This window comes from Battus philenor, unplaced genomic scaffold (assembly GCF_028537555.1).
Source record: "Battus philenor isolate CCGP_79_NKW_IND1 unplaced genomic scaffold, ilBatPhil1.0.hap1 SCAF_8, whole genome shotgun sequence".
NCBI classification, from domain to species: domain Eukaryota; kingdom Metazoa; phylum Arthropoda; class Insecta; order Lepidoptera; family Papilionidae; genus Battus; species Battus philenor.
Genome location: NW_027181748.1, coordinates 10,726,049 through 11,014,406, shown reverse-complemented (window position 1 = coordinate 11,014,406; position 288,358 = coordinate 10,726,049). Strand labels below are relative to the sequence as shown.

The 288,358-nt window shown below is 32.8% G+C and overlaps 13 protein-coding genes across 21 annotated transcripts in view; 7 read left to right on the top strand and 6 right to left on the bottom strand.

The window, feature by feature from the left end:
- Positions 1 to 3,118, bottom strand: part of LOC137931845 (odorant receptor 94a-like) — a 10,426-nt gene extending 7,308 nt beyond the window's left edge. The window contains exons 1-2 of the mRNA XM_068775355.1: positions 3,001 to 3,118; positions 2,473 to 2,660 (exon numbers count right to left, since the gene is read on the bottom strand). Of these exons, the coding sequence (XP_068631456.1) occupies positions 2,473 to 2,660; positions 3,001 to 3,118 (306 nt within the window). The remainder of the gene's footprint in view (positions 1 to 2,472; positions 2,661 to 3,000) is intronic.
- A 4,211-nt stretch (positions 3,119 to 7,329) lies between these two features.
- LOC137931863 (odorant receptor 10-like) lies at positions 7,330 to 16,822 on the bottom strand. The gene is made up of 9 exons (XM_068775373.1): positions 16,708 to 16,822; positions 16,168 to 16,355; positions 15,865 to 16,028; positions 15,415 to 15,662; positions 15,030 to 15,132; positions 12,908 to 13,007; positions 9,128 to 9,235; positions 8,142 to 8,306; positions 7,330 to 7,383 (listed from the first exon to the last, which is right to left on the bottom strand). Exons 1-9 carry the CDS (start codon positions 16,820 to 16,822, stop codon positions 7,330 to 7,332), a joined length of 1,245 nt encoding a protein of 414 aa, XP_068631474.1.
- Positions 16,823 to 17,974: 1,152 nt separating this feature from the next.
- lovit (loss of visual transmission) lies at positions 17,975 to 38,585 on the bottom strand. Its single transcript, XM_068775231.1, has 9 exons — positions 38,371 to 38,585; positions 37,707 to 37,969; positions 35,441 to 35,680; positions 32,426 to 32,527; positions 31,461 to 31,708; positions 30,486 to 30,695; positions 28,649 to 28,779; positions 25,536 to 25,710; positions 17,975 to 18,193 (listed from the first exon to the last, which is right to left on the bottom strand). Exons 1-9 carry the CDS (start codon positions 38,583 to 38,585, stop codon positions 17,975 to 17,977), a joined length of 1,803 nt encoding a protein of 600 aa, XP_068631332.1.
- A 17,369-nt stretch (positions 38,586 to 55,954) lies between these two features.
- Positions 55,955 to 73,078, top strand: LOC137931640 (synaptic vesicle glycoprotein 2B-like). The gene is made up of 11 exons (XM_068775108.1): positions 55,955 to 56,329; positions 65,082 to 65,135; positions 65,623 to 65,784; positions 66,575 to 66,737; positions 67,832 to 67,953; positions 68,934 to 69,175; positions 69,702 to 69,907; positions 70,260 to 70,522; positions 71,440 to 71,599; positions 72,157 to 72,284; positions 72,675 to 73,078. Exons 1-11 carry the CDS (start codon positions 56,326 to 56,328, stop codon positions 72,728 to 72,730), a joined length of 1,560 nt encoding a protein of 519 aa, XP_068631209.1. The 5' UTR covers positions 55,955 to 56,325; the 3' UTR covers positions 72,731 to 73,078.
- A 771-nt stretch (positions 73,079 to 73,849) lies between these two features.
- Positions 73,850 to 77,150, bottom strand: Vps60 (vacuolar protein sorting 60). Its single transcript, XM_068775105.1, has 5 exons — positions 76,988 to 77,150; positions 76,745 to 76,896; positions 76,105 to 76,270; positions 75,367 to 75,490; positions 73,850 to 74,663 (listed from the first exon to the last, which is right to left on the bottom strand). Exons 1-5 carry the CDS (start codon positions 77,054 to 77,056, stop codon positions 74,494 to 74,496), a joined length of 681 nt encoding a protein of 226 aa, XP_068631206.1. The 5' UTR covers positions 77,057 to 77,150; the 3' UTR covers positions 73,850 to 74,493.
- A 1,011-nt stretch (positions 77,151 to 78,161) lies between these two features.
- On the top strand, positions 78,162 to 84,259 carry LOC137931630 (thiamine pyrophosphokinase 1). 4 transcript variants are annotated; one of them, XM_068775091.1, is made up of 7 exons: positions 78,162 to 78,286; positions 79,069 to 79,234; positions 79,641 to 79,807; positions 80,060 to 80,146; positions 80,661 to 80,940; positions 81,787 to 81,906; positions 82,920 to 84,259. In XM_068775091.1, the coding sequence occupies exons 2-7, from the start codon at positions 79,135 to 79,137 to the stop codon at positions 82,922 to 82,924; spliced, it is 759 nt and encodes a 252-aa protein (XP_068631192.1). In that variant the 5' UTR covers positions 78,162 to 78,286; positions 79,069 to 79,134; the 3' UTR covers positions 82,925 to 84,259. The 4 variants fall into 4 exon arrangements, with proteins under 4 accessions (XP_068631192.1, XP_068631190.1, XP_068631189.1 ...); XM_068775089.1 differs by having other exon boundaries at positions 78,162 to 78,291; XM_068775088.1 differs by having other exon boundaries at positions 78,162 to 78,291; positions 79,036 to 79,234; positions 83,695 to 84,259.
- A 2,651-nt stretch (positions 84,260 to 86,910) lies between these two features.
- Positions 86,911 to 117,080, top strand: LOC137931605 (V-type proton ATPase 116 kDa subunit a 1-like). 2 transcript variants are annotated; one of them, XM_068775057.1, is made up of 15 exons: positions 86,911 to 86,992; positions 100,447 to 100,590; positions 105,555 to 105,731; positions 106,254 to 106,414; positions 107,886 to 108,066; positions 108,838 to 109,014; positions 109,544 to 109,756; positions 110,902 to 111,052; positions 111,680 to 112,053; positions 112,698 to 112,807; positions 113,354 to 113,481; positions 114,253 to 114,476; positions 115,145 to 115,373; positions 116,237 to 116,408; positions 116,867 to 117,080. In XM_068775057.1, the coding sequence occupies exons 2-15, from the start codon at positions 100,474 to 100,476 to the stop codon at positions 116,958 to 116,960; spliced, it is 2,508 nt and encodes an 835-aa protein (XP_068631158.1). In that variant the 5' UTR covers positions 86,911 to 86,992; positions 100,447 to 100,473; the 3' UTR covers positions 116,961 to 117,080. The 2 variants fall into 2 exon arrangements, with proteins under 2 accessions (XP_068631158.1, XP_068631157.1); XM_068775056.1 differs by lacking the exon at positions 86,911 to 86,992 and adding an exon at positions 87,283 to 87,385.
- LOC137931604 (tetratricopeptide repeat protein 21B-like) lies at positions 117,047 to 131,748 on the bottom strand. 2 transcript variants are annotated; one of them, XM_068775054.1, is made up of 13 exons: positions 131,580 to 131,748; positions 131,309 to 131,415; positions 128,610 to 130,690; positions 127,800 to 128,085; positions 127,529 to 127,722; positions 126,094 to 126,486; positions 124,846 to 124,950; positions 124,319 to 124,490; positions 123,869 to 124,037; positions 122,696 to 122,899; positions 121,589 to 121,687; positions 120,451 to 120,569; positions 117,047 to 117,909 (listed from the first exon to the last, which is right to left on the bottom strand). In XM_068775054.1, exons 3-13 carry the CDS (start codon positions 130,539 to 130,541, stop codon positions 117,671 to 117,673), a joined length of 3,912 nt encoding a protein of 1,303 aa, XP_068631155.1. In that variant the 5' UTR covers positions 130,542 to 130,690; positions 131,309 to 131,415; positions 131,580 to 131,748; the 3' UTR covers positions 117,047 to 117,670. The 2 variants fall into 2 exon arrangements, with proteins under 2 accessions (XP_068631155.1, XP_068631156.1); XM_068775055.1 differs by having other exon boundaries at positions 131,309 to 131,412.
- Positions 131,749 to 138,182: 6,434 nt separating this feature from the next.
- On the top strand, positions 138,183 to 230,179 carry LOC137931545 (serine-rich adhesin for platelets). Its single transcript, XM_068774971.1, has 23 exons — positions 138,183 to 138,266; positions 138,393 to 138,751; positions 174,828 to 175,008; positions 181,416 to 181,518; positions 183,288 to 183,409; positions 183,978 to 184,141; positions 185,413 to 185,589; positions 188,525 to 188,573; positions 189,219 to 189,389; positions 190,154 to 190,449; positions 190,829 to 190,977; positions 191,592 to 191,794; positions 192,448 to 192,787; positions 193,522 to 193,673; positions 194,007 to 194,124; positions 194,566 to 194,703; positions 195,387 to 195,593; positions 218,642 to 218,813; positions 220,121 to 220,147; positions 221,938 to 222,069; positions 224,559 to 224,678; positions 226,134 to 226,189; positions 228,020 to 230,179. The coding sequence occupies exons 2-23, from the start codon at positions 138,650 to 138,652 to the stop codon at positions 228,627 to 228,629; spliced, it is 3,789 nt and encodes a 1,262-aa protein (XP_068631072.1). The 5' UTR covers positions 138,183 to 138,266; positions 138,393 to 138,649; the 3' UTR covers positions 228,630 to 230,179.
- Positions 230,180 to 232,317: 2,138 nt separating this feature from the next.
- Positions 232,318 to 247,700, top strand: LOC137931684 (uncharacterized). 3 transcript variants are annotated; one of them, XM_068775167.1, is made up of 9 exons: positions 232,318 to 232,422; positions 237,565 to 237,725; positions 238,934 to 239,077; positions 241,473 to 241,693; positions 243,586 to 244,116; positions 244,583 to 244,924; positions 245,336 to 245,576; positions 246,294 to 246,593; positions 247,089 to 247,700. In XM_068775167.1, the coding sequence occupies exons 2-9, from the start codon at positions 237,611 to 237,613 to the stop codon at positions 247,400 to 247,402; spliced, it is 2,208 nt and encodes a 735-aa protein (XP_068631268.1). In that variant the 5' UTR covers positions 232,318 to 232,422; positions 237,565 to 237,610; the 3' UTR covers positions 247,403 to 247,700. The 3 variants fall into 3 exon arrangements, with proteins under 3 accessions (XP_068631268.1, XP_068631266.1, XP_068631269.1); XM_068775165.1 differs by having other exon boundaries at positions 237,558 to 237,725; XM_068775168.1 differs by having other exon boundaries at positions 232,322 to 232,422; positions 237,555 to 237,725.
- Positions 247,701 to 256,481: 8,781 nt separating this feature from the next.
- Positions 256,482 to 262,694, top strand: LOC137931540 (probable cytochrome P450 304a1). The gene is made up of 9 exons (XM_068774963.1): positions 256,482 to 256,630; positions 257,008 to 257,256; positions 258,064 to 258,236; positions 258,334 to 258,606; positions 258,976 to 259,090; positions 259,496 to 259,676; positions 260,236 to 260,353; positions 261,019 to 261,160; positions 262,308 to 262,694. Exons 1-9 carry the CDS (start codon positions 256,537 to 256,539, stop codon positions 262,490 to 262,492), a joined length of 1,530 nt encoding a protein of 509 aa, XP_068631064.1. The 5' UTR covers positions 256,482 to 256,536; the 3' UTR covers positions 262,493 to 262,694.
- Positions 262,695 to 264,374: 1,680 nt separating this feature from the next.
- On the bottom strand, positions 264,375 to 279,813 carry Dis3 (exosome complex exonuclease RRP44-like protein Dis3). Of its 2 annotated transcripts, XM_068775022.1 has the most exons (15): positions 279,652 to 279,811; positions 278,640 to 278,968; positions 275,257 to 275,453; positions 274,701 to 274,927; positions 274,263 to 274,545; positions 273,050 to 273,220; positions 271,748 to 271,863; positions 271,181 to 271,436; positions 270,941 to 271,065; positions 270,267 to 270,437; positions 269,575 to 269,781; positions 268,724 to 268,944; positions 267,407 to 267,575; positions 265,449 to 265,589; positions 264,375 to 264,698 (listed from the first exon to the last, which is right to left on the bottom strand). In XM_068775022.1, exons 1-15 carry the CDS (start codon positions 279,703 to 279,705, stop codon positions 264,402 to 264,404), a joined length of 2,964 nt encoding a protein of 987 aa, XP_068631123.1. In that variant the 5' UTR covers positions 279,706 to 279,811; the 3' UTR covers positions 264,375 to 264,401. The 2 variants fall into 2 exon arrangements, with proteins under 2 accessions (XP_068631123.1, XP_068631124.1); XM_068775023.1 differs by lacking the exons at positions 264,375 to 264,698; positions 267,407 to 267,575 and having other exon boundaries at positions 265,455 to 265,589; positions 279,652 to 279,813.
- Positions 279,814 to 280,234: 421 nt separating this feature from the next.
- On the top strand, positions 280,235 to 283,579 carry LOC137931536 (patched domain-containing protein 3-like). Its single transcript, XM_068774959.1, has one exon. The coding sequence runs from the start codon at positions 280,441 to 280,443 to the stop codon at positions 283,267 to 283,269; it is 2,829 nt and encodes a 942-aa protein (XP_068631060.1). The 5' UTR covers positions 280,235 to 280,440; the 3' UTR covers positions 283,270 to 283,579.
- The last annotated feature ends 4,779 nt before the right edge of the window (positions 283,580 to 288,358 follow it).

Below are 288,358 nucleotides of genomic sequence, written 5' to 3'. Positions count from 1 at the left end.
AACAGCTCGAAGATCCTGTAGATGCTGAGCAAAGTTTTCAGAGATCACGATGAGGTCATCTATGTAACCTAAAATAGTCACGCCTTTTAAAGCAGACCCTGAACGAAACCTGTCAATCAGGCGCTGGAACGTCGCTGGAGCGTTGCGCAAGCCAAAAGGCATACGCTTGAATCTGAAAACGCCAAATGGTGACACGAAGGCGGTTTTGTCGCGATCCTCTTCCTTGACAGCAACCTGCCAGTAACCTGCCTTGAGGTCGATGGTGCTCATGAAACAACTTTTGCCAGTATACTGCAGTAGATCGTCGATCACCGGAAGCGGATAGGAGTCAACCTTCGTGACGGAATTCAATTTGCGATAATCCACACAAAATCTGTAGGACCCATCCTTTTTAGGTACCAACAGCGCTGGTGCTGCCCACGGAGACTCACACTCTTCGATGACACCCTCCGTCAGCATTTTATTAATTTCAGCCTCCATAACTTCTTTTTTCGCAGGCGTCAGGCGGGACGGCGGGACGGCGATCGGCGGGTGGGTGCCGGTGTCAATACGGTGTTCAGCGAACGACGTCGGTCCTCCCCCTTCTCGGAAAATGTCCTCGTATTCCTGCAATGTCTGCGCAAGGCTTGCTCTTTCAGGTGGTGACAGCATCATACCCTCGTCCGAACGCAACATGTCGGCAGAGGCGCACCCGATGAAGTTACGTGATTTCTCACAACGCAAGGGGTGAATGACCTGAGGTTGATCAGCTGTGAACCACGTTTCATTAAAAATATCAATAACCAAACCAGCTTTACGTATAAAATCAATGCCTAGCAATGTTTCATTGTTAACTGCATCTGGAAAAATTATAAATGTGATAGGTATTGATGCGCCCGCGAGCATCACCACAACGTCCACCAGTCTGACTGTCACGTCACGCACTACACCGTCAGCAAGTTTTACAGTCATGACGCTACTACGCATCGGCTGCCCTAACTTAAGCAACAAGGAGTACAGCGTGGATCCGGCAACGCTTCGTTTAGCCGCCGTGTCTAATAGACCGGTACCGCGATAGCCAAAAATCTCTATGTCCAAAATTGGACGGCCTTTGGTACAAACATCCGGACGCAAGCGCTCGGTACGCGAGTTATCCACTGACCGCGCATCAGGCACATCATATACATTACAAACAGAATTTAAAAAAACAGTATTACAATCAAAAGAAACATGGGCTTGACATTGCGATGCCTCGGTTTTGGAATATAAATGCCTATTTGTTGACATAAAATCGCATGCAAAGAACGAATCCTTAGTGTCCGTATTTTTTGTATTACAGTTAACACAATTAGCACGAATAATACCTTTCACACCACAACCGTAACACGAAACTGTATGCGGATCACTTTTAGATCTAAGCCTTGAGCACTCATCGCGATTATGTCCACTCTTCTTGCAATAAACACAAAACCGTTTACCTCGATTGGGCGCATTCGCTGCGCTTACCACAGCAGGTACAGCGACGACGGCGGCGGCGGCGGCGGCGGCGGCGGCGCGTGCCTTGCACGTCGCACGCGCGCGCGAGCCCGCACTCCCTGCTCGCTGATTGCTTTGTACACTTTCTCGTGTTAATTTGAAACGAGCCGTGCAACCGGCGAAGTTTCCCGACGGAGACGGATGAGCCGAAGACGACGATGGCGATGGTGATGGCGAGGGCGCTCCTGTGGTGAAGGCCGGCGAATGCAGCAAAAGACTCTCGATTAGCTGGCGGTTTGACTCCGCTTGAGCCTTGGCGAACGCCGCCATGAACGACGATAGCTGCCCCTCGGTCATGAACCTGTCCGAGTCCTCATCCTCGACGTTGTTACGGACGCCTGGAGCCTTGCGACGCGGCATCGCAAACAACAGATGCAAACCACTGACGAAATTCACTCCGATAACGCACAATTGTTAAATTTTCAATGGGATTCTTCTACGACGCTAAGATGGCGAACGGTTGAATACGCGATTTCGTCGATAATTAGCGTGTAGGCCACGGGTTGGGAGCCAGTGTGATGTGGAAAAACGTTTATTTAATTATTAAAACAATTTGTGCGCGGAAAATGAATAATTCGCCTACGCGCGGTTGCGCATCGAACCATGGCTCAAATCCGACTCTCCGGAACTCCAACGGCCGCGGGCGCACGTGCTGCGCGTCTTGGCTACCTGCCAAGAGCAAGCAAGAGCGCGTATCGTGCACGCCGTGCGAGTGAGCGAGACGGGTGGGCGAGACAAACAAAAGGTTAAGCGTTGTGACGACGTCCGCGGGAACTTTCACATCTGGCGGGTTTTTTATATAGCAATATTATTACAACCTCATAATAAAAAGGATAAATCTTGATTAAATTGAGGTTGCGGGTGTAAAACTACCCCAGAGGATTATTTTACGATAGATCCTTATATTACATCCGAATTTAAATATTTGTTCTAAAAGAGGAAAAAACCAATACATACCCTTTTTATATTTTTAATTAATGTAGCCGCTTGTATAAAAATTGCATTAACACAGTCGATTAGAGTGTCAATATCTCGTGCGTAATAAATGAAGAACCACACTTCGCTGCTAAAGAACAGCATGATACTTAGCTTTGTGATGATGCTATATATGAAGTAACCCGTAGAAGTTTCAACTGTAGATGAACCTGCGAATATCAACTATTTTATATCAATTACAATAAATTAATGTGAATATAATAATAACTATAGCGGAGTATCACAACTTGTATATATATAATATACAAGTTGTGATGCTCGGGTATTTTATATATCTTTCATAGGCAAAAGAAACCCATAAAACAGTAAAAAAATTCTTATTGATTTTTCGATTACCTCCCAATATCGGTCTCAATATATTTTAAAAGCAAGATTTTAAAATCGATTTATTTAAATTGACTATTTCTTTATTTATATTTTAACCTGTTATTTTCTCCATATTTGTATACTTAAGTAATATAAATAAAAAAAATAGCTTTCATTAGTCACCTGTTATATAAATTATTCTATAGATGAGATCAAAAAACATTGTTTCAAATTTGCCACTCGATTCCTCTAAAGCTTTATTATATGTTAATTTGTTCCAAAATCGCTGAAAGAACGTCATCTTGACCGAGTTCTAACGTTTTATTATCAATATATTCCCTTTACTTGTAACGGCTACTTATTAATTAATTAGACAAAGCTTTTAATGATCAATGGTTATGGTTAATTGGAAAGCACGTTTCCATTGAACATTCGATTGGTAAATATAATGCAACCGTTACTTTTCTGTAGTGCACTAAAATATTTGTACTAATATGATATTAATTAACATTTTGTTTTTTATTTTAATCTTCAACACCTTTCTTTTTGAAAACAAATAGATTACCACGTACAATATGATCTGATATATAATTTACAAGTTTTCATAAAATGAAAATTGCAAATGGATTTAAAGCTACCAAACGTGAAGTATTAACATTTCCCAGATAATATTATGAATATACTTGGTTATATATTTTTGGTCGGCAGAAATATTTTAAGGCGTGATTTACGGAAAATATTTACCATAAAACATTCCTCTAAAAGCTTCAATTCATAATACAATCGTTAATATTCGTAAAGTATCTATTGTAGAACTTTATGTCAACGTCATAATTTGTAACAAGATGATGTCATTAATTAAATTTTGAGAACAATGTGCAGACGCCTTACTGTTATTACGATGTTACTAGTTTGAATGTGCAATTTTCTCTTTCTTCATCTTAATTTTAAAAACTCTTTGTTCTTTTACTCTATCATCGTTACTCTATTTATCTCAATTAATCATCTCAAACATGGATTTTCGGATTCATTCATTCATGTCAGCTGATAGACGCCCTTCCCCAAAGATCGCCACGATGCCGCCCGCGAGCTTAACTATGTCGTCAATCCACCTAATGTTGTGCCATCCTCTTATGGTTATTTTTATTCAAAATCATTTCATCTGTTCTGGATTTTGGGATACAAATTTTTCCAAAGATTTATTACATCAGCAACGTTGAGTTATCTCAATAATTACAATAGTGTCATAGCTGAAAACTGTAAAAATTAAAATAAACACTATATCGAACACTATTGTCCGGCTTCAAAAATGGTACCATTTTTTTAGATTTGAACTTAATCAGTAACCATTGCGAAAATTAACGCGATCACGTAAATTTTGGAAATTTCTATCCAGGTGTATCGAGGCGCTAACAGAGAGGGAAGAGAAATTTGCTAGTTCGCGGATCCAAAAACCCCTGTGTGTTTGACAAACTTTTCTATATTATTTAGTAAAAGCACGTTGTATTTACTCATAGCACGAGTATGAAAACATTCCATTTTTAGTTACCCTAAAATACCAGCTGTCAAACTATTCTTTTTCAGAGTTGTCAACAGCTTACTGCTACAACAAAGATGGTCACAAATTCTAACCATACCGTGATACTTTTTCTATATTTTTTGGTTAGAAAGAAAAGGAGTTTTACAACTCAATACCGTACCATTGGATAATTATGTAAGTTTATGGAAAGACGTGCGCACATGTAATTAATTTATAAAATCACAAAAGCATTTGTCGTTTTCCCTTCAGTATTCTCCGTGTTTAAAATTTCATGAATGCACTTAAATGGCACATCGATTAACCTGCATATTCACACATCATTTTCCCCATTTTCAATTCGCAGTTTTGTTTTAAATTGATATATTTATACTGTTTCTTTACATTTCTGCCGTTTAATACGATATTCTGTATATGTACTGATGACGGATATTCTGCCGCTAAACATATAGTCGAGCGACACAAGACGAAATTTAGCCGTCAGACACCAAACCGAACATTTATTTTGATGACGGTTTTTTTTTAATAATGATTGAAATTGTTGATTAAATTAGGATTCATCCTAAACTTCTCGATATTCCATCGCTATTCAAAGTAACTCCGAGAACGTTTCCACACATCTGCAACACCAGCTACGTCGGCCACCCACTCAGCCGTCTCATGGGATAAAAAACCTCCCTTTTCTCTTGCCAAATAAAAGTGTAGCTTGAGTTTTCATTACACACCTGAAGTAGACAGTTCAGTCGACTAGAGTGACGGTTGTATTTTAATTGGGTTTATTATGGTTTGATGCTCACTTATTTTACAGAGATACGATTGTATAAAACTGTGAATAAAAAATTTTAATAAAATTTCCATCGCAGACCTCTGTTTATAAAAAATATAGCTTATATATTATTTTATTAAGAAATTAAAATCATCAAAATTTTTGTGAGGTCATGGCTAAGCGCCCTCGCTGCTCTGCTTTCTCAAACCCGCGGAATCAGGCAGACGTGCGCCGAAAAGGTCTAAATAATTATAAAAAATTATATTTAAAAGTTAAAATATATTAATATCCGCTTATTTTCAGTTAATTATTTTTTCATACCTATATTATATTTTTTATAAAGATTCAGACGTTGTTAGGGAGGTCGGTGCGTTGGACAATCGATGAAGCCGCTTCCAACCGGAGCTTTTTTAAATCTATGGAAGAGGCCTGTATCCAGCTTCGGGCGTCCAAATGCTAGAATGCTAATAATAAGTAATAGGTAATTAATTAATTAAACCTCAATACAGCTTCAAATTTTATCGCTCTTTGCATAAAACTTTTTTCATAGTCCTTAAAAGAAAATATTTTGGTACAAAATATCTTTCACGTCATAAAATCCGCTGCCATTAAGAGCCCGAATTTTATAGTACGTAATAAAACGCCAGGAAAGCTTTAGAATTTCTTGAAATAACCATAAAAACGAACTTAAAGCAATCATGTTTAGATTGTTTTAAAGATAGGTTTAATTGCGAAGAATTATTATTAGTGGCAATTATGACAGTTTGTTAGTATCGAAAAGTTCTTAATTATTTTAAAAACTACTGGTATGCGATATTTGCTCATTTTTACAGATAATTTTTTTTTCAGGTTTATAAAAGATACAAGTAGTGATTATTTCATTTCAACAATATCGATCTCTGCATTTTTCGTGTTGTAGAACTAATATCAGGACACCAACAGTAAAGCGAAGAGGTAACAACAGCTTTTTAAGCTGGTATTAGGCGTAAGATTCGCTGTTGGGGACATTTCTTGTAGGTTCACTAATGTTTAAACGCAAAGATAGGCTCTCCAGGGGATATTATCTCTGCTACTGCAGTGAATGCGATATCGAAGAAGGTAAATGTTGAAAATGCTTAAAAATTCTCTCCATGAAAAACAAATAAAATCGAAACAAAGCAATAAACTAATTGCATAATAAACTTCAGAGGTGCGTGACGTGAATTGCTTGAATAATTTATTGGAGCAGGAAAAAGAGTAAAAATCTTTTCTTATTACCTTGTTTAATCATTTATACTTCGCCAGAAAAATGTAAATCATAGAAAATGGTTTGTAATAAAAATGGTACTTGTTATTTTAATAATTTCTCATTAGTGTTTTAATACCACAAAATTATTCAGTTATGTTTAGTTAGATAGGTATATTACATAGGTTCTTAACGTTACAATTGTAATTCAAATTCAAGTTGACAACATGTGTATTCAATTCGGCATTTACATGCGCTTTTGAGCCCTCGTTTATTTTAACTTATTTTGTAGTAAGCTCGACAAAAGCTCGCAATGCTGATTTGCAGAGAAGAGCCGGCCGGAAACTCAAAACACACAAATGGTTGCTATTTAAAATGAAATTTAGTAATTTTTGATGTGTATCAATGTAATATCATTATGTAAATGACTTATCAAATCAAGTTCCACACCTTTCGATAAACTAAAAACTCTGAAATTCTATAATATATAATAATATTTATTTAATATTCTCTCTCTAGATGTCAATAACAAAAAATACAATGTCACATAAACCTTTTACGAAAAACAGCATATCATTAATGTGAAGAAGAAATTAAAAAGGGTCAAGATAAGAACTATGTGGAGCACCAATCTTAAGATGAGAACTAGCCGATTTAGAATTATGTATATCGACCGTTGGGAGTTTTTGATAGAGATAAAACGCTACAAAGTCAAAGGCGGTTATGCGTAAACTATAATAGCTAAGTTTGCTGATTAGCAAAACACCCTTATTGCATTCTGCGAATTCTCCCGTGCGTGGTAAATGTACATAAGAAGCGAGGCATATGCATTATTTTATTTCGGTAAATAAATTCTGCCATTTGTAACATGAGACTTTCTTCTTTGTTGTTTTACGTCACACGATGTTATTTTTATTTCACCTTAAAAAAACGTTCCACAAACGACGAAGGGAAGTGGTAATTCTTGCAGAAATTAATGACGCATTAATCTTGAAAGCGAAGCAATACAGTCAGAGCGCTGTAGGAAGATTTCATCAACTGCAAACAGTGTTAAATGTATAATTTATAATCATATATCCATCTATAATAAATCTATGTCCGAAATCTACCGTAAATATAGCACATAGAAAACATATTTCTAACAGAACATTTTTTTATTGCTTTCCAATTGATATTTATTGCTATTGCTTTTGAATATTTGAGATTTAAAATCAAAATATAGCAATTATAGTGCTCAACTCTGATATTACGTGCTTACTCGGGTTTGTTATAAAAATAACTCCTCTGAAAAATTAGGTCCAGTACCGATTGGTTTTTATTTTAATCTTTGATGCAATTAATAGGATTTAATTTAATGGATTCACTAACAATAAAAATTTTGAGTTATTAGATACCAAACGCGAATATAGTTTAGATACAGCTTTTGAAAATCATAACGCCGTGTCGTTCAGTCTAATCCACAATCTTGCCGGATTCCGTATAAGCGAATCCTGAAGCTGTAACAGCCTGTAGATGCCTTGTAAGGCTAACAGCGTCTATTTCAACCGAAAGTCTGTTATTATGATCGAGGTTGCACTTAATTTTATTAATCTTTTTCTGATAATACCATTTTATAAAAATTTTGGAAACAGGAAAATTGTTGAAAGCAAGCTGTGCTAAATAGAAATAAGTCACATATTTTAACTCACAATTCAAGCCTGCTGCGGATTGTCGATTATGATGTAATAATAATTCTCAAGTGTGTGCAATTTTTAGTGCACAATTAAAAGTTAAATAAGTATCATACATCATCTTACCGTTGTAAAAGTTACCAATGAAAGGTCACAAAATCCTCCAGCGGTCAGGACAAGCGATTTTTGAGCCCGTGAGGTGACCAACATAATCCTGGAGCGTACTCCTTTTTGCAGTGCTATCCCACATTCCCAGTTTGAACAATATACCGCAATACTGATATTTTCACTCTAAAAAGGTTTTAATCAATTATCTACAGAGTGATTGGTTGGTTAAGCAGCTTTGAAGGTGTAAATATGTAGCACATTCTTTGACAATAATTGAATTATTTTTAATTAAAATTATTGAAAATTCTTAGTAATAAATAATGCAATAATAATAGAATAAGAAGCATTTTAAAAGGATTAATAAATACGTAATAAAAATCATGCATCAAGATTTGTCCCTTAACGCTTTACATTACCTGAAATTATTGGCCTGTGGTATTTCGAAAGAATAGCAAAAATCCTTCAAACAAACTTTTTGCCGACTAAGGCATTCACTTATTTGAAGCTTTTACAAGTATAACCAATCAACTTTTAAATTTTATATTTTAATATGAAGTTCATGTCTATACACACGTAGGTAATTATTAGCGTTGTAGTAAAACATGTTCTATTTTAAAAATATAATGCATATTCATCTATTTATTACATATATAATATTACACATATTACAGTAATTCTCCATGCCACAATTCCGTTAGAGATGGATACCATTCCTGAGCTTGTTTAGGAATATGATTGCATTCCTATCATATTTCTACACTTAATGAAATTACTCGGTAAACAGTATAAGGAACCTTTTGTGTTTAGTTTTGCAAATAGTGTTTCATAAGCTTATTTAGTTACCATGCAAATGTACCATCAATAAAACCGTTGATAGCAATTGAATTATGGAATCTAGTGTTGATAGGGACCATCTTGTTTTCAGTCACTTTTTTCTTCTTTTTATAAAGTAAAAAATCAATTATGGGTAGCTAAATATCTAATATTAATATAATTCAGCTGACCTGAATCTTAATTTCATTGCACCATTTACAAAAGATATACAGCTCGAAGACGTTGTAACTTAAATATAACAGGCTTGCCAGAAATTTCGTAATACTCAATTTCACGTTCTGAAATTAAAAGCAAAACACGACGTACAAATATATGAGAAAAATATATGATTTTTTAAAAATTTGCTAGCGTAAGATTAACGAAAGCTTTATTTATAATTAAAATCTTTTAGTGAGTCCCTACAATTTAAATTTACGATTTAGTAGAATATATTTCGATTAAATTGCCATTCGTAGCCAAAAGCAGATTAATATTGGAGATATATTTAAACGACTCAATTAGATCGTATGATGTGCCACATGGGTCGCAAGTCGACATACATTTGTATCTTAACACGTTCGAGAACAGTATGACATCACTAAAATTTTCATCTAGTCATAAAAGGCGAGACACAAAAATAGTCGATTTGAACGCGGGCGACTTAGACGTCTTTATAGACCAAATCACTGACACCATACACGCGGCGTGTAAAGTTTCTATGCCATCCAGGGGTGCTGGGACGCGCTCCAAACCTCCTTGGTGGACAACAGACCTGGAGCGACTTAAATCTGAAGTAGTTCATCTACACCGCCGATTACATGCCGCTAAACGACACCACGCGCCTTCAGACACGATATTCGACCGATTATGCGAGGATCTAATATTTAAGCGCACTGAATACGCTCGAAAGCTTAGAGGGACTTCGACGGCCGATTTCCGCACATTCTGCAACCGACAAGATAAGGAGAATGTATGGTCAGTGACTAATCGCCTCCTTAAACACTCGACTCGGCGACAACCTCCTACCACTTTAAAGATAGACACAGGGCACACACATGACGCCCAACAAAGCGCTACAGCTCTCTTAAATCATTTCTATCCCGACGATTCTCCAGACTTTTCAGCCCGACACAGGCATCTTCGCCGTCACAGACAGGATACCTCTGAGGCCCCTGACGAACCTCCCTTCGCAGTGGAAGAGGTACTGGAGCTACTAAAACTTATGGATGCAAAAAAGGCACCAGGTATGGATGGCCTCACTTCAGACATATGCACACAATTTACACAGGCTTACCCACAGCTAATAACAGATTTATTAAATAGATGTTTAAAATTGCATCACTTTCCCCGACAGTGGAAGCAGGCATATGTCAAGATCATACCGAAGCCTGGTAAATCTGATTACAGTAGCCTCGATTCTCACAGACCAATTGGCCTCATCCCTGTTTTCGGGAAGCTGTTAGAAAAGCTCCTGATCAAAAGGGTGACTTTTGTAGCCACGGTCGCAGGCAAGCTCAACGGTCACCAATTTGGTTTCAAGGAGCAAACCAACACAACCATGGCGATCTCCTCGGCTCTCGATGTCGTTCGCTCGGCCAAACGAGCTAGAGAGGCCGTCATCGCCGTCTCCCTTGACATCAAGGCAGCATTTAACAACGCCTGGTGGCCAGCTCTATTCGAGGGCCTCAGGCGGATCGGTTGCCCTCGAAACACTTTTTCAATTTTTGAAAACTATGTTCAAGACAGAGAAGTGGTTTTAGATTACGCCGGATAACGAGTCACTAAGAAGCTAACTAAGGGCGGCGTTCAGGGTTCGGCATGTGGCCCAATTATGTGGAACATTATCCTAGACGAGCTTCTCGAAATAGACCTGCCTGATGGGTGCCATTTACAAGCGTTCGCCGACGACGTCTTGCTCATTACACACCACATTCGCGCTGAAGACCTCCAAGATTTAACCAACTCCGCGCTTGGTAAAATTATTGAGTGGGGTGAAAGTGTAAAACTGACCTTCGGCCCCGAAAAAACACAAGTTATTGCATTCACACCCACAGCCAAAAAATGCTCAATAAGAATGGGCCAATACTGCCTTCCGTTTATACACGAGTTCAAATTTCTGGGAGTCATCATTGACGAGAAATTACTCTTTAATAAACATGTTCAGCACACTATCAAAAAAGCCTCGCGCATATTTAATAGACTTAGTCTTTTCTGTAGACCAACATGGGGGGCACATCCCGAGAACATCCGGACAATCTACATCAGTATCATTGAGCCAATTATGACATATGCTGCTGGTATATGGGGGCAAGCGGCTCTAAAAAAAGGGATAATAAGGCGGTTGTTAAGTATGCAACGAGGCTTTGCCATCAGGATCACACGGGCGTTCAAGACCATATCCACCACAGCCGCTCTAGCACTTGCAGAACTCACCCCACTCGACCTCAAAGTTCGGGAGGTACAGGCACTGGAACTCACAAAACTCACCGGCGCCTCTCATCTTTTACCTTCTGATACAGCTCTAGAACGCCCTACACCACCACACAAATTATTGCACCCCGCTACCAGAGTATCCATTTCTGTCCTTTCCCCCTCTAGAGGTCGTAATTACACAGCACCCTATCCCCATGCTTTGAATATTTACACTGATGGGAGCAAGCTGGAGGACTCCTCCGTAGGAGCGGCATTCGTTGCTTTCATGGAAGGCCGCCAGACTGCTTCCAAAAAATACAAACTTCACTCGTTTTGCTCGGTCTTTCAAGCTGAGCTTCTCGCCATTTCGAAAGCCTGCTCGTGGGCCTGTTCAACATACCCGAACACATACACAATTATTCACACGGACTCACAATCTTCCATCGCCGCGCTGCAGAATAGAAGAACACCCACCCCATCGTCACACAAATTCATAATCAGATACACGCACGCGCGCCAGCTACATTACACTTTACATGGGTCAAAAGCCACACAGGCGTCGTCGGTAACGAGGAAGCCGACTTGGCAGCAAAGAGTGCTGCCGCAATGCACTCTCCACCGGCTTATGTCTACTTCCCAATGAGTTTCTTGAAGAGCGCAATCCGCGCGGAACACAACCGCATTTGGCAGGCTAGATACGAGAGCTCGGCACAGGGTCGACATACCATAGGACTCCTTTCGAAACTCACCGACATAAACAAACTGCGAAAACTCATCAAGACATCCTTCCATCTGACACAACTACTAAGCGGGCACGGGTACTGCAAGCAGTACCTGCACCGTTTTAAAATAATCGATAATGAGACTTGCCCATGTGACGACTCCACAGTACAGACTTTTGATCACTTACTCAGACACTGCTCCCGATTCGCATCCAAAAGACATAACCACGTGACCTTATGTGAAAACCTTAATATATCTCCGTTCAGCTTACCGGACCTTCTCAAGAAAAAATCTACAGCAGAATCTTTTGATGAGTTGGCCCGGCACATTGTCCTAAACCTCAAGGCATTTAACGGTCTGTAGCGCTTGGGCAGCGACTTAAATAAAATAATGTAGCAACTAATATATAATTGTGTATTCCAAATTGTATTGTTAATATGTATAAATTTTAGCTGTATTTACCCGTAAGTGAAAATTGTGTAAAAAAAAAAATTGTAAAAAAAAAAAAAAAAATAATATAAAACGCTGTCGTGCCTCGCAGCTGGGAGAAGAAAGATCCGTATCAAATAGCGGCAACCCTCTCCCAACTGTCTGCGTTTAGTTAAAGCGAAAGATAAATACTGTAAAAAAAAAAAACACCAGCAATACAAATTAGAATTAATAAAAAAAAAAAGTCAACGTACAGTTTTTATAGCATTAAATGAAAACATTAACGTCACAATATATCCGTTAAAGTTAAAAATAACAATATAACGTCAAAGAATAATTTGTCAGTACGTTAAATACATGTTAAAAGATAATCGATTTAGAATTTACATTTTACTATAAAAACTTACCAAAGTAACTTGATAAGCAATAAAGCAAATGAGCATCCCACTTGACACAAGTTGACCCAACATTGGTAAACTTAATGTATTCCTTAACGCCATTGAATTACTGAAAAAAAATAAAGAATTTTGTTAAAAAAAAAAGAAATATCTCACTTATTTTACGTTAATGAGTAACACTTCTTGTATGAATTTTAACTTTAATACTTGTAATAATTTGTAGAACTTTATTAAATTGAAGAAAAAACATGCTCGGAGTCCTAACTTTCCTACACAATGTTAATTGGCACTTCAAAATTTGATAAACTGTTTTATTAGTAAAGGCACCGCAATTCAAATTTAAATTATTCACGCGTTATTAACATTTATTTTGAATTAAACTAGATATCCACCTGGGACCCAAACATTAATTAGGATTAATTAGGAATTCAGAAGCCTACGTCTCTTACGATAGATGTAAGTATATCTAATATATAAAAAACTCCCGGCTATTACATAATGCCCATTATTTATTTTCTATGCATCTTGTCTTTATCACAGTATTTATGTTATCGTCATCATTTTAGCCATAAGATAACAACGGGCTGTAAGGCGTAGGCATCCTCTAGAGGTTTTCGGTACGACCGGTTGGAACTGGCCTGCAACCAGCATTTTCCGACAACCTAAACCTTACCTTACTTACTTGTCTTTATTTATACATTTAACTAAGATAATATTTTGTTGTACCTAATTTAAAGAAAAAATAGAGTATTTCTGTTATTGTATATACTAATTTTAATGTTTGTTGAAACATTTTTTACAAATTTATGTATACGTTGTATATCTGCCTAAAAAATAAAATTAACAAATGTATACGCATGTTGTGCGCTCTCTTCTGACATTTGTATATAAACTCGATAGATGCTGCAATATAGATCCAAAAAAAAAACAGACTCTAGGAGTAACCTTACATGTACGAATATGTATTATTTTAAGACTTTATTAAGTAATAAGTTGAACAAATAAAACTTTATAATCTTTACGCAGCAAATCCGTCCACCAACCGCCAACAACAACATGAACATCGCTAACAATTAGAACACTTCTCTAGAATTAACAATTCCATGTTCATATGATGTTCAAGAAATTGTTGTTGCCGTTAGATCGCATCGACACCAAGTGGTACACAAATAACAAGTACATCGTTTATACTAATAGAACTTATATTCCCTCAAAGGAGGTTAAGGAGAAGCGGTCTCGCTCTATCACCGCCAATCTGTGGCAACACAGGCAAACAGTAACTGTCTATCCAAAATAAATCGCATTCCCAAATGATCAGTAGAATAGGCTCGAAACCCTCAGCTATAGCCATGTCGATTGTGATGAAACTATATGTAAGCACAGTTATCATTATCTCGTAATGTACTGAAATACCAACTCGACAATGTGTGGTCACACAAATTAGTTATGAAAATTAGGTTGTTGATTCAATTAATCCTCAGTTCGAACAAGCTGTACATATTACAGGACTAACAGCATTTACCGGCAACGGAAACCTTAAGATATTTCTTAAATTTTCATTCTAAAAGGTAGAATTGTTTCAAATATTTCAGGAATAATACATAGCGGCATAATCAAAAATCTTGTATAAAAAATTGTCATAGATACGTAATAAATACAAAAAATTAAATAAATTCGTAATACCTAATTTCGTCTTCAAAATTTTAAGAAATCCTTCATGGGTTGGAGTGCTGTCTTCGTTTCAGTCCGTTCCCCCAAAGGTATCCATGGGGGATATACCATAAACTAAATTTATTATATTTTGAAAAACACTGCACCCTTTAATGATTTTTTCTTCATTATTTAATAAATTCAGGCGTTACTTTGCGGAAGTCTATCCTAAGTAAGAAAAGGACTAATATCCTCAGTAACATTACTCCTGAGGATGTCCCGTGGAGGGGTGAAACACGTGTCTAGTGATTTTACGGTGGTAGTAGTGTAACTCGCATTGTTTGATTGCTGTATATTAGTCCTTTTCTTACTTTTTCTTTGTTTGTACTTAAATAAGACAAATATTTTAACACCATAATGAGCACTCAATGTAACTTAAAATGATGTTAAATATGTATTTCAGAATTAAAAAATTACTTACTCCAGTATAAATTGATGCTGGTGTATGAGATTGTTAAATCTTCTTAAATATTTTATTTTTAATTTGTTGTTGGAAATAAAATTAGTACTTTGAATTCCATTAACTGAAAATTAGGATATTATTATAGAAACATATTATATTTTAAATATTTTATTACATATACAAGATGTTTTCTTAATAATAAAGAATGTTAATAATTATAAATTCTTCTTTTTCGAAATAGGTGTTGAAAGAAGCCCAAAAAGTTTGAGCTGAAAGGGTAAATACGTATTCATATTCGAAAAATATATTTACGTACGTCGTTTTATCCGATTTAATTATACTTTGTTTGATTTTATTTCGATTTAATCCGATTCAAAAAACAGCTGAGTCTGGATAAAATTACCTTTAGGTGAACAATCTGTAAGAATATTCTCGAAGCAATTTCCCAGCACCGAATATTGACAAATTAGATGTATTAAATGTGATTGCATAACAAGGTCATTCGACATTACGAAAAGTCCGATGAAGTTGAAGACAATAACTACAACAATATACGTGGGAGGGTAAAGAGTGGGATTGCGGTAGTCAAAAGGAAGGCGCATCGCTACCGTCAAGTTGTATGGTACTCCATCCACTAAAGGGTAGATGTACCTGAAAAACATTTCACGATTTCAATGAATTTACAATATTCATAATAAACTTTTTGTTAAAATATTTACTTAATGAAGCAAAAAATGGAGATTTTTATTGAGTTAATAGATGGTTTACGACTTTTACATACCGTTTATTGATTTAATTGTCATCTATTAGGTATTAAATAAAATAAAATGTACTTATTTATAAAATCAATTACCAAATAGACAAAGTGCACAGTCCCAGGACGAGCAGTAATTTCAAATATTTTCGATTTTTGGACGCCCAAGATTTCACCAATTTTTTTCTGTCTTTAGTATGAATATCGAAATATGGCGATTGCATTGAGGCCGCCAACTTTTTATACAGAGCTCTATTAGAAACCTGAAATTAAAAAAATATATACCACACATACACGCATATATTTTTTTATTTTACAAAGTAAAAAAATATTACATTTTAGTAAACATTACATTTTGTTTAAAGTTTTACTCTTTTTGAAAAATATTATAATATTAATTACCATATTTATATATCTATACACAGCAATGACATGAATAAGAGTAACGTTAATATTATCTACGAATCCATTAAGGCTCTTTGATTCGCTTATTAAGTTCCAAATTTCACTGCAAATAAACAGACCGATAAGAGTCTTTACAAAGCCACTGTAAAAGGTATATATGGTACTTTGTTCGAAAGTCGAAAGACCTGAAACAAGTGTGAAAAAAAATCCTAAAAAATCCGATTTTTCGACTTATAAATTACTACAGATAACGGCAATGTCATGGATAATCTATAAAAGGAAAGAATATTCTACATTGGATTTATTAGCATAAGTTTAGACGAATGGCGACCACGAGCCGGTTGCCTTGGCGTAGGTAGATCCCCCGCTGGGTGCACCGTCGACATATTCAAAGTCGCGAAAAGTTGCTGGTTGCGAATCCAGTCATTGAAACGATCTTTGCAGCAGGCCTTAGCTTTGCTGTGCGCGTTTATCGGCAGAGATGACGATGATCATTGACGATGATACTATTTACCCATGCACATAAAAATTTCTTACCGGATATGTATACAAGTCTGTAGGTCGTTTCGAAAAATGCTTTTTCCAACGCCCACGTTTGTTCCAGTGCTTGGGTCGGAGTTAGTTTAATCCATGCATGTTTAAACGCATCCATCGCTTGTATTTGTTAAACTGTGCCCGTATCAGCGTCCACTTTGACTTGTCAATATTCACAAACCAATATTTAAAAAACCATTACGTGCAAAAACGATAGCTTTTACTGAACAAATGTTGATTTTATTGCATTTACTATGAAAATTCCTGGTAATAAATAAATGCTTCATAAATCAGTGTACTACTTTTAAATAGAAAAACGCAGTTATTAAAAATAATTAAGAAAAAGTATTAATTATTGTTGTTAAAATCATCATATTCAAAAAGAAGAAAAAAGTAGTTTATTACGCAAATTATAAGTTAATTTAATACCTAAGATAGTATTATGGTAAAGAGTTATCAATATTATCAAATAAAACTAAAGTTCGTAAAAGTAGTTAGTTTACGAAATAAATATAAACTATTTGAATAATAACATTTTAATTCTATATATTTTAATGAAAAACCAATTCACCTTCTAAATATTTTAATCAACAATTTCATATTTACATCACAAAATTTGAGATCATGAGTTTTAATATAATACTATTACGTTAAAACATTCGATTATTTAAACATATATATCAAGCGATAACAGCCATGCTAAAATGAAGCATTTTGGACAACAAAAAAGGCTTCGTCAACCATATTTCAACTAAATCGTTTCGTAACTTATTCATAAATTATTAAAATGAAACCCAAAACTAATTATTTTTCAAATATACCGAAGATGATTTTTTTTAAAAGCCACATTTTAGTATTGGCTCTTCAATTTATCGTCTTAATATTCTTATAATCGACAATATATAAGTTTTAAAACACCTGCTACAAACACATTTTATAAACTATTTAAGCTTTCTTAAAACAAATAATTGTTAATTAAAATACGTTATTTCATTACTTATTAATTACACACGTATATAAACCATCCATCGTTCAAATCACACTTTATAATTTTGGCAAGCTATTTACCTTTCGAGTACAATTAGCAAAAATTTGACAAAATATGTTATGTCATATTTATACGCAACTTGAAAAGTTTTATACATCATTTGAACATAATTTACTATTGTAATTTTGTAAACTTTTACATAGTTTAAGCATCATCTTAAAAACGCGTAACAATCGTTTATGTCAATGTTAATGTTATCATATTATTTTTTCTACATTTGAATTACAAATCTAGATATGTTATCTTTGTAGCGGTGAATGCGGCAGCTGCTGCAAGTAATGCGGCGACGGTCACCACTGCAGCTGTCGAACCCATAGCTTTCACTGCGAAACCCATGATGAAGGAGACCAGAAGCTGAGCAACGAATACACAACTGCTCACCACCGCAACGTCAGTTCCGATTCCACGCTCTTCACCGCTGCCACCACCAGTACTATCCCACTGTAATAAGTTATTGAAATTTATATTTATGAGTACATTATTGGAAATAAAAATATTGATCAATTAGGAAAAAGATTGAACAACGCATCAGTAAACACGACGTTGAAACACTATAGTATTTACAGAAGATCATAGGATCTTGTGTAGAATAAAGTGTCATCGCAAATAATATAATAAACTTGTAACTAAATGTCTTTGGTTTTACTATTTGTATTTGGCTGGTTTGGATGCATTAAAAAGATAATATTTTGATAGAGGAAACAAGTTGACAAAACTAATGTATAAAATGCTTGCTATCGCGTACAAACTTCGCATATCGCAGTGTAGTGTTACACTACGCCAAGGACGCTGCTGCCCATCCTTTTGGACATTTGTTTTGTGAGCAGTGGCAATCCTAAATAATTGATGCATAAAGTGTTATAATAATTTTATAATATTGCATCTATAATCAATCCCGCAACCTAGGATAGCAAGTCCTCTAACCCGCTGGGCTGCCACTGCTCAAATTATTACAATTGTATTGTATGCATAAATTTGTGTCTATTATTATAAAATGAATGAATCTCGTGTCTTATTGAGACTCAACACAACACAATTTTTACAACATAGGGGTGCTATTACATGATGATGTACCTACACTATGGCGAAGTTGGAACAAAATGGCATCTATATAATATATTCGTAGTTAAATGTAAATAAAACTTTAAAAAAACACTTCTCGGATTTTCATACAAAATGCGAAAGAACTTTACTCTCCGCCCAATATAATTACGTTAACATACGTGGCTTAGTAATACTAATAATAGAAATTAACTTTATTTAAATTGAACTAAAAAATAATAATATTTGTTTTGATTTTTAAATAAATCTCATATTTCGTTATTAGTTAAAGAGTAACTTATTATATTCCTAACTTTAAAAAATAAGTTTCCACTCAGAGAGAGTGAGGGACGTAATTTTCACCTCTAGATCGCCTCGGATTGATTGAAGAAACTTGCTTTTCGAATTTATCATTACGTTGTATTTAACATTCATTTAATACAATTAAGAATCAAATCAATGCGGATTTGATTCTTGATTTTTTTTTAATGGCCCCCGCTATTGGGGGCCCTATCTACCCCTATCTTTGGTGGGACAGGGACTTTATGGGCAATTTTATTTATTCACATAATTATTTTTTTATTTTCATTCTCTACTTTCATACTTCACATAATCTTTCATTCTATTCTTTTATGCCACAATTCTGCTTTCTTTCCCTTTTGCTCTGTTTACCTTTCTTTCATCCTCTTTTTATTTTACATTTTCTTAATTTCTATTTTTATTGTATCACATTTTTATCTATTCTATATCACAGTTTTGTATTATTTTATTTTTTTAACTTGTCTTGTTAGTTTTTATTTGTTGTCTATGTCTAACTTTTATTTCTTTCTATTGCATATTGTGTGATTCTTTTGCAATAAGAGAGGAATTCTTCCCTGGTATCCTTTCCGCTTATCAGGGAGGCTATTGAATCCTCCCTGATTTCAACGCCAGACCGGCACTCGAAGCCGATTGATTCTTGATTGTTAAAGAATAGAGACCGTAAGATTTATCGACTGTGATTTTCAAATTGTTATAATTTGCTTAATAAGTGATAATTACAGGGCAATGACAAAACGAACCCGTTTGATGAGTCAACTAAATTATGCAGATGCCGGTGTCCGACCGATTAGAAATACTCCTATTGAATATTTGATACGCGGCACATGCTTTCCCTTATTCGCCTTGTGGTTAACGTGCATCAATTCCTATTATAATGAAACAGTTAGTTACATAAGTTATTATTTAAGTTATATGTTTAATCGTAATACGCATTATAGTGTCTTCGTGCTATTATCAGCATTTTTTGGACTTATCTACTAATGATGCTGAGGTTGCATTTGCAAAATCCGCGTGTTCGAGGGGGAAAAGCGCAGAAGGTGCTTAGTCTATAACCTCCTTTAACCTAAAACCGCTTCCCTGAGAAGCTCTGGCCAAGACATGACAAAGTTTCAATGAATTTGGAGGCTGGCGAGCTCTTAGTAACTAGGCTTAAGTAGTCGATAATAACTGTTTACTATTCCAAATCAAAGGCAGCTGGGAGAAAAGCATTCGGAAGTACATTAAATAGGTTTATCCATTTTTTTACAATTATTACGTTTACGGGCTCTCTGAGGAGTTTCGGCTCAAGTTACATTTCTTATTTCACAGGAATAGGTAGTTGCCAAGCTCTCAGACCAGATTGATAGAGTTAATGAGTGCGATGGCTCCCGAAAGAGGATTTTGAATGCCGGAGTCGTTCAAAACGCGAGAAGTTTTCTGTTTCAAGAGTTCTCGAGATATCTCTACTCAATCGTTTACTGTTATGTATTTATAAAAGTCACTTTTGGTGACTTTTACTTATTATTTGAAATTCAATTTAAAACGTTATAAACGTCAATCCTTTTAATATTTCCGTCTCTTACAGAGCGGCTCAGAACAAATAATATCAAACGATTTCTCTTCGACACTAATGCCAGCATTAGTAGCATAGGCGATGTTCCAGTGAGCAGAGGTACGTTGTTGGTAGAGGACTGAACTTGCAATCGTAAGTCGTAGATTCACACTTTATGCATTATTTATTGTAATTAGGATAGCTATTGCTCATAAAGAAGTTTCCAGAAGATGGGCAGCAGCGTCTTCTGCGTACCGTAATACCACACTTACAATAGCGAACTCACCCGCCAACTCACCCTCCAAGCGTGGTGGTTATGGTATATCCCCCATAGATATCTTTGGAGGAGGCCTATGCTTTGCAGTTGGTGTCTGTAGGCTGAAACGACGATAGGTGATGTCCTACTATTGTTCTGGTATTCTTGGAACTCACTCACTCCATTTCTAACATGACTATAAAATGACTTATTAATACCCTTCAAATCCTTTTAATAGACTTCCATCCAGAATACTTTACCGCGTTATGTTAATAATTGCTAACATGTGCTTAATCTATTTACATATAATGTCGAAGTAAAACTTTAAGTTACAGAAGAGGCATGGCAACGGACCATTTATCCACCGTCGGGCACAATAATAAAGAAAAATCTTCGTTGTATTCGGTTTGAAATGTTCCGTATATAGTAAACTAACTATACTAACAATATTAGTACAAATTACAAGAGAAGCGCTTTTTGTTTTCTAAAACTTAAAATAGAAAACACCAAATTGAACCTCTTCAACAGTAAGAATGAAAAATTACCGATATAAAAAATGAAATTAATAACATAATAAAATAAGAATAGAAAAAATCAATCTGTATACGTACTCATAACATTTTCATAACAAAAGTAAATGTTTACGTAACTTTAATGAAATACTTTCTCGCAATTTTTGTTACATTTTTCACTGAATTTGTTTTGTTAATTTCCAACAATATACGAAGCAATACTTTGTTTCCAGCCGAGTGAGCCTTTTCTGAACCAAGCTCGTTGAAATGATGCAAAAACCTTTTCGTTAAAACACTTCTTTGGTGCTTTGTGTACGCTTGCCGTAATACTCTAGCGTCTGCTATCCAAGTTACTATAAAAATAAATTTATGCATGAATTTTACACTTGGCGAAAACAAAGAATTTATATTAAATGACGATACTATTTATACATATAGGCATAACAATGCTAAAAACACTCTTTAGCTGTTTACGTTATCACCATCACTATACCTCAGAAACCATAATATTTAAAGACTTAAAATTGGGAAGAAATATTTCTTTTTACTAAATAGAGACCAGTTAAGAATATATTTTATGAAATTCCTTACTCAATGAGAGTTAAGTTGGTTTCCTTAAGAAAGGGCATGTTTTGTAGGTATTGCTATTATAACTATTCTATTACATAAAACTTGCGTTAATTTTTTTTAGGAGTATTAAAAATGATCAGTAATTGATCTTACGACGTTATAAAAGTCAGTGTGGGCCACACAAAGTAGGCGGGGGACAGCTAGTAACAAATATATACACTAACCCGTGTAGTAGGTATTAGTGCCATCTTCTGGAGTTGTTTAACAAAGCGCCGTCATACTACCACTGCCAAGATATGCATGCCTTACCATGTTTCGGTTAGACAGATATTCTTGGAGTAATAAGAAAGAATTAGTTAATCGGAGACATGTTTACTAGAATTTGAAAGAGATGGTTTAATATGAAAAGCACTTTTGTACAGAATTTTTAATTAATATCCTGATACGTGAATTGGTGAGTGAGGCGACTAACTAGATCTGCTTGGACGCAGATAGAGACTCAATCTTCAAAAATGTTTCTTATGTTCGTTTATCTATTAGTAACTCTTGAATGCGGTCTTCTGGGCCTAATTGGTAAGCTACTGTGGCTCGTGATTATAAGCCCATAGCGGAATTTGTAAATTCAAGTAGCAGTTGGCAAGTCACGTAATACACAGAACGTGTGATACCTATCTACAACGAGTACAGAAGACATTGTTAACACTGTCAAATGAGGCTGAAACTAGACTTCTTCCAAAAGCTCCCGTTGTAAATCTTGGGGAGAAGCTTATGTCTAGCTGTAGTCGTCATGCCGCGAGATTGAATATCCAATCTGTGGCTATAAGACCTAACAATTTAAATAACATCATAGACGTTGCAAGTTTTTGTATTATTCATAGTTATCCAAATCTATCCGATTTTTTCATTAAAAACTTTGTTACACTGCATTGTTATGGATAAAGGGTATCCTTTAACATTAAATGTACTCTATGTTAATCGTAGATTTAGATACTATTGTATAAAAGTTAATTGATTGTTCCACTGTAATGTTTCACGTTACAGCTATCTCAAATGGTGGTGATACATCAATACCGACTGTAACAATAACACAAAATGTTCAATTTATAAGTGATTGTGTCGTATATTTAAAGCAATTCACTGTATTGCTTTGGAAAATATACTTTAAACAGTATAGCTTGCACTAAATAAATTCAATGGAACTGAATTCTAAAACTTTAAGGCCAGTTTGTCTCTCTATCTATGGCCATAATTACGTAATTTATTATGCTCCTTTTTATGAAACGTTTATAAAATTTATAAAAAAACCTACCGTTTTTCTGTTTGATATTAATAAACCAAAGAAATGACCATATTAAAATTTTGCTTAATGAAACTTACGAGGAAATAGTATGAATGATAATTATATGAAAGAAATTTATTGTTAATGTTTAGATTCACAAAGAGAACGCAGGGAGTTTAAATGGAAACGAACTTCCATGTATAATGCACAGGTTAGGACGCACCTTGAATATGCACCTAGGTTGGAACCCTTATGATAAGGTACACGTTAAGTATGTATCTCTTTATCCAATTAACCCTTCTATGCTCTATCAATCTCGTGAAATAATAGTTGATTACTATTAAAATGCCATATTTATTGATTATTGAAATTCGACTAATGAATAATTTTTCACATGGAACTACTATATTTGCAATGTTCTCTGCTGACCTGCGGATTGCTTTTAAATACAACTTATCATTGACGAACAACGGTGACAAAATCTAGACGAAGATTTCAAAAATCTAGAAAATTATCGTCATGTATTTTCACAAAGGATTTGGAAGGAAATTGAACAAATAGAACATATGTATTCAGGCAACGGTCTCGATTTACCTGGAATCTCAATTATTCTGGAAAAAGTAAAGACCTCAGAGACTTGATATCATTAAACATATTTTTTATAGTAAAATTGGCTTCCCCTTTTCAAGTAAAATTGAAATAAGGTGTAAATAGCCAACTTCTCTATGCAGAGATATCTTGAAGGTTTCCTCTGCGAGAACTTTACATGTCAATAATAGATTAATTTTATGGATCTGAAAATGCCACAAGAAGAGTTTTATCAATTTTGCTATTTCACCAGAAAATGAATATGTTTTAATTTTTAAGTTCTGCATTTTACAATTTCAGATTAATGCGAGTAGGTAGACTATGGAATATCAAACAATAAAGTGATTCATCTTCAATATTCAATATAACAATTGATTAATAGCTGGTCTGCCGACGAGACACGTAACTGTCTGTTAAAAATTTGGGTGTATACAATAACATAAAATGAATTTAATAAATTTGTGTTTTACGGGAACCCGAACGATACAAATTTAAAAAAGAGACCCAATGAAAACTCATTATATTTATATTACAGTATAATCTTTCAGCATTAGATAATACCAGGTTTCTATGTCGTATACGTTTTTTAAGATAAATTATGTAGACGATACTTAAAAGACTAATCTAAATAATATGTTAACTCGTCTACCTATAATACATCTTGAGAAGAGCGAATGGAGAAGGTAATAATGATATAAATATCTTGGGATACTATATAAGAAATGTTATTTAATTTATTCGTGTAGACTACAAAATAATAAAGAATCATAAAAGATTTTGTAAGTTAAAATTTCATAAACAATTAACCTCATTTATGACGATGACAAATGTTGAATAAGAAGTACATAGAATTATTATGTCTTTAAGTATACTAAATCTGCGAGTAAGGATGGAATATTAATCTCACTTAGTAGTATATTATATTCCATCTTCAACTTCAACTTCCAACGTCAACATTTATTCTCTTTTTAAATCGGAATATAATAAATTATATATATTAATTGTAAACTTAATGTTTTCTTTCATACATATAAATATTTAAAGGACTTTAATAAAATTTACGTTAAAGTTTTTGAATCTGTAGCTTTAAATGGAAATATTAACATTATCCTTACAAACGACATAGTTAAAATCGCGGGAGGTCATTGAATGTGGGCACTACAAAACCGGTCATCATGGCGATCTTTGGGGAAGGCCTATGCCTTGCAGTGAGCGTCTATCAGCTGATATGACGATAATGATCTATACCGAATACATTGGCGGTGTTGCGATAAAAAATTTATCTTCCTTGTGAGTGAGGTGGAGGTGTTACTACAAGGTATTAAGGTATTAACGCTCTTGTCAAAACCTTTGTAATTTAAATATTGTAATTAGCATTTTTTCAAGCTACCAGTATCTTCTTTTACTACTAAAAAACTAGATGCCGACAAGCGACCATAACCTTGTACCACAAAGTTAGTCTCTACCATAACCTTAAAATACCATTAATAAGCAAAGAATAAATTAGCGCTGGAGCTTTAAGTTTCTGGAGTGAAGACCACGCGAATACGCATTACGTAAGGTGAACAAATAACTAGTTAAGGTCGTCGGATACTGGACGATAAATTCTTCTGATCCTTTTGGAAATCAATGTGTGAGGCCTATATTCAGCAGTCCCGTGATTAAAAATATGATGATTAAGTTACCATTCCCGTTGCGTGATAATGAGCCACCAGCAAGTAAGGCATGGTGAAGAGCGTGGAGTACATGATGCCTGCCGTCCAGCTGAAGAGGATCACCGCGGCACGCGCTCGCATTACACTCAGTACCATCATTCCACAGCTGTACGTGCATAGACCACCCACATACACTTTCTTTGCTCTGAAAAAAAACATCAAAAATATGAATCTTCTCTTTAACTGTACCTAAATATTACCGTTCCAGAAAATATTGAAAGTCACTTTGCAGAGAGTTACATTAAGTTGAAGTCAGATTTTGATGTAAAACTGCAATCCGGATAACTTTTTAATCAAAATTCTTTGTTTAGGGTAGGTATGGTTTGTTTTTACTTCAGGTGAAATATGAACAACACATACCCTGGGACTGGCTATCCAGAATAACACAGTGTAAATGACCGTGGATGTTTCTTAAGGAGAAACCGGAGTCCCTCGAAGAGCGACCACCGTCAAAGGTAACGTAAAGGTAGATAAGAATCCTACATAACCTTGTTATCCCTCAGGAACAGGTGACTTGAATATTTAGAAGACTTTTCACCGAAACAAAAAAGTATATTTTATTACGTTTATTTAATAAAATAGAATAGAAGAAAAAGAATAAATAACAATTTTAGTCTCTAGTCATAATGTAAATCGATCAGTCGGCGAAATTTTATTCCCTGCCGAGTACATTAGCGTATAATTTATCAGCCAAACGTTTTGTGTGATGGCATAAAACCATATATTAATAGCTATATTAATTATATATATATATTAGCTATAATACCACAAACGTGTTAATAAGTATCGGTTTTCTTATCTCTTTCGTTATAGATATCCATAGGTTACACAAATTATTACTTTTGCCGAATTCGTCGTGTTTTTATATACCATGCTATAAAAATGTTAGTCATATTCAATAATTTAGGAGTAATAATTATGATAATGGCATTAAGGTAATACAAGTAAATCTAAATACAAATATGTCTAATAAATATAGGCTACAAAAATTGGACATTCTTTTTCAAAATAACAATGCACGAATTATTGTGTATTTCGCATTTAGCAACGTATTAATATTCTATAGTTAGAGTATTAGGTTTCTATGACGATACTAGATATTGACTGCAATCCACCACAGGGATCCGGTGTGAATATATCTATATTTATACACTATCTACAGAGATTCAATATTTGAAAAATAACAAGTAATTAATAAAATATTTATAGTATATATTCTATTTTGTTTAAAACAGTATTATAATGTTTATAGAATGTCTAGTAGTAATTGGAAAAGATAAACATATTAATATTTAAGTTTTCAATATTATTAATGTATATTTATTCAAGAATAATAATAATTCACATAAACGGCCTATCTCGCATTGTGTTGTCATTCTTTGAACTACAACTAAAAACAGAGGTACACTGTGAAACAATTATGGAGACAAAGCCAGTAATCTAAATCTCTAATCCATTTGTTCCTTTAAAGGAGCGGTCATTAAATGTTTTTCTTTGTAGGCTCTCCCCCAAAAAGTTAACGCAGTATGTTTAAGTCTACGAAAATCGTAGAAATCACAAGTAAAGAGATATACTATCGCCTAATTTAATTAACGTCCGAAGACACCGCCTTCAAGAACGCCGCCGCAACAAGACACCGTGCAACAACAGCGTCTCAACAGCAAGTCATTCATAGGCCGCGTGACTATCGGAGCCCTTTATAATATTATTCCCCCGGCTGTGTAAAAAGCCATGTAGTTCCATAAAAGCATTCCGAATGGAACAACTAAGCGGTTTACTTTGCACAATAGTGTTTTATTTTATTAAGGGTAATTAATCTGTCTACTTTTAAAGTTTTCTACTCAAAAATTGGCATCACCATCATGTATGCCGATAAATGTCCACTGCAAGATATAGGCTTCCTCCCAAAGATTACATCGATAACCGGTCTTGTGCTACTCGTGTCCAGTGACTTTCCGCGACCTTTATTGTGTCGTAAGGAAAACGCAAGACAGGACACAAGGAGAGTGCTATGCTCAAAGCTTCGTTACAAGATCGGATTAGAAATGAGGAAATCTGTTGAAGAACCAGGGACATCGAGGAAACTCAAAGATTAGCTCGTCTGAAGTAGCAATGTTGTTGGGGACGAAAAGTTTTCGAATGGCAGCCATGAGCCAATAGACGCGGCGTGGTAGAGCCTCCCACTTAGTAATCTAACGTTAGTCAAAATGCGATTGACCCTAATGTCAAAACAATGAATTATAAAATCGATAAGGTGAAAACTTAGTCTATACTCAGTATTGATTTCGCATCACGCAGAAGCCTTACAAGATGCCTCGTGCCTGATGTATGTGAAAGTCAAGGGCCGTCTGATCGCATTATATGAAGAAAGTTATTTGTATTAGTTTCAAGTTTAAGGTACTAGAATCTATAGAACAAAACCTTGTACTTGACTTAAAATAATACAGTCTTCCGCATTCTAGTGAAAGTATAATACTGACATACCATGTTTTTATTGTAATGAATCTGTCAAATATTGCATATAAGTTACATATATTTTTAGTTTTCGCACTTATAAAATTAAAATATTTAATATAATGTACCTCCAACGGGAAGATGGTTTTCATCAATACTTTTTACAATATTTGGCGTAATTTTTTTAATATAATATTTTTCTGGTAGTATGTAAATATTATATAATATTTATTTTGTAATAGCCAGTATAATTGTCAATAACATATGGAATAAAGTCACAGTCGCTCAACTAGTCAAGAAGAGATATTTCTTTACAAGATTGAACTAGGGAGGAGAAGAAAAACGTAAGAAACCGACAGCAGATCATATAACCTGTAGTAATAATTGCCGTTAGGTCTCATGATTCTAGAGTGTAGGCCACAGACCTGTAAGCGCTACGCACCACGTTCGCCCAGAAGGTAAACAGACGACCTTATTAGAGTCGTCGAAAAACTGTGGACGCAGATCACTTCTTACTGGTCTTGTTGGAATTTAGTGGAGGCATATGTCCAGCAGTGGATGTGGATGGTGATGATAAATGAATGATGATAACTACTTTGTTAATATTTAATTAATGAAAATTTACTCACCCAAGTCTTTTAATAAGTTTTTCAATAACAGTAGAGTAGCAAGCGCAAGAAAGTGAATACATCGCCATGCCCCAGCAACCGAAGCGGACACCTGCTTCATATTCTATCCGGCTAGCACTGCCCACAGGCGCCTGTAAAAATATTAAATGCAAAGTTACTTCAATAAAACTAATGGTGTCTTAAATTTCAACACTTAATTGTTTTTTTTTATTAATATTATTTATTCTAATTTGAATCGCTAGGATTTTTTTCACAATGTGTTTTTATTTTGCATTTACTGAGCGCAGGTAGTTGGGAGAATGATTACCGCTATTTTTTAGCGTATTATTTCTTTTTTACAATTTTTCTTTTAGATAAACAACAACAGCTAAAATTTATACATATAAGCCAGTGGCGTAGCTATGGTATTTGGGGCCTTGGGCAGATTGGGGCTTGGTGCCCCCCCCCCCCGCCCCTAAAGAGTAAATAATTTCAAAATTCGGAACAGAATGTAGTTAATATATATATATATATATATATTTGGTTCAAAATAATAATAAATATGTATAAAATAACATTAGATCCTAATAAAATTTATTAGGAAAATTTAAAACCGAACCGCTTTTTGGTCTGCAAAGTCATTAATCACATTTTCAAAATCAATAGTGTCGACTAGTTTGAAACACAGATATGTGTTTTTGTGATTTAGGGCCCTTTTAAAAAACACTTTATGTGTTTTGCGAATGAAAGGCTTAAACACTGTATATATTATAATTTGTAACCGTTTACTTTTTTATTAATTAAAGTTCAAATTATTTAACAACTTTTTTAGCACAAAAATAGTAAAATTCGATATTCTTTTTATGTTATTTACTTTAAATTATGGTTTTCATTTTTCTTTTAACATTTCATTATTAATCATTAAAAAAAATTCAACTTTGGTGCCCCCCCTGCTTGTGGTGCCTGGTGCGGTCGCACCGCTCGCCACCCCCTAGCTACGCCACTGATATAAGCAATATGATTGCCAACTCATCAAAAGATTCTGCCGCAGATTTTTTCCTGAGGAGGACCGGTAAGTTGAAGGTAGGTATATTAAGGTTTTCGCAAAGCGTCACGTGGCTACATCTTTTGGATTCAAATCGGGAACAGTGTCCAAATTACTGTTGAAAAGTCTGTACTGAGCGTTCATATGAGCAAGCATCGTTGTCGATTATTTAACACTCAAATGTTAGGTATTGGTATGATTCATTGATTTTGATACAGCGGTGCCGAGTGGTTCGCCAAATACAAAAACACTTATCTATAAAGGGCAAAGAAATCGTTATAGTACAAGTAGGTCATCGCACGTATCCTGAACTTATAAAATTATTGTAAACTCTCACTCTAACATTTAATAACAATAACATGCACCCATATTTTATGTTTCTTATCATATATACTTCATTCTTTACTACTGTGGCATACATAAACGTCGGTGTATTACTTCCATGTAATATCTTTGAATTATCAAGAAATAAATTCAATGGGTTCATAAAACAATTACTTGTGAAAGAGTTTTTAAGTAATAAAAACGCTGACGTGAATGAATTACTATACTATATAAAGGATATTAGAGATATTACGAATAATAAAAGTACCTTAAAAAGCCCGTCTTAGATTTTGGTGGTGGAGTTTCTCTGACGCGGACAACCCGTCACTGTAACCTTTTTTTTTTTGAACAACAGTGTCAATAAGTGCAAAAAACGATTATCCATTATTTGCTAAATTTCTTCAAGTCTCCAATTGTAGTACATACGTAAAATATAACAAAATATTAATTTCTACTAATTCGTTACTATTGGTTACCAACTTGACTTACCGCAGGATTACCACCGAAAACTGCTTCTCCAACAAAGTCTGTGAAGTACAAAGAGTAACAGACATGTGCCATCCAGCAGAACAGATTCGTTAGGCACACCACGCGCAGAGAATTTGGCATCACCACGATAGATTTAAGGTAATGGCGGAGCGACAACGGTTCCCCGCCATGAGGACATTCCGGAACATTTAGCGTTATATTTGTCTCGGCCTGAAATGTTTTATATTCTTTTTGCAATTACAATTAATGTACTTTTATACCTACCAGAAGTAGCAGGTAACTATTTTAACAGGCACAATCCTATCTCCTTTGAGGCTTTACAAAAGCATTTTCATTATAAATATACGTAACCGAACAAAATTACTTTTGCTTTTCTATTAATCTTTTCGGAATGTTTTCTAGGCGTTATAAATAAGATGATAAAAAAATACATATATTTTCCGCTAAGTGAAAGAATTAATCAATTAATCATAATCATATCGGCAAGCGCGGCGAAGTACTTGATCTACTAAATGGACAAATATCTTTGTCCAGGTCATTTTCACACACTTTCAACTGATTATATTAAATAAAATAAATCTATTAGAGAGGCCTATGTTCAGCAGCGGATGCCGTATGGCTGAAATGATAATGATGATTAATCAGAAATGGGAATGTTCACCAGGTTAATATTTAGAGGAACTTTGATTGTCTCATAGAATTTGAATTTAAAACAGTGTCCAGGAAACACTGAGTAGTGACATTAAAATTTAATCTTGTACATTTATCTATTTTTTTGTGTATGTGTTTATCTTAACATACGTACATATTATATATTATAAAAAGAACAAAAGACGTACGATGTTATCAATAAATCTTTAGCCGTTTCACTAATGATTTTTATAAACATTAATATCAAACGCTACGTTTTCAATAACAGCTACAAAAGTATATAACTATTAGAGAAAAGATAAAGAAAAACTGGACAAATTTTACCTCTGCTTGATTTAATGATCCATATGAGGTCTTTTCAGCTTTCAACCCGTTTTTCTCTATACCCTCGTCGTCATCGTCAAAACTTTCTTGAAGCCGTTCGCTTTGAACAGGTTTCCGTAACTCTTCATTTCCGCTAAGTTCACTGAGAGGGATCTCTTTAAAACTTGTTACAGTCGCTGAGACGCATGCGATAAATATAATAGTAATTAGGGAAAAAACAGCTCTTACGTGGCCGCCGAAGATTTCCCCTGGAAGATACAAATCAATGCTAGATGGTATTCTCATTTTGCAAATTTTTACTACTGCCATTCATTTTATGTACAACACTTTAATAGTAAATACGTAATAAACTTTGATAATAACCGACATTTATTTAATTTTAAAGTTAAATAAATATTTAATTAACATTTGCCGCATGTAAATACACATTGTACGCACTATAAGATTGCATTGCGAGCAGTTGAGCGGTAGAGAAATGAGATTTACGATCGTAGGTCGCGGATTCGATTCTTTGGATACGAACTTACATAATTCACACTTTATGCCTTAATTACATAAGATTGCCGCTGCCCACTAACAAGTTTACACAGCATGGGTAGCAGCTCCTTCAGCGTACCATAATACCACACCGTGATCGCCAGTCCGCCTACCAGGCGTGGTGATTGTGGTATATCCCTCCTCAGAGATACCTTTGGGGGAAGCCAATGGCTTGCAGTGGGCTTCTTCGAATAGAAATGGAAACGACGAGATACACAGTTTTTTTTTTTTAAATGCCGTCCGGTTTATGATATATTCGTTGTAATGTGTATTATTGCACAATTTTAAGTAAAATCAAAGTTATTAGGTAAGTTATATGTTCTCAGGTTTCGCTTAACTTGTTAAACGGACAAAATACTGCGTAAGTATACAATTGATGTAATAGAATGGTAAATAGGAGCTTAAAAAAAATATTTACAATCAATTACCTAATGTTGTTTCGTCCCAGTTTATTCCGCCTAAAGCGTAACCCATGAATCCTCCCAAGCCCGCCATAATAGTGAAGGTACTTAGACCTCGAGCATGATCCTCTGAAATATTTTAAACAGTTTTTAATTTTAATAACTTTTAAAGGCTGCTTAAATTTTTTTAATATTGAATATGTATGAATTTAACACTGAATACTCGTTTTAGGTATTTTGTGATAATAAATATTTTCAATGTGTTATTTGTCTATCTTCCGAAATATAGTTTTTCTTCACTGTTGAATGAAAAAGAATGTCTATCGAATTTATGTCAATGTATCAGCGTGAATAAATAGTTTAATTTCTGCGTAGAACATCGTCTTGTACATTTGATTTTTATGTTGTAGGGCAATAATACCTTGAAAACCAGTTCTAATCCAACAAATAGGTAGCGCTTCAGAGACACGTTTTTTGTTTTAATTGAAACAGAAAAAAAACCTTTTTTTTAAATTGTATCGTGTAATTGTTCCTCCGTGAAACTAACATTACCTAATCCAAAACCACATATTATACGTTTCTTATTTTAGTAAATTTGCATATGAACTCTATTTACTTTTTGTAAATTAAATATACATTGCGGCGATTACTGCCTGTCATGTTACTTTACAACGTAAGAGTTTAGTTTATTCACATCAGAATAATAAGAAGTGAAAAAAATCTAACATTTTATTAATTTGTAACCATTAACCTTACCATTGGAACTTCGTAACTGAAGTTCTTAATAACAGTCAACTTTTGAGTATAACGTATGTTAAATTTGTATAAATATACTCTATTCGCTCCTGAATTGTAAATGTAAAGAAACATTTGAATATTATATACATAAATAATATTACAATTAACAGTGTACTTTCATTAATTTAAATACAAATGGAATTCATATATCACGTCTGTACTTACAACGACACATAAAAAAGCCATGAACTACATAACTCGAATAATTTAGCGCAATCGCCACAGTTCAAGTGGGAAAACACAAAAACGAAATCTCGTATAGATAAATCAATCACGATAAAGTGGTACATTTTAGTGAACAACTAAAATCAACAAAATCTTTCAGTCACATGTTATGACGTTTACTCAAAAGTAAATGTTTAATTATATTACTTGTGATCTATCTTTCAATCTAGGTTAAGGATGTGCTACTGGCGATATGCAAATATTTCCGGCGAAAAACTTCATGATAACCGTATTTTTCCATTAAATCTCTTTACGTCTTGCTATCGTAAATATTGCAACCGTTTGATAACGTGAATCATTCATGAAAAAAATTCTAGAATGTTTAGAATGATGCTGTAGAGTAAAGCCTATTCAAATTTTCGTTTAATTTTTTAAATAAACTTAATAAAACTATATGGATGCAATAATAATATTTGACATTTAAGGATCATGGTTTTAGTAAATATAACACTGATGTTGTGTTTTGTAATCGGGAGATAAAACTAATAGCTAACCAACGTGACGTCACAGGTGACAAGAGGTTTTAGTTTTCGATACTGTTTAGACAAGCGTGATAAGCAAGGTTTTAACTACAAAATTTCATATCTGTGTTTCATTTTCAAAAAATACCGACACCAATTATTATTCGCCTTTTGTCGAACAAATAAAGATAGTCATTAAGTAATAATAAAATGCTGAGTTAAGTTTAATAGTTTTTTCTATATTATGTTTATATTTATTTTATATTACTAATGATCTAAATCGTTAATAAAACCATAGAAATTATTAATATTATTGATAAGGTCGTTTGTAACGAAAACAGCAACGTAAATGTACTCTTTTTTTTTAAATTTACTTTCTATGTTGATAAGAGTGTTCGTAAAATGTGAATTTAATTTTTATGTTCGTGAAATTCAAATTTCCTCTTATATGATTTTTATATACATCACGATATTTCTGGAAGACTCCGAGACATAAAATTCGGTAGGAATATTTCTTTTACCAAATAGAGGTCAGCCAAGACAAAGTACGAAATTCCACCCGCAAGAGAATTGAGATGGCGTTCCTTAAACTCGCAAAACGAACGTGGGACGGCTAAGTAAATTTTAAAAGATCATAAAGAAACCATAAATCGTTTTAAAAATAAATTTTAATCGTAAAAATGAAGCAGTTATACACCGAAATATATATATATATATATATATATTTAGTTATAGTTTGTGATCAAAAATACTGTCATAGTACGGCGCCATTGTGATCACACACTTGATAAATTCGTTGAGACTCGTAAATAATTAGAATACAAAGGGCAAACAAAAACAGATCTTAATATATATAATAATATTTAACCAGAGTCTAAAATAATCTTAGCAAGGATATAACATTTGAAAAATGTGACGGATAATATTTGTCGCTTGTTCAAAAGAAAGATCTCATCATCATCATCATCATCATAGGACCTCTACTGCTGAACATAAACCTACCACATAGATTTCCAAAAGCGCCGATTAATAGCGGTTTACGTCCAGCATCTTCAGACGACCTTAACAAGGTTGTCTATTTACATTTTGGATATACGTGACACGCTACGTTTGCCCGTCTGGGATCCCAACTCCAGAACCTTAAAGCCCTAGTAGTTACCTATAACCAGGTACACTGGACTATATCGATTACTTCCGTTCATGTGCTTATATCCTGGAAATAATTCTTTACTAATTAATTAATGTACTAATAACTTATAAATCCGTCTCCATTATTTCTTAGTTCGAAACAATTTTAGGTATATATCCATTCGATTATTTTTTCTTAAAGGAATTGTCCTACGAACAACAACATATTCCAAAATGCAATAACAGATTTATTTGTGACACCTATAGAATCAATACATTCAATACATAAAACAATTTTTATTACATAATATTAAATTATTCTTGTAAGATACTAATTGTAATTAACATATTCATCATACTCATTAAAACGTTTAAAGTCAAACAGAAATTATTCGTATAGCAAATTCATTATATACTATGTAATACTGACCTGGAACTGTCACGTCAAGAAGATAAGCCCTTGCGGGACTCTGACACGCATCTGCATCGAAATCTAAGAATACAGTGCCGAGGACAGTAAAGAATACTCCCCAGGGATGATGACTGGTACCAGTCGTATCTAATACTGAACTCCTGGGTCCCAATACAGATGGTACTTCAGTCCTGTTTATAGTACCTCGATCTCCCAAAGCATATCCTATTGATTCTCCATTCGGCACAAGTATGAGACCTGAAAAAAATATTTTATCAATGTTTTTTCGCTACGATGAAATTTATATCGAAAACTCATTGTTTTACACCAAAATAAAAAGTAAGTTCAGTCGCTAATTTACGATAACGACATATACGGTAAAAAGAAGAATATGAACTGAAAGCTCCATGGAATAGAAAATTAATTTATTTATAACCTTTTTTTTTTCAAAACAAAATATTATTAAAGAGGTTCAAAGAGCGTTTTAGGATAAATTTACACTAGTAAGTAATCATAAATCAGAAACAGTAACAAAAATAATCAGTTTTTATAGTAAGTAAAATTTGTAGGCAAAAAACTTTTTAAAAGGAATATTTATTACTTTTAGACAACAAAAAAACTAGGTTTTCATATGTGATTTTTTTAATTATTTTGTGAGGCTATGTTACTTATGCATCTAGTATATTTCGACAAACAGCTCAAAATAATATAACATAGTTTTAAAAAAAATGTCTGAAAATTAATAAAAATATGGCACGTATTTCATGAGTACAATTAAAAATTTTTTTCAAAAAATTAAATTAATTTTAAGCACAATAACTACAAATCTTTACTTTCATAATTCTTTTTCACTTTCATATTACCTTGAACAACCTTTCTGTTAACAATATACAAAACTTGCAATAATGTATAAATTTAAAGACGAAAAAATTATTTTGACGTTGATTTATGGGACTCACTGTATAGCACTCATTGATGCTTAATGAATTTTAGTGGCCAGCAGTCACCACTTACAACTGATTGAGGCTTAAATTTATAATTTAACTTTTTAAAAAGACGTCAGAATTTTTGTTACTCCTAAGAACATGCAGTAAGCCTGCAAAAGATTATTAATCCGGTATTAGGTACATCGTACATACTATTATAAATATTTTATCGTTGTAAAAGCTTAGAAGTACTTAAATAAGACCTATTTAATAACTCTGCTCTGATTACGTAGTATAATGAAACACCCTCGAGTTTTAGTTATACATTTATTTCATAAAGATTAACATCTGAAAACCAGACTATGTACATAGTCGAGATATATTTAATAAAATTAACCTTTTATATCATATAAATACAATGTATAATTAAGATAATATTTATTCAAAATACGCGAAAGATGTTATATTAATAAACGCGAGAGATCACATTTTCTTCAATAATTGCTTTTGCTGAGGAAGCATTTGCCATCGTCTTTAAGCAGGGGATCAATTATTGAACATTGTTTATCAATAGCTTAGACGTGCTCTTAATATTAGTTTATTTAATGTACCGTATAATGTCACAAAACTTTCTACTGAATGAACAGTGTAACTGTATGTATGTATTGTACGAGTCAATCACGAGAAGAGTTTTTTTAAAAATTAATAATGTTTTTTATTTTTTGTTTATAAATTAATTGTTTATAAGTGTAAAAGTTTTAAAGAGGTGAATGTAAAACTATTTTCAAACAAAAAAACTTTAACGCCTGTTTATCATGTATTTTTATTAGCATTATTGCACAAAGTGATCACTCCGAAAAATGTTAAGTTAATTTATTATTTACTTTTAGAATGCGATGCGCCAATAAATTCTGGCAGTACAAAATCTGCAGGGTAAGATTGTAGACAATAATTAAATTTAATATGTGTTCAAGTTTGGAAACCTCTTTTTCTTATTCTATAATTATTACGCTATCTATTATTTCTGAAACCATTGGCTTTTGAATTCATTCATTCATATCATCTCAAAGAATCCCACTGCAAGGCTTAAGACACCCCCACAGATAGCCACAATGACAATAAAGCAACGTCGTGTGACTTTGTGATGACCTGATTATGTCGTCAATCCACTTGTGCCGCGTCTATCGGATTTTTGGATACTATATATTAATTGACAACTAATACTTTCACCCCTTTAAAGCTTTCAGAAGCGATCTATGGACTTGAAATTAAAAAGCTGGATTAAAAATTTGTCGAAAATCTTTTAATTATGTAATAACATAATTCACTTTTAAAAAAATTTCAATTTAATCGCTTACCTAATAACACCCCAATCGACATGAGGACAATGAAAGGTCGTCTCCTGCCGAATCTCGAATTGCATCTGTCACTGAGGGACCCCAGAAGCGGAGTCATAAAGAAGCCAATCATAGGCGACAGAGCCCACACAAGGGTCATTTGTTGATGCGGTACTCCTATTTGTAGCAAGGTGGGTGACACGAATGCTGTCTCCCCGGCGTAAGAGAACTCAATACCCATTACAGCTGCCGATATTCTCATAAGCTCTATTCTATTCTTCCTCCTGAATTATGAAAATAATTCAATATTTATCAAGATATTTTTCACTACGATTAACAAGATAAGTTTTCTTTTAAATAGTGACACAAATGTTTAAATCTAGAACAGTATGTGTTAACGATTGTTTCACCATTGAATTCTGTCCAAGGACAGATGACGGTGAGAAATATAAACCTAACAAATAACGTGATAGATGATATCTATTCTACCAAATGGCCACTCTTGTAATTACATTGACTCGTAATTATTACAGAAACTTGTGTTTTTAGGAGAATGTTTTTATCCGACGTTTTTATCACATTTTAAAAATAATTTGGTTTATTATGTAAACGTATGTAAATAAATTACCAAATTAACACTTAAGTACTTTCAACATAGCACACTTAATACCAAAATAAAATTTACCTGTACAAATCGCTGTATTCGCCAACTTCGCCATCTTGTGCAACACGTTCTGGTGCATCGTCAGATGACGGTATACCGAAGAAAGTTTCACGTACAACTTCTCTGATACCACGGGGATGTTCCTCTCGCCACTGCACTAAGCGTTCCCGGTACCGATCCCTAGCACTGTGTAATCTTCCTGTAATACCCTGGTATTCATTTAACTTTTCCGCCATGATGGTATCGTTATTATCTACAAACTCACAACTTACGACATTACAACTTTAATAAATAAAAATATAAAGAAATAGTTATTTTGGGTTGTGGTTCCTGTGGTTTTACGCAGTGGTCGCGAGTTTTATCTAAACTGAGACATTTTTATATGTGAACTTCTGCAACATTTAACGATCGAAGTTAGCCGTGGATAGAAGAATATCGGTCAGCAACAACCGCGGGTACGGGAGACGGAAGTTGACTGGAGCGCTCGCGCCGCCCTCGCCTACGAATGTCGCCCGCCCTGCGTAGAGCTATAAATGCCAATTAATAAAGCTGCTGGAAGTGACTCGCTTACAAATACGTTTTTCCTTCAACCTCGTCAAAACTACAAATTCATAATTCTAATAAACAATATCGTTGTAATATCATCACTAAACGATGAGTAATATACATTTTTAATTAGTGTCTGCGTAAAAATATGTTAAAAAAATTAAATCAAAGATATAAATGTAAAAACTTAAAAATATGCTTATTTATCAGACCAGGAATGATTTATAAATAAGTAATTAAATTTCATATTTTTCAACTTTAATTGTATTCTGTTTTCTTGATTCGTTTGTAAGAAATAATTACATTCTTAAATATTCTAACGGTAGGTTATACGCCCAGATTTATATAGTGTGATGAAACCAAAACTTTTACAATAACAAAATCATATAGGGCGCCAAGTTTTACGTGCGTCGCCTTGTGACATATAACATATTTTTTTTCATAAATAGGTGGCATTATCGCCATTACGGCCTCTTGCAATAGTTGAAATTTATCACAACACAAATTTGCTTATTCAACAAATCCAATATAATCGTAGAATTTTATCTTCTCTCTACTAAATCATGTCAGACCCATTGATGGATGTTGTTACAATCAGATGTAAGATCTTACGTATATCATTTTTTGTGTTTTGTGACAATGTTCAAAAAAAAAAAACCTCCCTCTTTCTGTCGATAACGGATGATTAAAATGATTATATATAATACAGCCATTTTGACTTTAGGTTTGACTTGACTCTCTCTTTTTCAATTTGATTGTTATTAGCCTCTATACAGATATTTAGCAACTTTATTTACTGTCCCAATCACAGCTATTTTAACGAACCATCAACCCATCTTGAGGAACGACGTCACATAAAATTTTGTAATAAATGTAGCTTCCCCGCACATGAGACTTTCTTCACAATCATGGGCTGAGCGTACGTGTGTGCGTGCGTGTGTGTATGTGTGCGTGTGTGTGTGTGTGTGTGTGTGTGTGTGTGTGTGTGTGTGTGTGTGTGTGTGTGTGTGTGTGTGTGTGTTGCGCGCGTGTGTATGTGTGCGCGCGCGTGTGTGCGTATGAGTGCGTGCGTGCGTGCGTGCGTGTGTGTGTGTGTGTGTGTGTGTGTGCGCGCGCGCGCGCGTGCGTGCGTGTGCGTGTGCGTGTGTGTGTGGTATATGTATATATATGATATGATATGTTTTAATTAATAAAATAATTAAATTATTTAGTTAATGATATAGTATCAATAATATATATCTGTAGGTATTCAACGTGTTTATTCATTTTTTAATTACACTTTTATAAAAAAGAAATAAAGTATTAAACATTTCATTTTAAACAGCCGTTGATAAATCCGCTTCTGTCTAACAATGTCTCCCTGTCATCGGCCGTGGGATAAAACTTATTGGCCCCCGGGGGATCGTCGACTCATTCCTTCCTCCAATACGGCCCTAAATAAACAAAGAAATTGTCAGTTCGACTTATTGCTTTCTTTCCTTCAGTTCGCTACGATCTAATGTAAGCCTGCTTAGATTGAATTTACTGGGTGGACTATTTGCAACGCTCTTTATAGTGTTTTCATCACATCTGTTGCGATCTTTTCCTGTTAGTGTTAGATTTAAATTGGTAAAATATATCGTAGCTTTGTTTGCTTCGCTTAAACATGAACGTTTTATTTTACATGTATTATTAATAATGTACCTTTTATCACATTATGTATTAAAGGTTAACTCTTGGGATCTTTTTATTTGACAACAATATTATAATAAAATTTCATGGACGGCAGAGCCTCCTTAGCGTCGTCAGATGACGATGAATGCAAGCCGCTTCCATACAAGCAGAGAACTTTTCCCAGCAGTGGACGTCTTATGGCAAAAATTATGATGACGATGATTTTGAGGAAAAGAAATTCTAATTGTTATCACTATGGGTATTCCTTATATTGTTAAGTGATTGGAACAATTCTGTACAACATAGCACCGCAGTGGATATCTTATAACTAAAATAAATTCTTAATCAACGATGAACGACCATGATTAAATACGTACTGTAACCTAAAAAATTCTTATCAAAACTTACTTGAAATGGATCGAAAGGTGTCTGACAGTCACGTTTCTTTTTCTGCAATATGACCGTGAATATTACGATCGTACCACCACAGTACCATACTGCCTTAAAAAATTCTTACTTAGGGTCACTATAGCGAATAAATTTAATAAGCCCATTTCAAAAATGTACAACGTTCCGGTAAGACTACTACGAAAAAATAATATATGAACTTGTTGTGTTGGTATTGACGAAGCTACAACTGAATCATTGTGCTAAACCTCTCGGGATATACGATATGTAAAGACAAGTATACACGTGTAAAGTACCTATTTGTAAAACAAATTAACTAGTGATATATTTAAAACACTTTTATTTTAACTTTATCTAAAAAGTAGTAGACTGGAACAATAACAATGCTGTGAAGGTTTTGTTATCAAACAGTCGAATTATCAACGTAGGTGTGAACCGTGTTGTAAATACAATTACAAATATATAATACGAATAATTAGGCAGTTGATTAAATACATTAACCGAAAGTAATATTGTTAACTTATATTAACGCGAAACGTATATTTTATTTATTCACAAGGACAATTATTTATGTATTAATTTATTTCTAGTTCATTCATGTTGTAAAATAAATATTGTTTACAAATAGAATTAATCAAAACTATGTTATGCATCAATTGTTAATAAACAAACAAAATAATCTTGTTAACTATACAGGTCATTTATTAACAAATAACCCAATAATCATTTATACATAAAATACAATAAATGTAATAAATTATTAATTTATGATGTTTTTACAATTGAAATAGTTAAAGAAGCGCTGAGATGGAATGAATATATTTTAATTTAACAAACGGAAATATGTTTCCTCAGATTCATATTTAACAGTGTAGAGTTGCACTGTTTAAAAGTGAAAAGTTTTGAATAGATAAATTTATAATGATATTATTTGGTCCCCTCACAATTTCTGCTTATATTTACACCGTCACTGTTTCTTTGAACAAAACAGATTGTTTTCGGCTTTGGTTTATGGAATTTTCTGAAAAAATAGTTCTTTTTATTGGTAAAACTGATATTAAATAGCAAACTAAACATTAAAGTCCGATCGTTCTGCTAACTTTTCCTAACGCATTATCAATATATATAAAATGTAATCAATGTTAACAGGTAGCTATGAATGATTACACTGCGTTATTTACATAGAAATTATCTATTTAAATGAGATTAACATTGTATTGTTAATTAAATACTGCAATGCATGCAAAAGTAACAAGGCTAGCTCCCGCACGATCCTTTTGCCACCCCTTCATGGCTACATAACTACGTAGTAGATACTGAACCGAACAACACAAAACTCATTTAAATATCTTTGTGAAGAACGTACCAATGATAATGAAATAATATTGAATGCGATGGAGGAAACAACACGGAAGAATGATTTATTGTGTCGCATTCAATTCCTAATAATAACTTCTGAGGATTTTTACGTAAAATAATGTATTTACATTTATTTTAATCTCACGCCTGTCCAAGTGCACTATAGTGGACATACTGTACAGTCTTTCATATGAAAAGTTACACCTTATTACAATTTTCATATTAGAACAATTATGTAATAGTTACATTTTATTTTAATTTAGTTTTAATGAATTTATAAAGTATTTTGTCTAGACATGCGTACCTTAACCTTTTCTGAATAATTATTATACAATCAAACAGCAATGACATTCATGCCGCTTTATTATATGTGCACGTTAACGATATTTTTAATAAAACAGTTAAATAAAAATCATTGGGCTGTAAAGCGAAACCTATTTTATCATGAAATGAAATGAAAAATGTTAGACTCAAGGTTTTGATTTTCACTTCCAACCCAATTCGTAATTTAAAATAAAATGGTAACAATGAATAACAATTGGCTATCTATGCTTTTGTCTGTATCCTTAAAATGTACGTCGTAATTTTCATTAACATTACGACATTTCAGGGCAATTCCTAATTCAAATTAAATAGGTATGTATATGTCATGATATATGAGTATCCTAGCTGACCAACTATAAGGCTGATCGACATGAAATTTGAGAGGAACATTTCTTTTGCTAAAAAGAGATTTCTTGAAATTTTATCCGCAAAAGAGTTGAGTAGGCGGTTATATAAATAAAAAAAAAACATATTTTCAAAATCCAGCTCTTATTGGTGTAAAACTTAGCCGAGATATTTTTTAGCTTGTTAAAAATTACTAAGTATGGACTTTATGCATTTACACCCGCAAATGGGAGTGTAGATCATATGAAGCGGGAGGCAGACAGCTATTTCTTTTGTATAGCTAACCCCTGGATAGCCAGCCTATTATAAAAATGTAAAAGCATTTCTTTCCTTACGCATCAATCACGCCAAACATAAGTCGACGACGCACTCTTGATTATTTGTTCCGTGAAGACATCTCATACGTAGCCATCACATGCCTAACTGTACCTAACAATAATCAATAGATATGTAACTACTCTGCATAGATGGTATTAGAGGAAGGAAGCTGTTTACTTTAACTAAGACTTATTTATCATGAATAAGTACATACGCATATATATAACAATAATATCATTACACAAACAAAGTTGATTTATTAACAGTTATTTAAAATTTAATTTATAGTTTGCTACATCGAGAATACTAAATAAGATAAATATTAGCAAACTCTGAAGTGCATCTAATTGCACGAAAAGCAGTTCATATAGCTACATAATTGCTGAAGGTCACGTTCATTACCGTATCCTTGTACGTATAATTCCACTGCTAGGTACAGATGGCCTCGCGAATCAATCAACACCGCGACAGGTGACAAGTTATTAAAAAACAAACTGATAGCGCTAACTAAAAAAGAATAGAAGCGCTTTTGTGCGCTCAGATGAAACACTTGGAAGTTGTAATCTATATATGTATTTATACATGGAATTTCCATTTATGTACTGTGGTCATTACGTTATCTTTGGAACCAAGGGGCTTTAAGATTTTATATTTGGTAGGGGTATTCCTTTCGCCGAATAGGGGTCATTCTACGGACGGTCATTTCTATTTGAACGAATTTTAAGAAATTTCAGCCGCAAAATATATATAACATTAGGCGAAATAATAGAACAAGTTAATAGATTCTTAAGTATTGCGATTCGTTTTTATTTTTAGAGATTATAATCACGGACCATCTTTCTAAAATTTTAGGCTATAAATTGCTGTAATAAATCATGATTACGATAGATACTTCATGGGTTACAAGTTATAGGGTTACAGGATTATCACTGCTTATAAACAAGTTTCTTAGTGATTTATAATAGCGTTCTCTATGTACTATAATACCACCTGCCAAGCGTGGCGATTATGGTATATCCCCTCATATATATGTTTTGGGGAGAGCTAAGCCTTACAGTGACCGTCCATGAGATGAAACTATGAAGAAAGATAGTAAAGAGCCAGAAAAAGACTTCAATTTATTGCAAACTAACAATATGTCTACTAGCTTTCTATGCCCCTAAACAAGTTACAAACAAAATATGTAATTATTTTAGTATAGATATTCTTTATTTTATTATTTATTCCGTTAGTGATGGTAAATATTTAAAATCTTTTTAAATAATTTTCAAAGTTAAAAAAAAAATACACGATTATACAAGTAAACTTTTTAGACATAATTATTAAAACTTCTCCATAATATACGATAATGATTAATTTGAAAAGATTTTTATTTTTATTAAAACATTTAATTAACTGGTAGTGTCACTGAAACAGTGGCATTAACAATTTATGCGGCGTACTTCTACTTACGCAAACAAAAGAGAGGCTGCGTTTAGAACAATCAAAAGACATATTTACAAGTAGATTTACAATTGATAAAACTTCCTGCTTTGCATATAAATCATTGCTCTTGGACAAAACATGTCCTGATAATAAAATCTATACGATATCATAAAACTTTTATCTGTGTGACTATGTGAGATAAATGTGTTACATAAAATTTAAATTCGAAAATAAATTGCTACGTAGTCATTTCCTTTATCGAATGAAATCGGAACGGATGGATGTGACAGAAATCATAAAATCAATCTGATTATGTACATATGTACGTACTATTGATTATTGAACTATTTCTGTATCATACGATACGTAAAGAGTAATTAAGATTGAATATATACATGTACAGATATGTGTGTGCGTGTGTGTATTGATACAACATTTAATACTATCTCTCTTTTACCATCCCAAATATTTCAATTTACTATTTCTTATTTAGTTTACTTGTTCATCATCATCATCATTATTTAAGCTGTAGCACGTAAAATACTGCCCATAGGCCTTCCCCGCACATTTCCAGTAGGACGGCGTGGTCTAGAAGTATCTGAAGGCTTTAACAAGGTCATCTGTCAACTTTATGGATGGGCGCCTTACGCTGCGCATATTCCGTGATACCAAGTCCAGAACTTTAAGGCCCCAGCGGACCTCTGTTCGGTATACTTTGTGACACAAATCTGACGGACTTTGTCGGTTACTTATGAACATGCTAATTACGAAGAAATTATACGTTTCACTTCTGTTCTTTGTAGTGTATTTTTTTCAATTGTAAATATTTTTTTTAACTTAACCTCTTAATTTTAATTGTAATAACACTAACACCCCTAATTTTTATCAATTATTTTATTTTAATGGCATAATAATTAAATAAATTGAACAACAACTAATGTCTTGTCCGGTTATTTTGCATAAAATCGAAAAGGTTTTAGTGGGGAATACTTTCGGAAATCCAACAAGCTATGTTTTCAAACTAAAGAGCATTGTTACCGAAATAATAGAGCGCCTAGAACACTGACAGAATTGTGTACTTCTATACATATTTGTATGTAACGTCACTATGATGAGTTAATAGGATTGATTGTTATTATGGCTTCATCAGACGTGGCTAAACGCGGCTTTGTACAGCATGTACTTGGATACGTTTTTATTTTACACTGGCATCGTGTACCTCGTATATTATTATAACGTGCTTAAACTAATATTAAAAAGCGTAAACCGGTCTCCTAATATATTATATATAGATATTTATTATATCATTATAACATCAGTCGATAGACGCCCACTACAAGGTAAAGACCTCCCCCAAAGATCGCTACGATGACTGTTCTACCCGGCTACAGCGACCTTCCTATATATATATATGTATATATATATATATTATATATATATATATAAGATAATCTTGAGAAGAGTCCTATATGATGCAAGAATGCTATTTCAAAGGGAATGCTTATATATGGCTCCGTGTAATTTGAAATTGAAGTTGATCAGAGAAAAGTTGATCACATGACCAGGAAGGTTCTAGAAACCGCTTAAACAAATATTATTATTATTATATTTTTGTTAGTAATATTACTTGAAAAAAAAATGATGAATGACATGTAATGACACAACTCTAAAGTTTAGAAGTATAAATTATTTTGTAACAATATTCTCTTCTATAGTAGACCTAGATATTTATCTGAATAGACCAAGTCTTTAAAAAAACTCCTGACAATTGCATAGTTAATATTGTTTATTAACTGTACACTATGCCATTGTTATTGTCTTCATATATTATTGTCATAATGTATGTATCATTTATTTTGCTTTATAGTTTTTACGAGTATTAGTATCTAATTTTAAGTTATTGTATTAAAGTGTATTTAAAATGAAGTTGTTGTACACAAATGTCATTTATGTTTGTTGCATTTTTATCCATAATTATCCTACCATTATGGTAGAACAGAACAGAATTAGAGGATTTATTTTAAGGATAATCAAATATGTATAGTTAAAAGTCACATGTGACACAAGAGCTCAAATATAGCATATAGATAATTCTACTTATCATTCGGCTCACTTTGCTGAACACAGAAGATATTTATCATATTTTGTGATAAACCGCTTAAAAGTGAACTATGGAAGCCCTGCGGTAGAGGACCTAGACTTGTGAACATAGGTCTCGGTTTGGATGCCCGGGATACAATATTAAATATTTCTCGCTTAGTGTAATAATTATATAGTATTGCCACTGTTCATAAACAAGCTTCTATGAGTAGCAGCGTCCTCTGACTACAATAATACCACACTGTGATTGCCAACTCGCCTGCCAAGGATGGTGATTATAGTATATCCGTCCATAAATATCTTTCGAGGAGGCCTAAGCCATACAATGGTCATATATGAGCTTGGAACGATGTTATAAATAATTATTTTTAATTACCAGCAAGATATGATTATAACTAAATAAAATCCGAAACCGAAATTTTGTCGACCATTTTTGGATATTTTAGTAGATTGGTTGTACACTTTTTATATAATGGTTGATAGTCATAACGAATTCAAATCTGTTAACAGTCAACTAAATGGTATTAATAGCTGCACTAAAATTCACAACACTAGTTATAAGAGTTATTAAACTTTTAACTTCACGATGCTGGTGATATACAAACAGGAAAATATTTACATCCGTCCAAGCAGGAAACGATATATTTGCCATACGAAGCGCATCGCATTTTAATAGATAGTTTATAAAAAATAGGAAAGAAATGTGAGGCGTAGTAGTTAGTGTGCATTATTACTCTCGTGTTTGAGTTATAGGTATATAGTGTTTTTAAAATATTTAAAATAATTATTACTATTTTTTATTTGTTAATGAAAGGAAATTAATCACTAGAGAAATAAATCATTAGTGCTATAATAACCTTCTAGTTGTTACGAGGTTTTAGAGTCAAGCGGTGCGTTTCCTGCTGTTTTTTCGGCCTCTTTGAATATAACTTCTTTATTGCATGATCATTAATTTCGAATTAAAACATCGCGAATTAGAGGAAATTACTAATTGGTGACGTTAAAAATTGCAAAATTGGAGATTGCAAACGGACGCACTCATATTTCTTGTTTATATTAAGTTGTTCAGCCGTGGACGTGTACTGCTAGACAAAGATCTCCCTTATAGATTTCCAATAGGTCCTTCGCTACTCGTTCCGGTCTGTGGTCTTCACTCAAGTATCTAAAGGTCCGAACAGCCATCTATTTTGTGTGCTATGTAGCCTGGCCACTGCCACTTCAAGCTGCCAATCCGCTGAGTGGTATCAGTTACTTTCATTCCTCAACGGATATCCCCATATCTGATTCGATAGCGTAGATTTATCATAGCATAGCCGTTTTTATGGTTCATGGTGCAGATGTGAGCTTGCCAATGAGACTTGAAGTGAGAGACTTCGTCTCACTGCCGTATGTCATCACTGCTAACATACAAGCCGCATTTAGCGTTTACCTACTTGAAACCTCGCTTATCAAATATTATTTTTATACTCACAAAATGAACCAAATAACGGTTCATGATCTTGGAATCACGAAAATTTAATTGGTGGGGCCATTGCGGTTGCGGTCAGTTGACCAAATGTTCAATTAATCAAATTAATTTGTTCAATCGGATTTATTTTGATAACGATTTAATTTATTTAAGATATCATATTGATTCGTTAACTATTTCATTAATCGGGGTAGTTTAAATACTACGCCATTCACATATTGTAGAAGAACGCAACTTCCTGTCCTGGTTGAACATGGGCATCGAAAAAGAGCTGAGTTGTAAAGACTGGCAATTACTTTGAAATCAAAAAATATCAATGACGATTATTCAGAAAATAATAAAATTGATTGATTTATGTATAAAACAAAGTCGTGTTAGTTTTATTTATATTTTTGTTCTCGTTCCCCCTCCTCTATGTGGGGCAAGGACGTTACAGTTTCGGGTAAAAATATTTATTTCGTTTTTGTACATATATATTTTTAGTCTTTTTCCTTTCTTTCTTCACCATTTTCTCAATTTTTCTCCTCTTTCCTTGCATCCTTCACATTTTCTTTTATTCATTCCTTTCTAATCTTCTTTCACACATCCCCTTTTTTCTCTCATCTATATTCCTGGTAACATTAGGTTTTAACAGCATTTTTTATTTAGTTTTCTTTATTATATTTTTAACTAACAATTTATTTCACATTTATTTATTTATTTAGTTAGCAATTTTATTTGACCGCTTTTCTTATAGTCGAACTTTACCCGACTGTTTATTTTTACTCGTTATTTTTATTTTTGTTGATAGTCTGTTGCTCTACCTGTTTGTAAAATCTGAGAAATGTAGGGCGACCTTTATTGTCGCCCATGAGGCAGGCGAAACTTTCTTCATCTATTTTTTTTTTTACCATTTCGACGTCGAGATCAAAGTCGTGTTAGTGAGACTATTTATAACTAAAACGGTAGGACCAATTTTTATAAGATTATGGTTTTTAATCTGTCTTTGTCTGTAATAAAACAATAAATATAAAAAAATTATATTCCCCAATTAAAAAATATTTAAAAAACGCCAGTCTAGCCGTGGGCACAATTTAATTTAACAAATATTGTATAAATTTAAAATTTCCAGGTCAAGTAATTCATTAACTGTAAGGTGGCATGAAGTTCACCAAGTGTGTTAGAAATATAACAACATATATTGATTTTTTATATCAGAAATAGCAGTTACGGAACGGGCGATAGCCTGATGTTAACTGTCGCAGCCATAATACAAATACATACATGAAGTTTTTCTATACAAAATTCTTCGAACAACCCCTTTTTTGATATTGTGGTACATTAAAAGGGAAATCATGTTGGGGTAATATTTGCACTTGACTAGACTTCTTACATGTAAAATCTGATATACTTCTATACTATTTTCCTTTAGTACCAACTACTCTATGGTATGAGATTTATGATAAAATTGAAATTTCAAAAAAAATTCGAACGATAATTCTAGTCTCAATAAAAATATCAATAATACTAGCAGTATATTATGGAACAAGAAGATACAAACAAATTAAAAAGTTGCATATATTGTAACTAATCCAATTCAATAATTTCTTCTATGTGTTATCTATCAGACGAAGTCGCATTCAAGAAATTCGTCGTCATCTTTACAGATTGCATATAATATCAAAATATTAAAGTTTTCGATTCGTCATCATTATCATCATGTCAGCTGAAAGAGGTCCACTGCAAGCCATAAGCCTCCTCAAAGGTCACCACGACGACCGATCTTGTGCTGCTTGCATTCAGCGACTGATTATTGAGTTTTCGATTAATGTAAACGAATAATTTGTATTACAAGCTAAAACATAAATGATTTGATATTTCGTTAAACAAAAATAGTTAACACGAAAAAATTAAAATGGAAATTTTTGCACCTAATATTTACATATTGGTTAGATATTATTATATATTAAATATATCTTCAGCGCCTTTTATATTACTGTTAAAAAGGCGCTAATGAAAAATCTTACACTGTCTGATGAAAACCATAACAAAATCATTTAAAAATTATTAATACGCACAGGTAAATTGAATCTAAATTTGAAAAAAAAAATCATAGAACCCTTCGCAAGTCTACATATATTTGAATGTAGGCAATAAAGTATTTGATCGACATACGCAGAAATTTTTGTTTCGTAACTTGCAAGGAGGTCGAGGTTCTCGCGTCGGATTGTTTCCTTTAAATGATTTTTATTATTCCCTCCGCAACCGCGGCTGACCCTCCGGCTTATTACGTGGCTTGTATATTACCTAATTTCTTCACACCTACCCTTCCACTAGCTCTTGAACATTTGTATTAATTATAACTTCTTTTATTAAATAAATTCTAAACCTTAATTTAGTCAGATGTATAAGTATTTATTATAATTTCCATTTATTTAATAATATCTCAAACAAGTTTTCTGTGATTCTATATTAAGAGTTTAAATGCGCAATTAATTGACATGATTTAAAAATGGATTTGAAGAGAATGTTAAAGTTTGATTAGTTGTTAACTAAGCAAAAAATTTACGACATCAAAAATAAAAAAAAATAATATATCAATGAAGGACTATGTACATGTTATGCCACAAGGAGAAAGATAATATTTAAAAATAAAAAGATTTTTTCACAAGATATTTGAAATAAATGAGTTTACACACGCAATTTCGGCTTAGTAACGATAAAGCAAGTTTTTTGTTATTTTTATATGTCAAATTAAATAACTTACAAAGAGACGATGTGAGATTTAACATCAAAATATTTTTTAGCGATATTTATATTCATTAAAAAAGAGAACATATATTTTTTTAATATACCGCATTCGACACTGTTGTCTCTCATTTATATTCTTTACACTTAACATTCCTATATAACATTGTTGACGGAAAAATACAACAGAGAGAGAATTCTTAAAAGCATTTTTGCATGAATAAGGCGCAACGCAAGGTGAAATTTTGTAAAATTTGGATATGTTTCACGTTAACAGTTGAATAGATTTATTGCAGTTTTACTCAGTTTGAGGACACTGATTAGTTATTCCATCGAATGTCGAAATCGTACCATAAGGACACAGGTAAAATGTTTTGCATACAAATAAATGTAGATAATTTAATGGGATACTTCACGGTGCTTATTTAGACGCCTTTGTAAACAATGTGGGTTTTGACAACACATTGTATCCTCTTGCTCTTTTCTCATTTTATTTGGTTTAAATAGCTGATTTTATTATTGATTATAATGAACTAATTATCTTAAAAATATTTTCTGTAAACGTAACTGCTATTTACGCAAATAACTGCAATTTAAACAGTAATAATTAGCAATTATAATAATGTCAGTTAAATGTTATAATCTACACATATGTAAAAAGTATAATCATTATGTCAGCCGATAGCCGCCCACAGCAAGGCATAACCCTACCCCAAATATCGCCACGATAAGCAGTTTAGTAATGTAATGGTTTATAATATAATGTTGCATTTAAATAAATACATTTTATTTTAAAATTGGGATATATTAGATTTATAAAATGAACGTTTTCAATGACTACTAGTGATAGATTTCTTTTGTTCGTATTAGAATTTCTAGGTTGATATCAGTTTAACAATTTAGATTTTAAACGAAGTAACTAGAAAAACACCTTAATTTACAACAAGTTAAAGAAAGAAAACAAATACGAATACATATACGAATAATACCGGCCTTAACTTTAAAATCTTTCACTTTATAATATTATATGCTAAGAAAATGCATTGGCATTTCCTTAGGCTTTTATATATATTTATTTATAGCATAAGTAAGTAGTATTTAGAAGTAACGCAAGGTTTGCGAAAGTCATCACAAAATGAAACCCAAAGGAGATTTTTGTAAGTAATTTGAACACGCGTTTGTAATCCTCGTGGATATTTTATTTTAAATAAAGTTTTAACATGGCTTAATTTGAATATATTTTCTATTTACTTGTGCTTTCTATATCTGCAACAAAAAAAAATTACTTTTAATAAATGAACTATTATTTTATTAAAACTAAAAATTACGATTTGGGATTTGAATACATATATGCGTGTGTGTGTGTATATATATATATATGTGTGTATTTATATATATATATATATATATATATATATATATATATATACATATATATATAGGGAGAAGAGAAGAATGGACAATATTACCAGATGTTTATTCCCACCATGTTTTCATAATAATCATTAACGGACACTTATGAATTGCCAATTATTTTAACATTATAAGTATTAAACTAGCTACGAAGGAATCTGCTGTTAAAAGCCGGCCAGAAACTCAACGGTTGGCCTTTTTATATCAAGTTCAACAATGTTTCATATTTCACATCATTATATCAACTCCACTAAAGAGCCCATAAAATTTTGACTATAATTTTTTTTTAAATAGTACCAATACTTAAGGTTTGCTACAGTGCACATTACATAGGAGTGACAAAACAATTTGACGTTTCCGTGTGCATCAATTATTTGCGGCAGCCCTAACGCGTCGGCTGTAAAAGGCATGCTGTCGCACTTGACCGCGCGACGCCAGGCTTTGCGCGGCCCTGAACAGAGCCGTGTCCACAATATGTTTTTGATGATGCTACTTGAAGCAATGGTTTATTTAACCTTAACTAATAATCAAAGCTTATACAGAGGTCAGGCACCCATACTAGACGCATTTAAAACTTCTAAAATCGATTTTCAAGCTAGAGAACCAGAAGGAAAACTATACTATGCTTATCGCGAAACGGATACGCAACATTCTTGTTATTAAATCATCCCTAAAACTTTATATAAGGGTAAGCTCATCCTATACGATTATCCGTATTAAGTATTGAAATAAGGTCGGCAAATAGTTTTTCATTTTTAGTATAACAACTTTGCACTATCCAAAAACTGATTGTATCTTGAATGTACACTTCGGTATTGACAAAGTCAAGCACTGCCTTTGGACATCGAAGTAAATCAGGAATGATTAAGAAATTTAAACTTAGTTCGTCTTCAGATATTCACGAACAATGTTGATATATACATAATAGATAGTGTTCGAAAAAAGATGAAAATTATAAATATACATTTTGCAAATTCCTTATTATTTATGATGATCTAGGGGCGAAACAAATCGTCTTATTTTGCTGCTCATTAGCCGTTGTACCACTCTTTTCATTCTCCCTGAGGATTTCTCAACAAATTGCTCGAGTAATGAAATACTTTTTTTAAGTTTTGAAGACAATTTCCTGTCGAGATATTATTATCAGAATACTGTTAAAATTAAAAATACATATAATCAGTGTTATAAATATCTAATTTGTAGACCATTTTTTATTTTATTACGGTACATGTATACTGAGTGATTTATAATAGGTGCAAAAGCTTTAAAAGGGGAAAATGTATAAATTATGCCGTCTATTATTATTTTTTAATTTGGTTCACCATGGCGTAAAACGAAGGGTAACGAAAATAAGCAACAATGTAATGAATAAATGAAAATATAGTAACAAAAGTCGTTTTCTAAATTTGAATTACTTAATATTAAAATTAATTATTGTTTACTATTTTACCTCACAGAATTTAAAATGTAAGAAGTTATGCCTGTCGTACTCCAACAGAAAAAATAAATTAATGTAATATATCACAGAGTGATTGAAAATAGACTTAAAAATGTTAAACCTTTTGATCACCAATGAGGCATACATTCACCCCTTTAAAACCTATAACCAATCACCCTGTATAAACAATTGATACTTTGAAAATTTTATTCGCACTAATAGTAGTTATTAGTAGCCCTGAGGTACAAAGAAAACTTCCGCTATTGTTTTAGATAGAGCACCCTTTCGATCTTCAGAGCCGTGATGTCAAACAAGATTGTACAAATGGCCAAGACAGTGTCGAGTATTTACAATGAGAACTTAACAATATCACACCTAAATATGTACATTTAGTGGATTTGTAAAGCGCATTATTGATTCAACATTAAAAAGTTATGCAACCGTTCATTAAACTTAACTGATGATTTCCTGATATTTTTATTTATTATTCGCTGCTGAGACAGAATTCTATCTGCCTAAAGTTAATAGCCAATCGCTATTTAATAGGATAAACAAATAAAAAACACAATTCACAGTTATCACTTTATTTAATGTCCTAATAATATGGTTTATTTATAAAAATAAGTTTTCGACTTCCTTCGCTGCAAAACGTTTTAATTCATTGTGATACACGATGTTTTTTGTGTGATTACAAACACGACTTTCTTAATTAAGATTTACGTCAAATTTTTGACTGCTTTGGAAAAATGTTTTAACTTATCAATATTACTTTTAATTATTTTATTAATTTATATATGTTAGTATAATATTATATTTGTTATTTTTAAAATTTTCCCTGCAGATTTTCCATTCTTCCTGTCAACAAGAATTTTTGTCTTGCCTTACACAAAAATGAAAAAAGTTAGACGGCTGAAGAAATAACATCAGAAACTCGGAACCAATTAGTAGTGAGAGAGGTGTTTGAACTCAATGTTAAGTTAAAAGCAATTTTAATTACTACTATTACTAATTGCTTTAATAATATTAAATACGGATAATAAATCGGTGAAAAACTGTCTTCAAACGAATTGTGGATATTACGGTATGAAATAAATCTCTTTCTACACATACTAATATCTAATTTTTATAATAATATGTAATTTATATAGATAATCTACTGATGAGTTTACTCGTGTAATATGTTTCGGAATTTAAAATTTCGTGTTTTAAAAAGAGATACCGGAACTTGTTGATGTTAATTAGTTTATTTAGTGTTCGGAATTTCTTTTCAGCCGTTTTAACTATTATTTTATTTGCATTAAAAAGGTTTTTGCTCATCAGAATTTTTAAATTACGTTTGCTCATAATAATAACGTTTTTACTCCTGGTCATCCCTTGTTTAATGTTAAAACCAACTGTATGAAATACTTATAAAATAATGAGAAATGCCTGACTTAAGTATATTTTTATTACATGAATAACAATTTTGTATTCAAAAAGTCTATCTCTCTTCTATGTTGCCGTGTACTACAGGTTACGCAATTAGGTTTTTTTTTAATTTTATAACGTATTTAACGATTGTGGAGGGCAGTAAGTTAAAAAAAGTGATTATATAACAAAATATAAAAAATTGGTCTGTTAATGGAAGACGTATAATATGCAAAGTATCTAGAAATCGGACCATACCGTGCCACTAGCTTTTGACAATTTAACTAGGTGAAAGATAACCTTTAAAAAAATTATTTCTCAGTAGCAATTATAATTTGAAAAAAGTGAGTTTAGACGCAGTTTCGGCGTACTGGTAATGTGAAAAGAAAGAGCTCAATCAATATGAAAGTATTTTATTTTAGCAAAATAAAACAAAATTTGATACGTACTCTTTAAAAGCGCAATGTCTGCATCAAACTAATAAGAAAATAATGTTTCACAAACGATTGCGGTAAACAAGTTAAAAATAACAGTTACCGAAAGAAGTGAAATCAAATTGACAATTTATATACCATTAACATAGCGCATATGATAACGACTTGTTGTATAAGTAATCAATCAATTAAATTAAACAATAAAACTGTGGAGCGACGCATGTGCGTCATTCTTATATAACGAAATTTAAAGAGTCCAGACGTGTGAAGCGCGGACCGAGAATGAATCCGAGTTAAGATCGATTGTGATGACCCGGTGTCTAGATAACACGAGATGAGCGATCGCGTACTGTTATCGTTATCTGGCGTAGAAGGAATCTTCACCGGTTGGCGGTGTCGAAGCGGCATTCGCGCAGAAGCCTCAGTAGGCACCACGCGCTATCCTTGGGGCGGCGTCAACTCGTGCGCCGATACAGTCGCGATCTTGCCCGCGCATCTCTCCAGTACCGCTCGCAGGGTGACGATGCTACAACGATAGCTGTCGCACATAATCAACGTGTAGATCATCAGAGTTTATTTATTAGTGAAAGAGTGAATTCGTTATAACAACCATGGGTAAGTTTTAATGAAACAATAAATAAACATTCGATTTTGCTTCGATGAATTCATTTACATTAACACAACCGCAATTAACACAGTTTTGTATCAGGTTAATTCGCGTAAATTCCCAGTCATTCGATTAGCAAGCGGCTACAATTTATATTTCATTATGTTATCTACGCAAAATTTTAATGTATTCAAAAATGCATATTTTTTACATTTTAGACACCATAGAAATTGCGGCTATGTATTTGATATCTAAAACAATAAGTTAACATGCGTCAATTTTTCCACGAACACAATAGGTTTATATATCGGCAATAACAAACAAGATTTATTCAGTATGAAAATTGTAAGATACACGGCTGTCACTCATTGCTTGCACGACTGTCCATGGCGTTTCAAAGCAGACCTCGCTGTCAAAATTAAGATAAAGCAGCCAATTGACTCGAGGCAAACCGAATGGTAATGAGCCGTTGACGTAAAATTTGACTCTGCTATTTTTTCCATTTATAAATTTATCTACCGAAATTGATAGTTAATATATTTAACAATATAGTGCTACAAAATATTCATTTTAATATTCCTGATCTACAATGATTAATGTTAACAATACTTAATACTAATTTTAAAAGTGACAAGAAAAAGTATGACAAGGAATATTATTTTGATATCGTTATTATATTTTATATTCCCACTGTCGAAACATAGGCTTCTTCCCAGAGACTGGTTAATGGTGTTATAAGATTAATTACACCAATTTTATGATCTTGGAACGTTAATTGTTTTTAATTTGCGTAGAAGCTCGAATACGATGTGCAAAACTGATGTATCAAATCTACAACCTAACAAATATAATAGATCAAAATCATTAAATAAACTAGGTCAAATGGTTAGTCGAAATTTTTAAATACTGGCTATAGAATGTTAACGTTATTTACACATACTAAATATATATTATGCATAAAAGGCGAATAAATCCATTAAATATTTACAAACTAAAACATCGATGACAATAAATAGCCTTAATTATAATCAAAGACGAGATTTAAGCGAAAGAATAAATAAATATATTAACAAGAAACAATACAATTACAAATAATGTATTAAAGGTAACTTCAAAGGTGATTAGTATCTTGATAAGATGATAGATTAGTTTCTGAAACTGTTCATATTAATTACAGATCATTATTAATCAATTAGAATATGCGATACTCTGGTTGTTTCTTTGAGCTATCTTATTGATTGTTCATTAAGGAAAATTTTTTTAAAAAGGTAAAAATATCCATTGGTCAAAATTCAATGAACTTTTGTCAAGACGCAAAACTTTTTATTATTATAACAGGTTCCTCACATATGACTGATTTTTATTTATTTCTCCAACAAGGAAAACTGAAAATACACCATGAGCCAAATAATTTTTTTTATCGGCCTCAATTTTTTTTTGATTGTAGATAGTCACTTATTATTTAAATTTGCATTCTCATTGGCAACCTCGCAGTGGTGCAATGCCGTGTAAAGGGTTATGCTCGGGATTTCCTATGAAATCGAAACAAGAATGAGGAGTTCGAAATGAAAGTTACCAAGATAGCCAAGAGGATTGGCAAGTAGAAGTGGCAGTGGCCAGATAGCGCAGAACAGATGGCCAGAGACTGACAAGCGCGGCGTAAGATGTCTATCCGAAAGGTCTACATACGACTATGGTTAGATCTTTTCGTTTAGCTTTCTGCTGGTTCTATGTATAGTGAAGGCCTATGCACAGGCTAAAATAATGAAACATTAGAGTTATCTAATTAATTAACACTGTTCATAAATGTTGCGAGCGGAAAATCTTGTTCATACCAAATTATTATTTCCAACAGCAATAAATCTACGACTACGATATTCTTTCTGAGCGGTGGCTTGTAGAAGATTAGGAGACGTTGTCAAAATATTTTAGAATTTTGTATTAATCGATCTAGGCTATTGGATTACAAAGCTAACATCTAAAGGAGCGCTATAGCAGAAAAATATCGTAATAAACATGGCTATGGTATTAATGTATAATAAACACTACGTAAAAAACTTTAAATCAAAAAAATAATTATAAAAACCGTTTTCGGTTAATCATTAGCCGTTAGGCACTTAGATAACAACGTAATTTAAAAACTTATCTTAGTGTTTTTAAAATAGCATTAAAAGAAATCATACGAAATTACCGAAAATTAGAAGAGAGTATTATTTTTAAAAGTCGATTTATATTCAAACCTTTTCAAGTTTAGGTTCTATTTTCCAGACGTTAATTTTCAAAACGGGGTCACCGTTCAAAAGTAATAATTATTTATTAACTCTTTATTTTCACAGAAACGGCCTTTAATATAATATTTTTTTCTCGTAACCTTTTCACATCTTTTCAGCAAGATTTTGAAATTTATTACATTTTTTATATATTTGTATGTATATTTTATTACTATCTTCAAATTTTGTTATTTTTTCTTTTGATCATGTCCTGAACTAACCCTGCAGTATTATAATAAATATAACTTAATACTTAAGAGGACTTATCATGATATAAATCAATAGTCACGAGATAACCTTTATACGTTGGAATTAAAAAATACGAGACAATAATAAAAAATACTAAATTTAGGGACGTGTTTATCTGATGTACAAACAAAAAAACGGTAAAAAATCTGGGAGATTTCTATAGATTCATAAACTAGAAATGTATCCTACTTTAGAAAATAGTAAATATCTCTATTTCTATACATAGAAACATAAAAAATAAGTCCAAAGAAGAGAAATTAGTTTTCCTAGAAAGATGTCGCTAATTTCACTGACTATACTGCCTTGGCTATCCAATCAATGTTATGATACTATTAACCAAAGTAAAACCGTTTACATTATGTATTCTAAATGCGAATAACTACGACTTGACACAACAAAGTGATGTAAAATATAAAGCCGGAAACGTACAAGTTTTCTCATGACAATGAGTACAGTGAGGCCTAGCATAAGGATATTGAAGATAATTAGCCCTTTATAGAAACCAGTGTGGCGGCTGCATCAAATGATACAACTATCATTCGCATCAATTAAGACCGTGTCCATGTGTCGGGTCTGGTATCTTTTTCTTAATTACTAATATGTGTTTGTTACGCACAAAACACATGTCGCTAAATTCGTTTTAATTATTTTGTAAATGGTTGGTTTATTTAACGACAAATTGGTTGTTTTATACAGGTGGATTATATTTATTTAACTGTAAAAATCTTTAACGCTTTGACAACTTTTTTCCATCAGGTATAAAGTGATAACTCTGAAATATCAGGTATAAAAAATAAATTAATGTACCATACATTAATTTATTTTTTCTATTGAATGCGTCAAACCAATTTTGGGAAAAAAAACTGTGCAAGAGCAGATAATAAACAATTATTAATTTTTGTATATAATTATTCCATTTTCATTAGGTTATTTATAATGCCTAGATTGATTTTTAATAGATTGATACCATGCATCAAATAAAGGCAAATGAGCTATACACTCAGCCTTTTAAAGTTTTTATGCATATAACTAATCAACCTACAATTTGTATAATCCATTATTATTTCTAAATCCAATATTTTTATCTCTTTACCTTCGCCGTCAAACCATCTGTAGAAAGTAATTTCTTTTAAGCAATATAATTCGAGATGTAAACACACTTGAAGAAAAGTGTTTAAAACTATTGATGTTTTTGCCGCTTCCTGGACCTTTTAATATCTATCTATTAATAAAGTGCAATCGGTGTCACTTATCTATAAATGTGGCGCTAAGTGATTGTTGAATATTATGATTGTTTAAAGAGGGCAGGAGGACATTCACTTTGTATTACCGTCTAATAATTACCGATGTGATGCGGTAAGACTCATCTATTAAATAAGTCTTCAATTTATCATACAGTAGACCACGCTGTTTCGATTGGAATAATATAGTATGGATGCCAATGAAACTACGACGTGACACAGTGTCATACATTTACAATCGAAACCTATATCACATTGGCCATGTTCTAGATAAAATTTTAATGATTGTTTAGACTACATTTTTAATATCACACATTTATAACAACTGCCAAAGTTACTTTTTTATGTTTTATATGAAACGATTACTATTTTTGATAATCTTTTTAAAAAAAATAATTAATTTTCGCGAAATATAGTTTTTTTTAAATTAACTAGGGTCTCTAGAGATATAAATGAGGTAAAAAAAATAACTCCAATATCTCTCAGTGCCTGGAGACGAAAATCAAAAAATACAATGAATGTTTTTTACCTGTGATGGGCTATCACGATACAGAAAAATGGTATGTTACTTCGGGTCTTATTAGCAAGCTCACAGCTGCTCAATGATCCGTTAAAAGGCTTTGAATTTCTCTATGAGATAAAATTATGAATGCGGAAATCCCCGGACAAACGAAATATCTATCGGATTGACAAGTTTAAGTGGCAGTGGGCACGCTACATAGCGCGCAGATCAGATGTTGCTAGGACCTTAAAGATCTGGAATGGAGACCACAGACCAGCAAAAACAGCCTAGGAGTTCCACTCAAAAGACCTTAATAATGTCGACAGAAAACGCTAAGTACAGGCTATGACCATGAAAAAGAATACTTATCTTGATCTCAATGACAATGCCCTGACCCGTCATGCAGAAACGGCAGTTACCTGGTGATGCATTTTGCAGGTCCTCACAATCGGTACCAGGCAACAGCGATATAGCAATAATGCAATTCTGTCTTAATAAATTCTCCATATATAAAAACCAACATCTTATAATCTGCATGTATCACTTTCAAATTACAAAATATATGTTACAACAAGCTTTGTTCAATTATAAAAACCAGTTTAATGCAGGCTGAATAGTACGCATATGTAAGTTAAGGAAAATGAAATGGACAGTAGGCTAAATAGTTCGCAATTGACCGCCATGAAAGGACGCGGCTAGCTCAAGGGCCGCCGGCAAAGGATTGCAGTACGAAATTTATTTTAAAATATTAATAGGTTAAATGATACATTTATTGTTCACACGTAAATCGTATACGGGCTTGACAACCTTCACGCTTAGACATTGTCTACATTTGCATAAAATTTTACTACGTAGAAACCCACCATACATATATATTGATGAGCTTGTAATAACAAAACCATTTCATCATAGAATATCTTTAATTAAATGTCTTAAGAATGAAAGACACATTTTCCTTCCGATATTATTCAGAACTCGGAAAAGCTGTCATTTGTCTTGAGGAATGATAAAATAAATTAATTAACATAAGAATCTTTTAAATCTGGCCCGGAGTGTGTGCGTTTTTTTGTCGGGAAAACTAATACCGTTTAGTATCAAAAAATTTACTTTTTTTGTTAGTTCGACGATAACTTTCAATTGATAATCAAGGCGCGATGCGTACAAACATCGAGACACACAAGGAAAAATTCCAAAAACAATTCGTTTTGAGACCATTTATTTACACGTCTTTTATTAACGTATATGATTGTGAACATAAAGATATTCTCTGTTTTAAAAAGTTAAATATTCAAAAAATCGTAAACAAAACTATATTATATTATTATATATATACTCTTATAATAATTAAACGTCATGACTACGTCTGCATAAAATTTAGCATTATAACATAAAAAGCTTATTTATAGGAGAAAAACAATTTACTTTAAATATAGGCTAAGTGCAAAAAACATCCTCAAAGTTACTTAATCATCATCATAACAGCCGATAGACTTCCATTGCAAAATATAGGCTCTTCTCAAAAATCGGTAGTGGCCCATGTTGCCATGCCTGCATCCAGCGACTCCCAGCAACCTAGATTATGTCGTCAGTCCAGCTACTGGAGGACCTGTCCATGTCATCCACCGACTCGTGGTCACCATTCGAAATCTTTTCGACCCCATCGACTGTTGGTTGCACGAGCAATGTACCACGCCCACTGCCACTTCAGACGGGCTACGTCGGTGACCTTAATTCTTCTGCAGATCTTATTTCTGATTAGCAATACATAATGTTAATTTCCATAAATAATATAACTTACATAATGGCAAAACAATTCACGTCATAAATAAAAGTAGCTTAAAATATCTAGTTACAATTTCGTAACGGTCCTTGACGAAATCGTACTTACAATGCCATAAAGTGACCGTGTCGCATACGCATTTATTTGCTCGCCTAAAGCGATGAGCACACATTCTGATAAAACGCACGCCGAAGTTTAGTTATGTCGCGGCGATATATTTATGGCGGTAAAACCCTTCATGAAAATTGATTAATCATGCAAGAGTTCCAGTAAATAGCGCTACTACTCTATTGTCACTGCAAGATAACGTGTTGTGTACTTAAATACTTTACCGGCTTAAATTAAGCCTGTTTCAGTCAGTCTATTAATATTTTCATTTCTAATTTTACACAATTTTTGATTAACTTATTCTTGAGAAGTAAGATGTGAGGACACAGTGAGGACCGACGACCTAGTGGTTGTGGGAACTCGCTGAATGTAGGCAGTGCAAATCCCGTTATTATGGCGATCTGAGCCTTACAGTGGGCGTCTATCGGCCGATGTTATGATGAAGACTTATTTGACGATTTGTTGATCGGTTACTTGAAATTAATTTCTCGGTCAATAAACTGTAGCGGTTAGATTTTTAAAAATTGTGACAAGAGTCCACACAAAAAAACTAGATTAAAGTAATAAATATATTAAAAACTTGTCCATAGTACGATTAAATCACGTTGTGGTCAATTTTTTTAGAAGAAAACTATTTTGATTTTAGTTGATAATGTTAAGGGTCGAATTTCAAAACAAAGTGTAATGCTTACATAATACTTTGTTATTTTTTATACGAAATTCAGAGAATGTTAACGTGTTTAGAAAGAGAATAACATTTCCGCGAAGTGCAACGAAGGCTGCGATTGATTACGTTAGTTCTGTATCCAGGAACTGCGAGTACAATATTTTTGTTACACAAGTTGCTTGTATCAAACTGTTTCCCGCCCGCTTGGCAAATTTACTTCTCTTTATAGCTACACATAAATTACATATATGTACATATATATATATATATATATATATATATATATATATATATATATATATATATATATATAAATAAACATAAAAAAACTGTTTTATTTAAGACAAAGCTTAGAAACGGGCTTAGTTTTGTTCCAAACTCAAGCACTTCATATACCGAACAATGTAAATTGACGTTATCAGATCTTTTAAGAGAAGTATTTATTTTCAAAACTTGATAATTTTATTATCAAAACACTTCAGCGGGCGGTGTTGGTTTACACAAAGATTCGAGTATCGGTGAAACGTGCGCTCCTAATTCCGCAGTTAAGCTGTTTTACCTAAAGTTGATTAGAGTAAATTTAATAAATGTATATGTTTAGTGATGCTATCAATTACAAAATACATAACATTCAAAATATACGTAAATTGACAAATAATACGTATACACATATACTTTTCTCTGATTTTATTAAATACTACAACATGTACAAAATACTTTGCATATACATTACACAAAGAAAGAATAGACGCCTATACGGAGTAACTTAACGAAGTTTAATCTGAAAACGAATCATTTCAAAAATGGTAAAACACGCATTACTCGTGACTATTTAAATCGAACCATAAAATTAAATTAAATTTCTTTAAGCAACGGCTGTTATTTTGATAGGCAAAAACCTCTGGCGTATGAATACAAGGTTATTGATTATAGGTGTAAAGGTTTTAAAAGGCTTTAAAGCTTTTACACCTATTTAGCATCAATCTGTATAAACTGGTCATTGGAAATGTTCTTATAATTTATTTTCTTCATACTTCCGGCAGTACAAAGCCTGCAAGGATAAATAGTAAACAATAAAATATTTTGTTATGCAGTAATCTGAATTTTGCAAACCCTTTTTAAGTGTTTCGTTATTTATTATTGGATAAAGTGTACCATATATTAATTGACAACAAATGAGCGTTATTACATTATATATTTGTTCACCCCATTAAACTTTTAAAACCTGTAATCAAACTTCCTGTAATACGTAAGATTAGCGTGTGAGTAGCGATTACGCCATATTTATATGAAACTAGGAAATTAGTCAAATACTTTCTTTTAAAATTCTATTTCAATTTTAAAACAATGAAATAATTCAAATAACTAATGAATAAAAATTACAAATTTACTCTTAAATAATAAACAGTTATCTTTTCTATCAATTTGAATACATAGTCTTTAAGATATGTAAAAGACTCTTAAAAATGGTAACATTTCCTCTTATCTATATATAGCTTTATGATTATGGGGGTAGTTGGACCTTCAGTTAAGTGATTCCGACATATTTCTACCGCCATCATTATTAACATATACATAAATACATCTAAAACATTTTGACATTTGGTGCACAATAATACACTTAATAACTTTGTGAGCTATATATAGTACACGAGACAAAGTTCCAGAATGAATCTATTATATTCAGATATGATGATTAACCGATGAAGTTTCGTAGTACGTACAATAGCAGTTAGTTTAATAATTGTTAGTGTGAGTGTGTTAGCAATTATTTCAAAGATTAAAGTAGATAAAGTGGAATATTCATCATTACGTTGAATTAAATTATTTTAACTAACTTTAATTGATAATGTCCTATATAGGTATTTTTCGCAATGTTTTTTTTTGAACAGTTTTTCGAAGATTTTTCTGGAGTATATTACAATATCATTTTTTGTTTATAGGTTTAGATTTCTTGGAACACGGAGCAGACTTCGAAGCTGCGATTTCAGCCACTGGTAAGTGTTTTTTAATACTTATAATATTAACTAATCTCTTTGATGTTTATCACTTCAATTGAGATATTTATTATACTACTAACAAAAAGTTAAAAATGCTTTATTTTGATACTTATATCGTGTACATCATAAATTAAATGAAAAATATAAGTTAAGCCTAACCTGAATATCTATATTCAAGTAGACATTTACATGCCTTGGATGGTTAATTATTTAAATATTATAAGTAGTAAGCTACTGATAGCTCGGAAAGCTAATCGGTTTAGTAGAGCGGGCGGATACTAAAGAGTTGCTCTTTTTAAATGAAATATAGCAATGTTTGATTTATACATATAAAATACACTATAAGGAACAGAAAGATCTAAGATACCTTGTGGAATTTTATTATATATTGTGTACACTTAGACTGACGAAGGCTTTGTTAATATAATATATTATATATAATTTGATTTACATTGCTTCTTACATTATGATTAATTATTTTCAGGATTTGGCCGTTTCCATTTCTGCCTGCTGGCAATCACCGGACTGATATATGCGAACACCGCTATTGGGATTACTATCGTATCGTTTGTATTACCGGCCGCAACATGTGATTTCCGGATGACATCTGCTGATAAAGGATGGCTTACTGCTGCACCTATGTTAGGTAAGATAACTTTTTTAGTGCTACCGAAACCGCTGTACTGCGCTTTAGGTACCCGCGACGGGACGGGATGGGGGAAAGTCCAACCCACCTCACCACACTTTCCTAGGGCTGAACAGCAACTTGGGTTATACTAAAAATCTAAAAAAAGTTAATCAGTTATTTAATAATAAAGTTATTAACGATTAAAATATTAGTCAATGTTTTACATCTAAGCCTGCAATATCATAACGAAGATGTATAAACGTAATTATGACTCAAAGATCACAATCATAGTGATTAAGGCGACTTCCGGAAAGGATTCCGTCTCCGCAGGTGTATAGGCAATAAAATGTTAACAACATTGTTAAAAATAGCTCTATTTTCTTGCTTATTAAACTCGTATAAATACGTAGACATACTCTTATCTTATATTTCCGAGAAATTAACACAAATGTGATTGGATAGGGTTTTGTAATTTATAATCTTCTATACCATCGCGTCATAATGGATTTACTGTGTGACTACAATAGAAGATCCATAACTTTATGCATGTATGTATATAAGTCTTTAATCTTTCAAGGTTCAGACCATACAAACGAGTACACATCTTACGAGTTTTTGGTCTGGTCTGGATGGTCTGTGTGGACCTCTGGAATAAGACCCCGTAACCTGCGACCTTAAATCACCACATAACATGTTTTATCGCTGCACCAGCGGCCTTGCAGTATTTTTAAATTTTAAATCACCCTTAACTCTTTTTTTAAACAATATTTTGAATTGCATTAAAATGTAATTATATTTCTTTATTTAGGAATGGTATTAGGATCATACTTCTGGGGTTGTCTGGCTGACACCAAAGGACGTAAATTGGTGTTAGTGTCGACTCTTCTAATCGATGGCTTCGTTGGAATACTTTCCTCGTTCGTGCAAATTTTACCGGTCTTTATGGCATGCAGATTCATCAACGGTTTCTCGTAAGTTTTAGCAAACTTTATATGTAATATTAATAAACATGTACCGTCCTAAAAGAAGTGTGTAAATATCATTATGTCCAGATTTACTTTAAACTAAAAAAAAAATGTCTTTAAGGCACTGGACAAACAAAAAAATATAATGCGTAATTTTTATTTGCTTCTTACGCTAAAAAAATATAAAATAATATCATCGGCAAAATCAATTTGTATGTTTATATATTTAATTTATAATGCAAAACACAAACATGCAACGATAAAAATATTTTGTAATCCTACAAGAATTTGGCGGGCAATGTCACCGCATAGTATCTGCTTCATGTCAAATGCGTGGCATTACACAGATAACGTTTAACAAGCTACTTAAAGCTGTCAACATTTGACAACTGTATGTGAAAAGAAAAAATCTTCTTATACACAGTAACAAATAATCGCGCAATGAAAAATGAATTGTTTTTTAGTAAGTAAACACCAATTGCATGACAGTCACATGATTAGAAACGACATGAAATTGTTTAAGTAATTACATTAGTGGTAAATGTTGTGTATTTCATTCATCCATTATGATAAAAATCAAATATTTACAAAAGGCTGATTTAATATTCCAATAAAAGCTTACAATTGATATTGCTTAATAATGTTTGTTGATTAGTCTATAAAGATAGAATTCATACGCAAACTCAAAATCATTTTAAACCTTTATTTTATATTTCTTTAATTAAATAATACTTTTTATTTTATTTTTTTATTACTTTTAAACTATAATACAACTTCTTAAAACTAGTACATATAATAATTATTATTGAATTAATACTAACACACTACTTAGAAATAGAAGATGTCGCTTCTAAGTTTTTCGTTAGAGTTTTGTTTGTAAATGCCTCAGCAAATATGTCTCCTGCCGAACAGTACAAGTTTGTGTTCTTAAATTACTGGGCCCCATTATTTTGTATTACAAAATTTTGACTTCCCGGCCTCGTTGTACTTACTATGTACCAAACTACCTACTGCTCACGAGTTTTCGCAACTTATTTCTGGATGATGTTAGAAAAGTTGATAGCTGCAGAGTGTAGTGGAAAAAAACACTTTCCTTACAGGATCGCTGGTGCTATGGGTATATGCTTCCCCTATTTAGGAGAATTTCAACAGACCAAATACAGAGAGAAGATCCTCTGCTGGATGGAAATGTTTTGGACTTTAGGAGTCATCTTACTTCCACGTAAGCATAACAAAGATATTGTTTATGTACTTTTACTTTAAAAAAAAATACATTTCACACGACTACGAGCAGCTAGACGTGGACTGGCGACTAAGTCAAAATCAAAGGAAATCGCTAGATGGGGGCAGCACGAGATCGGTGATCGTAGTGATCTTTTGTTGTCTTTGCCTTATAGCTGGCGTCTATCGACTGGCATAATGATGATGATGATGATAACGTTGATCGCTATTCTACCAACACCATGAAAATCCGTTCATAGCCATTAACTTTTTAATTTATTACAAAATAGTTTCTCTTATTAAGTAAATCGTACATTTCTTGTATAAATAAAAAAAACAATTGAAATTATTGTTAATAAAATTTTACATTTTAAGTCTACGGCCATCATAATGGTGAGCTATTCTAATTCCTTTTTTAATTTTCTATAAAAATAAATACACAATTCAAGTGCACCTATTATTAACAATTTGAAATGTATGGTCAAACCTGTTAATTTGAAGACATAGTAATAGATAATTGAATAATGTAACTGTAGTCAAGGGAATGATAGTTAATCTTTGGAAATTAGGATATTTGACAAATTGACGTAAGTGCCATCTACTTAGCCTAAGTCTCGAGCCTTTTTGTTTGGTAACAAAAAGGCTCTCTCGGGAACCATGACTCAGGCCGTTTATAGATTCCACCAATGGCGAAGTGACCAGATGCCTCTTGGAGGGAAACTCGGTTAGTCACTAAATACGCGCTTAGAATTTCGATACGAGAATGTCCGTAAAGACCGAAATTGGGCATGATCGGTTACTATCATTTTATATGCCGATTGATTCATAATTAATAAATCGGTATTACATATCGAAAAATTGAATATTTTTGTTCAAAAATTTTAGTATGTCAAAATCTTTTTTCAATTTCAATTTAAACCATTATCTTAGACCAATATATGAAAAAATAAGTGAATTAATTTTGTCTTATTTTGATAACAGTGATCGCGTGGGGCATTATCCCAATCCAAGGCATTCGCATTGAAAATGGCGCTTTCTCATACGATTCATGGAATTGGTTCGTGGCTGCATGCGCAGTGCCGTCTCTGTTACTCGGCTTTTGGCTGCTGTCGTTCCCCGAGAGCCCTAAATTCATGATGGAGTGCGGCGACTACGACGATGCGCTCGCCTGCCTCAAGAGCATCTACAGACAGAACACAGGCGACGATCCCGATAACTATCCGGTAACAAGATTATTTTTGAATAACAAAAGATCCTTTAATAACATTTCTATAGTATATTACGCTATAAGACCCCAAATCTCGACAGTATTCTGAGTCAGAACTTTTTTAAAATTCTTATTATGTATATGGCATATTAGAAATATTTATAATAGCAGAACTCAGTACTCTTGAACTACCTGAAATGGTATCTAAAACACTCGATGTACATCAAAAGCTATTAACCACTTAAACACGTTTCAAGTCTGTCGTTAATAAAAATATCATCTAGTTTACATGGATATGCTATATTATTGGGATATCCACTCACATGGTGGACTGACGGCTTGCATAAGGTGAAAAACGGTGGATACAGGCCGCATCACACCTGTCCTATTGAAAGAGAGAGGCTTCTGTGTAACAGCGGACGTCTCACGGTAGAATAGATGATGATAATAAAAGAAGAGAATAGAGAATGATAATAAATGAAAAAAAATATTAAAAGTTCTTTATTTATATTAATGTTATAAGATATTAATATATTTCATAGATCAAGAGCCTGAAGGAGAAAGTGCGAACAATCTCGGTGGCATCACAAAACTCGCAGAAATCTGTGCGAAGTCTCAGCATGCGCAAACCTAAAGATCTGAAGCGGCTATTCAGTGAAATCTGGGTGCAAACCAAAGCTTTATGTCGTCCACCCTACCTCAAATACACGATCCTTACCTGCCTGATCCAATTTGGCTTGACCACGAGGTAAGAAAATATTTTTCACGTTTATTTGCTATTTTTGGGATTGTAGTAGTAAAACTTTTTTTTGATCTTTTATACAATGTTTGATGAGATGCGATTTTTATATTTTATTCGTAGTTCAATATTAATAAATGTACAGTATGTTTACAATGTTCATATTACGTAATAACTTTTTATACAGTTAAAATAAGACATTGTACCTTAACACTAATTCATGGTGTGTACACGATTGGCATTTCGCTAATTAATTATTTCGCTTTTCACTAACACTGTTTTTTGGGTTATAAAATTAACGATAAAAAAATGTAAGCAACTAAATGAAATGAGATAATACGAAACCTGACTTTATTTTTAGCTACTACACTCTCATGATCTGGTTCCCTGAGTTGTTCAACCGCTATGAAGAATTCGAGCACCGCTTCCCCAACACCTCAGCCTCTGTGTGCGACGTGTCCGGTATTGTCGTTGGCGAGGAAGCGGTTACCGATCCTTTCGACTGCGAGAAGATCATCGACCAGAGCGTCTACATGCACACTCTCATTGTTGGCCTCGCCTGCATCCCCACATCCCTTTGGTTACCGCTGTGTGTTCACAAACTAGGCGCGAAATTCTTCCTTAGTAAGTATTAAAGTTAGTCTTCATTAATAATGTTGACTATTATTATGTATATTGATATTGACTTTACTAGACAATAACAACAAAATGTTTGCAAAACCTTGCTGCAATGATAATCCCTAGAAATTGTAACACGGGATACTTATACGCAAAAAAATTTAACTAAGTCCATAACTTGCATTTGAAAACTATTATATTGTAAAAAAATATATACCAACTCAAACTTTATACATGGACAGTTTCACATTGCCCTTCATCAGAATCATTATCTTCATCAAATTTATAGGTTTTGTGAATCGCATTATATAAAAGATGCTTATTTAATTCATCATCAGCAAATATGTCACCAATATTTTCCGAAGAAAAATATTAAAAATTGTGTTTTTCGACTACAATTTAACAGCTCATGGCTGTATTACTTTCGAACTAGATTTAAACATAAACTATTTAATCTAAACATATATTGGCTCGGAATATTTATGGCAATCTAAGATTGAAAATTGTCTTACTTACGAGTCATATATTCAACGTTCACCGTTTGTTCCGAAATTTACATGAATGTTTGATGGTATAGGGCGCCCATAAAGTCTAAATTTTCGTTATGTATTGCATAGAAATTATATTCTTTTGTAACTTTTTCATTTTTCTGTTGTAAACCTGGAATTGCCGAAATGCAATTATTTTTGCCAAATGAATGAGGCCCAAAAATATTTTAACGATATTAATGCAAATACCTTTTTCAAAATTTGTTAATTTCTAAACTGTGTAAAACAGGTAACGTGTAAATGAGGGGCTTATAGATAAAACAATTCAAAATTGATAATCGTGGTTCTTTTCCGATTTGTAGTATATTGTATCTTAATGTTAAATAAAGTTTATTTGTTACTGTTTAACAATTGTTAATTTTCCTTTTATTTCAGTCTTCAGTTTGGGAGTCGCTGCCCTGGTTACCTTTGGCCTGTACTTCGTGCAAAACTCCATCCAAAACCTTGTCCTGTCATGCATCTTTGAAGCGCTTACCTCGCTCGCTATCAGTCTGGTCTTTTGTGTGCTCGTCGACTTGTTCCCTACAAATCTTAGGTATGTTTATTACTCCTATAGAAATTATTTCGACTTAACGAACGAACGAACGACTTAAAATAACAAAAAAAGGTTGATTGCTCTTTAATAAAATATTGATACACTAAAATCTGGCTTCGACTTCTTGATAATTTATTTATAAATAGCTTAGGAATAGAGAAATACAAGTGTTTCTTTACAGTGATCTAGTAGAGTGAAGTAAACCGCATTGCTGTTTCATACGGTATGCTATTACGGCATATTTCTATTGGCAAAATTTGGCTTTTAACAGCCAGAATATCATAAAGGATTTAAACAGTTGCACAGCGTATGAATGGCACATTAGTGACTTTTGCTAATCCAGCGTCCTGCATGTCGTGTCGGCGGCGTTACTCGAAGAGCGTCGTTGCATTGTCTGTTGCTACGACATTCTAGAAGGCGAGCCGTATAACGAATAAAACTGTCGTTCCATCTTCGCACATAGCGTGCTTGCAGAAGGGACTAGCGGTTAATAATAGTGTAATTGTATGTAACTTCTAATGGCAGCTACAATATAATAAATAAAAAAAATATTCCAGGGTAATGGCGGCTGCTCTTTCGCTAACCGCGGGTCGAGGCGGCGGTCTTATCGGAAACCTGTCCTTTGGCTACCTTATCGATATCAACTGCATAGTGCCCATTGTTGTCTTCGCAGCATTCCTACTCAGTGAGTACCAAATCTTTATTTAGATACAACTCAGTTGTTGTCTCTTTAAATAGAGCACTATAGCTCTGGATAATCTTACGACAATTTGTTCTTCTATCTTACTGTCATGTTCAAATATATATTGGAAAAAATAATCGTCAGAATCGTCTAAACTTAAAAACTACCATAACATATAACAGGTGGAATAATACGCCTACCATGAAGTTTTAATGATAACAAATATATATACATAACAAAAAACATAAACATAGTTAAATAACTTCAGAATTAATAATTTATCTGTGATACGCAACACGTAAACTTAAAAAAGAAAGATTAAAAACTGAATATTTTCAACATTTTTAAAAAATAAATGTTTTCATTACATTAAAGTTAAATTTTATTTTTCAGTTGCTGCAATACTCTGCTTCTTCTTGCCAAAGACGGGTCAAGAAGCTTTGGATTAAAACAAAACAAGTGTCCGCTGTAAATTACATAGTGCAATTAGACTTTCATCGAAGTGAATCAAAGAAAGAATCACAGGTCGATGTAGTTTTACATGTTAGGATGTAAATATTGAGGACTAAGTAATTTTTATTTATTGTTCAAGTTACCTATTTATTATACAGCGCTGGATTGAGGCTCGATAAGAAAATTAGAATCGGGCAAATCGAAGTAACCGTTATACTGTGATTCAGTACGAAATATGTCTTATGTTTGATAAGATCGAATAACAGTATTTTAGAGTTGACTTTAATGTAATGAATGCCCTTAAATTATTATACCTAATTATTATTAAAGGTTATTTCACCTTACGTCTGGTGTTTCAATAACGTATTACTACCCTATATGAACTCGTACAGTTTCGACGGCAATAGATATTAATTAATTACATACAACAGTAATTAAGGAACCTAAAACTTTCACATCAGGCTCTCAGAACATATTGAGCCTTATCTATAGCCAACAACAGAGAATTATCTTTCGCCCATTTAGCACTGTGAAGGATGCTTATGTCAAGTCTTTCACTGGCTGAAATGATGAGACAAGTTAACTGGATAAACTAGATTGTTTAAACATGCTTATTAACAGTCAATATCACGTAAACAATGATAAGTAGAAGAATTATATGTGGCCAAATCGTATCGGCTCTGCTTCAGAATTATTTTTATGCAACGCAAACCCAGTGGTAGCAAGTTTTTATTATGGATAACCGCTATTACCTATTCTTCGACATCCACAGTAGTGTAAGACCAAATTTGGTCTGGCAATCCACATTAAGATTCCTACTCAAAATTATCTTTAATTTCTAAGGACATCATCGATAATGACCTGGTGTAGGAGCCCTATAACAACATGAGCAACTAAATTCTTATAATAAGACAGTATACCAGGTTTGTCTCTGCATTTTATGAGTTAACATATTTAATCTGTGATACACGATAAAAATCACACAATTTCATATATGACGTCATTGCCAATAGATACAGTAGATTACTAAACGTTGTGTGAATATCATAAAAAAAATTGCTGCAGTTTTAACATGACTTTTAATATTCCTTTATTTTTATTATATTATTTATTATATATTATTATATTTCATATCATTATAGTAAGTTTTACATATTTTGTTAAGAACAATGCTAAAAGTTAATTTACGTGCTTTTAGAACAAGCTTTAAATATCACCTATTTTAAAAATGAAATCTAATTAAACATTAAATAATTAAGAACATGGTGTTACAAGAATACAAATGGGCCACAGTTATTAAACGCAATGTTCTATAAAAAACATGATAGGTTAAGAATAAAATTATAATTAATTTAAAAAAACATACAGGCTACATTACATTTAATACATAAATTCTAGCTCAAAAATTTAACAAAAAGAATCTATTTGATACAACCACTTTTAATAAGTATGTAAAAATTTACTGTAATTAAAGAAAGATTAAACATCTGATATTTGAATAACTTATATATATTCCTTACATAGCTTCAAGCTCTAGTAGAATTAACTTTACATAGACACATGAAAAACAACAAAACAAAACAGTAATTGACAATGAGTTAAAATAAAAAACTGCTTCAAGGTATTAGTGCAATGGCATACATGGCTTGGATATAAACTAAAAAAAATGCGAATTTTTAAAGTATTTAGAGAGAAAATAAAAAAATCTGTCTTAACTTAAAACCCTTTAAATTAAGGAGAAATGTAACATAAAAATTTATTAGCGTGAAGTTTGTGCAGCACTTGGAACTTGAGGAAGGCCGAACTCATCGACAGGCACTCCATCCTTGTTGCGTATGCTATCTGCTCCCGGTTCTTTATCAGGTGCAGCTGGAGCCTTCACCACATCATCCAGATATGAGGAATCGTCATCTAATGCAATTTCATCACCTGAGTAATGACAATCATTTATTAAACAAGCCTTTAAACTGTTATGAATTTAAATATTTACATATACCCTAAAATCTTGACTATTCTCTATACAGTAATAACATTTTAAATTTCATCATACATATAAACATAACGCAGGATTTTTAGATAGTACCAATAAAACAAAAACCTATAAATTTTATGTATTTATGTCTATACACTGAACTAGCAAAAATTAAACAGGAGAAAATCACTAATATTATGACAAATTAACATTTTAGATAGATTTATAACATAAAGTTTTGTCGTTTTACAACACTGGCATTTTAATTGTGAAATTTGTTTTGAGAGAAAGAGAGACTGTGAACAGCTATTTTATGAATAACTATTGTCAGAACAAATCCATGAATCTCAACACAAAACTATGCTAAAAAAATAAATATATGGGTGTGGAAAAAATTAAGGTGAAACATAAAATATTCAATAATTAGAGGCCAATTATAATAAGCCAGTTATAAGTAGAATATAAAAGAAATACAGAGTATCATATCAGAATGAAAAGGAAACAATCATAAGCTAGAAATTTAAAAAAAATGTTAGAAAGTAGTTACAGAATTTACTGAAGACAGATAATAAGGGAAACACCTCCTTAAACTGGTATTAATTAAGATATAAGTGACTAAAGAGTTTTGTGTGCCAAAAATCATGATCAAATATTACTTACCCAGGGCATCAAGTTCTGCAGCAAGTTCATCATCATCTATCTCGGGCATGCCATATTGACGACCCAATGCATCTTGTACTTCATCAGCTTGTTCCAACATGTCAGCTAACTCATCATTTACATCCTGTAAAATCCATTTAAAATATTCCATTTAAAACATTTTTAAATAAAGCTGAAACCCGATTTTTAAAAAATTAAATCCCATACATTAAAATGCATGTATTGGAAATATTAATATTTATACAAAGAAGCTACCAATTAAATTAATGTTGCCCAACCAGTGGTTAACAATAGACTACAAAAGTCAACATTTGGTCTACAAATAATTTAAAATCATACAGGCAGTACCTAGTCATGTGAGCTTATGGAACTGTTTAATGATAACCATAAACCAACAAGCACAATGAAAGAGTCAACAAACGAGATCGACAAACAAGCTAGTCAAAATCATCAGAAAGCCTATTTATGGATGAAATGATAATGTATGATACATAGCACAGGAATAATGTGACCTGAGTAAAGCGTAGTATAGGTATATCCGCCAATAACATAAAATTTAATCTACTAAGAAAATTGGACTAAATATGCAAAATTCTTAACTAGAAACATAATTCAGTTATATTTGCAACAATATAAACTAAAGAGACTTGTGTTTGTGCTATCCACACTAATCTATCACTTAAATTTAAATAAATTGGTATAGGTATATAACATCTAGTAATAACAAAAATAACTAACCTCAATAGAATCAATATTTATTTTCTTAAACTCCTTCTTCATCTGGGTGACACCATCTTTCATTGCTGCAATGGTTGTATGTGTATCTTTTAATGTTTGGGTTGCATAATTTGCCTGTTCCATATTGAACGACTGGTTTCTGAGGCTCTCTAATTGTTGTTCATACCTATAAGCATTAGCAAAATTACCCAAGTTGCATATATATATAGGTATCAAACTAGATATAAACTACCAATTTCTATAGAATGTTTTAGATTTCAACAACAACTATTAAACAAGCATACTTCCAAATTATTCACATAAAAAGACTGTTATGTGGCTATAAGCTCATATTTGCCCTTTTCGTCTACTTGATATAAACTCATTTTGTAAAAAGATCTCCCAAGCTAGCTATGGATTAGACATGTATCCTATACACAAGAACTACATGTTTTACCTTGTAAGTAATGATGGACAAAAACAATTGTTATTACTTACTTACATAATTTTTATCTTAATAAAATATTGCATATGAAAAATAACACCACCCTCATATTAGAGTTACGAGTGCTGTTATAATTTGCCTTTAACTGTTAGTACAATAACTTTGAATGTCATTCCATAAAGAAAATTTAATGAAACATTACAAAAAATACCGCACATTTTTTTCTGCTTCAAAACCCTCATCGCTTTTTGCTTTACAGAGTTTTTCGCAGGCCCCTCTCGCATTTTAGCCATTTGATCCTTGTATTTTCGAAGCTCTGTATCTAACTTATTAACCTTTTGTTCAATATTTTCAGCTCTACTGTCCACCTGAAATTTTGCATCCAATATTAAACATCAATATTTTCTAGCAATGATGAATCACTCATAAACAAAAACACTTTTAGCACTAAGTACTTACATTACTAATGCATTCTGTTATACTAGGCCCTGGTGTTTTAGGCTTGCCTCTGCCGAATATTCTATTCATTTTCGTATATCAACAATTTCAACTCGATAATAAAACACAAAAACACAAGAAACGTAATTTCAACTTCGGATTTCTAATTCTGCCACTCACTGACATTTGATTTATTTAATGTCAGTGCTACTAGTAAAAATACATTTATCGCTTCTGCATACATAAATTTTTATTACAATAAATTATTACAATAAATTGGTAGGGTAACTAAAGGACTAACTTGTACATTAACTTTTATAATTCTCTAGAACATCATCAAATTTAAAAATAAGGCAAAACTTAATAACTACGATTGACCGTAAACTTGTGTTCGTTTTATTATTGTATAGTATTTTTTAAAAACATATGTACTGCCGAAGCAAATACTATGATATTGTATTGAGTGGTATTGTAATAGTCCATACAGGCTAAAACTTAAAAACAGTTAAGTTATTTAATTTTGCTTTTGCTGAAGGACTCTTTCATCTATACTTCTAGACTTAATTATAAGGATAACTACAGAGCATTTTTTTTAGTGTGAATTTAATAATTTAATTTCTCAATACAATAATTTATTTTTAGCCGATTTATTGTTAGATTTTTGAGTCTCTAACATATACATATTGTAATTATATATCAGCGTATAACATTAACAACAACTTTAAAACCGAAAAGATTTTTCTTTTAAATTGGTAAATATGTAGTGGCTACTTGAACCATCGGATTTTATCGGCCGGTTTTTAACCCGCGAGTCCGTACTTACGCCAAAAAAAATCGTCGTGTGAACGCTGACACAATTTGAGCAACGACTGATAACTAACGGACGATAGGAAACCTCTCATTAATTCAAAAATTCTTTACTCTAAAAAAAAACAAATACACTATAATATTTTTATGTACACTTTATTATAATAAATTATCGCTATTTTGTTACGCATCAATATTTTTTTTAATTGCGCAATTTTAAAACAAACATAAGAAAGAGTGCGGCATTGGGAATAAATTATACAGTTCTAATATTTATGTATGAAAAGAATTTCCTGTAAGTACTGGTAACTATTACTATTTTGACTTTATGGTGATTGACATTGACAATTTTTGTTATGTAGAAAGTTGATGTTTTTCGAGTTCTCTTTACTAAACTTCCTTTCGAGTTCTTACTTTTTCAGATTGTTTTGCAGATTGTAAATTTTTTGTTTAATTGCGAACTTTATTATATACGTAATTTATTTAATAAAATGACTACAAACGGTCTTTTATGTAAGGTTAGACATTACATTTTACATTTATTACAACACATTTTTACATTACATTACATAACATTTTTTATTATTTTTTATAATATTGTACGTAAAATCCGATAAAGATAAAGATTATTTTTTATTTTAGTAATATAATATTTAAGTTATATAAGTTAAGTTTGTCTCATAAATTTAACACCTTGGTTAATAATAATGAAACTAAATTACTCTTACTTAAATAATTGTTGAAAAAAAGAATATTACATCTATACTTATGAACCCTTTACCAACGAAGTATTTTCTAGTGCATAATTATTATGGAAAGTGCTATAGGAACAAATTTTATTTATACATTTAATTAAAAATATTAATAGCATGTAGTTAAGTATTTTATGAGTGTTTGACGTTGTGCACATTATGTAGATTTTTATATATATATTGATATATATATATATATATATACACATATGCAGGCTGTTCCATAAATCAACATTAATCCTAAATAACACCTATACCATGTTTTATATATATATATATAAAATAATAGAACATTGCAGAGTACATACAATTTTTTGGGATAACATGTATTCAACAAATTTTACAATTATTAAAGATTGTTTTTTTCTCTGAAATGGATGAAGAGTTACATTTTATCTATTCATTTGTTGTATCATAATAAAACATTGATATGTTAATTTTTTTAAAATCCATTCATATGTTATTGTATTTAGTAAACCATCTTATATCATTTGTAATCATAACTTATAGGTGAGAAAGCTAAGTAATATCTTGTATACACAGCAGAGATCTGCGAGTGGATGCCCTAATAAAATTATCAAGTGCTGCCACTGGGATATAACACACCTAATGGGCTGTAATAGCAAGAACTTTGTTAAATATGCTGTAATTGTTTTGAATCGTCCAGTACTCCAAAAATCTAATTTTATTAAAAAATTCTGGAATAATGGTAAGTTATACTAAAGATTTCAATTAATTTTTGTATGCCTAGTTTTGACAAAAAATAGAAGGTAAACCAATCCCAAATGATGTTTGAAAAGTATATAAAATAAGTCAAAAAGTTAAAAAAAATTGTGTATATTTATTCATAGTGTATCAAAAAAGGTTTTTTATATGTTAATAATTTAATAAAATATATTTGACATCCATATTTATTTTCAAAAATGGAAAATTTTATCTTATTGTTTTATTATCTTTTCAGTGTTGTTCTAATGTTTTTAAAACATTACAAGCTGTAATGGCTAGTAAAGTTCTTTATTTACATTTTTATATGAGATTAGAGTTTTAGGTGCTCAAATATTTGAAGATTATGGTATCTACACTCTATTCCATTATGAATGATTATTTTGTTACAGCTTGTGTGAAAATGACTGTTGATGGTGGCACTAACAGATGGGAGTCATTCCTAGAAAGGTTGCCTGAGGATGAGCAAAAAAGCATCCAGCAACCTGATCTGGTGACTGGTGACTTTGATTCCATAACTGAAGAAATATTACAGAAATATAAAAAGAAAGGTTGTAAGGTGAAATGTAGCCTTTGTTTATGATATATCAATTAGTTAAATTTGTGAATTAAAGTATGTACAAGAAATTTTACAGTGCTTAATAATTACAATAGTAAAATAAATTAATTTTGCTTCTTATTAGCATTTATTTCTTAATATTTATTTTGCAATAATATTGTGGTAAAATCTTTTTTAGTTATTTGATAAATTGTAAAAAATAACTCCTGGTTTTTTAAAATAAATCATGTCTTATTTTGAAATTTAATTTAGGTTGTTCACACACCTGAACAAGATCATACAGATTTCACAAAGGCTTTGATGGAGTTAAATAAACATAGCAGAGAACATGAAATAGAGGTATGTCACAAAAACTAAAATATTTATAATTTTTTCTAAAGATTTTAAAAGTATGTATGTTTGTTGTATATATATTAATATAAACCACAAAACTTGCTTTAATTGATTTAAGATATTATATGGATCATAATAGAAAAAAGCTTTAAAGGGGTTAATTAAGGTGTAGCTTATTTGTTGTCAATTAATATATGGTATACTTTATCATAATATTAATGTTGTCATAATATTGTATGAAAAATCATTTTAATTTTTTGGGAAATTTGAATTACTATGTATTAAAATTAGTCATTGTTTACTATCCCTGCAGATTGCCAGAAGAAATTGGCCTGATGTATTCAAATTAAATAATAAATGAATGTAACATATACAGAGTGATTAGAAATGGTTGTAGAAGTTCTGCATCATATTGCTAACAAATGAGCTATACATTTACCATTTTAAAGTTTTCACTCTAGTAATCAATCATTTTGTATATTCATTTAATTTATTTGGATTATTTTTATGTTTGTTTCAGATAGATCATGTAGTAGCTGTTGCTCAGGCCTCGGGACGAATTGATCAAATATTAGGAAATATCCAAACATTATATCTGGCAAAAGAGAAACAACTGTTGAGTTCAAAAACAAATGTGTATATATTGTCCGATGATGCAGTGTCATGGCTTCTTTTTCCTGGAGATCATATCATTTTCATTCCAGAAGAAACTAGAAAGTATAAAAGATCTTGGTGTTCCCTGGTTCCTATGGGAGAAGTCTGTAAAAGTGTAACAACCAGTGGCCTTAAATGGAATTTAGGTATGCATATCAATGCTTTTTTTTCAAGTTCTTCTTTTTTTAGATATATTCAAAGCAAAAGTGTTTTAAGAATAATATATAATGTGATGTATAGTTTAAATGTATATTATTAAAAACTATGTATTAACATTTACACATGTATCATATAAAATGCATATATCTAATATATACAATTCTCATGTCACGGTGTTCGAACAGAACTCCTCTGAAACGGCTTGACTGATTTTTACCAAATTTAATATGCCTATTCAGTAGGTCTGAGAATCGGCTACTATCTATTTTCTATACCCCTAAGTGATAAAGGTTGTTCACACTTAAAAATTTTTTTTTATTTTTTTAACGAAATTTTTTGTTTTTATTTTTTTATGATACAGCATACAAGAATACATACAACCATGAATTTTCACCCCTCTACGATCAACCCTTATTTTTTATTAGTAAATTAAAATATCAATTTTTTTTTGCAATACAACGTTTGCGGGATCAGCTAGTATTATCTAAATATGCTCTATTAGACCAACTTATTATCTATCACCAAAAAAATAAATTTATTAAAAAAATAAAGATTGTAGTTATATTAACAGAAATAACATCAAAGTATGCATAAAATTCATTTACTCTTTTCAGTGTTAATAGTTATTAAAATATATGCCACATTTTTTTAAAATTTATCTTCTCGCATTATCAATTGAAAAAATAATTAATTTTCCATAAAATTTCACAATATCCATTAATCACTTAATTAGTATAAAAATGATACAATATTGTGTTTTGTTATATCAACAGTGTTTGTTTATCTTTTGTTAATTAAACCCTTCAATATTACTGCAAAATTACTGTTTTCAGATAATTCAACTCTTAAATTTGGAGAATTAGTTAGTACATCCAATGCATTTGATGGATCCGAGAAAGTTACAGTAAGATGTAGTCATACAATTTTATGGTTAATGAATATGCCTGGTGTATGTAAGTAATATTTAAACTTTGGATTAACTTGAGAGTAAAATTTGATAAAGTAAAAATTATGACTATTCATGGTGAATACATATGGGAAACTTGTTTAGATGTAAGAATTATGATAAATATATGGTATATAGGGATATACATAAAATTATCAGTGTATAACTTTGTAGCCCAGAATTAAGAAATGAATTCAAAAACCGTCATAGAATATAAACTAATAAAACTTACTGAAATGCTTGAACAACTTTAGTATATAACTGTATTTGTGGATGGAATTTGCAAAAAAATATGCTTTTCTGGCATTGCTTTGGTGTTCACTAGTCATCAGAATAATTGGTAATTAAATAAATAATTAAATTAGGTTCATAAAATTAAATTACATTGAAATATCTGTCTTTATGATACTGCTAAGTGAATCAGTTTTTTTTAATTTGTCATGCAACAGTTAATTCTAATAGACGAAGTAGTTTTGGTACATTTTTTTTATACCATCCTACGATCTATGCCTTAAACAAGACCTCATTTTTAAACGATTTAGCATTTTTGAGTAGTCTGTTTCATTCTGTGGTGGTAGAAAAACAAAGACGTCCTTGTGTATATAAGATATACTCATACAAATACATTTTGATTCCATTCTTTTGGGTTCCAAATGGTGAAAGAGATCTTTTAACTGGTAAAAAATTAAAATTGGTAATATAAGATATTTGTTGTTATATCACAACCTAATATATGGACAGCTACTTCGAAGCGATATACAGCCCTTCGTTTAGAGCCATGCGCTGTACGAAGCTGAAAAATTCATTAAGTTTGGTAGTACTGGGCATCAGTGAACATGAAAGAATGAATAAATTGAAGCTTTTAAAGAAAATTTAAATTGATGGTGCTTCAAAAAGCCTATTCAGTAGAGTAAATATTTGTTACATTATTAAATTACTAATCATAGATAAAAAGTTTGATATAGGTATAGGAAAACATTTTAAGACTATTTGTAATCTTTTTTCTTTCTCATTTTACAGGTTGACGGAGATATGAATTTTAGTATATTTACATGGGAAATGAAATGAACGAAATTGTTACATAGACCTATTCTAAAAAATCGATATTTTTAATTGCACTATATAGGTTTCTCATAATACATAGTAAATTGAGTATTTTTTAAAATTTATTTTTATACATATTACAAAGGATTATCAATAGTTTTTCATAGGTTTGCGTTTATGCGTTTTTAAATTTCCCACTCAGAAACAAAATGTTGGAACCCCATATTACCTCTTTCTTTAGTATTTAGAATAATTTTTATAAGGTTAAGAGTTTTAGTTGCATATTAGGGAGTATTACACTGCCAATACTTTGTAGTAGATTATTAAACCTATTGTTTTGTTTATTTTTTTATTTCTGGTTATTAGTTTCTGCTTATCTTTTAGTTGCTACATGTAGACACATTCCTTAAATTTTGAATTAATAATTTTATTTCAAACGGTTGGTGATTCATTATACTCATATAAATGTGGTGGTACTATTATTAAGTAAAAATCATGCCCTAAAGTCACTTAGACATGTCGCTCTGTGACTTCTGTTATTTTACTAGGTCCAAATATGTACTTAGAGATCGAATAATTGGATGGATTTGCCAAGTCATTTTCCCTAGATTACTAAAGAGCATGGTTGCATAGACTTATTAAGACTAGTGGCCACTCGGGCAAATCATGAACTGATGGCGGGCTGGCCGCCAGAAGTATAGGTAATTAAATTTTTTTGGTTTCATTATGAAATATAATTCAATATTTTTAGAATGTACGAGAGTATTATTTTTGCTGTCGTCGGGCCACCAGTATTCAACCGGCGGGCCGCGGTCTGTGTATTCATGCTATAGAGGCTGCTTAATTGCCACTACAGTGCTACCGAAACCGCTGTACCGTGCCTTAGGATAACACGGCGACATGGGTGCCGAGGAAAAAATAGCGGTGGATTGACGGAACGAAGTAGTCCCGTACTTCCCCCTCCCCCGTCTCGCTGCGCGAATACCTAAGGCGCGGTACAGCAGCACTATAATAGATAAATTAACAAGACAATATTTTTCCGGAGTCTTTACTTGCGTATATACAAATGTAGATTGCCGCCTCACTCGAACATGGAGGTATCCGTCTCGCCCGTTGGCATCCGGGTGTATTTGTCGATACAAACCATAGTAATCTAACACTTCCAATCTGAATATCCGTTCTCTACAAAAAATCTAAAATATTATTTTTGGGCGGCTTGGATGCAATACACTACATAATACTTTTAATTGTTGTATTTTACAATTGTTTAAATTTACAAAATTTTTATGTTTGTATACCAGGTTTATGTTTAACGTTTTGGGCTATTATAAATGTTTTATGTTACATAAATCGGTTTTTAAAATTTTTGTTTTATTGTAACCAAATCATTTATTTCTACGAGTCGATTATTTTTCTATATAAGTTAGTAATATGTGACTTTAATATCAAGTTACCATACATAATTATATTATATTTTACTATTTTCACTCCACGTTTGTGTTACAGACAAAAGCAACTTTAATTTGTTTGTTGCGAGGTTTATTTATCTGGGTTGCTTAGCGCTTCCGATTCAACCGATGCGCTTTTGAAGCCATGCGAGCTTTGCGATTTATATGATAACCTTTTTCAGTCTTGTCTTTTTTGTCTCATGTCGCTGGCCTCTGCAACCAAGAGACACTGTGGTTATTTACTTAGGGTTGACTTAATTCTATCCTATTCAACTCCTGGAGGAATCCCAGTAGATATTTGATGTAGGCGCCATCTCGGAAAGGCAAGTATTGAACCGGGATGAGTGACCCTGTAGGAGTAATAAACATAAGCAGAAGTCTCTTCCTCTTCCAGGCATGTCCTATACAGAAGACTGCCCATAAAACTTTAAATAAATAGGTGTTTTAATAAAAAAAACCCTGATAAGAAAAGTTGTATCAAGTTAAAACTCTTTTTCTTTTTGCCGGTGATGTCAGGAAGGCAACCCGTTGAACGCAGGTTGTTGGCCATGTAGGACGCTACTGCCGTACACTAGAATAGTATGTTGGTAGCAGTCATCTTACTCCAGACATGATCTGCATAGAGGACGGACCGTAAAATTTAAAATAAAAAGATTTTTGTTAAATAGATACCCAATCAAGTACCCTGTCACCAGATGCAATCGTAGTCGCTACAGCCGTAGTAGGATTTTAAATAGTAGCTAACGGCAAACGTTGCCTGCCTCGTAGTTTGCTTATCGTGCAATGTGTTGACACCTAGTACGCTCTGATGTGAGTTATCTGTGAACAAACATGGAGCCACTCCGGGAAAATTCATCTGCAGCGTCGATACCTCTGGTTCCGCTGTGACTTTTTATTCACCACTGTAACAAGGTTGTTCATGCTTATCTCCATTAGACGTGGGACTGTTCCTAGGGCCGGTAGATCTTGAGGTAACAACAACACGAAGTCTGAAGTGTGTTTATTGTCAATTTGAGCTTCGTCCGTATTTATATCGAAGTAAATTAACAATTTTATTTCTGTGGAATTCCTCTTTTCGATGCGACGGTAACGTAATATTGCCCCTACAACGTGTATGAAACCTACCCGAGATTTATTTGTGTAAATTTTTAGGGCCTAGTAAGTTATTCAGTCTTCTTTCGCAAAACATTCATACTGATCTCAGTAGCAATATTACCGCAGGCCATAACCACCGCTGCGGTGAATTGCCGCCCTGCGCCGCGCATGCGCATCCTCCAGTGTTTTGATGTGCAAGGTGATTGGTTATAGATGTAAAAGCTTTAAGCGGGTGAATGGTTTATTTACTGTCAAGTTGTGTATGGTACAGCCTAAACAAAAATAAAAGAAAATATAATAAATAAAGTAACGGTAATATAACAAGAAAAGGCGTTTTCACAATTCAGATTACAATCTATCAATATTGTTAGACATTGTGATGGACGAACGAAAAGAATAAAATATATTGTGAAGGATGAAAAGGAGTGTTAATAAAAATTTAAATACTGAAAAACTTATTTACCCAAATAAGTTTCTCAGTCCTGTCAACATGCAATAGGGGTACGAGGAACCTATCAATATTACTTAGTATTTACTATCTCTTCCTTTAGATTTTGTACTGCAAGAACTTATTGCCTTATTAACATATTTCAGACCGATCACTTTACAGGTGATTGGTAATACGTGCTTTAAAGTTATTTACTGACAAATGAGTTATACATTGATAATTAAAGGCTTACACCTATAACAAATAACTTTGTATACCGCTGCACCGATTGTATCTACCCACAAATAAAGATAAGCACATACAGTCTATGATCAACTTTGTGGGTGCAGTAGCTAATGTAGTTAATTGGCTGCTGGTACACATCTCATATTTCAAGATCATCATCATTTTAATTCCACAGCTGGACATGGGCCTTCACTATAAGTTTTTAGCACCGTAAAAGGTCGTCCGTCTACCTTGTAGGTTGACGTCCTATGCGACGCTTGTTGATACTATTCGAGAATCTTAAGGTACCAGCGGTCATTTGTGTTATCTCAAAGTAATTTTTTAGTTAATACACAATGAAAAAATTATATATTGTATCAATAATCGATTACCCGATGGTTAGAGTTATTGCGTTAATACAAAGTCCTTCAAAGTTTGAAGCCGGAAAAGTTATTTGAAACACTACCTTCGTAATCGTCAATGTTTAAAGGGCAAGTAATTAAAAAAATGGTGTATGCTAAATTTAATCATAAAATCTAGGACTGAGTTTTTGCCTTGTACAACGATATCGCAAATTGTATTAAAACCTTCATTAATGCAAGACAAAGAAATTGGAGTAAAAAAATCATTGCTTACTTCCAAGGTAAAAGACGTAATGAAATGTAATCTCATTACCTTAGGTATTATTATTGTGACTAGTGACAGAGGCTGTAAATGCCTTACAATGCTACCAACCGCACGGAGAGATCACGAGATAGCTCTCATCTTCCTTATCATCAGCTGATGCGCTTGCAAATAACTGAGACACGATTTTATTGCTTCGTACGCTTCAGTTGGAGGACATTTTCATTAACGTAAGTTACGTATTTTTTACTCTTTTAAATGATATTATACTGCTGTGTGTGTATATACTAATATCTAGAAATATATGTAGTGAACATTCGATTTATTGTTTGTACTTACTACTACTTACGCACTTACTTTGTATTTTAAATAAATGAAGTAAATGAAAGGTATGATGTTTAGGAGAATAAGTTTGGTAGATAATCGCATGTATATTTTAGTTGTCCACATACGTTTTTATTCGGTAAACATCGCACCGACGAACAATTTAATTTAATGGACGCATCACGAATTGTGTTGGTCACATGCGCGGGGGCACCAACATCGCGGCCGGTTTAGTTTGCTCTTGCGCGCCGAACGCGCTAAACCTGTTTCACGTGCTCCTATATTTGACTAAAATTCTGGTACGTACGTTTCTACTTAGATTCTATTAAAGCCATACATTCACTGGTCACTAATGCTTAATTATAAAAAGTCATTTTAAAAGTAATTGATGTATAATTAACGCACCTATTCAATTATTCAAATGTTAGCGATTGCTTTGAATGCTTTAATCGTTACGATATAGCTTGTGTTTCGAACAGTTGTTTAATTTAATAATATACAATAACAAAAAGTAAAAACATTTCACGAACAACCGTTGAAATATTTAGGTGTACAATGAGATAATAAAACCGGTTTTAATTAATTGTTTAAAACAATACGTATTATTTTTCCTATTGGTATATACTTCGTATAAGGGTATGTGAAAGTATAATAATAATATAAATAATATTAAAAAGATATTAAATGTTTTACGTATAATAATTTTTTTATTTACATATTTATCAAATAATGTAACTAAAATAAATGACTGTGTCATGAATATTCATCGATTTATAATGATTGTATAATGTAGTGTTTTTTTATATATTATCAAGCTTGTTTTTATAAAAGTGTTCCAATTATAAAAATTCAAAAAGAAAAGAACATCAATTCAAGTTTTGTGTAAACACATTTTTCTTATTCGATTAATCGATACAAAAACGCGTGTCAAATTATTATACTAATTCAATAACTGTCACATGACGTGCTGAAATTTAAACCTCTAGGAAAATTTGAAAACAAATTTAATTATTTCTTTCATGGAAATATTTGCTCATTTCCCATGTAAAAATCTTTGGTATAACATTTTTCAGTTGGTATACATTGCAAGAGTAACACCTTACCAAATTTTCATTTCTCAATCATGTGACACGAGAGATATAAAATACTAGTACCTACGATGTGAAGGCTTTAGTTTTTAGAATTGAATTATTATAACACTTCTTGCTAGTATTAGAATCTTGTCTCACGTGGGAGGAAACTTCGGAATTAACTACAACTACCATAGACAATTAATGGAAAATGATAGATAATATTTTCTTACGATTTAAAAACTAACAAAAGGTTTATTACCTTAATATGTAAATGTATAAGTATAATATTAAAAATTTTTTTTAAATAATTCAACGTATATGGAATATATAGTACACCACTACCAAGAGTGGGCACCACGGCTCCGTAAGTGTCGTCTAGGACACTCATCCATGAGATGGACAGTTGAAATTATTAAGGATATCGGAAAATACTGGTTGCAGGCCGCATTTGACCGGTATTATAGGGAATTTATGGGAGTGGTCTATATTCAGCAGATTTTCCTCTTTTTTCTTTGAAAAAATGTATCATAAAATTTCTAATTATTATATGTAAAAGAAGAATAATATAGTTATATAATGGAAAAAATAATCTAGGCATCTCTTTGCTTAGGGTCACGCATCAATCACAAAGATTAAACACTTAGATAAAAAACCTCCGTACAATAAGATAAGGATGTATAGAACACCAGCACGTATCTATTACGGCACCTAAGGTAAATAAAATAAGATCTGAACAAGATTTTTTATAAGTTATTTTGTTAGTTTGTACGCTCAACAATATAGAAAACAAAAATATAGGCCGACGAATAGTATTTAAATTCCATTGAACTTTTGTGAGATAGGTTCTGGACGACCTCGAGGCAAAAAATGCGACAGATAGTCAAAGTCCTGTGTGATTGGTGGAAAGGAGCAGTGTAACACCGGTCATTGTAGCGAAATTTGGGGGGCGACGTGTTACTTGCAGAGGGCTTCTATCGGCTGATTTGTGGATGATGACCTGTCGTCGATAGTGTGCGTTCAAGTGAGGATGTTTCATGTTGGTGACCATTACGATCTTCAATAGTTTATAGTGCTGATTTATGCTCGTTTGAACAGTAAGATAGATGCCGCCATTGTGTTTGGGTCAATCATGATTGTAAATAGTCTCTGTAACCACATAGATTAGGACTGGCTTACCTTTTCCTCGTCGACGATGCAGGTAAAAATATAGTATATAGTAAAATAGATGCTGCAATTATGTTTAGGCCAATCATAATTGTAAACAGTATATGTGACCACAGATTATAACTGGCTTTCATTTTCCCCGCCAATATAGCAGTCTCACTGCCACCCGTAATATTTATATAAGTATTATTTTAACGCCAGGATGTTTATAGGTAGTAAAAACTTTAAAGGGGTGATTATATAGCTTATTTGTTCGCAAACGTGTATTATATTTTTCGATTGCGACAGGACAATAACTTCTGGCTGTACAAACTGCAATGCCGTATAGTAAACGATTATTCATTTTAACATGTAGTTATCCGGATTTTTAAAACGCAATTTCTTACTATATTATCATAACGTTATTTATTATTTCTGAAATGTCTGGTTTTTCTACAGAGTGTACTATACATTGACCAGTAATGACCGATAAACTCATCCTTTAAAAAGGTTTGAAACTTAATTGAAAGAAATTTTTGATTGGTAACAAGAGTAGGCACATTACAAAATTTTCAGTTTCTATTTTGGTGTTAGATTCAAAAGAATACGGATTCATTATATAAATTAAAACAGGAATGCGTTATGAAACCTTTGCTAGCAAACAAAAGGTAAAAAAAACCGCTTCAAGTGGTGACTATTCTGATAACGCAACATTTTTGCAACAAGTTAACATTTTAACGTTGACAACTATAAATCCACATAACAATACGTTTTATGTGCGTGCGCGTGTCGAAAGCGGTGAACGTGTTCTGTGGACTCTATGGGCATTTGTGTTCACCAACTATATAAAATTTAATTTATTCGAATTAGTATGTTCAAATTTTTATTACATTGATTTATAGGTAATGCAAAACTTTTTGGTTAAGGTCGACTAAATGTAAAAAAAAAAACTTGCGAATAAAGGACTAAGGACTGCTTTCAAATGCCTAAGAATGCAAAGGTGCAAAAGAAAGTAAAGAATAAATAGATGTTAAGCCCATGAATATTTTAGAGTTTAAAGAAAAACCTGAAAACAGATATAATAATTATTATTTACAACAATTGTAATCACTCGGATATTAACCAAATAGACTACAATGATGCAATGACGTATACAACTGAGGAATTAAAATGCACTCATCGAAACATAAAGGCAGTTACTTTATAGTACAATTGTATGTATTATAAATACATAATAGCGACGGCCAGGTCTTTTATGATAGACACAAATAAATGACATTTAAGGTATTTAAACGTAATTTTTTTTAATATACAGTTACGTTTACAGATTCAATAAAAAATACCAGAGTAGATAAGCTCATGAATCGTATTAGATGTTTTCATATTAAATACTAATAAAGATAATTGTTTTTACGGTATTGTACTTTCAAATTTTTTACATAAAGTGCCTGTCACATATTAAATAAAATAAAGTGAGGAGTAAATACGTTCATGTATCTTGAAGGGTGTTTTCAGATTAAAAATCATAAAATGAGTGGGAATGTTATAACAAGACGTTATATTGGCGGCACTTTATTTGTAATCGTTTATTGCGGTAATAATCGGAATGAGTAACCAGCGCATTCTGTGACTAATGTATTAAAAACAAATATTGAGCGAAGGCACGCCACGATGATATGTTTTATTCATGCTCACTACAAACATGAACTGTTTTTTTCTTAGTCTTCAATATGAGCACCTTTTCGCCAAATGAAAAATGATTTTTAAAGCTGAACTTGCTTTTTATACATACTAATTGTAGTGTGCTATTTAACTCTATTATAGATCACATTTTACTAATAGTTTGAAAACGTATATTGTTTAATAAATCGGGGAATATGTTTAAATAAAATTACAAGCTGTTTAAAGTCTGATTTAAATAAAAATCATAATCACAGGGTAATAATAATGATGTTCATTAACATACAGTTTGTTTAAGAACCATTAATGTATTATTATATTCTTCAAGCCAGTTTCAATTCGGCCATAAAAAGATGCCATTCTTTGACGTGTCCACAACACCGTCGGTAATTGCTTTAAACTTAAAATAACTTATTTAAAATAATTAAAAATTTGCGAAAATAAATCAAAGTGGATATATGCTAACGCCATGAGAGTAACCTTTGTAGTAAATGTCCAAGTTTCGAAATTGAGTGAAAATTTTTATAATTTAAATTGGTAGTAATCCACTAACTGTTTTTTAAAAACGTGACAGTATAACAATTTTTACCATACAACTCATAAACGGAGTATTACGTTTTTTTTTTAATTAGGAGAAATATTTATTAAAAAAAAAACCTAATATATATAACCTAAATGATAATGATAAAGACAGGGTTGTTTATTAATCCTATAAATGTTTTGTTAAAATAATAATGAAAGAAATAATGGCAATTATTTCTATTAAAATATTAAATAATGAGAAACTTTTTGATTTTTATTTTCTACCCTAACATTTAGAACATCTTCGTAAGCTATAGTCCCGATTAATGGGTCAAAACGGTAATATTGTTTAATTGGTATATAGTGGAGCTTATCTGTCCATTTTTTAAATGAATTACAAAAATGGACAGATACAGATGTACATTGTTTTTTGTAGTTTATGTAAAATTCATTATTAAATAAAATTTAGTTTATGTAAGATTATTCTAGGAATGTGGTAAATAACGAGACGAGTGTGCTTGTGATGGAACTATTTGAACAAGAAAAATAAATAGAAGTAGGATATTTTTAATAACGGTTATCCTGCTTAGTTATGGTTCACTAAAACAAGAAAGTTTATTTTACTTGCTCCATTGTTTACATTACATACGTTTTTGTGTTTTGTAAAGCGCAAGATTAATGACAGGTGAGCTGAAAACGTACCACGATGCGTCTAGAAATAGTGGAGCGTGTAATGAAACTGCAAATTTTAAAAATGTTATTGTTCCTGAGTTTTGTCTGAGAAATACTGTGGAGTATCAGGTAATTTAATAATATTTCAAGACTAATTATTTGGTATGAAAAAAAAAACGTTTTTACCACTTGCTAATAATAATGTCAGTGTGTAAATGTTAGTAAACCGTCTATACACTATCATTATTATAATATACATAGTGTTTGGTCATAGGTGTATGAGCTTGTTAGTGGTGAATGTGTAGCTATTATGTCAGCAAAAAGCAAATTTCCAATCAACCTGTATAAAGTAATCACCTTGAAATATGTTGCATTTATATATAATTTTATATTTGAATGCGAGCAAAAAAGCCAATAACTTCTCACAATACAAAATCTCAGACAGAAAGTAAACAAAAATTAATGTTCGTATATAGTTATCTGAATTTTAATTACGTTTGTTTTTACTATATTATTGAAACATTATTTATAATTTTTATACCATTTATTTTTGATTTGGGTGTGCCATACATTAATTATTAGTAAATGGGCTATATATTCATCTCTTTAAAGTTATCACACCTATTTTCAATCACCTTGTATAAATTCGTATTCTGATTTTACGAAAACTTGAAGATATAACAATAGTAAACATTTAGTAATTATTACTTCAGCAATTTAATGTACTGCGATAAGTTGTTTTCATATTTCTCGTATTTATTTCGCAAGGACGTTAAGTGATTGTATTTAAAAGAATTATTGAACGATTTATAACGGAACTGAGACACTGTCCGGAAACGCGCGACACGAACTGGTCGACCTTTTTCTTTAATGCAACAACTACCCGTGTCCTTACCTCGTATGTGAAATACATACATAGCATACGGGTAACCTCGCACGAATGTGCTGTATAAATCGTTATCCTTTTAGTACTTGCGGTCGTTTATATATTTATAAGTGACAAGAAACATTAGTACCAATTTACGTATTTGTCATTTGTGTTACATGCTTTATAGTAATTTGGGGTAGAAAATGCGATTGCAAGGTAAAATGTCAGTTAACTGTTACAAAGTGCAGGATTGATGGCGGTTGGGACATTATGATTCTAGAGTGGAGACCACGGCCTGGCATGTGCAGCGCACGACGTCCATCCATAAGAACAGACAACTTTATTAGTGAACCCTGATTACAAGCCGCTTCCAACCTGTACTATTGGAAATATATATGAGAGATGTCTATGCCTACTAATAAACATCCTATGGCTAAAATGATGATGATACTTTACTTTAAATGAGAAAAACTGGAAAACTCTAATTGTGTACAATATTAAGAAGTGAAATAGAGTTTAAAACGCCTTCATAGCTGAGATCATCCACTGAAAAAAAATTTAATAATTAAATGATAAAGATAAAATACGTTAATTCAACCTTGGAACTTTTAAAACAATTCTTATTGATCGTCAACTTATTATCTAATTAATCTTAAATCTATTTTATTTTTAACTCTATTCTGCTTGGCAAAGTGTTATAGTTGTGGAGAAGAAGCAGGAAAAAACTCCACAAAACACATCTTTTAATAAAGTATAACGCAGGTTTATTCATATACACTATGCCCAAACGAAATCAAAATATAGCGACATCTCTGCCAAGGATTCTTATTATTTACATGTCGATTTATTGAATATTAACCTTTTTTCTTCCATTTATTTTTAATGTGTTTTAAATTTTGTTAATGGTTCAATAATAAGTTTTGTGGCTTTATATATAAAAAAAATCTGATTCCGTTTATTACAAATGAATGTATTTTTGCAGACGAAACTTTACAACTGGTTTTTCATGGTGCCAATACATGGTGTAAATACATTATGTATGACCACTGTTTCTCGTTTTATTGTAAATGTACAAAATATTACCATATATATATTGTGAGGCCACTGTAAGAACATTGACCTCTTTAAACTGATTTCTCAAAAAGATTCACGGCCCTAAGTCGTAAATAGTTCGGACGGCACTCTTTTGTATCGCAGATAGAATATAACGCTGTGGAAATAACTAAAATACACTATCCTAGCAGGATAATCTAAATATCAAAGTAGCGTTTTATCTTCCTTACCGCATAAACGGATTGTGACATCCAGGAGCATCGTAGAGTCAACGTAGTTGTAACGTTACAACATCACTATTTATTGTTATATTTACAGAGATATTTTAGGGGATTTTACATTCGATATAGAAAATTTCATACACTTAGTTTTTTTAGATGTTGTCAATAGCTACTTTCATTAAGGCAAAATTTTATAGGAGTACGGTATACAAAATGAAACTACAGAAAATGTACCGACAGTTGCATCGAATGCGGCTTAGTCTTTGAATTGGAATGTTAAACGCGTATCGAGTGACAGACCAAGCCGATGTATCCTCAAAGAAGCCCCTTTATGGAGTAGCACCTTTAGCAAGATCTAAGAGGAGATTCAACATGCCAGCTGATACCCGAAAGAACCAGCTCTTGGAACAGAGGTGATTAACGTTTTTCACAGCAAACGCGCAATGAATTTTTTTAGCTGGGTAGGAGAGATAGTGAAAATAAATATGTATTATATTAATAAACGGTAATTTAAAAAAATTAGTAGTTCCGAAATTTTGCAACGGACGCATTACAGATAATTCGTGGGTGCGGGTTTGGCCATCATTTCCTATAGCATAGTTACTGTAAAGTGGTTTAGATTAAGGGGAAACGACTACCGAAAACCCGGCGAAGCTATAAATGCCAATGGGCAAACGGCATTTTTCATAAAAAACGAGACGTTCAAATATAAACGTATAAGTGAAATGAATAATAAATGTGTTCAATGTACAGTTTCATTTTCTAATACGGCTGTTTACTTTATTGTGTACACTATAAATTAAACAGTCTTGTAAAAATCTTTAATACTGAAGTTTTAGTGTTTCATTAACCATCGACACGGTTTCACGAAAACATAGTATAAATAACCTTTTAACAATGTACAAGTAATAAAATGTTTTACGCCACTGGATTTGGCCAATTTTCGGGAAAACATAAATATTTAAACGTTCCCCAAATAATAGAGCATATGTAGCTATCCTGTTGTATGTAGCTTACATTTATCTTAAAACTGTGCTTACGTCATTTCACGGTATGTAAAGAGATGAGCTTATTAGTGATCTGGGTTCGGCAATTGTTTATGTACAAAGTTGTTAATTAGCGTAACTACCTTGTCTGCACGTATGACAGCACGTATCGTTTCTACTAATTTGGTAAAATTCAAAACAGTCAACGACAGCTTTTGTTTTTATTTTACTTAAAAAAAATTGGTAGTACAATAGTCACAGATTGTTTCAAATCATCTGTTGAAAATCCCATCGATTATGTTTTAGGAATAACTGCTTGAAAAGTCAAGTAAGTTATGCTTTTGTATAATAAATTTAATTTGCATAAACTAACAATACATAGCTAATAAGACTATCAGTCGTTTTCAGTAATGATTGTGAATTGAGAATATTAAAAACATATAGCGTAGTGAAAATTTACAATAGTCATTTGTTAACTGACAATTTAGTTTTTAATCTCATCATAAATTTAAACTTTATCTACAACTTTCGTATTTTATTATTTCCTCCCCATAAGTTTCTAATAAGACCGATTCTAAGCGGCCTCAGTTTACTGTCTTCCAAAGATCTTTTTACTTTATGTAGACGTGTTACACTGCGCTTGCCGGTTCGTGGTCTCCACTAAACAACCTTAAAAGCAGAAAGTGTTAGCGCTAAGAAAAAATCTTGCAGAAGCAACATCATCAATATTTTTATCTATGGTTGGTTAAAACCTGCCCCATACAAGATTGAATGTCTTGTAACTTTAGCGTCTTCGTATGCGAATACAGCGTGGTCTTGCCTGGTTGCAATTTGTCTTTGCTTTTATTTTAGATTTTTGTCGTTGCGTCGTTTGGAAAGTCGAGAACACGTTTCGGTCTCTCGGCGAGATGTTTGAGATGTCTCCGAAGGAATTTCTTTGTTGACGGAATTTACAATTAACGCATGTTGTTCATACAGTAATTAATACAAATATACACTTTCGTTTGAACGAACCTTTCATTTAAAGTACTTGTCTTTATGTTACTTATATGTATGTCAAGGTATAATGCAAGCAAACAGATTATGTAGCATTTAACATGCTCAAATGAAAGGTTCTACTAATTTCATGGTTAGATTTTATTGATTTAAAGATTATTGTCGCAAACAGTTACGAGTGTATCATTATAGGGAAATCGGTTTTTAGGTATAACTTAAGAAATCTCAGAATTACCAGAACTGGCTCACGTTTGTATAAACCTACATAAATAAAAAGAAAATTCATAAGACGTTTATTTATTGAAATGTTTAACGGCAAAGTAATTATATTTCAGATTCAACAACTAGCAAATACTACTTTAGAAACTTATAACAAGTTCGGAATAGGCCCTTTTAGTGGCAGCTACATTTACATATCAATATATTCTCTAGTTTTTTACTAAGTTGGTTCAATAGACACGTTTAAAATTTTGTTTAAATTTCATGGCTTTTGCAAATAATGAACATAAATAAAAACGAGTAGCCATTAGACCTAAAATAGCTTTCAGGTACAAAGTTGAGTAATAAACTAAGCAAGGAAGTTATTCTAAGAAGAGACTTAATTTAATCTATTCCACTCACGCGACCATTGACAATCGTTACGTTTATTCATTGTTAACTTACTAACGATACTAATTTAAAAAGATGAAGCACACTATAGTTTTTGTTCAATGTTTTCTGTTTTCATCTTCCTGTTTTTAAGCGTTTGTGTAGGAAATCGAAACGACACTATTGTTAGAGTAAATAATAACGTCTTCAAACCATTCAGTGTTGGGATAAAAAATGTTGCGGTTCGCTAACCGCGGGCACATAAAAACCTAACCTTGCTTCAGTCCATAAAAATTATCCGAGCTGCTTCACTGAGTGGGAACGTTTACCTCGTCATTTTTGATAATCAGTGACATAAATAGAATTAATAATTAATTATGGTGGTAAAATTAAAACCTATTTTACTGCTTTTTCATCTATTAATTTATCTCTGGAAACAGGCTGGGTAAAATGCTGGAGACATCTTTGTCACTTCATTTAAGTCACAGGTTTTTTAGAAGATAAAATAAAGGTGAAAAAACCCATTTTAATTTGTTGTGATCTCATCTCAGATATCATCAAATAGAGCTCTTCTGGCATTCTTCTCACAGCATACAGAGGTGTTCATTGCAAATAAATATAAGTGGATAAATAAATGATGATTGAAATCTTCTTAACGTCGATATCCTGTTAAATGCTACACAAGGAAAACCAACGTCCAAAAATTACGCTTGTCGCCAAATATTTGAGTTGCAATATCAATAAATTTATAATTAACTGTTGTCTGAATAAATATTTATACTAATCTTTGATAAAATAATAATAAAAATCATAAATTATTATTACTTAAATATTTTTAAAAATGATCGCAAGAACAAGTTACTCTACAAAAAAAATATAATTATTACAGAGATAAAGGCGGTAAGAATAAATCATTACAATAAATAAAATTGAATATGAAAACCTTTTGTTTTAAATTCAACACGTTATCTATCACCATAGTTTACCACGAAGATAGCATAAAATTGTAAATATGTCAATAATTATAAGAGCCACTGTTTACAATGAATTAAATACTGTACCCACTGATGCGTAAGTAAGGGTATCGGAAAAACGCTTGTTTTGCTTGTTGAATATTTCATTTCTGCAAACGTCCAAGATGATAATTGCACATAGGCTTCAGAATCCTTTGGTAGTAACAGATAAAAAGTAAAAGTGATTGAAATCATGAAATGTTTTATTGATAAAGAAATTATAAGATTTATACAAACTTATTTATCTTACCCGCTCGAAGACAATTTATCATTTTTTTAATGTAAATTCAGACTGAATTTACATTGCTTGACATAAATTTATAACGAGATTTTTATACGTGTATTATCTTTACGTAATACATATATAATTAATGTATCTATATTTTCCATGGTCACGTCATAGTCAGAGAACTATTTTACTAATTTCAATCATCATGATTTACAAGTTTCGCAATACTTTTAAGAACAGAGCTTCCTAACTAGGTGCCCACGCACCGCAGGGAGTCAATTTTATTTTTGAGGGGGGCAATTCGAAAGTAGACTCGAGACGAGTTAACCCATTTCGTTTTAATATAAAATACATATGTTATATAGAGGGGCGTAAGAGTTTTAGAAAGGCTAATATAAGAAAAGTGTAAGGGCATGGGGCGTAAAAGGTTAAAAATACTGTCTAAGAAAGTTTCTATAGAAAAAAGTTACGCAGAAACTTAAAAAATATCTAAAAATATCAACACTGTTGCTAATTTGCATATTTGACAGTACATTATGAACTTTGCGCGTTTGACAATTTGCTTTGAGGTTGGAATTTATGATTTATAGCTAAGATAGAAATACGGGTGTCGGATCGGGTAGTACACATGCAAATAATATTTAGCCGCACAGGTGGAGTCGTTTGTTCTTTGCAACGTCATTTGTAGATAAATTTTTATTTTTATAGATAGAACATTTAAAATTTACCACATGAATAATAGAAGTTTAATTTAATAATATATTTTTTACGCATTCGATAGAATTTGAAAACACTGCTGGTTTTACGTTAGAGATTTAAGACGTATTGCCTAGATCACACCTGTCTATCGATAATGTAAGTCGACCTTGTAATGTCGAAGAAGGGTGATATTCGCACGCAGTAGATAATCAACTCGCTGTTTGCCCTCATTCCGATCGCTTGACCGTCAACACGAAATGGCATTTTAATTACAACTCTTGATTCTTTACGTCGCTCCTTCATAGATGAGTGTTTTTCGTTCAAGACCTATATATCGAGGATTTCATACTGATATATAATGATAACATACACTTAATATTTTTATTTTAATTTTGCAATAATTGAAAAAGATAGTTTCAATTAAAAAAATACAGTAAAACCATAAATAAATACATTTTAATATCAAGGAAAATTAATAATCGCATAATATTCCTTTCTGCTGTCTTTCAATGTTTATGGTAAATAGTAAAGAAATAACTTATATGCTCAATATATTTTACTCTTATTTTTTATTTTCGATATAAATTTTCTACTAGATCTATCAATGCAATGAAATATTTCTACTATAAAAGCCTGGAGATATACGAAAAAAGTTTTTTCTTACAAATCGACGGAGACGAAGGCTATCCGTAGTATCTGCATTAATTTATGGTTTATGTAATTAGTTATCTTGAATGTTGATGAGATGTAAACACTTGCAGAGATAATTTAAATGCTTGTTAATATATAAAACATGCATTCTTAAATATCAGATTCATCACGATATCTCTGGAAGATAAAGAAACATGAAATTTAGTAGGAATATTGCTTTGGTTAAATAGCGTTCAGTTCAGTTAGAGTTATGGCAGATTCCCACGAAATTCCACCCGAAAGGGGGTAGAAAAGGTTTTACATTAGGTTCACGAGTGGGAGACATATTTTTATGACCTTAACGTAAGCATAGGCCATAAAAACATAACATATTTCAAAGGCTAAAAAAAAAAATCTATCTTTACTGGGAGATTTGAAATAGGTGTATAAGTTTTAGAGCTTTTTACTGACAAATGAGCTTTAACACTTATAACCAATCGTCCTGTAACAATCTAACCTTGTTTCGTTTGTCAGCACTATGAAATGTGTCTGAATATTTACGTAACCGAGGGCGACGTTCGAAGTGATGTTGTTAATTGTTTTAAGACCTCTTGAGCACCGTTGAATACATCTCTTTGTTCGATACTCTGAATATATATATATATAAATATAGTATAAATGTATTTTCATTGTTTTGTTAATTTGTATTATCAATTACTAACACTGTAACGCTCGACTCTTTGAAAACCAATACCGCTTGTAAGTGCTACAATAAGCGATTTGTAATACATTGTGTCGTTTACTTTCAATCAGTGTACAATATTCTTGTATTACTGATGGCCATCGCTGAGGCCGTTATAATTACTCCTGCGAGAGGCAAATAACTCGTTACCACTACAAAGTCTACAGGGACTGCTCTAATTTTTGATAATATAAGATATTAAAGGTTTTTACACATATAACCAATCGTTGTTTGCTCTATTACAGAGGCAGTTGGAACAATAGATCACCAACATGGGGGCGATGTTCCGGAGCGAAGAGATGGCTCTGTGCCAACTCTTCATTCAACCTGAGGCGGCGTACACCTCCGTCTCCGAGCTAGGCGAAGCCGGTTCTGTGCAATTCAGAGACGTAAGTATTAATATGTTCAGTCTCTACAGTACACTGAACTTTTTAGCTTCTCATTACAATATTTCATATAGTTCAACAAAGCTGTAAAACGCGTAAAATGTACAGCATCGGACATCACCAATCATGGATGAATTTTGTTTTGTTAAAGATCTAAAACACTACAGACGTAATAAATTTTATTATGAATCCGGCGTCACTGCTTAAACCTTTGACATCTTTTATTAAAAATAATTAAAAAAATGGTGATTCGAATCACACGGCCCGTAAAACAGAAACTTATGTAAAAATTTTCATTTTAGAACCACAGCTCGGCCTGTAGTTCGAGATTAATTAAATATAATATTGAATATTGAAGAATGTATTAAAAATTGTCATATTTTTATGGTGAATGTTATTACATATATGCAATTAAAAACTAGCTTAACAAATTAGAAATTAGAGACTAAACGAGCTATGATGCTCATGTCATTTTTGAAAATATTTTATGCTATATCTGACAAATGGTTTTGAGAATCATGAATTGTAACTATTGTCTAAATTTAATTATAGAACACGTCAATTGTATTACTGTCTGTGTGGTCGACGTTTAATATAAAAACAATTTATAAGATGTAATAATATTAAAATAAATAGTCCATTGTATTTATTTACTCACAGGTTCAAAGATAAATGATCGCTGGGCGTTTTAATAGAGACAATGTTGCAGATATAATTAATAAATAATAATTTCACTTATTTATGGTGTTAAAAAATTTATGATGAAATAGTTTATAGAATAGTTTAGAGGTCAGATTTTTATTCTAACTATTGCAGTTTGGTAACTTTGTCGCAATAACAAAAAGTAATATCAAAAGGGAAAAAAATAAGTATTCTTTTCTTTGACGAATAAAGTTGCATAAAGGTATGAGATATACAACGATGCACTACAGTATTAAGTTTCGGCGCCGCTATGGCGAACGATTTGCTTTTCAAGGCCAAGAAAGACATCCCGCGGGTGCAAGCTGCATAAAGATGACGTCAGCTAACGTTAAAACTCTGAATAATATGTATTTATCATTTGCGGTCGCTAGATCTTAAATTAATACTTTTAATGTTTTCAATTGTGCAGATTACTCTAGTTTAGATTTTTAAATTCAGATTAAAAAAAATAATAATGACTTTCAGTTTTAAATACACATGTCGTTGTTTAAATTGATAAACATGGTATAAGGCAGTTAAAAGTGGGTATAAAAGACGTAAAAAGGCAAATAAATTAACTGACTAATTACTTGATTACAATCTTGTGTAAGCAATCGAAATTATCAAACGAATTGGCAAGTTACAGTAGCAAGATAGGCATAGCGCGCAGAACTGATGGCAGCTGTAGACTATAGGTTCAAGAGTGGGGGTCACAAAGAGGCCAGCGCAAAGGAGGACTATCATCCACCAGGTGACACAGACAGCCTTGTTAAGGTCGTCGGAAGTCGCCTGGATGCAGGCCGCTTTTAAATTGATCCAATTGGAAATCTGTGGGAGAGGCTTTTGTCTAACGATGGACATCCTACGGCTGAATTAATGATGATGATTATGAATGATGTATATACTGTGTTAGTAAGAAATCAGTCGCTCTTTACATACATTTACTAAAGATACGTCTCTTTTTTCCATCTCTTCCATAAATCAACGAGGCGAAAGATCATCCCGTTGATTCAAAATCAAATGCAAAATATTTTTATTCAAGTAGTCATTTACATGCGCTTTTGTCTTGTCGATTATTTTAACATTGTATGTAGAGAGCTACCATCGGCTAGGAACGCTGATCTGTTATGTAGGTCCGACCAGAAACTCAAAAGATGCTCTTTTAAATGAAATTTAACTACTCTATTATAATAACTATCATGTTAATAAGTCTACAAACCAAATTTCACACATTTCGATCATCTAAAAGCTCTGAATGCTAAAATAAGATTTATTTTTTCCATTATACATGCGTATACTTTGGTAAAGAAATACTAAAATAAAACGGGAAAAGAGCAACCATAAAAAATGCTGGTGCATTAATAAAACCGAAGAGGTGTTTTGTTATTCAGAAAATGACAAGTGACGCAAAAAACATCCGTAGATCTTCTATTAAATCACTTTGACTCTTAATTAACTTAATTGACACATAAGTAAGATCTGTTTGTTCGTATTCTATTTTTGCCGGTAAACGACGCGTCAATGCGAAATAGACTTAAAGTCCGATGCTCTAAGTTGGCGCATAGCGTAACAAATCTTTTATTTGTCTAGTATCAGATGTTCGGTCCAAGTATTTCAAGAAAATTGGATACAAGGTAAAATTTTGGGTAAAAATATTCATGACGTAACAATAAAAGCTGAATTTAGCTTTATAAGTTTCTCTTAATTGGCTTTAAAGATATTAAACAGGCATGTACTCAAGATAACTGTACAGAAATGTGTTATAAATAACACGTTACGAGTTTAGTTCGGCTGATATTAATTCCCACAAATGCGACGTAATTCCACGCTCTGCATACGAAGCGACCTATACGTTGTTTTTTATAACATGGCCCTTAAAGCGTGTATTGAGAAGTATTAAGTGCCATTGAAACGATAAGAAGAAACCGTTTCAAACTTTGTGATAAGCAATATTTACTGACTGTTGATATTTTTAACTCCTGTTTATTAAAATATCGCTTAAAGTTTACATACAATGTTTCCGCTTATGAATCGCCAGCGAACATTAAAGTCACCATAAAATACATTTTAAATGCATATTCATGGCTGATAAACATTCATTACGGACTCTATTTACGATTTACATACTTTGCATTGTTCATTAAACCAACTCTAAGACGATATCGAAAAAAAGAGGTCCTTTTTTCTCATTTTACGAGTGTAAGTTAAAAACAAATTAATGCAGATGTCTGCAGATAATGAATTAAAATATATTATATTGTCTACTGATATAAACTCGTTCAATAAATCACGTTATAAGGCCATCGAGTAATACTTTTTGGGAGACACGAGGTCGTCTCCTCAGCGCATGACACGCCACACCCAAAATATGCAACTTGAATGTCGAACGGGAATGTACAAAGTAATATAAATTTATCGGATTTTTTTGCATTAAGAAATTACGAACTAGGCAAATATTTTTTATGTAGTGTTAATGACAACGTACAAATATATTATTTTATTGAACGGTCTTTTCCAAAACGCGATTTCTTCTTGACAACCATCGACATGTTTATTTATTTGGTAAACACAATATCAGCTATATAGTTGATAGTTGTTTAGTGCATAAAGCATTTAAATTAGGTGTCATAGCAATAGATTTTGAAAGCATGTTCCAATTGAAAATGAAAACAAGTTTTATAATAAAATACTTCATTAGGATTTCTTTAGAAGGACCTGTAGATAGTTTTATATCCTGCAAACCAAGTGTGTCATAATAAATAAATACTTCTTAACATCTCAATCGAGTTGCCTCTTCTATTTTTTAGTGTTGTGGGGTCTTTTGTTTTTATACACAAAATTAGGCGCTTACTGTAGCCCTATGGCAGAGATTGGACTACTTTTGTAGGTCTGCGATAGATATTGTTTATAAATATCTTTTTGTTACATGATCCCAGATTATATAGGCATACTCAAGTATCGTACTTACATAAAGCCTATACCATTTAACAAGTCTTTTGTGTTTGAGTTTTTACCGAGAAGTTGAACAAGAACCTTCCAAGGTTTTTTTGTGTGGCTATATAACAGCTGATTACTTAGAATCCATTGACATAGAATATATATTTTTAACTATACTATAATGACCTCCAAAGAAAATTATATTAAACATTGGTTTATAGTAATTGTCCAGACATCTTGGCGATCTTAGGAGAGCCCTATGCAATGCCGGGGACGTCTATTGGCTGACTGGATGATATTACGACTTTTGACGTTTATATATTTGTAACTGATCTAATCTATATAAATAAAGTCTACAAAACACATATTACTGGAAAACATCTCTTCCAATTGCATTAAGCCCTATACGCTGATTTTGTAGAGTTGTCGACCATGGATCATGTAAGGACATCGTACCTCATTGAGTAGCATTAAAGTATCTTCTAAAGGTGACTAGGCATCTAATTTAGAATGTATTTAATTTACATAGCGCGTGAATATATATTATATTTAGACCTTTCAATTTGATAATATAAATAAGCATTGTGTAACAGTCGTAATTTTCATCGCCCATGGTACAATATATTTATATTTGATAAGACAAGATCGGTTCTTTTCATTCATCGATAGAAGCTAGAGTGGAACGCCGAATAAACGAAAGGAGTTATCTTTAAACAAATTCGTGAAAAATGTTAATTCGTCTTATTTTACAATTATCATTTAAACGGGTAATTGTTGATAGTTGTAAAAACTTTAAATTGGAGAAGGTATAGCATATTTGGTAAGGTTTCATAAATAATAAATAACGTTTCAAAAAGCGTTTTCAAAATTCAGATTGCTACATATCAAAGTTAATTATTGTTTACAATCTGTCTCTGCAGACTTTGCACTACCAGAAATTATAGCCTATGTACTCTAACAGAAAAAATAAATTGATGTAATATATTTCGGAGTGATCACTTTGTACAGAGTGATACAGGGAAATAGGTGTGAATGTTTTAAAGCTTTTTGCTGAATCTATGTGCTGTACTTCACCTCTTTTAAGCAAACTTATAATCAATCACCCTGTACGTATTCTTCTCACTGCTGTACAAAAATTACGGGGCTCCTTGTACCTTGTCACTTCATGATGCGTTCTTCCAAGCGACCTAAGAGTTCGTCCATTAGGAGAGCGGAAAATATCTATGTAACAGCTGGAACCGAAGCTTCCAACGGACCCTTAGGTTAACAATAATAATCCGCGGGAACTCTAAATTCAAATAGCAAGAAGTGTCTCGACTTTCCAGTACTAAAAATGTATATTTTTACAGTTAAATCCGGACGTAAATGCATTTCAACGCAAATTCGTGAACGAAGTCCGCCGATGCGATGAGATGGAACGGAAATTGCGTTACATCGAGGCAGAGGTGCACAAAGATGGCGTCCACGTACCGCAAGTCAAGGAACCGCCGCGTGCGCCCAATCCGAGAGAGATTATTGATCTTGAGGTAAACAAAAGTAATTTAATTTACTCATTAACTGTAACTTATATATAGGTTTCTAAGTAAAATTTTATTTTTATTCCTTTAAAGAACTTTTTATCGACACCCGTATATAGTTTTAAACGTCTGATTAACTTTCAAAGCAGTTTCTTTCAGTCTACAGTAGATATTTACTGAACAACATTAGAGTTGGTAATAAATTTTAAGAACACGAAACCTGCCACCGTTCTTTATACATTCCTAATCTATTGAAACAGCCTTGGTCCTCCAGGGAGCCCTCAAGCTTCGCTAGCTCAAAAGAAGTTTTAGGCTAAGCGACCTCTGCGCCCTGCTCTCTTGAACCCACGGATTTAGCAAATGTTGTTTAGCAATCCACTTGGACAGCAAGCTAAGTAAAAAAAAATCCATGTGATAAACTTTATTTCGGAACTTAAATTACCTTTCCCAAGCACCTAGTACAGGGATCACGTACTAACCTTCAAACTATCTAATAAATTACAAATATTATTTACATTGTTATTTTTTCAGGCACATCTGGAAAAGACGGAAAACGAGATATTGGAATTGTCTCACAACGCTGTGAATTTGAAGCAGAATTATTTGGAACTTACGGAGTTGAGACACGTGCTGGAGAAAACTGAAGCTTTCTTCATCGCCCAAGAGGAAATCGGCATGGACTCCTTGACGAAGTAAGATATATATGACAATAAATAATACTTTGAAAAAAAAAAGAGAAACAAGGCAAAAAAATTAACAAAACTGATATTAGTCAACTAGATATTAAGGACTAGGACAATTCAAAAGAGCTTAGCCTATGCGATATTGGAAGGCGGAGTATAACGTGATGCGGTCGTAATGAGGGAATTTGGGTTTGTCGAACGTAATTCAAAGTAGTTATTAGGCTGTTACTCGAAGTTCGTAATTAGTCAACAAGACGATTATTCTTTTTTGTTTGAAGTGTGACGTTGGCAGAGAACCGGGAGTTAGCAATTGGAAGATAAAGAATGAATGTTCAAGTGTGGCGGCTACAAATATATTCTTAGACTTGCATCTTTTATCATTTCGAATTTATTACTCTGCAGTTTATTTATGATACAGATTTAATCAGTGAGATGAAACGTATCGCAGAAGTATAGGTTTTGAGTGTTGTTTATTTACTTACATATGTTTACATAAATTTTGGTATATGAATACCAAAATATACGTAACCTCGTGAAGTTGCGTAGAACGTGTCCATGTTGAAATTATTTAACAGTATGTAAATAAATCACGAGTGTTTGAACAAAATAAAGTAATTATTACTGCGCTGAAAGAAGGAAAAATAGTTATTTCGTTGTAAGGCGCCGGATCATAAAACACGTTACCTGGAATTAAACTTATTTAAATACCTCACCCACTTGCCGCATAACGGAACTTATTCTGTCACCTCCCTGAAAATATTAAGTTACAAATGTTAGACAGGGAGTCTCCTTGAAAAGATTGTGTAAATTAACAAATTTATTCGTTATTATTAACAAAATTTTGATTCTTTTGAAAGATAACGAAATTAAAATAATGGTATATTCTGAAATTAAAACAAAGAACTTCATTAATGTTCAAATATCCAAGCTTTTTTAAAGATTCTGAGATTCGATAGATATTAAAGCAACAGTGATCGTCATTTTTTCATAGTTCCCCGTGTCACTTCTTATCACTCTTATGCGCTTTCCCACCCGCTTCGGAGTCAATTTATTTTATAAACGACCCCTGGCAAAGCATAGTTTACAGAGCGCTTATCCTAAAACCTCCCTTTTAGTAGCTAAGCTCAGTCCGGAGGCATAGCGTTACATAGATTGGAACACCGGCAGGTTGTTTTGTAAATGATTTGCGTTGATCTTCTATATGTCATATTTAACGCAATTCTAAGTAGTTGACCAGAAAACAAAACCCGTTTGAGTTTGTTGTGAGCTTTTCTCCGATAAGGGCGTGCTGGAAACCCTAGTCTATAAATCTGTAAGTAGAAGGATTCTATTATAAGGAAGCTGAATCTGATTTTAGTTTTTCGGACTTTTTGCTCTTTAGGCATTCCTCATGATGTAATTGATGTACGCATGATATAAACGGGCACTGTATGAATAAACGAATAGTAAAAAATGGTTCTAAGTGTTGGCTTGTTTGTAGATCACTTATATCGGATGAAACCGGGCAACAGGCGGCCGCAAGAGGGCGCCTTGGTTTCGTAGCGGGTGTGGTACAGCGCGAGAGGGTACCGGCGTTTGAACGCATGCTTTGGCGTATCTCTCGTGGAAACGTCTTCCTGAGACGTGCCGAGCTTGATAAACCACTAGAGGATCCCGCTTCAGTGAGTAATTAATACAGTTCTTATTATTTATGATTAAACCTATACATTAACCTTATAGTGTTTCAAACACTAATTCTCCTAAAATTTTACAATAGACACGAGACTTCAAAGATAACTCACTTTATCATAATTAAATTTATGATTTCCCGCTTATTAATCATCTATACAATCTTTGATAATGATTTAAAATTATAGACAGCTTTTGTAGATGTCCCGACAGACTTTTTACTAACATAAGTACAAAGCTCAGAGTGATCATTTTACTCATTAGTTAAATGTGAAATAAATAGTTTTTTTTTATTTACTTATCATTAAAATAAGAATTTAAATTTTTCTAAGATGGCACACAAAACCGCATAAATTGTGTGATTTATAATGGCTGACCGATACTGTTACATTACAGTTTAAATTTGCTGCGCGTGAACTGGCGATCGTGCGATGTGTAATTTTAATAGCAGTTATATTTTCTGAAAATTTGCAAGTTTCTGCCCAATTTTCTATTTTTTTTTCTATAACCTACTAAAAATAATTAGGAAACTAGAAAAATAATGAATGAAATCAATTAAGTTGTTTCCATTTATGGCGTGACCAAAAGAAATACAGATTAATTTTTAAATATATTTAAATTTATCTTTTCGTAATAATTGTCAACGGATGTTTTCTAAGATAAATATAAACTAGTTAGTGCTTGGTACTGCTAGCAAATCGTCGTATGCCTTCGATACTTTATACTTTTATTGTTCGTATAATATAAAATATGTTTAATTTTAGGGCAACGAAATATACAAAACCGTATTCGTAGCGTTCTTCCAAGGCGAGCAGCTCAAGTCTCGTATAAAGAAAGTGTGCACCGGCTTCCACGCTTCTCTATATCCTTGCCCGCCTTCAAACAGCGAGCGGCAGGACATGGTCAAAGGTGTCAGAACCAGACTCGAAGATCTTAATATGGTAAGTTTTGATAGTTACATCCTCAACCGAAAATATCAAAAAAAAATTTACAGGTGACTTGACTCTTTCATGTTTTAGTATCGGTTCTCATCAATTTGAAAATTGTAGGAAACGTACCCGAAGTTATTTATCAAAAGTATAGTATTTTTTTTGCCAACAAAATCAACAACTAGATACTAACACAACACTAATTGTAATTTTTAATGACCGACAACCACAACTTGCATTAAGTTATCAAAAAAATATATAAAAATAAAAATAAGAGCAACAAAATATTAACCTACATACCTTAATCCAATTTAACAAGTTAATATGTTAATTATCGTTCGTTAATTAACTATTTATTTATTGTAAAAATGTTGTGGCAATATCATTATGTTTCATAAAACAAAATGTTTTAAAATTTTGTTTTATGAAAGATTAGGTATTATGGTAAACGTCTTAACTATTTATTTTCATATTTGATACTTTAGCAGAAAACCGTTCGATCACCAAACTGAAGTAACAAATTACAATTTGTTTGTTATAGGTACTGAATCAAACTCGTGACCACAGGCAACGCGTCCTGGTCAGTGTGGCTAAAGAGCTCGCCAGCTGGTCAATAATGGTTCGCAAGATGAAGGCCATATATCACACTTTGAACCTGTTTAACATGGACGTCACTAAGAAATGCCTGATCGGAGAATGCTGGGTGCCAACTGCTGACCTTCCTAATGTACAGAAGGCTTTGGCTGATGGATCTGTAAGTAACTTAAACTTTAAAAAAATATAGGTAGAATGTCGTCACCGAAAAGTGGGATATACCATAATCGCCACGCTTGGTAGGCAGGTTGGCGATTGCAATGTGGTGAATATTATGGTACGCAGAGGATGCTGCTGTTTATCCTCTGGAAACTTTCTTGTTAATAATGGTACTCGAGAATCGAACGCACGACTAACGATCGTAAGTCTCAGTCCTCTACCGCTAAGCCAACGCTACTCTAGTAGATTAGACACTGATTAGATTTTTATACTGACTGTTTACTTAAGGACGTCAACTCTGACGTCTCAGACCAAAGAGCGGCAGCGTGAGAGGTCCGTCTATCCATAAGTTCTATAGACATCATAGTTGAGGTCGGGAGGCACTGGATGCAGGCTGCTTCCAGCCGGTCTTACTGGAAATCCATAGGATTAGCTTATGTCTAGCAATGAACGTCCTGCGGCTGAAATGACGTTGACGATGAATTATGCATATATTGCGCTAATAATGAAACGGCCGTTCTCTTTATGTAATTTAACTAGAGATATAACTCTCTAAAGTGTTTAGTCCGAAACCTGATTCTTAATTAAGAAAGGTCTCATTTAGTTGGTCTCGTAAAGACCTTTCATTAATTTTGCAATGGAAGAATCTCACATGAAATGAAAAAGGCCTTAAAGTGATATCAATTTAAAATTGCGACAAGATCTTATACAAAACAATACTGTACAGATATAATATAATTGAATCGACATGTAAATATATTTGGCACGTGAATATGAACATCATGGGTGATTCAGAAAATATCAGTAAAACTTCTATTGAATCACTCTGACAGCTGTAATTTTTTATTTATTTATGACTTTATTATATATATTATAGGTGTTATACAGAAAACAGGAAGTAAAGGTCCAGTAGTGGATGTTTTTAGGGCTGCAATAATGACTGATGATTTGTATTGAAAAAGATTTTTTGATAATCTTTATCGTCTTAGTTTATGAAATGTTTAGTTTCACATTTATGTTTAATTGATATTTTTTATGTATTTTTATTATGTTGTAAATGTTATGCGGACATGCATAATTAATAGAATACGTTTGCCAAAATTCGTTATGTCTCTCTAGTTTATTACAAAGGTCTTTCGATTTTAGAACGCATGCGGTAGTTCGATCCCATCGTTCCTGAACTGCATCGAAACCGACGAGGAACCGCCAACTTTCAACAGAACTAACCGTTTCACGCGCGGCTTCCAAAACCTGATCGATGCTTACGGAGTCGCATCTTATAGAGAATGCAATCCAGGTAACATACTGTTTGCAAAAGTATTTGCAGAATACTCTAACTTAAAATTTACATAGCCTCGACACCTTTGTCTAAAACTTGCTTCCCAAATGAATCCAGGTGGACCCCCGGAGGTACAAAGGAATCTTAACGGAGGGTCTACTTTGACGTGACGAAAAATGGGGAATTACAATTCAATGGGAAATTTACAAAAATCTATCTGCTATCGATAATGAAGAACTAAATGTAGGCTTGACTTCACCTATCTAGGCAAATAATATTTTGAGAAATTCAGCGATTGTTACCTGTAAAACTTACATAATTCAAATTCAGTACAACGTAATCTTCAAATTTTTTTTACAATTGTTATGAGAATTTATACAGTGGAAATGTAGCTGCAAGTGGTCCACCGGAGCTAACTAAATTTTAAGTTATCTTCATAGATTTTCTCATGAAAAAAGTATTGGAATCTCTGGTCTCCAAAGTTGATATTTTATATTATAAAGCAGGATTTAGTTTTTCCATACAGTTTAAGCATAAAGTAGAATGCTAATTTCAAAGTCATCTAAGATAATATGATTTTATTGATTATTATAAGTTATACACAATCCATTTCATTATTAATTTTTATAAAATTTTGACTTTTAGCACTATACACTATCATAACATTCCCGTTCTTGTTCGCGGTGATGTTCGGCGACCTGGGTCATGGTTGCATCATGGCACTGTTTGGCGCGTGGATGGTCATCAAGGAGGTTTCTCTCTCCGCCAAGAAGACAAACAACGAGATCTGGAATATCTTCTTCGCTGGTCGTTACATCATCTTGCTTATGGGCTGCTTCTCCATGTACACTGGATTAGTCTATAACGATATTTTCTCAAAGTCCATGAATATTTTCGGCTCCACCTGGTTTGTACCCTACAGCAATGAGACACTCGAACATAACGCCGCTCTGACTCTCGACCCAAAGACTTCGTACATTGATAAACCATACTTCATTGGTATCGATCCGATATGGCAGGTAAGTTGTCTTCTATACACTCAACTTTTTTTTTTAAATTTTGAAATAACGCGGTTTACCAGTAATATAGAAATTCACTTTTTTACACGAACTTTTTGTTCTGACAAGAATCTCCGCATAATTTTAATACAATTGAGGAATACAAAGTTCTTGAAACCAAACAACAGTAGCGTTGGACTTTTGTGTATAAGACGTGCTTACTCTTGATAGCATTTTTCTTTTCATATCATTTCATCCTGTTTATAATAAACTTGCTCTTGTTATCAAGTAGCAATGAACAGTTATAAAATTCAAAATTGATATTTTCATTCTGAATTTCAATAAATTGAATTTTGGCTGTACACAATTTTTTTTAAATAAAAATGAATCGTTTTCTCTTTATAAATACTTATAAAATCTGGATTTCAGTATTAATTTTTTAGCAGGGTGTTTAGGCAAAATATTGGAAAGATTTTACATCTTATACTACATATTTAAAAGTTGTAGAACAAATCCCCAACTTACTTTATGTGACATGTATTTTTAAACATGATTTAAAAAATGGTTTTCTAAAGAACGTATTAAGGGTACAAAAAAGAATTAAGTGTATGTAGTCAACGAAATATTATTTAATTTTGGAATAAAACTTAAAAAATATTTTTTAGACTGCTGATAACAAAATTATTTTCCTGAACTCGTACAAAATGAAGCTTTCCATAATCTTTGGTGTCGTCCACATGATCTTCGGTGTCTGCATGAGTGTGGTTAATTACAAGTAAGTCCTTATTTTTTTATCACTGTAACTCACAGTTCAGTCTTACGCGACTTCTCGTAATATTGTTTATATAGTGTTACCGAAACCTCTATACCGCGCCATAGGTGTGCGTACGATACGTCAGAGTATTTATCGCTCCGTTCAATTAGTTCGCCGTCAATGCTCGCGGTTCTTGCTTTGTTTTCCTCGACTCCCATCTCGCCGCGCTTTCCTCAGGCGAGGTACAGCGGTTCCGATATTACTACGAAGCAAAATAATTATAATATTTTTTATTACATTCAATGAAAAATAATCATGCAATAAAAGATACTGCTTAATAAAACTACAGTAATCACAGCCCGTCTCGTAAAGTCAATTACATTTGAAATATAAAGCTGCACGCTATTGCAGTGTTATTTCTATGCCGGCATTGTGAGTTTAGGAAAATAAGAAAGAAATTAAACAAGTACAACATTACACTTATTAGAAGCTATTTACGACATCATAAAAAGCTAATAATATTAAAATAATTGATACCGATATCGTAATGTGATAATTTTTTTCCAGTTTCTTCAAGAGGCGTTACTCCATTCTTCTAGAGTTCATCCCACAAGTGATCTTCTTATGTCTGTTGTTCCTCTACATGGTCTTCATGATGTTCTACAAGTGGGTCGCATACAGCACGATGTCTCAGGGTACGTTATGGTATTAGAAATTTCAAAACTGAAAATTTACGACACTGTGTATATATTATTTGAGAATATTGATGTGGTGTCTCCGCCGTCGAAAAGTTTTTAATACCCTACTGCATAATATCAACCTCAGATTATCACGATTACCAGGTCTAAGTCAGTCTAGGTCCGAATTGGACATTTTTCTCTAGAAGTGCTTTGAAAGATGCTTTAACACTCTCGTAAATTAAATTTTATTTTTAACTATAATATCACTGTAATGAAAATATAAAATGTTCTATTAACTGAAATGACCTTGTCTATAAATAATATCGATTTTTTGTCTCATTTCATTATTATTTTTATTGTTTTATTCATTTAATAACGTTATAAGGTTACATAACTGGCCAGGGCTTTGTACACCTACAGCAGACGAACATAGTTAAAATTGTACAATATTAGATGAAACTTATGTAAACGTATATTGTTTTACTAGGGCATGCCTAATTACATAAAATAAATAAAACATAACAGTAGAAATATTAGAAATGAAAAAAAAAAAGGAACTGGGTCTCCATGTCCAGTGTGAATAGATGTAAAAAAAGGTGATGTAATATACCCTATTATATTATACCGGACAGAGTATATACCTGAAAATGAAAAACTTGTCGCATTGGTATAACGAAGTAAGAATGCGTTCACACTCGCGGCAAAATGTCTCTAATGCAATCTGTACCTAATGCAATCATTACATTTTGCAATGCTTGTAATAAATCTATGATAATATAATTTCAGATGAAGCCTATAAACAAGGATGTGCACCTTCAGTACTGATCTTGTTTATCAACATGATGCTGTTCTCCAGCAACGAACCCGAGGATGGCTGCAAGGAATTTATGTTCGAAGGCCAGGGCACCATCCAAAGAGTATTTGTGCTCGTTGCACTTTGCTGCATCCCCGTCATGTTGCTGGGCAAACCTCTGTATCTTTTGTCTGCTAGCAAAAAGAAGCACGCTAAGGTAATAATTAAACATTAACTTGTTCAATTTAAAAAAAAATTCCCAGACGAAAAAAGCGTTTACGTGACACTCAGTGTTTTAGTCCATCTATTATTGAGATTACCAATATAATGTAATTGCTAGAATTTGTAATATAATTCTCTATTTGGTAGCCAAGGATAACCTACCCAGTTGACAGCAAAAATAACATCAGTTAATATGATACAATGATCATATCAGGAATAGTAGGTTATTTATTAGATTATATTGAGTCTGCGTGCATCATCTTCGACCATACCGCTTCCCATCACGCATGTTGGTGATCAAACGCGGACCAGTAAGCATTAAAAAAGTATTCTTGAGATAAAGAATACTTTTTAATATTCAATGACGGTTACGGTAAAAAATGATAGCATTCAAAAATTTTTTTCTTAGATAATTATACGAATTAATTAGAACTATGTTTAAAAGTAATCCACTTATCCTAGATGATTGGTAAGTTGAAGTGGCAGTAAGCAGAAGTCCGCTGGGGCTTTAAGGTTCTAGAGTGGAAATCACGAATCGGTAATCTGAGTGTAGGACGTCCAACCATAAGTTGGTCAGACGACCTTGTTCGATTCATTGGAAGACGCTGCTTGGCGTTCTTATCATCCGGACTTACGAGTGAAGATTTTATGTAATAATTTCAGCCAGAACAATCAAATGGCAGCGTGAACCAAGGTATCGAAATGCAGGAACAAACCGACCTCGACGGCAGCCAGCAACCGGCGAAGGCGTCCGGTGGCCACGGTCACGAGGAAGAGCCGTTCAGCGAAATCATGATCCACCAGGCGATTCACACGATCGAATATGTCCTAAGTACCATCTCGCACACAGCCTCCTATCTTCGATTGTGGGCTCTGTCGCTCGCTCATGCAGGTTTGTATCAAGATATTATAAAACTTGTTTTAAACTTTAATGTGATTTAAAAGACCATTAAAAGATTGAACATATAATGAACATCAACAGTGTTGAATAATTACATCATTACAGCATATACCTTGCTTCATCATCATAAGCGCCGTAGGTCGTCCACAGTGGACCAAATTCTCCCCCATTTTTTATGTCCCCCTGTGTTTAGTGTGGGACTTTATAACATCGAGTTAAATGAGGTTGTTTTTAAATTATTTTTATTTCACCATTTTCTTTCATTCTCTACATTATTTTTATTCCTTCATTTTATACTTCACATGATCTGTCATTCTTCGCTTTCAAATCATCGTCCTCGCATCGCCTTGTTCTCTTATCTACATTTCTAGATCGGTTGTTAGTATTATTTTCAAATAGTTAGACATTTTTACGTACTGTAGTTTTATTTATTTATTTTCTGTTCGCCTTTTTTTCGTTTTCCTATCCTAATCTTTTCCTCTTGCATCCAGCATCTTTCACCTTTGACAAGGTCCTTCGCTGCACTTGTCGGTCCATGGTCTCCACTTCGGAATCTTAAGAATTTGAAGCAGCAATAACTCGTTCTGCAGGCTATGTAGCCTGCCCGCTGCCACTCCAATTTGTCAATCGTCGGTTACATTCGTTCACCGACGTATATGCCAACTGTTGATTCGATATCGTCGAGAAATCACGAGCATAGCTCTTCATGACACTTTAAGCAACTGTGAGCTTGCAACTGGGGCCCGAAGTGAGAGAGACCACATTTCACATATTTGCTATTACAATAACATGTCTAGAGAAACCGCAAAATCTGATTCCAAAGTTTTGGTAACTGTAATAAATATTATTTCCAGAACTTTCGGAGGTGCTGTGGAACATGGTGCTATCGTTTGGTCTGAAGGACGACAACTATATCGGCGCCATTAAGCTATACGTAGCTTTCTGTTTCTGGGCGCTCTTTACGATCGCCATTCTCGTAATGATGGAGGGTCTGTCTGCCTTCTTGCACACCTTGCGTCTACACTGGTACGAATCATTTAAACTATTAAAATATAACATTGATAAATCCAAAAACTTATCAAAATGGCTAAACCTACCAAAAACTATCATAATTTCGTTAAATCTTTAACAGGGAACAAATAACCAGGTCCATGTTTAGTCTTGTTTATAGAAAAGATTTTTACAGTAAAATTCCTGGGAGGCAAACTTACTTGTGCTTTTAAGTTCAACCGGAACCGCCGTACCGCGCGATAGGTACAACTACCTAAAGCGAGGTATAGCGGTTTCAGTCGGATTAGAGATATTTCTTAGCCCAGTATAAAATCTATTCGTTGAAATTGAAAAATAGGTATAAATAAATCTAATTTATACAACTTTTAATTACTTTATACGAGAACAGGTAATTTTTATTTATCTTCTCAAAATCACATAGTACGAAGCATTTTGCACTTTTACATTTATTATGATAAAAATAACTTTTCCAGGGTGGAGTTCATGAGCAAATTCTACGCCGGCCTGGGCTACATCTTCCAGCCGTTCTGTTTCAAAACAATCCTCGAGCAAGAGGACGAGGAATAAGTACAAGTAACAAATGTAGTGTGCATAGTTCGCGTCAGTGTCTGTATTAACTGACCGCGAAGATCGTTAATGAAAGTCACAATAAATAGTGTGAAAGAAATATAATTTCAGCATGTTGTATTATGTCGTTTTATTTATATTTACAATTAGTTACAAATAAAAACAGTTCACTGTAGAGTTCTTAATTTCTACGGGTTAACTGAAGAATGTCCAACTTTGAGAAGGTGATCACTTGCCGAATCCAGCTCATGACGGAAAACTCCGAAACCTCTCGTTCAAAATACCTTGATGTCTGAAGATGAAGGGTTTTAACCAATTACAAAGGCCCTTTATAAGAAGGCTTCAAGGTCACCTCTCTAGGTGGCAATAGAGAGAATTCGCTACGATATCGAAATAGAAATGAGGTGATTCGCAAAAGAACCAAGATGACGACAGATCGAATAATTGTTCGCCTAAGGCGGCAGTCGGCGGAACATATCGTTCGTGTAACAGATAGCCATTAGGGCTGATTGGTTCTAGAATGGCGACAAGCTAGTAAACGAGGCGTTGGTAGCCCGCCTAGATGGTCTGACGTCATAGTGAAGGTCGCTTGTTTTCTGACTTGATGGTGATGATGGGCTAACTAATATTTTAACAAAATGTGAAGAGTAAAGGTGAATCCACAATCCCTCCAAAAGAGTTTGCTCCAAGAAAATAAATGCTTTCAAAATCTACGTTCGTAAATTGGCCTTTGCTTTTTCCATAATTTCCTTTTTTATCTTCGGATACTCCGGGTGTACTTTGAGAATATGTCGGCATACTATGATACATTCTGGGTACTTTTTTAGTTTGAGATAGGCGTGCGCCAGCTTATAACCCACTGCTAGGTCTGCTTTGCCAGTGTGAATCCATGCGTTGTCATAGTTATGGGCTGCGCTCTTGTAGTTTTGTTCTTTTTCAGCTAGGTATCCTAAAAATAAAAATCAAATTTAGACTAGAATCTGGTTACCAATGGGGCTGCACAAAAACATAATGTATATTATGGGCACAAGGCAGTGGTTTATATAAGAATAGAAACCGTTCAACACAGTTCTTATTTGAAAGCAACCATCTACGGAATTTTTTACTATTTCAGTAGAAATAATGAAACCTTCGTATAGAAACTAAACTGTTTAAATCTTTGTAACAGAGGTGGCCAACAGCCTTAATAGTACGACGCAATTTTCGAAATGTGAAATTTTTCAAAAGTCGCAAATAATAACGTTTTAAAAAGGTATTATTTTTTTACAAAAGCACAAAATACAGGCATTAAAATTAAATATTACAGTAATTAAAAAAATTGAAACTCACGAAACGAAATCAATTTTTTTTAAATTTAACTACTGTAACGTTGCAAGTTAACGTCCCATAAATCTTAGTTAAAATTTTAACCAAAAAAATATAAACGCGAGAAACGTCTCATAAATCGCAATACAGCAAAAAATTGTTCAGCCCTTAGCGGGTAACGGTACGTCTCAAGTGGCGTGGGGTCGTGGGAGCATGCTATTGGTTTAACGGATCTTTGTTTTTATAACAAAAATTCCAATGCGCCCGCGCACCAGCACACAGAGTTTACACCAGTGCTCGGGAGAAGGATCCAGGCCTCGGTCGCGTTCACTAGCTAGGTGTCGTCTCACGCACCGACGCACACTCTTTGTGTCGGTTGCGTTCACCAGCTACGTGTCTTCACACGCGCCGGGGCCAATTAGAATTTACGTTATAAATTCACGCCTTGGTCCTATTCATTCTCTGGGCATCATTTAGTTCACGCCACAACCTTTACATCGCCTCGCACCCCAAAGGGGTAAGTATTGAACAAATATTATAAAGACATCATTATTAAGTAGCATTTATCTATAAGTTAGAGCTCAACATTTTGTCTGTGTCCATAGTTCCATCATTATGTATTCATTATTACTTTCTAATTGTTTATTTATTTATCTCTTCTATTTTTATTTTACATGCTTTACATTTTGTAACTCCGTTCTGACAGTAAACAATCACATCAACTGCTTTCGGTTTCTGCCCTTCCATCATCGCAAGCCATCTCCGGGTTTACTGTCAGCGGAGCAAATTGTACACATATTTATATATGTATATCATAACTGTGACATTAATTCACAGGTGCAAGTTTTACGCTTCGAGTTTTACATTGCAAGTTTTACGCTTCGAGTTTTACATTGCAAGTTTTATGCTGCAAGTTTTGTGCTGCAAGATTTATGCTGCAAGTTTTAGACTGCAAGTTTTAGACTGCAAGTTTTACACTGCAAGTTTTACACTGTTGAAATTATATCACCGTGCACCGGAACCGACTCATACTGCAACCTACCGGCGCTCCCTGCTTTCGACTTGCAGCCGCCTGACCAGTCCTGGGAGATCGTGCGGCTGGCTACCACCACCATCAGGGGAGTACCGAGCTGCGGTGCAAAATTAGACCAGGCCTTCTGCCCACTACCCTTAGTTAATTAAATATATACATACTTTTCTTCTTGTGCCTTTTTTTTGTGGCCAACAACCATTACCCTTGATTAAATATAAATATATTTTTTCTTCTTTTTAACGGCACACTACATAAAAATAAAAAGTAACTTAAGTTATATTTTTCGTGAGAAAGTTAATTAGCCGCAGGTTGGCCACCTCTGTTATATAAGATCATTACAGTCACCATAATCGATAGCTTAAAATTAAGTTTATGAAACTCGGTAGGATTTGTAATTTTTAAATATTGATGAAGAAAATTGATTGAAGATTGTATAAACAAAAAAAAATATTATATTATTTCCTTATATTATATAATTTATTTCCAAACACTTTTATCATGAACTTACTCTGAAATAGAGCAAATAGTCTTTTGGCAGAGCCTGTGCTATATATAAAATATTTCTTGAATTTACAAAGAGATGAGTTCGTCGCTTGATAGTTTGTTTTAGAATCATTAAACCTACCAATGAGTGATACACTTTATGGTGCTTAATAGGGGGTTTATTTTTATTCCTTAGATTACATTAATAGGAGTCACTATTTGTTTAAATTAACTGCAATTTTTATGTACATGCATAAAGTTATCGTGATATTGCAAGTGTAGTGTGACTGGGTTAATGTCTTTGAATTTATTTCTTAGTAAGATTTCCAACTATGTCTTGACTTATCACGATCTTAGACCCATAAAACCCTTAGATAGAAATTCGGGAGGAAAATTCCTTTCGCAGTGTCGAGGTCAGCTAAAAACGTATTTAAACTAAAGCTATTAAAAGTATTGGGGCTAGAAGATTTATTTTAGCTTGTAAAAACTACCAAGAATAGATTTTACGACACACAAAAGGCAGTGTAAACCATGTGAAGTGGATGAGGTACAGCTAGTATTATATAGTATCTTTGGCAATAGTTATGTATATCATGTTTATTATGTTAATGTTGTTCTATAAATAAAATGAAGTCTAAAAAGCCGATTTAATTTCAACAAGTTACTTACCTAGATATTGGTACGCAGTAGCGCATGAATTGTTGTGGTTCAAAACTTTAGTGAGTAGTTCCTTGGCCGCGTCCAGTCTACCCGAGTTGATTTGTCCATCGGCGACTTCTAACCAGCACCTGAATAAGATCACAAATATTCTTAAACTTTGAGAAATTACATGACATCATCACCATCATATTGGCCGAAAGACGCACACGACGGCCTATGTCGCAGGTTTACCTAGTGGTGGGTCTACCCACACCGCGTCTCCCGGCTTCTGATAGTGACTCTATAACCCCAATGACCTCAGGTTGCACGAGCGAGATGCCCCGCCTACTGCCACTTCAGACGGGCAATGTCGTTGAAAACATAAAAAATGAGCAAATCTTATCAAAATTGCACAGTGGAAAACCATGTTTACACTTACCGAATTATGTATAATGTTCCGGTTGATGGTGCGTATTGTTGTGGTTTAACGACGCTCTGGTTATACTTTTTTTACCAAATATTTAAAATAATTTTTTTTCAAACGCACTTGACAGTTTGAAACTTAAAGACGCGTTTACTTTATAAAAAAGAGTACTAGGAATAATTGATGTATTCTTTTAATATGAAATCTCTATTAAAAAAATGACGTCCCAATCCCTTTGCTGCTATTCGAGGTATTGCGTCTGGTGTTGCAATAAACACTCCACGCATTAGAGATTAATAGAAATCCAAGCAGGAACACATCGAACCGCAGTTTAAATAAAATTCAATACAAAAATATGTCTAGAATAAATAAGAATAAAGAGAAAACGTCCACACATGTAAATCTCTGTAAACGCATCCTTATGTTGTTATGATAAATAAAATTTATAAAATAAATATATTAACTCTCTGGCGAATATGGCTCTGACACTATGGAACTATGCTCATAAGACGCGCCATTTGAAATAATGAGCACAAATGTGATATGACGCATTTTACTAAATTCTGTATAGCACCGCTATATTTTAGGTCACATTATGTACTACCGAACGTCACATTATTAGCTTTATAAAAACTAATTTCATTAAATATGATTGAAAACTCATTAAAAGTCCATCAATATAGAGGAAATCTGTTAATTTAAATAATTAGTTGGGGCGATTGTAAATTATTTTAATTTAAATACCTTTCTAACCCATCCGCCTTCTCCGGAGTCCATTGTATGGAAGAAATGGTCCGCTTCAAAATGTTCTTCGCTCGAGTCGGTTGCTTCGTAATGTTATATCTGTAGTAACGTTTATTTACAGAGAAATATTTTATAAAAAAAACACATGAAATTTGTCAAACTATACTTCGTTGGTTTAGAAACTTAACTGAATGGAAATAAGATTGAAATGTGTTACTTAATATATATTTGAGGGGTATTAAACATTTTATTTTGTGATAACATTTTACAAGATAAATCTACATTATTCCTGAGAAGCAGGAGTCATCTCAAAGTTCATCATCAGTAAATGATGCAAAAAGGCAGTGAATTTTTAATAATAGCCTGGATTTTTAACTTTTATAACTGTTTTATAACTTTTGTAACTGATTTAATAACTGTTCTGAAAATTAAGAAACAGAGAAAAAAAAACTTTAAAAAATGAACAAGAAATTCCTTAAAACAAATATTTACCCAAAAGAGACAATAATTCCTAATTCGTGATAATATCATTTTATCAGATAACATTCTTCTTTAAATTTCATATACGTTTATGATGACTGAAAATTTAGATTGTTTATACAGGATGACTGGTTATAGAGGTAAAAGCTTTAATGGGGCGAATGTATAGATCAATGTTTGTGGCTGTCAATGTTTGTGGTGAAAGTATAGCTAGCTCATTAATAAGCAAGCTTTAACATTTATTATATCTTTTACATTTATTTCCAATAATATTGTATTTTTCCTGCGACAGGCTATTAATTTCTGGCAGTATGAACTCTGCAGGAACAGATAACCATAATTAATTTTAATATGTAGTATTCCGAACTAAAGAAAATATCATCAACAAGGATCACTATATTTTGACTATTGTATATTATCTTTAAATTAGTTTAATTTTTTGAAAACTATTTATTTTTGAAAGGGTGTTTCATACATTAAATTACACTTTTAAAGGTTTTACAACTATAACAAATCATCCCGTATATCAAGTTTGACGACTTATAATTTCTGTAAGTACCTAAACATATAAAGCATGGTTATATTATAAATAGAGAAAATAAATTAAAAACTATGATCAAAACTTACGCATTGGCTATCGCTAGTATTAAGTATGGGTCGTCTTGGTGAACATCTTCCGTGGCGAGCGGCAACAGATCTTGTAGAACTTTCTCGGCTTGTGCCTTCTGTTTATTGGCGAGTACTAGTAATGCTTGAAGTGAACTCTTTTCACTTGGCCCCACTTCAGATAATAGCTTCTCAGCAGTCTTCAGAGCTAAAAGTTTTGTGTCCCTGTGAAATAATATTATTTTCATTAGAACTTCTATTTTGGTGTTTGCTGTGTGATGTTAGTGCTTGTCTTATATAGTATTTCTTCCGGTTTATTATCCTTAACATCATCATTTCATTTGCAGGGCGTCCACTGTTAGACAAATATGTACATCTCCTATAGACTTCCAATATGACAGGTTAAAAGGGTCTCCATCCAGAGTTTTCCGACGACCTTAAGAACAATGTCTATGTTCACGTTGTACATAAAAATACCTTTTATTATATTTTAATCATTGAATACTAAAACACAATCACGTTAAGTACTTACTAAGCTTATTTGTAGTACATCATGGCAAGTGAAGTATATTATAAGAGGCAATATAGCTTCGTTTATAATAAATTGAAGGTAGATCGATAACTTTGATGAATAATATTTATACATGTAGAAATGTATACCCAGGATAAGTTTTATAACATATAGTGCGTAAAAGTGTGGTTCTACACGAACAGAGGTTTTTAACCATGTAAAATGTATAAGAAATTTTAACCAATAATTTTAGACTATATAAACAAAGAATAATTGAGGAAGGAGAATAATTTTCACAGTTTCAGAAAGATTAAATTTTCCATATTCGTAAATTACAAGTGATAAAGGATAATAAAACACCTTTGGTTTTATTTTTGAAAAAAAAATCACAACTGTTAAATAGCAAAATTATCCATTTTCTGCAAGTTTTTCGATTTACACGATTTTGACTTGAAAATTTTTAATTTTCGATTTACACGTTTTTTTCAGGAACGTATCTACCGTGTAAATCGGGGAATAGGTGTATTATACATTGACGTCGTCTAAAGGCGACATTTGTACTTAAGGGTTGTCGTCTATAGGCGACTTCCGTAAACACAAGTCCTCGCACGGATGTTGTCTCTATAGACGACACTCGTAGCGAAAGGGTTAAAACAAACGAACTGTATGCGTATGTGACTCACGCATGTTCGGCGAGCGCGTCGGGTGCGTGTTGCGATAGACAGAGAAGTGCCATGCGACCTGCGGCGCTTCGCCCCCACCGCGGACAGCGGCGAGCCGCGTTCAGGAGCCGCAGCGCTGCGTTCACGCGCCCAGAGTACAGCGACCACACACCGGCGCAATAATTGTATCCTGGATTATAAACGCCAGCTCTATACAACGCTGTACTTTATTTATAAATTTACTTTTCTTTATTTATTAAAGTTGTCTTATGTCAAATATGTTTTGAAAATATCGGGATATTTGCTTCGCCAGAAATTAACTTTGTGGAATATGTAGAAGTTCTTGAACAGACAGAAATACGACATCGTCGTGCGTGCAACACATGACAGTGACATTCATATTTATTGTAATATAATGTCCTTACTACCTGTACTACTGTATATACTGTTCCTATTAACTTAATTAAGTACCTGGTTCATCTAAGTTTTCTAGAGAGCTTTTAGCGGTATCCAAGGCTTGTTCGGCTTCGGCGAGCTTACCGCGACGCCATTGCACTTCGATCAACTGCGCCAGTGCCTCCCAACTCGTCGGCTTCACGGACAAGATCTGGTTCAAATGACGCTGAGCCGTTTCAAAATCAACCTGGAATAGTTCGAATAAAAATACGAATTTATAAATTTGGTATTCAAAAACCTTTTACTATAGAACTAAAAATGTAATAATACGGATTTTTTAAGAAACTTAAAAACCATCTACATTACATTAGAAAATTTATAAAAAAGATAAATGAAATCAGTTAAGCTGTTCTCAAATTATGGTACGGCAGCTCTATTATACTAGCAATATTCAGATAAGCACGTTTTTAAACATTTATCCTTTGATATATCTGTATTATATTGATCATGTTATTTTTTATTGAATGTTACTATAAATAAAAAAATAATAGTTTTCAATTATAACAGTAATTAATGCATTTTTACTTTAAAACAAATATTACCTTTCGGAAAGCTAAGTCAGCCATCATCACCGCTGCAGATTCATTATTGGGATCTGTGTTTAATAGGATACTACATGTCTGCTCGCACCTTTCAGTATTGTTCATCTAAAAACACAAATACATAATGATTAATATTATACTGGCAGGTGGTGCAAAAGTAATGTCGTGTGAACGTGCCTTAATTTTTACAATTGGCGCCAAATGTCACTGTGACATTTATGATGTAGATATAGCAAGCTCCTTGATAGTGCGAGCTATTTGTCGAACTTTGAAATTTATTGTATATAGTTAGATATAATGGTACACGTATATGTCAGCACTTCTAATAATACGTACGATGCCGGTTAATTAATTATGGTCGGTATTTGGATTACACTAATTTTATGGTGGAATAATAATAATAATTATTATTCTCAACAGTAATTTCTTTCGATTTCCCAGGAGGTGACATAGGTGATATAAATTTAAATATTGAAATAATTCAACGATCGGATCAAAAAAATCGGAGCAAAAACAATCGTTTAAAGAGCCGCATGTGAGCAACCTGCAACAGTTTGGCCACCCCTGAGATACATAGATAATTACTTGTAAACCAACACCTGCGCCACCTGTTATAATCGATGAGACATTTTTTTAAATTTATAAATTGTTAAATCACATAGGCGGCATGTTACATTAAATTATAATTAACGATATATATGTTTAACTTATCATAATATTCATTTACTTCCACATATAATAATTTATTTTTACTATCATATCACTTTTAACGAAGATACAAAATCTTGGTTATAATCAATTTAACATACAACAGAATATTCAAGTCTTGATTTATTATCGTTTTATACCCGATTAATATTCTTTCACTATTTCATTATTTTATTAATGACTAGATTATCCCTCCATCCCCAATTCGAAAGTCAGTCCACAACCACCCTTCCTCTGAAGTTTCCTTAGAGGCGTGCCAAGCGTTTCAACTCTACGTTTTTAATGCCGCCTTTATTTTTTATCGAGATTTATAATCCAGGGTTCCTCAGTCTGAGTAAATAGGTACCTACAGAGACTACGTGCTTCATTTTCGACCACATCGTGTCTCAACATGGTTAAACAAAATACAAGCTAGATCAATTATGGCCCGGGCTGTGTACCCTTGTACAACAAGCAAACAAGTAATTTTATTTCATATTATGGTTTCCTGTAGGCGTGCCTATAATAAATAAAATTAAATCTGCGTTTTAATATACTTACGTGAGCATACAATTTAGCTAATAACAGTAAAATGTTAATATCCCTCGGTGAATGTAATAGCGCTTCAGAATATAAATTAGCTGCAACTCCAGGTTCTTTCGCAGATTTAGCTTTTGCCAGCAAACAAAGTATATTCGCCAGCTGTTGTCTTTCTTCATCAACGTCACCTCTAGAATCTATTTCCACTCTCTTTAAAACCGTCGTTTGCAAATCTTTTGCTTCGTTAAGAATTAAGTTCGTATTCCCTGCAGTTGGATTTTTCAATTCCCGGCTTTTCGCTTGAATAAGCAGTAGGCGTATACGCCTTTTTAAACTTGCAATGTCTTTCTCTTTATTGTACAATTGGTTTAGTTCGCTTGATATTGTCGTATCCACTTTATCGTACTGTTTAAGCTGAAAACCACCATAATTTCATTGGATTTTTAAAAAACTGCACAAAGACGAAACACTAAAGCTCTGCTTTGAGTAACACGCCACCTCTTTAACACGTCTAGCCTTCAAAGCATTTAGAAAACTAAATTATTTTATCGACTTTCTTCCATCATATACTTATTGATACATGCAACATGAACGCAACGAGTTTACGCATTTTTTTTCTATGGAATTTATAAATGGAAACTTTTTTTGAATTTACATTATTTTACCGTAGTGCTTATTACAAATAGTTTTTTTTAGCTTAATAAGCTAATTACTAAGTGTTTACCACGTGCGGCCAAACAAACAATTTTAAAGTTTAAATTGGAACGTAGAGTAAAAAGGTTGCATACCCCTGCTTTATACAATTATTTATTAACACTAAACATACCATAACGAGTCAAATGACCCATTTTGAGCTTTGCTTTATAAATATATTATTTTATTGTATTATATTATATTATTGCTTTTGCACATTTTGCGTTTATAGCAGAAATGAGCAATATACTATTTTGATTAATTGTAATACATTAAATTTTATTTCTTACCTAACAACCATATTTGATACATTCAAGTAGCAAACGTAAAATAGGATCATTTGACCCGATAAAGTAGGTATAGGTATCTAGTAAGTATTGGTACGAGTAGTGTTAAAGAGTTATTGAAAAAAAGTTATCAAAAGTTGCAAATATAAGATGCAGTGGAACAGCCACTTTTGTATATACAGATACGAATATGAATATATGACGAAATATTTTATAGTATATTTTATATATAGCATATTGTGTATACAGATACGAATATGAATATATGCATATACATATACAGATACGAATATGAATATGTAACGAAATATTTTATAGCATACTTATTTCAGATAAATCGATGGCTTCAGATCGCGAAGTGAATGATTAAGGAGAGTTGAAGACTGCATTTAAATTTTAAAACAAGTAAAATGAAACATAAAATAAAATAACTATTATTAATTTTTTACAAAAAAAAAATCTTTAAATCTACGTACCTTAATAAGAAGTTCTAAATACTCAAACATTATCCCGTCGTTATTCAATTGCTTCATTGCATCCTCGTAATGTTGGATCGCTTTATCATAATCATGCATTTTTACAAGAGCCGTGCCTAATTTCATTATAAGTTGTATATCTTTGCGATTTCCTTTTAACGCCATCTGATAGGCATCTGCAGCTTGGATAGGATCTATAATCAGTACATGATAAAATTTATTTTGGTTTCTTTTAAAACAATTATTTTAACTATGACTATTTTTTATTTACCATGTATCGACATGTAGGCGTCGCCCATCATTGTATGCGCGTCGGCCATCGGATGGTTGCTAACTATCTCCTTAAAGCATGACGTAAACTTTGCTCTGTCATTTTTATTTTTCAAGTAAATATAAGCCATTTTGCTATGTGCTTGAAAGTAATACGGTTGTCCCGGCTTCACTTCGTTTAGAGTGTCAATAGCATTATCAATATCGTCTTTCTTAAGAGCTAGCTCAGCTCGGGCAATAAGCAAACGACCTTCTTCTGAAGTGTACGATATTTCTTGAATTGCTTCCTGCAAAATAAGTATGATATTTTATGCCTATATTCGAGTTCAACTTATGCTACTGACTCATCACGATATCTCTGGAACCATAATGCATAGAGACTTCATATTAGATGGCTAATATTAGTTTCGTCTCGGAGAGACCAGCTAAGAAAAGATTTCACGAAATTCCAACCGCAAGGTGGTTTGGGAGTAGTTAATTAAGATCGCGGAGAAGAGGGACAGGTGAACTAATTGCTATTTCTAAAAAGAATGTTAAAATACTATGATGTACAAATCAAAATTAAAAACCAAGTATATCTATTAACAACCCAAAGAATACTTAATGTTGATATCCTTGATGATCAAATTACATTGACGATGTCGCAAGAAAATGACTAGACTAAGGCAAGTCAAGATCACCCTTTGCAAAAAACCCTACAAGAATAGATGATGGGTTCCATTTAGTAGAATGATGATGAAATGAAAATCATTAAAAGTTTAAACAGTAATTCTGAAACTAGAAGGTCAATAGTATTAATGAACAAAATTACCTGCATAGTCTTCTCTGCTTCTCCAAACTGGTTTAAAGCAGTTTGTACTTCAATTATTTCCAAATATAATGTTGCTTTATCTATTATATTCAAATCAGAATCAAGTGAACGGTTTACATTGCTTACGGTATTTTTACTTGTAAGTATTTGTAGACTTGTCGTATAACTCGAAAGCGCGTCTTGAAGTTTGTTGACATTTTTTAGAATGACACCAGTAAGGAAATGATACATTGCGCTGTCTCTGACTTTAAAGTTATAACTCAAACACATCTCAAGACATTGTGCTGCTTTAGTAAACGCTTGTTGCTGTATATATACCTGAGCTAGTAACACTTGACTGCCAGCATGTGTGTTGTCTAAATCAACTATTTGTTGAGCGAGTTTCTGTGCTTCCAGTGCATATCCAAATAGAAACTTAAGCTTAGCTAATTCAAATAAAGCTGGAACTAAACCAGGACATGCCCAGCATATTTTTTCTAAAATCTTGAAACAGTTTGTTACTAATACATTGCTTCCTTCTTGAGTGTAAATTAGGTAACTTATAATAACAAATGGTTTTTTAGGAAGATGTTTTTTATACTCTTTATATACTTGAAGTAAAAAGTCAGGGTCAAGATTTTTAATGTATAACAAACTCAAAGGTTGACGGTCAGCAGCTGAAATTAGTGTGGAATATGCTTCATTAAGGAAAGACACCGCATTTGAATTTTTGCTGTTCAGTTGAGCTGACAATAAGTAAAGAATTGGAAATTTCTCATTCCCTTGCATTTCAAACAACAATTCAACCTGTTGTGCTATTTGCTCAGTTGGACCATTTTCAAACATTTGTCCAAGAGTTAAACCACACAAAGCAGTGATAGAGTTACTATCAATTTTGCTAGCAGCTTTGAAAAAGTTTTGTGAATCTTTAAATTTTCCTTGAAGAATGCATTGATAACCAACTTCACTTAGATATGCAACATTATTAGAATACATTTCTGATGCATACTGAGCAAATCTATAAACTTGGGTAAGAACTGCACTTGACCTACCACAAATTCTGGAAAATGTTTGTGCTGTAAGATAAAATTGATATCCATTGTGGGGTTCCTCTATTTCTAATACAGTAAAAAACCTATTCAACTGGTCTGCAGATTCTATGTAATCTGAATTTTTACAAAGCTCTATGAACAGCCTTGTTTTATGGGCTTCTATATTATCAGGATCTAGACTAAATATTCTTTCCATAGTATCATACACTGCTTCCCATTTTTGCATGGCAAAATCATTTCTTAACTTTTCTACAAGTGGTACAACTTGACCAGGGCTACTTACTATAAGTCTGTCCAGTGTTAAATTTGATGCATCATGATCTTTAGTTAAATATTTATATTTTGCGATACCAAATACAGCTTCAATGTTTTTATCACTTTTGTTCATTGCTAATTCAAAAGCATCTAAAACAGTACTTGGAACTTTGCTTTCTTTTAAGAACATGTCATTCCAAGCCTTTAAAATTATAATATCTGCATTATTAGGATCTTTTCGTAGAGATTTGTTTATGTAATCAGAAGCCTTTTCATATTTTTCAGCAATAGATAAGAAAAGCCCTGCATAGTAAAGTGAAATGGCATCAGCCTGTTTCTTTTCTTCTTTTAATTTTGATTCTAAATTATAAACATCATCTTTTTCTGTTACACTGATCAGTTTGTATCCATAAATGATGGCTATTATAACTGCCAGTTGTAAATTTTTGTCAGATTGTATTGGAGTGAGTTCGTTAATACCTTTTTGTGCTTGTCCTTCAAGGATATTTGCTAGCCCATTATAAAACATAAACTCAACAGAGTCAGTAAATTTCGATAGACTTTTTGTAATTATTTTTTTAACCTTTCCATAACATTTTTCTCGTAAGTAATAGTGAATATTGCACCTAAACCATGTTAGATCCATAATTATTTAATAAAATTGTAAAATTAATCTAGTTGTAAATTAACCTTCAGATATTTGTATTTATTTATATTATCTTTGTAGTATTTAGCAAGAAAGTGACACTGGATGTTTACTTCCAATTTATTTTCCGAAGCATAATCAAATGCATACTGAAAAAATTAAAAATTGAAAAATAAACTCTAATTTTATTGTATAACATGTTACTAAAATAAAATAAAAGTATTATTTGCATGATAGAGTTTATAAACAAATGTTGATAGTAGACTTTTCTTTTTTTTTTTAATGGCTGAGAATGGTTTTGAAATTTAATTACAAATCTGAATATAAATAATAATATATAGCAATTAATAATCTAAAGCAATCTTGTCACTTTTATTTAAAAGAATTTAAATGAATCTTATTGAGAACTTAATTAATTTTTGTACATTATAACAGCAATTTTCATAAAAGTAGATACAAAGAAATATTTCTTATTTATACCATTATTTCAATTAGTAAAACCAGGCACTTTTTACACTCTATCAAATTTAAAAATCTAAATATGTGGCAGAGTAAAAATTAGCTTAATTTGTTAAATAAGATTGAACTTAACCCTATAAGTAGATGCATATACTATAATTTTGATAAATGTAAATTATTAACCGAATGACAACATATTGTTTGTTATGAACTGAGTCCTGCTGTCATATTTTTAAGGAGCTATAAAGACTAAATCTTTTTAACAAATATAGTTTTATTTATAAAGTAAGGGAAATAGAGATACTGACCTTTCCTAATAATTTTCCGACTCCTTTACCTTGAAATTCTTCCGGTACGTTAGTGTGAATGAATGTGATAGTTTTTTTACTTTTTTCATAATCAAGCGTGGCTTCTGCTATTTGAGAAATAAATAGAAATGAGTAACCTTTTAAATTGGGATCTTAAATTAAAGTTAAACAAAATTGTCTTAATATTAATATCTTTCATTAACTTGTGAACTACATTAATTAGTCTAAATTACAAGATATAAATAAAGTTATCGTAGAAAAATATACAAACCGCTTTGCAATGTCACTACAAACTGTTGCTTAGCAACATTGTTGACAACCTTTAAGGCCTCCGTAGAAAATGCTCTGATGCGGGTTAACATTCCAGTTTTCTTTAAAGGTTCTTTTTATTAGAAAATAGATCAAACTTGTAATGCGTTTTAACTAAATAACTATTTTTATTATCTTCAAATCTCATGTCAATGTCACTAGTGATGTAGTCATCGATAATTTATTGAACCAAAAATTTATATCGATATTATCAATCATTTTAGAATTTAAAATGCAAAAATTTACTTAGTATTCAATAGTATAGTACATAACAAAAAATGCACTACTTATTACGACTTATCTTAGTTATAATGTATCTTTTTTGACACGGTGCGGACGCCTTTTTAATCATATATTAATTAAAAAGGCGAATGGTTTACTTTACCTGTGACTAAAACTATTGAAAATTATAGAATCAAAGTGAATGCCGTGGACTATTAAACGGAAACAATGAGTAAAATAAAATGTTTCTGAATATTTACCAATTTCAATTATATTTTAATTAATTTTCAACTATATACCAAAATAAAAAGATTTATTCACTAGAATTTATTCGTTTGCCTAAAAAGGATTGTTTAAAAAGATATATGAGAATAAGATCAATTAAGTCCTGTGTTATTCTGTTTTATTTATATGCATCATGCTATATAAGTAATCATTGAAATTTTATGTTGATTTTGAGAAACGTTACCGGCCTTCTAATATTTTTGAGAACTAAAAATTGTATTGTACGAAATTTCTAGATAGTTACTATAATCATTTTTAACTAAACTTTATATTTCCATCGCACTGTAATAAAAGACTATTTTTTCATGAAAGTATATTATTGATTAAAGGTGCATTGTAATTATCAAGAGCACATTGCACTTCTGGTTTCGGTTGCACTTTATTGAAAAAAAGAAGAAAATATTTTATTGTGTTTTATTGTTACCCTTAATGAACAATGTAATGAATCAATGTTTAATAATTTCTGCTGACTTATAAACCTTTACCAGTTAACTTCTTAGTTACTTTGTTTGCTATTTCCGAATAAATAACTAATAAATGACCATAATTTGATATTTGAATTCTCATTAGCCAAGCATACACCCTTTTAGAATTAAACCTATTTTAGAACTATTGTAATACTCAATATCTTACACCTACACGTATACATCAGCAGATCTTAATAAGCTTATAGTTTAAAATTTATAGGTTTTAATTGCAGATTTCAGCAATATATTAATAAACAATTATCAACGTATACGCTATTCTTTGCAAAACAATATATGAATGAAGCTTACGATGTGGTTGAACATCTATTACATCATCCGCCACCCTGTTATTTGACATGTGACTAGCTTTCAATAACACCACTGCAACGGCCGACGTACATCGAGGAACGCCATCGCAACAAGATATCGCATCAAATCGCCGCTACGAATAAACGGCGTGCCATTTGATATGCCGCGTGACTGTTGGAACCATGTAATTTGCTTAATACAGGCGTTATCTGTATAAACAACCATGCTTAATTTAAAAAAAATTCTATTCCAGTTAGAATAGAGAACATCTCTACTCCTAAAGTATCATGACCGTTTCTATCATTACCGAGCTCGTGTGCACGTGATTTCTAAAGTTTAACTAAAAAAAGGAGGTAAGCATAGATTGTAATATTTAGCAGTTTGAGATGAAAAAATGGTTTGCAATAATTACTGTAATCTGTTTCTTGTGTCATCGCTGGTTAAATTACTATTACTTTATTGAAATTTATAGACTAACTAGCTGATCCCGCAAACGTTGTTTTGCAAAAAAAAAATGATATTTTAATTTACAAATAAAAAATAAGGATTGATCGTAGAGGGGTGAAAATTTATGGTTATATGTATTCTTGTATGCTGTATCATAAAAAAATAAAAAGAAAAAATTTCGTTAAAAAAATAATTTTTTTTTAAAGTGTGAACAACCTTTATCACTTAGGGGTATAGGTAATAGATAGTAGCCGATTCTCAGACCTACTGAATACGCATATTAAATTTGGTAAAAATCAGTCAAGCCGTTTCAGAGGAGTTCAAGTTCGAACACCGTGTCACGAGAATTTTATATATTAGATGTGACATATCATATCATGTTAGAGACAATTACTTTGGATTTGAATTTTGGTAGCAAGCTTTGTTATGGTTAGGTTATACCAACAAATATGTTCCTCATCTCATATAATTGTTATTCAGTATATCAAAACAAACTGTCGTAGTTTAGTGGATAAGGCTGTGGTTTATGACCGCAGATTGCAGATTGTCTATGTTCATAGATGGTGAAGGAATTTTAAATTCGAAAACCGACTTGTACTACAAAAGGTATCTGACATGCACCAATTTGCAACAAATCTTGTCGTAAAGGTGTTAGTCTCAATATTGAAAAAATTGCTAAAGTATTCTCTCTTTTTCTTTTATTTCGGTTTGTACATAATTTTTTTTTATTTTAATAACAAAATTTAAAAATAGAACTGCAGTAAAAGTATATACCCGAGAAAATAAGAGTCATTATAAATTAATCAGTTATAAATTAACTCGTTTTGTTTTTTTTTTATTTACGATTTCATTTATTGTTACCATTAGCATTAACCATTAGTCCTTTAAGATCAAAAAATATATATACCAATATAGTTTTCGTAATTTTAAATATGAATACTACACAAGAACAAACCGCTTAAAATAATATCACATTTTGCGGTGCGGGAGGGCTTGGATCAATGAACGATTGCTGCTTTAAATTTTAACCAGTCTAAGATTTTTAGAGTATGCCGAAGCTTTGTAGAGATAGGTTCTTACAAAAAGGAGACCCGGTACCGACAGAACTCCAACCACCTCCATCTATCATCGTCGACAGATTAATAGTTCAACTTTCCCACGACATTGTTTCCACACGTCACTCAATATCAAAACAGAGCTGTATGAGAAGCATAGAGTATACATGAGTGCACGAACAATAAGAAAAAGGCTTAAAGATTAGGCAATTGCACCTTTTTGACTAGCATGATCTAGAAAACTCTGCGGTTCACAGACAAGCTTGTTTCATATTTGTGCGGGCACATCGTAATTAAACAAGAACAAGGGGTTTCCATATTGTTCCGACGAGTATAGGATATGTTTAAATGGTGCAGATTTCGTAAAAGAGTCTATCGTTCGTGGGGAGAGATATGCTCAAATTTGCATTGAGAAGCGTGTTCCTTTTGGAGGCGGTTGGTGTATGGTGAGGAGTAACATATCGATGATCAGGCGAACAGAATCTGTGTTCATCGAGTGGATTCGTCAAAACGGTAGAAGAGGCGGCTTGACGATACATTAGAATATAACAGAGGTTTTGACGCTCATCTAATACTATACCTGATTAAATGATAAAAATTTTACTGTAATTCGAAATAATGTCCTAACCCCACACGCTTACGATCACGAGAATATTGCAACGAGGTTGGGATACGTACTATCAATTTACCAGCACGCAGCCCGAATATTAATCCCGCTGAGCATGTTTGGTTAGTTAAAAAAGCTGAACATGCGAGAAATCTAGTGCCCAAAACAATGACATCACTAAGAACGGCGAAATCACATGAATGTTACAAAATTCCGCAAGACCATAATCAGATTTATGCGGAACTGATTGTAATTTGTAATAAGGGCACGTTAAGCCGATACACATTATGACAAACCGTGGTTCAACTAATTTTGTTGTGAAAACCATTTTTTAATAAACGAATAAAATATTTAATGGATTCAGGCGTTACATTGCGGAAGTCCATCCTAAATAAGAAAGGACCAATATCTAGCCACCTCCGCACATGCAGTGGTTGTCGTGCATGAAAGTGCACCGCCCGCCAGCCCGCTCGTAAATGCGCATGCGACAGACAATGCAAACTACACAACCGCCACCGTAAATTCACTCAACACGTGTTTCACCCCTCCACGGGGCATCTTCAGGAGTTGTTACACAGATTAGTGCTAAACACCGAGTGAGCTCAGTCCGCTGTCGCTTTGTTATTTATATGTCACCTCCTCCCCACCACAACTTAATGTCACGTGATCGACCACGTGGGTATTTTTATTTTACCCTCTCTTACGCATTTGTTATATTTGAGATTTTACGTAATAGACGAGTGCCCCGACCGATTCCCCAGACAAACCTGCAATAATGGAGAGGAGGAGACATTGACCTGCTCATTAAATACAGGTCCACTACCCGCGTGTCTTATTATTTCTAGCCGTTCCAACACGTCCATACGTAATCCTTTGCTACAGGTGTGCAGCACGTCATAGGAATGACCATGGGGCAAACTATGTCCAGTCTCTAATAAATGTTTAGAAAAATGAGATCTTTCAGGGCGATCATTTCTATATGCGGAAATATGCTCCTTATAACGAATGTTGAAACTTCGACCAGTTTGGCCCACGTACACCCCTTCACACCCACCACACTTCAACCTATAAATACCCGACTTTTTGTCAACCTCTGTTTTTTCCTTGCCGTTGCAAATCGCACGCCGAATAGTGTTGTTGGTTCTGAATGAAACAGAAACGCCGTTTTTTCTTAATATTTTAGATAATTTTTCGGATATTGGTCCCAAATACACTAAACTAGACCTACAGTTTTGGACACCGCGCTCAGGTGTCACCGAGTATAAAAGGCCCCTCACTCGCTGGTTCATCTTCTTCCTAATTAAACCATCCACCATTCTCCGCTCGTAGCCATTTGCAACAGCTATTGCATAAATAGTATTAAGTTCTTTATTATATGCTGCTACATTTAACGGGTATGTCATCAATCTATTTATATATGAATTGAAGGCCGCAAGCTTATGTTGCCAAGGATGACAAGAAGAGGATGGAATTACCAAATCCGTATCAGTTGGCTTTCTATATATTTCAAAAACGTGCTGACAATGTTCCTTTTTGATCGTGATATCAAGAAAGTTAATTGAATTGTTAATTTCAACTTCTAATTTAAACTTAATTTTTGGATGAAATTTATTTAAATTAGTTACAAAATTGTCCAAGTCTTGCCTTGTACCTGTCCAGCCTATGACGTGCTGCACACCTGTAGCAAAGGATTACGTATGGACGTGTTGGAACGGCTAGAAATAATAAGACACGCGGGTAGTGGACCTGTATTTAATGAGCAGGTCAATGTCTCCTCCTCTCCATTATTGCAGGTTTGTCTGGGGAATCGGTCGGGGCACTCGTCTATTACGTAAAATCTCAAATATAACAAATGCGTAAGAGAGGGTAAAATAAAAATACCCACGTGGTCGATCACGTGACATTAAGTTGTGGTGGGGAGGAGGTGACATATAAATAACAAAGCGACAGCGGACTGAGCTCACTCGGTGTTTAGCACTAATCTGTGTAACAACTCCTGAAGATGCCCCGTGGAGGGGTGAAACACGTGTTGAGTGAATTTACGGTGGCGGTTGTGTAGTTTGCATTGTCTGTCGCATGCGCATTTACGAGCGGGCTGGCGGGCGGTGCACTTTCATGCACGACAACCACTGCATGTGCGGAGGTGGCTAGATATTGGTCCTTTCTTATAAACGAATAAAAAACAATTTTTGTTACAATAATCGTTTTTGTTAAAAAAAATCGTCTTTTTGAGCACAGAACACTTAAGGATATACTGATATACACTGTTACAGAGTCAAAGAACCAAAGTGTAGGTTTTAATTTAAATATGTATAAAGAGATTGAATAATTGGTTAAAATGTTTATTTGAATTGCATCTTGAACATTGATGCAGTGATGACTAGTAATTGATGAGTAAGAACAAAAATGAATAGCTAATAAAACTAAGTACTTAGTGTATTAAAAAATTATATAATACTTTGTATTATTAGTACAGTGTGGTTGGTTACAGGTGTAAAAGCTTTGAATAGGTCAAGTAGCTCATTTCTCAGCAAAAAGTTTCAAAACTTTTACACCTATTGCCAATTACCTCGGATAAAGCGATCACTATGAAATATGTTAAAGTATTTTATTTTTAATATTAGAATGCGAAAGGCCAATAGTTATTTTAACAAGGAGTTGTAATACATGAAGTTATTATATAGTTATACAGATAGTAAACAATAATCAATTTTAGTATTTTTAAAACGCTTACGTTATTTATTATTTCTGAAACCATTGACTTTTGGATCGTATTTAACATACAATAATTGACAGCAAATGGCTAAACATTCACACCTTTGAAAGTTTTACATCTATAACCAAACGTCCTGTATTGAAATCGTCTTATACGAATTAGCGCTGCAGGTCCGTAGGTTCCCAACGGTCATACCTCCTGACGTAGCGTGAATGGGGTATGAGTAAACAGCTGGGTAAATGATCGAGCCTCGTGCGCTCGCGCAAGCCAGTCGCGTTTTAGGCGCTCTACGCGCGGCGCGCCTTCATGAAATATTGATTAGTTAACCAGTGTTTGTAACGCGTTACGTAGTATTAAAGGTTTAATATACTTTTCGTCCCATAATATTATAACATAATATTTAGATAAAAATTTAATTAGATATTTTTACTTATTTTTAAATTCCAAAGTTCTCAGTAAACCGTTGAAACACGAATTTTTTTTTGGATTCCTTTGGTATAAGATCATCATAGCAAATTATATTTGTATGAAATAACTTGAGGTGGGTTGAGAATTATAAAACTTCTTTGTATTTAATCCTAAAAATAGTTTTTTGTTAATATTGATTTTGTAATGTTGGTCTTTTAACTATTTTGATTAAAAGTTTTTTTATGTTCTGACTTCACAGTACAGTTACACAATACAGTTTATACGAATGTGTCCTTAAAACGATTAAAGAAAAAACTTATGCCTCAACAATTTATTCAATTTGTATTTCGTGGCTTTTTATCTTGTTAAGCCGCAAGCGTAGGCGTCAATTTAAATTCAAAGGTGATACCAACATGACAACAAACATTCAATGTTTACAGTGACAGTGCTACAAGTGCTAAGTGGAGGAAACAGTTGTGACATTGTTTGTAATTTAGAGTAAGTGGGAGCGAGCTTATGGGGCAATGTGTGTCCCGGGACCATCCGGGAGCTTATGCCTTTTCCCGGCATTATGACGCCGATAGTTTAGCAAGCAGCGTTAGCGGACATGCTAAAAGAGTAAGTTATGTTATTAATTTTGTACTAACCAGTTAAAAATTGTGTCGTCCAACGTCCAATCGTCTATTTATATGGAAATATAAAATGCCACAGTGATATAATATTGCTATAACAAACAAATCTAATACATGTCGTCATCAAAAAGGATTTATATATTATTAATATTTTACATAACGGTATGAAAAATACCTAATGCCGTAGTTTTTTATTCAAAGTATCTAAATTTTTTATTAATTTGAACTGTAAAGTCAAATCTTTTACATTCTAATTTACATTTTTATCATCCACTTTAATGTATGATGTTTATACATAGTGAATAGTTATAAGTGTAAAAGCTATAAAGGGTTGAATGTATATCTTATTTGCCAACAAAAAGCTTAAGAGCTTTTATACCTTTTTACAATCATCCTGTAAAACTTATTACTTCCGAAAGCCTTTTCGAAAAAAGTTACGTTTTGGGAATATATTAGATAAATGATCGCTTGTCTAAATGTCAAGGTAAAAAAATCTGACATCTGATATATGACCCTCAACCTTTAAATTTTTTTCTCCTCTATTTTTTGTAAATTCGTTTAATAGTTTTTCCGGGCTGATATGACTTTGTAAAGATTTTGATAACGTCTCAAAGCCCGGCAACGCAGTTGCGATTCTTCTAGCGGAACATTGGCGGCAACGATCTCATGAATGATTATTCGCCTCCTCTTATAACGACAAAATCCTTTTAAAAATTTTGTAAATGATAGAAATATTTTTCATCGTTTACCAACTTAATGTAGTCATGACAATGAATACATTCTAAATATGTCAATCGATGTTTTTAAAAATAATGATTATTATATATTGTTCTAATCATTCAGGATGTATATATATATATATATATATATATATATATATATATATATATATACATGTATATATAGGAGAGCTCAATCTGTTCCTATCAAATTATACTGTTTATATCAAATTGGGCTCTTCTGACATTCATTCTTCTCTTCATCTCATTCTTCTCCGTGTGAAAGTGTCTGAGAGTTCTGATTCCGTTTATGTGTTTAAATAATCTTTATTGATTTTTCTTTAATAAGCCGTTTGTTAATGATAACATCGATTTAGAATTAAAGGGTAATTGAATTCTGAACCTCTTATTAAACGGAGGCTGCCGTAGCGCCAATCTGATCAGAACTCTCGATGCAAGTAATCATTCGCATCAGGGGCACAGGTACAATTAGCAGATCTATCGAACATTTTGTGTCTAGAATCCGTTTGTGCTCGACAAAATGAGGTCAGTGAACCAATCGCTTTATTTCTCTTTGAAAATAAATCGATTTTTAACTGAAACCGCTACAGATTGCATTTGCGTGAATGTAAAGTGTAAATAAAAATACTGTACTCCCTTACTCCCTTCACTGTAGAAAATATTAAGAGCAGTTTTTATTATTTTTCTTGTAAATCAAATCGACTAGAGTAGATCTAATGTTGAACATCTAATATCCGAAGAGATCCGTAGACAAACGAAAGTAGCCGAAGTTGCCCAAGGGGTGGGCAAATTGAGTTGATAGTGGGTAAGTCATAGTACGCAGAACGGATGGTCGCTGGGGCCGAAAGCTTCTGCAGTGGAGATCACGGACTGGCAAGTGTAAAATAAAACGCCCACCTACAATGTGGATGGAATGTCAATATTTTTATTTAAATATGTACAGCAAAAAAGTTAACCTAAATGAATCTATGAGAAAAAGAAAATAATATAATATCAGGATTATAATAATGGTAAAAATAGAGTAAATAAACAATTATCATTATCATAATCATCATCACCACCACCACTACCATCATCATCATCACCATAATCATTATCATCATCATCATGTCAGCTGATAGACGCCCACTGCAAGGGTTAAGCCTCCTCTGAAGATCGCCATTATGACCGGTCTTAAGCCGTGCAAGATACGGGTAGTATCTTGCACGGACTTCCCGCCAGAAGTTTTTTCTAAATGACTCTAGTTAAGATTTCTTTTGTGACTATTCAGTCACAGAAGTCTAATAAATGTAGCTTCAAGTTTGCGATCGAAGACTTGCTTAAAAATTTTTCAAAGCTCTCAAAACTAAGTAAAAGGTAGGTTAGACAGACATGTTAAATAGTTGACAAGGATTTTAAAATAAGAAATTAAAAAATCGGCGTTACTGAGATTTCGACATTTAAACCTTCCACGATTAAGATAAAACACGTGAAAGTAATTGCAACTATCTCACCCGCCGGACTATGGCAGACGGCAATTACGTTTTCACCATCGCTTGCGATTCACCCAACGAGAGTTTCCAACTCGCTGCTCACCCTAATCGTACGTTGTTGTTAATTAATAATTTAATAATGTCTATAAAGTTTCAGCGCATCGCATTCTTTTAATTTTTATAAGCTTTTTCAACCTTCACGTGCTTGCGCTTTCGTCCCAACAATAAATCGAATATTGATGAAAAGTTTTGTTTTTTATTTATTTAGACGGACATGGGGTATGTTAATCCATTTACATTACATCATTCTGTAATGAAATAGTTTTTAATGAGGGTTGGCCATTACAAACTTGACTTTTGAAAATTATTAAAAAAATCATTTCATGCTTTGTAATTTTTTTTAATGACGGATAACGAAGTAATTTAATTTATTCTTTGAAAAAGGTTCTCTACAGATTTTCGGGAACATTCTACCAAACGATAATAAAGGCTATTGTATTTAAACATTAGATATAACAGTTAATAAATTTAATTCAATAAAAATTTGTTTATACGAGCAATGTCTCTGGCTAGCCACATCAGGAAAACAAGCATTAAACAAAAAGAAGGCTATTGGATCCGTCTTTATTTCGTTCTGAATGTTTTGCTTTAATTCAGTAAGTGTTTTCGAAGAGTTACAAAAAACTCTGCTCTTGAGATGTTGCCATAAAAATCCCTTTTTGATATGATTTTTCTCGTATAACTGCCATTTTGGCGCCAAATGTGTAACAACTAGAACCGAGTAATGGAGATATAACTCATTGAGATCTTAAAGCTTTGCTAGCAAGAAGTTTTTTTTTTTATATAAAAAGTGAAATTTATTATGACCCATCCGGTATTAAATAGTTTACTTACATCGCCATCAGAAAAATTATATCACATAAAAATATTTAAATTATATAGCCTTTATAAAATTTGAAGGTACTTAATATTTAAAATGTATTGTATTAATATGATTATATTGAAGAGGTACTTATTCGTTGAAAATAATATAAATATTTATCTCGTCACTTACGTAAGTAAAAATATAACATTTCGCTTAAATCGGTCATATTGAAATTAAGCGAAGTTTCATTCACAACTACTTTTTGCGTTATGCAAGAAGTATATTCAATTAAAACCCTTCGCACGATACGATATCGAAAGTTGCTGTGATAAAAACCCTTCCTTTTTAATTTCGACATGAGTGATTTAACTTTTCAACCGCTTTCGAATTATATAAGGGTCTGTTTCATTGGGATGACATCTGTGAACCGTGACTCGATAATTGATAATATTTTGGTATAAATTGCCGTTCTCATTTACTCATTACTCTTGAAAAACATGATTAAATTAATTTGCTGCATTTTTTAAAATAAGCCTAAGAAGATAAAATTACATGACGTTTTTATTTTATATCGAAGTTTAAACAAGTTGAACGGTTATAGGTGTAAGCTTAAAAGGGCGTGCATAGCTCATTTATTATCAATTAATGTATGAAACACCTATCCCGACATGGTTTTAGAAATGATAACTAAAGTCATGATCATAGAGTTAGAAAAAGCATCTTCCAATGTAGGATCACAACATATAGATATTAGTTATTATTTACTATCCGTCCCTGCATACTTTGTATCGCCAGAAGTTATTGACCAGTTACATTCCGGCAGAGAGAATATATTTTTCAGATTTTCAAGGGTGATTGGAAATAAATACAAAGGTTTTTTTGTTGACATTGTGCTATACATTCATTCCGCTCTACAGCTTTTACACCAATCACTCTGATTGTCTCAGCCAAGTTTCGCTGGTTGGCCTGTATTCGAAACGTAAAATTAACGTTAGCGCATAGCCTCTATTTTTCGCATCTTCTAAGCTGTCTATTAAAAGGTTTTACCAAGTAAAAAAAAATAATTTAAACGAAAATCAAAATTTACCATGAATTGTACAATCTCTACAGTTTGGAATGTTCTTTTATCTTACATTCTCAAAGATTTTATCTCTTTTTACTTCCGAAAATTTTTAGGAAAAAAATTTGATAATTTTATTACCCTTTACACAAAATATTTCTATTATATCGTGAGAGATACCTTGATGTAACAATAGGCTTTTCTAAAAATGTGGATTTACTACGATACGAAGATTAACGTGTAAGCGAAAGTATCTTCATTGTTTCATTAGTAAACTTTATGTGAACATTAGAATTTAACACTTGGGTCGTGGAGCAGTAAAAACTTAATTAACATGCGGTAGAGGCGAGATTATGGTAATAGTGAACCCGGTAGCCGAGGGTGATCGAACGCCTGCCGACTACCGGACAAGCTAACCACACTTACCGATTCATTTTGCATGTTACTTATTTCCTCTATTAACCGTAGCAAGTTCTGCAAACACATATTCACCTTATCTTAGACAACATCTTAATCATTATATTTAAATGAAATTAAATAAATTGACACCTCTCATTGTAATACACACATTTATAGCAAGTAGCAAGTTTGAAAAACATATTTCGATCACAATAAAGGTGTTTAAAAATTGAAAATACGAATACGATTATTGCTACTGAACGTTTATATGCTTCGCTAGTTTGAAGTGAGGTTAATGTTAAAAGAATATTTTGTGCATCTGTAATATTAAAATGTTTCCTTTTAAGTTTTTAATAAATTTGTTTGGCCTAACATATATGGTTTTAAATAACATACATTACAACACACATTAAAACCAAATGTAAACAGACTTAAATGTAGATTAACATGGCTCGCTTTAATTATACAAACCTAAATTTTATAATGTATGTGTGTATATTATTTTATCTTTAATCCACAAATTTACCAATAATTTTATATTTTTCGAAATATGAATGCGCGTAGGACTCCTTACTACTCTTAGGAATATATACTATAGTATAAAGTAATTATCTGCTGACTAACAAAATCTTCGCTGATGATTTGCCTTAATGTTGATTACTGGGAAATCGTAAAGTATCGAGCAATGTTATGATCCCAGGAGCCATAAGAAGTGGTTGATTATGTTTTTAGTCACAACAGTAGCCTTCAGGGATTACATGATATAAATTATCTTTGATAATTATAATGTAAATACATCTGTTGCAAAGCTCTATTACGTAACAAAACCAAGATGTAGATCTTTGAGTAATATTACTGTTTGTAAATAACTATTGCGTGAATTGCTTACTCGCGGCGTAAAAACATTATTAAGTAGTTACGATTGTTATGGCTACTTTATAGTTAAGAAAGTGTATTATTAAAGAAATAATTTTATGCTATGTGACGATAAGAATTGCTGCAATAGCTAACACATACACACTACGAAATAACCATATTCAGCATTATGATTGCATTTTTCAGGACAATTGAAAACTAAAGTCTTCCGAATACTGATCAGATGAGCTGTCCAAATTCTGTTATTGTCTGCGCAAACTCAAACGCCTTATTGTGAAACAATCGATACAGATCGGAATGCCAGACTACTTTTTATAACATATAAGAAACAACTGTCCGTTATTTAATGAATTAGGATTTTGAAAAAAGGTTTTATGAAGCATTTTTGAAATTCAGATAATCGAGTAAAAATAATTTGACTATAACAGTGCAATGGCAATAGGTTGGCCATATCTCAAGAGTTAGAGACAATAGTTTGACCATAAAAATGACTCGTTGGAGTGAGCCATTTCGAAAGACAAATGTCGTCAGACCTTCAGAACAGTGGACTAATGATGGCGTGGAGAACACGGGCAATATTGGATATCTTCCTAAATATTTCAGAGGGAATCCGATGAAAATGGGGAAACGACGATTAACAAACATTTGCAATGTAAAGTCTCTAGACGATAGAATTAAAAGGCTTTATTATTATTACATCACACATATGCTATTCACCTTGACTTATGACATACGTCTCACTAACCGAGCTATTCATCAAGTTTACATCCTAGTACAAAACAAACCGGTACAGTAATAAGTATTACATTGTCTTTACTTTAGCCACTAGACAAAGTTAATATAGCCCATTCATACTTTTGCAAGCAAAGTGAAAGGGTCAGAAAGCAGGCGCCAATAATTATAAGGAAATGTCCAGAGTAATAAAATAAATGAATGCTGCTACTTTTATTCAAATCTTCGACCAAGTAACAACTTATGTACAATAATTATTTCTTTCAATCTTCTCGGTAAAAGCACGCAAAATCGCATGGTATGAACAACCAACATAAGAAAGAGCAAGTGAATGCCTCTGCAAACAACGTATAAATTACTCATATTATAACGTTACGAGTAATTCTCTCGGGCGAATACAGAATAAATAATATTTGCAATGACAGCGCAATAATATTGTATCTCGGAGACTATTTTTACACCTATTTATTCACAGGTACAAGAATATATTTATATATTGGTCGTAAAGTGTAATTAATTTCTTCCTGCAATTATCATTTAAATGTGTTTACTTCGAGGCGCAACGAGTCATGAAGAGGGCTATGTACGAGAAATAACTACGAGTTCGAATTCATAATGAGTAGATTCATCAATGAAGAAAAAGTGGCGGTGGACAGACCACATAGCACACAGAACAGAAGGAAACTGGAGCTTCGAGAAGAGAGCTTCTTCTGGAATGGAGATTACGGACTGGCAATCTCAGCTTTGGATGTTCACGCACAAAACAGCCGACCTTGTAAAAGTCGCCAGAAACAGTCTACTTCCAATAGGACCGCTATTGGAAATGTTTGAGGGAGGCCTATACCCAATAGTGTATGTCTTAAGACTAAAATGACTATGTAAAGTATAATTAATTTCTTCGTAATAATAATTTTTGGAAATCAGTTCAGATGGTTTATTTATTGCCAAATCTAAAACGATTTCCAGAGAGATTTGGTGTTAAAGGCACATTAAGGATAATCAACGTCCCTTCTATTGTTAAGAATTTTCACTAAAATTTTTGCAATTTTCACATAATCTATTAGGTACAATTAGACTTGTTTCGTTATCCTATACGGTTTCATTTACGTGCTCGCCGTGCGAAATATTCCCAAACATTCCACTCATGTGAACGATGTAACACTTTCGCTTTTGTAGAGCATCAATTTACCTTCTCAATGTGATCTTTTTCTTTAGTGAACAAAAACAACAAGTAAGTTTGCTTTGGATATTGTTACCCTTTCGCTTGCTTTCTCGGAAGGTGTAGACCTTTGGGAAATAAAATTTCATTGTTAATTATCTTTCATTTAAACAGTGTCATCAGAACGTTTTTTGGTTACACTACAACGCAACTGCAATGACTTTCGCATGCTTTTTTATTGACAAATAACATTTACACATAGGCCCTTACAGATTTTTCAGCCTTAAGGCGGCAGTGAGAACATCGATTTTAATTTTGGAAGAAAATTCTGCATGCTATATTTGATACAAATGTTTAATTAAAACTGGCCAACTGCCTAGTAAGAAGATTTAAAAGCCTAAAGATGTAATCATAGTATTTCTAAACACATTTTTATTCATAGACGACTATAGATATAGATAAGAAATAATCTAATTTTTTAACACAATTTTCTAACATGTTCTTTGATGTTAGAGAAAACGTTTTAATCTGATAGGCATAAGTAAAGCTCTCAATATAGTCAAGGATAATGTCAAGTCGATACTGCAAAATAGTCTTTGGCACGTCATCTATCTATCAATATAATAATTTAAATAATACATTCTAAATCCATAGGTATCATCGACGACACTAAAGCAATCTAAGAGTTTGGCGGTTTCCCATTTCGGGACTTGAAAAAAGACTAAGCTCCCTCTGCCGCCTGCCACTTTAAATTCGCGGAATCTCCAAACACATTTTCGACAGCAATGTCGTAAGGTCGGTCTTAAAAAAATCCTGAATCTAGTAAAGACTTTTAAAAAGTTTTCATAGTCTATTACAATCAATAAAGAAAGTCGGCATCCCGTGAGTACAGTTTAACAATTTCATGGATTTACAATATTTGTTTGTCGCATCTAGGTTAATAATAATTTAGTTGCTGAGAGCGACCACGCGGGCACGATCGTCCTGACTCGTGACGCTGTGGGATCACGATAATTTGCCACGTACACTGCGCCTGACGTCTATGTTACTGCCATTGCTGTGTTAGAACTAAAGACATTGAAAATTATTACATAGAACAATCTATTTTTCTGTTTAAAAAAATATATGACCATTTTAAGAAAAACAACTAACTTTGTACAATAACTAAAAAAGGTTAAATTGGTGGTTTCACTTAAGGCAATTTCTTGAAAAAGAAACTGTCAGCTTAATACGATATTAAGAACGCTATTAAAATAAATACGAGTTTTACTTTTCACAAAAGTTAAAGGGATTTTAATTAAATTTTATAAAACAATAATATTTATTACGTTTCACAAATGAAATGAAAATATGAAGTGTGATATGCCCCTTAAGTTGTCTTCATCTCCCATGTGGCCATGACTAAACATTTAACATTGAACCGTAACAATTAAGACGATGCTCGTACGATGTGTAAACATTAATGGATACTGTACATCATTACATATATTTGAATGTATTTGCGTTGCAATGAACATCAACGACTTTGTTTATACTCGCACGATGAGTAAAATAAAAATTTATTCTTGTTAGCATAAAATAAATATGGATGTTATTATATAACATAAGTTATAAATAATTACAAAGTATAATTAGTTTTAATTTAGAAAAGTTATGAACTGTGTAATTAAAAATTAATACAAAGATGTTCGGTTATGGCTTTTCATGAATCATGAAACACACATAAAGCAAGGAAAGAAGTAAATCTATATTGAATATATTTTACCAGATTCATACTTACATCTAAATGAAACAGTTAAAGTATTTACATAAATTTTGCTGCGTTAGGTTCAGATACCACAAATGTGGAAATTAGTTAAGGAATGCAGTACAGAGTTACTGAAACTGCTGTACCGCGCTTTAGAAAAGTGGGGAGGTGGAGGTTAAGGAAAGAAGGGTAAGAGCGAAGCAGTTGATACTCAACTCTATCTCGCCGAAATATCTAAGGTAGAGCACCCCCCACAGGAGTTTCTGTAGTACTTTACATCTTTTTCGACATCTACCCTCTTAATACCTAGTACCTCACTGGAACAAATTACAAGGATGCTTGCTTATTTGCCACGTCTCACTTTCCTTTTGTATGAGACTCTCACTGCTGCCCAAATGGAATTTGTTGATTCCGCGCGTTTGAGATGGCGGGCACAGACGAGATTGGCCTAAGACTTCTTATTAATATAGCGAAGCCCGCGGGCTCCTGTTGGAGCGTCGATTCGGCCCGCTACATACTACTATTCTACCGGTTCGAATAGCCTCACTCGTATCCTCATTTATATCGTAATTTATAACTTATTTTTTCCTTTGTACTTTAATCATTTTGTGTTTGTTTATAATAGTTTGGGCAACTTATTGTAGACTAATGTATACGTTTCATATTATACAAATATAAACATTTACGAAATATATAAAAAACCAAAAATAAACTTACAGACATAATACATTTTTGTTATATGTTGTTGTCATGTTAGCCTACAGTCAAGGTGAAGTCCAAGACCTGACTTTATCTGTATGAGGGAGTGTGTTATCTCCGATGGGAAATGGATCATAATCTCCATAATTGATAGTAAATCGCTTATAACAATATCAAAAATGAGTTTCGTTTAACGTTGTTATCAAATCAATAAACAGTATAACTCATATCAAAGTTTTTTATTCAATCATCTTCCAATTTCATAAAATAAATGTTGCACGTGTCATATTTCAATAGAAAGTAACCAACATAGCTTAGTGGATTGTTGAGTTAAAATGGCAGTTAACAGGCTACATAATACGCAGAACAGATAGCGACTGGAGTCTTAAGGTTTTAGAGACGAGATCACGGGGCAAGCAAGCGGAGGACGTCCACGGACAGGGTAGCCAAATGATCTTGTTGTCGGAAAGCGCTGAGAACAGACTGCGTAGGCCTATGTCCAGCAGTGGACGTCATTCTGCTTAAAATGATGATGATGATAATGATTTGTCATGTTCATTTAGACCGCTTGTATAGCGGTTGCTTCAGGCATAAATCTGTCCTTTTTTAAAAACACTTTTTTTATCTTTAGCGTAATAAGATAATGGTATGACAATGATATATAAATAGTATTTTGTACAGTAGAACGTAATGCAAAATTTAAGAAAAATTGCAACTAACGTAACAGTTCATAGATCTTACCGAAAAAGCGGTTATATAGAGAAATTTCGATAACGCCCATAAAATCTTAGAACGATATACGCCTCACGATTAACTGTTACAAATTAAGAATATTACACCGTGCAATCTTATACCGCTACACAATAACTATAAATGCTTCACTTCACTGTCACGAGACAGTTGGTAACCCGTGTTTTAAACTAAGTTCCTTTGCAATCATTAAATATGTGTTTACTACTTTATAAGTATCGCGATAATGTGAGCAAATACCGTGGAGCTTTCTCTATAATGCAGGTATGTTCTATTTTTTGTCTATAGCGTATTGTTAGAAGGGAAAAAAGTTAAAGAACATTGTCGCGGTTTCCTATTTGAGTACGTCGATTGTTTTGTATAGATGTGTGTGTCTATAAATGTTATTATCCGTTTTGCATAATATACGATTTCAGTGAATCGTTATGCTACAACCGTGGGTAATATTTAACATATCAATAGGCTATTTGTAAAAACATGCTTATTATAAACTGCTCTCTCACACACGGTGAATGAAAGAACTGCAATATTAATAATAGCATACGTACGTTGATGTTTAAAAGGTGAATGATTCTATCTTTTTAATTTATGTTACTTGGCCCTTGCCAAGAAATCGTTAGTAATTTAAACATTGTTGCAATACATAAGATTTTTCTTTAGTACTACTGGGTAAAGTCATCATATAAATTTAATGTAATTTACTTTCAGCAAGTACTACGTTAAGTCTTAAAATAGTATTTTTGTTGCCTTACCTATACTAACAATGCCTATTACAGCTTTTATCATTGTCTTACCAATTTGATTTTAGCAATCGCTCCTAAAATTTTATAAAATTGCAATATTCTGTTCTATAAATATTTACCTGTAAATACGATCAAATCACTTGTACTGTAAAGCTCTGGTTGTAACAATATAATAAGCTTTCTACGTAAACAATAAAAAAAAACATAATTTCGTCTACTTTCTTAACTCGCGAAAGTGCACCAGCAATAGTTTTTAGAATCACGCGACTGTGGGTTGTTTATTCATTATTAAATACAAAAGAAATGGTTGTAATAGATTTTACGTTTATCTAAGAGTGGATCGGGCGTAGATCATCTTCCTAGATTGAGAGAAAGCTTCGAAGTTATGCATGAAGGAGGATTATGTCGCGGGTGCCGCGCCCGCTGTCACCTACATATCTCGTTGTAAATACTGCTTCCAAGAAAATGTAGCAACACGGAGTATTTATGTATCGATATTTGCAAATAACATACTTCTTAATGTATTCAAATATAAAACATACGGTATACCAGTTACTTTTTAATTTTAATAATTTTTTAAATAGTGATGAACAAAACGAGCTTTTTAAAAAAATCCTATAAAACTTATGCTTAGTTACTTAAAAGGAGACAAATTATATAAATTATTTACTGTTTTCAAAACCGCGCTTACGAATACTCTAAACTAAAGCATGCAGATAGATTTTTTAAGTTTGTTTATAATATTACATTACTTATTTTATTATTATTATAATATCTTAAAAGCATTTGGGAGGCTTTTGTATAACTGCACTTCTTTAATAATTTTCTTTCCATAGTTTGTTCTGATATTAATTAATTTTTGTTTTTTACCTACACCTTAAATTAAAACTATGCTTTGTTGCTATAAAATTATATAAGAACGAATAAATCTTAATTTTTTTAAAATTTATAAACATGTGTTATATGTGTAAAGTTAATTTGAATTAAATATTTGAGTTTTTTTTAAATAATTGTGCTCTTGTGTAATGTGCGATATTAGTAGTTATAATAACTATACTATAAAAGTATAAAGCTTTGATTATTTTATTTAGAGTTCTTTTCAGGGAGTTTAGATTAAAAACAACAGCCAATCTCCATATTCCAATAAGATATACCAGACGCGATTTAATTTACGTAATGTATATAATGTGTCGGACTTTGTTTGGAATACAGTTGGATGATGCCCATAAAGCCACTTATGTTGACATAAGTTTCGTTCTGACGTGATTGATGTGTACACACTATGTTAACTTTTTGTCGACCCGTAATCTGAGGTATTTTTCTTGATTTGAACGATGTAGATGTGTTTGATTGTTAATAGTGCGTGTATTAATGTATAAATTTATGCGACTGGTTACACACGTTGTTATTTAATGTTTATATCATTAATTATAGTTTAATTTCATAAAATTTACAATTATTGTATTTTAATATTCGTACACCAAAAATCATAGCCATCATCATTTCAGCCGTAGAATGTTCACTGCTGAACATAGGCATTGTAGATTTCCAATGAGGCAGGTTTGAAGCGACCTGCTTCCAGCGTCGTCTGATGAAATAACATGTGAAAATATTCAATACACTATACGTGAATATTTATAAAAAAGGTGGTTAAAATTTGTTGGTTTTACCAAACGAGCAATATTGTTTTTTATGACTTCGTGCAAGTGCATTTGCACTTTTACTTTAAAGGTCAAATGAAAAACTTTTATGATCCAATTACATTATAAGATAAAATTAAATTTAAATGCTTCGTGAACACCTGGTTACGAATATCGGTCTGCGGGCGTGGGTCAAATTACACATTGGATTGAACTCTCTCGCCCCTTTCACTGCCACTATCCCTCGGATTGGTATATTCATGTACGATTCCGTAGACATCGAACAGCACGCTCTCACGACGCTATTGCCTGAGGCCGATAATTTGCAAATTGTGTTTGGAATACTGATAAATGGCGCAGTTAGCACTCCGGTGTTAAATATATTGGCTAGGCAAATGTTTTTTTTTTTTTTAATTTAATATGTAAAATAAGACATGATATTTTTTTTGGTTAAACAAAAAAAAATTGCATTCGCATGTTTCAAAAAAGAGCCGCTTGTAAAATTTTCTTTAAATTTCTTTATAATTGTGAGCTCTATAAGTCTTCTTTACTTGCTTACTAAAGTGTCGTTAAAGGGCGCTTTGTAAACCTAAGTTCAGTATGCGAACTTAATAAGCGTATCACTTCAATAGACGACGGATTAAAATTTTCTGGTCAATTTAATATCATTTGTTCTAAAACAATAATTGACGTAGTAATATTTTTGTTGCAAGTAACTAAAATTCTTATTATATACAGAACCATGAGCTTAAAGATGCTATCAGTTATGCAACTACAAATAAATTCACGGACGATGCGCCTGCGCCGCGATGACGGAGAGTGCAATTAATTAATTATAGATTAGGTACGTGAACCCGTAGCTCATACAGGATGATTAGATATAGGTATGTTAGTAAGAGGTTTAAATGGTGAATATGTAGTTTCACCAATACCACGTCAGTCGTTAGATTGTTCCATTGAGTTCCCCAAAGATTGCCACGATTTCCAGCGACCTGGACGATGTGTTTGCCATGCATTCATTGATAGACAGCAAACGAGCAATTCATTCACCCCTTTAAAGCTTTTACACCTATAACCATTTACCCTGTTTCATATCATTAAAAGTGCAGTTAAACTCTAGTTATAATAAATTTATAAAACAAAAAAGTGAAAAATTAAATAATAGTAAAATAAAATATCCTATCCAATAAGATGTAGCATTTGTACATTAAAATAGACCTACTTTACAAAAGCTGTTCCGAATTATTAAACTGCCATGTCATCATCACGATCTTGGACCGATACGGAATGTGCTAACAAAAAAAGCCTTGAGAAAGTCTCTAGTTTTATGACAAAGTTATTACATAATATGCGTCGTCCGATATAAATAAATAAAGTAAATATTTCAATGGCTATAACAAGATATAGATTTAACAGGTCTCTATATAACATTTCTACATAGCTCTACAATCCCATATAATTAAAATCAGCATTTACATAAAAAGTGTAATTCATATTAGATACGAAGAAGAACAATTAAAATTAAACGGAAAAATTGTATGTGCATAGTAAAAAATAAACTTAAAATACAAGGTGATTGGTTACATTTGTAGGTATAAAAGCTGGAGATATTCATTTCAAGGTATTCATTCAGGTCATTGCCAAGCTTTTACACCTATTTCCAAACACCACGTATAAAGTGATAACTATAATACTCTGATGGAATGCAACAGGCCAATAACATACGACAGATAGTGAAAATGATTATGTTAATATGTAGTAATTCGAATTTTAAAAACTCTTTTTCTAAATATGTTATGATTACGTTTTTATTACATCTGAAACCATTGATTTTTGGATAGTTTTCCATGCACCAAATTGATAGAAAATGCGTCATATATTGACCACTATCAAGCTTTTACAAAATATTAATAATCACTCCATATATATTTTAATGTAGAGTCTATACTATATAAAACTTAGTTTTAACTAACAAATAATTAAATAATATTTAATAATTAAAATTAATAAATAATTAAATCTCAAATTCAGTTTATCTGTAAAATCGTTGTACTCGACATTCTTAGTGAGAAACTTGAGAAAATTTTTCGACACGCACACGTAAAAGATCGAATTCATGATAAACTATATTGGGTAAATATTGGTTAGTTCATTTCGACGTGACCGTATCTTTGCAATCAGATCCATAGTATGTTGCTAACATAATACTTTCGATATAGTTTTATATTTCTTGTAATTTTCACTTGGATCGAAAGTGAAATAAGCAAAAACTTGGACACTTGTTTTTGGAGCTTTATTTAAATATCTATTATTTTGGGTACTTGGAATACAATTAAGTCTTCATTTATATTTTTTGAGAGATTGTAACTTGGTAAAAAAGATCATAAAGTAGAAAGTAGATTTAAAAATATATTATTATGAACAATTTTATTTTAATTCTCAGTTTCATTCTTATCTGACTCATATCAAAGAAAATCATCAGAGCGTAACAATTACGAAATCAAAAAAGAATATAGTTTTATTGTCGATGCATAGGCAATGACGTCACTTTAACAGCGCTGGCCCAGCTCCCGGAGGAATGTGGTCACACAGGAAATGGGGAATGACCGCCACTGGTTCGCCGCGCATTTTACAAACGTCTTCGAAGGAATTTATGCGGGTACGATGGAAAGCGCTCTGAGCGTTTATTGTATGCATTCTCGACGCTAAGTTTGTTAAAGGGCTCGTTCACACTAAAATTAAATTAAGTTATGTAAAAAGTAAACGAATACTATTGTAAGCGTTTAATTTAAAAATTTACTTATTACTGGGTATCTTAAAAATTATCGTGAAAAGGCACGAAAAGAACTATTTTTTTTTGTCGTTGATAATCACTGTTTATTGTGATTGAAAGATTGCATTGAAAGATTTTAAGATTAGACCACATTACACCTAAGCTCTAAAGTAGGGATGGTCAAGCTCTTTGATAGTCCGTCTTTTATAATTTGAATTTTTTTGTGTGCAGCATTTAAATGCGTGTTTAAAAAGTATTAAAAATTACACTAATTATATTTACATAAAACTTATAATAATAGTACAAAATAGGTTTATTGAATTTAAATATTAAAAATATATACATTTATTTATTTTCTCTTGATAATTCTTGAAAGAAAATATCTTGAACGGTTGATTTTTCTTAAAAATATGTTTTAAATTACAGATGTATTAAGTCAAGAAGGTAAAATATAGTAAATTTTTTGAGAAACTGTCTTTCTCTTTTTCATTCTAATTATTCTCTCGCAATATATAATGAGCTAAAAAGTATTTTATTTTTTAAAATTATGTTTTATGTAAACTAGCAGACAATTAACCATAATGGAAACTACAAAATTTTATTACATCTACGCTGACGAAAAAAGATGCCGGTTCCATTATGTACTTTTTTACAATCAACCAAGCTTCTTTCGTGACTTGAAACTCGTGGATATTTTGTCTAGTCATGACTATAATCGGTTCGCGAAAGTGTAGCGCAACATTTGATCTTGAATTTTAATAATACAAGTATATTCTTTTTGGAAAAATAGGAGAACTCTTCGAAAGATTACCTGAGGAAATACCTGAAAATTATGTGCATTTCTGACTCACAAAAATCATTTACTGATACCTAAAGTTTTTGTCAATGAAAGCATAATGATACGGTTAAGTCGCTATTATTTTTTTTCGGTGTAACCTCTAAATACTCGTACAATTTAAGGAAACCAAATATAGTTACGCTACCAAAACTCATTTTGTTTAAAAACATCATTGTTTTTATACAAAATGTGTATGTATACAAATTTTGTATCGCAATAGATTTACGAAACGTGAATATTTTATACTAGTTTTATTGCCGTGTTAAAAATCGTGATATGATGTAATAGATATAATTTTTTATGGGTTGAAAGCATTACGTATGCATTATAAAATTGAGAATGACTGATGTTATTTCCATGCCCACTTGCGGCTTATGCACGGCTCGTGTAGCTTGAATTGCTTGCTTCATAATGGGAAACTGCATTGTCACTGGACAATAAGGTTTTGTTTCCTGTACGTGAGGATTGAGGGCTCGGCCTTCGAAATAAATACAAAGGTTTATAAAAAAGACAGATCTTTAGATTATTTTTTATTAAATAAAGTTGAGCTCATTGATTAGCCTACCATCTCTCTTTTCTTTTTTGATATTTCGGTATGTAGAGGACGTTGCTGTCCATCCCCCAGAAACTTTTTGTTAGTCTGGACTGTAGAAAATTCCATCCTGAGAATCTACGGTCGCAAGTACCACTGTTCATTGCAAAATGTAGAACATAAATTTAAATTTTTTCCAGAGGCGGAAAACGGTATTCTTAATACAATAAAATTTGAACCAATTTTGTTATGCTTAAGTAAACTCCAACTAATCGTAATTACTTGTTTTACGCTTCGTTCATCTAATAATTACTTAGCTGTGTGCAAATTGTCATAGTTTACTAACATACCATGAAATCACTCATAACAGTTATGTTAATAAGGCCATCATTAGATTGATACTATGAAGCAAATTTGCGAGATTTGACAAAAAACATTTAAACCGGTGACTCTATTCATGAGTTATTATTTCTTACAGTTTTTTAACCTCTAAAGACATAGTGTGTCTTAATATCTACACTTTCTGGTGTCGTGAACGCCGGTCCCGAGTGCCTTGACACAGTTTGACTGTAGCTTATAACTCTCATAGACAGGTACTGGCACAAAGTAAACAAACCATTAATAACTTCTACTTGTTCTTATTGGATTCTTAAGTCTGCAAACTAGACTTTTCTTAATGAGACAGAAAATCATGAGTGACGATATTGTAACAAATGAGTTGACAACATTGATTGCGATATTTTTCATAAACTGTCTATCAGATAAAGGACAAAAATATGTTCAATATTATTGTGCAATTACAAAGAAATACTGCAGACTTGTAGACATTTTTTTAAATTTAAGAGTGAATAGAGGTTGTTCATCTGTTTTTCCGGAAGTGAAAATACAAATAGAAGAGTGTTACAGAAGATTTATCGCTAAAAATTGTGACTCATGATCGCAGCCCGCAAGTTCGATTCAGGTCAGGTATCTAATATCACCATTGTTACCAGAACGCCACGGGTAATCTCTTTAGGAAAGAAGATTTCCTCAGAAGCAAAAATTTCCACATTTTTTGGTAATAAGCGATGCACTAATGACCAAACGCTTTTCATCAAAGTTCCGACAAGAAACTTAATACACACAAATACAGATTTAAACCATTGATGTATTATATTAAATAATTTTTAAAAGGAAGCTTCAGATTTTCTTATTAAGAAATCTCCAGATTTTTGCTTCTGAGGTATGACACTGCTCCAGACATGTTTGGTGGACTTTCTCGTTTGTCACTAAGATGAGGTTTGGATTCTAATCGCTGAAATTTTATAAGGCTTATACCATTATGCGAAATGAGGTAATTAGTATTGTTGTTCGAAAAAATTCAAATATGAATATAACTAATGTTTAACAATAATTAAACGCAACACCGACGATTCAAATTTATACAAAAAATGTGTTAAATTAAAAAAAATCTTGTATTAAAAATCGATACAAAAATGATAACAACTTGAAGGCCCTAGCGGTAATCTGCGCGGACCAGTTGGCCAAGGACGCGGCCCTGAAGAGTAAAAGAAGACCTGAATATGAGAGATGCCCCATTTCATCCGTCAAGCGGCAACTAAGATTGGAGTCGCTTGTCGAATGGAACAGGAGGTATATGGAAGGAACGACGGCTTCAGTAACGAGGACATTTTTGCCGGACGCCATTTCAGCTTACCGCGTGCTCCGCAGTATCGAGGTGGACGCGGTCTCGGCCCAGCTCTTCACGGGGCACGAGGGGTTCTCTCAGTACCTCCACAGGTTCAAGCTCAAGGAGGTACCCTCGTGCTTCTGTGAACCGGGCGTGGACCAGACCGTGATCCACCTTGTGGCCCAGTGTCCCGCATTCGGGGGACTCCGGCTTGAATTCGAGTGCCGGTCTGGCGTAAAATTCAGGGAAAAACAATAGCCTCCCTGATATGCGACGAAAAACCAAAGAACAGTTCCTTATACTTTGCAAAAAAATAATAAGAAATGTAATAGAGAAAAATAAAACCCAATAAAATGTAAAAAACGAAAATCAAAAATTGCAAATAAATAAGACTGACAAAGAAAAATAATAAAAAGTCCCTGTCCCACAGATAGGGAGTATGAGAGGCTCCCAATAGCGGGGGCCATTAAAAAAAAATCTGCGCTTTATGCGAGTGCACACTGCCACTTCAACTTGCCAATACTGCTCAATAGCTGTGTCGGTAATTTTCGTTCGTCTACGGATCGCCTAATTCCTGAATTGATCTCGGAGACAAATCCCAAGCATAGCCTTCGGCCCGTCGAGACATCATTAGCCCGTCAACTAAGCCCAGAGTGAGAGACCATGCCGTAAATCATCACTAATTACACATAAAATATTAATATTTTAAAATCTGTCCAATAAAACATTTATTAATTTTATTCAATATTGATTGGCAGTCCTGGTTTCGCATCAGAATAAATACATATTTATGTATTGAACCAGTAATCAGTCAAGAGAAGGTTTGTGGTTAGATGATGTAACCGCAATGGTTAAATTTAGAAAGATGAAAGGAAAAATACCTCGGAGGCGACAATCTAGCAAATGTCAAAACAGGCGAGAAATTATATAGGGGGAGCATGCGCAGTGAAGATTCGATCAATGCACCCTCGGGTGCGCGCGCCACCCTTGATTCCGCACAACATTTAGCTACGCAGTTCGCCACGGAAAAACACGGAATGTAATGCACGACGCGCAGGCCGGAGCGCCCTTGACGAAAATCGAACATCAAACGCACATTCTACTCATTTCGCTACTCCAAGATATTAGTGAACACGACTCGCCTCCACTGTATGATTCAACTTATTAAGGACACCTACGCTATTACGGGTCTCACGACGTTTTACTAGTCGGTCGGCAGTCGCGTGACTCATCGGATTATCCCGAAGATTTCGAACGTCTCTTATAGTTCTGGTAAAAACTCTTGTGGACAAGTGGTTGTGCGTGTTCGAATGCCGGTGTTCCGGCCACGCGGCGTCGGTTTAATGAACGCGCCGCGGCGCCCAGCCGAAGAGTGAGACCTGCCCACCACCAGCAGGGATGGACGACTGCAACAGTTTCTTCTATGACGACGACGGTGAAGCTCAGTGCGAAATGGTACGTACGTAACTGCTACATAACAAACCTTTAAGCACAACGAAAGAGTTGAACATGCAGAAGTTCATAAGTTATGGTGGCTTATTTTATCGTTAATATATAATATTAAGATAACGAAAATCTACGGATATACAAAATGGACGTCAGAATCTGTATTTATCCACTATTGTCTCCAATTAAAATCTTTAATATTTTATAAACAGAGATGTGACTTTTCTTATTGTTCATTACAAATATAAACATTTATTCTCATCTATATATGTATACATAACATCGATTTGGTATCGATTGTTTGAATGCAAAGTTGAGGCATATTGCAGAATGTTATATAACAATGTACGGTACATAAAATAATATGGTCTGTTTTAATTTTACCGAAGAGTAAGAAAGAATCTGAAGCATCTTTAATACGTAGAGGAACAATGCTGTTAACCAAAACGTTATTAGAATTTTTAGAGCATCGTATAAATTAATTCACATTTTTAATTTGTTAAAGTTAATTAGTTTAACGACTTCCTTTTAAAAAGCCGCTTTATTATTTTTAGCAGTTATTAATTTATTATTATGTATGGAAAGTTAATTAGCATTTAACTCTCTATTTCGCTGCGAAATAATTTATACCGCTTAGTACAAACTGTGGTTTTGATTACTATCTTATTATTTACATTTTCAAAGTAATAACTCTTTAATCTAAAATAATCTATTATATTCATACTATTTATAACTGAATTAACGAAACAAGCATCCAAAAGATGAGTAACACAGTGTTGTTAAACAGGATTTGGTTAATATCTTCACTTAACATCACTTTCGGGCATCAGATGGTAAGTTTTGATAATAGAGCATAGAGAGATAGGACACAGATGATAGAATAGCCTCGAGATTGCATCATGTAAAAGTTATCTCTACTCGTCTCTGCACCACTTTGTGTCAGAGTCACATCGTAAAGAGTAAATAAATAAAAAACATGACAGCAGTAGAATAAATAATTATTATCGTCACAATTTATATTATTATGGGTTAGGTAATAATATTGAATATTTATTTTTTAATAAGTTCTGTCGTGTTTTTCACGACTATAAGCTTAAAATTGTTACATCGTTAACGCAAAACAAACACGCGACGTATTTTCATTTTTTCTCTGTTTATTCATGCACTCATGCGATGAACTTGTACAATTTTCTAAATATTTGAAGGCTGCATTCATTATTCTCTTTTTTATACCGTCGAAGGCAAATATAGCACGTATTTGTTTTTATAATATACTACATAGTCCTGAATCAAGCTAAGTGGCCATGATCATTTTTTAAGTTTAGATAATATATGCATAATAACAAAATAAGTTACCGTTAGAAAATTCAGAAATGAAATAATTAGTGGTATATTTACAAATACTCGACATTATTTATAATTTTTAATAATTTTTTTATTAGTTAGATACAATGAAATCACACAAGCTAAGTGTTTATCAAAAGTTTAGTAAACGTATTGGAAGAAATATTACGGAATTTTAAAAACATGTGGCGACACGAAACAAATACTTGAATTATCCAATAAAAGATGCCAAAATCAATGCACAGGGCGTGGCTGTTTTCGATTGCATTTAATGCACACACGAGTTTGATAAATTTTAATTTGTAAACCTATGTAGACAATGATATCCTTTATAGCATAAACATCGATTGAAGTTACTAATTCATTTACTTTCTCATATGCATGTTTTTAACGGTATTGAATATGTTTGAAGTATATAATTTAATCATTTTTAACATTTCGTCAAACCTGTATTGGTGATGACAAATAGTGTTGTTGTTATTACTTACGAATGTCTCGGAATTTTACGTAACAATTAAATTACATACAGAACGGTTTTAAAGATCTTAATTACCTTCATTGATACAACTTACTCCATACGTTATTAATAGAATAGAAGTACGAGAATATGACTTCCACGAGTTTTTCTTTGGCAAAAATGACTGAATTTCGTAGATAAAGTTTTTTAATGTTACGGCTGCATCCTTTTCCTTCCAACGGAATATACACTTTTTTATGTATTCTTTAATTTCCATTTATTAGACTAGATGACGCTGAAGTAATTAAGAGAATGCATTATTTTCAAATGATTTCATCTATTTGTAATTAGTACTTATAAATAGCATTACTAACTTCTGTAAGTCCCCTATCATAACACGGCTGGGATTTTTTTAATTCCGTTTCAAATAGTTTACAATATTTATAATTATAGTTATATACTTATATTATATAATGTTATAACCTATTTATGATCAATAATTGATACTAACGTCAATTCTGTCTGTAAATGCCATTTGAACAGTAGTGATAGAGTAATCCAAAAAAAGCTGTACATATTTGAGAGTTACGCAACTCTCAAACATGTACAGCTCTTTTCTTCTTGGTCATACTAAACAGCCTCATTGGAAATACGTAGCCAAAGTTTACATGTGGTGAATTTGTTTTTTCTGTGCGAAAGGCATTAAAGCTTTAACACTTATTTCCAATCTCTATGTTAAAAAGTGATAATTCTAAAATACGTTATATTAATTATGTTTTGTATTGAAATGCGTTAGGCAATAATTTCTAGCAACATGAAGCAAAATAATTAAATTTAATATCAAGAATTAACAATCCTAATTTCAAAAACGCTATTTCTTATTACAATGTCACTACATTATTTATTATTTCTGAAACGATTGATTTTTGCTAGGGTATACAATACATTAATTGACAGTAAATGAGCTATAAATTCACTCATTTAAAGCTATTATACCTATAACCAATCACCCTGTATACTATTAAGCTACTTTTACTTATGAATACTTTACGTAAGCTACCATAGCGGCTCGCTTGATCGTTTATTGTAATACCACTGAAGTGTGATAATTTGCTTAAGTCAAGGCTTTCTTTGAATACAAATGGGCTGAAAAGGTCATACGACGTAATTTAAACATTGTTTTTGCAATTAACTGCGCCGGTGTAGCGTGCAGTGCATACATTATTTTTGAAACACAATTATTATACAAATATTTGTTTATTTCATTATCGAGTATTATGCGAGGATTAAAATGTGTGTATATAACAATTGCCTGTGTACCATCCTCCGTAGACCGGTAGGGTTCGATGCTGACAAATCATGGAATAGGAAATAACTATAAAGCGATAGGAAATAACGTCCGTTGGTAGAAGTTTCCTTGTGCTTGTTTTCCTTATTTCTATAACCTTGTATTAAGAGATTGAATAGGTCTATAAAACTTTGTATCAGGAATAAAGAAATCCGCACACGAACGAAAATAACCGACACAGGACAGCGGATGGATGAATTGAAGTAGCAGTGGCCAGACCACAGCACAGAACAGATGGCCGCTGGAGCCTTAAGCTTCTATAGTGTAGACCACAAAAGACTAAGTGCAGTGTAGGATATCCATCCGTAAAGTGGATTGATGATCCGGATAAAGTCCGAAACTCTGGATGCTGGATGCATCAAACCAGTCCAACCGCGTATTGAAAGTTCAAGAGAGGTTAAATAAACCCATAAGTAAAATTTTGATGTGTAAAACTGATGAGTTATAATTCCAAATGTAATAGAATTATTATTTTAAAGTGGTGATTAAGGCATTTATATAGATATTCAACCTTAATATTTTTTGGCAATGAATAAATAAATCGACTACTTAACAATAGTCTTCCGAAACTGGAAATCGTGATTCTTATTATGCGAAAATTGTGTCCCTGCGCACCGTATCGAAGCGTCGATGACATTTTGATTACTGTCATTTCAATGACATTATCGATTTCACTGTCATTACCTTGACAGATTAGAATTTATTTTTTATCTGGCGGAATGCTCTTAGATAGTTTCTTTTGATTGGAAAGTGTTTAATCTTACATACAGTTACAAATAAGAGTAACAGAATGTGTAAATTTTTTTTAATGTAGTGCAAAAAGTTTTTTTTATAAAATATATCTTTTACAACTAAAGTAAAGAAAATAAATGTACGTCTTTAGTTCAGCAGTTACAAATGGTATTTGTATGTTGTGTAATTGGTCCATTTATTGGTTTATTAATTCATACGGAGAAATGTTACGTATTTAACTACTTGTCTGTTTTTATGTCTGCCACTTTAATATATTTTATTTCGTAAATGAGTAAACAGGCATTGAGAGCGCTTAGTAGATTTTAGGATATTTTTAGTGTTACGTTCGAAAAAAAATGTTCGTTCGGTTTCAGTGCACTTTATAGTAATTGAAAACCTAACCTCTCGAACTTTATATAATACTTATAATATAAAATTGATTTCATAAAGTCGTGAGCAAAATGCAGGAGCCGATAAATTTCACACTTGAAAGATTAATAATTGACACTTATCAATTGTTGTTTGCAACACCACAGAAAAATAATTTAGCAAATGTTTTTGACTATTAATAATAATATTTTAATAAACTATGGAATGATTGAAGTGAAAGGTTGTAAGTAGTTACATGATTTGATAAAGTTTTTATGAAATATACAGATGAGAAATTTATTAACTTATTTCTATTAATAGTATTTTCTCCTATAATTATATTCTCTATTAGTATGTCAATTATGTTTCTATTGCAACGCCATCTGTCGCTAACAAAATGTGAGATGCTCAGAAACGCCTACAATTTATTACAGCTATGGACGAGCGTACCGTTATGTAGGGCTGACAGTACATTCCAGCAAGTATACCATTGATTGTGTAACATTTCTCGGGTACTCCAATAACAGTTAATTACAGATAAAATCAGACACCATAGCCTTATTGTTTATATCCCTTGTCGTTGGCCATTCCTACTACTTAAGCTAGTTAATTTCAAGTTGTAATTGAGTTTTTGACCCTCACTGGCTCCGTAATTAACCGGGGTTATAATAATTTCTAGGAATTCATCACCAGGCTTATGAACAGCTTTATCCATTACTCCGTACAAGGCTCACGTGATGGTGTACTCTTTTATCGAGTAATCTGTATACCCCAATTTTGGTAAAATTACAAAAGCTAATATTTTTAATTTAAACAAAACACACAAATATAATGACATATAATCTCAAAATTACGTTAGTTTGAAGAGAGCATACATTTATTACAAATTAAAGAAAGATTTTAATTGTTGGTTTAGCTTAAAATTAATATAGTCAAGATATTATAAGAGCATCAACAATGAAAGTGTGTAAGATTTTTTCATAGTTTTCTTCAGAATTTGTTGGCCTATCGCAATCCAATATAAATACGTATTTCAGAGTGATCAAGTTAAAAAAAATATAGATCGTAACAAGTGTAAAAACTTAAAAGTTTTTTTTATTTATACAACAGTACAGCTCAACCTCAATCTCAACCCAATCATACAGTGCTAATTTTCAAATGTGGGACCCAGAGAGAATAGCTTTTATATTAATTGGTCTAACCTATGTACCTTATTAATAAAAAAAAAACTTGAGGTAATTCTATTTGTAAAATAAAAATAATTATACTAATAAATTAATTTATAAATAGTTAGTATCGTTTAGTATTTTTTATTGTCATTCCTGGATTTTCGGTTGCACCTTAATTCATGCAATTAAACTTAAAGTTGAAAGCCCTAGCGAAGGGCCGCCCGAGACTGGTCCCTTGTTTAATCGACGATGAGACGAAGCTGTGTAACCTGTAACTCAAGAAATGAGTAATTACCTTTTTGAACGATTAACTGTAAATGTAAGGTCGCGGGAGCAAGCGGAATTAAAGACTCTAATTTGGTCGACGAATGGAGACGTTTCTAACTCTTTTTTTAGAAAATTTTAAGCATTAAATAATAATTATGTCAAATTAATATGGTTTAATAAAGAATAATAGTAAATTTACAAGCTTATAATAATAACTTCCTTCCCCTTGTATCGTATCTCTCACTACTGAAGATCACAACTCTTTCTGCAAAGTTTGTCGCGTACTATTCAGCCATATTTTAAATATTTTGAAAAAGGTTTTAAGGTAAGGGTTCTCAGAGCCCTGCCCCTCTGCACCGGCGGAGTCTGCAAATGCCACTTAGGCAGCGGTGCAAGAAAGGTAAAAGAAAAGTTTAAATTTTTTTAAAACAAAGACGTAAACATAAAAAGAATGGTTAGAAGAAAGTAATCTTGTATTTAAATATCTTGCGACTAGTTATGTTACTTATGTGGTTTTAAAGCTAGCGAATAGTTTGAATTTGATATAAATTTAAAAGATATATATCGAGTATGCGTCATAAACCGGAGCAAAATATACCGTTCACTTAATTATTATTAGTTTTATGAATTATTTAACGCTTTAACCTATTTGCAAATCATCTTTTTTAAATCCGGTTTAGATATCTTCGGGCCGAAGAGCAAAACATTAAAAGACGCTTAATGTGTTATCTTTTTCTTTGTATAAAATTTTTGAATTGTTTTGATGAACAGAAGTAACGTTCTTTTTGTTTATTTTCAATAAAAACTTGCTGTTTAAACTCACGAAGTTTAAGACAGGTACACGTTTTAATATTATAGATGACTTATTTATTTTGTCGTATTTTCTTTGTATTTGTATTATTTTTGTAGCTTTGTTTAAATTTCATACAAAAGTAACTGGCAATGCAGAAAGGTCGACCTATATTTTTTCTTTACACTCTAAGTAGACCTATTTTTATCATCTTTATTTCAGTTTTAGCTTGGACATCGGCCTTCTCTTTATGTTTCCAATAACAGATTGAAAGCAGTTTGCTTCAATCTTTTTCCGGGCTTAACAAGCTTATATGTCTACCTTGTGGATCTTATACTGCGCTTGTCAAACCGTGGTCTTTACTCTAGAACCTTAAGTAGTGGCCATCTTTTATGCATTCTATTTGACCCGCTCATTGGTCACTGCCATTTCAACTAACAAATAAATAAAATGTCCAATTCAAAAAAATCTTTATATCTCTATAATCTATATCGAATCATAGACTATGGATTTGTAACAACGGATGTTACTGAAGTATATGATAATTAAATTTTAAGTTTATCGTCTGTCCTACAGATATATATTTTTTGCCTGATGTTCGTTAAGTATTGTATCTCAAATGTTTTTGTAAGAGGTCGATGACGAGAGCGGATACGATCGCAGTTGCGGCTACCAGACAATTCTGCGGTTTGCCTCCGGTCGTGTACACGAACTCAATTCTTACATTGACCAATAATGAAGTAGATCTAATATATTTTGCACCATCGAATCGAATCAGATTACATGACGCCAGTAAGAAAACCGTTGCTAATTAAACAATGGTCATTGTTAAACTACAGTCAAACAGTGTGTATGTTATTGAAGTGTTGATACATTTTTGTTACCGTACTAACAAAAGATAACAAATATTCCTTTTTAGGATACTTTATTGAGATTTCTCGATCTTAACCATTGTCACCCAATTAGTTTCACTAAAATATTAGATCCTTAAAATTTAAATTAAATATCATTTTATTATTGCAACTGCTTATTCAATTAAAATAAGAAAAATAGTTTAACAGTTCTTCTTAATAAGATAGAAAAATGTTTATAATAATAGCAATTAATTAAACAGCTTAAAAGGTATAATAGAACTTAGTCTTCTCAGGCAATTATGTTAATAAATATGTATACATAATTATTCATTAACATATCAGCAGATAGACAGAGGTCAAAGCATAGGTCTACCCCAAAGCACTCGAGAACCTTTCAAACCCAACGGCCATCAGTTGCACGAGCGATGCCCCCCCCCCCAACTGCTATTACAAACGAACAATTGTTTATATATAATAATTAATTGAATATAATATAAATCTTAATCATAAGGATAAAGTGATAGAAAGGGAGGCAGAGGAGACTTATTGTAACAAAAATATATAAATTGAATATAATTAGAATAGGTGATAAAGTTAAACTCAATATTTGCTTTCAAATATACGCTGTCTACGTCATTAAATACTAATAAATAAATATAAAGTTTATTAAAGTACATCACAGTGGTAGTAGAGAACTGAGACAAGATGGTAGATCGCGAGTTCGATTCCCGGGACATACAATCTTATTCACACTTTGTGCATTGATTATACGGGATTGCTACTGCTCACCAAAAAGATTTCCAGATGATGGGTAGCAGCGTCCTCCGCGTACCATAATACCACATTGCGATTATGGTATAACCCACCAAAGATATATTTTGGGTAGGCTAATGTCTAATAAAATCTAAAAGAATGTGAAATAGATATTTTTGGACAAGCATTGACACAAGATTGAATTCTTCACCAATTTGGCAAAAGTAAAGATATACTAACTATAAAATAATAAAATAAATGGTTTCATTAAATATCAAACGAAAGTAAACTTTCTTACGCCGTCGTCTTTAGATGTTTATGGGAAAGTCGTGTCTTTTACGTGTTTCCTAATACTATTTCTTTAAAATAATTTGCTATTTTTATTTAACTATTGGTCGTTTTTAATAATTTTGATTGTTCTATTTTATTATGACGTGATAAGTAAATTCGTTATTGATTTTGGATTAAAACTTAAACTGCTTTTATAAATAATGTTTAAAGTAAAGATGTTTATTATTTTAGAAGGCTTCAATATTTAATATAGGTAATGCCAGCCGTTTCATATTAATATCTAATATTAAAACACATTTCCTAAAGTAGGTAGGTTATGTTTGTTGTTGTTGTTGTAAAGATGAGTTAAAAAAAGCTTTTAAAGCAAAGTTCAAATGTCGCTTTTGTTCGTTCGTTAACCTCGTCCTTTAACTAACGGGGTATATGACGCTTTGCGTTGCTTTTGCTTTGAAATATGGTAAAGGGGAAGTTTCTAGAAAAAAATACACCATACTTTGCATTAAATTTGAATGGATGATGCAAAATTTTAAAAACATTATTACTGATGAAATAATTCATTATGTATACATGAAGTTTAGTTATATGTATAAAATTTGAAACAGTGATTATTTATCATTTATTAGGTAATAGATTTAAAGCTTTTACATCTACTTTTAATCACCCTGTTCAAAGTGATCACTCTGAAACTGTATGAATGCGACCGGCCAATAATTTCTCGCAGTACAAAGTTTGTAGAAAACAATAATTAAATTGAATTTGTGTTATATCTTCTATCTCTTTGTGTTATTATCGTTACGTACTTTATTATTTCTAAAATCATTGATTTTTGTATACAGTGCCCATTAATTGACAGAAAATTTTCTATATATATACCCAATAAATATTTTACGCGAATAAATAATCAATCTGTGTATGATTTTTTATTTTTTTTTCTTTGTTTTAAACATGAACATGAATTCTGTTTAAATTCTCCGAAGATCCGATAAGCTGTACTTGAAAAATTGCCCATGAGAAGGAACTGACGTCATCATCCGACGGTTGGGGAATACTTAAGAAGCGTACGAAAGATGCTTGACCTTACAGAAGCAACGCCTTTACTTTAAAGAGATTGCATAAATTATATTAACTATATTTATAATCATCCTAAATACATCACGGAATTTATTTGAATTCTTCTAGATTGTATCAGAACATTACGTCATTATATTTCTTTTACATTTGATGCCAGTAATTAGAAACTGACATAACTTCTATTTTAATTATATCTTTCGTATTATATCCAAGTATCCGCGACAAACATCTAACGTACACTCTTTATTTAATTAATTAGTCGCAATAGATCGATGGAACTTTTCTCATCGCTCCTAGCAATTACGATGCTGGTATTTTTATATATACCAACATAAGATTAATCGAATTTAGTCTTGGTAATAGATCAAAAACCTCAGTAGATAAAAATAAAAAGATACTTCATCTTCTTTGTAAAAAAAGAGTAAATAAACTGAAACTGTTTTATGCGATTTTCGTGTTTTGATACATAAAAGTATGATCAATGATGCCATATGACAACGAAACGTCTTTCACTTCAGGCATCATTAGCATGCTTATAATCCCTCAACGGGTATGGTCTCTCAATGATCGGTTCACGGATCTTCGCATTTTCTATACGAGATCAAATCAGGTGATCCGTAAACGAATAAAAGTAACTGACGTAAGTCGGCGGATTGGCAAGTTAAAGTGACAGTAGGCACGCTGGACGCAGACTTATGGCCACTGAGTCCTTAAAGCTGTGGAGCTGAGACCACTGATTGGCAAGTGCAGCATAGGATGTCTACTCACAAGATAGTGACATTGTTCCAACCGATTCTATTAGAAATCTATGTGAGAAGCTCATATCCAGCTTCAGACGTCCTGCGGCTGAATTGAGGATGATGATGTAATAGCAGAAAAATATTACGTAATAATATAAGCCATACATAGGAGAATGTATTCCTTGATATAATCGTCACGCTTGGAAAGCGGGTTGACGATCGCAATGTGGTGTTAAGGTACGCTGAGGGCGCTACTGTCCTTCCTCTGGAAATTGATCTTTCTGGCGCCACCCACGGGAGGAAGTGGAACATATGATTGTGGTGATGATTAATAATATAAGCAGGACGTACAGGTTTAGAATAATAATGAATTATCTTACTCTGTATGTGTAGTGTCACTAATTAAACTACAACAACAAACAGTCTCGATAAAATCAATAAGAAATGACAATCAACATTATCCAATTGTTCGATTCTTTGTGAAGCGACGCATTCATCGTTCAGTAACACCTATTACGACAGTCCCTTTTAACTTACATCAGTATATATTAGTAAGTACGTCCATTTACCAGTTTATATTGATACAAAACTGTTATGGGATCTGAATTTGCATTGAATCGCTGCATCAAATTACGCCTCCATACATACTCATGAGATTTGGAACATGTTATTATATGATCAACTTTCAAACTTTCCATGGCTAAAACATGTGGTACTGTAGTCCTGTACCAACATAGATTAAAACTTTTATTTATGCAGTTTGTATGTAAAGAAATAATGAAAAAGACTTATAATAATCGTGTTTCATGTACTATATTAAATAAAGATTGTGATTATCTACAGTTACGCGTTTAAGCGTTAGTTGATAAATGTTAATAAATACATTGAATGTACAGGATTATTGGTTATAGGTGTAGATAGCTCAATAGTTGTTAATTAATGTATGGTGCATCCTAAAAAGCGTTTTCAAAATTCAGATTGCTACATTTAAAATTAATATTTTTTTATTATCTGTCGCTCCAGACTTTGTACTGGCAGAAGTTATTGGCATGTCGTATTCAAGAAGAAAAAAAATGTTACATTAATTTCTAATATTACATTTATTACAGGGTGATTGGAGTAGTGAAGTATATGTAATCGTTTTACAGCTTTTTGCTGACAAATGAGCTATAAATTAACCGCTTTAAAGATTTTACAATTATAATCAATCACCCAATATATCACCATAATTTTAAGCGAATGATGGCTATAGCTGGACAAAAACCTCCTCTATAGATTTATATTATGATTAAATTGTAAGCGCCTTACATCCAGCGTTTTCAGACGATCTTAAAAATGGATATTTAATTAATGACAATGACATTTAAGCTGATTTTAAAACTATATATATTATTTTAAAAAGGCATCAAAAACATTCAAGGGACTTGAACTCTTTGATGCGTTACGCATAGTACATTGGATAATGGTTCCCAGCATTCTATACACAAAAACTTTTCACACGAATCTTTCCAACAATGTAATTAGATTTCTGCACTTGAATATTATTATACATTCATTGTACTGCTTACTCGTATTATACGCTATAAAAAAGTAATTTCTTACACATAAAAGTACATACTTCGTTTATATAAACGGTTCTCTATGTTATTGATCAAAGTTCTAATCGATTAAAGTTGGTCATATAACTAATAAGTCGTTTATATTACATAGCTGCAACTCTATTAAATTTTATTTATATTATTATACTTCAGAAACTGTAACCTCGATTTGGCGTGGTAACATATAAATAATAATAATAACATTTTACCTACCTTCTAATAATAAGTATAAGGTAGGTAACTATCACTTTTCAATTTATGCTAGTCTTGAACTGAACTTTGTTTATTTTTCAAATTTTTCTGTAGAACTTAATTTGTTATCTTCAATTATATGAATTTATTTTAAGAAGCGTAAACGAAAACACCGCACTGTAACGACAATAATTGTGGAAGTAGTTTATGAAAGACATCCTAGAGAATCAAATAAAAAAAATTGTAACAAATACACAGGTTTCTTAGATCATTTATCATAGTAATCGCAACAGAGTTATTTGTTTGAACAATCTTTAACAAAGTTGCAGGTTGTTATAGTAGGTGCTGTATATGTGACAAAAGCGTCACAGCGGAGTGCCTTTTATGTCGAGACCTACGTCCGTTCGTTCCATATCTGTCAAAGAGGGCTTGGATAAAATAACAATGAGCTCTCGCGACCGTGTCACTGGCGCTCACTGGATGAATCGGTCCAGCCGACAAGTAGCACAGGCTTTTGTTTCCAATTAATTTAATTGAAATTTCATTTATCTTTTTAATTAAAATCATGTTACAAATATTCGATATCGTTTTATAATTTAAATTGAGCATCAATTATAAAGACTTTAAATTTTATAAATAATATAACGATATAAGTATCTTTCGGTACCAACGGCTGCCGAACAGGTAAACCGACGATATTGTCAAGAAATTTGCTGGATATGGACAAGCCCGGTAAGACCGGATTTCTGGAGGAGGCTTTTGCCCTACAGTGGGAGTCCATCAGCTGCCGTGATGGTATTGACAATAATCCAAGATGAAATTGCTATGTCAAATATAGATTCAAACCATTCAATAGTTTTAAAGTATGTGATTGTTTGAATGGAATGAATATTTCTATATTTTGTCTGTTGGTACCTTTTACTGCCTAAATTCGTTGTATTTAATACACGATGCATAGGGATGATAAATACATATGGACATAAAATACTATTTTAACTGATTTTAATAACATCTTATATATTACATTCATTCTCAGTCTATTGTAATATCACAAAACACTTTTCTATGTTATTATTGTAACTGTAGTTTGATAATTTACCACCATTTACGTCACCGATATAGAAATGTGAGAATAGTTCCTGTGCACATTTAGTTTACTTTTAAATAAAGTTAATAATACATATAATACAATATAAAATAGTTTGAAATGTAGTAGAATGCGAAAAAGAAAATAAATGTCTCTAAGAAGTAAATGTCTATACAAGACATAAAACAAATACAAGAGAATTGCTAGTAATTTAATAATAAAGTTGTTATAAGGCAGTCAGACGAAATTGCAATCTTTTCTTAGTCTTGGTAAAAGGTTCACACAAACTATGTACCTGAATCAATATAGCCGCTGTGCTCGACTTGTTTGATTGTTCTTTTATTCACTCACAAGAATCTTGTGTTAATTTCACTCCTGCCAAGACTAGTATTATTTACGTCGAACCGGCTACGCTAGATGGCCGTCAGACCGGTTGATCTGGGATGTCTCCTCTTGGTTACGGCTTCTTACATCCCTTCAAATGCGATAATCCTTAAAAAATATCTTGTTTTCTTACTATGTTTTGAAATTATATGTACTAATATTTATGGCTTTGTATTAAATTCAAAATCACTGCAATTATAAAGACATTACAGTTTGCTGAAATCTGTTACAATGGCGTTTAAATATTTACAATATAAATTCAAAAATTTTGTGCTATACTGTTTTTAAGCTTAAATTTAATCTACAAAATATCAATGAATCGTAAAAATGTGTATAGAAAATAAGTACAAAATAAATATTATTATTCAATCAGAAACAAAAACTGTAAATTAATCTGATGTGAATAACTTAAAAAGATTTATTCTAAACTCTTTTTGAATTCCATAAATTCTTAGTTTCGGACTTTGCATAGTTATTATTATGAATTATATTTTCTATGTATACCGTCTCGTTTCAGCCCATAGACGCCCACTGCAAGCCATAGCTTACCTCCTCCAAAGATTTCAAAAGATCAACCCAAAATATATCTATAGGAAGATAAATTATAATCGCCACGCTTGACAGGCAGGTAGACGATCTCAGTGTAGTATTATGATATTCAGACGCTGCTGTACATCCTCTGTAGCCCCGGAATCGAACCCGCGACCTATAATCGCAAGTTTCAGTGCAGCGGACTATGCTCGAGATCTGTCTATAAGGTCGAAAGAAATAGGAGATCTGTAGACCAACGAAAGTAATAGACAATGCACAGCAAATTGACAAGTTGCAGTGGCAGTGTACAGACCACATAGCGCGCAGAACAGACAATCAATGGAGCCTTTAGGTTCTGGGGTCAAGCGCAGCGCATGACGTCCAACTACAACGTTGACAGACCTTGTTAAAGTTTTCGGAAGACATTTCTGCAGGTCCTAGTGGAAATCTTCAAAAATATAAATTAAAGAAGCCATATTAAAATGATGATGATTATATATTTTACAAACTTCTATAAAACTCTAATATAGATAGCAATAAACTAAAACATGTTACTGATTTTTTTTACCAGTGGATTCCTCCTATAATAGTTTTTACCTTAGTTGTTGTTTACGTTTGCACAGTTAAAAAGACAGCATTTTATATAATTTTAGAATGTTACTAGAGAACCTGTAATTTACTACAGCTTAGATATTATTAAGGCTTTCTTTCAAACACTGTACATCATTAAATTTGTTAGTCAGTTTGTTCGGGACTACTTGCACCGTAATTTGCGAGCCGTTATACAATTACCGTCTAGATGTGGCTTTCATTCGTGTGTGGCCAGCATTCACTTCTATATTATCTTTAATGGATATAAAATGGATCCACACAATACAAAGTCTATTACGCTAATCTAATAGACAAAATGATGATATTAATAAGTTATCGTGTGATTGAACAACATTTTATAACAATATATTAAGCTATTTGTTGTCACCCGTGCGCTTCGTGTGTTTTAAAAATATTTTTTTATTTGAAATAGACAGATATCGTCTATGTATATATACAAGTTACGACGATATGTAGTATTAAATCGAAGTACGTTAATAAGGTTAAAATTTAGATACCAAAAATTATGGTAATTTCAACGAAAACTTTGTATCTGAGAAACAGATTTCTTCTGTATGCAAAATATAAATTTAACACAAAACAGGAACTCTGTGCAAAATGTATAAATTAAAAATCATAAGATAAGCTTTTAATTCATAACAAAATTAATAGCATAAGATGATAATTAATTCCTGTCTTAATATAATAAAAGATTAAATAAACCCGGAATATAAATATATACGTAATTGACATACATATTTTCAGGAAGCAATTTTACAATAAAAAGATTTTAATAACAAAAAATTAAATACATATCGTAATATAGTAGCAGTGCAGATTAAGAAACATTGTTGTAAACTCATAATATTAATTGTACTTCAAATAAGGATATTAAAACCAATGTTAATTATTATCTCCAACGTCATCATCATTTTAACTGTACGGCGTCCACGGCGTCCACGGGACATAGGCCTCCCCCATAAATTTTCAATAAAATCAGTCGAAAGCGGCCTTCGTCTAGAGTCTTTGTTAACAAGGTCGTTTATCCATCTTGTGGGTGAACGTCTTATACTGCCATACTGCGATTGCCGTTCCGTCGTCTCCACTCCTCCATCAAGTTCCAGCGGTCGTTTGCTGTCCGTTCAATGTGGCATGGTAACCGCCACTTTAACTTAGAAACAAATATGTCTGAATGTCTGAATCAAAATCCATATCTATATATTTCTTTAAATTTCTCATTCAAAACAATTTACCCCTTATAAAGACTGTAGCTGAATAATTTAAAAATAAATTACGATATTAAAAGAGAAAAGTTGGTGTTAGTGTTAATTTTTGTTTACTTTTTTGTTGTCAGGGTCACTCTGAGTCGAAGGGTGCAAAGAAGAGGGAGAAAAGCGCAGGAGGTAATGGTAACGGTAAGCCGAGCCGCGGCATCGCAACTTCCTTTGGTTTCCGGCGACGTCCCGCTAGCACGTCGCGGGCTGACGACAACGCGCGCAGGAAGCAGAAGTCACACGACAAGAATGGAAATGGAGGTGAGATTCTTCTAATTAATCTTTTAAGTATGAATGATATTACAATACTGGCCCGTGGTTCATATTATTAGCACTGATTAATAACACACAAGGTAATTATTTTAATATTCCAAATGTTTTTTTTTTTTACATAAAAAGTAGAGACCGGATTTTCGAATGCAATTTTACCTGAAATAAAATTTTCGTTAGAATTTATGGAGGCGATAAAGGGCTTAAACAAGTTCCTAATAACCGGAATTATTTTCAGTCTCTACCTGTAAACAAACAGGAGAAGTTTGCCGTCTCACTCACACAAGAAGATATTATCTCCTATAAATGTATATCTATTATGCGTCAACGGATATAGCTGTCTATAAATAATATACTCGTATTTATTATGTAAACTAATATTTTTTAAGCTATTGAGCATCTTTTTAATAATTTGACCAACTTACCTTTATTCGAAATATAGAATATGATTATGATATGGAGGTATGGAATTTGCAATTTGCGGGTTCCCTTAGCACATTAAATTTTCTAGTGCAAATCGTCCTGGTGTCGCAAACCTACACTAATAATCATTAACCCTGCATACATAATATATTAAGTAACACTCTAATGGATATTTTAAAACGAAGACGAATCGAGAATGACCTTTTCCTACTTTTTCTTCAAAAACTCTTACGAATTTAAAAAGTATAATAATTTGAAATACCACATTCCGTGCGCAATCGACATAGAGGTGTGCAATAGCCTTTTGTTAACATCTCTTTTATTACAACGCACCTGCATCGTCTCTTCATTATAGAGGGCGGATATAGACGTCTGAAGATCTTTTATAACATTATGTGGCAGAAAATTTAAAACGAATAAAAACTACCATGTAGTAGTAGTGCTAGTAATTAAATATCAAGTAATTGATTTCATCGTTGTTGTTATAAGACCTTTGTTAAAATAACTTAAAAAGGTAGAAAATAATAAATTAATAAAAGAAAATTTTTTAGTCTAGTTTGAAATGAATACAGACAATATGTTACAAAAGTGCAAACAATGGTCCCTTTTATATTAGCTACGTACTGCAGTACTGTTTAAACCTAAAACGTCTAACTTCAATAAAGGACTCAACGGGGTGGTCTCAGTCCATAAACGCCCACTTTGCGGCATAGGCCTCCCTCAAAGATATCTATGATGGGCATACCACAATCACCATACTTGGCAGGATATATCTTGGTTTGCGATCGCGGTGCGGTATTACGATTCGCAAAAGACGCTGCTGCCTATCCTTTGAAAACTTGTTTGTGAACACCTGCAATCATATATAATTAATGCACAAATTGGGACTATAACACATATTTCTTCTGAAGTTGTAACAAATAAAGTTTGTAATGGTATTTAAACCACATTTCATTGTCTTTTTCATTCTCCTTAACGCTTATTAAAAGTTTTAAAAAGGTAGCTTGCAGCGTTATCATAATTGTTTTAAAATTCACATTGTTTTAAATTGTCCCTTCGAGTGAAAGTATCAAACTCCCCTTACTTAAAATTCCATTTGACTTGTAGACCCCCTGTTGGGGGCTTCAATATGCACCTGCTAGGGTGTGTGATGCACGCCATTTAGAGGGGACGCCCTTTTGCGCAATGCGGTGACTTTAGTTTCACCGTAGTCTAGAGTTTTAAATAGCCACTCGCTTTTTATTTTCATAAAACTATTATTAATAGTGTATTCTATTTTTATTCTTAATTTAAAACTTAAATAAATACATTTATTTCAACAACACGTGGGTAGACAATAGAATTTTTTATATATTATACAAAGACATCCATATTTATTTGGATAACCATTAAATAATTATAATTATATTCGAACAACTAGATTAACCACTTCTCCGTTCTTATCTCTACATTTATATATGCGTAAATAAATATTTATGCTTTTATAAATATAATAATTAATAACTTCGAATGATACGTTAATCGAACATCATCGTAGTAAATATAATTTTATAAATTGTATTTACGACTGTATTTTCTTTCATTAAACTTGATCTGATATTTGTGATATTTTGCGTAAAAGCCGTAAGGCTGCGTTATTGAGCATTGCGTGACATTAATCCCTCTGATGCGAACACAAGCAATGGCTCGCATACCGTGCGCGATATATAATACCGAAACTAACTTATAGCAGTGTTCCTGTAAAACGTAATGGCTTCCCTTTTTATACCTACAAAACAAACTCGAGTTTGTTTATTTCTACTCATTTTGACAAAATACTAATTTTAAAGCAACAATTTGGAATAAATCTATAAGATTTCGTCTAAGCTGCTCAATTCGTTAATAACAATTCGAGTATATATTTTGCATAGACCATTATTAATCACAAATTTATTAACATTTATAGCGTTACATTTCTTTTTTTGTTTAAATACATTTATTACCGTAAATTAATTCATAAGAATTTTTCACTAACGAAGTGAACTAATTTTATCAAGAGTTTGCCTCTTAAAAAAACCTAAGTAGTAATTAAAAATCAAAATCAAGTTATATTATCAAAAAAAAAGTTATAATATCATTAACACCATTATTTTATTTATAGAACGCCCACTGCTGGACATAGACCTTCCTGATAGATCTATAACGGGATCGGCTAGAAGCGGCCTGTATGTAGCGTCTTTCGGCGATTTTATTGAGGTTGTCTGGTCACCTTGTGGTTGTTACTACCCTGCGCTAGCCTCAAGGCCCCAGCGACAAAACGTCTTCGGCGCTATGAATCCTGCCTAATGCCGCTTCGACTTCCCAATCTAGTCGGATGTGTTGATTACTTAGGTCACTTAGATACTCTTCTAATTATCATTAGCGTAATTCAATAAATTATATTCTTTGTTACATTATCTTCACGAGCACCATCATGGTAATCGTTGTAGCCTTTGTCACAATTACTCGCTATCTTTCCTCTCCAATGTACTCCGTACACATATGAAGATTGTAACGTTGCAAGTTAACGTCCCATAAATCTTAGTTAAAATTTTAACCAAAAAAAAATAAAAACACGAGAAACGTCTCATAAATCGCAATACAGCAAAAAATTGTTCAACCCTTAGCGGGTAACGGTACATCTCAAGTGGCGTGGGGTCGAGGGAGCGTGCTATTGGTTCAGCGGATCTTTGTTTTTATAACAAAAATTCCTATGCGCCCGCGCACCAGCGACAGCAGTTCACATTTGCCAGGCAGAAGGATCCTGGCCTCGATCGCGTTCACTAGCTAGGTGTCGTCTCACGCACCGACGCACGCTCTTTGTGTCGGTTGCGTACACCAGCTACGTGGCGTCTCACGCGCCGGGGCCAAATAGAATTTACGTTATAAATTCACGTCTTGGTCCTATTCATTCTCTGGGCATCATTTAGTTCACGCCACAACCTTTACATCGCCTCGCACCCCAAAGGGGTGCAAGTTTTATACTGCAAGTTTTACACTGCGAGTTTTACACTGCGAGTTTTACACTGCGAGTTTTCCACTTAAATATACCTACTATTTGAGGTTGAATTCATATCACCTTTCACCGGAACCATCACATCCTGTGAACTACCGGCGCTCCCTGCTCTCGACTTGCTGCCGCCTGACCAGTCCTGGAAGATCGTGCGGCTGGCTACCACCACCATCAGGGGAGTACCGAGCTGCAGTGCAAAATTAGACCAAGCCTTCTGCCCACTACCCTTAATTAATTAAATATATACATACTTTTCTTCTAGTGCCTTTTTGTTGCCAACAACCACTACCCATTTTTATTAAATATATATAAATATATATATATTCTTCTCCAGTTACCCTTTCATTTTAAATTATTTCCTAATAACGGCACAAGATACAGAGGCAATTCCGTGAGATTCTCTAAACCGATCCATCTATCACAATGCTAGGTAACCTTAGGATCTAGAGCCCAATCACACTACTCTGAACGATTTCTTGCTAAATTGCTTTAAAATTACAAAAGTAAACAAATGTCAATCCACGTCGTTTATCTTGATTTCATGGTTTGACACTTACGCGTATTATTTAAACACGTTTATGTAAAAAATATATTATAATATAAGTATATATTATTAAATATTCTTATATGTAACAACTTAAAAAAACATTAATTTACAAGAACCTCAACAGCAAAACCTTAAAAAAACTGAGATAATAATTATAAGTTCAAAACTATAATATCACATTTAAAAACAAGTAAATTAACTGGTCCAATAGCTCTTGTTCCTTTAATTTTCATTTCCGACCGTAGATTTCTAATAGGACTGGTTGGAAGCCGCCTGCAACCAGCTTTTTCCGTTGACCTTATCAAGGTCGTCTGTTTATAATAGGTCTAAGTTTAATGTCATCGTTTGGACAACATGGTCATTTGTCCAGCATTGAGCCTACATTCTTCTCCACCATTTCCAATAAATCAATGCTCTTTCGTTCTCTATCCGTTACGGTCGCCTCTCCGCGCCGAATAGCATCACTGGAAACACAAATGATCACACATCGAATCTTTGTTATTTACTTAATGTTATAATTTCTTCATATTTTAAATCATTTGTCTATTTTAGATATAATTCAATATTAATTTTAATAACTTTAATCTGTCTCATTAAGCCAAAAAGATTGTTGCAGTACTTTAATCATTTTTATACAGAAACTCTCAGATTAAGCTTATAGAAGTACTTTAGCTGCTTATAGAAGTAGTACAAAGAGAAGGCAAGATCTTAAATTTTTTTGAATACCATGTGATTTACAAGTAAATCACTAATAAATGTAGTATTCAATTGTTTGCTTTTAAAAAAAGAATGTTACAATGCCATAACCTTACATTGGCTTCAATTATGTAAATTATAATTTGTTACTGATGTTTGTAACATTGTCGTACATGTGATATCTAAAGATAGACGCCATAACCGATGTCTGTAAGTGTATTGAGAAAATAATAAGACTTCTTTCGATGCTGTTTTTATGGCTTCTGACCCTGTAGAAAATCTCCTAATCTGTTGATTCTTTACAATGAATAAACATAAAAAAGTCGAACTATTACAATTCTAATCTCAAACACACTATTGACATATCAGTAAAATAATGTATAGAAAAAGAAATTTTCTAATAAATAATAAAATTTAACAAAGAGTTTGATTTACAAGAAAGTTAGTGCTTCAATTTTATAGCGCTTGCAACTCGACAGCAACGCCTTAATTAAACTAGAAGAGTAATCACAAGTTAAGATTATGATTTTAATATAACAAAACGTGTAGAAACAGACATCGCAGACGGGCGGTCTATTAATGAGCCCAAAAGCATATATTTAAATCATCACTTGCCCCGTAGGACACTGCTGACCAACATATAATGCCCATAGAATTCCAATAAGAACGGTTGAAAGCAGCCTTCAACCAGACTCATTCGACAGCCTTAACTAGGTCGCCTGTCAATATCATATCTAAAGTTAATCTCACTACCATTGGGTAAATTTGGACTGCCTATTTTGCCTCTATGATTTTTCGTCAAAACACCTTTGCCTGACATTAATAATATTAAAGATAAGACTAAAACCCAACTAACCTTTTTTCGCGTAATTCTCTTTTTATATTTCCTGGTTAATCAAGTTTTGTAGTTGAATCATCATGCTAAAGAACGAATCAATTTAAAACAAGCAATTCAAAGACGATAACCGAAGCTGCATTAGATTTGCATATTGTATAATATAAACTGGTTTTGAACGGAAATTCAAATGGTTGAATGCTCTGATATTTCGGTTGTACCGTATGTAAATTGATGATAATGGTGTATTTACTTGAATTGACCTTGCCATGAATTTACAAACAATTTATTTTTATCATTCACATAGAGTTTTATTGTTTATAGTAATCTTAAAATCTAATGGTATTACAGCAAATACAATTTATGACGAGATTATATTAAAATTCTCTTTGAACTTAAAACATTACTCGTCACTGATTATAACTTGAATATATATGTTTGTTTTATGAATACACTATGATTAGTTAGTGTAAATCTATAAAGGGGAGAATATATAGCTCATTTGCCGGCAAAAATCCTTAAAGTTGTGATGGGAAGGTAGGTGTAAGTATAACACCTACCTTCCCATCACTGTATAATGATATCTAAGAAATATGTTACTTTATTTTATTTTCCTAATGGAATCCTACAGGTCAATAACCGCCGGCAGCACAAATAGTATACCATAATTAATTTTGATATATAATAATCCGATAAATTTGACAAAGCAAATTGAAAACGCTATTACTTACTATATTATTATTACGTTATTTATTATTTCTGAAACCATTTATTAGGGTGTACCGTATATTAATTGACTGCAAATAAGCTACATATCCACCCCTTTTAAATCTTTAACCATCTATATCGAAAGTTTCGTTGTTCAGGTTCGACAGAGGATTTACGTCCCGAAGAAGTGTTATCTGGACGCTCCACGCCTCTCGCTCGACCACGAAAAGAAACTGCTGGTCAGCCTCTTAGAACCAACAGGTACATTTTATTTTAATATATGCTTCATCCAAACGGAGTTTTTAATTTCCATCGACACTTACTCATGACGGCTGATATCTATACGTTCCCTACTCCTACTCTTTACGTGACTTGGTGGCCGTTTCGTAATTTCACTGAATCTAAATAAAATGTGAGAAGGAAATTATATATGTATTTTGACACTACTATTAATTAATAAAACAACTTTCTAATTAGGGTCGAAATTAGTGTTTGGCACTGGCAAAGTGTGCGAAAGAAGTTGATCGGAAGAATAGTTTTGAAAAGATCAACAAACCATTAGGAGAACCCACTTGTCTCTCATAGTTTTATGAAAGTATATCACACGGTTATAAATTTAAACTTCGTTGTTGCCACTTAATGTCAACCTTCGATATGATTTAAATATAGCTTACTCTGTATTATAAAGTATTTATTAATATCGTAATTTTAATGGCAAAAAACGCTAGACAACCATCTACATATGATGTATACACCACCTAAACTTAGACCATTAAAAAGTCAACTTTTAAAGCATAGACATGTAACTGCTTCAACGTAACCAACTTACAAAATAATCAGTGTCCGAAATGAATTTTAATCTGAATAAATTATCGTCAAATAGAAAGTTCTTAGACACTTTTATTCGCTTAACTTTGTATGTGGTTTAAATCCTGATTTTGTTACGTAAAAGGAAATATCAACATTCTGCAGCTAGTGAGATTTTTTTTTTTGTTACAACCAGCATATTATGTAATAAATATTGATATGTACGGATGAAATTTTTTAGAAGGAAAATAAGATATTTCAATAAAGTTTAAAACAGCATCCATCGTCCATCCAGCCAGTTAAATATATGTATATTTTTAATAAACAATGAAAATGAAATCAATGAATATCTCTCTATGATTAAATATTAGTATAAAAGATCAAATTTGCTTAGTACTTTTACGTAACTATATTCCTCTAAAATTTATTAATCTTTTCTAGTTCACGGACCCTTCCGCTCCGTGAACTCAGTACCGACGAAGCTGTAAAAGCCTTAGGGCTAACAACACTAAGATCATCGGAGAAAAAGCAAAAAGCTTTAATCGTTCTATGTTCTGTAAATTAAAAATAGAATAAAACCACTTAATGTTTACGGTTCTCCAGCAATAGAATTAAAAAAGAACATTGTTAATGAACAAGGACAGGTTATAGCCAAGATAGCTTTTTTTAGACAATTATCTTTTTTAGACAAGATTTAATGTTGAAAATCTGTCAAAATATGTTGAAAAGTCTATTAAGTAATCTATTGATTTGATAAAGAAACTGTTCCATACCGACACAATTGTTTTTAAAAGATATTCATATTAAAACAGTAGCTTATAATACTTGTAAAAGTTACTTCTTAGCCGTATTAAATGATATTTACTGAAATATTAGATACCTTTGTAACATTCAAATATAAATTATAAAGTTTACTTTTGATTTTTATTCCACACTAAGTATAAAAGAAAAATTGCATTTAAATTTTACCAGGCGCAAAGCTTATATTTAACTTTGTAAATGTATTTGGAAATTAAATGTACAATTTTATGTTAATTGAAAATGCAATAATTAAATGTGTTTAAATTTTTTTTTGTTATTGGTTTTTCCAGTAGGATATATTTTTTCTTTACTATTTGCTATGATTGTCTATAGAAAACGTTCAGAAGGATATACGGCTTAATATTATTTTATTATTAAAAATACTTTAGGGAATGTTAAATGTTAATTGTTTGATTTGCTAGGTTCGGTTTCAGGCAGCCGCACAGTAAGACAGCTAAGGTGGCCGACGTGAGTGTGGCAGCAGAGTCTGCTTTCAACGCACCACTTAAGGATAAGGAAACTGCCATGAACAATAATGCTTTAGGTAATAGAAGAACCTCAATAAAGACCGAAATGTATTAAAAAATGTTCTTTAAAGCCGGTCATTATTACATTACTGCTATATAACTAAAATTGACCAAAACATACATATACCTAAACTACCTAATTTAAAATCAAAGTTGTTTTGAAACTATGTATTCCCCATTAAACTTTGACTTCTAATAAATTTAATTTTGACGTTCATTCACAAAGGTTATCTTCAATCTAAATCTTCATTTACTCCCAGTAAATTTTCTGCTTCATAACACAAAACATTTATACTTTACAACTTAATTCTTAATTCAAATAATGTTGAGAAAAAACTTCCCGGTCCCTTCATCAAAAGTTTGATATCTATCAAATTTAACACTGTCATTCATTTACAAAAACTTTTCCGGTCTGAAACTAAAAAAAACTTTGTATGTATTGTAAAATATATAACTTTACAGCTAACAAAATGTTGGAAGGATTGAATAGTGCAATTGCGGTCTTAAAGTATAATCACAAATCACAGCATACATAATATTTTTGCTAATTATGACGATGAATAATAAGAGAGCTAAATGTTCCAGATAAAAAGAGTACAAATTCGTCTTATAACAATCAGTTGCCACTTGTGGCAACGCAGATATCGACGACGGGCGTGACGACGGTCATCGGTGCAGGTGGCCTACCAAAACCTGTTACTAAACAGACCGTCATACTAACTTACCAGACTCAACAATACCCAACGCAGGTGAGAGTACAACATATCCTATTCATAAAGGGAATTAAAACTTAATTTCATTTTTGAGATTTTAGATAGGACTTATTTACAATAATTAAGTTAGAAGCCTCTACTGGGGAATAAGCTAGAGTCTTTATAAGAACCTCAACATATTTGAACTTTAATGACCCATAGCACTTACTTTGGGCAGAAGTTTTAAAGAATAACTGGGCCGAAAGGCACGTCTTAGAAAACCAGTTTGGATGGCCATCCGAAAAGCGTTATGCATTCTAATCCGGGGGTGCCAGAGAAGTTGGAGCCACGGCTTGTTTGTTAATATCATTGGATCATCAGGAACAGAACCTCACTATCACTTTCTATAGGTATTGACAGATGCACTCCATATATACACGGTATATCAGTTTTTATTACCATAACATTTTGTTAAATTAACTCTCTAAATTGAGTTTACATAAAAACAACTCATTCGTTCGTCCGATCGGCAAAAAACGTGATCAACCGCTTAATAACAAGATTTGGCATCCGTAGTTTAATTAAAGATTCGAAACGTTAATCGAATTTGTCGCCGGAAACATGGACTGCGTTGCAATGTGTAAATTATGAGTCGCATTACGTAATTCTCGCCTTATGAACTTCTCATAAATCTTTTTACCTGTTCTTATATAGAAGAATTGTGGTATTGTCTTTGTTAGTTCCGAGTTTGGGTGCCATTACGACGTCATTGACTAAATATCCAAAGGTCGAAGCCCAAAATGAGCCGCCAATATTAACTTAAAATAATAATAAAAAATATGAACCCGTATCGTTTTTTTACTCGTATTATGCTTGCGTATGATGTAAAAAACAATTATGCAATTTTTTAATAATTTCTCGTCGAAAGTGACAGTGAGCGGGGCGGGGCACATCGCTTGAGCAATCTACGGCCTCTAGGGTCGAAAAGTTCTTGAGTGGCAACTTCGTGCATGTAGACGAAGCGTGCGTAGGCCTCCTACTGGGTGGATCCGCACATATTCAAGGTCGCGAGCAGTTTTGGATGCGGGCAGCGCAAAATCGGTTATCGTAACAACTTTTAGGGGAGGCATATTTTTGCAGAGAGTGTCTATCGGCTGACATGAAGAGGATGAACTTAATGATTATTTTTAAAACATTCGAATTGTCATTTACAACGTGTATTCATTACCACAATTGATTGCAAAGATGATTAGTAAAACTGTCTTCTCTACTAATCTTTTTTTAAACAAAAATAAACATATGTTAAGAATCTAAAATTGTATAATAAGGATGGTCGTCCAAAACCGGCGCCAAGAAGTGAGCATAGCAATGCACGCGCTGCGTCTGCAAGCCGACTCCCAGGCGGAGAGCAGAAACCCCCTGGGAAGTACACCTTCCAAACAAATCAACTACCTCGACCTCAATATCCAGCCGTGAAGAACATCGATTCCAAAACCGCTAAACAGGTTAGTAAACACAAATAAAAAATAAGTTAAACCCGCATCGATGTTCGTATTAATTACGTCTTTATTATACAGATTGATCGGTTACTGTTTGAATTGCGTAAATGTATAGTTTTTCTGTCAGCTAAAATCTTTAAAGCTTTTGCACTTGTTTCCAATCATCCTCTATAAAGTGATCACTTTGGAGTATGTTACGTTATTTTATTTTTTTATTGTAATGCGAGTTGCGCAAAAGTTCAGGCAGTATAAGGTCTGAATGGACCGATAGTGAACAATGATTAATTTTAATGTTTAATTATTATTACGCCATTTATTATTTTCGAACCTATTCATTATGGATATCATATTATATATATTCAATTAACCGGCATGCTTATAAGTGTTATGGATAGTAAGAAACTACCCGAGCACGTATTTATTCCTTCTGCGATGCCAAAAAAATGACAGCCAGATCGATAAGGCGTATAATAGTATATACGTGTAGATAATATTTACGAATCATGACTTTGACGAAATCGGCATTCGCATTTGAATTCTTACGCGCAATAATAATTTAACTCCTAAGAGTATTGATGGTTGTAGTGGCCAGTAATACAAAACATTTTCACTTTTATTTCAACTATAATAACTTCATTTTAAATTATTAATAACAAAGTCTCGCAGGCAAATTAAGTAGTCTAGAAAGTGTAACGTCCTTAGAATAATTATTCAAATTAACTTTACTTTCAAGTTATATTACAATATAACAAAATTATAAAAGTTTTTTTTAACGAGACTAATCTGACTTTTTTGCCAAAGTAAACGACACGACCTGTAGTCCATCATAATAAGGGGTTACCCATCTTGCACCACTCACTTTACAGTCACCATCCTAAGAAAGATGTTTTTTTTAATTCTTATATAATACTTACTACATATATTACTGCAAAAGTATCTACTACCAGATAGTATCTCGTTAAGAATGCTAAATAAATTCATACAATGAAAGTTTTTTGTTTCTGAAAAATTATTCATTGCGAAATTAGTTAAAAAAGTTAGAGTCACTCGCCGGCAAAATTTAATGGCTAGCTACTAATTATCAGGTATTATACAACTGATGACGTGAATAAACTAGGTACATAATAATTTTTCGAAATGGCTAAATCTATTTAAAAACTAAAATACTTAGTTTTAACTAAGTACTTATAAAAAAGACCTTGATAATGAAGTGCTCGCCTCCAGGCTATTGTAATGTAAGTTAAAAATTTAATTTTATGTTATTAATAAAAATAAATAGTCCGGCTGATTTTCATTGGTCTGTTTTTCTCGGGTTTAAGGCAAAAATATTATGTATTTATTTATACATATTTAGTGCGACCTGCCAAGGAATAAAACAACTTACCGGCGTCGTGTCCAGGAAGCTATAACTTAAAAATCTTCAAGTCATGAGTATGTATCATTTAGGCAAGCATAGTAGACCTCGCCATTGATTACCATCAGGCGAAAAAGAAATAATTTTTTTTTTGCCTATAAACAATAAAAAGAATTGCGATTAGGTAGAGTACACTTATTAAAATAAGTAATCGATATATGTTTGTGCAAAAAATGTTTTTAAGTTAAAAAAATTGAGAAATTTATGTTCCTTTTTACGTAACTTGCAGAATAGAATGTAGAAATTAAATTTACATTAGTTAACTTTTTTATTTTGATGTACCAAACACGCATAAATTACTTAAATTTTCAAACATTCCTTTGAAAGTCGCTGGTGAACAACATCGAAAAAAACACTTCTCATTCAGTTCTACTGCTAATGGCTTTGAAAAAAACTCTTCTACGTCACACTTTGTTTTTTTAATAGGAAAAACGACCATATGTTACAGAACATAGAAGTCTTTTTGTGTTTGCACAACAAAGTGGGTCATAAGTTATCTATTTCAGTGCTATAGATTTTGTAACTGGAAACAGTTCGCTGAAAATATACTGCAAGCGTACTGCACTGGTCGGACGAAAATAAATGATGCAAGCAAACAAAGATATTATTTTGCAAAAAAGATCATGTATGTTATTAACATCCAATATATTTAAAAAATACTCTGAGCTACCTAATTTATTCGAATATACTTATAAAAGATATGTTAATGATTTGTGTTTAAATGTTTAAATAGAGATTATTTTTAACGACGTTTCACTTTATAAGAATCATAGTTCTTGTATTAAAAATTGTGCACCATTTTTAATGATTTTTTAAATTTCGTTTCGTTATTTCTTTAATTAAACATAATTATTCAAATATTTAACGTTCGGAGTTTCTATTATGAAAATTATTTGTTAATGACGATAGGTAAGCTGAAAATAAAATTTAGTACATGCTTTGGTTTTGTTGAATATTCACTTTGTAATTCTTTTCTTATCACATCAAATTTATTACATAGCATTATAAGCAATATCTTCACAGGTATTTATTGATGTTATAATGAAGTATACTTGAATCGTTTAACTCAGTTACAGATTATAATTTTTATAAGACTAACAAACAGTTAACCAACACGCAGAAAGAGATTGTGAGCAGTCGTGTAAAACCATGCATAACGTTTTGAAATAAAATGGCCTAATAAGAATTATTCACCGCGTTTTACTCATTCGCCCACAGAGAAACATAACAATAGCCGCGTAGTAAATTTACGCATTTAATTCGAATCCATTTATTTAAAGTAAGTAATATCTTAAGATTAATCTCGCGTAGTGAAGACCATTTAGAGCATGCGTATTATTTATAACTCGTTAACTACGTTTTTGTAGTAAGGGACATTTAGTTATCGGTGTTCAACCTATCTGGATAGATTTTGTTATGACGACTGTCGAGTAATAAAATGGTCAATATGAGTAATTAAAAGTATTGTGTGTAAAGTGAAAACTATGCATAAAAAAAATATTTACGTGATATTTTTACAATTTTCAGGTGGTTAATAATACTAGGAAGGCCGGTGCAGCAGACGGATGGAGAGAAGGTAATTATTTTCAATGTTATTGTATTAAAAATTATGAAAAATCTTAATGCGATTTATCAGCTGAATTATATTTTTTTAACTAGGAGTTTCCCGGATTGTATTTTTTCATTTATTAAACGGATGCGTTATTGAGTTTTTGAGGAAAAATATATAAATATAAATCATATTTTTTGTGTGTTGTGTGACCACAGATCCATTTATATCCATTAAAATTAAAACAACATTTGTCTTCTTTCCTTTATTGAAATCTTATTGTTATGTTTGTAAGTAATATTAAACTTCTGTTCTTTTATAACCAACTTATTTCTTCCTTTTTTCAAATCGAAAGCTTTGGAATTTTTGTGTAGATGATTCATAATAAGTTCGTTTAAACTAATAATAAAATAAAACAATAAAGAAAAAAAAATTGAGTTTCTAGCTAGCGCTTCTCCGCAAATCAGTATCTGGGGTCAGAGATCTCGAACCTTTCCTATTAAATAGATTGTTATTTTAAGTTAAAAAACAAAGTTAATTTTGGAAAATCATTTATAAGTTAAATACAGAAAGCTCAGGTTAATTACGATCAATACTTGCATACAAACATTCCATAGATATAATGTACGTTATAAAGGATTCAGAAAAATTGTGGTTTAACATGCTCGGTAGGGGCAGGCTCAGCTGTGTCGAGTGACTCAGGGGTGTGGACGGGGGGTGAGAGCGGCGTGGGGGAGGGGTCCCCGCTGTCCCGCCGGCGCCCGCGCAACCTGGAGATGGTGATGCGCGGGACACACAACTTCCACCTCCGGGAGCTTCAGGTCGCCGACCTCGACATCATGGGTATGTTTATACCATGTGTATAACGTCATGCTCAATCCAGTGAAATAGTAATCGGCCCGATCTGAGAGTCTTCTGCGAACTTTCGAGCTTACCTACAATTCTTAGGATAGGCGTTTTCAGCACCCTACCGCCTGGAACCCGTGGAATTTGACAAAAAATAATTATTCATCTATCTAATTAAAAAAAAATTATAAAATCTGTAATCAGTTATTTGCAGCTATAAATTAAAATTTTCATTAGAATTACAAATGACTATCAGGAATAACATATTGATATGAGCCACATTTACAAAAGACGATTTGTAAATAAACCTTAACTGTACTAATAAAATAAATTTTTAATCCAGGAGCCTTGAATAAAGAAATCCAAAGACCGAAATATGTTCTCGACGCAAAAACAATAACGCTAAGTTATAAAACAATTAGCTGTCGTTCGAGAACAAGCCACATGGGAGCCTAATCCGAATTCTATTAAATAGAAGCATTGCTGGAGTTTCTTAAGCCACCTCTCCTCCCTGGGCCAGCCCTTTCCGAAGTGGTATTAGTATTAACCAGGCAATAACAACTGATCAAATCGATGTTAGGCCATTTTAACGATTTCAGAGCTTGGTGGCGTCTCGATCCAGTAATATAATAGAGAGAGGAGAGAGTATCGACTCGAACTGAGGAAGCCATATACTCGTGGCCACTTCAAACTCGCGAATATTGCAAAAACTATTCGAGCAACAGTATTGATGTACTCTAAAAAATTTACACTTGTTATAGACGAAGCCGTTGTCACTGGCCATGCGGTAATACCATTACCGAAGCTACCTAGTTCATTCGAAGGCGATTACACACCAGAGTACGAAGTCACCCCAGCACCTACCTACACACCACCATCGCCCATTCTACCGAAGCCAGATCCAATCCCCGAAACACAAAAACAAAGCTCTCCGATGTCCACACTAGAACGCTACAGAACAAGGAACAGGCCTTCGAGGATTCAGACCAGCGTTGAGTACAAGGACGAGGAGAAATTCGTAATGGACAGAGCACAACCTGAAAAGTTTAACAAACAGGTTAGTGAAATCAAACCCCTTAATGTATGTTTAATGTATGTTTATACGTTTAAAACTTTACATGTGTGCGTCATATAGTACCAATCTAGAAACATGAAAGATTTGACGACCATAAAGTTTTTATTGTATTTATGATGAGTAATTGTCATATTTCTTGCAATTAAATTTATTTATATTACACGATGCGTATGAAGATTCTTGTACAGTGGTAATAGAAAAATACTATTAATAATCATTTAAACAATATTGTCCACTTATGTATTGAGTTGAGAGAGTGTTCATTAAGTTTGCGAAGCGGGCTGTGGACAGCTATATTTATTTAGGTTTATTACAGAATTGTAAAGCACATGCTTACAAATATCACTGTTTTGTGTTTTAGAATTCTTTTACGAACCCATCGAGCGGTGTCATGTCACCGACGACAGTGAGCTCCAGTAAGGAGTCGAGCCCTTCGTGTAAGAGCGAGGAAAGCCACTTTGGTACCGCGGCCTGGCAAGAAAACGCCGCCGGAGAAGCCATGGCCACTAGGTAACAGTTCTATTAATTGTATACTTTGTCCCATCTTCCATTTAACGAATCCAATCGTTCTTAATTAGAAAATCAAGTCTCGTAGTACCAGTTCAAGGCGTTCTATAGAAAGAAACAGTTTCATCTAACGATTTAATTATCTGTAGATCGTAGTCGGGCCGGCGGACAATAATGACTTTTGGAAAACATTTTTGAATGAGGTACTTTTTACGTCATAATAGACCGTCATCTAATGGTTTATATTCTGTAGAGAATAACTCAGGATTATACTGAAAACAGTTTTGTACTCGTCTGTCAAAGATCAAATAAAACAATAATTAACTATGGATTTATTATCTCATTATTGTTATAGCAATATGTTATGTTAGAGCAATTTATATAAAACTGGGGCTTTCATAATATCCTATGTTACGTATTCATATCGATAACTCCTTGATTAAAAATTAAATTCAGGAGTTTCTCACTTATTAGGAACGGGGGACTGTTTTTCCTATTTCAATTTATAAACCCTTTATAAATCAATATGAAGAGAAGTGTTTTTTTTAATATGAAACGTAAAAATTTAAAATAAAAAAACCAGGATAATTTTTTCAAATATATTTGTGTAACTACAGATCTCAAGATGATGTCTCATTAGCACTAAGCGTGTCGAGTTGTGAAGATGACAAGTCCAAACTGGATACGAAAGAGAATCAGAAAGTTGTAGAGAAAGAAGTTCCCACGAAGACAATCGTCATTGCTGACGAACCACCGCATCCCCTGCTTATGAAGTCCCTTACGCTAAGCCAACACGACTCTCTGCGCGCAACTATGATGGGTCAGTACAGTTTTCAATAAAAAAATTCCGTTAAAAAGTTAACTGTGGTTTGACATTTGCACATCCATTGCTAAATTGACAATTGAAGTTTTGCAATATGCGTACACAAAGCAAACAGATGAATTTGTTAAATTAGTCGGAAATCGATGGATACAGGCCGTTTCGAAGCGGTCTAGTTAGAAATCTATTGTGGAGGTAGTGGATGTCCTTTGGCTGAAATAGATTTTAATTGAACCTTGTTCTCAGGATCAAGATATTAAAAGATGTTATATGTTCTTTTGAAGTGTTAGTTCTAGAACATTTATGTAATATTTATTTACACACGATTTAATTCTTTATAGTCCATCGACAATTTCACAAAATCGGTTCAAATCGAATTTAATGTAATTTGGTTTAGATGACGTCCACAAATGAACAAAGGCCTTCTGTAAAGATTTGAAATAGGGCCGGATTTGATGCAGCCGGCACTCAGCGGCGTTTCATTGAATAAAATAATTATTAGATTGTAATCCCCGATAATACAGTGTATAGCATTAATCGTTGCGTACTAAAACATTTTTTTTTCATTCTATTTTAAAATTTATTATTTCAAGTTTCGCTCCACTTTAATTATTTTTAATACTATAAAAACTTTTAAAAAATATATTTCACAGGTTCAATGACAAGTTCTAACTATAGTACAACCAGTACTTGCACAAACCAAAGCAACGATCATCACAATTTGACGCTTACACTAGAAGAGTCAAAATTCGACATCTCTGCATTGGAGACGTCCACGCAAAGCCTCCTTGACGACGAAACGTCGCCGGCCGATAGTCTTATATCTTCCACCAGTACGAGCGATAGTAACAATGACCTGCACGTAGATAGAGACGCACCGTCCATATCCAGCGCCTACCAGACTGCGAATACGAAGACCAAGTCCCCGGACCCGATCATTGAAGAGACAGACGGAGTTGACGGAGAAGTCTTGTCACCGGTGAAGGAAATCATGTAAGCATCTAGCAACTCTTTTATAACAAAAATCGCAACAACAACTAGTCTTGCGCTGCCCGCATCAAACGACCTAATAGCGATCAATAATCAGCGAAAAATTAACTTTTAAATATAAATAATCACATCTATAACATAGATTATAAATTGAAATAATTATATATTAATTCATAAATACAATAAAGCCACAAAATATATTTGATTCATGAGTAAGACCATTAAATCAAAAATACGAAATATTAAAAAGTATCTTTGTTTTTTTCTTTGTAAAACATTTAGAAGAATGAATTTATAGCTCATTTAATGGCAATCAATGTATAGTAAACCCTTTCAAAAACATACAAATACTAAGAAAAAGAGTATTTTCAGATTATTACACATAAAAATTAATTATTGTTTACTATATGACCCTGTAGACTTTTTTCTACCAGTAGTTATTACCTTGTAGCGCTCCTGTACAAAAAAAAAACGATTAAATTTTAGGGAACTGAAATGAGAAGTGAAATGGGAAATACACGTAATAAAGCTATAAAACTATTTGGTAGCAAATAAATATAAAAACTATACATTCATCTCTTTAAAGCTTTTGAATATAATAAACATCTACCCCTTGCGAATAACCAATCACCTTATACAAGAATGTAGTAATCTTATGGTTAATATAGCAGGCAGATCTAATTTCAAAAATCGAATATAAGAAAGATGGAGGATGCATCAGTTTTTCTTTTGAATAGCGAGACGGGTAGCGGGAGCGATAGCGGCAGCAAAAACGTCACGCCGCCGTCGCCGGGCACGCCCACACATGCGTCCGGTTCGCTCTCTCTCTCCGACGGACGTGACTTCTTCGACGACGAGATTGCTGACCAGCCAGCATTACTTTTTCGGAGTAAGTTTTAATTTTAAAAAAGTAGCATACATATATTTTACGTAACAGACATTAACATATATTATATTTAACATAATATTTTAATTCTTAATTGTATCTATAATACATTTACTTTTCATTAAAATATTAAGAGCACTGGCATAGTTACAAAAAAGGAATTAAAAAAAATGGCGGGTATTTAAAAACTAATAAAATATTAGTGTTAATAAAAATATCCGTGTTAAATATTCACTTCAACCAATTTTCGTACTTTAGTTATTTTTTTAAATTTATTTTTATGATAATTAAAGTATTTTTCTGAAATGTAAAACTTTAATGAACATTTAAAAACAGAAAACGCGGATGGAAGTCCTATGAATAAGAGAGCTGATTCAGAGGGCAATAAACATTTACGGAGGTCGAGGGAACGTATTACTTCTAGTCCGTTAGCGCAAAGAAGTCGGAAATGTAAGTAACGAACTGACCTCTTATTTTTTTACCATTACAACATAATCATTATACAACAACAACTAATAAAAATATACATTAATCTATTTTAATTCATTTGTACAATAATTTTCTTACTTTTATGACACCAGTAATACGTTTCATTGTAAGTTCTAATTGTTATATATGAATTATAGCCTAATTGAAGCTACGGGATGAGGAATTTAAAAAAATAGGGAAAAGCAGAGAAATCATCTTATAGAAATCAATTGTGGCAGTTTTTCTCTCTTATACAACTAAGAATTTTTGAATAAAGAAGTCTTGAATTTGCACTAATCACAAATATACATCAAAGATGGCGACGATACATCCCTGTAATAATTTTAATAAAATCATATTCAAAATTATATAACATCATGATTAATGCTTAGTCATGCATATTATAATTACAATTGTATACAGTGAGTGGGAGCCGCAACCCAGCAGCTGAGCGAACGCCTTCCCTAGATACGCTGTCGAGTCTTGCCTCTGATGATCTCATGATGGAAAATGATCTTGCCAACTCAATCACTAGCCTCCAAAGCGTCGATGATTATATAGAAAGGTAAACTTACTCATTACTTGTGTTTTACTTTTTTTACTACGCAATTGAGGTTAATTGAAAATAGGTGTAAAAGCTTTAAAGGGATGAATGTATAGCTCATTTACTGTCAAATAATGTATATACACTTCATCCAAAAATCAATTGTTTCAGAGACATTAAAGATTCAGTTTTTTATAAGAAACTCTGTTTACGAATAAAAAAATACTAACTAAAAAATGTTTAGCTTTTGTTTAAAGTGTAATCATTTTTGTATAGTTAAATATCTGATAATTCTTAATAAATTATGTAAAGTCACAAAAAGGTAATGAAAAATTTAAGACTTGATTAAAAAGGCTTAAAATAACAAAAAAGTGCTTTATTCAATTGTTTTCATAATGATAAAATATAATATAAAATGTACAGGTCATATTTGATCGCTATTCTAACTTTAAAATTATAGTGTTCCATGTAATAGTCCACAAAATTTCTCGTGTCTAAATCAAATAATATTGTTATATAATAACATTACTTACGTCTAAAAATTCGCCGTTTTGTGGTACCCTTAACGTAATTCTTTTTTCTAACATGCTTTCTACTGCCTGTTTTTAATATTCAACAATATTATTACACGTTTTTAATTTTTTTTAAGTATCAATGAACCAAAACATCTTCATAAAATTAAATTTATTTGTTCCTTCCTTTAGGTTGGACAGCTCTTTAAGAAGCGGCATTAACTCTTTGGATGAAATTCAATTACGACAAGAATTATCATCATCTAAAGCGACGATTCGTCAATGGAGTCAACTATTAGAGAAGAATAATATATTGGACAAACAGTTAGCAGCCATGGCACAAGGAAAACATGGTCCCGACTCTCTCACGGCTAGCAATAATAGCCTTACCAGTGCCGGGTGAGTACCTCGAGATTCATTATCGTCATTTTTCAGTCAAAGGATGTCCACAGCTGGGCGTAAGCCTCCTTCATAGATTTTCAATAAGACCAGTAGAAAGCAGCTTGCATACAGTCTACCTTGTCTACTAAAAACCTTGACAAGGTAATTACATAATGAAACCAAGACTGCTGCCATAAGTATATCGTTATATATATTACGTAAATAAATATAAAAGTATTTATGTAGGTGATAGTTTCATTTACTACTCGATTTTTAACAAAAATCTTTCAATTTTTTCTTTAGATTGTAAGTCGTAATTGTCTTGATATTAATCCTATTTATAATATGGATCGAGCAGTGGTTGCCCAGCGGTAGAGACTCAGATAAGCGTTTGTAGGTTGCGGTTTTGATTTCCTGGACAATCTTATATAATGCACACTTTGTGCTTTAATTATATATTATTGTCCCTGCCTACAAACAAACTTCGATAGGATGGGCAGCGGCATCCTCTGCGTACCATAATATTACACTGCGTTATCGTCAACCCGCCTGCCAAACCATTATGGTATATCCTGCCATTTATATCTTTGGGGGAGGTCTCTACGCCTTGCAATTGGCGTCTATGGGCTGAAACAACGACTCCGATAATATGGATTAAATTGACATTGAATATTTATCTATACATTTTAAATACATTATTACATACATATATATTAAGTACGTAAATATTCAATAGCAATTAAGTAGATGTGCCATTTGTCAACAGAAATACGATATTAGAAATGAAAGTTACTTATCTGTAACGTTGATAATAAATATGTATGTGTTTACGCTACACATTTCTTTTACTAGTGAGGCATCTTGCACAGTGATTTCATTATATATGTTAAGGCCTGTGTTCAACTCATTCATCTTAACATTTTCTACCGGCGAAATTTTGTGATGTTAGATAATTGATTTACGACTTTACTCAAAGACTGTTTTAGATAGATAATTTAAAACAGGTATCACCAAAGGAATACGAACAATAATTTTGATAATACTTAACATTAAAGATGTCGTTTTAATGGAAATGATCTTCTATCAATTTTTTAATAATTTTTTTTATATAATTAAACACTATATGAAGCAAATAACTTTTTATTATAAAATTAAATCACCAAAACATAAATGGCAACATATTGGCATCGCTACGGAAATAAAAGTTTATTTGAATTTATGTAACCTTTAAAAAACCTTATCGAAAGCTCATATACCTATACGTGTATTTTATTTTTAACCTACAATCTAATTTAGAACAGTATAGGAACGTTCCCTACATAAATAAGGTAAAATTACTTTCATCTTAACTATTTTCTATTATAATAATTACAAGTTTTAATACCATATGAGCTATGTGCGTTTTTATTTTTCTTAGTTTGAAATTTGAAGTAAATATATTTTATTTGCCTTTCCTGAAGTTGCCTCTTTGTATAATAATAGACGTTTTTCTTTATGCTTCTAATATATTTTAAAATAAAAATTTTAAAATTTTTATTATATGTAAGTGGTGTACGTCATCTTTAATGTTAAACGCTATGCAAAGAAAGTTTGAACATAAGAATCCAATTGCCGGCAAAGTTTACTAAATATACAACTGGAATGAAAAGATAACATTCATTGAAAGACATCTGATAAACATACTTCTTAGAAAACAACAATGCTTCAGATATTCTTCTTAATCACGTTGTTAATTGTTTATGCATGTAAATAATTCGTGCGGAAAAATACACAATAGGGTTAATAGTCAACGGTGTCATCCTATTTGCAGACGTGACAAAAATCACTGACTGATGTTCTTGATAACGATATGTTTTGTTATCTGAAAAAGCGATGAACTATTTACGATATCAGGATTATTGAAAAAATTCACACAGCGAGGTTTTTCGTTCATTAAAACTAGATTTGTTAAAACTAATTGCATGGTCAAACAATAAGTAAAACAGGATGATTAAATTTAGGCATAAAAGCTTCTAAGCGATTAATGTACATAGCTCATTTGCTGTTAATGAACATACCGTGCACCCTATGGAAAAATCAATGGTTTCAGAAAAAATAAATAACGTAATGATAATATAGTAAGAAAATGCGTTTTCTAAATTCGGGTTACTACAAAAAAATTATTAAAATTCATTTTTTTTAATTATCTTTTTCTAATAACTTGGTACTACCAAAAATATTGGCTTGTATTTAAATAGAAAAATTACTAATTTTAACAAATCGCAGAGCGATTACTTTATATAGATTGATAAAATTAGGTGTAAAAGTTTTAAATATTTTTGGTGACAACTGTAATAAATACACTTACATTCACCTCTATAAAGATTTTATGCATATAACCAATCAACCCGTACATAGATTGCTGTTTCAAGTTTGGTGTAATTTTACAATTCCATATTCGAAAAGCATCTCTCCATACATCGAGCTTTTGCGACAAAGCACATCTTTAAAGAAAAATTATTATAAATAATATCAATAGATATATATGATCTAAGCAATTAGAAAACATGTGATACGAAGCGAACTCCAATCTCTTTAGTTTATGATAATTCCCAACAAGCTGGTGTTATTAGCGAAGCTAACGAACCATCAGTAGTGGAAAGTTTAACGTTACACGTTCATATTTGAAAATAATTTCTTCATCTTTGTATCCGTAATTGGGATTACTTTCTCTCTACTAAGACTAAAACAAATTTTATGATATAAAAAAAAACATTGCATATATACATAAACATGCAAGGACTATCTAAAATGCAAATAATTAACTTTTCATAATTTAGGAAATCGCAAAAACAAAAACTTGCAATACGTGGATATTAGACTCTATTGTTCAGGAATAAAGCCCTTTCGAATAAAAATTGATCCAATACATTGCACTTTTTACTAAACGTGGATAGATGGCGCTTTCTACAAGTAACTATTGTCCACCTATATTTGACATTTATTTTATAAAGGATAGGACATGAAAAAACTTGTAAGTTTAAGCTGTTAAAACCGACGCCATGTTTGCCATGTATTTTACTTTAATCCAGCAACTATTTTTGGAGAATTAGAGAAGACTGCGTTCTTGAGATGTTTCCATAAAAAAATGACAAGGCAACTAATTTGTGCGTGGAACACCACGAAGACGACAAAATGATCTTATTAAAGAGAGATTGTCTCCTCTTCAATACGAATATTTTCCGAAGAATTCTTGTATGACCTCTATACCAGCATCGTGACAAATGTGTAACAAGTGGCTCCGTCCTGCTGGAACCAATGCGTGTTGCTGTACCGTATTTGTCTTACTGTTGTCTCAGTATTGAAGTACCCTTCTTTTTTCTTACGTATCTTCTTTCTGGCGGCCCTCTTGAATAGACGTATAGAATCCGTGTGGTGACTCATGTCAGTGACGCGCAGTCTTTATAAATCCCTTTCAATGCCTCGGAATCAATTTTGTAATCTTAGATTTTAACATCGTCATCCTAGTAAATAACTTTGAATATCCTTTGGTTAAAAATTAAATCCTCTGCCATTTCGTCCGTGGTTTGCGAAGGCTTTTAGGTAAGACTCTACTACAATGCTTTGTTGATGAAGTATAGTTAATAGTTGTAAAACTTAAAGTGCCAAAAACACAATTGAATTTTAAAAAAATTAATACGGGATGGTTGTTTATAGGTGTAAAAGCTTTAAAGGAGTGAATGTATAGATTATTTGTAAAAAAAATTTAAGCTATGACTTCACTTCTAATCAACAACCTAGAGAGATTACTCTAATTTTCTATTTAAAGGGCAGGTCAATAACTTGGAGTTCAGTTAGCAGGAATAAATAGTAAATAACGATAAAATATTTTATTGTTTAGTAATCCGAATTTCGATACCGGTTATTTATTTTATGCGAAAATCATAGATTTTTGACAGGATGTATCAAACATCAATTGACAGCAAATGAGCTATACATTCACAACTTTAACAAAAAAAGCTTACAAACCTATAATCAATCACATTTGATATTTAAGAATACTTTATGTGCTTACTTGTTTCCATTACGTATTATTTAAAATTATAGGTAGAAACTTCTTTAGCGTTTCGTCCAATGCAATACTACAACATTACAATGACTCGTAACTTCCCAAAATAATATTAGAAAGTACTCAAAGAAAACAGTTTGTCAACGTTTCTTATATGTACAGAAACGATAGTCAAAGACCGTTAAGTGAATTAACTGGTGACTAGTGTACAAGAAGATTTAAGACACAGGCTTTTGTATAAAACTAAAGCCAATTCTAACGGCAATAAATATAGACCTGTACATTTTACATCATACAGAAGAAACAGAAGTTGCCAAATTCCTTGATAGTCCAAGCTATATTTCAAAATTTTTAATTTTTCTCAATGGAAATTAAATTGGTTATAAAAATTTTTACAAAGATGGTATCAATCTTTTTTTACAGAAATTATATTTATTAAAAACATGAATGAAAATTACAAAATATACATATTGAGTTTAAATATTGAAAATTCAAGATTTTGTGAATGATTACCTATTGTTAGTGGTTTAAAAGACATTTTGAAACACGTACGGATAGATATTAATTTTTCCGACTATAGCAATACAAAAATTAAAACGGACTCTGGTTAATTTATAGAGAACCAGAAATAATCCTTTAGAATGAACTCAGCCTTGCCTTTTCGTTTTGTCTTGTCATTGTCAGTTCTTTGTTGATGGTATAGCAGAAAGTATATTTAGAAACTTACTCTCTTGACCATTGATTTTGGGTATATATTGGAAGGATTGTTGGAAGACTTTGCATGCGGCTTGTGAGTTCAGACCCTCCCTGTTTATAGTACACTAAAATTATTTTCGATATGTTTTTCCGGTTTTTGGGGGTAGGTCACTGTGGCCTTATTGCGAGTTAGACTTATTTTTTGGGTGTTGATATTCATCAGGGTCCCTCTGGAATAACGACTCAGGCCGTTACACTTGATATTTCATCGGATTGCTGCGCTTGGGCGGAATCTCCGTAAGGTAACCAAGCGATGGATTCGCAGAAGTGGAACGACCGGGGTAGCTATTCAATGTGTTTAAGTTTTCGATTGTCTTACTATAATCGGACTAAAAATTTCGTTGCTACTTGTTTGTTTTTTCTCTTCGTGCTTTTTGTTTTCGATTACTCGGCCGACAACTACTTCGGTGACGATTTGCGATTTATTTACACTCGCACATTAACTCGAAAATACTTAATACTTTACTGTTACACAGATTACTAAGAATTTATAAATATCCAATAGGCTTACATTTTCTGATAATTTTAAATATTACCTACAACAAACAACAAAATTATTATACCCCTGTTTTATGTGTAACAAATTTACACAAATGTAAAATAATAAAAAATGTAAAAATGTGTGTGTAAAAATGTATTATACATAGTGCAGAGATTAGAGTGGTATTATATATCAACATTGCATAAATATTAATAGAAAATTTAGTAGTCATGACAGTTAAAAAATTAACTAAGAATAATATACTTGGATAGGCTAGTGATAAGACTATACAATCATTCCCGGATAGAACTCCAATTGTCATATTAATCGCCCGCTTCTTCAATCGACCTCCATGCGTCATGGTACTACCACAATGGTCTTGTGTAACAATAGAAATTATTCCCCGCCATCTTAATGTCAGTACCAAACCTTGTTTATACGACTGGAGTTAAACAATTGACATTTGTTATGTATCAAAATGCGTTTCTTAAATAATCGAATAATTACGAAGATTTGTTTCACTTCATTATTAGGTAAACAAGTCCATGGGTCGGACTGTATACAACAAAGTTCCACAACATATCGTAGACCTTTCTTTACTTAGTTATAAATCTAAAATTAAAAGAATGTTACTAAATAAATCTTTTTAGAGCATTCAAGATTTTTTGATTGATCGAAACCGTGAGGAATATGGTTTGTTGACCCATTTGCGTGGTTGATATTATAATGTAAAAATAAATATATATTATGCATCATCAAATATTGTTACATTATATTTAAAGAACAGCAACTGTTTAATTCCCGGCAGGATTTTCTCATTCCGAGCCGGTAGTAGTTTACTACTTTTGATGTTAATATAATTAATAAAAAGAAAGAAGTGAGTATTGAAGCTTTCAAATCTCTTTAAGAATTATGCGGTCAACTGACACAATCGGTTATTTCGAAAGGCGTTTCGTAAGACAAATTTCGCGCTCTAAGCAGCAATTTTCAAGGTGGATTTTACGGCGAGCTTTGTGTCGAAAGGTCCTTGCTCCATGAGGTAATCAGATAAAGCCGCTCAACGGAACGGCAGCTGCCATAGGGCTGTTCATCTCGCCGCGTGCCTGCGCCCGCGTGCCTCACTTTAGTCTGCAACAAGACGCGCGCGTGGCTGTACGCAGCGCGTACGTATCGAAACACGTGCCGACTCCAAACCGATGCGATCAAATTTAAATCTATACATCGATCATTCACGGGTCATTGAACGTATCGGAACTACAATTGAACTATTCAGTGAAGTGAAGTTCATTACAAGTGTTCAAAAATCTTGTTTATGGCCTAGACATTAAGTCAATTACGTGGTGCATAAATCTCCGGAGGGATTTACAGTAAAGCTCATTAGGACGTGCCTACGTAAAATTTTACAGTTTATTGTTTGCATTGTATCGAGTGTATGTTATGCAGTCTTTGTAATAAATATAAATGTGTTATGTGTTTAAACAACAACAGATTGATAACGTATCTATAGTTTCCTCTGTTATCTTCGGTTCAATAAATTTTTGCAGCCGGTAAGGTCTCTTTGTAGGCGTCGGTACATTACTATTTGCTATATAGGCAGACATTTTAAAAATACCTTACTTATAGAATTTTTTTTATTTTTATCCATAAATATAATAACTGAAATAGGATAAACTTTTAAATTATTATCTGCGATTTTTGTTACTTTTTACAGGATTTGATTTTTGATGAACAGTTGTCAATTTTATGGACGTAAAATAATTCCTAGAGTTCCCTTATAGTTTTTTAGAAAACAAATACCATGGACATCTTTTTATCTTTCTACCATCATCAATATGAAATTGATAAGATCCTATTTATTTCACAAAGCATGGCATAATATAATCTATCAGGGAACAATTTCGTAAGTGAGTCCTGAGACAGATGTAGCTGTAACAGCTTTCCTCGGCTACCAGCTACTAACTACACTGTGAATAAAGATATCTTTTTTATAATTTACATATACGAGATGATTGTTTATAGCTGTATAATTATTGTTTACTATTTGTCCCTGTCAGTCCTTTGCCAGTCTTTTGACTTCGTGCATTCCAATACAAAAATACACATTTCAGAGTGATCATACATAAAGATGTAGGGTGATTAGAAGTAGTTGTAATAAAAGCTTTAAAACTATTTGTCGATGAGCTATACATTTATCCTTATGAAGCATTTAAGTTATAACCAATTACTCAACGATACAATTAATAACATGATGTATATCATTAATCTAGTTTTATTAATTTGATTATTGACTATCATTATAATATTTTATTAACGACTTTAGTGTTATTGTTAGTTGTACCGAACGAAAAAAATACATCGTATATAACACGTGTTCAGAAACTCCAATACTTTAGTTCCCTTTGAATAGACTACAGTGGGGATAGGATATTCTTTTGTTGCCAGTATTCGGTATCCATGGCAACATTGAATAGCACCGAAAGCTTTTTATTGCGGGCTTTATTCGCCCGCTGCGGCCACCGGTTTCACGTGCAGTATTGAAACACAAATGTGTGATTACAGTGATGAAGATGCACCTAATTACGAAGATTCGTGAGTTAAAAGTGAAATCAAACAATAGTTTCGGTAGCTCATATTTTCATACGTAAAATAAACTAGAACATTATGTCCATTTTTTTCTAATTACCGATTTCATTTCTAACCAGTTTGCTTTAATTATTTCGGCTGCGTTTAATTTTCATTTTAAACAGCAATTTCTTTATCTGAAACATCTCTCTGTTTCGCTATTATATATTAAGCCAAGTAAATTCATATCTTAAATATATTTGTATTTACTATAGCTCATTTTTATCGCTATCCGGACCATATATAGAAGTATTTTTAATTACAAGGTGATTGGTAATATAGTTGTCTCGACCTGGCTTACACTGCTGCCCAAGTAGTATTTGCACATTCCACGGGTGCGTTGGTATAAGGAGTAAAAAATTTAAAGAGATGCTCCACCTTGACTAAAAATCATTGGTTTCAGCAATAACCAAATAATAATATAGTAGGCTAGAGCATTTTCAAATTTGGAATTACTACGTATTAAAATTAAATAATGTTTATTATCTGTCTTGTCGCATTCCATATCTTAAAATTATCACTTTATACAGAGTGAAATAAGTGTAAAAGCTTTATAGGCTTTTGCTTAGAAATGAGCTATACACACCTCTTAAAAGCATTCACATCTTTAACCAAAGCTTGTCAGTGGTACAGATGAACGTGTTTCATTTTGTAATCATACAAAATTGTTAATCTGTTTACAACTTTGCATATGATAAGATACTTTTTATTATTTTTAAAATGGAATGTGATTGAGTGTTACTATTTCGTAGATTTTACGAGTCGTGTCTGTCAGTATCGACTGCTGAACGTTGGTGTTGCAATCAGTTTGAAATTAAAATGAACGGTAAACTGATGGTTAGCTCTTGCTGGTACCTCCGCACGGCCGCCTATTATTAATCATTGCAAGAATGTTTAATAAACTTTTTTGTTGCTTTTACACACATACGTGGCCTCGTTCGTGTACCTCTAGTCCATTTATTTAACCAGTCATAGAAACGGACGCTTGTTTTTTTTTGTAGCGATACACCATTGCATAAATAGAAATTAACAAAAATGGACTAACACTGAAAAAAATTACCTTAGTGTTACAAAAGTTCTGTTTATAGTATAAATGTATATTAAAGATTAAATCACACTAGTAGATATAGAAGATCATATTTAAACAAGTTGGTGCAATTTAAATTAACCGAAGCAACTATTAAAAAACGTTTTTTTTTATAAATAAAAGTCAGTATTTTTCATTAAGGGAGAATAATAATAGAAACTGCGTGGCATGAGTTTGCACAATAAACAGAAGAGTAGGACATTACAATAACCGCAGCTTTTCTAATTTGTATAAAAATAATGAATACGTCCAAACGAGCACACGATCAAGTAAACAAGAATAGTAATAATAAGATTAACATAAAAGAAACATTTATTTATTTATACACTTTTTTCACCACTCATGTAACTGGACTTTAAAAGCATTGTCTATGAGTCAATTCAAAAAATTATTATTAAATTATGTCCGTAATTAAGATTAATATGCATATTAAATATTAATTGTTTGTGATTTTTTAATAACAAACACTAAACTGTAATATAGTTTATTGTAAAGGGAATAAATTTTATCACCGGAAACTCTACTGTGCACTATTTTTTAATAACCTACTTCTTTATAGTATTATTCTCATATAAATGGTGAATATAAACATGTCTAAGGTATTACAATTAATGTTATAATATTGTCACGCATTGCTTCAAACATTTGGGTCGAGAAACATGCTTAAAAATAATAAAAAGCTTAAAAAATGTCATTCCACTGTCTTTAAATAGCAAAGAAATTTTAAATCTTTGTTGGTGGTAGTTAGTTCCCAATATGTCGACAGATCGAATGTTGTTTCAGACGAATTTAATTGTAACGAGTTATAGTTTTTATCTATTACAAAAAATAAATATTTGTAACATTGTATAAGGTCATTGCCATATATAAATCATTTTAAACTAGATACATAATATACAAGCAAAAACTCTAAGATGCTAAGTCATGATTTAATCTTTCATTTTAAAATATATTTCTTTAATCAATGAGTTTTCTGTGTAATATAGGTGATTGTTAATATATTCGAGCTTTAAAGGAGCGAATATTATAGCTCTTTTGTCAGCAAAATGGTTTAAAGCTTTTTCAGTCACCATGTATAAAGTGATCACTCTGAAATATCTTCTAGTTAGTTTGTGAAATGGTATCTTAATTTATTTTTTCTATTGAAATGCAACAGGCTAATAACTTTTAGCAGTAAAATGTCTGCAGGGGTATATGGTAAATAATAATTAATTGTAATATGAAGTAATCCTGGTTTTTAAACAAGCTTTGCCTTATTATACATACAATCATTATTTATACATATTACATTATTTTGTTATGTCTGCAACCGTTGATTTTGGATAGGATGTACCGTGCATTAATGACGGCCATTAAGCCATACATTCAACTCTTTAAAACTTTTACAACCTATAATCAATTACTCAATAATCTATCGCGTGATAAATTTGAAAGCATTTCAAGCTAAAGGATATTTGTCAAATTTTCGTACAAGTGAAGTCATTGCTTGTTTAGTATATTTAATTATAATAACCTAATCAACAGTTACCTGTAATGAGAAACCTTTCTAATAGGCATGACATAAAAAGTTGCTCACTTTTTAAAAGCCTGTTCTAACTTTACCGGACGTATAAATTCATTAAACGTTTGAAGTAGGCAACTGGTATGTGTGTAATTCTATCATTTAAAATTACACATCTGTTTACGTAAGCAGTTTTTAATATATGGCCTATACAAGCAATGTGACATAACGACATGAAAAGATCTGCCAAAAATTTCTAGTTACTTGTTACACACATTGTACAAATAGTAGGTATATATTGGAGATTTTGAATATTTCCTGTTTGTGTTTTGTCATGCTATGAACGTAATATCGGTTGTAGTTCAGTATTGGTATCTTTTTCACCTTTATATCTATCTATATGCAAGTCTGACATTATGTTAAAATATCATATCATAAATTATATACTTTTCTTTTCGTATTCGTGCACTCTTGTCAGAGTTGTCCTGATCCTTGTAGCCCTTTGTTTGGCTGAGTAAGAGTATTCATTTACCGACTTATTGGTGACAGTTTTGATGATGTCTGTCCCTCTCACTGGAGAGCGTCTAGGAGATCACTTGCCTTCATTATTCCTTGCACCAACAAACGTTCCATTGAGTCCTCGTTACGAGTGATACATTCAAAGACCTTGAGGATTCGTATTTGCACATTCGACGATAACCTGTCTTTTATATTGAGTTAAATTTAAAGCTTTGCCATAAGATAAATAAAGCAAGATATTTAAGGAAAAACATTGCACTTTAATATAAGAATAATAATAGAGCGATGCCACAGACATAAAAAACTGGTTTTAATTTTAATATCAGTAAGTTCTTAAAATAAAACCAGTTCTGTTTCGCGACTTTTTAATATAGTCATTTACAAATAAAATGTTATTTAATAAAAAAATGCATTTTATACACGCAAATACAATTCTTCCCTATTAATATATTACATATAACTATAACAACTCTCAACAAAAAGTAGGAAGAGTATTGTATAAAAATACCATAATAATATTTGCACAAACACCTAGACCTTATGTATGAGTAGAAAAACATTCTGTTATCCATTGTCATATTTAAACATCTAAGAAAAGTGATAGTGCCGTATTACAAGCATTGTTGTCAGTTGAGAAGTTGTTGCGAAAAGGACTTAATTTACATTCGAGGATTTTCGTTGCTGCATAATAATTACGCCTTTTATAGGGTCGTCACGTTCAAGCTCGGGTTCGAAATCCAATAGCTCGGTTAAATAGGATTTAAAGTGAATCTAAGTATATAAAATAACGTGCATATAGCTCACTCGGCCCACCTCGCCAAGGTGGACAAAAAGTAGTTAGGTTATGTAAAAGGTCATCTTTCCGTAGAGTACCAAGCGACAAAGCTTAGGACAGAATACGCATAACCTGAATCCACGGCCTCGGGGCACGACGGAATCACCAACAAGTGACACTATACAGATATAAGTACTAACTTACAATGCGGCAAGTATCAATAGCTTTTTTCCCACTAAGCGAATGAAAACCGCGCTTAATTCCCGGAGGCCTTTTAAACTGTGTCTAACCTTACCCATACAAAAGACCCATTTTAGTCCGAATTTAGTGAGATTTTTTTTGGAACCTAAAGAACTCTCAATGTGCGCACACTTTGGCTTCATAACCAAACATTCTTTAACAAATCAAAACAAATTCACGAATGTCGCATCAAAGCCATCTTTCTAACGTCGCAAAAGCTTTCGATAAAGTTTAGCCCTAGGTCCCCTCTTGAAGATTCTAGTGCCCAATCCCTCCATGCAGCGTCCACCTCCGACTTAAGCTTGGCGGCTAGTCAATCCAGTAAAAATTTTTTTATTTATTTATCCACTTAGGGTTTTTTATAGTGATTTTCGTAAGAACCTAAATCAAATCGAACTCTTGATGATAATTCAAAAACATCACAAGAGAGTGAATAGTGAACAGTATGTCGTTTTAAGTATAGCAACGCCGTACACAGTTACTAACAAGAGTTATTAATGTTATGTAGCCTAAAAAAAGGCACAACAAACTTAATATTACTAGTGCGTATCTTATACCCATTTTTAAATGTTTTTTTAATATACGTATGCATATAGACAAAGATTATCATGTACGTTTATAGCTACTATGAACCAGCCAGAACTGTGGCTACCGACGAAACTCAATAAGTAACTAAAACGAGATGTAAACTCGGCGCCCTATGCTAATTGATATTTATTACCAATCAACAAAATCTGAAAATACCAGTGAGGCAGTTAGCATTCCGCAAAAAATAGTTTATTCAGAATGCCTGTCATGAATAATAAACGCGGATTTATTAACTTAAATAATCACTATCAACTCTGTTTAAGTAAACTATTTCTACTTATTCATTAGGAAACTTGATTGACGTGAAGTTAAAAGCGGTGCACGAGCACTTAACTTTAACTAGAATAGCCATAATGATAACTAACTAAGCGCAATCTTAAGGATAGCTTATGCAGTCTACAAGAACAAAAACAGATAAACAAAATACACTGTACATTAGTGCCACATGTTTGTAACGGACAATAGTGAAGTGAAAAGTATGATGACGACGGAGAGACCTAATGTTGTGTCGGAGAGAGAGGCGCCGGCGAAGGGCCTCGTAGCTCAAGTGGTGACTATGCTCAACGGCCAGGCACAAAGGTAAGAACAATACCGTCACACGTTTATAAATATCGTTAACGTAGAGCTTGAATATGAAATGGACAAGACTACGCAAAAAAACGTTTAATTTATCAATCGAAGAAGTATTCGTTTTCAAACTTATACCAACTCTGTAATAACATTTGCAATAATGGAGTAAAAACAAACGATTGATTATTTTTTTGAAAGATTGTAAGTAGCAAAACTTAAGGTTTTTTCTTTTTCGTTTCATATTATAATTCGTCGAACGTAAAATTCGTTATATGTTTATATATTCTTTCCAGTGAATGTACTGTCTTTCTTTTTCAACTTGCCCGTCTTTAATAACTTGTATTTCTTTGTATTGTGTGCCAGCAGATAATATATCAAATTTTAATTTATAGAAACCTGTTATTATAAAGATATTGCAAATATCACAAATTTGAATAATTCACGTTTATCATTATTCGATTTCAATACGTAATACGAAGATGACGTAGTAATAGTTGGTTACGTTAGACAAACCATTTCCATATTTACTCCCACCACAGTTTAATAACATCTAACTACCCGGCAACACATTAGTTGTTTAAAAAAGCCAAGAAAAAAGTGAAACGATTTGAATCAGTACAGGCTAAAGTGCAAGGGGGGTAAAAATTCTAAATGGTTGGTGCTTACATAAGGTTTCAAAATATCTAGGATATTAATATTCAAAACTTACCGATTTTAGATTTTTGATAACTAAACATTAAAATTTTAATTTCTCAATATATAAGTTTCTCTTTGAAAAATTTTACTAATTTTTAATACTAAGCAAATATGTAATTTCAATCAGTAAATCACTACCGTTCTTTATATAAAATTAATAATTACTATTTAACACAAATTAATTGTCCATTCACTTCTTCATTAACAACTTTCACCGTAAACGTTGATTTCAATCTTATATTCCATTCAAATATTCTCAGTGAGCTATAATCAACCCGTAAAAATATGACATAACGACTTGACGGCTAGTATTTTTACGAGTAACGGGTAATGAAGTAAATATGTGTTAATGTTACCAAAATTATTTTTACTACCGAAAAACTGTTGAACAGAATACATTTAGTATTCATTTAAAATGTATAAAATAAAGAACAATATAAGAATAGCGACCTATATACACAAATGTTTTTAAGCCGAAGCCACATTGTAGCAGTATTGTTTCAGTGGCATACGCTACTCAAGTTACGGTGTCGAATTTCTATCGCTCTCAATATCTTACGCATTTTATAACTTAATTATAACTATTTTTTTCCATATACATTGTACAACCTTTTCTTCATTCGGTGACTATGTCAATAAAATGACATAAAACTTACTTCGTGCTATTTTTAAAAAAAATAACTTAAGCGAGTTGCAACTAAATGTGTATAAATAAACTGCCGCATTAACCGGACTTCCCTCCTTTTTATAACATGGCGTTCGTGATGATTACGGAAATCTTACACAACCACCGTCGACAATTGCAATATAATATACTATTACTCATATATGATGATGTATACAATAGGAACGGCTAAAACTTCTTCTCGTCGAATACTTCCCTTACAGATCGTATTGGTAAGGTCTATCACGATACTTCTATCACTACATGACAGTTTTATTTCGTCATCGACTAATGCTGTTTGCTTGTTACCACGTTCAGCTTTAGTGGGTTTGTAGATAGCACTTTATAGTAACTAAGCTCGAAATTTGTACAAGCCTAGGCTTGTACTATTACATTATACATTTCACTGGACAAGGAGCGCCAAACTTTTACATCTCAATGGCACGCAAATAGAGACCTTGACTTAGGTTTCCCACGATACGCGATTGATATTACAATCCTCGGCATAATCGGTTGCTGTCTGCCTTATTGTCACCATTTCAGCCACAGGACCTTCGCTGCTGGTCGTAAGCCTCCACCATAAGTTTCGGCGCTTTCCGACATCCATAACGGGATCTCATTTGTCTTCCTTGTGCGTGAAAGTCCGACGCAGCTCTTGTCAGTTCGTAGGCTCCTGTCCAGAACTTTTCCACTGAGCTATGTTGCTCACTTTCTTATGTTTACGATTCTAACATTTTAATATAAAGTAAAATCTGTAAAATTACGATATGATTTTTGCGCACCACCGGGGATGATAAAAAACCTTTTCTCTGTCTCTTTTATTTAATGCATAAGCATTACTGTGTTTTTCCATAAGAGCGCTTTGATTTAGTATTATTACTGGACTAGAGAGGTTTTTTTAGCTCGTGTCTCATTGTAATAGGTGAAGTTGTCGTGTTGTGTATTATTTTATGTTATTAAATTTTGTAAGCTGTAATAGTCGATCCATTACACTTGCAGTTAAAATAATCATCAGATACATGTCAAAATATTTAATATTTATCATACAACAGTTTGTATGATAGACTTTAAGACCTTACTGCGATATATCATTACGATACCACTAAAGGATATCTAGTACAACATTCCGCATTGTTTCATTTAAAGAAGAAGTATTAACTTTGCAAGAGAAACTTATTTGCGGCCCTATCAATATATCCGTAGGGTCAATTTTAATAGTAATTTCGGCCAAATAAAACTCCTGAAATAGAAAAGATAGTATGAAAGAAGATTAGTCAAGGATTGAGACGTAAACAACAATTTAATTTTATATATATAGTTTATTAGAACGGACCAATCAAATTAAAAAAAATTGTTTATAAAGAATTAATATTCTTATAAATAATAAAAATAATAAAAAATATTTTTTTTTGCAGCCCACATAAAGTTCAGCATTCTTTATATGGCCCGAGTTAGCTTTTGAGTTTGACACCTGGGATTTAAAGTAAAACTATAGTACTTTGATAATCCCTTCACTAAATTTGCGACCTCCATCTCATATGTCGGTGACTTGTTTCGATTGCATTCCGACGGATCAGTTTACATTTATTTCAACAATATCTTTTTGTTTATAATTTAAATTTATATATACAAAGTAATTCAGTTGGATGTTTTTTGTTATGAACCACGTAAAATGTTTAATTCTACTCATGATTTTAGTAATTTACTACACATATACTGAATGCGTGTTTTTTTTAAATTACTTTAAAATACATATTATTACTAGATGAAACACATCATATTAGTGTGAAGTAGGACAACCTTATTCGGCGTACAAACTACTTCAATACTCATTATAAAGTATGATCGCAGACTGTCTAAAACAAAATAATTAATTCAATCCGTGAGTCCTTTTTAAACAATTAGACGGCAGAAGTGGAAAAATAATCAAGGTCTCTTGAAAGTAAGAGTGAACAGGTACATACTGAGTCTGCGTGTTTCATCTTTGACCACGTCACGCTGTAATCTATCTACGCATAATTATACCTTCAGACGACAAGTGGTGTTAAAAAACTTTCTTTGGTAAAAGTAGTAGTAAAGGTAGTAGTAGAATTGTAAACGACAAAACGAGAAACATTTGCGACAAAGGAAAAGACAACTAGATGTTCAATGATTAAGAGATGACAGTGGAAGTAGATCGTGTAACTACATCATACCAAATACAGAACTTAGAGAGGGATCACTCCCACTCTAAGTCCTATATTTGATAACAAGTATATTATTAGTACCTGATCGTCAACTATCTTCATGACCTATCTAATGTTATAATTAAGAGTTACTACTTATAATATTTAGCAGCCCACAACCCTGGATATGTCAAAATCGGTATAGTATTTTACGTAATAAAGATTAATATAGCCTTCTATGAATTAATAAAAGAAATAATTAATAGTATAGAGAAAAAGCCGCACATTACAGCTTTGTTCATGGATGTGGTGAAATCTTTCGATGTTGTTGACCATAGCGTATTATTAAAAAAAACTTGAAACATATGAGCTATTAGGAAAAAATGTAAAAATTAATTGAATCGTACCTAACAGGTAGGAGGCAAATAACAAATACTAACACTGTTCCAGTACTCAATGCGAAACTACACTTTCATCCGGGGCTAAAACAATCCAATATTTAAATATTTATCCATGTCCTCTACGAACGGTTCGGAGAGTATAATTTCGATTTTGTCATTTCAAAAATAACATTCTAAAGAATTATAAAAAGTCATACAAAATATATTACACATAAATACTTTATACCCTCAATACTAATGCAGACGTTGTTCATCTATAATAAAGTACAGGAAATACCAGAACGTAATCCAACACTTCAGGTTACAGTAGTTGATAACACATACAGATATTTTAAAACTAGTTCCTTATACATATTTTCTTTCATCCTTATACTCGTATACGGAGTTAGCATAAATCTTTATTTCTTACAATGGCCAAAAATAAATAATTTTTATGTTTGAAAAACAAATAAACATTTATTTTTAAATTTATTTGCTGTCTATATATTACTTCGATTAAATTTATATGACTTTGTATAAATAAATCCGACCCAATTAGAAACTTACAAGTAAAAGGATGTCTGATCTCGGTTTTCAAGGATAACAGCTTGTTTAAGTTTCCTTTAGTGTAAATTTATTTTTCCAAGAAACTTGTAAACATCTATAGCCCGCACAAGTTCTGAGCACCAAATTTAGTAAGTGTCATCGGGTAATCCTATTGAATGTTTATCGTTAGACTAGAATAACATATTATAATATTTTATTTTATAACATGTAACAAAATATGTAGGGTAAATATATTTTATTTCATTTACACCTCAGCAACAGGATTTCTAACAGGATTATAAAACACGCGTGACCTATTCATTACACTCTAAGATATAATACGACTTATAATAAACTTAAACGACTTCAATTTCACTCGTTTCGGAGTAACTAAGAGCCTTAAATTGCCGTTATTTTTGACAAAGGGGTTTCGCTCCGCTGATTGGGCTAAGTATTGCACCCATTGGCCAAAAAACTAAATCTGATAGGCTCTGTAGTAATTTCGTAATATTTACTGATATTTAAAGTTAAGGGTTGCACGGATTACACTTTATAAAAATGACGTCCACTGCCCGACATTGGCTTAGATTAGATTGGCTCTTAGATTTCCAAAAGTGCCAGTAGACAGCATCCTGCCTCGATCGTCTGCCCACGACCTTAACTGGGAATCAACGGTGAATTAAAATAAAAAAGAACTAGTATACTAAAAATTATAATACTCAGCGATTTATTTATAAAAAAGCAATGTGTTGGAAGCATAGTTCACAAATATAATACATAGCAATTCCTCTGTTGCACGACGATTATGAGAATTTTAAAACTAGCTTATGAATCTCGTCTGAAGATCAGCTGCGAGGGGGAAGTTATTGAGCGAACGCACGCATGCGCCGTGCCCGTTAAGGACATCTGAGCCGGCAGCGGCCCTTCACTAGATAAACAAACGCAAACCAGACGGTGACACTGACCCACAGACACTGCCCTCCACAACCGTCTCAATATAAATCCGTCCATCAACACGAGTAATTAAACCCGAACCTAGTTAATTTTTAAAATGCCGCTTATAGACGAGTACGTACGCGAACTATTGTGGCTTCGTTGCGATCCTAGACTGTATAAAATTACATGCGAAAGAAAGTGTTTTGCGGTACCAGTGCGGGGCAACGAGCGTGACGCGCGCTACGACGACGCCTATCAACATTAGTGTCATTTGATGTTCTGCCATTCGACACACCTAGCTGCGTCATTCGCCACGCTTCAGATCGGCGTACATATAGTTCATGTACTTCGTATCAGTAATTACGAAATGACTCAAGATAGACGGTTCGTCGCCGCTGCCGTTCGCTTCTAATTTAGGTGGTGTAACAGTACAATGCGAAATCGACGCCGGGTCGAAACGGAGTGTGACAAAAGGAAATCGTGATTGTTGTGATCTGTTCGGCATGAGCGGGTAGGGTCGGCGCGACGAGATCTCATTTTTCCGGGCGAGCTGGTGCCGCGGCAGAGGCGATATCGCGCCGCGCTGCAAGCTTCAGTCGAGCGTGTGCGTGCGCGCCGTGAAATTCTCTCGCGCGTTATGCGTTCAGTGTGTGCCACGTCGGCCTGTCCGACTCAGGCTTTGGGGGCCCGTCGCCAGAAGACTGACCTGCACGTGGCGGAACCCTCCATGCGCTCTGCAAGCCCAGCACCCAGCCTACGCAGCCAACGTGCCAAACAATACAGGTGCATTCACTCTATCAATAGAGTCATGACAAGGTTTACTGAGAACTCATTTAAAACTCGATAAAATATACATATAGGTTACGAATTTGTTTCTTCTTTTATCGATTCATGTTATCACGTGCACGAAACAAATATGTCATTTGAAATTATCAGCAAGTGAAGTACCGCGTAAATAGTCCGAGATATCAATAAAACCTGTTGCGCGTGCAGCGATTTTATTAACTTACTACCGTTTCTTAATAAACAATTTCCTTATTTGAAAATATAATATTATTTTTAAGTACACTGCTAGATAATCAAGCGTTTTATTGAAGCAGAGGTTAATGGCTATTTCAAACGAAACAATAAACGAGGCCAAATCGTTGGAGGTTGAAAGTTCTATCCGTTTTCGTCACATATGAACAAACATAGTACAGTGCAAGGTGGCTGATCCAGTCTTGCATTAATATGATTAGCTATTAGCTCCCACGCTTAACAGTCGCATCCGATTTAACCTGTTTGTTTCTGGTCATAGCGTTGCAATAGTAAACAATAGAAATTGTACAAAATAAAATGTCGGGGGGCTGGCTGTCCACAACAATATGGCATTCACTATTGTCACATACTATTTGCATCCTCTCCACCAGTAAGTAAAAAAATGTAAAAATAAGGATGTTTCCAATATTAATAATAAAGTTATTTATCCTCTTTTAAATGTCTCAAGAACTTTATCCTTTACCTTCTCCTCCGTTACTGACTTATAGACTACCACTGTTATGACTAAACAATTCTCTAAAAAAATTCTCCATTGTTGTTATCCAAAAACTAATTAATTTGTGTTATGTGATACTACTGTAGCGACAGACTGTACGTACTGTTAGCCGTAAAAGTTTATTATATCGACAAATAAAAATGTTCTTGACACAATTTTTACAATGCTTGTTTAGCAATACAGTTCTTCAGACAAATATTACCTAATTGGTTTCTTTTTACAAGACAAATTATATTAGTTTAAAGTCACGTATTTTACAAGTATTACATTGAAAATTATATTTTTTCATAATATATATAAAGATATGCGGAGGACTCCACTAATTATAATTGACATTGTTTCAACGCGCCTATTTTTCTAAATAAATTGATAAAAAAACAGTTCCTGCAATTGTCAAAGTGCTTTTGTAATAAACGCCTAGATAATTTTTAGAATTTTCGGGTGAAAATTCGAAAATGTTTACACATCATTTTTATATGTATTTTAATAAACCTATAATTTCTAAATTCAATATGGTTATGTAAAACGCTTTTTAACAATTCGGCAACGATTTTACTTGTAAATATCAACATTAAGACCTATTTTCGCTAATTAATTTACAGGGCGAGGTGCGAACACACCCAGACATGATCGTCCAAATTAAATCAACTATTCATTACTACTTAATGTTTACATAAATATAATATTGTTATAACAGATACCATTATAATCATCATTTCAGCCGTTTACAAAAAGACCAGTTGAGGGCTGCCTTTACAAGGACACACGTAATAAGGTCGTCTAACTAGACATCCTACGCTGTGCCTGCCGGTCTGCGGTCTTAACTTCAGAACCTTATGGCCACATCGGCCATCGGTTCTACAGACACACATTTTAGCAGACATTATAAGACACATTGTTTTGTACTTGATTTTCAATGTCAACTTGTAATTATTTCTATTGTTATCTTTATGGGAAAACAAAAATAGAATAATAATAGGAAAAGTAGCAAAACTGGCTGCTATTAAATAATTAAGCTAACCAGTTTTAACCAGCGTTTCATGATAAGGTATTAAATTATGTGCAAAATTAAACTGCGCAAAAATTTATTTTCATTTTAGCAGCTCACACAATTCATTTAAGTGCATATAACAGTGATACGTGGTATCAAAAGTAACCTATTTATAAAGTAAATACCTCTTTATTATCGCTCTTCTTCACATTATCAGTTTAAATCAAGCGAAACGTTATACAGCTAATTTGTTAAAAAGGTACTACTAGTTGCACGCACACAAAAAGAAATCGGATACCAATGAAAATAAATAAAAACCACAAGTTCGTTTTGCATTGTGAATGAATACCACGTCAACTATATACCATAAATACATTCAAAAACTAAAATTAAACAAAAGTAAACACTATACCGTTTTATTAACAATCGAATGGTCAAATAATAAAAAAATAAGATTTGAATTTTAAAATATAGTGTTTTTAATTCGTTCCAACACATCTAAACAAGCAATATCGTCTATTCAACTTCAGTCTTTATTATAAAAGTAAATTTAATAGTTTCACGTGTTAAATTTTTTTTATGAAATGCATAAACTTTTACTAACATGTTAATGAACACCGCATGTAATCATAAAAAACAATTAACAGGCGTAATTTGTGTACGTTTAGAGCTAGATATAAATATTTATATAATTTATATACAATTTTAAGTCGCTTTAAATCTGATTTGTTAATTTGATGTCCGTAATTATACTCAAAGAGATGATGCTGTACAGGGCGGCTCATAAATCAACATCGAAACAAAATACGCTGATAGATTATTGGTAATATATCAGCGTATTTTGTTTCGTTTATTGATAATATATTTCTCTTTGTTTTTTCTAATTACAGTCGTTTGAAAAAGTAAATAATTTTTAGGCATCTTTCATTTGCTATAACATAAAAATCTTACTATTTTGAAATTTTTTTGTTTTTTTTTCTGTTAAAAATCATATTGTAAGGTTGGTTTATAAATAAATTATGACTTACATATACAAACTAAGTATTCAAGTGTATATTATGTTTAAATTTGCTTTTAGCCACTACTAGTCCAATCGCCCGATTTCTATTTATCATTGATATATGAGATATTCGGTATCTTTGATCATTAATGTATTGAAGCTCGAAACATGTAATTAAACTTTATTTAGTTTAAAAAATCATAATGCTTTATGTTCAATATACTTAAATACATCGTTGAATACAGCGTATTAACGTAAACTATATTATTTTTAACAAGAAACATTTTCACTTTAAAGTCTTCTATGACGTTTGAAATACTTTGCTGCTTTCTTATTCTTGCTACATTCCAGTTGTAATCCGACTGCGGTATATTTTTACTTTAATTGGATCAAATATTATATTACTTTCTATTATTTATAATACCCATGTGTATGTCGGTTTATTTCTCTGTAGTAGTAGTAGTACAAGAAAATATCAAATCACGCAAAACTTTTACACGATTATATTACAATAATTACTCTCAAAATTTCAAAAATAGGTTTTAATTAATGCCACTCTACATTTTGCTCTGACAATGATAAAATGACCGTTTAGGAAAATATGATGAGTTTGTAAGAAAAAAGGGAGTTGTTTCGACCAACGTAAATTAAACTTCAGGTATAAGGAGATCCGTGGACGAAGAAACTTGACAAGGTCATCAGAAGACGATAGATGCAGGGCGCTTCCAACCGGCCCTATTGGAAATATATAGTGGGGGGTTGGACGCGGCCTGCATCCGAGTATTCAAGGTGCATTCAGGTTTGATGAATTAGGAAGTTTAGACAAAACTTGTGAATAACAACAAAACGTGTTGTTGTGACTGTATAGGTACAGTTAAACACTTATAATTCTGTGATAATCCCGCTTGTTTCGTCGTTCAGAATTTACACGATATATTAGTAATATAAATATTTCACGGTTGCGCAGGGCCAGTCTTCCAGTGCGTACAGCGAGACTTCTGCAGCGATCTCGAACTGCCACGCCGTCCGAGGTTGCAAGCGACGGCAGCGCATCTCCAGCTCCCGCGTCGTCGTCTCTTCTGCAGGATGTCGTCGACATCAAAACCTTGCTATTGCAGCTTAAACGAGTTTTACAGGAGGTTAGGTGTAATTCTTACAAAATATTTACATCATGTGCAACTATTTCATATCTTTTAATTTGTATGTTCAAAAACTTGTTCATTCGTGTAATTCGTTTTACATTATCTGGATATCTGGATATAGTTATTAATCTTTTAAATAATTTTAAATACGTACGACGTAAAAAAAATCTTTTAGTGAATAAGATGTGGTGGGGCACGACGGAATCCTAAAGTTTATTTAAAATTGTTTATTTTTTCGGCCATCCCCACTAGATTACTTGACCAATAAAATATGACCTTCGTGTTTAATTACATACAGTGCAGACTGAAAGGGAACTTTAATTATTGGACCTTAAATTTACTGGAATCAGTTGCGTGAGTGTCTATACAAAATTGTATTTGTTTAAATTTAAATGTTCAATATTTTTATTAATTAACATATACCAAGGATACTTGCAAATATTTGACAATTCTTTCAGACATCGATTTCATTGTCAAAATAATCTTATTTTCTTTGGAGAACCTAATGAACAAATTATAACAAACACATTTTAAGAAATAATCTATCTACGAAATGATCGCTTATGAAAAAAATATTATAATGTTTCTACACTTAATTTACATTTTTAATAACAATCAATGGTATAAACATTTATAGTGAATGAAGTTAACTTCCCGATACTAGACCAAGTCATACGAGTGCATTTCCCATACGGCAGAAAGCCTGAGATCGGGCACAATTCAGATGATAATCGAGACTTGCATTCACACTTATGAGAAGATGAACTTTCGTCCTGTTGAGATAACACGCACGCTACCATCGTTCTGCTTCCAGTTTATGTAATTCACATAATAATACTTTGTTCTTCTGCAATTACTTTTGCATATTTATGATATAAATAATTTGCAAAATAATACAGTTTAAACCTAAAAACATAAAAGTACTCTGTCTTATCAACATTTACTCCGTTTAAGATTAAAAAACCTGAATGCTGTACAAAATTTCTTCACTTTTACTAGTATAGCTTAAATTAATTAAATTCTTGTTCACTATAACAAGTTGTATTTTGCATGGTTTGAGTTTATTTTTTCATATTTTTATCTTTTTTAAAGTAACACATATGGTTATTTCATAATTTTGTTATTTAATTTTGTGAATTTCTTTTAATTTTTCGCTTTGAAATTTATTTCTTTTTTAAAATACTGTACAAGTTTAGAAAGTTTAAACGCAATTTGCTTGTGTTGGCACAGCTATTTTTTGTTTGTTTTTTTTTGTTTGTAATTTGTTTGTTTGTTTGGTTGCATCGCCTTGTTTCCGCATGCAGCCCGGGGAGGAGCATCATTCGATGAGTGTAAGTAATATTAATGTCCCTCCCAATATTTTTTAACACAATCCTATTTAAATTTGATTTTCTTGCTTATTTGGTAAGCTTGTTTTATTTTTAGCTTTTAATTAATATTCTACGAACATATAATTAAATATACATTACCTAGGTAAATTGGAATTGCATTCTACTAGTGGTTTACACCCACCAATCATATAACAAAACTTTGCTTTTAGTGTACAACAGTAATTAAATATACATTTTGTGTTATATATTGTTGTTTATAATCTTGATTTGTTCCAACTCCTAGAAGATATTCCTTTCCTGAGGAAGAGGGTACGAACCATAACCTATTACATAAGTCCAATATCAGCCAATTCTTGAATGTCACTAATATTTTGGACTTTGGGTCGTTACGTTTGTACCAACGGTCTAAACACTTTACGTTATTTGTTAATATATATTATAATCATTTCTCTATTCACATCATATAAAAATTTAAATGTAAAACTCAACATGCTGCGGCCAAATACTTGATGAATCTAACTATAAACAAAGCTAAATTGTGTCAGCCTCAATTGGATCGTGACTCGTAATGCAACTTGTTATGACAATTAAACGGTTACTTGAATACATTCGCTTTTGTGTCATTGAGACTAAAGATCATTATATCAGCTGGTACTTGTACAAACATCCGCCCTTCTATGTTATTCAAAGTTTACATAGTCATATTTACAAATATAAAATAGGCTGTGAGAAATTATTAAAAATTTTAAATGTGCTTTTTTGATAGCAGAATTGGTTCACTTTTACATGTTATTTTTCTATGCCAAATGTTGGGACATAATCTGAATATATATGCAAAGTAATTAATTTATGTAACATTAATTCTTTTCTGTAAAATTAGTTAAATTCAAAAGGTACTTTATTGTAAAATTTAACTTGAAAAGTTTCCATATGATAAAAATAAATGACAGTAAATTTTAACAAAATATGAAATATTTTATATTCGCACTTACTTTGCGTTTGTGGTACCCTTTATGGTACACAAAAAAGAATACAATTCATGCGTAAATATTTTTTTCAGCTTATAGTTTAGTGGTAACTCGCATCTCTGGGTTGTCTGTGTACTATCTACTGGTCTGTTGTGGGGTAAAATACTACTTTGTTTAAAAATAATAGACCTCGAACATAAAAGTGTGTTAAAAGCCAGAAGGTGCAAATATATTAGGATATGCAATTAGAATAACAGTGTCCATCCCGCAAATCTCCAGCAACATTTCAGAGCTTGGGCGCTTTAAGCCCAGCTAACAAACTTAGTGCAAGAACATAAAAAATATTTAATTTATTTTTCCTAGACATCTTTTGAATTCGTATTTAAAAGATGTCTTGTCCTTCAGATTATCTTATGATATTTTTAACTCATATGTGATGGGTTGTCATTTTAATCGTCATCATGCCAGCTGAAACACTCCAACTGCAAGGCACAGGTCTCCATCAAATAGATCGCCACGATGACCTGTCTTGCTCTGCCTTCATCTAGTGAATTCTTGCGACTTTGACTATGTTGTAAGTGCACCCAGGGGAAGAGCGTACCTACGCTGCGTCGACCATGACCACCACTCGGAAACTTTCCTGCGTCAAGGACCGTCGGTTGCACTAGCGATACGCCTTGCCCACCGTCACTTCAGACGAGCAATTCTTCTAGCACCGTTGATGACCCTAACGCGGATCTAATAATTTCCGATTCGAGTGATCTCCTCATACATCTATTCACATATTTGTTTTATATGCATTGAGTGCGTGTGGTATTCCAGAGCGAAACTCTCGACCCGTTGCTGGCGGCGTGCGCGGAGAGCCCCGCGCGCGGCAACGGGCGCCGCCCCCCCGCGGCCGCGCTGCCGCCTGACGCCTGCGCCGAGATGCGCCGCCAGATACTCTACCTGCAGGTACGGAATACACGCCTGACCACATCTCCTAGTATCTTAAAATATAATGTACACGGAACAAGCACATGGTGGAGGTTTTTTCTAAATCACTAATCTTAATCAAATTTAGCCATAATAATCATGATTATTTCAGCAGTAGGACACCCAATGATGAACATAGACCTCCCCCATATATTTATAATGAGACTGATTGAAAGCCGCTACTATACTGCGTCTTCCGAAGACTTTAATCATGACGTCCAATATCCTTCAGAACTTGAAGGCGTGTAAAAGGTGTAATAAGTAAATAAATATTAAAGGTATGAATGCTGAATCCAATATCCCTTAGTCCCAAAAGACAGAAGTCTACGAACCATGTGTGTTACCAGTGTTAAAAAAGAAACGTGGTGTCTCACTTCGGATCTCATTGACAAGCTCACAGACGGTCAACGACCATGGAGAAAGCTATCCTCCGGGGGTATCTCTATGAAATCAAATGAGGAATGAGGAGCTCCGTTGAGCAAAAGTAACTGAAAGTAGGCTTATACACAAATAATGAAATGAAAGCAACTCTCAATCTTCTCGTGGTTCGAACGTCTTCGCCACCCATGGATCGCAGAGTTAATCAAGGGACAGCTGACGCCAAGGCCCTCTCTCTATTACATACTGGACGCAAGGGACTCTGAGAGAGCATTTATCTATGTAACTAAGAGCTCGGCTCCCAATCCCGAGGAATATGTATTGTATATTTTTATTACTGCAGAGGATGATTTATACTAAGTTTCCTTACTACTCCGCTTAAAGTATCTAAAACCCGGTGAAAATCTATAACAAAAACTTATTTTAAAATTCCATACGGTAAATCTGTGAACGCGAACGGGCAAACAACATAAATCTGTGATAATAAAAGTCACTATGATTCACAAAAAAGATACGCTAAGCTACATAAGCACGCAATTTTCATCTGGACAGTTCACGATTACTGCTATTGAAGCCAAAAAAGGCAAGACGCGCCATTATTACTCCCACGCACGTGTCGAACCATTTTTAGATAACCTGTACATTGGTATCACAGTGTGGTTATAATAAAAATGTAAATATGATAGTATTATGTTAATATGTATCAATACAATTAACGAACAATGTAATACGACTGCAAATCAAATTACAATGAAATTTAAGCAGTTTTATATCATGTGAAATACTTATTATTCTTATACAGCCTAAAAAGACTACATCAATAAATATTTGAAGTACTGATTTATACCTTTTTATTAATGACAACTCTGATATAACTCTAGGTGAAGCAAATTATAAATTGAAGTTTCTTTATATAACAAAGGTTTTAATGATGTGATTTTTGTAGTTTGGACCTTTTCTAAGTACTTTTTCTATTAAGAAAAAAATTACTATATGTTACTAAATACTATATTAGATATTTAATACATGATCGATATTTAACATATGATGTTAAATATTTCATAGAAAGTAGTAATCAATTATATGCCTATGAAATAAATATATATAGAATAGAGAGACAGTCCCCAGTAATACATTCTTGCTTCTGTTCAAAAAAATCACGTTATATAAAAATAGTTTTTTTAGTCAGAAGTGTAGGATAGCTTACAGGACATAACTTGTCAGATATGAACTGTAAACAACATTTTTGTGAATATGAGTTTATTGGGTATGCCAGGCAATTTTCAATAGGTCACGCGGTAAGAAAATATACAAAGAAACACACGCATTCGCTGCCGTGCTCGAGCTAACACCAGCACGATCGCTGCTTGCGGGCACCGACGTCATCGATGCTCGCCGCCTGCGTAAACGGCTCTGCGCTTTGCACTCGACCTCGTTCACGGCTACTCCGCCAGATGACGTAGAGTAACACGTTTGTCACAGAAGTATAAAGAATAAGGCAAGAACTGTTAAGGACCATCTAATTCAAGGACTCTTCCGCTTCCGTGAACTCAGTACCGATGTAGCTATAAAAGCCTTAGGGCTAACAGCATTAACATCTTCAGAAACAATAGAATAGAACAATAGCTAAGGACCACATAAACATAACGACTTCTTCGAACATGACAGCTCTGCTAAGAGTACTAAGACGTATCTTGGTTAATTAAAGTATTTAAAAAGAAAATTTATTGTATTATAATAAAAAATTATAACAGTGTGACACTGTGATAATTTTCTATCGATTACTGTTCCCTTGAAACCCTATCAAACATTTTAATGTTCTGAAAAAAAGACAGTTTCATTACTCACATATGAATATAAAGACGAATAGTAATTTAAAAGTTATCGGTGTTCGAGCTAATAATAATGTATAATACTTTAATCAATATTTAAATGTATATACATATATATGTTTATACATTTAAATATTTGTTTTAAGATATGTCTCCCCTGTTACAGTCTCTGTTTAGCTATAGGCAGGAATATGTAATTTGTATATTTTTCTTTTTATCACTGCATGTTTCCCTAAAAAGTTTTACGTGTTATTGCAGAGTCAGCTGGAAGAGCGCGATCGGCTGGTGCGCGTGTTGCAGCAGCAGATGCTGCGAATGGCAGAGAGCCATGAGCCGCGCGCCGATGACACCGTCAATGTCGCCACGCAGACCGATCGGGTGAGTTTTTCTTACGACTCTTATTTCCTCATTATCATCATATTAACCGACAGACGCCTACTGCATAACCTCCTCAAAATATTACCTCAATGACAGGCAACACCACTGTTCACAAGCGCCCGCGACTTTGACTATTTTGTCGATCGACCCAATTTTACCATTACTATTTCCATCTTTTTTTCCTTTTGATTGGGTACATGCGTAATAGCTTAACATTAATTTTTTTATGGGAATAAGACTGGCCAATAGTTTTTGGCAGCACAAAGCTTGCCTTATTATTAAGTCATTTATTATTTCTGAAATCATTGATTTTTGGAAAGGATGTGCCATGTACTAATTAACCGCAAAAAAGTTATATTTTCATTCCTTTAAAGCTTTTAAATGTATAAGCACTCACCCTCACCCTGTGTAGGCGGACTTATTATACACATATCATCATAACATATCTACCAGTAGACCTTACACACCTAGGAAGGGAGAGGCAAAGCATTTTGCCAATGATCAGCGCACACTTGTCACTTAGATATTGGTGTGTTCTTGTGGCTTGTCATAATACGTGCCATGCGGTACGTGCCGCGGAAAGGTCTATCATTGAGGTGCGATGTGGTGTAACAAAACATAGCAGATGTGGTGTGCATATATATCCCTTTGCATTGTCCCACCTCGTGGCATGTTACGACGTCCATCAACGTGCCGTTGCATACTACCATTCCATCACAGAATTTATTAGCACGCTCTCTAAAGCCGTATAAAGAAATTAAAAATTCGTTACTAGGTAGGTTTGAGGTTCTTTCATCACATATAAATTCCTTGCCGTTTCGTCCCAGTTAATGGTAGGGCTTATGTGATAATTTCAATACAGGTCTGTTTGTGTTAATTTCCTGTATGATATCCATTTCCCTACGATCTTGTGACTCAAATTGCAACAATAAAGATGTTTTAATTTGTAATGGCGGCTTCACTTATTATAAAGAATTATTAATGTTATAAAATAGCGGAAAAGTTACTGATTGAAGTTATTAACCTAATTCTTATTTAATGGATCTGAGATGTGGTCGTTTGCACGGGGCTTTGCTGCGTAACCGAATCAGAAATAAGAGGATCCGCTGGAGACCCAAGGTCACCGACGTAGCTTGAAGAATTGCTATTCTGAAGGGGCAGTGAGCAGAAGGCATTGCTCGTTCAACTCACTTTCGTTGAGATCGAATGTTTCTCGAGCGGCGACCACGAGCCTGTTGGTGCAGCGTGGGTAGGCCCACCCACTAAGTGGACCAACGACAAAGTTAAGGTCGCGGAAAGTCGCTGAATATTGATCATTGTGGCGATATTTCTATGAGGCCTTACAGTAGGTGTCTATGGTGGGTTGATACGATAATGAATTAATTAATTTCTAAGGTAACTTAATAATTATTGATATGATTTTTAAAATTTAATCTTCATAAAATTTTGTTTCAGTTGCGGCCACCAATGAGTACGGCGCTAACGAGTTCTGAAAATTCCGGATTAGTGAGGTAATTTCTGTTATAAATCTAAATACAATATAAACACGAACCTTTGATATTATCTCTTACAAATAGTTCACTTTACGAACTCGTTTACGTATGCTTCCTACTACTTATGTTTTTCCTTTTCTATTCGATTCGATCTATATTACATACTCATATTTATATCTTTGTTTTATAGCGTACATTTAGTATATCCTATTCCTAGTAGTCCTGATTGGTCATTCTATCAAAATTGTAACTACTTATAATATTTATTGTTATAGGTTAACCACCGCATCGTTAGATCCGATAAAGTCCTTGTTACGATCATTTTGCTCATACATTACCGTTGTTATTAGACCTTTAGCATTACCCAGTTTGTCACAAATCAAAAGCAACTGGCCCTCAGTTACACGAAAATCCCTATTCAGCTCATATCAGTTAATATCTCATGTTCGAAGTTACAGTTGGATAACGAACTTTAGCGAATATATGAACAGAAAAATGTCTTTTTCACCCACATCCATGTGTAAAATAACTCTAACAATCTCTCCTTATTTTATAGGAATTTTGTTATGATTTCAATTAGATTTGCATTAAAATCAACCTCAATCTGAGTTTGCATTATTTCCACGAATATTTTATTATGTTATTAAAGTAATTTCATTTTTTTACCATTCATTGATTTTTTTTTTCATTAAATTTCAAAAACGTTCATTTGTTCTAATTTCCTCACATGCTGCTTTAAATTCCATTTTGGATTTGGAATAAAAATCGCAAAATGTCGTATAACTGCGACAGTTTCCACTTGGGGGGCGGCAGGGTTCGTCCGTCGGAACAGGTAGCGTGGCTCGACTGCTTGCTCGCTGTTTGCCTTTTGTGCTCTGTCAATGTGCTCTGCTTCCTGCATCTTATGTATCCGACCTCTAACGATACCCTCTTTGTTGTTTCCGATACGGATATCGACCAGTACTGCTATAAATATATAAAGTGATCTTGCTAAATCACTCTTGCGTCTCTTTGATGGATCCATCAACACTGTGCCTAATAAAATCAAACAAGGTTACAAAACTACTTTTCGACTGATAAGCCTTAAGAAAATAATTATAATTCATATTACAAAAATATTTATAATAGTATTTGCCATTGTTGTTTGCGAATTGGTGCTAAATTTAGAATCTCACAAAATTTAAAGAAAATTTAGAAATTTTAAATACCTATTACTGGATTGTAATAAAAATGTTTTAAAACTAACAGTATTTAAGAGATCTGTGATATTGGTTTAATATTGTAAACTTTTTGAATTTTGTATTAACCATGTTTAATGAACTAATAGATTTGGGTTTTTGTCCATAACGTTTAAATTGTTTGTATCAGTGAGGATGTTTTTATTTTTACGGAGAGTATAACCATTTTGCCATTTACTTTGATTATGAAACTTGTATCCGTGTTACACGCTGCCACGTCAGAACTTAAAGGTAAGGTTCTGCTTTCTTTAGAATATCTAGCTAAGTCATATGTTTATTTCGATTAACATGGTAACGACTAATTGTTTAGGTTAAATTTGAGCTAGCCTCTAAAGAGTGTTGTCTCTTGAGGTCGGGAGAAGTCGCTGGATGCGGGCAGCGCGAGACAGGTCATCGTGGCGATATTAGGGGGTGGCCTATGCCTTGCAATGGGCGGTCTATCGGCTAAAATGTCTTTATTTTCAATTTGCTAATAGGTCTATATTTTCATTATTCAAATCATCATGATTTTGATATAGATGAAAAAATAGATATTTATGGTACTGATACTTATTTAAAAGTTCATGTTAACAGCTGTACTTGTCACTAAAAGTATATCTACCGCCTACAGTTGGAATGAACAAACTGGCGTACGGAAGCTGCCGTCGTACAGTGAAGCACAAAAGACTAAGAGACCTGTAACCAACGGGAGCGTGCGGTGTGAGTGCGGTGCGCGGAAAGTGAACGCGGCCAGCGTAGAGGACGAACAGGCAGCCGTGCAGCTCAAGACTAACAGCCGCGTCGGCACCAAATACCTTCAAGCGCTCGCCAAGAACTCCGACAGCAAGCGGTACATCAAGCGGGACTCGTCTTCGGGCGAGCGGAGCGAACGGAAACACCTCTACACATCGAGGTCGAGGTCCATTGAGAATTTCAGTCGGCAGCCCATCGAGCCGCTAACGTCTCCCATAGCCGAGGAATCGACCCTCAAACACCACACCTCGTACGGCGACCTGTACAACGGCCGGATAAGTAGCAAGGAGAGCGTCAACGCCAACAGACACAGCCCTAGCCTCAACGGCCAGTCCACCGACACGGACTACAGCTCCGACGGCGGCTACAAGTCCCTCCCCTCCTCCATTAACTACGGCCACTCGCCCAAGAAAGTTAGCGGCATACCGCGCCGCTCGCTCGAACACAGGTTCATATCCTACAAGCAAGTGAAGGCGAGCGCTGTCTGAAATTCAATGATGGCCCCTTAGTAAATCGATCTCAATGTTGCCAATTTGGTCAAGAACTACATCAAGTAGATCCTCTACTGCAGAAAGATGAAACAGAACTATTACTTTCATATTCGGGATTTAATAAATAAATTATTGTTACAAATCAGCAGGCTTCCTATAATAAATCTATTTATTTCCTATACATGAAATAACGATTTAATATTTGAATGTAACGTACCCATTGTGAAATTATTCGTAGCAATTTCATAAAAAAAAGCTTTTGAAAGTATTTTTTTAGTGTTTCTAGTTTAAAAATAAGTATATTATATGCTGAAAAATAATAATGTCCTCACTACCGTCACAATAAAAATGTTTCATACCGTACGTAGTCACATATTGGGTAACACTTGTAAAAAACAACTGACATGTGATTGTGCTAAAAACGAAAAGCTTTTGCAGTCTAAAGGTATTCTGTCGTCACTGCACGTCGTCGTCCATCTATATAATCTAAAATAAGACTTCTCTACTCTTTTTGATATTTTAAAATGTATTGTCTATACTAAAGTTGATAACTTTTTTAGTAAAAATTTTAAAAAAATACATGAAATTTGTTATTATGACAACTGACAGACTCAGTACTTCTAATTAATGTCACTTTTTCCTTTCTTTTTCTTTAAAGATACCGATAACGACTACTTAATAGATAGTCATTCAGTTAAAGACAAATAATGAAAGTAATTCCTTCAACACATTGTAAGACTTTTCTGCGACTATTTGTATGTAGCACGTGGAGAAGTCCTGTTTCAGAACTTGGCTTATTGCATTAATCTAATTTCTGTCATCTTTAATGGTTAAGCGGCATTCAGTTGAATGCTAAAATAATAATCATCATGTGATACTTCTAATTTGACTCGATACGTAACACAGTTCAGTTATGTTTCGTTATCGATTGCTTCGTGCAATTACATTTTTTTAATCTTACCTTCCTGTATATTACAGTTAGCTGATTTGATTGAAGTATATTTTGTAGGTTTTAATTTTAAATTTAAACAATCGATAACAATATTACCTTAGATTTTCTACTATAGAATAAAGTAGAAGCTGTAATATGTGATAAGAGTGGCTGTAAGATTTAACTTTTTCAATAATTTGAAAGAAAAACCTTCCTGATATTAAAAAGTATAAAATTAAAAATTCACATTCATATTTTATTTAAAGAAAAGAAAATACATTAATTAGGTGTCAAATAGGTACAAAGCAACGCTTACAGGCATTTTTGATTGATTATGTCATTTTAGAAGCATTTGTGTAAGCGATGTTAAAGTAATAATATATTTTAATCCTTTGAATATAGCGAAATATAATCTTCCGCAAAGCCTAACTAGTAACTATCCTATATTGATGCCTAGTGTTATGAAGTTATAATTATTGTAACGTTTAATTCCAAGCATAAATTTTGTGTACTTATGACTAAATACATTGTTTTATTAGCTCTCATACATATAAGTATATATATGTCAGTAACATAAGTTCCTTAGATTTAGTGGTAAACTATATTATCAATATTAATTTAAACGAGGAAACTGATGTTGTTTCAATAAATCATTTTAATTTTGATAAGATTGTTTTTTTAATCTTCCTCCTGCCGTACAAGAATTGATGACGATACAGAAGTCATACGTAGAAGTAATTGATTTATCTCATAACTATAACATAATAAAATAATTTAAAAAAATTTAGTGATTCAAATTAATAATATCTTTACTTAACTAGGCACTCAATAGAAAAGTTACTCAAACTCATAAGTTTACATGCACTTTTGAATCATCGATTATTTACTCATTACAAATGGTAAGCTTCCGCTGGCTTTGGATGCTTATCTGCTAAAAATAGCTGTCCAGAAATTCAACAGTTGTTCTTTTAAATGAAATTTGTTACATTTTGACGTATTCATTATAATCAACCCCATGTAAATGAATCAATCACTAGATGGACCGATGACTTCGATGATCGCTGGATGCGCACAGTGCAAAGTCTTTGCAGTAGGCGTCCATCGGTTAATGTGATGATTATGAAATGAGTCAAAACACCAAGTTGAACTTGATTTATTTCATAATACAACTTAATTTCAGATTTAAATATAAAAGAGAAAGGTCTAAGACATCTTGTGAAACTTTATATGTGTACAAACTTGAAGAAATTTTTTGAAGTCGAAATATAAGCATAACGAATTTATTTTTATTACTTGTAAAATGATCACCACAATATTCATTATCAATAACTACACCAATTAAACATTTCAAACACTAATATCTAATTATAGCAAATGTTACATGAAATTATATGCGTAGATAGTAAAACAAGATTAGTTTGATAAAGTAATGAATAACTCCAATTTATCTTTGAAATATTAATTATTATTTTTAATGGGACTCTGCATCTTCCTGGATTATATATTCAGCGATCTGTGTTACATACATATTATATTATCGTATCCTTAAATTGAAAATTTGAAACTATTTTACACGCTAGAAGAATAAATCATGCAGGTTACGTCTTAAGAGACAAGTGTGTGTAGAATAGTGTTCTATTGTTAACTTCTTGTTTCATATCACAAATAATATTGGAAATTTATGATTTTATGAGAAAAGGGCAAAAGTTATTTGATTATATAAAAAAGAAATTTCAGTAAATATTACAGATAAATATAAGTAATAACTAGGTCAGGTAAATAAGAATCCTTTAATTTAATCGGCTCGGATACAATAAACCTTTGACACGCGGTAAGTCATTTGTATAGAGCGCATATATGATCGATCCGAGGACCGAGTCTTGGGGCATACGCTTTCTGCGGAGCACCTGAATGTTCGATCACTCAGACCATCAGACGGTCCGGCATACCCAAAACGTACAACTTGTGTGCGAGTGAAATGTGCCCGACTTTGTCTAATGCTTCGATACGTCAATGGCTTGCTTTTCGGATTTCTTAATTCAGTATGCGAAAATGTGCTCCGTGATTGGTGCAGGAGTGTTTACACGAAAGCCGATCTGTTCTAGGATTAGGAGTTCTTTCGGCTCTATGAATTAGCAACGTGTGACAGCAACGAGGAAGCTAATGCGCTCTGTCCGTCCGCTTAAGCGAAATAAAAGTTTGTCTGACTCTGAAGGCTATACTATTGTACCTTAGCTTAGCTCAATTACTGCAACTCAGCAAAGCATGTCCAAAACTCCGTCACGCTTAACTGTACTCACGGTGAAGCTGTAAATCCGAGATGGGTAGACAAAAATTCAAAACAAAGAAAATAAAGAAATTTTAAGAACATTCATTGTCATTTTTTTGTTTTCAGGAAAAACTTTTAATGAGTTGAATTGAAAAGTAATGATGAAATATGGTTTTTGAAAATTTAAATAAAGTTTTTCTCAAATCACTTGACTTCTTAGTTCAAATTAGTTTCAAATTGACTAACGAAAAGTTTGTAGTAAGTAATTTTTTACATACTCGAATCATGAAAAAATAGAATCAAGTAATTTATAAGATTAATGTAACAACCATAAAATAAGAAAAAATTAAATGTAGCAAAGATCAAAATTTGCAGGGCTGTGTGATTGGACGGTAACAGTATTGGTAACTTTGTGAACTTTGGTACAAGTTACATGTTTACGATAAAGGCGGGGATCACTCAGCGCGTCGCTGATTGGCGCCGGCTATTCACATACTGGCTGAATGTTGCGATGTGATCACGTTTTTAACGTTGGTTAAAAAAAAATACGTCCGGTGCGAATTTCAAAACAGTGCAAATTTAAATAAATCGTGAGTATTCCATTTAATTTATTAGGTTAAAATTTTGTTATTCTTATTTTATTACGTGTATTATATTACGTATGTGTACTCACAAATTTACTAATTAGGATAATTTTTTTCAAAAAATAAATAGTGTACCGACCACAAGGATCGGATAAAGTATTAGCTTACAAAGTTAAACAATAATTCCTACAGAATAGGTCTTAATAAAGAATTATAAACATTTAATACGATTACCACATATTTTATTAAAGTTTTTAAAACGTTTTTTGCGCAATTATTTGCAAGAAACTGTTCTTTCTGAAAAAAAAAAACAATCAGTAAATACAATTTATTACTTGTCCGTCCTAGTATTCGGAACCTATATAATAAATAATTGTGCTTATGTTATATTGAGGATATTGAACATAAATATATATTATGTACAGCGTGGATCAACTCTAAATAAAAAAAGAAAATTATTTTATACCAACAAATTCTCTTAATTAACTAATTAATGCTTTAATTGAGACAGTCTAAACAAAATTGTGTTTATCAACCTAGATTACACTGACTTTAATAACAATAACAAAACCGTATATCTAGATTTATAATAATGACTACTTTCTTTAAATATTGGACAGAAATTTTATAACATTGATCTTTTAAGAAAACATAAAACAATATAATTAGAATTTTGACTTACTATGATAACATTTTTATTCAACTGTACATGCTATTAATAGATCTAATTTATAATAGTTTTTACGTTATATTTATTTCAAACGATTTTTAAATCAAACTAACGATTGCGTAAATTTCCTGTCGGTCACAGCATTGTAGCCACCGTATCTACCTACATTTATCTGAATAATTACGACATAGTTATTGCAATTCGGAATCATTGTTATCTACAAAACAAAGTCTAGCGACTGACCATCAAGTGATCAGAATACAACTTCGTAATTATTACTTCTTACAATAATTATCTACAAATAATAATAAATTTTCGATATTGAATTATGAGTCATGACATATAGTTGCGAAAGAGCTAGTTGTAGCTGAAGTTACGTGTTGTATTAAAACAGTATTTCACTACCGAATTGCGGTTTCTAGGTTTGTTCATATTTCGTCGCGATTTAAAGCTATTATTCCTTATGTTTTATTAGTTCAGCGAACGGATATTCTAGACTGTTACAAATTCTCTATTATGATCATCATCAATACAGTCATAGGATGTCTACTACCGAATACAGGCCCTCTTCATAAATATCCAATAGGACCGGTTGTCTATATCTAATGTCTTCCTACAAACTTACTTCACAAATACTCTATACGAATGACTTAATATGTAATTGTCACTATAATTTAATATGCATTAGTTTTCTGAGTAAAAATCACGAGCAATATGAATAGGAAATTCAAGCAATTAAAGGCGCTTGGGAAATAAACTAGTAAATTTAGTGGATGTGCGAGTTAGTAAATGCACTCTAGTGTCACGTGCAACAGGGTCAGTGCAGATAGGGCGAGAGCAGGAGTCAAAGTGTGCCAAGAACTACATTGCGTGTACCAACAGTACTAGAACTATTACGCTTAATGTATACTTATTAGAAATCATTTAATGCCTCTAGACAATCTACAGGGAACCTAACACGCCCCAGTAATTTCTTTATATAATAATAATTGTTTTTATTTTTTGTTCTTCTTTATGGAGACATACATACAGTATCTTACTTAAATACGTCATAAACTAGTAATCTTCTGGAAGTATAAAAATCGCGCTAAATACATAAGCATTGTAAATTAATAGTTTACAACTTAACTTCAAAGTGATCAAAGGTATGCGTAAAAATTGAAAATAATTTGTCATAAATTCTCAATTCTTTTCAACTAAATATTATAGTATTCCTCAAATTCTACCTACACCCAGTGTTTAAGGTAAGCTATGTTAGATCTCTACCGATGTACTGTCCTCATCACGATATCTTCGGAACCATAAGGATTAGAGAAAAGGAATATTACCTTCGCCGAGTAGAGTTCAGCTAATAAATCGGATTTCTAGAAATTCTACCCGCAAAGGCAGTTGAGAATTTGTTTATTAAATTTGTGGAGCGGGCAAGATAGTTGATGTATAACACAAGTAATATATCGTCGATCTTTCACACTTTTTGCAATTTATATATTTCACAAGCTAACCTACACAAGTTCACACAACAAACTTCTTCGTCGCGAATAGTGAATATTTAATAGTATTAGGGTATTTTTTTCAACAAGCGCTGTGTTTACAATAAAAATGTCGAATTATTTTGAATTTATTTCATAAACACTAAAATATTAATGTAGCATCATGTGTACGTTAAAAAATTTTTGTATCAAACTTCTTTAAATTATTCCTATGGATTGTCAGTATTATTTTAAATTCATTAGTTTTGTAGTAATTAATTTTACAGTTTATTATTGGACTTAAATGTAATTGTAACACTAATGTTTTCAATCAGATTTTCCATAACCCACTTTACGGTTGTAGAGACATGGCGGTGAAAGCACACTGTCTGTATGTTGAGAAAGTACGTTACCCACATGACTATTGGTTCCAATAAAAACATAAAGAATTTTTAAAATTTTTACTAGTGATTTCCAATAGATGGACACTAAATATCTAACCAGCAACTACCAACCTATATTGCACCAACAGTAGGCTATGGTAAACCGCGACTCGATATTGAGAGATACAAAACTGTTCCTAACGTTAAAATTTTTTTTTCTAACTTTCGCTGCTGCCCAAAATAGATTTGCAGTTTCCGCGGGTTCGGGGTAGCAGGGCGCTTAGCATAACACCTCTTTTAAGTTAGCAAAGCTCGAGGGCACCCTTGGATGTCTCGGCTCGGACCGCTACATCCTACAATTTCATCAGATTGGAAGACCGCCGAGTTTCGGACGATATCCGATATCGGACAGTGCATCGAGTGGTCAGGACAAAGATACCCGCGAGGACCTCAACTTATGCTGTCACTCATTAATAATACCCGTTTGGCATTCCATCTCAAGGACGCCCAATATGGCCGAACCTCGACTTGGTCGGTAGCTATTACCTGGCTTTCATTACTATCACTTCGGAAAGTGATAGTAATGTACGTGGCAGAGGAAACTCCAGCAACCTTTCTATCCAGTATGATAGGGGGTAGGCGCTCGTTTGATGAGACCGGTTGCAAAATCAGCAACTGATATATCTTAAGGCAAAAAATAATCCAAAAATATGTCACTTATATCTCGTCAGGGGAAATAGAGAAACAATAAAAATTATAGTATTGTGTTATATTATTATTGTACAGTTAAACTAAATTTCACAATAACATTATAGGATATAAAGCTAGCGTTTTATTTACATTATCATAGACAAAACTTCTAAACTTATTTGCAATTAATTGCAAATCGTGTCATATTTTCGTTATTGTATTGTAATTTGATACTGAGCCTATTTTCACTGCAATGGACTGATGCATGCAAGAAGCATGCATGCAGAATGTAAAAAATTAACAACGTAACATGCAAGTATCGTTTCCTTTCTGTTTTAAAATGATATACTATTATCATTTAAGTTACAATGTAAAAAAGTTTTTTTTTTAAATTTTTGAATAAATAAAGAAATACTTCAGAAATAGAGATTTACTAGTTAAGCAATTCGTTGTTAAAATATTTATTACAATTATACAGGTTTTTACGACTAAAACTACTGTATTTCGCGTTATCTATGCGTCACTTTCTTAACAAAACATGTGTAAAGTTTCAAGTGTTTTACTAACTTAGCAGAAAAAAATATACAGATAAAACTAAAAAAAATAACGTATAAACGTGGTATGAATACATAGATTGTTAATTTTTTTGTTATAAATAAGATTTATTAATTTATTTTTGGACAAAAAAATAAAACCATTAGAAATATAGTAAAGTTTATTAAGCCTAACTCTCTTAAACTGGCCATAAATCATAATCCAATGAATAAAGATTAGGACTAAATGAAGGCCAGTCCAGTCATTTTTAATCACGATCGGATAGATCGACCTTTGTCATCCGGCACTTAGTCTTGTTGATAGGATAATGCTTAGTTATTGAACATGGTGTTGTAAAGGAGGTTGTGGGGGATAAGAATGGTATCATGATATACTTATGACGCTGTTTTCATACCTTATTCACAAAAATATGGCTTAGTCACTCCTTCATAGATAACACCCCAAGGAATCTTCTGTAAAGTCGCAAAATGCTCACAGTCTGATGACCAAATGAGAAGTTTCGTTAGAACTTTCATCCTAAATACGGAAGTTTTGTTCGCTAAAACATTGCTCAAATGTCAAAATTTTCTTATACGCTAACAAAAGTTATCCGCGACCTTCCTTTGCGTACCGCTTAAGTAGTCGATTTGATTATACCACCCCATTCTTTTGAAAATTATCAGTTAAGAAATTAATAGTAAGTCTCTTATAGGCCAGGTCTAACAGGTCCTAAGCCATCTATTAAAATACGCAACATGGTTCTAGGTACTATTTTCATCTCCTGAAATAAAATCTTTTGCTTTCGGATAGGATTTCTTAGAATTCTTTTCCCTACAGCACTGATCATCCTTTTCTGCTACATAAAGAGGTTCAATTGCACCTATCAATGCGGTATTGGCACAAAAACATTTAACTAATACCAAGCGTATGGAGGATTTAAAAATTTGTATCTATTGTACTTTATGTAATACAATCACAGCCAGTCAGTTCCCTATATCATCCCACCCTATTTTAATATCACAATATACTTAACAGTATGTTGGCCCGAAAATAAGAAAATACAATGACCAATCATATAAATAATTGCAGAATCCAAATTCAAAAATAATGCTTTCTTTATTTTTAATTATTACATACATAATACCAGTATTTCCTTTTGGAAATGTCAGCGATTGTTACAGCGAATTTAATTTGCAAGCGAATTCTTACAGCTATAAATAAATGATCATGACATGGTCATAAATTACCATAATAAATGAATCAATGCATCTCGAGTAAGCTCAAGCGATATCGGCTTTGTACTTACCGACTTAATTTATGTTTACAAACAATTTATCTATGTAGAAATTATCACAACTATCTGAGTATTGGAGTCATAGATCATTACATTAGTAGGTTTCAGCTAGCAAGTGGTGTCGGACGCGACCGGCGAACAGCGGAGCAGCGCGATGAGTAGAGGGAAATTGAAAGGAGTCCGTGCTAGAATCGCGCAAGAGGTTTATACGTACTGCGCGTTTTGGATTGCCGTGTCAGCACTGCCCGCTCTTGCCTTGTCATACGTGGGTAAGATATGTATTTTACTTATTTATTTAACTTATTTCTAAGGCACATCAACAATGTAAACACTATAATATACAAATATCCCGCGTTTTGGCAAAAGTTGATAAGAAACATAAATAAGACAGCATCGTCTCTATAATAAAAGATAATAAGTAGGATGAAGATTAATCTTCCTCGGCTTCTTCAGTGGGGTTACTGAAGATGTTGAATTAATATAGAGTTAGGTAATTATCAAAAGAACATAATAAAATAAAAGTAAAAGAAAACTATGTATTGTGATAAATGTAACATATATGATATAAATAAAATTTAAATCGTTAGAATAGGCAATATTGTGATAAACTGTAATAAAACCCTGTTTTGTGATAATTCAGAAGAGGGTTGGAGGCGATGCAAGGAAGGAAATTAAGAATAAATGATAATGTACAATTTTGTGACGTATGATAGAAAGTGAATGAATGATAATGTGAAGATCGATAGAGGAGAATGACAATAAAAAGAAATGTGAAAAAATTATTAAAGACAAAATAGTCCTAATCCCAAAAATAATAGGGTGTACGAGAGGGATCTAATAACAGGCGCAGTAAAAAAAAACATATAGAGAAACATTTAAGCAAATAGGAATAAAAAAAATAAAGCTAGTGCATACATTAGTAGTATCTGCACTTAAATTTGGTTTAACAAAAATATTATCCTAAGTTATGTAACTTAAAAATTTTTGATCGAAAATTATTTTCGTGTTAGAGTTGCATTACATCAATTAGTATTTACCACATTGCTTTATGTAAACATTTACAAGTATTGGCAAACATACGCTAAACAATCTTTACTATATTTAGAAGTAGTCGACCAGTAATGTATTTATCTCTAAAGTTTCATTTTAAACATAAACAATTTTTACTTCCTAAACGAACCTTCACTTCCTAGATGAAAAAATTCAAGAATAATTTTATAAATTAATTATATTCTTTAAAGTAGTCAATATCCTATTGGCATAGTCCTATAAGATTGTATAGATTAGAAACACGTTTGTTTAATTAACTATCTTAAATACTTCATTACAGTATAAACAATTTTCACCTCCTTTATATCTAGGTTTAATAACAAAATTTATTATATTCATCAAAACAGGCTTTAAGATAGTGTAAATTAAGAAAATGAATGACTAGTAATTTGTTAGCGTCTAATATTTACATTTTTATGTATTTTAGTTGTAAGAATAAGCAAGCATCTTTGGATCAAGCTTCTATCCAGTCGGTATCCGCACCTGGAATTCATCAGAACAGATACAGTTCGTTCGTTGTTGGACACGCATAGAAACCAAGGCATTATCAATGTATTGCTATGTATCAAAGGTGAGACGGATGTATAATTATCATGATCAATTTCATTTGCTTAATCACGCATAGATCGTTGACCTTTCTTTCAGTCCACTATCGGGCATTTTGAGTAGAATTGTCGTACACTATCAAATTATAATGACGTCGGACTATTGTGAAGGAGATAATAAATATTGACTAAATATTACAATTTTATTTTGTTTTCATTATTTGTCATATTCGTTTATTTCCTATTAGAACTAAACATTCTTTTTATATCTGTTGTTTTATATAAAACTGCCGAATAAAATCCCTTGTAAATGGAATTTAATAAAATTCATTCTTAGCTGATCTTTATTAGGCAAAATAACTATTTTTATCATATTTCAAGACTCTGAACTATATACTTCTATAGATATAGTGATGAGTCAATGTATAGGTAGACCTCTAACCGATTTAAGCTTTAACCCTTCTTTGCATGATTTTTACTATTTTTTTAAAATAAATCAGGGTGATGTAATTAATGCTCTAGATTAAAGGAAAAATATTAAAAAAATCCTAGTGTGAATAAAAATATGTATTATGTAAAAAACAATATGATGGAAATTTACATCATCATGCAGTTTCACATATTTAGCCCCGTACTAAATAAATAAAAAAAGTTGTTTACTTAGTCTTCTTTATGCTTAGTGATAATTCAAAAAACAATAATTATTTTATTTAAGCACCAATTGACGCCACATTTATTACACGAAATTGTAGAATAGCCTTTACATTTGGGAAATTTGCACCGGGGTGACCCACCTACTTTTGGTCAATGTTCAGCACCATCTTTTCTTATGTCTTTTGGAGGTGGTGGAGCTGGAAAACCTTTTCTTTTTTTTATTGTAATTCTTCTTCTAGTACACTGGTACCAGGACGCCCTCTTTTAGCTGCTTTGGTGGTTCCTTTGTTGCATAGCACAAAGGACAATTCATTTCTGAATTGGCCCATTGTAAGCAGACTCTTTTTAGGTTCATCACTTTCTTGAGCATTTTTTATAAACAATCCAACAGTTTATAATAGCAAGATCAAATAGATGAAAAAAATACGCCAATACCACTTTTTAGACCCCATTTTTATATGATTTCTGCCCAAAAAGCTATCCATGAGATCTACTCCTCCCATATGTTTATTGTATTCTTGGACAATAAACGGACAAGTAATATCAGTATGTATACCAGTATGATCTTGTGCTAGGAAATTTGATTACTGGCATGTATAATAATATACCAAAGAACTTATACAAATCATATTCTGTAAATGGTATAGATGAACTGGGATTACTCTGTCTTGTATATAAATTTGTCTCCTTTAGTAATGTTTTGATAAAATCTTCAGTGATAAAATGGTTAAAACATTGACATGGAGTTTCTAGATGTGATAGACCACCTGAAGCAGCAGAACTCCCCAAGAAAGTAATTTTATCTGTGTCACACACCAGATTCCTTTTTTTCCAAATCAAGTTTCTTTTGTCAAATGGAAAACTGGATGAAGACTGCAAATTAGATGAATTTGATGTGTGAGAGGGTTCTTGATCGTCTGGTTTTACAAGAGGAGGTTCAACGTCAGCAGTTTCATCCACATCATCATCATCATTCTCCTCCTGCAACACTTATAATTTCATCAGAATTGTGGTTTTCATCATCGGAATCTTGGTCATTAAGGCCATCTTCTGAGAGCCAACCGCCTTATAACTTACAAAGATAATCTGCAATATCTCTTTCATTCAAGTTTCCCCAAAAAACAACATAAAATAAACATTTAGAAAAAAAAATCCCATACATTACAAGTGAAGTTACTGCATAGTGATGTAAATTTCTATCACAACGTTTTGAGAAATTCATTTATAGTGTTTTGATATAAATTGTACATAAAATAACAAAAACATGATAACAAACCTTTTTTCCACTCATTTTCATTTTTTATTGTATTTTATATCTCCGTTTATTTCCGTAAAACAATTTAAAATCTCGCTCCTTTCTTCCAGTCTCAACAAACAGCAGAATAACAAGTTCTAGATCTGGTAATTCACAGTGACCTTTGCTATTTTTCGACAACCGCGTTTTGTTGTACGCAATAGTCGCTTAAAAAGTTGCGAGCAACAACAAATTTACGTTACAAGGGTTTTGAGTATCTTTTTTTGTTGACTAAATGTTATGATGGAAATTTCCATCACCATGCAAAGAAGGGTTAAGGTTACGAGTGCAAACACAAGAAATGTTTCTAAACTATAGTAAAGGTTTAAAGTTACTAATTCGGCATTGTTCTAGACAAATATTATGACTTATAGTGGTAAAACGTAAGCACGTCTCTGCTTTTCTTAAAACAAAAATAGTTCAAAAGTACTATGTTAACATTATTAATAAAATAAAATGCCTGTTTTTTTAAGGGGCATACAATGTGGAGCAAATCAAGAGTGAACTGACTCATCACGTAATCGACCGCAAAAACAATGATGGCGAGCTCATGTTCCCTAGACTTCGGCACTGCTTAGTATCCTGCTGGGGCAACTACGCATGGGACGCCAATATTCCCTTTAAACCCGAGAATCATTTCCTGGTTTCAAATGCAGTATACCGGGGCAGGCCAGTCTCCGACAATAATATTCAGGTGAGATATTAATATCCTTGTGCTAATAATTTTACCCGGTCGGATCTTATTGGGATTCTTTGGGGGAGGTCTATGTAGGCCTGTGGACGTCTAACTACGGAAATAATATTGATGATGATAAATACTGATAGTTCTCGTTTTAGCGGTGAATACGGTCTACATAAAAACGCATATTAAAATCGCATTGAAAATACTTTAATTGCCTTGAAAAGTAGGGACACGTTATGTAATTTTTAAACCTTTCTTTTTGCCGTAAAGGTGATGAATTCTCACAAACTTCTTTCTCGTTCTGTGTAGCTCTTTTCTATCAATGTAATCAGTCATTTAACTTTGCGATGATGATTCTACAATTTGTATATAGCTCACGATATCCAGACAATCAGTTGTGCTGCTCTCATTGTAATTTAAAGGCTCGTTTAAAATTGGGGTCATTTATTAGAAAAGGATTTTCTTATTTAAAACAAAGTTGGATACCTTCTGCACGACAGAGTGCGATTTTCAGGGATAATATTCACGGGATTACTAAACAAGCCTATATGTATGGTTGTCTAAGAATTTTTTGGATAAAATACACATTGCACAACGTCAAATTCGCATAAAAATAATTCTCATAAAAGAGACTACAGTATTTGATAACTTGACTATAAAAATTAACTGATTTTTTAGTAATATTCTATCCATTGCCTCTTTTATCAAAAAATTGCGTTGGCTTATTCTGAATGCGAGTATAGTATTCGTTTTGTCATTTGGTTTGACACATCGGGCGAAGAGTAAAACTTTCGGCAAATATTGGCTGGGCTCGGTTTTGTAGTCGATAGAGTTATCTCACAGGACTTCAATAGTTTGGTATGTATATAGAGTAGTAGCGATGTCAAATCAAAAATGTTTTTATTTGAAGTGCCAAATCAAATGTCGGGTACTTGTATTGACTTCATTTTATTAAAATACTTAAAATAACCCCTTGACCATTTTTCTAACACCTTAATATTGTTAAAAGGGATGACACGTAATCATTAATTATCATCGAGTCCACCGGGCTATGTCGGTTAATTTTGTTCGTCTACACATCTCCTCATACCGATCTTATAGAGAAATTCAGAGCGCAGCCCTTTCCATAGGTCGTTGATCAAATGTATCATACATTATTAACAATAATAGAAGATTTAATATAGTAATGGGAACAACATTGTTCAGGGCGATAGATTTTTGTCTCTGAGAATTTATTTTCTTATTAGTCATAATTTACATAAATTGTCTTGTAAAGTAGATAAAAAATTAAAGTCACATCATCAATCAAGTCGGCGTTTTAAATTATATCTAAACCCATTGGTTTATTGGCATCATTATGCCTATTTATCTTTGTATATTCTACGAAAAAGAAATATACCCACTACGTGTGTGGTTAGGACATAATTTCGTGGTATGGTCCAAACTTTGTGGTTTCCACACTATCTCAGATTTTCGATTTTCAAACCACGCACTTAAAATTTCAACAACATTTAATGGACGCCGGGGTTTGGAGTGCTTAAATATGATTTATTATATTATTATCTTACACCGAGTTTAACCAGTTTGATGTGGCAAATAAAAAAGACAAAAATTGAAATCTCTCCAACAATCAAAACTTCCCATAAAACATAGACTTATATAGACCTAATTTGTGTGCTGTGTTACACGACTGCTTTCGAATTTCGAAGTTTATGGGTGGGCCAGTTTTTAAAATACAGGAAAGCATTATATGCCATCTATGATATGTCACATAAAGTCTTCCAAAAATATTGTACAGTTAAGAAATTTTTCCTTCGCTTTTTAACGAAATATATCAATTTGGTTGTTACTCGTATTCTCAAAATTATATCAATTACAGAAATTATGATTTTTTTCTTTTCCAGGATTACGTAAGCGAAATTGTTTCAAAATACTTTCCAACCGAACAACCACCCTGGCAATACATCATCATACCATGTATATCACAAGAACCCAAATATTACATCCTAGTTCGAGTACATCACTTGTTATTGACTGGAACAAATTCTATCAACATTGGCGATTTGCTACTAGTTGAACAATTGAAACCTGAAGAGATACAAACAACTAAAAATAAATACTCGAGTCCATTGAACAATCTGTTTCCGTCACCTAAAGCTTTGCCAGAGCTGTACGGAAAGCTTAATGAAAATCTGTCGAATGTTTGGAATGAATTTATTTCAGAATATGACCCGGTTGAAAGTACTCGAGCTTCAAAAACTTTACCAGGGGCATTTCATGTGGCCGGTCTGTTTTTGATTTCGGCTGTTAGTGCTGTGAGAGAACTAAGAAAGAAAAAAAATAATCAGAGTATCGATCAGACGCCATTGACGGCGACTTCTTTCATCAGCGCTGTGCAGCAAGAATGCCAAAGAAGGAAGTTGACTATGGCAAAGGTACATTTAGTTTCAAAATTTTAATAAAATGTTAATTCTGCAAAGGAACTTTACGCAAATGCAACTACGAAAGTGATTACAAAGTTCAATCGGAAGAGATTGTCATGGGCTCATCTTAGGTCAGAGCGCTTTAGGGACACCATCGAAGTCACGTGTTTGAATCAATTCTCGTGACTCACAAAAGTGATATTTAAATGATCTGTTAACAACCTACGATCAATATATTGTATTTCTATTAAGTTTCAAATTCACTTTTATTTGAACTTTTCGGATGGTCCTCTGTTATATGATCAAACAACTTTTAATTTCTTTGTCGTATTTGATATATGCCGTAACTAACCATATGATTTTGTCTCTCTCACGCTCTTGAAGAAATCTGTCCTAAATTTAACGCGACCCAAAGTTCTCTTTATGTGTAAATCAATGTACGTCAAAATTAACATCGACAGTTTGATTTTTATTTCAGTTGATACTATCACCACTTGTGACAGCTGATCCACGAAAATGGCCCCGGCTAACAATAGGAGCAGCGTTGTCAACAACCCGTACAATTTTAAAGCTGCCGTTTATGATCAAAGATGAGTTAAAAGCAGTGAGGGAACTAAGAACAACCGGACACGTGCAGCAAACTAACACGATCACATGGAAATACGCGGAGCTGGCTCAAATGTTTATCAATGCGTCAGTGGAAGCTTGGAAATGTGCAGTAGAGGTATATAGGGCTCCAGCAGAAATGTGGAATGATGCAGTTGGCGCTGATGATGGCAAAAGGCATCTTCTGCAGACAATATCGCTTTGTGGAAGAAAGGTATAACTTACATATGATATATTACATATGAAGATCATACAAATAACAAATTATTTTTAAACTTTTAAAATAGTTTGATTTCTCTTTTGAATTATTGGTAATTAAAATAGAACGTAGCTATCGTCAATGTTATATATCTCAAATATACGATTAAAATTCGCGGACACAATTCCCATGAGGTGCCATACTTTTTGTAAATTACATAACATCACCACAAATAAATAGAAACGTTGGTAGGAAACCCTCATTTTCTGGAAACAAAATATGGGTAGGCTTCCACCAATAGATATATAACTCGCGTGGTGTATTACACACCGAACATTTTCTCTAAGAGTAAGCTTATTGTCTAGCATCAGGAATATAACAGAGTCGATACAAATACAAAACACCAAATTTTACAAAAAAAAACAGGTGGTGTCATGGTCACGTCCAATCTCACGCGAGTCCATCGAGCGTTGCGGGCGAGCACTAGGCGTGTCCTCCACCGACGTGGTACTTTACGCCGCAACGGATGCCATTCGCGCGTTTTTCGATAATGCGCAGAGTGAAACTCCGGAATTTGTGCTTACTACGGCTAGAGCAGCACCCGAAGAATTTCTCTTTACTTTCGCTGAAGGTAATGGGAAGGAATATAAAAAATCACACACAGGAGGTTAGTCATCAAATTAACTATTTTTTTTAATTTACATGTTTTAATTTCCTTTTTGTTGCACCTCTTTCAATGGAAAGTAATGGCAACACCTTCTTTTAATACATGTCTTTAGACAGACTCAAGTATTTTATGACTGATTTTCTACGAATTTTTTTTTCTATTTGCTTTGATTAATTAAGATATTTCGCACAAACTGTTTTAAGCAAAAGGCATATTTACCAAAGTCAACTTCTTCTAATATCAATGAACCCTATGCTCAAATTTTTTTCAATTTATAAACATTCAGGGTGTTAAGTGGGCAAATATGATATATTTTTTACTTTCAATTGAAATGTGCAACCATGGTATTACCTTCAAAATAGTCATTATTATAAAAAGTTGTTACACATAACGCAACTCATATAGTATCTTAAAAGTTTTAATTAAAAAAAACTTTTTTTCATTTCTTGCCTATTAATTGTAGATTATGTTGATATTGACCACTTTGGAAATCCTCAATTTCAGTTATATACCTATAAATAATACATTTAAACAAATTAATCATTAATTGTTATTATTTAAAAATTATCCATTTAAGTAAAAAGTGACAGCCATTTAATACTAGATTTGTAGGTATAACCAACAAAATCTCGTTAATATCTGGTCATACGTGCGTGCAGTCTAGTACATAATTAAGAAAAATAATATTAATATTTACGCTTAAAAATTTTTTCGCAGGCATGATTTGTTTATCCCTTCCCATCGGTGCTACTCCGCGTCGAATAGCATCTGTGATATCAGAGGCGTGCAATTGCCAGAAGGCTTTATCAAGAGCCTGGGCTTTGCAAGCTAGATGTGGGGCACTAACGCGTTCCGTGCCATCGCCCCTTGCAAAACTAACACTAAATTTGCTATCAAGGCGATACGCTGTTTCCTATGCAGAAATAAACTCGCCACCTGACGCAAAGCCTCGAGTGACTTTGTGGGGCCAGACTATCGACCATGTCATATACTGGCGACCGCCGCAGGCTAACATCAGTAAGTATTGGAATAATAATGACTTCACATTGTAAATAACTATTAGCTATAAATATAGATTACTACTTATGTACTAACTCATCACGATATCTCTGGAACGATAAGGATTATAGAGACTTGAAATTTTCGGTGTATAGGCGTCCCGAAGAAATTAGAATTTTACAAAATTCCATCCGCAAAGGCGATTGAGAGGGCGTATTTAAGGGGTGCGAAGCGAATACGTAATAGCTAGATTATGTATTATACTTTATTAAGAGCAGTAGGTAATTTCGAATTGTTAGAGAAAATAAATCACATTGAATAGACTAAAACAGCCTAGAGTATGTAGTCCTATAGAATATATAAGCTGTTTATATATGGAATTAAGAAAAAGTTTACAGCATACTACATAAGTACCTATAATCAAGAGACATATTTTACGTTACTTGTCTATTACAGTAACCACCATAATAACTTTTATGAAAATAGTTTGTTAAAAAACATTATTGTTTTCAGGCATGTCTCTAACAGTAATACAATACGCAGACACAGTTCGACTTGCGGTAATGACCGACGCACGTTTGTCCCTGTCTCACATCGTACCTGCAAACCGATGGCCTGTCGCACTAGAACAACTGATTTCAAGAGTCAATCAAGAAATAGCAAGAATAACGCAAACAGAATCAACATTGAAACAAACCCCACAAACTTATTCAACTGAAGTACAAGAGTCGACATCCCCTGTAGCGTCCTCTTCTTCTAGTCTAAAACTTTCATCAACTGAATCGTCAAGTCCACCGCCAATGCGTAAGCGACTGATACAGAAGTAACACCAAAACTCTTTTATAATAATGTTAAATGAAAATTTTATAATAAGAGAACTATTTAAATAAGTTTTTATAATTTGAACAATGTATGACAAAGTATTTGATATTAAGTATTGTGCTTACATACACAATATTACAATAATAAAAAAAATCAATTATAATTTTTGTGGAGTAAAACATTTTATTTATTATAAATTGACATAAGTAACTACCCGCCTATGTTCTACCGAATTGCATTGTTTGTACATAAATTTATTTTAGTGATCGTATGGGAACGTAAATAAGGTAATTTTTTCTAATAAATGTGAAGATTCTGATTTTCTTTTCTTTTACTCATTAGAAATCTCTCAAACAGTACACATTAATCAACATAAGTTTTATGGCTTTTACAAAATATTTATGAAGGATAAAGTTTAGTGTTTACTTAAAAAAAATTAATTTATACAATTAAATAATTCAATGTGACCAAGCAATAAATATGTAGCTCGATGAGTCAAGAACGAAAATATTGATCAAAATTAATCTGGCAGTCACGCCGGCATCTCGTCTCCTATTATTTTAACACATTTATAGTATATATACAAACACATTATTGTAATAAACAGTCGATAGCACATATATAACGCGAACAATCAGTAAGAAAAAATAATTGAACAGTAAACAAATTAACAGGCAAATTAATTCAGCCTTGTACGTCAATTCGCAAATCCTTTTACACAGACAGCATCAAACCCACATGGGCTAAATTGGTAGCGACTATTTAAACATGCATGCTCTTTCAAAGTCGCGGATAAGAATTTTAGATAGTTGAGAATATTAAGAAGTAAATCATGGCCATTGCTTTAGAAATGCCGTAGTGTGCTAAGTTCTTCGTGTTGCACGATAGATATTGTCAAAAAAGGATCTAAATTTTTAATTAAACTTATGATATACGAGCTGGAATTTATGATCTAAGACGAAGAAAAATAAATATTGATGCTCCCACGCATACAGAAGTTTTAACTACGAGATTAGAACAAACATTGGCCGAAGATGTGTTTTGAAATTATTTATCATGTTTATAAAATAATCACATTAAAAAATGACATTTCTAAGCATTGGCAGTCTGGCGGTAAGAACTTACAATCATAGGTCGCGTCAATTCTCGAGATACATTCCTATGTAGTTCACACTTTGTGCATTAATTATATAGGATTGCTTCTGTACTCAAAAAAATTTCCAGAAGGTGAGCAGCAGCGTCCTATTATAGATTATAGACATCTTTGGCCTATGCTTTGCATTGGTCGTCTATGGGTTGAAACGACGACGATGACGAAACAAATAACATAGTAATCATTAAAGAAAATTCACCTAAAAATTTCAATAATTATAATACAATCGACATAGTTTAATTAAACGTGTATTGAATGCAAAATAATGCTGTGATCTGAAACGGTTTGTTTACGAAGAAATCGGACTGAAGCTTCATTTGACAAAGTTGAATAATCGTTATTATAAAGAAAAAATATTATCATTTAAGCGAACACAGAAAGGAGATGGACAAAATTAAACTATTATATACGTAAGCTAATTTTTATTACACCTGACCTTGACATATTACAAGCACAACTGCTTAGACGCAGAAATCGATTGATAAAAATGTCGTCTATAATTATAATCTCTTAAATTGGATGCTAATAAAAAAGGATAAACATTTTTATAACTTTTAACCACAAATTTATCAAGAGATGATTTTATTTCTAAAGAGTATATATAAATAGAGTAACATTGGGTGGCAACCACAAAGTCCAGATTTGTCACCTTCTGCAACTTGATGAATTATTTTTCCAAAAATAAATTTATCCCTTGATTTGTTTAATCAAAAATATTTATAAATATAAGCACAACATTCAAAATAAAACTTTATTATGGCCCACCATAATAAACGTAAGTTGCACACCACCCTGTTTTTTTACATAATCGTGTGATGATTGAAACTGTTGTTTATTTGAAAGCTTCTCTGATAAAGTTTAAAAAAAATTAATGTTAAATTGTTTCGTGTCTAATTAGTACCTACATGTGCCTGACAGTTTACGAACACATGTGCGATATCGACTGATGAGAGAAAGAACGTTACATAATGGATTAAATATTGTTTTAATTTATCGAAAGGTTATGGAGATAACTTGCATTATCTTGCATTAATGTTACATTACAGTTTATCGTTTTCTAGCATTGTATAAAACTTTTATAATGTTTACAATAATAATAATAATAAAAATGCATAATAAAAAAAGCTGTCCTATCACAAGCAAAGATTATAAGCTTGGATATACAAGTGCAGCAAACCGCATCACAATTACATGTACAGATAGTTTAAATGAATAAAAACGCCGTACATTCATATTCCTTAATGTTTAGTGTCAATCTTTCAGGTTCGCTAAAAAGCAAATGTAAAACTCTGGAGATATTTTTTTTTAATCACACCATTCACACTCTAGCCGAAGTGTCAAAGATCTTTTACATTAAATTTTAAGTTTTGAAATTTTTCTGTACATCTGCAATAGTCATCGGTCATCCGTTTTTATTACAGAACGAGATTATTATTAACACATAATCAGGAGTAAGGCCACAGAATAAAGGAGGTAAACGTCTCACACCGTTATTGTACACACCTCCAATATTCAAATGATTTTTATACATAACGTTGGCCCAATCACGTAACGCAGTAGGTTATATAAAATTATATGTAGATTACCTAGCGTGGATAGTAGCTTGCAGATCCTCTTGTTTATCGTTAAATAGGTAATATAATTGTTTACATTTTATTTTATAATTATGCTTTTTAGCTTGTATAGTAAATATTGGAAGTGGTAGTGAAATCATGTCTCATCCCCTGTGTAGCTCCCATTATATCATTTAATTATTATTTATTTAGATTCCTAATTTAAACTAACATTTTTCTTAATTTAACTAATGTGGTGACTTCCTCGCTCACTTAATATTGAGCGTTCAGTATCTGACGCCACTCCTTGAAGCGCGCTTTTTGAAGTCACACGGCTTCATAGGAAATATTGAGTTGTTCGATTTTATTGTGTCATCAACAAGTATCCGGGTTTCATTGCACCAATGCAATATAAAGCTATGTTGATAAAGATCTGAAATTCTATAAGGGTCGTTGAACACAATAGTTAATATTTGGTAGAGTATGGATCATTAAATCACTTAGTTATTTTTACTATAAATTGAATTTACTTGCAAAAATAGGTATCATATAACTGAATTATAAATCCGATTTAATTAAAAACCAATACTTTTTTGTTAAGTAAACGCTACTTCCAGATAAAACAAAGATATAATAATGTAAAAAATTATGAACATTTTCATTACAGGAAAAATTTAAATAAAAATTTAACCAAAATATTACTGTAAACGATTTGATATTTGAATCAGGTCGCCACGGATGACATGGCTAAAGATATTTACTCGTAACTGTAAACAACTGTAATGTCATCGGCCAATTAATTCAGTCTTTGTTTTACTAATCTTAATTGCTATCACCTCTGAGGGTAAAATAGACTAACTTTGCTAGATAAATTACAAACAATGTAATGAAAAGGTGTTATTAAAACTGAATAACAACTTTTATTTTATTAGTTACTAATTAGTTCTGTCTTTTAAATAATTAGCCTCTGTGACGTTACCGCCGCTCTGGTGGGTAGTGATTACACGGTAACTATGATCTCCTTTGAGTAATAGAAAGTTCAGTCTAGCCGCTTGCCAACCCGCGAGTCCGCTAAAATAAACGTCTTATTAGCAGACGACGAACAACGATTGAAGGGCAACAGGACTATTAACTTATTTGGCACGACTGTGGGAACTTACAACGATTTTATGCTCGCAAATGTATAAAAGGCCAAGTAACTTTGATAAAAAAACAAATAATACAAGCGATACCTCTGGATCAGCCATTCAGTTTACACCGTACAGCAGTATGTTATTTCGATTAAGAAGAATTTATTAGAAACCTTCTATTCTCTTGGAGTGATTTTTGGAGGCGGTAATTGTACCAATGTCTTATTTACTTGATTTAGATTTAACTCACGGATCCGGAATTCCTGAGACCGACGAAGCTGTAACAGCCTTACAAAGGCTAAAAGCGTCGACATGAACTGAAACCACGATTACTTATTTGTATATTAAATATTGCAGCGATTTTTAATAGCAATGGAGGTCTCTTTTTTTCATATTTCTAAAAATAATACATGATATTTATTCTATTTACTTGAGACGTAAAAACTCCCAAAAAATATTTCATCGGATGATAAATAATATTTCCTTACAAATCAGTACCACCCACAAATTTATTTAAACCAAAATTTACACAGCGTCACATTTAAGTCGCGGAAGCAAAGATGTCAATTACAATCAATATTAATTATTGTCGCACAATACTTGGCAACTAGATAATTATAATGTTGAGGAAGTACCTAGGAATACGGAGAGGTTATTTTCATCAGTATAAAAGAAACCCAAGAAACTTTTTTTTTTATTTGGTTCACTAAACTAGTCGACTAGACCAACTACAATCTATGAATAAAGAAAGCATAGAGAAGAAACTAAACTACGTTTACCATTTTTGGAGTGAACACTATATGCAATCAAAACTAAAACGGAAACAAATTTACACTGATTTTTGAAAATCAAAAATTGTGAATTGAAATTGTGAATCCAAGTATTTTTATTTTAAGCTATTTTAAAATTGAAAATATTTATTTCAATTTCAAAAATCGCTCTGTTATTTAGTTGGGTAGTAGCACAGGGGACATATAAATTAAGTCACATTTTACCTTTTTTGGGAAATTAACATCTAGCATTTAATACCTTTCTATGGAGAGAATTTATTTTAAAATTATTAAGCCTACATTACACTGCACGATTTTTGCAAATAGTGACAGAGGTTATATGAGGCATATAAAATCAAATGCGGATAAACTCACTTCGGCGGATTTTTCACAAAACAAAGCATGCTGAAAACAAAGGATCATTCACATGGATATAAATGATTTTGAGTCTAAAATGAGTTTTTGAATGGAACTCGTAACGGATATAGTTGATTTAGATGTTGAATGATCGAAGGAACTGTTCACAAGTTTAGTGACGTTTAGACTTTGACACTATGTGGGTAAAGTTACTTTTGACATGACAAAATTTTTCTTCCTAATAAATTAATCGCGATTTTACACCCATACTACACATTTAATAAATAAATCAAAAACACAAAATTTATGTTTATACAAATGAAGATATAGAGTGTAAAAAAGGTCGACCGCATTGCAGTTTATCATTTACACACATGATTAATTCATTTATTAAAATAAAACACGTGTCTAATATAAACAATATCATTCTGTAAAAAAAATCATTGTTTGTGATAGATAAGATATTGTTTTGTCAACATTTGACCTTTCCCTGCATATTCAGTTATTTTATAGGTAAGATTTTTTTTAGAGATAATTGCCGCACGTGACCGAGTTTAAAGAAGCACTAGCGCCAACTAAAACATAAAACACAAGCAATTTCAACACAACAACTCGTAACAACACTCAACAACTAGTAGGTCACAAATCGTTTCGCGGAACTGCACTTTGTGTGAATTATAAGACTTACAAGCAGTGTTATTATAAGTAGTGAGGGAAATATCGTGATCATCATCATTTCTGTTGGAATATAACGGACGCTTCACCTAAGGACGTTATTTTAATATTGTCAAACTACCTTAGTGTGCTCTGTAAAAAAAAATCGAGACGCTCTCGCGAACTGCGTTGACCGTATCATATTATATATTAAAATAAATAGTTATTAAGTAGTTAGTAATATTAAAATAAAAGAAAGTGTTATAGTTAATGTATGAGGAGAAGAAAGAATGGTATCGAATAAAAGGAAAAATGGATATGAAAGGGAAAGAAAGAAAATAAAGGAATGAAGGATCATAGGAGGAACGACAGAAGAGCGCGAAAATTAAAATATTACATGAAAAAATGATTAAATAAACCCTTAGTCCCTGTCCCTTAATAGATAGAGGTACGAGGGGTCCCCATAGCGGAAGCCATTAAGAAAAAAAACAGTACGTGACAAACAGTCAAGTGCCTTATAGTCAAGTTCGAGGCAAGGAAAAAGAAAATATTTTCGTAATGATATAGCGGAAGTCGTGAAGAATATACGTGAGTTAGTATTAAGAAGGAAAAATAATTCCAACTACAATAATGATACTGCTTTTACTACTTTAATGGTGCATTTGACTTTTGTCTTACCATTTTGTATTTATTACATGATAATATACACAAAAACAAACGCACGATCGATCACAGTGGATCGCTGACATCGCTTCGCTGATTTTTCAGTTGAGGTATTAGATATTTGATGTACGACTCATTAAATAATCATAAAAAAGTGTGCTAGAAGTAGATCTAGGCTCCAGGGAAGACATGGGATATCGTCTCGTCGGGAAATCTGTTTTTCTGAATAAAAATCTTTGATCACTGGCAGGAACTTGTTGGATGTCTGACCAGTAACTCTATTAACATCTTCATACATCTGCAGAATTAACAGTACCCGAACAGCTTCGATAATCTTTGAAAAAATGGGGTCCAATTATTCCTTTTGCTGAAATTACGGTTACCTTAGGAAAATGAAGTGTGAGTGACGCCTCGTGTTGAGCTTTGAGATTTTCGCTGCTCCAATACTTGTAAATCTGTTTCTTTAAATGGCCTTTAAGGTAGAAACGGGCTTCGTCAGAAAATAAGGTAATTACTGAATCCATTTAACATAGTTTCGACACACGACTTGCACAAATTTATATCAGTAGGTTTAAGTTCAGAATTTGTATAAGAATAGGGATGTAGTTTTAAAATATGGCGTGATGGTATGCGGGATTATCCAAATACAACCGAATATAGGTAGATAAATTTGTATCGAGTCAAACAAAAACAAAAGCGAAAACTTGCACGTGTTCTTCGCTCTTCGTTTCACGTTTATGTATATCCCGTCCCTTCTTTACCCATTTTAATTACATAGCACTCGAATACTGAGCTATGTCGTAGACGTAGTATTTAACGGGGAATAATTATCTCCCTGTAATCGAAAACTCGGAAATTCTTCCCGGACGCTGCCTCACCCGATCGCGTGCTCCGCAGTATCGAGGTCGACGCAGTTTTGGTCCAGCTCTTCAAGAGGCACGGCGGGTGCTCCGAGTATCTTCACCGGTTCAAGCTCGAGGAGGATCTCTCATGCATCTGTGAACCGGGCGTAGACCAGACCGTGGTCCACCTGGTAGCCCACTGTCCCGCATTCGGAGGAGTCCGGGTCGACTCCGAATGCTGGTTAGGCATGAAGATCTGCAAGAAGTTAATGGCCTCGCTAGTAAAAGAGGACGAAAATAGACCAATATCCCTCCAACTTTGCAGGAAAATTGCAGAAAAAGCAATCAGTAGAAATGAAAGTCAAAAATAAGAATAAGTGTTAACAATAAAATAGCAAATAAAGCAAAATAAAAATGGTGTTTATAGAACAAAATGTTTAAAACAAAATAAAGAAATGTAAAACTGAGGAATAAATGATAACGAATGAAAAAGAAAAGCAGAAGAAATGTGGAAAGAAATGTGAAGTACCAAAGATTATAAGTAGAATGTAAAAGCGCGCAAATAAAAGTAATGTGAAAAAAATTATGAAATGAAACGAAATAACTCTGCCTTTCTCAAAGGAAGAGGGGTACGAGAGGCCACCAATAGCGGGGGCCATATTTAAAAAAGCATTAATCGCGTTACTGGTCCGTAAAGCGATTCATTGCGGTTAAATTTCCGAGAAACTTTCTGGTGGTTACAAGTAATAGCCCACGCCGAGGTCTTCTTGTGCGTTCACCGAAGCGATCTACGAGCTCGACAATCTCAATCGACAATCCCAATCCTCCCAATGCGACAAAATAATAGTCCGTAGCGGCCCGAGGACTACCGCCGGAGCACACAAACTTCACTACTTTAAAAGAGGTCTTAAGCTAGTTACACTCTGCAGCCTGCCACGTCAAACCCGCGAAATCTGAAAATGCTATTTTTGCAGCAATGACAGTCAGTTACCACAACACCCGTTTTACCCGGGCGCTCCCTAACCGCACACAGCGTGGGTAAGCCGCGGTTGGAACTGGATTCTTCCTTGGTTCGCTTGTGGCCTACGCTGCCGCCCCAAACCGCATACACACAACATCAACACTACACATCTGTACTAGTTTAGAGCACTTTACAACGTGCGAACTACTTCATGCAACTGGTACGCGCTCATCCAGCTCTGTTTATTTTTTAGTTTTTAAATTCACGGATCCTTCCGCTCCGTGAACTCAGTTCCGATGAAGCTGTAAAGTCCCCGGGCTAATAGCATCACCTTTAATCAAGAATAAGTAAGTCGCTCAGTTCGTTAAGCCGTAATTTATCATTACGACTTACCAAATTCACACAAACTGTGCGGCTAGCGAAAGTTCAACCCGTAACCACAGCATATCCATATGTGTTATGGTGCTAGCAATCGGGAGGATATCCACTAAAACACTGTTTTGTATTATATTTTTTATTCTACACAGAGTGATTGATTATAGATGTAAAAACTATGTATTGCTCATTTGACATCAAAAAGCTTTAAAACGTTTACACCTTTTTACAATCACTCTGATGACTCTGAAATAAGTTACGTAATTTTTTTATTGGAATGCGAGAGGCTAATAGCTTATGGCTGTACAAAGTCTGCAGGGACTATATGTATACACTAATTATTGTTATTTAATATTTCTGAAACCATTAATTTTTGAATACACCTTATATAATTATACCCATGTATATCCATATAATCAATGAGCTATATTCACCCCTTTTAAGCTTTTACACTTAAGGCCAATCATCCTGTATATATGTTATAAACGCAGAGAATCCGCGGCGATAATATAGCATTTATAAACAATTTTTAATGTCCAGATAACAGTTGTTTGGTAATAACACAATGATAATGCAGCAATGTAGAAATTAGTATATAAATATTATTGATACACTTTTTGGTTTTAGTCGGTGGATCCCAATCTGTCAATTCGGTCCACTTTCTCACAGTATACGTTCAAAATGATAGGAACCACAATATTGGCTATTATACTTTTAGGTGTTATATACCATTTTTATAAAAAAGCTTATAAAAGACATGAAAATTTTCCGCCAGGTAAGGTTTCATATCAATTGTAAAAAAAAATAAAAATACGCAAATTTTCAGTTTTCCCAAACATTTTTTTATATGTTTTTTTCCTTCATTTTTATATTAATAACTTAATCGTATTTTTTTCATTTATGACAATTGTTAACTCAAGATAACGAATTATTAATTATAAATTGCTAGGAAATATAACTTATCTGTTTCACCATAGTGACACAGATTTATTTTCTTAATTTTCAAATACACCTGTTATTTTTATTAGGATATCAATACTTTTACGGTTATGGTCCTGCCACTTAATTTCCTATTTAATTTTCTTGAATTAATGTTTTGATATTACCAGTCTTAGCGATAAAAGTACATTTAAACATAAGCTTGCATTTCAGGCCCACCAAGTCTACCGGTGTACGGTGCATACTGGTTAATCCTATTAAAAGGTCTAAATAATCTACCATTTGCATTTATTAAATTCGCAAAGGAATACAAAACTAAAGTTGTGGGATTCTACCTGTCTAATATGCCCGTAGTCGTCGTGAATGATCCAGCTTTGATCAAAGAAGTTCTCAATCGAGAAGAATTTGACGGTCGCATGGATCTTATTCTAGGAAGATTGCGGTCATTCTGGAAGAAGCTCGGTAAGGAAAATGCTATTTCCTTGTCTCTTGGACTTATTGGCAAGCTCTTAGTCACTTAATGAACTATGAGTGAGGAATGAGGAGATTCATTGATTAACGATAGTATCGAACATTTCCCAGCAAATTGAAAAGTTGAAGCGGCAGTAGTCAATCCAAATAGCGCGCGAAAGAGATGGCGGCGGGGGCATTAGTGCAGAGTAGAACGTACAACGACAAAGTGGACCGACGATCATTGCCGAAGATCGTCGGAAGACGCTTGATGCAGACCGCCTCCAACTATTGTAAATTTACAGCGGAAGTCTATGTCCTGCTATGGATGTATTATGGCTGAAATGATGATAATAATGATTACGTATTTCACGCAGTCGTATAATGAATATCTATATTTTTTTTACCACCACCATTTACAGCTTTACCCTATTTGATAGGGGAAAGCACCGAAGGCGCTTGATCCTCGTTATGGTTAGAGTTTGAGAGAAGTCTTTTAAAGATGTAACAGGTCTGATCATTTTAGTTATAAATAAAATGATTAGCGTCAACGTTCAAAGTCTCATTTATTTAAAGAAATTGGGAGACTTTAAGTTTTTGCATCGCACAGGCGCATGCTTTTTTGATCGACTGGACGCGAGGGCCTCTGAAACAGTTAACATTATTACCACTTCGCGGATGTTTACGTTGAGAGAAAACGTGGTGGAAAAAATTTAAATATCCATTTCCGTGCTTGCTTTTAATAGGTCTAATTGTGCAAATAACGTAGCATCAGAACATGTGTCTATATATATATACATATTATGTTTTAATTTACAGGCATATTTTTCACGGACGGTTATTTCTGGCACGTTCAACGGAGGTTCACGTTGCGATACATGCGTGACTACGGCTTCGGTAGGCGCGAAGAGTCACTTGAGTCCGCTGTAGCCCATGAGATTAAAGAAATGATCGATATGTCTGTCAATGGACCTAAATACCCTGCCGAAAAAGTGCGTATTTTTTACATATATTTATTTACGTACAATTTTTTTATATATATTATTTTGCAATTAATTTACTACTCGTAAAATTATTGGTTATTTTTAGGAGCTAGTGAAAGGAAATTTGATATACCTTCCTCATTTTCTTGCTGTTCCGTTCATCAATGGTGTGATACACATAGTAACAGGGTCAACCTTCCCGAGGTCAGAGTATCACGCTCTGTGGAAAGTAGCGCGCGGTGCCCTGCTGTTTCAACGGAGCTCCAATGATCTTGGTGCAGCGCTTTCTCTAACGCCGTGTTTGAAAGATATAATGCCAAAGTTCAGTGGATATAAGGATTTGAGAGATGGAAATCAAGCAATTTTGGATTTCTTTACGGTATGACCTAACTGGTAAAATTACTTATACCGTTATTATCAATTGTTAACTGTTTTGTTTTTGGATAGACTTATCATCACTTCAGCCCTAAGACAGGTCGAGGGCCGAGTGGGCGAAGCCTATGTCCAACAGTAGACACTGTTTATAGGTCTCCAATTGGACCGGTAGGCAGCATTCAATCTCTACCGGCGACCTTACCAAGATCATCTATCCATTTTATACAAACATATACGTGAATAGCCGTATGAAGTCCACATCCTACGTCTATTCAAGTCATTTTTAATTTACAGTTTATAGTAATTAAACAATAAAGTCAATTTCAAGGACTTTAAATAAGGAAACAGAAAATAATAATATTATTGATTTCAGAAACTAATAAACGAAGCAGCAGCTACGTACAACGAAGGATATGATCGACATTTTCTCGATAAGTATATAAGAAAGATAAATGAGGAGAAAAAATTACAAAAAACTACATTTTCGGGTAATGCTTTAACGTCTTTGAATTTAAAAGTATAAATTTAATTTCGCAATAAACATACATATTCAACGCTAAATTCAAAATCTTGTAATTGGCATTGAATATCTATATATTATACAATAATGTTAATTTGATTTAATATAATAATAGGTGATGTTATTCTAATTTATTCGTTTTTTATTACGCACTGTAAAAAATAAAATACTGAATACATGTTTCTATACGTGTATGTACACAGATTCGCTCTAAATTTTAATAGCACACCGGTATACCAATATTTGTCATGAAATAAAAAATTCTACCTTCGCGAAAAAATTTTTCGTATTACGAAATGAATTACGAGACGTAAATTAGCAATTAAATAATATTGTCACGGGTAGCCAAACTAATTATTCAGTATTGTTTCAGAGGATCAACTACTTTTGCTTTGCACTGACTACATGTTCCCAGCGGCATCTGCCGTGCAAGCTGCTCTTACGATGCTTATGGAGCGGATGCTATTAAACCCAGCAGTGCAAGATAAAGTCCACGAAGAGATCGACCGGGTAGTCGGTCGTGATCGTATGCCAACGCTCGATGACCGCAAGAAGTAAGAACCTAAATTAAATTACTAAATAATTTTTAAAAATCATGGACAACCTAGTGAGAATAAACATACAATAAAAATTATATACAATGAAACTATACCTGTATATACGACCCACTTTTTAGAGGCCGTCTAAAGTTCGTCATCGAGGTGGTCGTTTCAACCCATAGAGGCCCACTGCAAGACAAAGGCTGCCACCAAAGATATCTATAGGGGGATAAACCTTAATCGCCACGCTTAGCAGGCGGATTAGCACAGTGGGGTATTATGGTATACACAAGACGCTGCTGTTCATCCTCTGAAACTTGTTTGGCAGTATAGCAATCCTAAATAATTAACGCACTAAGTATAAATTACATAAGATTGCATCTAGGGAATCAAACCCGCAACCCATAATTGCAAGTCTCAGATCTCTATCACTGCTCAATTGATCTCGTCTATAATTAGTTAGCATTAAATTACTAGTTATCTTACAACTAAAATATATAGTCACTATTAATTAAAAATATATTCCCAGCATAAGTAAAAAAATGACTAACGTCTGCATTTATTATTTATGAAGCATGCCATACACCGAAGCCTGTATCAGAGAAACGCTCAGAATCGACACAATTGTACCTCTCGGAGTGTCACATCGTGCAACAAGCGACACCAAACTGGACGGATACGATATACCTGAGGTTATTAACACAATCTTAATTTCAATATTCAATTTATAACATAATTATAATATTATCTCTATAAATACCAATAAAGCACGCCGTAATTTTTAACATATTAGTTACAATTGAAATGCTAAAGGTATTTAAGAGTAGAGTGTATCCTCTATATTAACTTAAATGAAAAACTGTTGTGTGAAGTAAACCGCGTGACTGTTGCATACGCAATGCTTGTATTGACTAAATTACATACTTATGACTCTCACGCGGTGAATTGAAAGGTACATCATTGTGGCGACGTTTCATGTTGCGGCAGTGTTCTTCATAGTGGAGCGGCGGTTACGGTGTAAAAGCGAATCACATTTCCAACGAAACGGCTATTAAAAAAGAGTCGACTTTATATAAAGCGTGCTGTCGATCCGTTAACAGCTTATTTTCTGTAACACAAAGTCGGAAGTCCTTCACAACGTGAATTGCTCCACAAAAGTAGTTTTAACCATAAATGAGAAATACAAGATTATGTTTACTTTTTTTCATAGAAGTGATCACAGATATTGATAATTCAACTAGTTTACTGATCACATGACCGTGTCTAGAGAACTCATAGTTCTCTTTATAAACAAAATTATGTTCCTTTATATTACTAATTAGGACTGAACTTTACTAAAAAAAGGTAATGCTTTCAGGATACAATGATAAACCTTAACTTTGTGACATTGCATATGAGCAAGGAGATATGGGGCGACCCGGAGAATTTCCGGCCGGAGCGTTTCATTGAGGACGGTCAGTTGCAACTAAGCAAAGACAAAACTTTACCTTTTGGTGCAGGTAAAATATTTTCATAACTTAAGTCCTTACTCTAGACCAGTGTTTCCGAATATTTTTGTGCTATGCCCCTCTTATTAAGCCTTTCTAAAAATCTAACGCCCCCTATGTAAATTACCTAATTTTTATATTAAAATGAAAGTTAAACTCGTATTAAGTTTATTTTCAAACTGCCCCTTTAACAATCAAATTGCCTCCTGTACCAAGAGTACTCAGGTAGACCACGAGGGGTCCACGGGAGACTCAGGGTCTACGTTGGCGAAACAAAAAATTGAGGATTCACAATTAATAAGCGGGAAGTCATATAAGGAATTAACTACTTTGAACTGAAATGTTGACATGACTTCACTTATAAACGTAGGCAAATATTTTAATAAGCCCCCTTATTACTTCTTGCAAAAATTTGCATATTCTACATTCATTACATGGCAAAACTTGCAAGACACAAATATAGTTGCAAGGAACCACGGGAACCAGTTAAATTTTGAAACTGGTTTATGAGAAAATTTCTGGGATACGTTGATCTTCCAGCGGGCACACATTAAAGTTTAATACAATCGATCGCGCGTTTTTGCGACAGCAAACTATCAATTAAAATTGCCTCAGTTGACGATTTACAACTAATTAAAGTAATAATACATGGAAAATTGTATACACTTGTATTAATTTGAATCACTGAAATAGGTGCATATTATATTTGAAATTCTTAATTGATGAGGAAGTTTTCTTCTATTCAAATCAATAAATTCTATTGTTCAACATTAATTTAAATTAAAAAAAAAATACGCATTTCAAATTCTAGCAAACTGCAAGTGGATATCAACCCAAATTTATCTTGGAGTCAAATAAACCCCCCTTTTCAAGTTCTCATAAAGCAGAAAACTAATTTTGTCGCAAATTTTACGACAGCGCGCCCACTCAAAGTTAAATTAGATTTTATTTGGAAAATATTAAGAAAGTCTATACATGCAAGCAGCTTATGCCTTGCAGTGGGCGTCTATCTGACATTGAATGATCAATGTGATGATGATTAAGCAAATATTTAATATAAAGTAGTGGTAAACGGTAATTAAAGTAACTTCTGCGTAACAACATGAAAACAGAGTAAATTTAACGATTTGTCAAAACTACTTGCTTGAATATTTTGCAGGGAGAAGACTATGTGCAGGCGAGACATTCGCGCGACAGAGCATGTTCCAAGTGTTCTCTGGTTTTATGCAGGCGTTCAAAGTTTCCACAGCAGATGGTCAACCGTTAAAACAACCTGTACAAAGATTACAGGGGATCATTACGTCTATTCCAGACTTCTGGGTCTGTGTTACACCCCGAGTTTGAATGAATCCAAATATTTGAAACTTCTTAGTTTAAGCCACAGATTAGCATTATTATTTATTTTGTTATGGAAACAATAAAATTCCAGAAAAAATGTCCAAAATAAATTGAAACTTTATTAATGTAAATAAAGAATTACATTCGCTTATACATTTCATATTTGGAACTAGTGATAATTAAAATGTAAAAATTTCTTGTAACCACTGCCGATCGCAGAACAATTTTACTGACATTTGTGAATTATAAAAAACTAATTAAATTTTTCGAAATGGATGTAGAGTTTATAATATAATTATCAAGAGCGTCCTTAACGTATGTTCTTCTATTTACTAAAGGAGTATTTTAATAGGTTAGAAAATGTCGACCTGTTTTTTCATAAAAGTAATAAGAAGTACAACTATATCTATGTAGATAAAATGTAATATCTAAAGATTTCTTTAGTTTTATTTAAATAAATAAAATTAAAACTGTTAAGTTAAACATTTTTATTCTTATCGGCGGCTTATAATAAATTTTTAAAATTATTGACTGTGTTTCTTTAATGGTTCAAACTTTACCTAAAAATACAAACAAAACCTATTTTATATTCGTACGTCATTAAATATTTTGTAATAAAATTATTTAATATACTTCCACAATATACGGTCAAGAATTCTTAATATTTATTATATGTGTACACAATTTCTCGTAACATTATTTACGAAACTTCTGTACCAACTAAGAATCTGGCAAAAAAAATCATAACGTGAATAAAAATTCATAACCAATGAAATTTACGAAATCTGTATTCATCGTTGCCCAAAGATGTGTTTTTATTAAGCTTCAGCAACGTATAGCTCTTAATGAGACTGTGGCTCTTTAGTTTCATAGTCAAATATTAATTATAAATTAATATATATTCTCCTGCACGAATAAGTTGGAAAAACTTAGACAAGTTATGAGCCATACATAAATTATTTAAATTGTTACGATAAAAACACTACTTAGGTATAAATTAAGATACTTTTTTTTATGAAAAAATCGTGTAAGGATAAAAATTGAGGCTCTATAATTTTGTAAATGATTAATTTCTACTTTTTCCATTAAATGTTGTCGACCTCTTTTGTAGAAAAAAATTCCATCGAAAATAACTTCAATTTTTAAATGTAACGTTGTTTATAATTCTTCATACTCGCTTGTACAAAAAAGAGCGACTGGGTGGGTATCTAAGCCAACTCCCTCATCGTCGTTTAATACTTTTAAAGCATTGGGAGTCAATGACTATCAGAGTCGCTTTTTAGCGTCAAAAATGGCTACGCCTGGATGGCAGTATCTTCTACCAGACATATTTTAATTATATTTAATTGTAATTTAATAAATAAATTCTTATTTCAAAAACCCTAGAAAACTCCTAGAAAATGATGTCTCTTCATTATTTTGTTTTCATTTAGTCTATATCTGACTGAAAATGTACATATATAAATCGGGTTTTCCAAACGTTTTTTATAACATACGTTGTTGTGGAGTTTCTACCTGCATCGTCTCTTCAACTATAACACCTAGTGAAGAAAGTGAGTGTAAAATAGAAAATATTAAAAATAAGTAGACACTCAATAAGTTCCAATGTTCAATAAATAATATTTATATTTTCATTTTAAAATATTGTATGTAGAACAACTTCTTAAACCACTTATTTTACCAATGAGCCATATATATTACTAAATTATCTCTCTTAAATTTTATAGCGAATCTAATTAATCTTATAATGATAAATAATTATTATTATTACTATTAATCTTATATAAGATACAGGATATAAGATACACATACAATCTTATAGAAGATCGGTGGTCCCACAACTAAGTCATAAATTTTACATAAAAAGAAAGAAATTCAAAACTCAATGTATTATAAAAAAATATTTATTTATACATTAGGTATGTAATTTTTTGTGTTTTTTCTTGATTTTCGATTCCAGACTAACTTTTCGTTCGGGTTTCTTTTTTTGTTCTTTCTTCTTAGACACTTCGTCAATAGTTTTAACCTCTAATACCTCTACATCCATCTGCGAACTTTCCTCCTCTGGTACATAACTGAATCCAGGGATATGTGGTTTAACTAACTGAAAAACCAGTTTTCTATGTTGCAAGTTACTGCTGTCCAAGGTCAGTCGTACCGTGAGTTCGTCAAATGTCTTTAAAATGATATTGTCGCATACTTGAAAATGTTCCTAGAAATTACAAACACACTTTAAAAATTAAATGAATTAAATAAATAAATCGAGTTTTAATTACAATTTATAAATGGTTTTCGAAAATTTATTTTGTTCAATGATTTGATCGCTATAGACGAATAAAGTAATAAGCGTGAATTGATAAATTTGAGGGTAAGGATATTTTCGAAGTAATTTGTACATACCATCATAGTGGATAAGCCCACTTTGACAGCATATACACACCCACTACAAACTTTAGGCTAGTAAATTATGAGTTCGTGAAACTACAATTCCACCAAAATTATTAAAAGCTGCATAGGTTAACAGCACCTAATGTAAGTTGACTTTAATTCATACTATAATGAAAAGACGAGTGCTTGTAAAAAACGAAATAACCAAAGTACTTTTTTATTGAAGCCAATACGTCAAATGTAAATCATTCCAGCTTAGTTTTAAGTAGTACTATTAATTCGAATTAAGAATAAGGATATGTGTAGATCAACGAAAGTTATCAACGTCCAACCAGTTTGATCAGAAATCTACTGTTGTGCACCCCGGCTTGCATCCAACAGTGGACATTCTTCTACTGAAATAGTGATGATTAAATGGCAGAAGTAGTACATTATTTCACTATTTAACTAACAAATTCTCACTATAAATCGTCGAAAGCGTTCTTTGGTACCTTCTACTTGCACCTCTTCTAACAAATCTTATATAAAAATACTTATAACCAAAGTAAAAAAGATGGCTTCATTGAACATTTACCTCTTCATTGTACTTGAACTTATCATCTGGCAAGTACAGAGGTCCCTCCAGACCGTACTTCGGTATGAGAACCTGAAGTGCGTTTCGCTTTACCGCCAACACCACCGCCGACTCAATCTCAACTCTGTTTTTAAACAATATCTGAAATAATATAACAAATATTATTAAGACCAAATGTGATCACAATTTATTTATACACTAATACTTAACTAACAGTATTTCAATAAATCATCATCAATTCAGCCATCGTCTAATGGCGGAATATAGGTTCAGCGCTGGATATAGGTATATCCTAGAAATTTCCAATAGAACCCATTGGAAACGACGTCCATCTACCGACGACGTAAACAATATCATCAGTATGCCTCGTGGGCGGGAGCAGACTCCATAAACTTAAGGTAAAAGATAAATGAACACAAACAACCTTTACCGTACATCAACACTTTGTTTTATCTAAACAAACTATATTTATAACAATAAAACAAGTTAGTATTATCACGCCAAACAAGAGGTAGGTGACAGTACGATAGCGTTAAAAATACAGTAAATCAATGTTTACTGACCCAGCCACGCCACGTAAACAAATTGTTTTTAATTAGAAGTAACATTCGTAAAATATGCCTTCAATGGATCACTTCGAACCGGTTAGGTGTGGTTAAGGATTTCGTCGTTTTATTTCTTTTTTATATTCCCATATCATATATAGAGACAGAGACCTTTTTTGGCTATAATTTTTTAATGTTTTTATTTCACTTTTCTTTCGTTCTTCGCAGATTCCTTCATTCTTTCCTTTTACATGGCAAAAGTAGTTTTATGTTCGTAGGAAGCGGATTCGTTTACCGGCAGGCGAATTATGCATAATACATAACCTCATGTCAACTCACACAAACAAACCTGACATATAGTACAATCAAAAATGCAAAAGACCTGGGCCTCCGGCTATCGGCTCTTGTGGTACATTATAATTTATACCCTGTACCATAAGAGAGACTTGAATTCAAAAAGTAAAAAAATTACAAAGTATGTATATCCTCCATTCAGAATTTAAGTTCTTATTTTATAGACTATATTTTGTTCCCTTTGACATTTACAAATTCACCGATTTTGAGATGGAATGAACTTATGCTATAACTATTATGGAATAACTTATGTTCAAAAACTTCCTTAGAAACATCGTTCTGTTACATTATTTGTTTGCTTAGAGAGTTCTCTCTAAGAAGTGTAAGGGCCCTGAGATTGAACATCAGATATAACAGCTCACCTAGATTCTGTAACATAGTTCTGCAATCAAATTTAGTTCAATTTACTTATTCAGCAATATATCTGACTACCCACATCAGAGGAACCTGTAAAATGCTCCCGACAGGACTTCCGATTCGAGGATATCCGAGGCCCGAAACATGGCTCTATTTCTCACCATCACTTCTGCTGTAGGCCTGGACATATCCCTCCCCCAATAGTTGCTATTATAAGATAAAATTATCTGCAGTATTGCTAATTTTCATTTAAAAATAGAAACTGTTGAATTTCTACCTGGATTTTCTTAACAGATCGATCGATCTTCTTATCAGATAGGTTCCTACTTGTAATGTTAACCCTTTGCGGTTGAAGACTTTTCGGCCGGGTTAGGTGGCAAATCGACGCAATTTCCACGAATGTATCGAGCACGTTATAGGTACAATATAATTACGAAAGGACATCAACTGTTTAGAAACCTTCTCAAGTAACAGTAAGGCATTCCTGTCGCTTGGAGCTATCGTAATGTAACATAAACACCGTTGTCGCCGCTCGCTCGCCACCCGACCTGCGGCCCGATTAGCCGTGGCGCGGGGAAGCACCTTCAGACCGCAAAGGTTTAGAATACTTAATTTAAAAGTGCCTCTTTAAAGAAAGCTATTTTGAATTCGGGTGGAGGCGTGTGCGAGTGAGATTTTGTGTATCGTGTGCGCGGCACGTACGTGGGTGTTGAGCGCGACGGAGGCCCTGCCCGCGTACTGCGCCTGCCGGTGCCGGTAGTTCAGGTTCTCGCAGAGCGCGTCCGCGTACTTGCCGTCGAGCAGCGTGGCGTGCGTCACGTCAGCACCAATGCACGCCGCCAGCAGCCGGTGCACTATTACGTCCGCGTATCTGCACATTGCACTCTCATGAACATAGAGGCCGTTCATAAAATACTCACATCAAGTTTTACTTTTCTTCACCCATTCTTTCCTTCCTCATTGCTTATTTTAAGAAGTCACATAGGGGTCGGTCGAACACCGATAAAATACTTTAATGCCGATTATAGATACCTGAAAACACTAAAGATGTGAACAATATGGAAATTATGTATTTTTTTAGTTCACATATTTTTTTAATGGCCCCCGCCGTTGGGAGCCTCTCGTACTGTCCTATTGTATTTATGGAATAGGGCATAACAAGCTTAAAATTTTCATATATTTTTTTGCTCATCATTCATTCATCGTGTGATCTTTTTTTTTCTTCGTCTTACGTTCTACAGTACCCGGCGCCAAATATTGCACATCGACCTTTCGAAAGAGACAATCGGCTAATTTCGGCTTCGTAGAGCATTATCTCTGTCTCACACTACCTATGTGACGTTTTGTCAGTCGTGCGTCTCTTCCCAAAAGTCGATGTGTAATATTTAACGCCGGGTAATGTACAATTGTTCTAGCATTCCATACCATACTAATTTTTCTTTCATGCGTCGCCTCACTTCCATCACCTCATTCTTCAATTACAGATACAGGTATTTATTACTTTTATTATTATTGGCTTACATTTTTGCTTTACTATTAAATATCTTTATCAATATACTTATTTTATTTCACATTTTATCACAATTTAACTATTTTTGTTTGCATTTTGCTTTTATTTATTTGAGATACTGTTTTACACTTTTGTTCACATATTTATTAAAAAAATTTAGACTGTTTTTAAAAAATCAAAACTTTTGTATGATTCATTTATCCAGTATTATCAGAGTGGGGAGGGGCTTTTGAGTTACATCTTCAGGAGGGGTGGGGCGCAGAAATTTTTATTTAGGTAACGTTCAATTTAAATTAACCGTCTAAAATTTTCATTATGTATCTTATATATTAACAATTGTACGAAAGAAAGCATTGATTTTTCAAATGATGGGAAACTCATTATCATATTGTAAGCCGATAGACGCCTACTCCCAGAGCCATAGCAATAGCCCTCCGCAAAAAATCGCCACGATTATCAGTCTTAATCTATATTATTTAAATAAAAATGATATTATTGGCTTTACTGACCTCCGTATAGGTGAAGTGAAATGTGTGTAGATGGGGCACGCGAGCCCGTAATGATAGAACTCGTCCTGCGTGCGCGTGCCGCTCGAGAAGTACACGGCTTGCTGCATGCAACGCGTCGCCATGATACGCAGCAGCGTATTGAAGAACGGCCGCTCCGGAATCACAGCCGTGTCCAGGGACTTTGAGAAAGCTTTGTTCGTCGACACGTCCAATTCGAAACCCTGCCAATAAATTTTACATCTATACAAATAGATTTTAATAGCCTAATATGTAAGCTCGGTAACATCTGGCCCTAATTTTTTATTTAATTATTGATTAAAACATGAGAAAAGTTTATAGAAAAGAAAATAGTAGAAACAATACACCACATCTCACCGCACAGTAAATTAAAACCCATATCCTAGCTGTCGACAGAATTCTGCACATCTATCACTACACATAATAATCGTAGTGTTGAAAGCAAATGAAGGGGCAGATGAGATTTGTAAGCATCAATAATTGTAAAAGAATGTAATGAAGCGTTTACATGCATCTACTATTTAAGGTAGCTGCTAATCGGTCTTAATAGAAGCCTACGGGGAAGACAGCAGTGGCTGCAATAATGATAATTTACTATCAATTTCTCAATTTTTATTTTTTATCCGGTAACACTATTATCGCTAGACCAAAAAAGCTGTCAAGATCTCTGTATTGTTGAGTGTTTGTAATTGCCACCACGGTTTGGGATACAAACCAAGTCACAAATTAATTATTTTTATTAGTATAAGTTATTTGCTATTTACCTGAGTAAACATTGGAAGATTAATAGTTTAAAAAAAAGACAACCCATGGGACGGGATAATTTTATATACCTGTTGTTTAGCTGCTTTGAGGAACGTTTCAAAGTAGGCCGGCGGTGGAGAGGGATGTCGTCGCAGCAGAGCACACTGCGGGAATTCCCTAGCAAGGCACTCTGCCACGCTCACGTTGGCCAGCAACATAAACTCTTCCACCATAGAGTTGGTGTCTAGTATCTTCTTCGCTTGCACTTCCACTGGATCATGTGTCTCCGAATCTACCTACAAATTCGAATGTCATCACATCGTCTTAATAAATAACTTAAAAGTTTAAAAAAAAAACCTTTAAAACATTTTTGATTGATCTCTATCTCATATTTTAAAACAGGAATGCACATAAGTTTAAAAACAAAACTAGTTACAGGAGTCTTACGTAAAACTAGTATTTGAAAGCATATACTGCTCACATCATTCTTGTGGTCAAAATATGAATGTAAGTAAATTTTTTTCGCGTTTACAATTATTTAAATTACGCGGAAAATATTCTGGACGGAAGACTATGAAAAGTGAAGACATTCTAGAAAATTATTATAAAAGAGGATATTATCTATTAAGTTATAGTTATCTTAGTGTTAATCCGTTTAACCCTCCAAATGCCAAAATTGTTTTCAACCCTCTGTTTTCGATACAAAATGCGATACATAATAGGCCAACCTTATTATGTATTCTCATTATTACCTCATCTCTGGTTATCACTGTCTGTTTACCTGGAATCGTATCTCCGGTGAAGCCAGCAACAGGGCTCCGTTATCAAGACGTTTCTGCTTCAGCTTCTTAGCGAGCGCGTTCAGCACACGCAACGAGCTCGCTATCTCGTCGCTACGGGAACTGTCGTCTATGATCAACTGCGCCTCTTCATATGTCATTGCAGAACGGGACTGTATGAAAATTATTATTCTTATTTATATATTCATGCATAAGGCACGCTGTTACTATGGACGGCGCCGATAGATTGCGGTAATTTTCGAATTCAGAAGCTAACCGGCCGTTCCTTGTTTTTTTTTTTGTTTGGCTATTTCAGAGATTGGGTCTACATGGAACCAATCAATTCAATTGCAAGCCATAAAACTTAAATAAACCGGCGCCGTCAAAACGTGTAGTAAAAATGTAATAAGTTGTAAGTTATATATTATCTGTTCAATATTTTTAATCTATAAACAAATAATTTCACTCATACCACAAACGAAATTTTTCATTGTTAAGGTTTTTTACATAAAAATCTATTATTTAATTTTAATTTATTAAAAAATATATCGTATAAACGAAATAACTTGAAAAAAAAACTAAATGGTTAGCTAAAGTGTTTTTATACTTATTAATTTATATTTTTTTTCAATTTACTTAAACATCAAGAAAGTTCATTTAACTTAGACCGGCCTACCTTTATAACACTTTTGTGGAACTTAGTTGACAAAACGTTTGCATTCTCATCCAACTCCCATACGCAGGAGAACGCCAATCGCTCTTCACCTCCACGCAGCGAACACAGATTAGAGCTTAGTAAATCTGCAAATATTTGCAAAATTACTAAATTAATTCAAATCCTTTACTTATTACATTTATTTTATAAGGCATCTAGGCAAGGTTGCCTTTTTCTCTATGAAAATAAAGGCATATATACCTGGAACCATATCAATTCTTTTATCTACCAGATAAACTGTGGTAGATCGCAAAGCAGCCTCTTTATCCAACGCAGTGTTAGGGCGCACGAAGTGAGTGACGTCAGCGATGTGCACGCCTACTTCGTACTTCTTTAAGCCGCTACCTGTAACGCCATCTATTGGGCGTGCGTGTAGTGCATCATCTATGTCTGTGCAACCGGGCGGGTCCACGGAACAAATGCATAACGAACGCAGATCTACACGTTTATTTATCTCCTGTAAATAAGAAAGATTTATCATAAATCTAAAGGCAAAGTATTACTTATTCTTCTTATACAAGATGATTGGTTTCAAGTGTAAATGCTTAAATAACTTTTGGCAGTATACACTCAGCAAAAACAGATAGTAAACATTTTTTGTTGCTATGTTATCATCAGGTTATTTATTTTTTCTGAATTTTTTTAAGATGAAAGTGTAACATACATTAATTGATCAGAAGAACTATACATTCACCTTTTTGAAACTGTTACATCTATAAACAATCAACCTGTATCGCGTACATATATGTAAAGAAAAGTCAAATTCACCTCTTGTGGTATTGTCCAATCATCGGGAGGCAAGCAAGCCAGTACTGCTTCACTAAATCGAGCGTGAGGTACGTCATGTTCCAGTAAAATAACCTCATTTTCCGCAGTTTTGTCACCTTCAGTAAGCAAACAACAAAAGTATATTTAAATTAAATATGAATCCTCAAATATAAAGTTAAAACTCGTGAACTGTATTCCCAATTCAATTAATTTCTTTTCTAGGATTTTCTTTAAGGTACGAAGAAAGTTTTTATAGAGTTAAAAATGGGAAAATTGAAAATATATTAGAATCACATGCTGATAGGGTGGGCCAAGGAGTTGTGGGAGACAAGGTAGTTCTGTAGCTTCTTGTTAATGTTGACCACACCTCCGCTCGCAGTTATAATGAGCGCGTAGACTCTCAACAGCGCGATGCAAACTTTTGTTGCGTCTACTGTGGCGCCATCTATCATCTATCCGTTTCATTACCGACGCTGCCGCGATGCGATCGACTGCGCGGGCACGTGGGTAAGAGCTCGTTGCTAGGCAACGCGATTTTTCGAGGCGCGGTCAAAAGGCGGAGCGGTTAGCGAGTGGCCACGATATGCACGCCACAGAGTCATAACAATTTAATCTCACAACTCCGGCAGACAAACGAGTTCTTGGCACCAATGCCTAACAGAATTTGCTGGCTACGATCGTATCACATCCAACGAGTGCCTGCCGGTGATCAAAGGAATGTTTCCGGAGAAGCTGATTTCCAGACGAGGCAACGTTCCATGACAAGCCCAGATCTATCCCCAGCAGACTTCTATTTATAGGGTTATTTAAAGAGCGGCGTATATATCCATAAATCAAAATCGATTTGTCAACTGAAAGAAAAAATCAGCGAATGGATATCGGTAATCTCGCTGTTTCTTAGCTAACGAGTATTTGAAAATTTCTGCACTCGTTAAGGAGAAAATCGAAATAGTGGTCATTTAGATGATATATTTTTTTAAAATGATCCCAACAAAAAAATCTAATGGTTAAAAATATGTAATGGTTTATTTTATACAAAATTTTCAAATATCAACTAATTCATGGCCTACCTTACAAAAATCACAAAATGATACAAATCGTATGTTAAACAGGAACATTAGACATAATAGAAAGAAAACGCGTCCGCACCATCCAATCGACGTACGGACTTTTAAACTGTCATCTTCCTTAGTATAAACACATCCTTAACTCATTATTAATAGCCAATGAGATATACTGTATATTTTCTAACATTAACTCTATCCGACGAATATTGTATAGACAACTATATGACAAACATACCGATGGGCCCCAAAGAGCGAACAAAATGTCCTAGTGGATAGCGACTGTTCCTTGGCCAAGAATCAAGGGCAACGAGTATTCTTTGCGAAGCCAAAACATCACTTTGTCGCGTCTCTATTCGAACGTGGGGGATTTTCCTCTCAGCCGGCGTGAAAAGGTGTCGAGTTGCTCCTGAAAGTCATTTATTTGTTCAATCTGTTTATTTTATTTTAAAACAATCACATCTTAATTCATTTATCAAATATATACATTAGAATAAACATTTAAAACAAAATATAAAAAACAACGAAAATAAAGTTCCTCGTGTTTTATTGTTCCATGTTTGTGATACCGTCTATAGATTATTTTTAGACAAAATACCATACATACTAACATCAAAAATATAATACTTATAGGGATATAATAATAAAAAAGGTATATAGGAGATCTGTCGTAAATAAACTGCATATAAATTCCATAAATATCTTAGTTGTATAATCTGTATAAAGTCTGAGGTTTGTTCAGGATTTATTTCGAATAATTAATCAATAATCATGGCTTATATCTAGTATGTTCAGAGATGCTTTGATATTTAATTTTTGGTTATTAATTTATTGTACATGAACTAACTTATATGGGTATATATAACATACAATATGACCAAAGCTGTACATACAGCCTATTGTACAATATGCACGCAAAATAGAAGACGAGATAGATTCATTGATTAAATATATAGTTTGAACAATAAATTAGAAATTAGCTAAACACAAAAACAATAGTAGTTAATATCATGATTTGTAAAATTATTCATTAGTAATTTATGGTCATATATTCTTTAAAAATATTGAAGTAATAAATTCTCTACACTGTATATTTTTAAGTTAATAATTTTAACCCATCAAATTTTCTTATATCTCTTTTGCAATTTTATTATGTATTACATTTTTTGTAATGTACAGTTTATTTATATAATATGAAAATAAATACATATTAGGATGGAGAAGTCTTTTGGCAAATAATATTTATAAATTAGCCTTAGTAAGATAAATATTTTATGCTATAAATAAAAAAAAACTTTTTTTGGAAATAGAGTTATTTTATACCACTTCCATTTGCTTTTGGACCGGCTAATATCCCCCAAGAGGCCAAAACGGCCCCATTGTGAACCTATGCTTTAGATATATGACATTCAAAAATAAAAAACAAAGATTTGCTTATAAACGATAATTACCTGGAAATTTACTCGGTTTTAAAATACCACAATATTGTCTCCATTTTCTTCTGATTATTCCTACAACTTTTCCAGTAGGCGTGATTTCGTCGTTGCTGGGATCTGCAGGTTTAACAGTAGTCAACAATTCTGATTCCTCCTCTAAGCGGTCACCTTGATCATCTGCTTTGTCTTCTAATACAATGTCACTCGGTTTTCTCCATTCTTCTTTGGGAAAAATTTCTATTGCAACTATATCTCCATCAACAGCTCTATTAATTCCAATAAGGCCTTGTAATAGAATCTACAAAAAAGCAATATACCATAATTTAACATTACAAACAAATTTTAATCAGAGAAGTAGTTGAATAAAAAACGAAATTTGAAAAAAAAAGGTATGGCTAAAAATAATCTCATTTTTTTTTTCAAGGTTATGGTAACATATATTTTGGTATTTACCGGTTTCTCAAAGCCAGTAACAACTGACGATCCCTCCAAATAGTTTTCTCTCGAGGCATGAAAAGTCCCTTGATACAACTTTCCATTCCTAATACCTGTGTGAATCTGACTTGGAGTCAAATGTGCTGGATAAAGAGCATCCTTTGAGCAGCTTTCTGGTATTACATTCTTTGATAACTTGTCCACAAGTCCGACAAATCCATTAATATTTTCTACATAATCTTTAACTGAAAATGTAATTAAGAAATAATGATTCACTCAGTTTAAATTTGTTACTAGATGTTTAACTAACATAAATTTTAAGGTTCATGAGACTTGAAATTTAGTATTGTAGAAATATTCCTTTGGCTGAGTAGAAGCCAATTAAACATTGATTTCACAAATTCTAACCATATGGGGGTGAAGTGGTCTTTCATTAAGTTCTAGCAGTGTGTGATAAACAGCTAGTTGTGTAGAACACATATCTAAAAATCTTTTTTTGTATGACTGTTTAACGTAATTCTTAAAAAATTGTTAAAAATAAATTCGGTTATTATATATATTATTTATTTTATACCTGAACAACAGACAATCCCTTCTTCTTGAGCTAATTTTCTGTTTTTTTCATCGTCAGTCAGTAATACAATCTGTGGAAATTTTCCATCTAAGCTGTTAATGCTTAAATGTGAAGCATACCAAGACGCTGCTTGACGGATTGCACGATCATTTCTATCATTTGCTTTCTCTCCAGGATTACGCTCAACATATGTATCTCTAAAAATGAATAATAAAATAACATTGTCAAGTTTCTCATGCACTGCATATCTATTATAATTTAACTAATAAATAATGGAAATCGACTTCTGTTCACTTTGACCATTTTCATATTTCTAACATATTATCAATTGTATCTAAACCATGACATAAAAAATTATACTTTGGTTTTTCAGTAATTCTACAGGTAGAGACTTTAATTAAAAACAACAGTTAACTTCAACTGCAACAACAATTGTAGATCGCAAGTTTTACCTGATATCCATGCGTGCTTAATGAAATTATATTAAGAATGCATCAGCCACCTTGCCACTTTGCAACAGATTGCAATATGGCCTTAAACTATACATTTTTATTTTTGTTCATTACAATAATTAAATAGTATTTTTTTTATTATTACTTGTCATTGCTATATTATGTCGTAAAATTAAACAATTGCTTATAATAATATTCTGGAAGCGTGAGCGTGGGAAGAGCCCCCAGTATGGGGTACAATGTCATAGACAATATTGCAAGGAGTTGCTGGATGCGCGCAGCGCAAGATCGGTCATATTTTGTAATGTTGTATTATATTGGAAATGTTAATGTAATTGTTGTATTTCGTAGTAATATTTTGGCGGTGCCTATTCCTTGCAGGGGATGTGCATTGGGTGACATGATGATGAAAAGTAGCAATGTGATATTCTAAGGCACTTCAACTTTGATGCCAATGCAAAATGTAAGATTTTTTATGATGTAAGAATTTGGGCAGCTAGCTGGTTTGGATGGTTTGCAAACTGTCGTTGAAAAGACTTAGCCAATGCTCTGATCTCATTTTTAACTGTTGCCACCTTTAGACATTTGCAGATTTTAGAGTTGGTTATGTACCTTGGGACATTCAATATTTCAATAAGTATTATGTTCTGCATGCATTGGAATAGACATTAGAGGTGCTTGCCACTCTCCAAACCTGAATCCCATACATCCATTCAGGATTCAGAACCATTTTATGTATTAATAACTTATTGTCTATAGACAGTTTGCTATTTCTACCCAATAACCTGAGCCTACTTTTTTATTACAGATTTACTTCTTATCCTTTTGTTGTAACATGTTGTTGCCATGTTAGCCTAGGGTCTAGGTGGAGCCCCAGATACCTGATCAGTGCAAGGTAGTGTGTCACTAGGAGCTGAACAGGATTGCAGTTGCCATTTTTAAGAGTAAATGTAATGTGTACAGAATTTGATGCACCAGCTTTAACTTTCCATTTTCTATTCCAAATGTAAAAATCAACAAGATCAACTTTCTTTTTCAGGCCTGTTTGCCAGTATGTTAGATCTTTGGCAGATAAAATAAACAAGTGGTTTTCATCTTTGCTTGCCTTTAGGTGCCTACCTCTTGAAGTTGTCAATCTAGAACCTCGAATGAGTATTTTTGGGATTCCAATCACCGCAAATAAATCTTCTTTCCAAGGTAAGGAAAAATGCATTAAACATTATTTTGGGCATATTGTGCTTTAGGGAACAATATATCTTAGAGACATTGAAGTATCCACAAGAATCTTTATCGCTGGAAGTTATTGTTTACAGTTTATTTTATAACAATTGCAATACCAGCATGAGTTATATACATAATAAGTTAGTTGATGAGTTATATACACATAAACTGGTATTTTTGCACAGGATTTCATGGTGCAATGGGTTTCTGAAGCCAACAAAACATCAAGTTTGTGTTAGGTCAATTTGAGTTCTACTTCATCTGTGTTGGGAGACAAACCATTCGGGTTTTAGGTCATAGACATAATGATGCCTTATGAAAACTTTTGATTAGGGTTATTATGAGTTGCATCAGTATACTCATTTTCTTTAAGACTTTTTAATGTTTCTCTGTGTGTTGTTCTATTATAGTATTTTATTTACTCAGTATTTTCATTATCTCTTGTAGAACTCATTTTTGAGGACTAGTCAATCTTACAGTTTGTCCTGGTCTATCTCTTATCTCCGAGCACCAGGAGATCAGAATAAAGTATTTTTGCTGTTTCCTTACTCTTTTAAAGGTGTTGTATTACACTTTGTAATTGACAAGATGCGGTTCATTACATGTATCCAGGATATATCTATAATGTTTAGTGTCATTTGAAATCTTATGGGATTTTCCCTATTTTACACATCTAAATGGTCACAAATAGTTATTTTAGTGTCCATATTGTATGATAATAGTCTTTCCTTTTTAGGTGATAAATGTACTTGAGATCTTTAACTACAAGTGATGTGAGTTTTTTTGTATATGTCTAACTCATTAGAACTTATCTGCATTTGGTTTCTGTTAATTTATCATTTCTAGTAATTCAGTAAGTTTACATACATTATCCACATCATAAAATATAGGGAGAGGTGTACTTATTTCCCTTGTTTTGGTTTCCATATTTTTAGGGAGATCTACTGGAAATTTGCTGAATTATTAGCAATTAGATGTTCAAACTCCTTCAGGAGTGGGTGTTTGGGTTATTTTCTTCCTTTTTTGATTATTACCTATTGGCACTGCTTAGCAATTAGGAGTTCAAGAACCTATAATTATATATAACTTTACTAGTTATTTTGTGTTTTCTTTGAAATTGATCTGGTTTATGAGCCTTTTATACCAGATCCAACAAAACTTCTCTATCTATTGGTAAAGAGGCTTGGATGAAACACCTGTTAAACTATCTTCTTGTTTCCAGTGGTATTACATTTCAATAGTATTACATTTTTAGTAGTATTACACTTCCATGCATCCTTTGGTAACAAATTAAGCGCTCTGTGGCCCAAAGAGTGCCGGAGACCACCTTGTAGGACATATTGCATTCATTACTTGTACCTTTCATTATAAAGATGAATGGGATCCATAGTGAACCCTGTTAAGGTTAATTAATGCCACCTGTCACTTGGCTTTGTTGTCCAATACAACCACCTAAAGAATGTCTTGAGTAACAAAAGTTTATCTATCTACGGATGAAGACAATTCACCACTCTTACCCACACTCCCTGCATACAAATGGAAAATAAATCATGCATATTAAAAATTGAATCACTAAAATGTCATAAAAAAATTTCAAAAATACCCTTAGTGATTTCCAAAATGGACTGGATATGTTTTAGAATTAGTATGACAGTTATCAGCTATATCACTGCTAGTGTGTTTATAAAATAAATAAATAAAGTATCATACTTATGGTGCTCATTGACAAATGAGTAAAATTTCCTTTTTTTCTTTCCTATTATTTCCAATAATCTCTGAAATATAGCACCATTCTGGTGCTTGACTTCCTCTAGTACTGTTTGCAAAATAATAACATTTGTAAGAGCATCTTCTTCTAACACATCTATTTGATGCAATACAACGTTAGTGTCCAATATTAGATAATGATCATAATCAAAAAGCGCACAAATAGACTTGGGTGTTGCATCCAAAACAAACTCATCATCTTTATGTGGACAACTGTTACATGCTGATGAACCACAAAGTAAATCGCTTCTCAAATAATGTTCTCTGACTATCTGCAAATATACATAAATTTTTGTAACATTAATTATCTTGAAAGGTGTCTAAAATTAATGAATACAATATAAGTAAAACTGAGTATTTCTGTGATGGAATAATTAGCACACACACAACATTAATATACAAATTGGATTTTATATTATAATTTGTTAGATTTTCCGTTTTTTCTCGTTAATTTTTTTTAATACTAAAATTATTTTAATGGAAAAAGTTCCATACAAGATTCATTGAATTTCATAGTACATTTTTTTTTCAATAAATTAAACACAATTAAAGTTTTATTTTATTCTTTAATGTTTATCAAACCCAGTCCGGATTGGTAATAATTGAAATGTTATAAGTGTCCCTAATATGTCACACATTAGGGATATACCTATTCAAAACATATACATGTTTATGTTAGCTCCTATCTATTTTTTTAGTATTTTTCATATAATTACTGTTTTACTACCACGTCCTTTTTTGAAAAATATCTTTCCTTGTGACTGAGTTAAACACTAAGTTTAATAGTTGCGAGTTGAATACTTGGCGCGCAATTTGTGTGTATAACAGCACCACTACCCAAAAATTATGAGTAGAAATATTGTTAAAGTTAATTAGTAAAAGAGTTCATTGATATAATTATCACTTAGTTACAATTGCTTGACTATAGTAAAGCAAATATTTAAATTAACCTTACTTTTAAGATATTGCCGCGTTTAGTTTTCGTTAGAAAAGTTTTTGTAGTCCACATTGTATAATTATTAGCATTAATTTATGTCACAGTTTAAATAATTTTTAAAATTACTTAAACAAATTTAATATGGATAGCGCGTTAAACTTTCTTAGAAGAGAAACTTATTAATTGACATAAACACACATGACAAACACACTTCTAGTTAAAACAATCTTCTAAACACAGATTACAACACTTTTTAGACAGATAATTAAAATGTACTAATGCCCTGGAAAACATAATTATAGTAATAGATCTTAATACATAAAATATCTAGGTCTTTTGCTTTTGCATACGTTTAACAACTTGGTGATACTTAATATTTCAATTTATTTTAAGACAATGATCTATTTCATATTTTATTAAATCGTTGCTCTTAAGAAATAAACATTAAAAAGGTAAAAATTTTCATATAAATAATTAGGTATATCCTATATTCAAACTTTTTTTTTTGTGCACTTAATGAATTTTGTTCAGAAATTTTAATTAAACTGCTTTAGTAGTGTTTACAGCATTGCTGATACTGACTTTAGTTTGTCAATGTTATTCGTTGATGAAAGACGATACGATTGGTGTTGATAATCAGAATCACGGTGAATTGATCAAATTGACGAAGTGCCAATTTTGAAACCTTGTAAAATGCAAAAGGCATATTATTTCAATATTTTGACAAAAAGTTTTAGTTGACCATTTATGAATTACCTGTTAGAAAACATTAGTCAATTTAAAATCTGATATCCTTTCAAAATACCTATGCCTACTCAACAGTGTTGTGGATCTCTTCAACAGTTATGGGAAGATGTTGCTTCGATTTTTGTTAACTTTGTTGAAAGGATATTCTTTGTGCTTGGTGCAAATATAGCTAAACATCCATGGAGAACAATATCTTTAGTATGGACCTTTGTGTTTATAAGTTGTTTTGGTTTGATGAGGTTTCACATAGAAAAGAATCCTATCAAGCTTTGGGTGCCTCCAGAGTCTGACTTCTTTATAGATACTAACTGGTATATAGACCAGTTTGGAACTACTTTTAGATTTCAAAAAATTCTTTTAACTGCTGACAATGTGTTAGAACCAGAAGTTTTTAAGGAAATTAACAATATTGTTAAAGAAATAGATTCTCTGACAATTACATACAAATCTGAGAATTATACTTTGCAAGATTTTTGTTACCAAGTTCCTATAGTTAACTTTTTAAACACAAAAGAAAATAATGCACCAGAGACCAGAGGAAATGCAAGTCAGATTAAGTCTAATAAAAAGAAAAGTAACAGTGAATTTAGTGATTCTACATTGTGGGTTGATGATGAGTTTTATTGTGGATTCTTGAATAAGTTTTCTTTTACTTGTCTTCAGTATAATATCTTGGATTTGTGGGGAAGTGATAAAGAACTAATTAATAATGTAACAAAAGAAGACATCATTAAAAAAATAAATCATGTTCAAACTAATCCTATATCTGGCCATGAAATGGGTTACACTAAACTACTGGGTGGAGTTAAGTATAACAGTACAGGTTACATTGTTTCTGCTAAAGCATTGTTATTTGTCTGGTACACACAAGTTAATATGTCTGACACACAAATGAGTGAAACTGGTAATTTAGTTGGTACAGAAGATTGGCAATCTGTGCAATTAAGCATGTGGGAGAAACAATTTTTAATGACTATGAAAAAGATATCATCTAATATCACAAATGCAAAGTTGTACTATGAGGCAGGGAGAAGTTTTGCCGATGTTAGCGGAGAAACCATGTTTAATGATATGGATAAACTATTTATTGGTATTGTGTTAATGTTCATTTATGCATTGATAGCTTTGTCAAGGTGCAATTGGCTGGAAGTCAAAATAACTTTAGGTAGTGTAGGTCTGCTGTGTGTTGGTATGGCTTATGTTACTGCAGTCAGTTGGTGTTCTGTTTTTGGAGTGCCATTTGGGCCAGTGCACTCTTCGTTGCCATTTCTACTAATGGGCTTAGGTATTGATGACATGTTTGTGATGGATGCTTGTTGGAGAATGGTTTCAAATTCTAAATCTACCAAGAGTACTCCTACCAAAGTTGGTCTTATGTTGAAGCATGCAGGAGTTTCTATTGTTATTACATCATTTACTGATATTGTAGCATTATTAATAGGTGCAATTACCATATTGCCTTCATTGAAATCATTTTGTATATATGGTGCTGCTGGTGTATTTTTCGTCTTCTGCTACTCTGTTACATTTTATGTTGCAGTTTTCTCATTAGATCTACGAAGAATAGAGCAGAGTAGAAATGGAGTATTATTTTGCTATACTCATAAGAAACCAGTGCCTTTGTCTGAAGAAAACACAAAATTCCATCAATTATTATCACAATTCTATAAAAGAATAATATTTACGAAAGCTGGTAAAACAATTGTAATATTATTTACTATAATTATGACATGTTTTAGCATACAAGCCACATTAAAGTTGGAACAAAGATTTGATCCAAAATGGTTTATTCCTGAAAGCTCTTATTACAAGAAGTTTATTTCTAATTATGAATATTATTATCCAGATAATGGCCAGGAGGCAATGGTGTTCATGGGGAAAATGGATTACAATTATGAATTTTCTAATGTGATAGATATGATAGATAACTTGAGCAATAATTCCTATGTGATGGACATGGTTACTTGGACTGAATATTTTCACAGATATGTATTAGTTAATTATAATCGTGATCTTAGAAATCATAATGTAACTAATACTGAATTTAATAAATATTTGTCAAGATTTTTATTTAGTCCTATAGGTGGAAAGTTTCAGGCAAGTTTCAAATTTCAAAAGCCATTAGTTTGTGGTGAACCTGTGAGTAACATTCAAGCATCTTTAATGTCATTTAAGTTAAAGAATTTTCAAGGTCCCGAGCAATATATACCGGCAATGAATCATATAAAGAATGTTGTGAAATCAGCTAATATATCTACTGGAGATGGCTACCGCAGTGTTTGGTCTAAAGTATTTGCTAACTGGGTGACAGATGAAGTCATAGGTGTTGAAGTAGAGAGAAACATAGAGTTAGCATTATTATGTGTTATGGCTTGTACTATTGTACTAATAACTAATCTCCAAATGTGTTTGTGGATATTTGTTTGTGTTCTCTTAACTATAATTAATGTTTTGGGTTGGATGCAAAGATGGGGCATGACTGTTGATATTGTTTGTTGCATTGGACTTGAGTTAGCAATTGGTTTATGTGTAGATTATGCTGCTCATGTAGGTCATACTTTCCTAACAATAACAAATGGTTCACGAAATGACAGAGCTTTTGACACAGTTACATCCATTGGTTCTGCAGTTTTATTAGGTGGTGGTTCAACACTTTTGTCCTTATCTTTACTGGGTACATCAGAAGCTTATACTTTCCAGTCATTTTTCAAAATTTTTTTGCTTGTAATTCTTTTTGGATTGTTTAATGGATTAGTTTTCTTACCAGTAACACTGTCATTAATTGGACCTGATGCATATAGAGTTAAGGATGAAAAAAATACTTCACCCGAGGCTGTTGAACTTAAAGAAAAACCTAATGACAAAGATAGCAATAGCCTGGGGTCATGACAGATGTTGTCTTGCACATTTATATGAAATTGTAAAAAATATTTAATAAAATTTGTAACTATTATTTATTATTGTACCAACTTAGTATAATTTGTAAGTTCTGTTGAACTACACTAGGATAAATTAAAATAACAATAAAAATGTTCAATGTTTTTTAATTGTGATATAGAGAATATGGCTTGAATTTATTATATGTAAATTACATAAATGTTTACAACACAACAATAAGTTGTTTATGTACATTAAAAATCTTATGTAATATTGTTGATATTAAGAAAAGCACAAGTGGTCTTTGGTATAGTTTGTAATTTATACAATAAAATTTATTTGATGATTACTTTTTTGCATTTTTACTGCAAATGTATTAATTCTAATTGATATTACTAATAAAATGATACTTTGCAAATCATTTAACCTTTTAATTGATATAACAGTAGAATTAATGTGATAACAGAACCAGTAAAATATACTTTATCCAATAAATAGAAATTAATCGACACATCTAATACATATTTATCTAAGCCTGTGTTGGGTTATTACGGCAAGAACTTTTGTAACATAAATCTCTTAACATGAGATTGGGCTACTAAGACGAACTGGCTGTCTCGTACTTGAAGAAACTCCGAACATTCTCGTTTTGTTTGTTTTTAGCTCTTTTAACAGTATGTGAAGAAAGAAGCCAGTGATTTAATTTGTCTAGTACGATAACCAGTTGGTCAACGGATTTTTAAGAAATTAAGTGCTTTATTTCCAGAGCGAGAAACCTTTTCTCGCTTATGCACTTTCGCTAAGGGTTAATAAAGAAATTCAATTATTTATAAGCAATTAGGAGTCTATAACGCTTCTATTTTATTTAACCTTATGTCGTTACTGTACCTCGGGCAACACCATTCGTAATACTAGTTTAAAATATTTTGATAGATGATCGTAAAATTTTCATTTCACTTTGAGTTATTCTAAAAAAAATCTTTAACCGTACCACACTATAAATGTTATATCAAAAAATTTGTAGTACAAAATATTTTTATACACATCTGTGCTGATTACATTAAGACCTGATATGCTTCGTCTTGTTAGCTCGGTAAGCTTCATTTTGCAATTGTCTAGAAAGAGCACCGCGTTCAATTGATTTATACCTCAATCCAAAATACTGCCGCGAAATTTTTAAACGGTTTGAACGGTAATCTGTATTTAATCTAAACCACTGTTTGTTCTGAGGTTTGATGGACCTCGTACAGCAGATTAAGGATCGTTTGTCCACTGACGCTCATCGTCTGAAGCAGTCCATTATATAAATTCGTATTTTACATTTTTGGTCGGACAATTTAATTTGGATGTAGTAATCTTCACAAACTTTGGTAGAACGAGTTTTACCCAAGCCATGCCTTGCAACTATATGTTAAAATCGATTCCAGGTATTTTGAACAGTTATCATGGAATAACCAACATGCCTCTGCGTGCGTGTTTAGATAATTTGCTGCTGCTAAGTAAATAATGCTAAAACAATTACAATAATAAAATCAACCTATAATTTCCCAGATAATTTTGAAAATCAAAGATTATGATTATTGTACCAGTGACAAATACCACAAGAGAGTTTAGATAACGAAAATGTATCAACACTATTACTATTTCTGCTTATCAAATAATTGGTTGCCATGCAATAAATAAGATAAGTGTTAATAGACTGATTAAAATTTTAATTTATTTGTTAAGAGTAGTAACACAAATATACATTTTCCAAATAATCAAAGCTTAAACAATAAATAAATACAAAATCATAAGAAACCCATACAGTTCTTATAATGTTTAAATGCGTTTCGAATTTTTATTTACTACTAAATAAAATGATAAACAGCTCGACAAACATTTTAATAAGTTGCTATCTATTAGCAGGCAAATTAAGTAGAAACATTTAATAAGGAACGGACATTAAAACACAACTAAGTGTTTTTGTCGCGTTATAAAATAGTTATAATACTGTTATTGTTAAACAATACTAAACACATATTAAGTAATCGGGCTGCGTCTAGTGGCAACGTAAGCACTGTGTCCGTCAATCAAAGTAGTAACTCGCACGATCGACCTGGATGACCTGGCTTCAGCACAAGTCACTGAGTTAGAGCTTCAACATCTTACTAGCAATACTTCGCGTGACTTACAGAAAATAAATTTTTCCGACTCTAATCATATCTCTGGCTCTTCCCCGCGCTTGTACCTGACTCCTGGGTTTTACCTTAAAGCCTTCGACTCCGTTCACGGCCTAAGCTATCCAGATGTTGCACCCACTATCCACCTAATGACTGAGGGTTATGTCTAGACTAATATTTGAAAAGACTACAGAGATTAGACTAAGATCATCGTCCCTGGTCAACGCTCAAATAGAGCCAGAAACACGATCCGCAGTTTACACTTTCACGCTGTCATCATCAAGTTTTACGCTCGTGCACCTAGACTTCATTGGCCTTCTCACTATGTCACATGGATTCGACTAAAACATTACTAATGTCGATTCTTTGGGAGCTAGCCAGAAGTGTTTTCGCTAGTCGATTAGACTGCCGAGAGAGAGAGAGTCGCACATGCATTCGTAAGCGATGGTTGTCCGTTAAAAATAGCCACCAACAGGGGACGGCAATTCCTATTTCACCTGTTCAGAGAGTTTGCTGACTAACCGCTTTTTTAACCACTTAACCGCGATTTTAACCACTTAACCACTATCGCTTACCATCCACCACTTAACGGATTAGTTGAGAGACTGCACCGCCGATTGAAAGCTGCTATATTGTATCATGATAATGACAGTTAGTACGAGCTTCTTCCATTAGTACTGTTGGGAACGTGCCACGATTGGAAGAACGACATATCTAGCCACAGAACTTGTATACGGAGGGAACCTACGATTGGCTGGTGACCTGTTCCAGAAATCGACGTCCGAAGTCATGGACTCCTTTTTCCGTCTTCCCAGGCACATCAGGGACCTAAGAGCAATACCTGTTCTTTATCACAGTACGGTAAAACATTCGTCCACAAGGACTTGTCCACAGCTACAGCGGTGTTCCTAAAGAAAAATGATGTATGCAAGCCGACAGGAGAGACATTCAAGATCGACATGAGTAGTAAATCTACTATCATCTCGATCAACCGTCTGAAAAGGGGCTATGCGTTGCGTGAACCTTATGCTGTTCCCGTGGTTCCAGTGTCAAGAACCGTTAATTCAACGCCAGGACGGACGACCTTTATAACAGAACCAGCCGTGCCTAAAAGCGAAATCTATCGCTCCAACGACATCTCCGGCTATATATATATATATATATACATTTATAACGAAATTACTTACAATTCGCTAAAAGTCTATGTTACAAAAGCGATGATGTTGTATTTATGCAATATTTAACACAATCGATGAGTTCGAAAAAGTCGGAACATTTAAGCACTAAAGTTTTAACGAGGACTATTTTAATTTTGAATATTGAATATGATCTTCTCGTATATATACTAATTTAAAATAATTAATTTGTAAAAAATCAGTAAATTGTCTGGTAATCGAAAAAAGATAGTATTGAATAAAGATAGTAATAAGTATTGTATAAACTTAACACTAATGTTGTACATTCTGTGATGAATCATTGACTATTCTTTAGTCGTATGCTTTGAATTCATATGGTTAACCTTTTGGACGTCGTATCTGTTTTAATAGATCTCAATGGTTACTTTAAATGGGACGCTGTATTAATAGTAATATTAAATGCTTGTCATATTTATATTTTTAAATTGCAAAGCAGATAATAAAAACAACCGTCTCTTGTTATCTTTATGTACTATCGTCACATGTATCATCATTGCCTCGTTTACATTAATCGTGAAGCATTTAACAAAATGTACAAATTTTATATATAATGAGGCTATGACCGACCTTTTTTGACTCGGTCGTGTCATGAATTTAATCTGTTGTGTTACTTTTTTTTTCATATTTCCATAAACGTCCAAATATTTTTCCGTAACATAGTTATTACGTTTATTCGACAATAGATAAAAATACATCAATATAATATTAAATAGAGTTTTATTATAGAAAAACAAGTCTTCAATATTGTTTTCCTACAAATATGATATTATCTTAAATAATATATTTGTAAATCGAACAGGAAATCTTATTTTATCGTGATTAAACATAATACCAATATAAGGTATTATATTTAAGAACATAGGAAATTATTGTAATTAAGTGCATGCTATATAGAGTAATGTAAATAAATGCACCCAAATATGTAACATTTATCATAACAAATTTCCTATACATAAGACATCTATAAAAAACACATCACTCAATAAGCAGATAATAAAGATGCCTGATTTCCTGCAAGCGCTAAATAAGACTATAAATAGTCTTTATAATTCGAAAAAGATTAAATCTTTCATGCTAAATTAGTCGTATTAATTACAAAGAAATATGTTTTCATTTCTCCTGAAAATATTGACTTTTTACTGGATATATAATTATATTTTAATCTTGGCGTGGATAGAAATAACTTTAACGGTTAAGTGCTTCGAATGCACAGATAATTAATAAGTCATATTCGAGGTGGAGTCTGTGATAGGACCAAGATTTGTAAAAGTTTGATATAATTATATAATGAAACTGACAAATGATCCGTGTAAATTCATTCGTATATAATCTAATTATGATTTAAATTTGTATTATAACAGTCTGATTCTCATTTAGATGACATTATACAAATTGACTTTTAACATATACAAGTGATACTCATCTAACGGGAAATAGGTGGAAAAAAATGTAGGAAATCACGATTGTACAAATCTATATCTACTGAAATAGTTTAATGTGTTAAGGAACACGGCATTAAATTTTTATCAATTCGATAAATTATAAGATAATAAAATTAACTGGCACAAACTCATTGCCGACTTTAATAAATAGATTATATAACGGGAAAGTATCTGAAATACGTTGACGTGTTTAACAGACACTTGGATGATCAATTACAATAATACGGTTAGTTGTATGTTTCCCATTCTGTGCTCTGATTGATATATTTAGCCTGTTTATAAACAGTAGCATAGCGTGCCA

What these genes read in the sequence shown, in the direction of transcription:
- LOC137931863 (XM_068775373.1), bottom strand. Translation starts at nt 16,822, where the DNA reads ATGGATGCGTTTAAACATGCATGGATTAAACTAACTCCGACCCAAGCA. An exon ending in CTGTGCACTTTGTCTATTTG is followed by an intron (nt 15,663 to 15,864) that starts GTAATTGATTTT and finishes AATGTTTTTCAG; the next exon opens with GTACATCTACCCTTTAGTGG. An exon ending in TTGCTTATCAAGTTACTTTG is followed by an intron (nt 9,236 to 12,907) that starts GTAAGTTTTTAT and finishes TTTTAATTTCAG; the next exon opens with AACGTGAAATTGAGTATTAC.
- lovit (XM_068775231.1), bottom strand. Translation starts at nt 38,585, where the DNA reads ATGGCGGAAAAGTTAAATGAATACCAGGGTATTACAGGAAGATTACAC. An exon ending in TCTTGACGTGACAGTTCCAG is followed by an intron (nt 32,528 to 35,440) that starts GTCAGTATTACA and finishes AAAATATTTCAG; the next exon opens with AGGATCATGCTCGAGGTCTA. An exon ending in TTTTCGGTGGTAATCCTGCG is followed by an intron (nt 28,780 to 30,485) that starts GTAAGTCAAGTT and finishes ATATTTTTACAG; the next exon opens with GCGCCTGTGGGCAGTGCTAG.
- LOC137931640 (XM_068775108.1), top strand. An exon ending in CAATTTGGCTTGACCACGAG is followed by an intron (nt 69,908 to 70,259) that starts GTAAGAAAATAT and finishes CTTTATTTTTAG; the next exon opens with CTACTACACTCTCATGATCT. An exon ending in CTTCGCAGCATTCCTACTCA is followed by an intron (nt 72,285 to 72,674) that starts GTGAGTACCAAA and finishes TTTATTTTTCAG; the next exon opens with TTGCTGCAATACTCTGCTTC.
- Vps60 (XM_068775105.1), bottom strand. Translation starts at nt 77,056, where the DNA reads ATGAATAGAATATTCGGCAGAGGCAAGCCTAAAACACCAGGGCCTAGT. An exon ending in GTTTTGAAGCAGAAAAAAAT is followed by an intron (nt 76,271 to 76,744) that starts GTGCGGTATTTT and finishes TAATGCTTATAG; the next exon opens with GTATGAACAACAATTAGAGA. An exon ending in TGCAGAACTTGATGCCCTGG is followed by an intron (nt 74,664 to 75,366) that starts GTAAGTAATATT and finishes GTCATTACTCAG; the next exon opens with GTGATGAAATTGCATTAGAT.
- LOC137931630 (XM_068775087.1), top strand. Translation starts at nt 78,265, where the DNA reads ATGACTACAAACGGTCTTTTATGTAAG. An exon ending in CAAACGGTCTTTTATGTAAG is followed by an intron (nt 78,292 to 79,035) that starts GTTAGACATTAC and finishes CATAACTTATAG; the next exon opens with GTGAGAAAGCTAAGTAATAT. An exon ending in TGGCCTTAAATGGAATTTAG is followed by an intron (nt 80,941 to 81,786) that starts GTATGCATATCA and finishes TACTGTTTTCAG; the next exon opens with ATAATTCAACTCTTAAATTT.
- LOC137931605 (XM_068775057.1), top strand. Translation starts at nt 100,474, where the DNA reads ATGGGGGCGATGTTCCGGAGCGAAGAGATGGCTCTGTGCCAACTCTTC. An exon ending in GAGAGATTATTGATCTTGAG is followed by an intron (nt 105,732 to 106,253) that starts GTAAACAAAAGT and finishes TTATTTTTTCAG; the next exon opens with GCACATCTGGAAAAGACGGA. An exon ending in CACACCTTGCGTCTACACTG is followed by an intron (nt 116,409 to 116,866) that starts GTACGAATCATT and finishes TAACTTTTCCAG; the next exon opens with GGTGGAGTTCATGAGCAAAT.
- LOC137931604 (XM_068775054.1), bottom strand. Translation starts at nt 130,541, where the DNA reads ATGGATCTAACATGGTTTAGGTGCAATATTCACTATTACTTACGAGAA. An exon ending in TAGCTAAATTGTATGCTCAC is followed by an intron (nt 124,951 to 126,093) that starts GTAAGTATATTA and finishes TTGTGTTTTTAG; the next exon opens with ATGAACAATACTGAAAGGTG. An exon ending in TACTGCGTACCAATATCTAG is followed by an intron (nt 117,910 to 120,450) that starts GTAAGTAACTTG and finishes TTTTATTTTTAG; the next exon opens with GATACCTAGCTGAAAAAGAA.
- LOC137931545 (XM_068774971.1), top strand. Translation starts at nt 138,650, where the DNA reads ATGGGGCAATGTGTGTCCCGGGACCATCCGGGAGCTTATGCCTTTTCC. An exon ending in CAAAGAAGTCGGAAATGTAA is followed by an intron (nt 194,125 to 194,565) that starts GTAACGAACTGA and finishes GTATACAGTGAG; the next exon opens with TGGGAGCCGCAACCCAGCAG. An exon ending in GTCGATGATTATATAGAAAG is followed by an intron (nt 194,704 to 195,386) that starts GTAAACTTACTC and finishes TCCTTCCTTTAG; the next exon opens with GTTGGACAGCTCTTTAAGAA.
- LOC137931684 (XM_068775167.1), top strand. Translation starts at nt 237,611, where the DNA reads ATGAGTAGAGGGAAATTGAAAGGAGTCCGTGCTAGAATCGCGCAAGAG. An exon ending in TGTATTGCTATGTATCAAAG is followed by an intron (nt 239,078 to 241,472) that starts GTGAGACGGATG and finishes TGTTTTTTTAAG; the next exon opens with GGGCATACAATGTGGAGCAA. An exon ending in GGAAGTTGACTATGGCAAAG is followed by an intron (nt 244,117 to 244,582) that starts GTACATTTAGTT and finishes TTTTTATTTCAG; the next exon opens with TTGATACTATCACCACTTGT.
- LOC137931540 (XM_068774963.1), top strand. Translation starts at nt 256,537, where the DNA reads ATGATAGGAACCACAATATTGGCTATTATACTTTTAGGTGTTATATAC. An exon ending in ACATGAAAATTTTCCGCCAG is followed by an intron (nt 256,631 to 257,007) that starts GTAAGGTTTCAT and finishes CTTGCATTTCAG; the next exon opens with GCCCACCAAGTCTACCGGTG. An exon ending in ACGGATACGATATACCTGAG is followed by an intron (nt 260,354 to 261,018) that starts GTTATTAACACA and finishes TAATGCTTTCAG; the next exon opens with GATACAATGATAAACCTTAA.
- Dis3 (XM_068775022.1), bottom strand. Translation starts at nt 279,705, where the DNA reads ATGTGGACTACAAAAACTTTTCTAACGAAAACTAAACGCGGCAATATC. An exon ending in TTTGTCAATGAGCACCATAA is followed by an intron (nt 275,454 to 278,639) that starts GTATGATACTTT and finishes ATTCATTTTTAG; the next exon opens with AGATACATATGTTGAGCGTA. An exon ending in CCGTCGCGCTCAACACCCAC is followed by an intron (nt 265,590 to 267,406) that starts GTACGTGCCGCG and finishes ATATTATTTCAG; the next exon opens with ATATTGTTTAAAAACAGAGT.
- LOC137931536 (XM_068774959.1), top strand. Translation starts at nt 280,441, where the DNA reads ATGCCTACTCAACAGTGTTGTGGATCTCTTCAACAGTTATGGGAAGAT.